Here is a 210,404-nt window from a genome sequence, read left to right as displayed (position 1 = left end):
TGGTTTGTGGTACCAAGAGATAGTTTCTTGACCATGTAGGAACTGGACACATTGGTGCAAGATCCACCATCAATGATCAAGCCACAAACCTTCCCACTTACAGTGCATCGCGTGTGGAATATGTTGTCCCGCTGGTGCGTATCGTCCGGACACTGGCTAGTATTAAGGACCCGCCGGATCATAAGCAGCTCTCCCTTGTCAGGCTCGGCGACGGTTTCCTCGACCTCCTTAGCGTTGTTCGGCTCATAAGGTTCGTCGTCGTCCTCGGATTCAAGTTCCCCCGATGCAGTAATGGTAATGGTACGCGGATTGGGACAATCTCGGGCGTAGTGGCCTCGACCTTGGCACTTGAAGCATATTATGTCTCGGCTACGTCCTTCGGTCGGTTGCGGCCTGGGGTCGGTACGAGAGTCCTTGTTCTGGTCCCTTGGTTTGAACCGTGAGTCAATGGTGACGGCCTTGGACTTCTCTTGCCCGCGGTGCCCTCCCGGTCCTGGGAACGAATTGGGCGACCAACTAGGCGTCCCTTGAGCGCGAGAGCGGTGGATGGTGTTGGCCTTTCTCTTGATCTGATCTGCTGTTCGACTTGCATTGCTAGGTGCAAGAGTTCATCGAACGAGTTGTACGTTAAACGTTCTACCTTCCGTGCAATGCGGTCTTGTAGCCCGTCCAAGAACTGGGCCATCAATCCCTCTATGGTATCTTCGACCTCCAGCCGGTTGCGAAGATGTTCGAACTCTTCATAGTAGTCCTCAACGCTCTTGGCTCCTTGGGACAGCTTGCGGAACCTTCGCTGGAGCTCGCGGTGGTACAGCGGTGGCACGTACCGGCGTCTCATCTCGTTCTTCATGGCCTCCCAATGCGGTAAGGCGCGTTCCCCGTTCCTCCTTCGGTCAGCTTCGGAACGATCCCACCACGTAAGGGCATGGTCCATGAACTGGGCGGCTGCATAGGCGATCTTCTTGGGTTCGGGGTAGTTGTAACAGGCGAATATATGATCCATCCTTCCCTCCCAATCGAGATATGCCTCCGGATCAACTTTTCCGGCAAACGTCGGGGCCGTGAGTTTGTGACCCGGTTCGACTGGACGGTAGGGTTGATCGTCCTCATGATCGTCCCTATGTCGAGGGTGTCTCCCTTGGTAGGGTGGGCCATCGTCTTCATTGGACGTCCCTCCTGGAACCGGTTCATAGCGCCGTTGGCGATCTTGGACAGGCGGTCCACGAGCCGCGGGTTTTCGTTGTCCGTCCTCTATCCATTGTACCCGGTTCCCTAGCTGGGCTAGTTGAGTCCGGATCTCGGCTAAGACTGTCCCGATTTCCGGGGGTGGAAGCGGCTCTCCAGGTTGTGCGGCCATGTCAGCTGTACGGACGGTGGCCGCGGTACGGACAACGGCCAGATACTGTTCGGACGGTGGTCTACGCAGTGGCTGGTTGGAGAAGTGATACCACCGGCGGTCAGTAGTGGGTACTGCGGCGGTTGATATGTCCTCCGGCGTACGGTCGTGTCGGACGGTGGCAATCGGTACTGTCAGTCAATCCGTGACGCGTGTCCGTTCAGAAAAGATCCTACACAAAGAATGAACGCGTGGGTTTTCTGTTTGATAGGTTCAACAAATCGGACAAACCTTGGACAGCTAATGATTGGAAAAAGGTAAAGTAAAAAGCAAAAGTAAAAGCACTACACGACAACCTAAGACTAAAACAAAAACGGATCTCACGCGTTGGGACTCTAATCGCTACACGTGGCCTTTAGGCCACCACTAACAACGACCAAGCGAAAAAACACAACTTTATGGATCTAAACTACCAAAGCGAAGAACAGCTCAAGAACACTAAAGACCTAGCAAGAACAAAACTTTAGACAAACGGACAAGACCCTAATCAAGACTCAAACTTGACCGTACAAGGACGTAAGGGAAGGAAAGATACGACCTTATGAGGAACTTTCGGCTCTGATACCAACTGATGTGACCCCGGACTACGGACGTGAACCACGGACGTACGGACGGAGCAAACCCTGCGGAACGATTCGAAAGTACGGCTCGGTTGGGCCGTGAACGGATGGAATCGGCGGTGGGAACGATGTATGGAAGGAAACGGCACAAAGGAACGACAAGAACGGATGGAGAGAGACTCGCGAGGAGATGCTCGACTCGTTTGTCTCTCGGGTAGATGGGGATAGACGTGGAATGAGGTAGCGACACACAAGGGATGGATCTCCTTGCGATACGGCCAAACTAGTAGCTAACGAACCCGGTTGGTACAACTTCTAGGGTTTCGTTTCAATCACTGAAAACGAGAGAGAAGGATAACTTCTTGTTCTTTATTCTTAATAGTCTACTTACATGATAGGGTCTAGGCCCTTTATATAGGGCTGCTTACATAAGGGAGCTCCCAAACCCTAAACACGTGGGTGGAGATAAAACGCAGCATTCAGGACATAGTCTTAAAAGAGAAATAAAACTAAGGATAGAATGGCCACGCGGCCGAAGTGGTCTATGACCATGCACTAGGGTCCATAGCCTCGTTAAAATCCCCTTGGTAAACCACGTAGGGACAAACCCAAGGTAGGAAAAAGAGTACTACTTTCCCTAATGACTTGGAGGTCTTCACCCTTGTGAGATGGTGAAGACCGTTAGAAAAGCCTCTGTTGGCTGCTCGTCGGGTCGGTTGGGGCCGCGGTCGAGTTCCGCTTGTTCCTGGACGAAAACTTGGACAAAGATGAGGCACTTCTTCCTTGCGGTCCTAGCTGCGGTCCGGCTCCTTGTTGTAGCTCCGAGCATCAGGTTCGGTGTTTGGGATGAGGGCTGTCTAATTCCAGACACAGTTACGTCCTGGTTCCTTGCGCGCTCTGGTCCTCGTCCGTGTCCGTATACTGGCCATCGTCCCGGATTCCATCACCTTCTTTTTTATGATTACCTTTGGAGGACCATTTTAGGGGTAAACATGATAGGCATTTGTCGTATATTTAAAGTTAATTTTTACATATTTCTTAAAATAAAAGAACCCAATTTTTAGGAATTTTTTATTATTTATCAAGAGGTCTTGTATTTTATTTTATTTTTAGTTTTGCCGAAGACCCTCCCCATAGCCATAGGTTATTAAATAGGTCTCTAGAGAATGAGTTAATTCGGGATAATAGAAAAATCTGAGTATATTTGTAGGTCACTGATCACTCTTATTTTAGGTATATATTCTATTTTTTTATAAATATCACTAGGTACGGACCCAACGTACGTGCGTGATTGATATCAAAAAGTATGTTTACTATAAGGTTTGTAATATATTATGTACATATAGAGTTACATTTATAGATATAATTATTTGTTAAATCATTTACAGTAGTTTGGTTTCATTCAGTTTGTGATTTTTGAAATAATAAAGGTTTCAGCATAAAATTAAGATTCACAAAACAACATACCCGAAAATCTAACGTTTACCGAATTAGTGATTAATCAGAATTGTATAAAACTTGTAAATTATGAAACGAATAAAACCATCAAAAAGATTAAAACTTCTCGAAACGAATGATCTAAATTCTTAAGCGGGTCAAACTCGTCCCGATAGCCATACTCCATAAGAGGTATAATATTTTTTTATCTATAAAAATCCGTCCTTCGAAATCTTTAAAAAATAATATTAAAATATATATCAGATTTTATATTTTTTAATATGCTAATTTTGAAATTAATAAATCTTTAATATATGTTAGTCTTATATATCAGAAATTTTCTATATGAAAAACTGAAAATTAGGATTTACATGAGTTTAAATATTGTATAGTTTAAAATAAATTTAAGATGCCGTCAATTTTTTTTAAAAGTATTTTCCAATATCTATTATTCAAAATTAATTTCAATTTTTTTTGGTCAAAAAGTTTTAAACAGTAATAAGTAATATTATTTATATTTTTGAAAATATGATTTTAATAAATATTTTTTATATCTCCTATTATAATTTTTTATTATATTATAATACATAGGTTTTAAAATAATTTCGAAAACATGTAAAGGATAATATTTATTAACATTTGAATAATATTTACTAATTTTAGCATTTATAGGAACAAAATATTGTGTATATAAATAAATTGAATAGCAATGACAGTTTTATGTAATATTATAGAATATTAAAGGCAAATAATAAATTGAGTACAAAACTCTCTGGCGGCGACAACACGTGAGCTTTTTTTGAAGAATGCTTTTCTTTTAATATATAAGGGATATTAAAATATTTTTCTTATTTTATTATTTTGAAAATAAATTAGCTATAATTTTAGTGTTTTTTTCTTTTAATTATTATTACTACAAAAACTCAACAAAACTGAATTCAAATAAAATACTTGTAAAATGTTTGTACAATTATTATTATTTACAAACATTTTACAAGTATTTTATCCGGAATAAATCTGAGCCGTTGATGGAAATCAACGCTGTACAATGAAGCTGGACTCCGTAAAAGAGCGAGCGACTGGACTAGTTTGTTACTTTCTTCTGCTCCGTCTCAGATAGGGGATCTCAAAACAAACCTCAAACCCTAATTTCGTCATCTCTTCACAGATTCGATCCGATCCGATCGAGCAAATGGCGTACGCTTCTCGCTTCCTCTCCACATCTAAGCAGGTATTCATACTCTCTCCCTCGATTCTTCTTCTCTATCATCCAAATCCGAATGCGACATCTGCTTGTCCTTTCTCTTTTTCGGTTTTTGTTTGATTCCTCTGGGTTCTATACGCATATTCGATGCGATGATTTATGTGAGATTATGGATTTTACGGTATCGATATCGCGGAATCACATCTTATGGTGTGTCATTTCAATGTCGTTGTCGAAATTTGTTGTTATCTTCTGTAGTACAATCTCGCTCGATCGGAGAGTTTGTTTAATCGAATGATTAAGTTTCCAATAGTCTTGTACGGTATCAATTTCTATGTGTTGTGTGTGTTTCCAACGACGATGAGATGATTTGCAATTGCGACAAGTCTGGTTATTTTGCAGCAACAGTATGCTATTCCATTGATTAGCTGCAGCTTATCTTACTCTCATTATGCAGCTACAGGGAAGTCTGGTCATTTTCCAGCAGCAACATGCTATTCCAGTCAGAGCCTTTGCCAAGGAAGCTGCTCGTCCAACATTTAAAGGAGATGGTATGCAATAAAACTGATATCTTTTGAGTTTAGCATCTCGAGATAAAATGTGTAGGAAAACTATATTGGTCAATGTAAATATAATCTTGTGAAACCCAGGCCGTGATTGCTAGGACTGTTGTTCTGCTAGTTATCTTGTGAAGAAGTTGACTTTATCTCTTTACTTCTCTGTTGAATTTATATATGTATCTGGTTTATGATAGGTTATGTTCGATGTGTTGCTGAAAGTTTTTGTGTGTGTTTAGAGCGGACAAGCACTGATGTGTAGTATTATTGACTCGAGTTTTACACTTTTTGACAGAGATGTTGAAGGGTGTCTTCTTTGATATCAAGAACAAATTCCAGGCTGCAGTTGATATTCTCCGAAAGGAAAAGATCACCCTTGCTCCAGAGGACCCAGCTGCGGTAAAACAGTATGCAAATGTAATGAAGACCATCAGGCAAAAGTAAGCCTCTTGCTGCTCCTTTCTTGGATGTATGTTGATGGGATTTTCCTGGTTTTACCTTTCTGATTTCGCTGAAGCGAATTTCACATATGTTTCAACCTTGTTAATTTGGTTCCTTTTCTTGCGTTTTTGGTATGCAGGGCAGACATGTTCTCAGAATCTCAACGCATTAAACATGACATTGATACTGAGACTCAAGATATTCCAGATGCTCGTGCATATTTGTTGAAGTTGCAGGACATCCGCACCAGGTTGGTGTTAGACTTCGAATTTGTTTCAGTCATTCTTTTGGATGGTTTGCCCTCACCCGTAAAGTTGCACTTCTTGTGTTAATCAAAGTAATTCTATTATATTGGGAAGAATGGAAGTATCATCCTCTAATATCTTCAATGTGATTGTTCAGCAATTACTTGAAAATTGCATCATCGTAACTATCTTCCTGTTTCCCTCTTTGTCCTGCTATTGTTTGCAACATAATGAAAATTGCTAATAATAGTCTTTGAGTTATTCTTCTGCTTGTGATATATCTTGCAGGAGGGGGCTTACTGATGAGCTTGGTGCTGAGGCCATGATGTTCGAGGCTTTGGAGAAAGTCGAAAAGGACATAAAGAAGCCTCTCCTGAGAAGCGACAAGAAAGGAATGGATCTTTTGGTTGCAGAGTTTGAGAAAGGCAACAAAAAGTATGTAAACATTCTTCAAACCACCCATACAAAACAAGAACAAATCTCAAGGCTCCTTGTATCGATTTGCATATTATATAACTAATGTGCATGTTTGCATCTCATTGATCTGAACAGGCTTGGGATAAGGAAAGAAGACCTTCCTAAATACGAGGAAAATTTGGAGATCAGCATGGCCAAAGCACAGTTGGATGAGCTGAAGAGTGATGCTGTTGAAGCTATGGAATCTCAGAAAAAGAAGTAAGTTTTGCTTTATGTTTCTCATTTATCAAATCTTTTTGATCTCAATCTATGTCATCATAACATGATGTGGGATTTGTGGAAATATTCAGGGAGGAATTCAAGGATGAGGAAATGCCCGATGTGAAGTCTTTGGACATCCGTAACTTCATCTAAGGTTTGAACCTGAAAAACATTTGATTTGTTGTAAGAAAAGGCAGAAGAAGATGTTTGCCTAGAAAGAGAAGATATCGTTCACCTTACTGCTTCTGTTTTTGGTTTGGCAAAATTAATAAGGTCTCACCATGGATTTGAATACCAAAATTGTTCTCTAACTTTCTCCTGTGGTTATATTTACGCTTTGAGATTTTTAGACACAAACGTGGTTTCATGTTTTGATAATGGTGATAAATGATACTTTTGAGTGAGATGTTTAAATAGAACAAAGTTTGGTGACAAACCGAATTAAACCAAGATTGGGATTTCTCTACTACTTTCTAAAATCTGATTGAAGGAACACAAATTTTTGAACCAATCATAAGTAAACACGTGGCTTGTTTATGTACAATTAATAAAGGGTGAGAGAGAGACCGTTAGCGTGTGTATTCGCCAAAACAGCCATGGCGATTTCTCTCCGAGCAGCTTCTCTTCCCGGGACGAGAGAGTCTTCTCCTTTCCTCAACCGGTTTGTCACTCCTCGAGCGGCGTTCTCTAAAGTTAATTTCTTCCGGAGGTCTCATCCTTTGGGTTTAGATGACGCACCAGTGGGTTCCCGTTCGAAAACCATTGTTCGTTCGGTTTTGGAGACGGAGAAGAGTACGAAGACAGAGGAGTCTGAGCCTCCGGTGAAATTGATTGCTCTCGTCGGTAAAGGAGCAGTAAGCCCACTCAAATCCACTTCTTGGGAAGAAGTTATGCTCCACACTGTAAGTAATTTGTTTTCTTCTTCTCTCCCTCGCTTAACAATTTGGGACAATTTTGATTACAATCTTTTTTTTTTTCATTAATAGGCAAGAAGACTGAAATGGGTTGATGAAGGTTATGAAATGCTTGTCTTTGATGATGAAATCTTGAGTTCAAATGATCAGAGAGCTTTGACTCTGAAACAGGAACTGAATCAGACTGATATCTTGGTTTTAGTTGCTGTTACTAACTCGGAATCTGTGAAGTGGGTTCAGGAAAACAGCAAAAACATCAAAAACATGATTTGCTTTGAGTCTTCTTCAGATTTGATGAACAGGCTTGGAGGGACTGATATTGGAAGCGTTAATAACAAAGATAAAGAAACGACAGAGGTAGTGAAGACAGTGGGGGATGCTTGGGAACGTCGTAACTCTGATGATATAAGATTCTGTCTGCTTGTCATCATCAACGCTTACATAAGACCAGTTCCTGTGTTGCAAAACTTGAGGTCTAAAGGGTTCTCGACGCTTACTTGTATGGTTAAAAACTGTGGACCTCAGATTTTGAACTGTCTTTTGGATCCTAATTGTCGGAAAGCTCTTCAGTGTTTGAACCAATGTAGTCCTGTGGATCAGGTGTGCAGCTACAGATGCATTGCTTCTTACGAGAGTCCATACTTTGAAGCTTTCTCTCTTTGTGTGCTACAGAAACACAATTGTCTCGAATTGGATGCAAAGATCCCTGGGAAGCCTTATGTGCCTCCCATGACGAGTTTCCGAGGGAAGGAGTTATGTCATGATACAGCGGAAGACTTATTTGTTGGATGGTTAGGGGAATTGGATTGGAGCTGGCGTGTCGTGGCTGGACAAAACCCTGCTTATGATCAGTTTCCATGTCAGTACCAGCTTTTTTACAGAGGGAAAGGGAAGTCGTCGTTTTGGTATGAGCCCGTGTTTCAGGTGAGGACACTTGAAGAGAAGCTAGTGTGGAGAAGGAGGAGATACTCGGTGAAGAGAGGAAAGGTCCCTGCAACATTTCGTTTCAGTGTTTTGGACAATGGTGTGGTGTCAAATGAGTTTTGGACTATAGTGGATGTGTGTGATGATCTAAGTTGGGGGCTGTTCCATTACAATGGAGCAGCTCGTGTGGCGGGACAGTCTTACACCGGGGCTGTGCTCGTGACACCGGATGGTTCGTACCCGGCAGAGAAAGAAAAAGAGAGATTGCAGTCAGCATTGGAGAAATGTGGGATTAAGAAGTGGGAACTCTTTGCTGTTGATAACTGTTCTTGTGAAAATGCGCCATTGGGAATTCCACAAGGTTCTAGACTACATTCAGAAATCAGCATCATCAACGTACCAGACTCGCAAGAAAAATTTAACTAATTTTGCACTGTTTTTTTCTTGTAAATTCATGTGTCGTTAAGAATATCATCGAATCTAATATTGAGTTATGACGAAGATAGTAAGAAATTCGTGTTTAAAAAAATGCAAACGTTTTTGAAAAGTAGTAAAATGTAAGAACTTTAGACAAAAACAGTGCTACAGGCACACCAGCATCAAACTTGGCACTCTGAAGAAAAGTGAACACAGATGAAACAAAGAGACATAACCTCAGAGAAGAGAAGTAGCCTTCCTTAGTTAACACAGGGAGGGGTACAAAACTAATTAATACCAAATTACCAATAATGGCTTCCTTCATCTGTTGAAACAAAGATAAGAATAAAATGAGAAGAAGTTGATACGCATAACTTGAGAATAACGGAAGTTGCGTTAACAAACTAAGACTCACTTTTTAACACCTCCAAGAGATGACGCTCAAGGTACATAAGATAGATGTCTCTAAGTTGATCTTCTTCTGTTGCAGCTTCACGGTCATCCTGTATGACACGGAAAAAAACATATGTTTTTAAAGTTTAACATAAAAACCGAAAAAGACAATGGTTAAAGTTCTACTTCTACAGGATGACTAATTAAATTTTACCGTAGACATTATGCATTTGAGGTGAAACACGTCCGTACAGTGTTTGCATGAATAATGCACATTGCAGTATTTACTTCCTGATACTCTCCTAGTCCCAATACTTTCTCCACAGAGAACGCAGGCACGCAGCCCCCCGAAAACACTACGATTTTCTTCCATGAGAGTATGCTGATGTTTTTGGTTCTTCACATTTGATGGAAACCCAATACACTCTGCATGGACGTTGAAGTCACAGCTAATACATCCGTAGAACGACACACCACAAGGTTTAGCGCACACACGGCAGTTTCGAGTGATCGTCGATTCATCAATCCAAAAGTGATAGAAATAGTGACTGTGAGGCTTAGGCTTCATATTGGCTGAGGATCTTACCGCTTTGATGCATTTAATATGGAAACTGATTTCGCAAGTGGAACAACTATAGCCATACTTTTTAATTTCCAGCTTGCAAACTCTGCACTTGGAACCACTTACAAATGAAACTCTAAGGTCGTGATCAGGGTGTATTGGAGGAAAAAATCGTTTTTGCCTTTCAAATTCAACACACAGAGGATGGTATACATCTTCACACTTCATACATGAAACAAGTGAGTTTCGAATGATGAGACGCTCGTCAAATGTTGAAAGATCAAGCGATGCCATTTGCATGGTCTTGTCTTTCCCACACACCTTATCTTCACAGATAGCACAAGGCATCGGATATGACTTTGAAACCATAATTTGATTCAAATAATGCTTTTGTTGAATGCATTTAGTCCCTTCCCAGCTTCCTATGATTTTTTGCCCCCTTTGTAACTCTGTAAATAAATGTTTACCTCTAAATATGCAATTGGTATGGATGACAAAATTGCATAGGCGACAAAAGAGATTGAACCCTTCTATTCCTTTTGTGCAAATGTTACAATCCATAGTAACACCTGCACCTGCAGGGGCCTTTGGCAAGAGTGTCAAAGGATGCTTATGAACTCGATGCTGTAATGGTCTCCCTAGCTCTGCGCAGAAATTATGTGCCTGGAAGCTGCATGTCTCGCATTTACATGGGCTAACAAGTATTTTTGTATTGCATATTTCGCAGTTTGCACTTTCACCAAGTTCACTGAAATCAACAAATCTCATCACATGTATATGCCCCTTCATACTGTTAACCTGAATCAATCAAGCCAAGGGCAGTCACAAGTCACAACCATTGAATGAAGAGAATTTGCACTTGTGTTTTTTTCACTAGTCTATGAATTATAATGAAAAATTTGTACCATAAGTTTTTGTTTCAAGTCATTGGTATCATGGTCCCCTTGATCAATTGAACTCGTGTTGTCTTTGCGGCAAGAGTAAAGATCTTTCAAGTATAATGGGGAAGGCGCTTCCTGTAGATTATGATGATACAGAGTAGAACGTCATCGTCTTCACGACCAGCATCATTAGGGAAAAAAAAAAAAACAGAATTGTAATGAAAATGTTAATTACCTTGCGTAAAATGCATTCAATGTGGCTTAGAAAATCACATTCTTCACAAGAATAAGCATGATGTCCTGCGGATACCATTGTTTCGCAAACGCCACAATACTCCAAAAAATCATTTTCATATGGGAGCAATTTGCACACAAGTGGATGAATGTGATGGGACTTCTCGACCACAAACTCAGGTATCTCAAGACACTCGAAATGGAAAGCCATACCACATTCCATGCAGCAATAAAAAGAGTCAAGAGATATCACATTACATTTCTTACATATTTCGCATTGATAGTTTTGTGTAAAACTTATGTGAGATTTAGTTCTATAAATCAACTTGTGGGGATGAGACTTGTGCGTAAGACCTCGCAAAAAGGAATCTAGACACCTCAAATGAGCGTCATAATCGCATTCTAGGCAACCAAATGGAACACCGGCAATCTTTTCCCCGCAAAGATCACAGTAACTAGTTCGTGTGTAATCAAGGCGTCTGAGAGGGTGTGCTGGATGCGCAGGATGTGAAATCTCTCTCGGAAAATCGATACAGCGTTCATGAACAAATGAGTAACAGTGAACGCAACCATAACATATTGTAGAGGGAGAGAGGGTAAGCTCACAGAGAAGGCAAGAACCTGAACCGCTAGCGTCTGGTCCCGGTCTACACCTCTTAAGCAAGTGACAATGGCTGTCATGGAGCAGCTCTTTGTCATCCCATCCTCTGAAGATGTTCTCACTCTGCGCACAGCCCATGTCCAAGTAGATCTCACACTCTTCACACTTGTAGAAAGAACCAGAAGACATGTTGCCACACCCGGAGCAGAGGATGTGTCCAGGTTTCTGATCGTACTGACGTAGGCAAAACTCTAGAGGATGATCCGGATGGAAATCATGTGACACCTTTGGCGGCAGATGAGAGCAAGCTTTACAGAGATTGAAATCGCAAGGGCTACATGCCAACTCGACAAGTTCATCTTTGTAGCAAATGCTGCAAATCCCGTCTGCGACGATCTTTGGAGAAGTCAACGGGCATTCATGGGAGAAATGCTGGAGGAGCTCTGCCATCAAAGTCAACGGGAGAAAGAAAGATGATGAGATCCAAAGTTTTGTTCTGTTAACATTTAAGATAGTGGGTGGGTGGGAGTATTAGTCACGAATCAAGCCGTCCTAGCATTAACGACTAAGCCCACAAGAGGAGAGTTTGATATGGACTCTAACTTTTTTATTATTATTATTTAATGTGAATTATTAGAATTTAGAACAGTCCACTGATAACTTTCTCTGACTCTATTAGATCAATCACTTATAATTTTCTTTCATACTTTCTTCTTTTAAGTGTGGTATTTTTAAAAATTTCCTTTCAAAAATGTTCCTCATTAAATCTGAAAGGTTAGCGAGACAAAGACACAATCCAAATATTTATAAAATTTTCTTAGGTAATTTATAAAGTTTATAAGGTTTTTATAAGATTTTATTAGATATTTATTAAATATTTATAAGATATTTATAATGTTTATATGATATATATGTAGTTTGTGTATGTTTTTGTATTATCATCCGTTTGTGTGAAGTTGCAGTGTACTTTATTTCAGATCAAATATTGCGGTTAGAAGATCCTTGGACTACCATCTGTTTTTTGTGGTTTTTCTTGTTTTAGATCTGTTTTAAGCTTTAGTTTTTAAAGATTTAAGTTTTAATTGTCTATTTTTGGAACTCAAATTTCTGATCTGTAATTGAAAGGATGTTATGTTTTAAGTTGTTTGGGTTTTTTCGTGTAGTCTCCGAGAGTTTTTTGTGCTTGTCGGCTTATACTTCTAGAATGATTGATGTCATTGTCAGCTCTATCTCACTTTGTAATCAAACCTTGTTATCAATGAAATTCTATTGGCGAACAAAAAAGTTTGTGTATGTTTTTTAAAGTTGTATACGTATTTGACTACATCGTATTTTTTTTAGGATATTTTCGACAAAAAAAATAAAGAAAAAATATATTTGAAAAATGATATTAAATTTAATCCGATATTCATTATAAAAAACTGATCCTGACCCGAAATCCCAAACTTGACCCATAATTAAAGCAGAAAACAAAACATACAAAAATAATTGGAAAGTCTAAATCAAATTGCAAAGGGAAAGCTTCCAACATGGATCCCACGATACGAATATAATTCTTTAACATTTTCTTGGTTGAGTTTCACATTGGGATGGGATAGCTCCAACATAACATGGATCCTAATATCCTTTGAATGCGATCACAAGTCACAACTACCCATGAATATTTTTCTTCGTCCTAGTAAAAAAAGAAGAGAAAATTCCTAACACATTTTTGGTTGACTTTCTTCATTTCTTGCTCTCTCTCTCTCTCTCTCTCTCTCTCTATCTCACATCGGGATGGGAAAGATCCAACATGGATCCCATGAATGCGAGTTGACCTCGCCGAAGATCGTCGGAAATGGGATCTGCAACATCTGCTTCAAAGATGAACCTGTTGAATTCGCCTGCGACCCTTGTAACTTCGATCTCTGCAAAGCTTGCTCGGACCTTCCCCTAAAGATGTCACACCATCTCCATCCGGAGCACCCTCTAGAGTTTCGTATTGGCGAGGATGACCGAAAAACCAAATACATGGTGTGCGTTGGGTGCGGGAACATGTCCTCTGGAACATACTACTACGAGTGTGACAAGTGTGAGGTCTATCTTGATTTGGGCTGTGCACTCCAGAAGAGCATAACGACGGGTTGGGAAGCCAAAGAAATGCTCCATTACAGCCATGAACACTTGCTCAAAAGGTGTAGGCCAGGACCAGATTCCAAAGGCTCTTGCCTTCTCTGTGAGCAACCTCTCTCTTTCACTGCAATATGTTACGGTTGCGTTCACTGTTACATGTTTTTTCACGAGCGTTGCCTTGATCTTATACCCACTGAGTTTCAACATCCCATTCACCCTATCCACCCTCTCAAACGCCTTGATTACATACAAGCTTTTGATGGTCGGAAACGTTGTAATGCCTGTCGTCGCAAATTTGCTGGTGTCCCATTTGGTTGCTTAGAATGTGAGTTTTACCTTCACCTGAGATGTGCAGATGCCTTGTTGAGGGGTTTGTTGTATAAGTCTCATGAACACAGACTGGTTTATGTAGAAAGTACTAACCGTGTCGTTGATGATAGGATAAAGTGCCCATGTATAATATGCGAGGAAACTGTTATCTATAACAGATTCTATTATTTGTGCGTCATATGTGATTTGAGATGTCATACCGAGTGTCTTGAGATACCTGAATATGTTCTCAAGAAATCGTATCACGTTCATCAACTTAGTTACAAAAGAGTCGGAGCCAGGGACGGGGACGAGGACGATTTTTTGGAGTATTGTGGTGTTTGTGAGACGATGGTAATTTCCGGACATCCAGCATATTCTTGTGATGAATGTGATTTTCTCGGTCACACTGAATGCATTCTACGCGAGGTAATTAATATTTTATTACAACTCTGTTTTTTCTTATAATGATATGATGTTATATATGTATTGACAAAAATGATGAGCTAGTAATTTTACTCATAACCAACAGGATGAGCCTTCCCCATTGTACTTGAAAGATTTGTACTCTTGCAGCAAAGACAACACAATTAGATCCCAAAATCTCAAAGACCTTGGAACTAATGAATTTGAAGATAAGCTATTGGTATGATAATTTTTTACTATAGTCCATAAACTAGTGAAACAATATCTTCTCCTAAATTGTCTCAAATATATATGCTCTAGGTTAATAGCTTCAGTCATATTCATGTGATGAGACTGGTCCACATGAGTGAGCTTGAGGAAGAAGGAAACTGCAGCATGTGCGGTACAAAGATACATGATAATCCTTGCAAATGTGAGACATGTAGCTTCCAGTCACATGATTTTTGTGCAGAGCTTGGGCGGCCATCTAGGCATCAATTTCATTTGAACCATTCTCTCACCCTTCTACCAAATTCCCCAAGATGGATGGAAAGAAAGTGTGAGTCATGCAAAAAGGATGTAGAAGGGTTCAATCTCTTCTGTCGTACATGCAATTTTATCATCGACATCAGTTGCGTTTTGAAAGATAAGAAAATGCATGGTGCATTACACATGGGTCAGAAAATCATTGGAACATTGGTAGAGCTTTGCATACAAGAAAAACATAGCTTGTTTCAACTTATCGTCTCAAAGTCATATCCTATCGCTTGCTCTATTTGTGATGAGAAGTTTTGTGGAAAAGCTTTTTCATGTGTGACGTGTGAAGATATATACCACCCTTTGTGTATCCAAGTTGGGAGGCGACTACTAGTTGGTCATCCACTTCATTCTGATCACATGCTAGCAGTTTTACTTCTTGAAAGTGAATCCAAGTGCACTGCTTGCCAAACGAATATTACAACAAAGTATGGCTATTATTGTTCCATTTGCAAAATCAATTTCCACATTGGTTGCATCAAAGCAGTGATGGTACCAAGCAACATCAAGTCACATAGTCACTATCTCTATAACTTTTGGAACAATGATTTGAGGGTGACTCGAGCTTGCAGTGTGTGCACTAGACCTTGTGGTGTGTCTTACTACGGATGTATTGACTGTAAGTTCAGCGGCCATGTAGAGTGTATTGGGTTTCCATCTAATGTGAAGAACCAACAGCATCAACATACTCTCACACAGGGATATACTTCTCACAGGGACAAATGGTCTGTCCGTGATACATACCTGGATAATATATTCTACTCATGTTATCATTGCGAGAAAGGATTTAACACTGGAAAAATCATGTCTACGGTAACCGATTATTTTGTAGACATTTAAACAAAAAAATTCTTTCAGTTATTTCATCACTTAATTATTGTTTTTTTGGATTCAAACAGGACGACCGTGAGGAAGCAACAGAAGAGGAGCAACTTCAAGACATCTATCTTATGTACCTTGAGCGTGATCTCCAAGACCTTTTAAGTTGTGATGAGTCTTTGTGAGTAATGTTTTGCCTCCCTCTCTGAATTTAACCATATATTATGTTATGACTCAATATTCCTCTCATTTTCTTCTTGTAGTGCAGAAGATGATGTGACCGGAGCCAGTGACTCTTCTTCTTAGTTGCGTTCTCCTTCACCTCTCTGAAATTGAATACTGAAAACTCCCTTATTAAATAAGGTTTATGGCTCAAACTCTTCTCATTTATGTATACAATAGAAGGTGGCGTATTGAAAGACTCGACTCGATCGACTGTGATGAATCTTAATATTGTATGCCTATCCCTCTTTAATGCAACTTCAGTGAACTAAAGTTATGTTTTTAAATTCTCTCATCTTCTACTTATGTTTATGATCCACCACCATTGTGTGGATTGAGTTTGCATGCAACATGTTTATTTTTTGGATCTTGGATTTGTGGTTTTCATTATTCTGATTGCCAAGTTTGATTTCTCCTTAATTGTATACCTGATTTAATAGTGAGCTCTCCAATTGTTGGACTTGGTATGGAGTATATATAGTTGTTTTGATGAGCAAATAATGTAACCAGGGGTCCCGGGTTCGATCATTTTGCAATAGACAAAACTGTAGAGGATGTTTCCGAGTGAAAATCGTGTGACACCTTGTGAGAGACAGATTAGGAAAGAAGACTAATTCAGGAACAAATCAAGAAGCGTAATGTAAACAGATGATAAGGGTCAAAGCCGAGTTCTTTTGAGTCACTTGCGACACGTGACCAGCAAGATAGGTCTAAACTTCTGAAGAACTGCCACGTATTGGCCAGGTGGCAGATTTCAAGACCATGGCTGGAGGGTATAAAAATTAGTTTTGGTGTGGACAAAAGGGGAAATTGAGTTCGTGAGATCGGGTAACCATGTCCGGAGCACAAGGAGCAGAGCCGATGGGGTCAAGAACAGCTACAACGTATGAGTCGGTGGAAGGAGGGCAGAACAAGACCAAGCTTGATTTAAAGTCAAAGGATGACGAAGGTGGGATTCAAGTTGACAAGCTTCAAGACAAGGTCTCTGATGCTGCTGGTCTTGGCGGACCTGTATTTGGTGCTGGTAAAGATGACAAGAAGCAGGATCTTGGTGTTACCGGTACCGGATAGATCTCTGTAAACTATGTGCATTTGTGGTCCTTTCTAGTTATGTAATGTTAAACTAATCAATAAAAGCGTTTTTGAGACAACGATGAAACCTGACATATTCTGAGACTCTTTTTTATGAATCAACTCAAATTGTGTCCTCTTACAAAGCTAAAAGGATCTGTCATCTGTGTATCAAGAAACAGAGAATCAAGATCAAATATGACCTTAACAAAACCAAGAGTAAAACACCAAAACTTATAAATCGAACACTAATAGGCTGTTCGAGAAAACTAAGATGTGCAGCATCAGAGACGGAACCAACAATACCTTTCTTTACTAACAAAATCAAGACATATAAAACGACTCAGGACACACATTAAATACTTCGGACAATACATAATGAACTTGCATACATATACAAAAGGAAAAGAAATCTCAGACACAATCATTCTTCTGTTTTGTCTGACAGAGAAAGTTATGAGACTTTTTAATGTTCTCTTACTTCTAGTCTAAGTCATATGGACGAGGTGTGAAGGAAGCAGCACCATCTACGACGTCATCAGTCTTAAGGGTTCCATCTTTAGACATAAGCACTCTGTATATCCGCTTCGAACAGGCCTCACCCACCTTTTTGTCTTCTCCTACTAAATTTTCCACTTTCAAGTCTTTTAGTGTAAACTCCTTGTCATGAACCTATTCCCCAATTTTTTTAAAACCAACAACACCACACAATTTGTATCAGAAACCATTAGAAACAAACTGGGAAGTCAAATCCCTAGTATGTGTTTACTCACCGACATGTTAGGATTCATATAAACCTCAAGAAGAGACTTCAAGGATGGGTATTTCTTTGACACTGCTAAAGCGTATCTTGGCGGTACCTTTGGTATTGCTACCAACACTTTCAACCTATTTGACCCAATGCATATTTACTGATTAAACAAAGCAGGTGATTTAACAAATATTGAAATTGAAAATGGATTTAGATTACTCTACCATAGGCTCTCTCTAATCAAGTGCTTATCAGCTCCCTTCCGGGACATTAATGTACTAGCAGCGCATACTGACCACCGAGTTAACTTATCCCTGCGCATTAGACAGTTTAATTCGGAATCAAGGACGTCAGCACAGAGATAGTTTCTATTTGAGCTTCTGTATCTTCCATTTCGGTTTATATCAAAAGATTTTTTGTTGGATTTGTATGTTAGGAGGAAAGGAAACGGAACTTTCATTGGGCATCATATCAAATTAAAATCTTTGGAAACAAAACTGAAATAGCATAGATATTAGCACCTGACTTGGCAATAGGCCAGATTACTTGTTAAACGAACAACATGTTCAGCCACCTCAGCCTCATCTACACAATGCCTGGAATGTACTCCAATATAGTGAGTAGTTAATTTTGCGATTGCCTGAAACACATCAGATCTTTATTAACGACAAAAAAGGAGTTTTCCTCTAAACACATTTTGATTAGGAACTGTAGTACCTCATCAATAGGAGGCTTACTCCAACCACTGCGATTTGCAGGGTCCTTGTACTCAATCCTCTCCCTAGAAGATAAGATTTTTCAGCTTCAGTCAGGATGGAAACATTAATGCAGCAAAAAGTTACCTTCTCAAACGCACTTTTTGTTTACGTAGGACATTAACTTATTGGTGAGGTAGCATATTGTAGAAGATGGGTATTCATCACGAACTCTGGAGACGTTTTCTAGAAGTTCTTTATTAGCAACAAGATTACAAAAGTCTTCTGCCTCATACACAAGTAAAACGTATGGAATCTTGGACCCTAGGGGCAAACTCTGCAATAGATAAAAGAAGATAAGAGAATAAGAAAATACTGATTCACATTATAATCTCTAAGGGATTCATTTCTTTACTTAATTTATAATCTGTAACCCATCCATGTCAGGTTTTATGAAGTCATCTTTGATCAATTACTTTCTACACATGTCTCATTCTTAAGATGGAAGGTTATATAAAAAAACTTAAAACTGAAACACACAGAAAGAATAATTTGACAAACAATGCCTGAGATTTTATCGTACCTGAGCAATATCCTCTGGAAGTGTAATTTCCCACACAATGGATCTCTCAATTGGATTAGAGGTTACACGGTATGTAATGCCTTTCTCTTGCAACCCCGAAACAAGACGTCCTGTATCAACTGAAGGAACTGAGTCTCCATACTTTAGTGATGAATTAGCCAAACCTTGAGAGGTATATGTTGAAGAATGATACGTAGAATGGAGAAAGTCCTTACCTCCAAAAGATTCTTCAATCAGTTTATTGTCAATCAAGGCGACAATAGATTTAAGGGCTTTGTCCTTTTCCCATTTCTTCTTTTCCTTCTCCAACTTTTTATGCTCAGCATCTTCAGCTTTCATGGCAGCTTTTTGTAATTTCTCTTGCTGGATGATGAAAGCTAATTAACTACTGATCCAAGGAATACAAAATATATAAATTATGTTAAAATAAACATAAAGCTCACTTCTTTTCTTAACTTCTTTTCCTCTGTCGCGCTGATCTTTTCATCTTTAGACACCTTCTTTTTAGGCAACGCATCAACAGAAAGATAGGTACTTTTGTAACTTTCAGGCCGCTTCTGTCGACCCATTTTCTCATCGCTTGTATCTTCTTTCTCATGGTCAGAATCGACCTGGTTTTTGCAAGTAAAGCAAAATAACAGTTACATATTATGTAACATTTAGTAGTAAGATCAAACAAAAGAGAAAGGTAACCATCGGTGCACAAAATAACAAAGACTCCCAATCCTCGAAAAGACAGCATTAGGAATCACATATAGAGCCAACCAATTCATTAATCATATACACCCATCACGAAGATATGGTATGAATGCAGAATGTTTTCAAACAAGTACCTCAATAGGATCTTTAGACAGTGTAGATCGAAAACCAGCGCTCTGCATCCAGCTAGTATCATCACTGACACAAAACCATTCATAAGTGATGAAGAGACTACCCTTTGCAAATCACACACATGATGAATAGTTCAGACAACGTCAAATACTTGGCTTAGATATTCTTGTATGTATTCTCAGGTCATAGTAAGCCTAATCAGAATCAGCATCACTGGATCCACAAGGTTGCTTCCAAGAATCAGCAGCATGCACAGGTACATACAACTTCTTTGCAGTTCCAGGTTCGGAATTGTCTTCAGAATCAGACTCGAGAGATATTACTCGTTTACCTAATCAGATTTCGGAAAAAAAAACAACAAACTCAGTGGAAACAGTAAAACCCTAACAAAGAACTGAAAGATTCATCAGTAATCAAAAAAATTGACAAACAGAACAGTCTCCCCAAGTATCAATTCCCCTATAAAACGAAACCACTTCAGCATAACCGTCGGAGACGAACCGAAATTAACAAAGACGCGTTGAGAGATTAAATCGATTCCGGAACGGTAAACTAACCGGAAAACGTGTGAGACTCACGGTGTGAAGGAACTCCGATTCCGGAAGCAAATGAAGACTTCACATCGTCAAAGAGAGGTGCCTCGTCGACGAGGACCAATGGAGTAGTAGAAGCAGATCCCGGCGGTTGTTTCTGCGGTGACGGATCGGAACCCAAGTTCAAAAGCGTAGGAGTAGGATTCTTTCGAGCCCTCTTCGACGGTGGTGGAGTAGCTTCATCCTCGCCGTCGGAGATCAGAATGAGATCGCTCATCAAGTGAGAGAGAGAGTTTGAATTAGGCAATGAAGGCGGGACTATCGATAGAGAGAAAGAAGTCAGTGTGTCGTAAACGATTGATTCGTCAGGGGTATTTAAAGAGTGTGTTTGGGTACAAGGTTTACTTTATTCTTTAGCTGTCTCATGTCGCGGTTACACTAATTTTGCCGATTTAGATTGTTAAACAACGTTAGGGTTTTTAATGTATGATCCTCCCTCCTCCTTAGTTTGGTTTCATATCATCTTTGCATATTCCTTCCGTATTCTATTAAACTTAATTGTGTGATTAATGTTACCAAATCATGTTCCACATTTACCAAAACTTTAAAGTTTGGTCAGTGTCTTCCAAACTCTCTTCCCAACTGATTCTATAATCTTTGAACCTTTTAAACCTTTTTTCCAAACGTCCACCATAATTCTTATCTAAAATTCACCTTTGCATATCACCCAAGACAAGTTTGTGACGCAGTAAAAACCAAGAAGGATCGTTAAAAACAAACAAAACCGATCAAAAAAAAGTAAAGAGAGATAGAAGAGGATCTCTCAGACATCCAAGGAAGGGATAAAGAAGCAGCATTAGCTCTCAAGCCCGGCGAAAGGCGAAAGCTTTAGGCGGCCACTGCGAATGTTTTGAGAAACAAGCCTTTTTTTTTTTGGTTTTATCCTCATCGATCCTAATATATATATATATATATATATATATATATATATATATATATATATATCATCAATTTACTCAACAACATAACAAAACATAATAAATAAACTGTAGTATTAGAGAGAGTCTCAGACATCCAAGGAAGGATAAAAGAACAGCATTGGCTCTCAAGCCCGGCGAAAGGCGAAAGCCTTAGGCGGCCACTGCGAATGTTTTGAGAAACAAGCCTTCTCTTCTATCATCATCGACAACTAACAACCATTAACTCGAGTTCTATAGTTTCAAAACAAACGTTACAAACTTACAAAAACAGACAATTTCAAGAGCAAGACCAAAGACAAGAAACGTATGCAAAACAACTTCAGAAATTCGAATTCTAGGGTCTATGGTCTGGACTCTAATAATATAGTCGGAGAAAGAGGCGGCGTTGGATTAGTGTGTACAGACTAGGGTTTATGTTTTCGACTACACACAATAAACGGCTGAGATTTGTTTCCTTTCTTGCTTCTGTTTCATTTTCCCAAATGGGCTTTTCTCATCCTCATTCATTTAGATTTCTTGATAGGCTACCTTAGCTCAGCCCTTTATTACGGCCTACCTACGACAGCAAAAACATGTCAAGTTTGAACTTTGAAGATACCGCACATAAGCTAAGATGTGAGATGACCCCGGCAAGGACTAAGTAAAATTCCTGTAATCTTTTATGTAAAAAAATCTTGGTGGTTAAGTTTCAATATTTGTATGAGTCTAATAATCTTTGAAGGACGGCTTCCTAACCAAATGTGTATATTATTTCAGCTTTGTCTCCCTTGTGAGTATATTATTTCAGCTTTGTCTTGATATAAAGAATTTACAAATGATTGAGTTGATACATTTTTGTCAACCATATTTTAAAGAATTTCTGTGCGTAGAAGAATTTACAATTGCATTGGCTATAACCATTTTTGTATCAAGATTGGAATATACTCTTACAATTTACCCTTTGTGTCAATGCAAAATCTACTATAAGATTATATATTTTCTCGTTACAAACCCATTGTTTCAAGAAAAAGAAAAAACGAAATTGGATTACACAAAACTCGAAGCAACGTTAAGCATTCGGAAACTATTAACAACATACACACAGATCATCAACAAGCAAGTATAGAAAAGACCCAAAGTCCACGAGACATGGTTTTACTTTCTTGCTTTTGAAGACCAAACTAATATAACAAAGAGCTTCAACTTCCGCAGGCTAAACATTCGTCAGGGTTTGTCAAGGAACATACCATCTGCGCCAACTTAGTTTCATTATCCTCTTCTTCTACTTCTTTACCTCCTTCTGCTACACTCGGCTTCTCCTACATCAAGCCCAACGACAACAACTCATAGGTAAAATGTCTGAATTCACTAGAAGAATCATTGCAAAGAGTGTTGCATTGTTTTTTTTTTTTACCTTGAGCATGGCTGTGTCAACTGTGAACTTTATCGCATCAGCTGCAGCACGAGATCGCAGGTAATACATCCCGGTTTTCAAACCCTAAAGGTAGATTAACAACAAAATAAGTGAGATTATGAGTATTTACAAGATGAGTGAGGACCAGATACTCTTTAGAATCTCAAAACTATTTCACATTGAACATAAAAAGAGTTTAGATGTTTAAGGTTTGTACCTTTTTCCAAGCATAGAAATGTAAGGAAGTGAGTTTTGCGAAGTTGGGTTTGTCCATGTGTATGTTCAAGCTTTGGCTTTGATCTATGTAGCATCCACGATCAACAGCCATGTCCACCACTGTTCTCTGTTTGATTTCCCACACGGTTCTGTGTTTTATTGCAAGAGAAACAAATCAAATATCGGTATCTAGACATAGTAGTCAGTGAGAACAAAAAATAAATGGGAGCTATACCTGTAAATAGCCTTCAAGTCGTCAGGTATCTCCGCAACATTTACTATAGAACCATTCTCATTAATTAATTTGTTCTTCAACGTTGGAGTCCAAAGTCCCATATCAGTTAAGTCATGGAGAAGATGCTTATTCACCACTACGAACTCACCACTGCACAAACCAAGACGACCCAATGAGTAAGAAGTACAGTAAGTGGGAAAACCAGAAACATACTTTGTCAGATGATTTAATCACGTACCTCAAGACTCTCCGGCTGTAGATGTTTGATGTGTATGGCTCAAAACATTCATTGTTCCCGAGAATCTGACTGGTTGAAGCAGTTGGCATAGGTGCTACTAAAAGAGAGTTCCTCACTCCATTCTTTGATATCATATTTCTAAGATCAGCCCAGTCCCAGCGGTTTGATGGAATTACATTCCACATGTCAGGTTGAAGGATTCCCTAGAGATGGGATAAAGTCAGCCTAACAATTCACCATAATACCTTATGAAGTGTGGTCTGATAATTGATGGCTGAGATGCATACCTTACTCACAGGACTTCCTGCGTAGGTTTCATAGGGCCCAACTCTTGCAGCAAGCTCTGAAGATGCTTTGAGGGCATGGTAGTATATGGTTTCAAATATATCCTTATTCAATTGTTGGGCCTGAGTAAGAAATTAAACTTCTTAAGAACAGAGCACAAAATTATTTTCCAAGGCTGATCATATAATGCAAAACAAGTCTACCTCTGGAGAATCAAATGGCATTCCAAGGAGGATAAATGCATCTGCAAGACCTTGTACACCGATACCAATAGGTCTGTGACGCATGTTTGAAGTTTTTGCAGTCTCCACAGGATAGTAATTCACATCTATTATCTTATTGAGATTAATAGTAACAGTAGCAGTCACCTGGCCACACAGAAACATTAAAAAGTCAACATCACATCTAAAGACAGAGATAATTCCTTCAGATTTGAGGTCAAATACTTAGTATCTGACCTCTGCTAACTTGTCAAAATCAAAGTAACGATTCTTTGAGCCCAGACTGCCAGCAAGCTTAGATGGATGAGAGTCTAACGGGATGTCCTGTAGTGAGATGAAGAATGTTAGAGCTCTATTCATCGAGTGACAAAGTAAAAGAAAATTAAGAGAACCGGCAAATCAGTTTCCTACTCACCTTCTCCCTTACAAATCTGGGTAAAGCAATAGATGCAAGATTGCACACAGCAGTTTCTGTAGGACTAGTGTACTCAATGATTTCAGTGCATAAATTGGATGACTTTATTGTTCCCAGATTTTGCTGATTACTTTTTCTGTTACATGAATCCTACAGTAGAGTAACAAAAGTTACAGTATGAACCGGTGGTTATAGGTATATAACGTGTAGCCACAGAATTAGGACTTTTACTAACCTTGAAAAGCATGTATGGTGTTCCTGTTTCTACCTGGGATGTCAATATTTCATACCAAAGCTGCTGCGCCTGAACAACCTTCTTGGCTTTGCCCTAAAGATTTGAACAAACATAATTGGTATTGAGATAACAGGAGTTTAAGTTTCTAACGAAGCAGCATATACATAGATGAAATAGGGATCCACCTCTCTTTCATACTTCGTGTACAGTGTCTCAAATTCAGCGCCCCAGCAATCTGCCAAACCCGGAGCTTCGTTTGGACAAAACAGTGACCACTTCCCATCGCTCTGGACCCTCTCCATGAAGAGATCTGGAACCCAGAGAGCATAAAACAAGTCTCTAGCCCTGTGTTCTTCCTATAATGGGAAAAAGGTGTATTTAGAGGTTGAATCAGCCTGAATTGAAATTTACATATGAGGGGAATACATGATGAAATATAGAGGTTGTAACTTTACCTTCCCATGGTTCTTACGCAGCTCTAGAAACTCAAAGACATCAGCATGCCATGGCTCCAGGTATACAGCAAAGGCTCCTTCACCAATGACAAAATATACATCAGATACACTAGAGGCCATATACTGCACAGATAATGATATCAAAGTAGGTGCTGATACGTACCCTTTCTCTTGCCTCCTCCTTGATCAACATAACGAGCAGTATCATTGAATACACGCAGCATTGGAACAATACCATTAGATGTTCCATTTGTGCCACGAATGTAACTTCCAGTTGCACGAATATTGTGAATTGAAACACCAATACCCCCAGCAGATTTGCTTATAACAGCACACTCTTTGAGTGTTTCATATATGCCGTCAATGCTATCATCTTTCATGCACACCAGAAAGCAGCTGCTTAACTGTCATGTCAATTATTTTCGATAGCAGATCAGCAGAGGAACATTTAAAAGTATAGCCCGATTATAGATATAATAAAACATCAAACTACAGGTATTTACTTGAGGCCTTGGCGTTCCTGCATTGAAGAGTGTAGGAGATGCATGAGTGAACCATCTCTGAGACATCAAATGGTAAGTTTGGATCGCGGAATCAATATCATCCTTGTGAATGCCAACAGCTACCCTCATCAGCATGTGTTGAGGCCTTTCAACAACTTTCCCTTCGACTCTTAAGAGGTATGATCTCTCAAGAGTTTTAAATCCAAAGAAATCGTATTCAAAATCACGATCATAGATTATTTCACTGTCCAGACGAGCAGCGTTCTGAAGAAACCAGAGAAAAGCACTAGTCAGTGATCTACAAGTTACATATGTATCACACCAAGAAACAAAATTGAATTGAGATCACAACAGAGGCTTTCGTACCTGCATAATTATGTCAAACACATCATCAGCTATTAACGGAGACTTTAGTCCAGATCTCTCACTGACATGATTGAACATGTCCTTAACCCTGCAAAGTACCACACAGTACATCCAAGTCAACTCATATGAAACTTAAACTCAAATCAATTATATATACCAACTAATAAAGACTTCTTGATAACACTCACGTCTCAGAAAACGATTTCTTAGTGTTCTTGTGAAGATTTGAGACAGCAATCCTAGCAGCAAGCTGACATACAAACACAGAACAAAAAAAACATGTAAATCATACAGATCATGTCATCAAGAATCAAGTCCATATTTAGAAGTACCTAATAGTACAGTAAATAATTCCAAACATCGCAATTGAGAAGGCACAGTTCAATTCAAACACCAATCCAATCAGAGAGATGAAAGTCTCTGACTTTATCAAAATCAAGGAGTACCCAGAAAGCAAATCGAAGAGAAATAATAACTCACAGATGCATAATCAGGATGGTTACAGGTCATAGCAGCAGCAGTCTCAGAAGCCAACTCATCGAGTTGACTTGTGGTGACTCCCTTGTAGACACCAGCACAGACCTTCTGAGCAACGAGGACAGGGTCACAGTGGTCACTGCTAAGCCCATAGCTAAGCTTCTTAAGCCGGGCAGTAATCTTATCGAAATGAACAGTTTCCTGCCTTCCGTCACGCTTCACCACATACATGTTTTTTTTTTTTTTGGTCAGAGGAGAAAGAAGAAAAATTAAAAAAAGGTCTCAGAGGAATTTTATCGAACAGGTGATGGGCGTCTGATGATATAAGCAACGATGTTGCAGGAAAGAAATGGCTTTTATAAAGAGATAAGAAGGAGGCTTAAAAGGGGTTGCTTCGGTTTCGAAATATCTCTAGGGTTTCTACTTTCTTGTGATTTTGTCCTTTAATGGCCGAAATTTTTAATCCACTTTCCCGGGAAAAGATTTGGGATTTTCCCGCCAGCTTGTAAGAGAAGGTCAGAAGACAGCCATAGGGCTTTTTCACGTGGCGGGTTCATTCTTTCAAAAAAAATTTAATGGTTGAATGTGGACCTGGCCCATGAAGTTAATGTGTATTGTAATGGGCCCCAGCTCTTTTCTTTTAAAGAGGATAATTCAAGCTAGGAATTTATTCATATTCTTTTATTGTTTAAACATTATCAAATTTTATTTAATAATGAATAAATTCATGCTAAGAGAATTTTTCCCAGTTGGATATTGTAATGCTTTCAAAGTGGACAGCCTTTTATAAATATTGTACAAAACTTGAATGAATGTTTTAAACATAATTTCTATACTTTCAAACCTTTTAACAACTTTGACATTATTTTTTTATTTAATTTAAAGTTCCACCAATCACAACTAATACATCTTGAAGAATAATTTCTAAAATGTGAGTTAACATCTAAGCAGAAAAGAAAAACATTCTATATTACAAATTAAATCTTGTTTTTTACTGTTATCTTTTTTTATAATACTTTAGTTGTGTATGTTATTAACTGGAACAACATTGTTTGGAAAGTAAGTAAGATAGTTTGTGATGAAAATAAATCAATTTTTGTAATATTATTTTTAGAGTTCCAACATGCGACCTTCGGCGTATTATATGAGAGATCATTTTTTCTCTAATCAATACTTATTCATCAACATAATGAAAGTAATGTCAACAATAATATCAAAATATGAAGAATGAAAATTCATAAAATACGATATTATTGTTTTAAAATTCCAATTAGCATCAATGTAGTGTGCTGTAAACTCTTTATATTTTTCCAAAAATTTGGTGGTCATGCATGCAAACTCTATTGGAATTATCAGTCAAGATTTTATCTAAGGAAACCTTATATAATTTATCAAGGTACTAGCTAGAAAAATCTGATGAAAAAACTCCAAGAACAAAATAAAAGAGTGATCTGATTTTTATTGCAATAAATAAAAACAATTATCACCAAAATTCAAAGATAATATTACCAATTTACCATTATAAAACTTTTGAAAAGGTAAAAAATAACGATGTTAGTTGGCACATCATAGAACTCAAAATTTTAAAATTCAAAACGAAATCATTTGCAAGTACGTTAAAATAATTTTTAAAAAATTTAAGGGAAAAAAAAGATCAGATCCAAAAAAAAAACATATCAACAACACTTCTCCTTTCATCAAACCAAAGTTAAAATTTTATAATGTTTGTCAAGAAATGTCTAAGGAAAACAAAATTATAATAATAGATAAGATACCACACGTCTCATATCGGAACCAAAATGTTTACAATTTCCATCTGAAGATCTTCAAAAACTATTAGTATCACAGATTCTCAAGCTCCAACGTTAGATTAAGGACTAAACATATACACACAACAACAAAAAAAACCATCGAACAGGTTACTAAACAACGATTAACAAACGTAATTAGCAAGCGATGGATATAATTAACCAGCTACGATCCATTAATTAACCCCTCATCTCCTTCGTCGCTCTGTAAATACACTCGAGAGAACGAAACTTCTTCTCCTTCATCTTCGCCATCTCCCTCTTCCTCTTCAGGCCAAGATTAGAATCACAGCGTACGCCGTCGTTTTGCTCGTTTCCGATTCTCGAGCTAACAACATCTTCATGCCTTGTCTTATCTCCGCCTCCGCCTCCTCCTCTTCCGCCGCCATAATCTCCACCGGTGCTGCTGCTACAGCTCACCGTTTCTTCCTCGCTTAGCTGCATAAGCTGTTCCGCCGCCGCCATCTCCGTCTCAGAGAGCACGATCTCTGGCGCCGCCGATGATTCTCTAGAGAATCCTGTTTCCCCCATTCGATCGTTCATGTAGGAGAAATGAATTAATCTGTAAGAAAAGAAAAATAAATAAACAAGAAGTTAAACAAACGCGAGAATCGATTTATTTATAAAATATCTAAAGCTTTTATCAATAAGTTTTTATTATCTTTTGTTTTTGTCTTGTCGTTTTTTCGTATTTGTGTAATGGAAAAAAGGAAGAAACTACAAAGTCGGTTTCGTAAGAAGAAGAACGTGTCTCCTGATATTATTTTTAATTTTTTTCTTAACTAAAGAGAGAGGGTAATGATCAAGTGCGACCGTGTTTATCGTATCTCTAGAATCTGATCAGTCGCAAGTTTTAGTACCTCAGATGAAGTTTTGTCTCGTTGATCCAACGGCTACGAAAGCTTTAGTATGTTACTTCTTCTATGAGGTTTACTTAAAGCTTATATAGAGAGAGAGAGAGAGATTCATGCGTTTGACTTATATTACACGATTATGTTGGGTTCCACGTAAGCTAATTCCGATTCCAAATATGGGATTGTCACCTTTGTGGGCCCTTCATCCACGTGCTCAAGTTTTATTCGTTGAAGGATTTTATTTTCCGGAATCTGTATTTTTTATTTTCTTTGAAAAAAACTCTTTGGCGATATTTGACCGTAAATAATGTATCTTTGTAACTAATGAATAATGATGATCATGATCACAATGAAGGATTCTGCAAACAAGTTTACAATAGAACAACAATAAAAAGTTTATGCATGTTGTGTCTCCTAATTTTTGGTGGTTTATGTAGTTTTTGGTCTTTACTCTTTCTTGTATTTTCTGTCAAAAAAATTTGTGAAAATAGTATAAAACTATAAATACCTAACAAGTAAAAAAAACCACAAAAAATATGTTTGCACCATATGTACTTAATTTTACTTGTTATCCATATAAATTACTACTAGTTTAAATTCGTTTTATTGACATTGTAATTTTTTTATAAAATATAATTTATGTGATTATTTTTAAAAGTTTTTTTGGATAAAATATTATAATAAAATCATATGTTAAATATGATGATTTGAAAAAAAGACTTATTTGTAAGTTTTATATTGTTAATGATTCTAGATAAGTACCGGTGTTATAACACTAGTCAAATTTTATTTTATACAAAATTTTGTATATTTTCTATTTTAAATTAAAATTTTAATATGTTGTATTAGTTTATGTATGTGAAGTTATTTCAACAATGTATATTCTACCTTATGACTTGAATGTCATTATAAGACATAATTTTGTAAATTTGGTTTTTAAAAAGCGAGTTATTATATTATGAGTAATTTAATATATTGTTATACTTTTTGTTTTAATATAATTGGTTTTTTAAAATTCTTTCATATTATAGTGACATATTATTGACATTGCTATAACAAACCAATTTAGAGTGTTTATAGTTTCTAACTTTAATATCAAGTTTCAATATTTTAAAAATATTTCAAAATAAATTATTTAAAGTTTATTATGTTTTATAAAATTATAAAATTCAACAAAAAAGTATGAAATTAAATTTAAATATTCAAATTTTGACCCGTTACTCAGTAAAATTTTTAATTCAATAGATATTATTTTTAAAAAATAATATTAATAAAAATTAAATATTTTATAGATTGAATCATTTATATTTGTTTTTAAAAAATCATCTTATGGTATATCCGGAAATAAAACTATTTTTTATTATAATAAATAATATGAGAATTTATTTATTTCACAAACTAGACTCATATATAAAAATGAGAGGTGAAGTATAATAATAATTAACAAATTAATATGTTAAGTTAGATATCAAATGATTTTATTTGATGAATAATTTAATAAAGAAAATTAATATGGTAAGTTAGATGATATCAAATGATTCTTTAGAATATTCTCTTTAAGATTTTTGGAAACAATAAATTCAGACTATACAAATAATATAAAATTTAATCTATAACCTATTTGTAACCAATTTATTAAAATTATATTGTCTACAAAACAATGTTGTGTACTTCCGTTTTATTATATAGGGGATAATTAGTTTCTTTCATCAACAAGCTAAAATGATTTGTAACCAAACATATATATTAATTTATGTGGAATTCAACCTCCAAATCTGATATTGATCCAGTAAAACATCAAAACGAAGGGATAGAAATAAACTTTAATAATCTATTTTTAGACAAATTTAGGGTTTAAAGGATAATGACAATTAACAAATCTATTTACGGATTAAATTATTTTTTGTTTATCATTCATCAAATAAAAATAAAAACCATCTTTTCAAATAGAGTTGGTCTGCAAAGTTAATTTGTTGTCTACTCAAAAAATAAAACAGATTAAACTGCTATCGAATTTAGCCGCCTTGACCACCGTCACCATTCGAACTCTTACTATAATTAATTGATTATCATCTACAAAAGGGCCATAGATGGTAACGCTAAGAAACAAAATGAAAAACACTAATTATGTATTACATGACAAAACAATTAAAAATAATGAAGAAAAGAGTTAAAAGAAAACGTAACACGTAAAACTGCACAGAGCTCTTTATGTCTCTACACATTACCCACCACCAAAAGAGCACACATCACCATCATCATCAATACATCATCATCATCATCACATGGCTTCATTCAATCGTTAAAACTCCGAGAGGAGATTCAAATCTCCGATCTTTCACCATGTTAGACTGCAGCTTTCTTTCTTCTTATAGAAAAGGAACCCTTATTTTTTTTTTTGATAAACAAAGGAAACCCTTGTTCTCATCAGTTTTTATCAGTCGAGACATTAGATCTCCAGGACTGGTCCGTCTGTGGACACAAACGGATTGACTCTAACCCACAAAGAGCCAAGATCGAAGCAAGAAGAATCGCGAGCCAAAATAATGATTGGTACTCTATCTTGCTTCCCAAGCAACGCCCCTTTGAGGAACAAATGAACACTTAAATTATCGCAAAGAACAATCTCCCAAAAAGCAGTCCCCAAGATTCATATCCGTTATCGATCCCATGCGAAACGCCAAGAATGACTTCATGTCTCCAACGATGTTAATGATCAATAGAGTAGTATGAGGAATCAACAAAGATATCCATTTATCTAAGAACTCTCCATCATCTGCTACTTCTATGTGACTGTAAAGTTTGTGTTGACTCCTGCAAGAACTTTAAGAGTAAACCATGAAACAGAGCGCAAACATATGGGAGGAGACTCCTTCGACAACCCAAAACTTCTTGTTTCTCCACCAATCATCGATTCCCACTTTGCCCCATTGCATTTGTATTATACATGTTACTATAGACATGAACATTGCATGAAGGGTATAGTTAATGATTTGTCAATAAAGTAACAAACTAAAGAAACAACGTTACAGTTTTGATTGATCTATTTCAAGATTTGCATATTTTGATTTTAAACACTATAAAGACTCGATATTTTGATCCCCAAAAGAAAAAAGATTAGATCTTTTTGGTTCCAACATTATTATCTACATGCAACTAATTAATAATGGTAATGGCTTGTTTACCTCAGGGATGATAAATTTGCCAATGAGTATAGATCAAATGGCTGAAAGTGAGCAAATACGGGAAAGGATATCCAATGATAAACAACATAGTTCATGCATGTACCGGAATCTTTCTAACCAAATCAGATGATGCCTAAAAGTATACGTTTGACGGTTTGAGTGCGAGTATATGGACGTGCATAAAATAAATAGTCCACATAAGATGTTCTTAGCTCCCAAGTCGGCCAAAAGTGTGGCTGCTGGGATTCGAGCCCAGGTCTCCACGGCCACAACGTACAATTCTAACAACTAAACTACAGCCACTTTGATGATGTTTACTGCCTAATGTTTATATTTGTCTAAGTAAAATAATCGACTCTTCGCTTATAACTTTCCATAATTAAGACCGTTACAAATTACAGTAACGTCTATTATGGAGATTGTAACTTTTCGCTTGTAACTTTCCTAATCGTGCGTTGTCTAAGTTCAATGATTTATGGAGATAAGTATATTCATTAACTCTCAGCCCTCTCCCACTTCCCCCACTAAAACCACCTTTAATCTCAATTAAACCTCAAACTCCTCTCACTAGAGTACTATATATATATTGCAACAAGTCTTAGCAAGACCCCATCATCATCTCACAACACAACACAAAATCTATAAGAAAAACACAATGGCTTCTAACACAAGTTTACTCTTCGTCACCGTCACTCTTCTCCTCATCCTCAACGTCTCCTGCAGCAGGACACTCCCAGCAGCGTTGGCAGGCTCCACCAGCATTGCGGCGAGGCTTACCGGAGGAGGACTGATGCAGTGTTGGGATGCACTCTACGAGCTGAAATCTTGCACTAACGAGATCGTTCTCTTCTTCCTCAACGGGGAGACCAAACTTGGCACCGGTTGCTGTAACGCCGTTGACGTCATTACCAACGATTGCTGGCCGGCGATGCTTACTTCTCTTGGCTTTACATCTGAGGAAACCAATGTCCTCCGTGGTTTCTGTCAATCTCCGACTTCCGGCGGTTCTTCTCCGGCTCCTTCCCCTGTCAACGTTTGATACATTTTCCTCCCTGGTGTATGCGGACATTAGTAATGGTTTAATATATATATAGTTTTATTTTAATGGTATGATGAGAATATGTCATTGTCAGTTGACTGATTTGGAGTTTGGAATAAAAACGTTTGCGTTAATTGGGATTACCATTGTCTTTTTACGATGATAAAGATCCACCGACCTGGAATAACTTCAAACCGTTAAGAATCATAGCATAGTAAACTATAGAAACAACCTCAGAGAAGTAACCTGTGGAATAAGATAATTACTTTATACGGTTGGGCAGCCTACCTTATAATCTCTAATTTAGAACCATAATCGTTTGTAAGACACATTCGACACAAGCAAACTAGCTAGAAAACAACACATTCGTTTATATTGCGAAGATTTGACCATATGCAAATATATATGTTTTAGATAATGGTATAGATTAGAAGGTAATATGACCATACGTTTTGAACCCGTATAGTTTACACAATATATGATGGATAATGATATTACCCTAGCAAAGAAGTTCAGCTATATAATGCAATTAAGTTATTAAAAGTACATATTTTTACAAGAAAATAATATTAAAGAAACCAGGATCATATCGCCTGACACATTCCATTAAGTAATAACGATTAACGAGTAGTAACAAAGTTAAATTAGTAAAAGAAAGCTCACCTTCTGTAATCTGTAACACGACGCTAAACCTTCATCTCCAATAGACCCGTTACTCACTTCCATTCAAGCCAATATTAAATACATTTCCTCTCATCATGCTTTAAATGAAGTTCTATGCATGATTAAGTATACTGGAAAACCATTCACCGTCGATCCTTTGACCTTTCCCATTCCTCCCACTAATCTACCTTTTAATTTACTCTTAAATCACCACTAAGATTCATATCCATACAAAACCACACTATAAAAACAGAACTCTTATAACTCAACCATCACAACACGCCAAAACTCAAAATAAGAATAATGGCTTCTAATAAAAGTTTCCTCTTCGTCATCGTCACTCTTCTCCTTGTTCTCAACATCTCCGGCAGAACACTCCCTGAGACGGTGGATTCCACTAACATAACGGCAAGGCTCAACGGAGGAGGACTAATGGAGTGTTGGGACGCACTGTATGAACTCAAATCATGCACCAACGAGATCGTTCTCTTCTTCCTTAACGGTGAGACCAAACTCGGCGTTGATTGCTGTCACGCCGTCGAAGTCATCACCACCGATTGTTGGCCGGCGATGTTTGTAGGACCTCGAAAATCCAAATATGAGATAACGATTATAACACCTATGTAAAACGATAAAAGAAAGGAGTAGAAGTAGATTCTCGGAGGCGAGATACGATCTCTTTCCTTAACCCAAAGTAACCCCCGCAGTGTGGCTGTTTAGTGAGTACATGGATCCCAGGATACAACCGAGACGAGACCGTATCACAACACTTGATTACGGACTCAAACGAACGTTGGCGCAACGATACACTCTTGACGATAACACTTACGTTTTTGTAGTGAGAGAAAGATGAGTGAGAGAGAGTTGGATCTTTGTTTCAGAGTGTTTTCTCCTTAGCAAGCGTGTGTGTAAGTGAGAAATAATGAAAGAGAGAGCTCTGTATTTATATGGAGAGGAGGACGAGATGCTCTCCACAAAATCTGGGCTCGTGGGCTGATATCTCGGGAAGTTGAGGAGAGGTGAAGATGCGATCAAGTCTCACACGTTGGCGAGATCTCCGTACCGACTTATTCTTCCGTTTGAGTTGATAAGTTGACTTTGCAAATAAAATTTTGAATAGTATATGCAACATACGTAACATGAAATGTAATATAAGTTGCAAATAAATTTACTCCAAAGTATTAAACCAAGTCCGGTCCATCATATCATGCAACGTAGTGTCCTCTTCCCATAATACGTGTATCACTATATTAGTGGGAAAACTTTCCAATCTTCCAACGTGGAACAAACGCAAAGATTTGTAGTTATAAGCTTTCAAGCTAACCACTTTGGAGATTAATTTCTCATTCATTATAACTTCGATTTTGACAAGTAACTACACTATGTTATAGTGCTCATTACAAGGAATCCAAAGAGTCCTTAAACCGGTCATTCCGATAACGGACGTCATCGGAAAGTCACCTGAAAGTTGGCTGAAGCCATGTTGTCAAAATTGTAGTTCCAACAATGTTAACTTCTCTTGGCTTCACCTCTGATGAAACCAACGTTCTTCGCGGTTTCTGTCAATCTCCAAATTCCGATGGTTCTTCTCCGGCGCCTTCCTCTGTGAAACTTTGATGTATGCAAACCCAATAATGGTTATAGTATATTGTTTTAATATATGATATAATTAGCATCTCCCTTTGGATTTTATTTTTTTATGTATCTAAAACTGTGTTTATACCATTACAAAGAACCATCATATTGAATTATTTTAGAACAAATTAAAACAGGGTTTGTCAAGAAACAGCGCATAATACGAACATAGTTTCTCAAACAAGTAACTTGTGAAACAAGTAGTAAAGTGATGTTTTTGCAAAACCCTAATACTATTAACATAGAAATAAAAGACAAGTAAACAAGTCCAACAAGAAAGCGGATTCATGATTTTGTAACTATCCTCAGAAAAATCTCAGAATCTAGACATGATCGAGACTGGTCGACATGTTCCTTTAAATATCAGCTGATGACTCAAGCAGGACTCAAGGAGTTGGCCACATCGATCACGAATCGGTACCTGACATCAGATCTAGCCAAACGGTCCATAGCAGAGTTGATATCACTCATCTTTATGAGCTCAATATCCGAAACAATATTATGCTTAGCACAGAACTCAAGCATCTCTTGTGTCTCCTTCATCCCTCCAATTTGACTTCCTCCCACCATTTTCCTTCCTATATCAAAAAAACACCAAAACCCTAACAGTTACCTCCACAACACGTAAAACATAGAATTACAGCTTATAAACCTAACATTAAAGGGTCATCATCTTTTCTTTACCGCTAACTAGAGGGAAGATTGGTAGCTCGAGTGGCTTCTCCGGTAAGCCTAACATCACAAGCTTTCCATTCACATTAAGCAAACTAAACAACGGTAGTAGAGAATGTTCCGCAGACACCGTATCCATAATGAAATCCATAGTCCCAACTGCATCCTTCATCTTTTGAGAATCCGTTGTGACGAGAAACGCATCAGCACCGAGTCGATCGATTGCTTCTCTCTTTTTCTCCCATGACCTACTAATCACAGTAACTCTTAAACCAAAGGCTTTGCCAATCTTCACAGCTATATGACCAAGTCCACCAAGTCCACTCACACCTAAATGTTTCCCTGAATCTTCAGTCATACCGTAATACTTCATTGGACTGTACACAGTGATCCCAGCACAGAGCAGCGGCGCGCCTGCATCGCTTGGTAAACCATCGGGAAAGCGTAGCACAAAGCGGTGATCGACAACAATTACGTCGGAGTAACCACCTTGGTTTCTGGTTCCGTCAGAAGAACGAGAGTTGTATGTGAAAACGAGTTTAGAACAGTAGTTTTCTAAGTCTTGGTTACATGATTCACATGATTGGCATGAGCCGATTATTACGCCTACTCCTACTCGGTCTCCTTCTTTGAACTTTGTCACGTTCTTACCAACTTTTGTTGCGATTCCAACGATTTCATGCCTAGCAAATTAGCAAAATACATTAGCGGAAAGATAACCAGTAAAAAATCATAGTCGAACATGTCCATTGTTCAAAAGTCAAAAGTGCTAACCTTAGTAGTAAGATTGTTAATATACTTACTTTTTTGGATGAATGTAAAAATTGAATATATGATGTTAAATAATTTTATTATATCTGTATTTTTCCATTTTAAATATATTAATTTTTAAATCTAAAAGCCTAAACAATTTTATGCTATTATTTTAACATTTTTTATCCTATTATGTAATAAAATCTCCAGAATATTTTTCTTTATTTGCAATTCACCAAGATCTCCTACAAAGAAAAAAAGAATATTTGGGACAATGAATAAACGAAATGGTAACTAAGTAATGCGTATACCCGGGAACAATGGGGTAACGAGATATTCCCCAGTGGTTCTTGATGGTATGAAGATCAGAGTGGCAAACACCACAGAACAAGATCTTCACTGTTACATCGTTCTCACCATTTTCTCTGCAAAATAATAATATGATACCAAAACATACAAAAGTTGTGAAAAAAAAAAGAAGAGACGAGTGTGTCACAAGGTGAAAGGGAAAGGAACCTTCTAGAGAAATGAAATGGAGAGAGGACGCCGGATTTGTCCTTGGCCGCCCAACCAAATGCTTTATGTCCATCTACCATATTTGTTTCTTCTAATTCTTCTTCTTCCTCTCTCTCTCTGCTTCTGTGAATGATTGATTCGGTTCTGTTTTATCACTTTATGCCTGCATTGATAGGGTGGGGGACATATAGATATGGTCTAAATAGTGGGGGAAAAAGTAAGTTATATCATTTGAAGATGAGAAAATGAAGGATTTGTGGATGTAATTTAAAGAATTATTGAAATATTATAAGTTTTCTATCCAGGGTGATTTCTTTTTATATTTGCACTACATATTGTCCATGACTTAATAAATGTATAGATAAAAATTAGATTTTTTGGTTTATATAATATTTATGAGTAATTGAATAACTGATACAGTATATAATTGAAAAATAAAAATTTAATAATTTTTGGTTTGTTTGTTTAGATACACTAAAATTGGTTCAGTTCATAATATTTTAGATTCAGTTTTTTTTTTTTTTAGTTAACAGCTTTAATTAAAATGATTGAGAGATCCAAACAAGCTGTATACTACGAGGAAGTAATTCTTTTACTTCTCGCAAACTCCTCCAACTGTGACGTGAATGAGAGTGTAGATCAATGTTTTCTGCTAGTTGATCATACAATACACGGCCCAGATCAATGTTTTCAGTTCGGAGTGTAGCGGCGAAAGACATTTACTTATGATAAATACTCTTAATTAGCACACATCTTAGTTTTTCTTGTAAAGTTAGCACCCATATTAATTTATTCCAAAAGTAGTATTATCTATATATAATAGCAAACCCATTTTTTTTGTCAATTTTAATCCAATAGATGAGATTAGTTCTACTTTTTCATCTAACGGTTTAAAATTATTAATGACTCCAACAGTTGCAAATTATTAATCATGTCTTTTCATCGCATCCCTATCTTTTGAAAATCACACCTCTTAATTTTTGCATCTCTTTGTTGTACCTCCATGTTTCAAAAATCACATATATTAATTTTTACACCTTTTTATTTCACACCTCTATGTCTTACACCTCTTTGTTGTACCTCCATGTTTCACATCTATTAACGTTTACACCTTTTTATTTCACAACTCTATGTTGTCCACCTCTTTGTTTATTATATATAAACTTTTCTGGACTACATAAACAAGTTTCGAAAAATTGTCTTGCTTTGAGTACTAAATAATACTAAATAATTGTTTTATTGAAGTGTTTTTTAACTAACAAGCATCAATCTCTAATTCAAGGTAATTTTGTATTTTCGCTGCGAATGACCTTTTAGTGTTTCTTCACTGAACCTGTTAATTTATTTTCAGTTAGATTATTATTACTGTTAGATACGGTGGAACAAAATATGAGTATATGTGGCTTTTTAATTTGTTAGGTTGGAAAAGAGTATAACATTCAAGCATATAAAGTTTATAAGAGAGCCATGTTTACATGCATTGATGCTATAACTACGGATAAGCCAAATTTTTTTAACAAACATGGTATAATTTTATATATATTCTATTATTGACTTATTTAACCTATTTTTTTTTAACAAACATGGTATAAATGTAAAAAATCTTTTATTTTTGTTATGTAGGATTTCCATTAGATATAAATGATCCAGGTTAGTTTCCATTTTTTTGTAAATAAAGTTTTTTAAAATTTTAGTTGAATTTGAATTTTTTATACTTTCTGGGTATTAAACATTTTGATAATATATAGAAATATTACAAATGAGCATGGAAATAGAAAGTGCCGAAGAAAAAGCCACATACTTGTGACAGCACAAAATCAAATTTTAGAAAGCGTAAGCACGACCAAATGACAAGTCAAGTTAGAAAGAAAAGATCTACTAAAGGTAACTTATTTAGTCTTTGATGACTTTCTAATTTGTATATACAATTTTTAAAAAACATAATGTATAGCAGTCACTTTTAGAGTGATCTCGAATATGCCCAAAAAAAGAAAAGCAAGAAATTTATAAAAAGAGTTTAACCCAAAAAGAAAACATCAAATGGTGAGATGTTATTATCACCTGTTCACCACATCGACTTCTTTTTTAATGTCGTTGATTGAAGAACATGATGGTACTGATTCATAGGCATAAGTGGGAAATCAATTCCTAATATATGGTGGTTATGTACGTAATTACGCAAAACGAAAAATGTCAGGAAATCTAGAATTTGCAATAAGAGATATATTAAACCCATTAATTAGTTACTACTCACTTGAAATGGGAGTATCCAGGTTCGTCCTACAAAATATTAACCCGGAGGTTTCATAATAAAATATATCGAACAAAGGAGGATATACGGAAATAAACTTCTCACCACTACTGAGTGAAAGTTCTCCATTAGAGTTTTTTTTTCCAATAATCGTGTTTTTTCGTCGTACCTCCATCTTTTAAAAATCGCACCTATTAAACCCTTTGTTAATGATCTCAAAAGTTGCAATGTTTCGGTTCAACAATTGTGTTTCTTCGTTGCACCCCCAGCTTTCCATGTTGGCACCCGTTAGTTTTCACACCCTTTTGTTTTACACCTATTTATTTATATAAAGTTGCAATGTTTTGATCCAACAATTGTGTTTATTCGTCGTACTCCTAGCTTTCAATGGTTGCACTTGTTAGTTTTCACACATCTTTGTTTTCACACTCTTTGTTTTTATATATATAAAGATTTTTATGGACTTTGAAAAGAGTTTTTGTTCTTTGAGTATTATTAATGATCTCACCCTTTGTTAATGATCTCAAAGTTGCAAAGTTTTGATCCAACAATTGTGTTTCTTCGTTGAACCCCCAGCTTTCCATGTTGGCACCCGTTAGTTTAAACACCATTTTGTTTACATCTTTTTGTTTTCACACTCTTTGTTTTATATATATATATATATATATATACAGATTTTTATGGACTTTAAAAAGCGTTTTTGTTCTTTGAGTATGATTAATGATATCACCCTTTGTTAATGATCTCAAAAGTTGCAAAGTTTCAATCCAACAATTGTGTTTCTTCGTTGCACCTCCAGCTTTCTATGTTGGCACCCGTTAGCTTTCACACCCTTTTGTTTTATACCTCTTTGTTTATATAAAGTTGCAATGTTTTGATCCAACAATTATGTTTCTTCGTCGTACCCCTAGCTTTCAATGGTTGCACTTGTTAGTTTTCGCACATTTTTGTTTCACACTTCTTTGTTTTCACACTTTTTTGTTTATATATATATACAAATTTTTATGGATTTTGAAAAGAGTTTTTATTATTTAAGTATTATTAATGATCTCATCCTGTGTTAATGATCTCAAAAGTTTCAAAGACTCGATCCAACAATTATGTTTCTTTGTCGCACCCCCAACTTTCCATGTAGGCACCCGTTAGTTTTCACACCTTTTTGTTTTACACCTCTTTGTTTATATAAAATTGCAGTGTTTTGATCCAACAATTGTGTTTTTTCGTCGTACCCCTTGATTTCAATGTTTGTACTTGTTAGTTTTTGCATTTTTTTGTTTCACACCTTTTTGTTTCACACGTCTTTATTTTCATACTTTTGCATCTTTTCGTCGTACCCCCAACTTCAAAAATCGCACCTATTAATTTTTCACATTTTTTTACCCTTCTATGTTTTACACCTTTATATTTTACACCTCTTTGTTTATTATATATAAACTTTTATGGAATACAAAAACAAGTTTCGAATTTATTGTTTTCTGAGTATTTTTTATACTTACAAGTTAATAAATAAAATCATAGATTTATATGTTTATATATTATAGCAAACTCACTTTTAGGGATCAATTTAAATATAACTGATGAGATTATTTTTATTATCTCATCTAACTGTTTAGATTTGTTAATTATCTTATAAGTTGCAATATTTTGATCCAACAATTGTGTTTCTTCGTCGTACTCCCAGATTTCAATGTTCACATTTGTTAGTTTTCGCACATTTTTGTTTCACACCTCTTTGTTTATATATATATATTTATAGATCTTGAAAAGAGTTTTTGTTATTTGACTACTGTTTAATACCTCCAAAATTGAAAATTCTGAGCATTATTTTCTTTCAATTTATTAATCAACATTAATATACTCATCTTTGTTAAAAAATTTGGATTGTTTTATTTACTTATTCATTCATCTAACTTTTGTGACGTTTCCCATTTAACTGTATTGATCATCTCTTTCAAGTATTAATTTAGGTAATTAATTGTGATTTCTAATTTTTCATAGATTTATCTTTTAGTCAATTTGGTTGGTTGCAGTTGCAGCTATGAGCTCTTTCTCCCTGATTCTCTTATTATTTTTTTATAAATTTTGATAGAATAATGATTTAAATTTTATTTTATGTAAATATCTTTCAAAATTAGATTATTGTCACTGAATCAATTTTTCATTTTTATATATATAACAAATATTCTATTTAACTAATTTGGTTAATTCATCTTAGTCATTATTTATGACTTTTATATTGTTCAGTTACAAAATTTCCAAAAAAATTTTACTCGAAATATGAAATTAACAATGTTAATCATTTCAAATTTTCATTTTTCCGTGCGGTAACGCATTGACCGACGTCCTAGTGTTATATAATAATGAATTAATTATAATCCTTTACCATTTAAAATTAATTGAAAAACATATAAGATCGAAGAGAATCTAAAATACTAAAAATATATCGCCACCGCCGAAGACCACTTCCTCCGCCGTTCGTTGTCGTCGGAACCCCAGTTCTACCATCTCCTCTCCATCATCGATTCACCTATTCAACGCATTTTCGTGAGCTGTTCAATATTCATCTTTACTTTCCTAAATCTTCGATTTTCATGTTTACTCCGAACTTGGATTGATTGGTTTGCGAATCAAATTAAGCATCTGCAATTCTACCTTAATTTGATTTTTCATGTTATTATATTCGCTAAACAAGGAAGAAATTGGAATAGAACCTAGTTTAGGAATGTTTCTAAGCTTTTGATGAAATTAGAATGAACATAGACTCTCAATTGTGTTGTATTTGGGTCTGATTCCAATGCTAGGCGTTCTGCTTTAGAAGATGCGGTTCATGATTTGGAGGAGAGTCTCGCTAAGGGGTTTGATGGTGAGAGAAAGCTTAAGGTCTGTGCTTGAAACCTGATTTTGAAGGTTTAGTGAAGAAAAGTCTAATGTCAATCTGTTTGAAACAGACAAGTATGTTAAAACTTCTTTGGCACATAACATGTCTCTGGTAATATAACCTCTTAGCCTTTTTGTTTATTTGTTTGAGTTTAAGGAGTTGTGTAAATTGATTGATGATTTTATGTTATATTCAGATTGATTGCCTCGTAAGAAACGGAAAAGTCAGGTTGATGCTCATTTGTATGCTCTTAAGAGGACAGTCTTTATGGGTAATCTCCCTTAATGTGAAGGTTAGTTGTTTGTATTAGTCTTAGGACTCTTCTGTTCAATTTGGCAATAATAGAACACTATCTCAGATTCTCAGTCTTGTTGTATCCAGAAAAGCGTGCGAACTTACAAAAACAGCTCCATGGTTATCATAAGATCGTAATTTCCGATGCATTAATGGTTCCGGTTTCATTTATGCCTTCCTGAACACTATTGCATACTTCCTGAAATTAAATAGACCAAATGTACAGTGATAACAGAAGTAGAACACGATTTTTTTAAGAAAGAGAGAGGATATGAGAATTTTGATTATCAAAGGTAGTTTTCACCCGAAAACTTGTTATTTCATTCTATTTGTAAATTATGAGATTTGTAGTCTAATTATCATATATGAATGATTCCTTGAAATTTAGGAAGAACTCTTTAAAGTATAGGAAGGCCTTCCTAAATGTTTGAATTAATATTCATGAAGAACTTCTTTAAATTCATGAAGACTTTCATGAAACAGTTTGAAAGGATTAAAAAACAAAAAAAAAAAAACAGGCCATAACCGCTTACAAGAACTCAACTTGTGTTCCTTTAACTAATAATAAGCCAAGTTTTTCATTCGGTGGAAATAAAACAATAAATATTTATATACAAGAAACGTAAACATTACGGTATCTTTCCCAAATGTAAAAATTGTGAAAACATTCTACTTGACAAACATATGGACTAATATTATTGAATCATTCCTGAATATAACTGAATCCTTCATTAATTTTTTACAACCATTATGAGATTTATTCATGAAGGTCATCCTAAATTGCTAAAAGTCATTCCTAAGTATTATTGAATCCTTCCTAAAGTACTAAAATTCATTCCTAAGTATTTTCATGAAGGTCATCCTAACATCAATAATCATTGAGACTCAAAACACCCAATCATATCCAATGAAGAAGCATAAGCCATAAGACCAAACCTAGACACCCATAAGTAGGCTCAAGACCAACAACACCACAAAACAAAGCTTGGTGTCTCACACTTACACCAATATCATTACTATGTGACATCATACACTGTTTTGCTGCAACAACAATTGTTGATCCTTCTGATGAACCTCCTGGTACACACAGTTCAAATCCCACAGATTCGTAGTTACCATTAAACCAAAATCAAACCTCCAAGATTCAATCTTCAAACCGTCACAAGTTTCCCCTCCTGAACTTTAGCTATAGTAAAAAAGAACAATACCACGATTAAAACCTCATCCATTTATATAAGCAAACACATATGCATCATGTAATACTCGTCAATATTAGAATCTCCATTTTACTAATTCAAACATTATGTGTAAAAGGAAACTAACAAGTAACAAACATAAGACTAAATGTACGAGTGAACACATGAGAATTAAATAATGCAACTGTTGCTGGAGTTTGACTATCTCTACTAATCTAAAATCTCTCTTTGATTATAAGGATCTACTGCAAATATGTTATCCTTATCATAGCAAAACCAATATCAGTAAAAAAAACACCTAAATATAAAAAAATCAAGACCAGCCTTAAGAGTATTGAGCCATAAATCAAGGAACTATAATTAAAAATTCAAAATTTAAGAGACACAAACCTCACAAAGTAAAATTGATAGAAATTGATAAAATTTTCACCTTTTTGAATAGCTTTGGGACACTTCCATCCATCAGTAGAGAGTGATGTGCTTAGGAAGCGGCATATTCCGCAGCACAAATCCAAACTGAGTGACATCACCCACAATCTGAATATCCGATTTCATCCGACAAAGGATAGCCAGCAAATTCGGATACCCTTTTCAAAGCGGACTGGGAGGCTCGAGTCATCTGATAGTCGGCGATCTGAAACCGATTGGAATCTGATTTTTTGAATACGTGCCAACACAAAATCAAAAACTCAAATTTGGCCCGGTCAGATGCTCAAAAACCATGAAATTGAAGAAGCGTTGCATCAAGAGAGAATAAGCATAGAAGATGAATGAGCTTTTCAAATTTTGTGTAGAAAAGATGATTATTGAAGAAGCAACGAGAGAGAAGAAGCGTAGAAGTGAATGAGCTTTTTAGGTTTTATATAGAAGAGATGATGATTTTTATTTATTTAAATAATTTCTTGCAAAAATTAAGTTGTGCTAAATTTGGAATATTTAACCTTTTGTGCTAATTTTGGAACAAAAATATAAATTGGTGCTATTTTTGAGAATTTCTATTTACTTATAGGGGGTATTGAAACGAGATTTGAGAGGATTTTGTGAGATTTTGGAAATTTTAGATTTTGTGAGATTTAAGTGAGTTTTAGATTATTTGGTGGAATTGTTTATTTTTTATTTTAAAAAAAAAATAGCTTGTGATTTGTTGAGATTTAAGGTGATTCTAAGAAATTTGTAGAACCAAAAAAAAAGGAAAAGTTGAGTTTATTGATTTATTCACATCATCGGTCCCTATTTGCCATGTTAAAAATTGGTGGAATGGAACAAATCACAGGAATCTCTAGTGATGGTTAATGCTAAGAGACTTTGGTAGACAACTAAACATACAAGCTGAGTTCTTTTTGACATTTTTTTTGAATTTTTAATTTGTGATTCATGATGGGAGAGATTTACAACACATCTGAAGACTATATTGTATAATGGTAGTAAGCAAAGTTTGAGTAATCAAAGACTTCTCTATATATGAAATTAGCAAAGTTGGACAAACATATTTGCAAGTCTACTTCAAATAGAGATAATGGAAGTGTGCATTAATTTAGGACAGCCCTTGTAAAGGTCAACAAAAGTACATGTCCCTTCTCCTTTTGCAAGTCTTTATGGGTTTACACAAACACAGCTGTACCTTCCCATTCCCCAACGAATATAATCATTATACTACTCTTCCTCATATGAATGTATCCAAGATGTATACGGCTTCAGATATATTCATAATTTGCATAATAATTAAGCTTGAATTCAAGCAATATCGTCTTAAGCTGCAAAGCACAATAGAAAGAGGAGTCATCATGATCAGTTTATACTTTCATTTCACGTGCATATTCAAATGGTCTCTTTTAAAGCATGATCCAATGCATGGTAAAATAGCAATGTTGATAGCATTTTGTGAGACCAATATAATAAACATTACACAACACTAAAGAGATAGAGTTTGTTTAGTTAAACATAAGTGAAGAGTAAAACTTAAGTTGAACGTTTGAAACTCCAACTCAATGTCTGAAATTGTAATAGAACTATCCAAAACAAAGCGTATATATCTGTGTCTAATGTTGAGCTCAAGAAATAATTCTACATAACCATAAAGGATTAGATTTTCTTGTTAAACCACAACATTTGAATAATCAAATCCAAAACAAACTGCAGTTAACGAATTAACGTACTTGCGACGATAAGTGGAACGACGGCGACACGACCAAGGGTTAACACGGTAGCCAATGTTGACTGTGACCACTGAAACTGTCATTTCATGCTCTCTTATGATACACAGTAGGAAGAGTTTTGTGTTATGATTGGAAGATGATTGCAGAAGAATCGTCGTCACCATCATCAAGTTAACTGCGACCACTGAAACTGTTTTGGGAAGAGGAGGAAGTTGGTCTACCTTGCTCGGACGAAGAGGATGAAGAAGAGCTGGAAAGGCGATGGTGGTGACATCTATGAATCGGAAACCTCAGAGCTGTACGGGAAGAGTTACGGAAACGATGAACTAATGTTTTTTTTTTTTTTTCTGAAATCCTTCAAAATTCTACCTAAAAGGGTATGATTTTATTAGTCATATTTTTCAACTAAAAAATAAAAACAAGTCTCTTAGAATCATTCAAAGTAGCATTTTAAAAAAAAATTGTGATACTTTGAATAACACTAGATTTCAAGTAAGTTTTATAAACTCTGATTGAATAACAAGAGATTGTATATTATTTTAAATGATTTTATATGAATGTGAAGTTGAATAACATATGATTTCTAAAGACTTTTAAAAATCATCAATTGAATAACAGGTGATTTTAAGAATACTATAAAAAAATTAAAATGTAAAAGTTCAATACCTCCCTCTTAAATTACGTGCTTTCGTAAGATTTTTAGTTATTTATTTACTTTTTTATTCTTTTTCTTCATCAATTTCTTTGCAAATTTCATTCGAATACAAACAGATTAATATATTATTTACTAATGAAGCTTAAAGTGAAAATTTTATCTATGATATACGACTTAGGACTTTTTATTCAACCTATTAAATATTTTCATAAACTGAAATGCATTAAACGAGCCATATTTGTGAATGATGTAAAACGTCAAAAGATGTAAATTATGTTGATAACTGATAACATATTGTTGGGGAGAGATAAATAAACAACTCATATGTTATTATCATTATTTGATAAAATGTAACTAATAATAACATTAATGAACATTCGACACTATAAATACATACAAAATCCTCGTTTAGTGGCATAAAAACAAAGAAAACCCAATTAAGAAGTAGTCAATATATTTTAAAATGGAGAATAAAACTATTTTCATGATATTTTCTGTAATCATGGTTTTGGTATTGCTTTCTCATCCAAATTTGGCTATTGAAGAGAATAATGACAAGCCACCACTCATGTCAAATGACGAGTTTGATACAGCATTATATGCAACTTCACCAAGTTCGATCGAATATAATACCAATATCTATGGAAAAACTTCAAAAGAGTATATATATAATCTTATGAAGTGCGGTAAAAATACAGGATACAAAACTCGAAAATACGCATATCTATGTTTTGAAGGAATGATAGCTGAAATTCTTGTGAACAAACATGCTTCAAGGGATTGTTGTGTGGGGGTAGTGAAAGCTGGAAAGCAATGTCTAATGGAATATATGAAATACATGAAATTCTTTTTTCAAAGCTATTCATTAAAACATTATAATTATAAAAGGTTTTCTAGAACTAATAAACTATGGAATAGATGTTCTGCTGAAATTGGTGCTCCTTCATCATATTCTGGTTTAAAAATGTAACTAAACTTATTATTATTATTATTCTTATATAATGGTTTAAATTGCTTATATTATACCAACAATTTAAAATATTTGAACAATAATATAACTCTATTAGATATTTTTTTCAAAAAATAAAAATAATAACAAAACAATTTGATTAATTGCTTAACACCATCATTTGTTGTCGCATGCCCAAGAAAATGCTTCATGCTAGATCTTGTAAGAATTCGGTTTCAGTTCAATTTGACAGTTTTTTTTGCGATTCAAAAACCGAGAACCACGCGACTCAATGCTAACCACCAATCCGAAAACCCAAATAACCAAAATACCCAACTCATTTAACCCGATTAACCCGTAATATGTGATTCGCTGAAAAAATACCTTAATAAGGTAATATGGATCCCTCTCCTAATATCGTGGCAAGCAAGACCACAAATTTTCTTATGATTGGTACAAAGCTCAGAATTTTTATCGATTGGCCAAGCATATCTCTACACGAAAGTATTTCTACAGTTTGTATACTCACTCAAATTAAATGATATTGGAATTCAATTCTATAATAAATACGCTAATCAAATGTTAATTGTTAACGTATTAGTGAAATGCATAGTAATTGGCTCTGTTAAATTGGGGCGGGCTTCCAACACAAAACCAATTGGCAATGAGTGGAGAGATTCTAACCCTTTATATATTACTCAAGTCCCTTCTCATCTATCAGATGTGGGATCTTTTCTCCACACGCCCCCTCGAGATAATGGCTCTTCTAGCCATTAATCTCGACAGAATCCATCACGCCCCCTCGAGATAATGCTCTTTTTTTTAGCTATCTCGATGGAATTGGGCCTTCTTTTGGGTCATCAATTAATGGGGTGATCAAGCCAGACTAATTAACGGGCCAGCGTGTGTAGGCTCTGATACCATGTTAAATTCGCGTTTTACTGTGGGCTTCTAACTCAAAACCAATTGGCAATGAGTGGAGAAGCTCTAACCCTTTTATATATTACTCAAGTCCCTTCTCATCTATCAGATATGGGATCTTTTCTCCACACACTCCCTCGAGATGATGGCTCTTCTAGCCATTAATCTCGACAGAATCCATCACGCTCAACACTAAAAAGTATATAATTTGACAGTAACATTTAGCGTTAATCTTTTTTGACTCATCTTAAAGGAGCTTCTATGTACGATATGTTTCATTCTATAAATACAAGATTACGAGATAAAACAAATATGATGGAAATAACTTTATTTTGTTGATTTTTCCCCTTTTAAAGGTAAAATCTGATATGTTGAACAAATATTCCAATATGATATTTCCACACATATTCAAGCATAGGATATGAATGATTTATATTGAAGAAGGAGGGCTAGAATCATAATACGATGGCGGAGGACTTTTTTTGCAACAACAAGTTTCATTTTTGAGGCCTTCATTTAAACATATCCCTCCATAACTTGTCTCGTCGCACTGTTTTTTGCACTCGGCACATGATATATTTAGATCTAGACATATGAGTTTTTGGTACGAATTTGCTTGTTCTGTAATTGATTTAACAAAAAAGGAAAACAAAAATTAACCATACATTCAAAGATCACCATCATCACAAACAAAAAATAATGGTAATCAGTTATTGTATTTGCAATTTATAAACCAGTTGATGACTTACGTGAGAGGAAAAGCAAGAAAATGGTTGATATCAGAAGAAAATATGTTCCATAAGCATGTGAAGATTTTTTGCTTTCCATTTTCTGTAGAAACCTAACCTTTTTTCTTCTCTTTTGTTTAGATCCTTTTTTTTTTTGATGGTTTTGCTCACTTGGTCTTTACATAAGATCATCCTCGTTATTTATACTCTCTAATGGGTGTCTTAACTTTCAATTGATAATTTGTCAAAAAAATAAAAAATAAGTAATTTTAAAGTTAATACAAATTTAATATAAACTCCTCCACTAATTTTTTAAACTAATCCTATACTGACACATAAGGTGTCTCAATAGATTAAAATGACTCTGGGAAGACAATGATCTTTACATTAGATCAAAAAAAAATCCATTTTTTCAATCTTTTAATAGTTAAAAATACCTCCATTTGTTGACTAATGTTGATGCTATATGTGTTATGATGATAGTCAAACTCTACAATTAATGAAACAAAAGTCAAAAACACCAATTTCTGTCCTTACAAGATTAGTATTACGTAGTAATCTGACAAACTGTTGACTACAACCAAGTGAACCAACAATAAAAAAAGGTGTGCCATTTGCCATTTGGTCAAAATAATTTAAGTTGAGTTATCTCCTAGCTAATATGTGTTTACGTTTCAACCATTGAAGACTCGCTTAACAGAATTTGAGATTTTTCAAATTTACTTACCTCCAGATTCAACAATTTTCTTTTGAAAAACACTACTTTTTTGGTCCCAAAGCAGAAGAATATAAAACTATTGACGAGTAACTAGATCAACATATTTATAACTTTTATTAGTTTCTAGAATAAGAATAAAATAAAGATATTAATACAATGTTTTATTTATTATCATAATAGTAGTAACGTATGCTTGAAATATTTTACAGAAGAAAACTGTTTATGTAAAAGAAAAGAGAAAGAAACAGTCGTCTTAGTAGTACCTCACACTAGGTGAAGAAACTACTTGGACGAAGCGTTAAGTACACGAACGGGGACAATGGGTATGGAATCCCACCACTCTTTCATTCTCCGGTTACTCTGATCGTTGCTCATGTATCTCCCCACACTTGATGTCATTACGAAGCAATATATTGTACCAAATATTATGAACAACTTGAACGGCACTACCGCGAAGAAGCTTGCCAACACTAACATCGATGCCATCACCATGCTTGCATGCTACGACCAAGAGTTAGAGAGAAAACATAAACAGTAGACACTTGCGAATATAACTAAAACAATTTTTGCAATAAGTGATATAGGCTACCTTGCTAGCCTTGGAGGTATATATGGACCGCAACTTCATGATGGTGACATTAACATGTTGCATCAACTGGTGAAGTCTTATTAAGCCATACTGAGCCGACACAATACTCTCAGTCATTGTTTGGTCAGATTCTGTGCTCACTGTTACCTCATCCTCACTTTTTGTATGGACAATCTTATGTCTAGCCTGAGCCATTTTAGCCACCACCCCTATTAAGCAAGCAGCTATAGCCTTACCAATCCACTCCCTGTGACATAAAAATATAGTTTATTGATTAATGGTATATAAACCATAAACTTTACTCATGTTGGACATATGTTACTTTAAACTCACATGTAGACAGTTAAAATAGTAATGGCTAGAACGAACAGAGTACGAGACGGCTTTTCCCAATAAAGCACTTGTTGGAACCATGGTAATGCGTCTTGCAACGGCCTCAGCAACTCCTGCAAGATACCTCATCGTTGTCAGTTAGATACACCAGTAATTAAATAAGCAATCACTTCTGGTATGGGCAGTCTAAAACAGTAATGGACCACGTATTGAATCTCTAGGTGATCCAAGAAATTGGTTTTTTTTTCCATGCATAATGTAAAACTGAACTTGAGACTATCCGATTTTTCAGTCCTACCTAAAGTTTATCCTACCACACTAGGCCAACAACACATCATAAAAAACTTCTTACCATAAGAACTGCTACACTTTCACTAATCCCTTCTTCTTCGAGCTCCGCTGTCGTGGCTTTAGCCTTCTCAATCACCTTTCCTTCTTCTCTCGATTGATTCACTACACTTTCAAGAGATGCAAGCATTTCTTCTTTATCTGTGACTACCCCCTTCTCCTTGCATGTATTGTCTCCCTCTTCTTTTACCATGTTACCAAGCTGATCCATGTTCATATTCTTCAATATGGAACTAGCACTACACGGATTTCTAGTAGTGCCCACCTTTAGACTAATCTCTGCTAGCTCTTCCAGTACGTAGTCTCCCTTTGGAACTTCCTCAAATAAGCTAAAGATTAAAAACTTTTTTGGATCCGGGGGAGATATTCTCAGCATTTCGCGGGCTGCGTGCAACCGTACTATTCCCAAGATTGTTCTCGATTGGACTTCCCATGCTTGCAAGGGAGATTCAACATTGAATTTTCTCAAGAACTTGTGCATTAATGTTATCTCCTTTACAAGCATAAGCCAATGATCTCGTCTTGTTGAGCTTGTCATCTCTGGAAACTCTATGACAATTCCATCCTCACTAAATATGCATCAAAAGAAAATGTACACATGAATGAGCCAACATGTTACATAATTAAGTTTTGTGTTCTACCAAGCAAAATTGAATCCAAACTCAGGAAATATGTACGTCAAGTTCACAATATACAGTCCTCATCCGATAAATGACATATAGTCATGGTTACTCACTATGGCAAAATGAGAGGTTTGAAATATTAATCATCATAATATGGTATAAAGTCTTACAAATCCGGAGACTCGTAGACAATGGCCTTGTCGAAAAGAGGGGCACCCAATGGACCAGTTGACATAGGCTTTGCAGAGTTTTCACTGTCCTTGGAAAGATCTATCTTAATAGCATCTTCATAGTTTATAATTCCTGCGGCTTCGAAGTATAGTGCATAGTTTGTTAAAGTAAGTCTACCTACAAAAATTCAAGACATTCCGATGAGAAACTAGTAGCCAATTAGTCCATGTATATATTTGAATCAAACTTGACACATTATGCATAATATTATTTCTTATCAATAGTGAAACCAAACCTGGCCAGCTTGTTTCTTTAATGTGGCGAACCACTCTCTGTGACGCCATTGTTCCTTCAACATGCAATATAATTTCATCATCCGCCAAATCTATCCCTTTAGGCTTCGCTTGCTTTTGTAAATGCTTCATACACCTTGATCATACACGTAAATAAAAACGAAAATAAATCTGTTAGAAAGAAAAGTGAACATGATTTATATTAAGCCTAGAAACTAACTACGCTATATATAAGAATAATTACTTGTGTATTTCTTTGACAAACATATCGTAAGCAGGAAAGTGAAGTTGGTGGCCGGTCGGAGCAGTTAGAGTCTCAAATGTGTATCTTCCGTTGATGACATCCACAGGGAGAGGAATGAGTGAGCCTAAATAGACAAAGGCATCTTCACCCACACTTGGTTCATGATCAACCTAATTAATTCACATATAATAATATAGACATATGATTAGTTAATCGGTGTCACATGCACACCTCAAACAACAGAAGTTAATTTTTTTTTTTTGATTTTACAACAGAAGTTAATTTGCTTACGAGAAGCGGCATCATGTCCGAATAAAAGAGAGAGATATCATCTTGCTCTGGGGATAGGGTTGCTTGAATCCTCTTGTCTTCACTCTCTTTACCTACTGCTTCCTTTGAACACAAGTAAAAAATATGCATAATTAAACGACTTGATCAGAAGCAAGAAATTAAGTGATCATCATATCAAGTTTCAATTTAAGTACTTACCCTATAAGATTCCTTGTCATCTGCGTCAGGTTGTTGCCAGGCAAGCATCATATCGAACGTGAGACGGCTGAAAGAACCATCTTTTATTCTCTCGACTATGTTTTCACAAACCCGACTTGTCACCTTTGAGTTGCAAAACTCCACAAACTTCTTCGAGTAAGTACCTCCGGAGGTAGTCCCTGGCTTCCATTGAAATTCAAACTCTTCCACCAATTTATCAATGGATGTCTCTAGTTCCCTACAACATCATTAATCATCATTCATCACAAAAATTTACAAATTTAAACGATGCTATAACTGATTTTGCTATTCTTTTGGGCTATCAAAGGAAACGAAATCCCATAGAACTGCACTTAATCACATAATTTTTGTAATGATCAACGTTTCAATTTCACTGTTAACATCTTAATTACACCTTGTTTAAATTAAAACATACATATAGATCTGTAATAGAGAGACAGATATATCAAGGGACAGGAGAAAAATACTGTGAACATCTCTGAACGACGTCGTTGGCAACGGTGGACAAGTGCTTCATCTTCCTCATCGTCTTCTTCCTCTCGTTATCTCTTTTGATTTTTTTTTTCTCTTTTTCGCATTCTGTTTTTAGTGGGGTTGAGGTGAAGAGAAGAACTCGTTACACTGGCAACGTCTCCACATGCCACGTAGCACTCCCCATGCAAATAGCCGAAAACTGATGAGAATCTCATAACAAAACGATGTCGTTTAAATTGAAACTGTTGAATAGAATAAAATTTGCATCTCGAGGACCCGTATTTACCGTCACATAATAAAAAGGCCCAATAGTTTTAAAATGTTTTCAATTATGCACTCACTTCTGGTTAACCCTAAACCGAAACTCTCTGTTTCAAACCACAGGTTCTTCGACCACATCTACTATATATATATTTCTCCGTGTGGAGTAGGGCAAAAATTGAAACTCGGAGCTCTTTGAAATTCACGGCGGACCCGGGGAGATACGAGCACCGGAAGAGAAAACATGGCGGAGGAGGCGATTCTAGGGTTTCTGCAGAACAACGAAAATATCGCAGATTCCGGTCAATTCGCCGCCGAACATAACCTTAACCACGACGAACTCGTCAATGTCGTCAAGAGCTTACAAGCTTTTCGTTACATCGAGACTCAGGTACCACCACCACTTGCCACGTTCTATTCAAGTTGAATTTGGCCTGATGGAGAAGAAGAATTATGGATTTATATGAGGTTGTAGCTTTTTGTGCGAGGTTTAGATTGTAAGGTCTTAGTAGTGATTTAGCCTATAGGAGATCATGAATGGCTATGAACAGTCACTTTATTGAATCTCTGGTTTTCAGGGTTTAATTGTTGGTTACATAAGCATTATTGCAATGTGGTGTTTCATTGTTTTTTTTTTATGCAGGACATTAGACGAGAGTCATTGGTTTTGACTGAGGAAGGGAAGAAATATGCTGTGGAAGGATCCCCCGAGGTACAGCTTTTCTTGGCTGTTCCTGCGGAAGGTAGCATATCGATGGATGAACTCAAGGTGTTTTTTTTTTTTTAATGGAAACAACATTTCCACATATCTTGTGATTCTTGATTATTCTAGTTTCCTTTATCATGATGACTTGTTGAGTCATGGATTCGATGTCATGTTTGAAATGACGGGTGTGAAACCTTACTGTTTCAGAGAAAACTAGATCCTTCTGTCTTCAATATTGGCCGTTCACAAGTTGGAAAACACAACTGGGTGCAACTGGGAAAGCAAGTTTCTAGGAAGGTAATTACAAGGCATCCTGTGCATGTTTGGTTATGCAGTGCTTCTTGTTCTTTATGTTACTGAATTGGCATGGTTACTGTTGAATCTGCCAAGGAGTATAATGTTATGGGTTGTTTTTCACTTTTTATTCCGTATCTCCCTGCTTTGAAATGGCGTATATGAACTTGTATTATATGCAGTTTTAATTCTGCATCCATTTAGTCTGCATCATTAGCTCTGAACCATTTTGTTGTAGGTTCAACACGTTAAAGATAAAGTGAAGAACTTGCTTTTACAAATACAGGAAGGAATGGTTTGTATTCATCTTCATTCAAATGATTTTTGTAGAATTCGTATGCAGCTTTGTAATTCATATGACTAAGTTGATCTTTTCTCCCTCTAGGAGCTTGACGAATCAAGTCTCAATTCTCTCAAAACCAGAAGCCTTATAGAATCAAAGTAAACGTCTGCGCTTTTCATATGTAGATTATTTCTTTTCGGGAACATTTAGTTCAACCTTCTCTCTTTCTTCTTAGGGAATGGAAGGGCTATTCCGTAAAGAAAGGTCCTAACTATGCTCCCAAAAGAAAGAAATTTGCCACCGACTTGACGCGAGAAAATCTACAAACGTGTGTACTACTCCTTTCTTTTGTAACTTATTAATGATATTGGTGAGATAGAGCAAATAAGAGAGGAAATTGGTACTCCCCTGCAGCTGGAAAGAGCTACAATTCAAGGAGTATAATTTCAATGCTAAAGGACAGCCTCTTGATGCTGGGCATCTTCATCCCCTTCTCAAGGTACTCAAACGTTAACAAATTGTTGAATACCTTTACTTTAAGCTCAACATGTCTTCGTGTTTTGCATAACTCACACTGAAATATAGTTTACGTGATAGTTATCTTTTCTGTCGCACAAAAAGGATATACTAGTAATTTTTAAAATTGTTATATGTTTCAGGTACGGAAGCAGTTGAAAGACATATTCCGCCAGATGGGGTGAGACTTTTACCAAGTTTCTAGTATTTCCATTTTTCTGCTATGGGGGACAAAAATGATTTTTTTGCCTTATGTGGTCACAGATTTGAAGAGATGCCAACAAACAACTTTGTGGAGAGCAGGTATTTTATCAGTTAGATGTGTATATCTCTTTTGATACTATATAGCGAAGCACCTCATGCAATTCTATCGACCTTTTTCACAATCCGTCTAGTTATCAAGGAATCATGTTTGGAGGCCTTCAGCTTTTTATGATTAAAAAGATAATCCTCCTTTATGTACATTGGTTGATCTTAACCCTTTTTCCTATGCTTTGTAGCTTCTGGAATTTTGATGCACTGTTCCAACCTCAGCAGCATCCTGCTCGTGACTCTCATGACACCTTCTTTCTAAAAGGTTCGTTGTTTGAATGCTCAGTCACTGAGTTTATCTTTGGGACAGTTCTTCCCAGCTACTTAATGACATCTCAATGAAAATTTAACTGTTAAGTTTAATCTGTGAATGTTGGACTGTAGCTCCTTCAACTACAAGGGAATTGCCAGAAGATTATGTTGAGAGGGTGAAACAAGTTCATGAGTCTGGTGGATATGGATCGAGAGGGTACCAACTCGTTTTTGATGCTTACTACCTCTGATAGTCATAGCACTAAAATAATTAGTGATCTCTCATCATATTTTCCATTGTACAGGTATAACTATGATTGGAAAAGAGAGGAAGCAAACAAAAATCTCCTTCGTACCCACACAACGGCGGTCTCATCTAGGATGCTATATGCACTCGCGAAGGTCTGACTCAATTTGACTTTGGCTTTCCATTTCTCAAAAGCTGTAGAATTATCCGGAGTGTAATTTACTTTTATCCTTTTCCGTAGAAACCTTTCACTCCCAAGAAGTACTTTTCTATAGACCGTGTCTTCAGAAACGAGGCTGTTGACCGAACCCATCTGGCAGAGTTCCATCAGATTGAAGGTAATTGCACTAGCTAATTAGTTTTGACATATGGGTTTGAAAGTTAGAAGGATGAAAATGCACCAAAACTTACCATCAAATATTTCCCTCTTTTGCTCAGGTTTGGTCTGTGACCGTGGCCTTACGTTGGGTGATCTCATCGGTGTATTACATGACTTCTTCTCACGCTTAGGTAAATGCTTTATCACTACTCCTGCTTTCACGTATCTTACGCTTCAAAAGTCGCTTAAGAGAAAACAAAGGCTTAAGTGTTACTTTATGCTTTTACAGGGATGTCCAAGCTGCGTTTCAAGCCTGCCTACAACCCTTACACCGAACCAAGCATGGAGATTTTCGGGTAAATTGGAAAAAATCATCATCTCTTAAATACGAAGAAAATAAACAGACACTAATATTGTATCTGTTGTCATTTCCAGCTACCATGAAGGTTTAGGGAAATGGGTAGAAGTGGGAAACTCTGGCATGTTCAGACCAGAGATGTTGCTACCTATGGGTCTCCCAGAAGATGTTAGAGTCATTGCATGGGGTGTCTCTCTTGAAAGGTACAGTAATAGATGGTATTAGAAATCAGGGACACATTTTGATTACGAACAAAAGTGCTGACTCTTCGAGTTTTGTTTCATAACAGACCAACAATGATTTTATACGGCATCGACAACATCCGTGATCTGTTTGGACACAAGGTACAAGATCTTACTCTTGTTTATACTACAGTGGTTTTGAGAAGTAATGTCTTATTGTTTTATTGTCATTTGTTACGCAGGTGGATCTTGATCTCATTAAACGGAATGCCATCTGTCGCATTGGAATCGAGTGAGATGGATTTGGATTGTGTTTGTGACAGTTTCCTTGATTCAGTTTTGCTCTGGGGAGTAAACTTACTCAGCATGACATACAAAATGGAATACACAATTCTAGGAACCTTTAATTTCATTCTATTACGGCCCTGTTCTTGCGTGCCGACGTTGTGAACAAAGCACAGACGGAGTCCATCTTAACTTTGTACAAGACATTGAAAAATGAATGTTTATATTAATATTTCTAAATGAAGACTAATTTACACATGTCATATCGTTTATATTGTGCTAAATGTACACTGGCTATATACATACATTCATGTTACAAAACTAATCATTATGCTAAATCCTCTTCTTCACAAGAGCCTGTCAAATCAAACTCCTCATCGGAGATGTTCTCATCCAAAAGTTGAGAATCCTCAGAGTCGGAGCCAAGACCAGCTTCGAACCTTTCTCTTCTCTCCACTTTCTCTTTTACTCTTCTCTCAAACTCTTCATCCGTACAAGCCAACATGTACCTGAGCTTGAAGTTAACTCTGTTCTGAACCATAATTGTGTGCCTTGGGATTATCCGACGCTCCAATGAGTAGCTAAAGAATCTGTTAAAAAGTATCATGTCACTTCATGGATACTTAAAAGCTAAATCGTGCAAGCAATATATCATTTCATGTAAAAGTCTCATAATATATTACCTGGGAAACTCAATGAGATCCTGAAGCGGCCGGATCATTGTTCTTCGCAAGTAACGGTACTTTGGACGCAGATTATCAACGTTATATCGAAGTAGCATCGGGAAATCAGCAATCATTTCGCCTAGTTGATGAAATCGGATTCCCAATGATACATAGTATCTCATGTTGGGTTCTAGCTTCGTTCCTATGCTGCATCCAAGGAGCGCTGGATCCATTGCGATAACTTTACCGATATTCTTTTGGGTTACTCCGGCTCTGGTCAAGAGAAAAATCACCTGTAGAACCACAACTTATACAATATCAGATGCAGTTTCCGGGATCATCATATGCTATGAGTAACACTAACATCACACTCTATGGAACATCTTTGGTTCATAGAGGAAACAATACTAACCACAGGTCGGATTTTCTTGTAGAGGCTGTTTGTTAGTAAAGAAGGAAACTTTACTAACATGTTTCCAATGGCCTCATTAGGGATACCCATCTCCTGTAGAAATCTTACCTTTAAAAAATACAAGAGAAGCTGAGTTAATGAAATCTGCTGTGTATTTGTATAGGGAGTTCAAACTTCATAGCATATTACTAAGCTTAAATTACTTTTGGTGCGATTGTCTTCTCCAAGTCAATGCAGTAAAGAATTGGTTTCACAACAAGGATTCTTCTCATTCCTTCTTTGGGGATTCCAAGGTAGTAGAAATATTTGACTAGAGGCTTCCATCGTTCTTCAATACTGCATCCCATGAGGTGTGGCTTGAAGGCTAATAGTCTCCCAACTTCCTCTGTGCTAAGGCCAAACTCTTTCAGGTAATTGATCTGGTTTAAGACAAGCAACACATTTAGGAATTCAAAAGACAATCCCTAAAGATTGGCGCATCAAAAGAAATATATATAGCTTTCAGTACCTTTTTCTCCATCTCTTCGAATGAGAAGTACCCAATTATCTTTGGATAATCGTAGACCATCGTGCCAAAGTCATTCTGATTCATACCCATTTTCAAGAAGAAATCAACACGGCTTTTCACTTCATCCATGCTGAAAGACAGTAACTCCGGACATCTTCCAACCACATATCCCATCCACTCCCTCCTGACACCATTACTCTCTAGATACTCAACAACCTCATCAAGCTCTTCACGACTACGTTGCAAGATGTTGTCCCCAGATCTCAAGAATGCAACTCCTATGAATTCACCCTTCACATGAATGGTCTTTAGCCATTCGATCATGATCCTTATGGAGTCAAGATTCCCCTTTGACATGCATATGATCTTAGCAATTCTATTATATGAAAACTCATGGTGCTTCAACCACCTGCACAATTCAGAATCATGATAAAAAAAACTACTACTATTCGAACTCCCCAAATCAAACCATTAGCTAGATCAACTACTCAACACAAAGCATAAACAATTCGGGTATAAGCTTCCATATAATTCAGTTTCATCTGAATTTAAAATCTTAGATAATACTCAAATCATAGAGATAGTTAATTTTTTTTTCTTTCTCAGAGACCAACCGTCGAACACCTTATGTGCACTAATAAAGGAGCTTGACCTTACAAGAGGCACGAAATTGGAGTCTTCTATAACAGTCCTGGCGCGAAGGTTAAACCTCGACTCTGAAAATTCCGGCAACCGTTTCAACGCGGCAGCTTCAATCATCACATGATCAACGAAATCACCCAAACGATCAGTAACATTAGTAGCATACGTAATCCCAAATCTACCTTTCCTCACCAAAGACTCTTTAATAATCTCTTTCGTCACTTTCCTCCTAATCTCAAGCGCCTTAACTATCATCTCCATCTCGCTCTCTCCGTCGTCATCACCATCAGAGCCGAGAAACTTACGAAGCGAAGGAAGAGAAGAAGCAACATCAGCATCAGAAGCAGATTGAGCGTAGATTGAACCAGGGAACTGCGGAGTTCTTCTGGTTACAAGAGAGAGCTCGAGCAGCTTCGATCGGTCATCACCGTCAACATCACGCCGCGGAGGAGGAGCGAAGGTTTCTTGAGATTCGTTAGGGTTTTTGTTAAGCTTTAGGTCTCGATTATGACGGATGTATAGAGAAAGGGATCTAGCATTGTGCCGGCGACGGATTACTGTGTCTTGTGATTCGTCGGGATGGTCTCGACGACGGAGAGAGGAGGAGATGAGGGAGAACGATGAGGTGTAGCTAACGTTACAGTGGAGAAGCATTAGAGCAGGTCGGTCGGAGAATTTGAGATTACAGCCAACGGAGAAGTAATGGGAAAGAGATAGATAGAGCAACGGCTCGGAGAAGATGATAAATTAATAATATGTTAGATGTATAGCAAATGGTTCTATGGTCTAGCGGTTAGGACATTGGACTCTGAATCCAGTAACCCGAGTTCAATTCTCGGTAGAACCTTTACTTTTGTATTTATTTATGAATAACTGTTTGGGCTGGGCCTTGTTTTGTGAAATGACTCACAAAGTCTCTCTCTATTCTCCACATAGAAACCCTAATTTATCGTGTATCTGTATTTCAATATGGTGCCCATCTAATGTTGAATTTAATATGCATTCTCTGTTTTACTTGATTCAGTTACTTTGTTAATTAGTAATTCTTTTAAAAAGGCTCGTTTATGAAGAAGCCATATGCTGATGATGAAGATATCGTGGCAGATTAAAATGTTATATTCAGATATGTTACACCATACAATTTTACAATATCAAATTTGCATCATAAGACACTACGGTAGCAATCTGTGATCCGGCTAATGCACAACGACATCAAAGTTAAGAAGTTAACAACGAAATCCAAGTCAGAGAACAAAATGATTATGCAGAATGATATCTTATTGCAGGCATCATATCTAGTTATGTAAAACTTAAAACTACGTACATGATGTGTTTAGCATTTTAAATGTGTAGTCCTCAGGAAAAAACAAGACAAAAACTGAAAGCATCACTACAAGAAAACATAGTAGTTTCTGACGGTCAAATCTGTCGGGAAACATTTGGAAAGAAGCATTTCCAATCATTAACCGACGATAGTTAATCGATCGGAAATCGCTGGTCGAAAATTTATTTGATTGAAAATCGATCGGAAATTTATGACCGAAACGTTGGTTGTAAACCCGTTGGTAAAATCGGTCGGATTTCGGTTAGAAAAATATCGACAAATTTTCGACGGTATAAATCGGTCGAAACAATATTACCGGACGATATTCCGACCGATTCTATAAAAAAATATATATTAAATTTTATATGAATATAATTATAAATTTTGGTCAAATTAATTGAAAATTACAAAAAATAGTAAATTAATTAAAAATCAGAAAATGCTAAATAAACAAATATATATATGTAAATTACTGTCAATAAAACCACAAAACAAATTATTATGTTTTGTAAACACACAACTAAAAACTAGTTAAATTAAAACACAAGTCTAATATGTTGAGTTCATCATCATCTTCGTCTTCAGCGGGAAGAACGTAGAAACCTTTCCATGAAAGACCAAACGCAGGGACCTTACCAAGTCCTGAAGCCTGCAATGAATTGAACACTACAAGACAATATAAATCAAAAACAGAAGAGTAAGACTAATACATATAGTATAAGACTAGATTACATCATCTATACATCTCTGGTAAGAGAGAACCAAAAGTTCCAAAACAAATCTTTGTAATATTCAGAAACAAGGAAACTATATCTACAAAACATGTTTCATATCTTCCTCATAATCACCCAGAGTAAAGTTGATATCAGCATCAACACCTTTAAATTTAATAGCAGCTCGATCATTAGCTCTGCAAGTACAAAACCTTTATCAAAAACAAAAAACCAAACTCGAAACAAACCTGATGAGATGAACAAACACAATCCAAAAATTACCTAGCACCAACATGAGCAGTATCAAAACCACCTACTGCAACATGAGCAGTATTGAAACCATCGACCAGTTCTTCTATAGAAGGTGACTCCTCTATACTGTGAATTTCTCGACCTTGTCCTCTCGTACTCTGGTTTTAGTCTGAACAAGAGGAAAAGTTACAGATTTACAAATTGAATTAGCAATTTAAAAGCAGCAAATTTAAAACACCAAAACAAAGAAGTTCACATAAATCTACTCTTAACTGAAACAATTTAGACATACCCAATAACTTATCTTCTAATCAGTGAGAAGTTTTGTGCAATTTACAATTGCAGAAAACAGAAGTACCAAACAAAGTAATTTAAGCTTTGTAATTCCAGAAATTTATAAAACAAAGAGCTAATATTAGTCTCGTGTTTCTAATAAGTAGGGAAAAGATAAGTAGAAGGCAAGAGCAAAACCGAAATCTAATCTGGAGGTGACGGGCGTACTGTACGGATGCGGCGGTTTCATAACCTCGAAACGTCGTAGATCTTGATTTCGGCGGCCGTAGATCACAATTCCCTCCTTCTCGTTTCTAATTTCCCACCAATTACTCTCCAAGACGCTGGCGGGTGAGGAGAGATGGGTTCAATCGGAGGATTCTACTCCAACATTACGGTATCAGGAGGTAACATTACGTTTGGGTTTGGGTGAGATGGGTTTAGGGTCTGGGAACATGAGGTAGAGGAAGAGACTGAGGAAGAGGAGGCGACAGATTTTGTAGAGGAAGAAGAAACTAAGGAGGAAGAGATCGAAATTAGGTGTGGCTGAGAAAAATTAGGTTTTGTTCTAAGGAGGAAGAAGAGCATAATTATGACGATTATAAGTGTTTGTTTTTTAAAAGAAGAAAAAATAAAATGGTCGTTAATTGGTCGGAAATTTACAGCTGTATACCGACGCTTAAATCGGTCGCGTAAAACCGACTAATTAACAACCGAATATTAAAATCCGTTAGAAATTGGTTGTAAAATAGTCAGCGTCAACCGAATATTAAAATACGTCGGAAATTGGTTGTAAAATAGTCAGCGTTTATCGACAGATATATTCGTTGGAACTATAAATTGGTCGGTAATTGGTCGGTAATTTCCGATCGATTACCAACCAAATTATGTATTTGTCGATTAACGGTTAGAATATGGTCGTAATATATACCGATCATTATATCGGTTGGAAATTCCATCAGAATTGATAATGTTTTCTTGTAATGCATATAAAGAAAACTATGTAACGCGCGCTAAGACTTTGCTCACATAACAAGTTCATGTTGGAGGAAATAAAATAAAATAAAGGTCATAGATGAGGAGCTTTGTGTTATGAGGATTGACATAATATCAGACGCAACTAAAATGATCAAATAAGACGGTGGATGAAATAGCTAGTGGTTTGTTGGGGTAAAAAACGTTTCACCAACAAACTACCAGCTGTTTCATCTACTTACCAAAAGCTGATCTACCGTCTTGTTTGATCATTTTAGATGTGTCCCTATTACATCAATCCTCATAACACAAAGCTCCTCATCCATGACCTTTAACATTGTTATTCATTATATATTGATTAATATACATGCTTAATAAATTAAGTTTTTGCTTACACATGTTAAATTTTATTGAGAACACACATAGGTATAATATAAATAGCATACAATGAAAAATATATTGATTTTGTTAGTTTTTTTTTTTGATTTAGAAAAATAAAATTTTTAAAATAGAAACATGTCAAATCCTGTAAATATAATTAGTCCTACTACGTTTATTAAAAAATAAATATATTTTAACATGTGTCAACATCTAATTAATATATTTGATACGTGTCACGATCTTGTTAATGAGTAATTTTGACATCAAACTTTATATAATAAGATGTTTAATATTTTATTGTCGTTATTTACCACGAACAGTTACAATACCATGTAACACTCTTTTAGATATATATAATTTGGTAGTCATATATAACATAGTCATAGTAAACTAATGAAGATCAAAATTTTGTTTGCTTTAAATTTCTGATAGACGAAAAGACTTGATTATTCAGAACAACTTAAAAGAAAAATCAAAAATGTAAAACGAATAAAACTACAGTAGGTAAAATTAGGGTTTTAATTATCGTTTCTAATATCATGCACATGAGTGATGATCACAAAAGTTGATATGGCCGAGTTGGTCTAAGGCGCAGGATTAAGGTTCCTGTCCGAAAGGGCGTGGGTTCAAATCCCACTGTCAACAAAATCATTTTTTTTGTTTTCTGTTTGCTTTTTCTTCGTCTGGCCAACTACACCGACCCAATTATTGAAGCCCAATTGTTCCGGCCCAGTGTAATTATGATAACTTGAGACTTAAGGGGGGTAAAAGTGTCATTTCGAGACATGAGATATTTTGCCTCTCCTCCACTGAGATATTTTTTTTTTCCTTGGGACAAAGAAAATATCTTTCCTCGCATGGTCGTCGTCGTTTTTTCCATTATTTCGCGCATTAAAACAAAAAAAGTGTCACGTGATATGTTCCCCAACCACTACGATTTTTTTTTTTTTTTTGTGTGTATGTGTGTAAACCACACATTTAACCATGGTTAAACCAATCTTTCACTAAACCCTAGAAAATATCTTAACCTTGGGTTAGTCATCATCTCAGCCTCCCTCCTCCCATTATATATTTGGAGACTTCGTCTTCCTCATTCTTCATAAATCTCTTTCGTCCCTCACTGTTAAACCCTAGATCTTTCTTCCTTTTTCTCAATGGCGTCCTCAGATGTTGAGTACCGGTGCTTTGTTGGAGGTCTAGCCTGGGCCACCGATGACAGAGCTCTTGAGACCGCCTTCTCTCAATACGGCGACGTTGTTGATTCCAAGGTCTGTTACACGCCGAGATCGGACTCCGAGTGATCATCCTCGACGGATCTGTTCCGATCTTGTGTTTCTCTGTTACTTGATTCGATTACTCTGTTACTATTCGTTCCTTCTTTGTTACTACTACTGTTACTTGTTTTTTCTCTAATCGGTACGTTCATCTTCCTGCTTCTGTGAGCCCGGAGATCGATCGTTTTTTTTTTGTTTAAAATCTGTTACTTCTGTAGATCTCATCCTTTTTTTTGATAAACTTTGTTGGATTGTGTTGCTGATTTTGATTTGTTATCTGTTGTTGTGTTGAAACTATACAGATCATTAACGATCGTGAGACCGGAAGATCAAGGGGATTCGGATTCGTGACCTTCAAGGATGAGAAATCCATGAAGGATGCGATTGAGGCAATGAACGGACAAGAGCTCGATGGTCGTAGCATCACCGTCAACGAGGCTCAGTCACGAGGAAGCGGTGGCGGAGGCGGCCGTGGTGGTGGTGGCGGTGGATACCGCAGCGGAGGCGGTGGCGGTTACAACAGCGGTGGCGGTGGCGGAGGATACGGTGGAGGAAGACGCGAGGGAGGATACAGCGGCGGTGGTGGCGGTGGTTCTTACTCGAGAGGAGGTGGTGGCGGAGGATACGGTGGTGGAAGACGTGAGGGTGGAGGAGGTTACGGTGGTGGTGAAGGAGGAAGTTACGGAGGAAGCGGTGGAGGAGGATGGTGATTCCTTTAATTAGATCGGGGATTATTCTGAAAACTCTCTTTATCCCTCTCTCTCTCTCTGTCTCGTTATGCTTCTGTTTGGTTGTGTTTGGTTCCTATCAGTCTCTTTCGGTTCTCTGTTTCAGCTGCTTAGAGTTGATGTAACAGTTTCGTGATTTAGGTATTTTGGTATCTGGAAACGCAAATGTTAAGTCACTCTTTGGTTCTCTAAATAACAAAATTTTCTTCACCACATTTATCTATTTTTTTGTTTGGTTTCTCTATATAACTTGATTTGGTCTGTGATTAAATCTTATATTATTTTGTATGATTAAAAATCCTCTTTTAAGTTCAAAGATCTTACAACTCGGCTCTCTCTAGTAGATTTAAAAATCCTCTTTTAAGTTTAAGTTCAAAAACCCACTTCTGAAATGCCGTTAATTGCAAATTTGTCCATCTCGGCTCTCTCTAGTGCTCAACTATCACGCGTAGAACTGTTTATGAGGGAACCGCATACCATCAAGTACGTATGTATCGTTTACTGAAGATCAGTCACCATCCTAATGGAATCCCTACTCCTTTCATAAAGGCTAACAAATCCAATGAGATCTCTTCTCTTTCTATTTTTTCCTATTATGTTTATTCGATTCTTTGTCATATTTGGTATTAGATCTAGTAAAAAAAAAAGGTAATAGAGCTTATCTCGTCAACAAAGAGATTCAATACCATAAAAAGACTTAGATGAAATAAGAAGAAGGCCCAATTTGGAGAGAACCCTTGTAGAAGCCTGCCAACCACCTTAGGAAATCGAGGTGATCTGGCCCAGTGATTCATACAAATTCGGTTCATACGTCCATCCCTTAATAATCATTTTTGATGTTTGTAATGCACTATGAATTTTATGGATGTATGAACCGACGAACTCCATCATAATACACTAGGAATTTTCAACATGTTACAAAAACTATTTTCGTGATTATAACTTTTTTTTTAAAAAGAAATAAGTATAATTTTTGTTTATTGCTGTGTGCATCTTCTTACAGAAAATGTTTATGTATGAATTCACAAAAGAGATGCAAAACTAGTAGTAAGTCAAGAACTTTATTATAGACAAAGTGAAGGTCGTTTGAGACAATATGTTTGGTTTGCAAGATTCAAGATATAGGTTCGTTATGATAGACATTCTAAATCTTTATCCATTATGATAAAGATTCGTGGTAAAAACACAACATCGTTTCGAGAAGAACAAATCCAACAACTATATAATATATGTTTTGTATTTGCAGTTTTGGTCAAAATGCTATATATTTTTGCGTTACTTTTTTACGGTTTGTTTGATTATATCGCCTGTGGTGCACGTTGGCAATGGTAATGACTCCGGCCATGAGACTGTATTCGAATTTTTTTTGTCAAACAGTATATCTTTTTCCATTGTTTGGGACCTTACTCGTCTTGGTTGGTCCACCACTCGTGGTTGAATCAAATAAAGTGGATTTAGACTTGGTTACTAGCAAAGAAATGGCTAAGGTTACAATCGTTGGCCCTTAAAGCCACAATTAGAGAGACAACCACTAGTAATTAACAAAAGAGAAGCATAAGATTACTAGAGAGCCTCTACCCTCTATTACTTCTAAGTTCTAACATAGCATAAGTAAATAACATGTATTTGTTGAGAATTTAATTGGTTTAATATCAGGTTAAAACATAATTGGTATTAAACCACAATACAAATATATATAACATGTAAATACGCAATTAATAAATTAACCAACAAATATATAAGCCAACTAAAGGAAACACTCTTATATTTATTTGTAAATCACTCACAATACAAAGTTTATAATTTGATAGTAAAAACACTCAAATCTCACACCACTCTTTATTTTCTCAAACCTCACACACTCACTTATTTTGCTTGATATTGCAACTTCTCTTTATTATATTGGATGCTATAGGATGATATGCTCTAGCTTGATCTCTCTCTATTTATAGAAAGCTTGCAGCCCACTTTTGTTGACAAACATAACAGCCACCACTTCTTATTTCAAAAATAGAAGCACCATCCATTACCTTCTCTTTTTTACTTTGGATAAAAATTTGTTTCGCATGTGAAAGTGATGATGAATTACTTTCAACAGTATTAGGATAAAGATCAAAGAAGAAGATACAATTTTTTTTGCGTCTAACCAGTTTAACCAAACTAAAGAATAGATGATTTCATCTGGAGTAATTTAATTTTTCTTTCTTTTCTATATTTAGCCAGAAACAAACAAAACTGAAAAAACTTTGAAAGATTTATTCTTTTTGGTATGTTTCAAAAAGTATCCATTTTATAATTTGTAGTGACGAACAACCTTCGACACCATGGATGTATTGTATCTCCAGCATTAGATCTCTGTAACTAAACTTTTGGGTGATCGAAGATGCGAGAATATAAATCCTATGTGCCTAATTCAGAATTTGAGTTGGCTTGTAAGAATATGTTTTTGTGGTTTATGCACGTACGGTCTCATTTAGAAGACAAACGACAGTAGGACTGTTTCTCCCTTGAGATCCTTACCGCACCGGTACGAGAAAAGTGATGAAGTCACTACCTAATATAATGTGACTTTTCTGTTTATATATGTTCCAATACATATATACCGTTCTCTACTTTGCAAATATAAGTGGCAAGATTACGTAGAAACATATATCCATGTTGTTGATTACATACAGTTGGTTATTTTAGATTATATTAGCGAATAAGTACTTATATATCTATAAAGTTGATTACATTAACAGGGACTTGCTTCTTGTTAAATAAATTTACATGGATTTAACTATATCCAAACGTGTTCTTTTTATTTAAGATTTGTACAATCAAATTACATTAGTTAATATTTACTAGTAGTTAATTAATTATACACCCAATAGTTAACTTTGTTATATTACCAAATAGTTAACTACATCTACATATAAAACATAGCTACTTCATTTCTTTGTTTTCCTCAATTTATCTTCATTTTCGACCACAACTTGTATGTCTTGTTGTAATGAGTTTAAGATCTTGTTTATTGTAAACAGAGCAAAAGAAATAAGCTTTTTCAGAGAAGGTATATTAAATTAATAGTAACAAGTTATTCAAGAAACTTAGAGCAACAGTTTTATGTATAGGATTTGCTGCAAACATTACACAAAAACAAATCATCACAAGAACACAGTTCTATGAATGCTTGCTTCCATTTACCCTGTCTCAAAAGATTAACATCAATTATTATATTGAAAGCAAGTATAAATATTTATGTCCTTGTATATTCTCTCTTCAACCAATCAAAAATTTCCTAAGTTCTCTACTCAAATATTCCAAGAAACAACCAAAAAAAGTATCTCTACTGTTATAGGCTACTATGGCTGATTTAGGACCAGGCTTGTGTCTGTGGATACTTTTTTCCCTCAAATGGGAATGCCTCTTATGGATTCTTGGTGATAAAATGCCATTTCCTTCTTTTGTGTAAAGTTTGTCCGAATACAATTTTATGAAAGGGATCATTCTTTTGGTGATAATAATATCTCACCACTAGCCATGAAAACATAATATTGAGCTACAGAAACTTCCATTATAGTGATTACTTCAGGTTCGGGTTCTTCTCCAAGTTGCTAAAGGAGCAACCACTAGGAGAGGAATCAGAATACTTACTTCTTGTTTTTTTGCAAGATTGAGGATAAGTATTCCATATATATATATATCGACAGAGAATTTTGTAACAAAATATAATGCTTGCTCTTTACTTTCCTTTTCATCATGATTCCTTGTAAGCTACTCCAGGTAAATTCTCATCAATGATCACTTTGGCTAGAATCAAGCAAGACCTGTATAGTATTGGAATCAAACCCTCGATCGAGCCTTTACAGATGCTACTATCATCAGGGCTGGCTACCATAGTGAGAAAGTAAAAAAAAAAAAAAGCATCTTACTATAATAAACAACCAATTGACCTTATGAACTCAAGATTATCGTTTTCACAGTTTAAAGTTTTTTCATAAACTTGAGACCTAAATGTGAGGAAAGTGTTTCTTTTTTTACCATTTCAATACCTAGGCAAAGAGGGTCAGTTTGAAGAATCGTGACGATGAGAATATAGGTAGTGCAATGCCTACTAGCAGCATTTCTTGGCAACTTGCAAATCTATATATTATCTCCGAGATATATTGTGCCAAAAGTCTCATAATTATTATTAAGATTCTTTCTCTGTTTAAAGTTTTCCTTCTTGAGAAGAAGTTTCGCCTCTACCTTATAACCAAACCATGACATCTCAGCAACAGAACCACCCATATCATAACTAGAATCAAAATATCTACAGTTTGAGATAATTTGGTGAAATTATATATATATATATATATATATATATATATATATGTATTTCATTTGGCTCGCAAAAAGAAAATATCTGATATTAGTGCTTATATTGGCATGTATCAAACAACAGGGCAGACTAAATTAAAGCTAAGTATCATACGACCTCAAAAAGGGAATATCATCATATACTTTGCAAAGCTAATACCGTTTAGTGAATGGATAAACACTATAACCAAGAAAGATCCAAGAAGACTATGTAGACACTAACTTTACATACTACTTGGGGTCTTTTGATAATTTACCTGAATAAGACTATGAGTATGGTCTTCCATCTCCCAAAGCACCTTGAATCACCTGTGTTTCCGAGAGAGGAAACTCTTGAGATTTTAAATGATCAATGAGTCTACTTTATTATGAGTAAAATCAAACAACGAGTGGATAACTAATGAACAAACCTTTGTTGCAGGACAAAAAAATCTTTAAAGAATGATATAACTATGAAACGAAATGCTCACTTTCTCAGTTAATTAGAATCAAACAAGAACAAGTGGACTATTTACGTTTGTTTGTCTTTTTGCCAAGTATGTATATATCCCTATCGTGCATTATTTGGTGCTATCATTTTAGCAACCTAATTTAGTTACAAGACAATAATCTATATGCCCATCCCAACCCTGGATTCTTACCAAACAAGGTAATTAAATGATCATTTGAAATCATATATAAGTGGTGATAATACGACAAACACATCATCATAACATGTGAATATTTAAGTCATGGGCTAGCTCTCTTAAAGAGTGGGTACAATCTCACCAACATCAACAATAACAACAACAAGAAAACTCACAGCTTAATGAAATTATTATAAAATCACATCAATACTATAAGACAGCTGTAAAAATCTTTGGCTCTTGCCCAATCCATATTCAATAATTCAAACAACCAAAGAAGAGTTAACAAGAAAAAACAATTTGAATATCCCACCAAGAAAAGTGACTATTTAACAAATTAACCACCAAGAATCCATATTAGACAATATATGACCAAGAAAAACATAGTTGCCTAACTTCAAGGAGATGGACCCAACATGCATGCCAAGAACAAAAAAGAAAAGGTAGGTAAACAATGTTGACCTTTTTTTTTCAACAACAAAATGTCGATGATAGTACGGAAAGTTCTAATACAGCTAGGATAACTTTAATATGGTGGTTCATATATGGCAGAGAATCTTAAGGTAAAGACCACATGAGAATATATAGTTTATGGTGAACACACGAAAAGCTAGCTCTCTAACCTTTTTTTTTTGTTTGTGGATACAAGTTGATCCTCACATTATGTTTCAAAGATTTTTGATAAGAGGAAATCTGAATAGTCAATGAAAAATCATCTGTTAAATAGACATGTCCCTAACTTTTAATCCATCCAAAAGACTTATAATTTTCCTCAGTTCCACGAGCACGTGAGCTTTGCGTTGTGATTAGAGACCAGACTGTTCCATGACTTATAATATCATAGGCCTAACTAATTTATTTATTACCTAAACTGTTTCTTTTGATAACAAGAGCTTAATCTATAAAGAATGACGTAAGAACCACTAATTTGGAAAGAAAAGTAAACATATTAGTTATAACATTTATAGAAAAGTGTCTCTACGGGAGCATCATATGCCAAATGTGGATGGAGAAACGCAATCTTTAGGTGATTAGTATTGGATCTTTGATACTGATCTCCACAAATTTTGTTCCTCATATTCTCTTCTAGCCATAGCGACAAAGACTTTAAATTCTCTTTGTTTTTGGCAAAATATATTTATCTTTTTAATTACAACTGGTCCTACCCCTACCTCAATCTCTTTATAAAGAGCAAGGACTCGACGACATCTGTGCAACACATCATTTCCTCAGAATCTCTCTTTCCTATAGGGTTTATAATTATTATTATTACACACACAAGTTTTAAACACTCACAATGGCGTCAGGCTCAATGTCTTCTTATGGCTCATCAGGCTCGTGGACTGTTAAGCAGAACAAAGCCTTTGAGCGTGCTCTAGCGGTCTACGACCAAGACACTCCTGACCGTTGGTACAATGTTGCTAGAGCCGTTGGTGGTAAAACACCAGAGGAAGCTAAGAGACAATATGAACTTCTCGTGCGTGACATCGAAAGCATCGAGAATGGTCATGTCCCGTTCCCTGACTACAAGACTACTGGAGCTACCAACAGAGGCGGCGGCAGGCTGCGTGATGAGGAAAAGAGGTATTGTTTTTGCAATCTAAATTATACTAATTATGACTAATCAACTTAGTTTATCCATAATAATAGCCCACACTATAAGATACCTTTATAGACAAGTTCTATTCCTGTGCCATGACAATATAACACAAGAAAGGGCATTGTCTGTTTCAGCATAAAGCTATTGTGTTACTTTACAAAGATTCTATTGACTTCTCTCTCTCTCTCTCTCTCTCTCCCTCTCTGCCCCTCATATTAAGCTATGAGAGGCTCTAAATCAGCCAAGTGTTCTCTTGTCAAGTGTTCTTTAGACTTTATCACAACCAAACTTAATTTTGCTCCCACAATAACATATGCCTAGAATTATTCCACACAAAAAAAAAACTGATTCCCAAATCTTTCCCCTAAAGAAACTTCCAAAAACAAAAAAAAAAATCCTCATCATGGAAATAAAATTTATTTTATTTTATTTGACATGCAAAATTAAATCAAAACAAACATGATTTTAATCTGTATATTAACAAATTTTTTTGTTGTTGTTGCAGGATGAGAAGCATGAAGCTGCAGTGAAACAAGAAGAAGCAACCAAAGACCTAAACTACTACGTAAGAAAATAAAAGAGAACCAACGCCGAGAGATGTGTTTTGTTTGTTTGTTTTTTAAATTAATGTTTTTAATTGGTATTTTCACGAAGCTTGTTAAGCAATTTGTATTATATGTTTAGGGTTTCTTCGTAATGAAAAATCCTATGTCTCTGAATCAATTATAATGTTGATCATATTATTATCATTATTTATGCTTAATTAAACAAATCATTCGGTCACGGATCAGCAAAAACAGAAAATAAAATAATAACCTCGAAATCAACGAACCAATCAACAAAACTGAATCTATATGCATGGTGCTTCGTAATGGAAAAATCCAAAGTCAGTTTATAATATTTTGATTAGACTTAATAATTAATGGAGAATCCAATCCAATAATGCAAAAGGATATGAGAACCGGACAAAGAAGAAGGTCTCGAAATCAACGCAACCAATGAATCTCTCTATATATGTATAGGGTATTGGTTGAAAAATTATCAAAATATTCAGAACGTTTTGATAATTGGTGAATCACTGTTTTTAATGACACCTAAATTATGTCACGGGGCCAAAATATCTGCAATTTTTCGGATTCGCAACCTTTCAAATTCCATCGAAATCAAAAAGAGAGAGTTTCAAAGATTTTGGAATTTCATAGGAAAAAAAAACAAAAAATGGGCGAAAAGGCTGATGCTTGGAAAAATACGTCACTTAAACAAAACTACATATACACTTTAGATATACTATACGGATACGAATTTGTATATATGTGTACGGATACGAATTTGTACCCACGTATACGATATACGAATACATACATGCATGCAAAATGAACCAAGGCAATAATTCTATAAAAAAAAAAAAATGAAAAAGAATGAAGTATAGAAACTAGATAAAAGAAATCCAATGTCTAAAGTTGCTATACTCAACAAAAATAATATTATTCTTGAGGGACAAGTAAAAATTTGTTATGTTCTCAAATAAATTTAGTAATATACCCTTTGAGAAGTAGAGAATTTTTTATTCACAAAAGGGAAATCGTTTCTCCGTTCTCCTATTCGACGGTTTTGTTCGTCATTGCTGTGTCACCTTTGCATTTCTTGCTGAAGGGTTTGGTTCGAAGGGGATCCTTAATTAGAAGCCAAGGATGGGAATGAGATCTGTTATCTAGATTGTTGTTAGCTTCCCTTAATTTTATCCCTTTTGTCTCTCTTTTGAGCTCTTTATAATATTAGTTGCCAGACCAATTTATTGACCTTTTGGCTTTGTTTAATTACCCACTAAGTTCCTAAATACTACTACTAGTCAGTTGTAATTAATGATCCCTGTGGAGACAATTAATTCTCGTTACCTAGCTTGATCAAATAGAGTCAGTTTCTATTGCTAGCGAAGACTACTACAAGTCCACATCATCAAGAGAGAGTTGCAGGTTCGTAGACTACGGGTGAGATTGAATATGATTTTCTGAGCCTCATCAGGAGATATAGATGAATATTTGTATCCAATTGAACTTAGTAAATAGATGATGATTAATGCAATTCAATTAATGGTCTAGAAACAAGTTATATGATTTAGAAAGGATTAAAAGATAGAAGCGGGTTCTAAGAGTATTATATCAACACCCACAGAAAAGTTAAAACAGCAAAAAAAAAATAAAAAACACTTCATAATCTTCATCTGAGCTCACTAGCCATGTGAATCTCTCTCTCTCTACTTAGTTAGAGCTGCCCTGAAGAGGAGCGTGAATCTCGACGACTTCCTTAGCCTCAGCTTGCTTCTCATCCGTCTTCGAAAAGGTCGTCCCGAATATCTAACAACAGATCCAACCACATAACAAATTAGAACAGAGATAAATCATCATGCATGCATTCTAATCAAATCATGAAACAAAGGATGTATCAAACACAAAAAGAGTTTCAGATTTTCAATATGAGTTTGTTAATTTAGTAGACAAGCCTTGTTCATGGTCTCATTGAAACAAGTCTTGTGTTCATCCATAGAGGCATGGATGAACTCATCCATGTGATCCTTGAGGTTCTCAAAGAAAGTGGCACTCTCATCCTTCACCCTCTTCCTGCATGATGATAATGGCTCTTGAGGCTTCGGTGGGTTCTCTGTTTCGATTTGCTTCGTCTCCACGGTTTGATTTGTCTGTGAAGCCATTATTACTTCTCCTGTTCCATAAAACAAAAGTTATGTTAAATCCAATAATCAAAAACCCTAAAGTCTTTTAAGAACCCTAAAGTCTCACAAACATAAACATCAAAACCCAAAACCCATTCGAATTCTCAATCTCAACAACAACAACAATTAAACAAGATCATCAAAGATAAACAAACTCCACAAAAAAAAAGAAAGAAAGATACCCACCAAGTGTTCGACCAAATTCCTAACAGAGATTTAAAACAATAACTAAACGATTTCTCTCTAAATTTTCCAGAGCGATGAATCTCGTAAAACAGAACTCACCATCAGCATCGTTATAAGTAGATAAATTAATGGAAGAAGAGATTCGAAACTAAGAAAAATTACCTGAATCTCTTTGTTTCTCTTCTTTGGCTTTCTCTGCAAGTTCTTTCTCCTTCTCTCTTCTTCTTCTTCTTCTGTTGTTCTTTTTTTGCTTTCTCTGCAAGCACAGAGCCGATATATAGAGTTTCTCGGTTATGATCAGGTGCGGGTAGAACACGCTAGATGCCCTTGATGCGCAAGCAACCAAACGCAGCGTTTTAGAATTAATTTTTGTATCTTATTTTTACCCGTTTCTTCAGATTTGACCCCTTTCTTTTTTAATTGTGTACAAAGGTCCCTTGTTGGAAACTGTATAAATATTCTTCTAAATTAAGTTTTGACCCTTTAACTTTCATGAATCTTTTATTTTTCGCTTATACATATATTTTCGATATGAATGCCATCGAGTATGGTTTTTGTTGCTTTTCCTTTTTTTAAATGTTAAATTTGTTTTGGTGATTTTCCTTATTGATTTAGGAGGTTTTAAACCTTTAAAGTACTTTTACTTTTCGGTTTAGGACACTCTTATGATCAGTGTAAAAAGGTAACTTGCCTATAATTTTTCCTCACTTTCTCACGCAAACAACAATATCTATTACGAGTTTGCAAAGTCGTTAGCTAAAATGGCGGGGCTCATTATTATCAGCGAACAATGAGTCGTCTAAGATGATCAAGAAACACAGACAAGCTAACATCATCTGTGAAAACATTACTTTCGCCGGAAAAGGGAGCATCGCCACCATCAGAAGGATTCAGTTTTGCTAGAAGAAAACGAGCCTGCAAAAAATACACACAGCAAGATAAAGAACTAAAAAAAACTATAATAACCAATCAATGGACCACTTATTACATATAATTTGGTCAGGATATTGACCAAAGGGAACCTCTAGCTTGGAACTTTACTAATTCTGGTCAGAAAATGGAGGGGGATGTGCAAAGAAGGAGAGGTACCTGTGAACCGTACTGATCGCATATGACAAGACGCGGAGAGGGAAACCTTTCACTGATGATTGTGTCTGTGAAGTCACGAGGTGATTGCAACAGATGCTTAAATGCCTGGCACAAAGGATACAAGTTTTTTGAACATCACACTATAAAAGACATCTTTTTCTCATATTCTCTTCTAAGGTGATAGATATGACAATACCTGGTGTTCAGGTTGATTATGGTATCCAGCTTTTCGCCATTGGGCGATGGCAGAGCCGTGAAATATTACAAGGGTGAAGTATGAATCCAACAGTAGGATTCTGTCAGCTGCAATGGATGCTACATCTAGAAGAATTGGTTCTGGCTGTGAATGGAGTGAGAAGGCAACCAGTGAAGGTTGAATCATTACGATTGAGTTAGAAACGTTCTCTCGGTACAGCAGCATCCGGAAATATGCCGTCTCATCTGGGCTGTTGTTAAAGACCTACAAAAAGGGAAAGCCAATTGAGCTCAGAAGATAAATTGTGTGTTTAAACTATATCACTCTATCATGAATATATGAGCAGCGCAAACGAGTACCTGGACAAACTGAGATCGACGCAAGTGAAACACAAACTGCGGGAAAATTGATAACTGAGAAGACAAGCTAAAGGAAGAAGGATCTCCTTTCTGGTAATCTCCAAACCAGGTGCATAGATTTATCAAAGCTTTGTCAACCCACCTTTGGGGATTAAACTCAAGCTGCAACAGATAAAAAAACCTAAGAAACACTAGAACATAATATCATCTAGCTTAAGAAATCTAACTAGCTCTCATCACCGAGTACCTGAGTCTCCATTTTGAAGGAAAGAAGTCGTGCCATGACTACAGCAGCTGCTTCTTGGTCAAAGCCATTGCTCAACTCCTACACTTCAGAAAGCAATTTCAAAGGAATAATTAGAGACCATAGTTTAATGAAGAGAGAAACAGGAACAGTCTAGCCATGTACCAAACCGCTGAAGATTTCTCAAACCTGGCTTCGTTTCACTACCTAGAATGGATTACTAAGAGCATAAGAAGAAGTAAACCTTAAAGTTCTACAATATAACAGGTGTGGCACCTCGTCGCTCATATATATATTATTACACCCACCAATCATACTGGAGTGGCAATATAAATATTGTCCTCTAAACGTTATAAGAATCTCTTTCCCCACTTCATCCAATTGACTCCCTATTTAAGACTGTAATATACTATGTGAAACTTGCCTGTAAGCTTTCGGTTCCCATTACCCATCTTCTTGAAAGAGTTGTTACCCGGAGTCTTGTTTGACCATTTGAGTGCTGATAGCTGCAGAAACATTAGTATTGTAAGCAGAAAATGTGTCAAGTTATTACATCCATAACTTGCAATAATAATTTTAGTAGAAAACTAGAAATCCCTTACTATGTTAAAAATTGAAAGTAAAACTGATTGCTTTGAGACTGCAAAACAATTTCAGCTGTATCCCTTTTAGCAATTTCAAAAACCAAACATATGGAAGTGTTTTTGTCGAGGCCACACATCTTCCATGCACTTGTGTGTCCCTGACCGATGGCAGTGTCAGAGCACAATGGTCCTTTCTGCAAACAATCATCAGAAAGTGATCACAAAAAGCTCAAGGAAAAAGGTAAACCTTTGACAGTTTCATTCAATACCTTCTCAAGAGATGCGCATGGGCCAATAATTCCCTGAACTTTGATATCCTTTGAACAGTTAATTTCAAATATACCACTGCAAGAGAGAAACATATCATCAGAATCAACTCGCTGAAGATGAATATGGCAGACAATAGGTTGTTTATTTTCGATAACGAAAACATACATGAAAGTTAGGTAAGCCATTACCATGAGGACAAGCGTAGATCATTTTCACCTGACTGAAACACGCGTTTGAGAGAATCCCTAAAAACTGAGTGGCCAAAACTTTCAGCAAGCACGACAAATCCACCAGTCTGCTCAACTGCAACTTTGAGCTCAGCAATGCCTACCTAAGAGATACACATATTAAATCAAAATGGTAGCTGCGACTGCGAAACAAGAAAGACATTACAAACCATTTTCTCCACCCAATCACCTGATCAACGGAACATGCAAAAACATCAAGAACATGTCCCTGATGAACAAGTTGTTTCGCAAGTGTCTCATAGAACTCCACCGCTTTGTGGTAATATAAAGCAGACTCTTTATCAATGTCCTTATGAGAACGAATTGGATCAGAAAGCTCCCGAGATACAATCTACAGAACAAAGATCATCAGCTAACTTGGAGTTTCCACCAACAGGAAATAATACTAAAAGAAAGGACGAAGAGACTTACAGCTCCAGGGCCTTCAGTGGAAGGTCCTCCTATAAAAGCCATGATTCTAGCAGCAGAGCCAGGAAAGCAAGCTCCTAAGAGACCAGCAGCGATTCGGAGGGCAGCACCAGTGCACCTGACAGGGCGGTGATCAGCTGCAACGAGCCAAGGACTGCTTTCCAGCTCCTCGATAACAGAGTGAAGAGCAAACTGGCAATCCGAGACGGGTAACAGAAACCGTGCAATGTCGTCGGAAGAGAGACCATCACGAACACCGGCGATAACACCGGAAGAAGGTTTAGGGTTCTTGACGAAGAAACTAAGCTGATCCAAGAGCTGATCTTTGGTACAATCTTTCTTCCCATGGAAGAAGTAAGATTTGGTGCAGTGTGGGAACCCTAGCTCGTAAACACGGACTAACGAATCGAAGGTAACGAGACCGACGACGGAGGTGTCAGGAAGAAGATCAAGAGCTTGGAAGAGAGATGATTTGAGGAAATCGAGTTCTTCATAGATCAAGCAATTATCAACGACGAAGACGAACACAGGAGGAGGAGGAGGAGAAGGAGGAGAAGAGAAGGAGTCGCAGAGATACTCAACAGTCGTGGCGTTAGGAAAAAGCTCCGGCGGGAGACTATTATCGGCGATTGAAGAGTAGTTTCGCGGGAAAGGATTCCGATGGAAGCAGAAAGGACAACCCCAGATAGAGGCGGAGAAATCGACTACGGAGTAAGGGTTTAGAACGGAGCGACAGGTTCGGCAACGGAGAGGAGAGTAAGGTAAGAGAAGGGAGTGAGATCCAAGAGGTTTCAAGAGTGTGTAAATGGCGGAAACTGGAACTTCGGAGTCGATGGCTTGTTCCTTCTTCGTTGCGACGGGGATGATGTTCCATGGCATCCTAACACCATCTTGAGCTTCGAGCTCTCCAAACTCCGCCATGGTTTGACCCTATCAAATCTCTCTATTGTTTACAAAAGACGCACACCAAGTGTTCGATGAAATGCGTCAAAGAAAATTCCACAACATATAATAATAACTTATACTAGAAGAAAGCGTTAAAGAAGCTTCGTTTACTAAAAACACATCGCACACCATTACATACAATAAATCTCATTCCTGAGCAAGTGTTTTAATTCAAAAAACTTGAAACTACAAAAGCCAAATCAACACACACACAGAAGAACCAAAACAACATACACTGAACCAAAGACTGCAACAATAGCAAGAAAGATGGAAAACAAAACAGTCTTGGTGGAAATACTTGTACGATCATCTTTATGGTTTTAGTCTTTTAGATCCCCTGATCGTTTCCAGTCTACAATCGACTCATCTCCAGCTTCTGCTTTATACAACATAAGGTTATAGTTATATACGAGAACGATTTGCTAAAAATCACTCGGATTGAAAAGATATATTAATGTACCTGTCCCAGGAACAATAATGACGGGAGCGGATTTGCAATTGTGGAAACAATACTCGCTAACGCTTCCTTGTAACACGCTGCAGAAGAATTACAAAAGAGAATCATGAAATCAAGAAACTATAAGAAAAAAAAACTCAAAAGATATATTATAGATCACAACTAGTATTTGGTCTTGTATATCTAACCTTCTTACTAAGCTCCGGCCTCGTGTACCCAAAATCACAGCCGCAGGCTTAAGTCTCTCTGCTTCCTTGCAAATTACTTTACCAGCATCGCCTTCAATGACACGAGCCACACACTTCACCTATAACATAACAAACCAGTATCAAGCCAAGTCAGTATATGAAATGCATACAATGTCTTCAAGCAAAACCGCACCAGAGATTTTGTATCTAAGCAAAAAACGACAACACTAAGCTACACAGCAACAACATATGACTACTACCAACACTAAGTTTACATATTGTTTCTATAGCCAGCCACCTAATTCATTGAATTGTAATTCTCAGACCCTAACTTAGCAATCAAGAAACTGATTTCTCTTCTCCAAATATAATAGAGCAACGCAAAAAGAGAAACATAAGGTAAAGTAAGCAATAACCATGGCGACTTGAAAAGCCTCAACAGCGAGTTTCTCCAGCAGCGCTTGGCTCGTCTCATACACAACATCGTTCTTAACACCTACGAAGAAAGACCAAAAAAAAAAAAAAAAAAACAGAGGTGGATCAAAATCTGCGATTTTCAGATCTGGAATAGCAAAATCAACACGAAATCGAACTATCAAAAGATTCACATTGACCACAAGATAAAGAGAGAGAACGAACTTGAGACGACGTGAACAAGGTGAAGAGTATCGGCGAGACGACAGAAATGAGCAAGAGCCCAGTCAAAGGCGTGTTTGCTATTGGGACCATGATCAACGGATACGATTACGTCTCTTCCTCTTCTCCTCTCTCCGCTCTCTCTCTCCAACTCAGGTTCCGGCACTACAGGAATCAACGACGGCAACACCACTTCCCTGAAAGTGTACTCTTCATCCTCCGGCAAAGCATCCATTTCCGACCAAACAAGAAAAAAAGACTCAAACTTTCTAAAAGATATCGAGATTTCGATTAATGGGTTCGGTTGAGTTTTCGATTTTTAGGTCTCCTTTATGGTCTTTGGCGGATTTAGCGAGTCTTTTTATATTTTGGTTTTGGGGGAGTTGGATGTTTTGGTTGCTTTTTTGACGCATCGTGAGCCCACAGTTCTCTGTCGGCGGCTTTCCAGAAGTAATTAATTAATTGAATGAAAGTCATTAATAATTTCGCTTATTTTGTTTGTTGTTAATAGATTTACTCCATATTATTAGACCCAAAACCCTTCGTCATGTGACTAGGAATGTTACAATACTGATGTTAAAGAACATGAGAATTCATCATTATCATATTCATATGCATACAAACTACTAATTCAAGACCTATTATGCGATCAAAGCATATAAATTCAATTAGTAAACAAAAATTCGTTGACTTTGGACAATGTTTCGTTTACCATTTACCCAATCGTGTCGTGTTCTACTTTGGTTTCTTCGTGTTACAGTGACACGCTCTAGAAAGTATACTATACGTGCATTGTTTCTTTTTGTATTCTTGTAGTTGCAATATAGACACATGTATAGCTTAATAATATAGACCATGGGGTTTGATTGTCAAAAACAAAAAAAAATGGAGGAGCATTTGTGATTGACAAAACTATTGTGAGTAAATATGTAAATAAAGACAAGTATTGAGTCCATCTATAATTTTCTATAGAAGTGGTTTATATTATGGGCCTTTAGTTTTTTTTTTTTTTTCTTTTTGCCCATTACTGTTTTTCAGTATATATATATATTTGGTCTTTGACCTTAGGCTTAATCATACACATTTTTGTTTGGTTATTAGTTATTACCCACTACAGTTTTCAATATATATTTGGCCTTTGACCTTAATCATATACATTTTTGTTTGGTTATTGCCCACTACAGTTTTCAATATATATTTGGCCTTTGATCTTAATCATACACATTTTTGTTTCTTACTTTTTAAACAATTCATAAGTACGCATTATGGATCTCTTTTTGATTGCTAATAGCCTAATACTAATGCAAGAAGCATGCAAGCCGCCAACCTTACACGTTAAGTATATCTCAAGTATTATCTAGCTAGTTACTTCAGTTTTAAAAGATCTGGTAATCATTAATGATAAGAACTTTTGTATTGAACCAAAACGTGTAACCAAGTGGTTTATTCAAATGGACTGAGGATTAATTTGTGGGTCAAGTTTAAAGATCGAACTTCAGTCCACCATTGTCGAACTGGTCACTATAGACATTGTACATGACAAGAAAATCCGGTTTATTCAAGTTTATGAGAGTAGATTAGGTTTCAACTTAGATAGAATATACCATATAATACGATCTAGTGTGTATAGAATTTGTGTCCTAAGAGTTGAAAGTTTGAATCTGTTAATATAAAAATCTCTTGGCAACGAAATGCAATCTTTCAACTTCGATCATAAGAATTCGGCCGCTACCCAATCCCACCACGTCATCTAGACTTTTAGTTAGTCAACCCATTGGTATGTATATAAAAAGGCTCCTTTATGTGTAAACCAAACTTTTCCAAATTAAATTTCTAATTCTCACACTCTTGCTTCACGAGTTGAATTGAATAGTTTTCGATTTTCATTCTTGATTTGTACTTTGTATTTGTTTTTTTTTGTCATCTGCACAATCGCCAAGACGTGAAACCTCACATGGGTTATGCCAAGATGGCTCTTTATAAAACAAACTCCAAACGTTCAATTGCTAACTATTATCATATCATAATAATCACCAATATTTTCATTCTCTCTTCAATCACATCTTCATCCATGGCTTCTTCTTCTTCGTCTTCCATTGATTTTTCGACTGCTATTCTAATAAGGGTCGATCAATCTGGCAAAGGAGACTTCAATAAGATTCAAGAAGCAATTGAATCTATCCCTCCCAATCTAAACAACTCCCAACTCTATTACATATGGGTCAAGCCTGGAATTTACCGGTACGGTTAAAAATAAACTATGATGTTAGATATTATATATTTAAATCTTAAGGTTAGGGTTTAAGACGTATGGTCAGGCTTTAGATTTCTAAACCTTAAGGTTTAGGATTCAGAATTTTTGTTTAGGGATATTATTTATTATTTAAAAAGACTATTAACAGTTTAACTTTTACATAAAATTTGAGGGAATAGTCTTTTAAAATAAAAAATAATAACAGTTTAACTTTTTACATAAAATTATATGTTTGTGGATATGCTTCGACCTACTATTTATTATATTTATGAATTCATTTTTGATACATATATGATATGATATATATTATTTGATAAATAGTTACAAATGTCTATGCTTGTTTAGATTTGGTGCTTACGTTATATAGGTATAATGCTATTTGGCGATATAATTGAAAACAGAGAAAAAGTGGTGATTCCTGCGGATAAACCATACATAACATTGAGTGGAACACGAGCTTCCAACACCTTTCTCATATGGAGCGATGGTGAAGACATTTTGGAATCACCCACTCTCACAATCTTCGCATCCGATTTCGTATGCCGATTTCTCACTATTCAGGTTATTTTGTTTTCCAATTTCAATGTTATACGTTTTGTTTTATTGATAGGGTTTTCATGTTCCATTTTCGTTTCCACTAAAAATATCTCTCTTACTATGCTCAAATATTAGTGGATTCATATACACAAAAAGTGTACGCACGTGTAAAAAGTATTGTAAGCCCAAACAAACAATATATAGAGACCAAAAGACCATATATAAAAATAAAATACGTAATTCATCTATAACGAAAACTACAAGAGACTTATAGTGACGTGTTTTGTTTTGATGCAAGTAGAATAAGTTTGGGACGGCCGGACGAGCGGTTGCGCTGCGCGTGGCCGCGGATAAAGCAGCATTCTACGGATGCGTGATAACGTCATACCAAGACTCTCTCCTTGACGACAATGGAAACCATTACTTCAAGAACTGCTATATTGAAGGAGCCACCGATTTCATCTGTGGAAGCGCTTCTTCTCTCTATGAAGTACGTACTAACTACTAACTCATGTTCACAATTCATTAAAATACAAATCATGCATGTACATGATAATTATACAATATATATATATATATATATATATCCCATATTTTAATCATTTTTTCTACTCTCATGAATTAATTTCTCTGTGTCCTCATGTGTAGAAGTGTCATTTGCACTCGTTGTCGCCTAATAATGGGTCGATAACGGCACAAATGAGAACGTCGGCAACGGAGAAATCAGGGTTTACATTCTTGGGATGCAAGATAACCGGATCAGGTTCCACTTTTTTGGGAAGACCCTGGGGAGCTTATTCTAGGGTTGTCTTTGCTTATTCCTTCTTCTCCAACGTCGTCGCACCTCAGGGATGGAACCAATGGGGAGACTCAACAAAACAAAAGTAACATTTTTATCTATTTGGTTTATAATTAAGTTCTTATGAATTTTTTTTGACTAATCTATACTAATATTGTTCTTTAACAGTTTTGTTCAGTACTGTATATTATGGTGAATACAAATGTTATGGTCCCGGAGCAGACAGGGGACAAAGGGTGAAATGGTCGAAACAATTATCGGATGACGAAGCAACCGTCTTCTTGAGCAAGGACTTTATCGGCGGCAAAGACTGGCTCCGACCGGCGCCTTCTCACTTCAAAGTTGCTCCCAAATAAATAAAAAATTTATTAATAATTCCATCATTTGATTAATATATTTTCTTCCTTGTACAAATCCATTATAAATATCGCTTGTACAATTGTGTGTAGTATTGTGTATGTATAATTTATTTAAACCATATGAAAAACTCTTTGTAAATGAATTTCCATAACCACCAAATGGACTTTAAAACAGTAGAATATTTATTGTTCACAATATAGTTTTTTCTGTTATGAATATTCTATATTGTATGGATGACCTAAAACCCTAGAGTTGTATAACTATATTTTAGGGTATCACTATATATATGTTATATCCTATTGGATATATGGATAACAGAGAGAACTATTTCCCTAAAACCTCTGTTTACAACACGTTATCAGCACGAACCTCTAACCCTAGCCGTCTAAAAAAAACCTAGCCGTTGAGACGTTTGAGCAGTCATCACCGTTAGGGACCTTCTTCTAAAACTAAGTCGTCTTCGTTATCAATCAGATAAGTATTCGTAATTTATGTTTGATTAATACTTTATGTTTGAGTCATGCATATAGTTGATGATTTGACTCATGCAACTAAATTTATACCGTCGCATGATTTATAATTGGCTCTCCGATCCTATGATTGCTTTGGCTTTTGGTCATGATCGGTTCATGCTATGGATTGTGTGTTATTATTGATTCATACAATATGCTTGAATTATATTTGTTTAATACTTTGTTGTCTTATAACAAAACGATTTTATATCTATGAAAAAAAACTAGAACTAAGCTTTACATCTATTGTTTGATCAGTTCATATTATCGTGTGCTTTAGAATTCATTTATTCGAAGTCATGATGTGGCTTTAATTAGAATCTTAAATCAATAAATTCATTAGCTTGATCAGAACATGCTTTGACTTATAGTTCTTCACTTGTATGATAATTGTTTTGTTGATGTCATCGAAAACATACATGTGTATGATAATTAACTACCCATCGTTCAGTTCAATATGTATGTATAGCTTCATGGAAATTTATTTGTTGATCTCTGTGATACATGATATTATTTATTGTATCATCATCGGTTATTTGTTTTACCGAGAACATTTGGGTTTAATTTATTTGGTTATTAAGTTTTGTTTGGAATATCAATTTGACAAAAGTGTTTTTTGTTTGAAGGAATGAAGTTATTATCTCATGGTGAAGTTAAGATCTACGTTATTATCTCTATCTCTGGGAACATCATTCATCGAGACGTCTACGTGACACCGTCTTATTATCGAGATAAGTACCCTTTTATATATTGGTATAAAAAGAAGAATTTCGTATTTCTTTGAACTTATTTGAGTTTAAAAACATTCTTTGGTAAAATATTTTAGATTTTACAATAAAATCTTTAGTAAAACAGAAAAGTAAAATGTTTGAATAACAATATATATATATATATATATATATATATAAAAATATGATACTTAATATTTAACACTCATTTATATGATTGTTTATAATATTTTGTGATTTACTTTATTTGTTTAATCACAAATTTAAATCTAATTAAAATTAGATATAATGTCATGATTAAATATTTTAAATTATATCTCCAACCTCTGGTGAATAAATTGAAAATCTAGTAACAAATTAATAAATAATGATTATTGATTATATCTTTTTGGCATCACTTCTATGAAAAGGTTTAAGTCCAAGTATATGACCATAAAAATTCACTAATTCTTTAGAATAATCTAAAGAAAGTAAATAACTAAAAGTCTATAAGAGATGAATACAAACAACTTAATTCCAATTATAACCAAGATTATAATAGAAGATAGTATCATTGTTGGAAATATAGAAGAGAATATATATTCTACTTGTCATAAAATATTGTTGTCATGTATACACAATATAATGAAAAATATATATTTAAAAATATTATAATCTTATTTTTTTGTGACTGTGTAAAATTATGAGATGTTGATGTAAATCATATCCTATTGACTTGGTCTATTCGCTGAACTGAATATGACTTTATGCAAAGAAAAAGGAAAATGCCACATCAATGATAAGAAAGTTGCTATAAAAGTGGTTATAAATGTGGGTATGATATATATATAAGGTCACGGTTAAGTCGACTAGTATCTCCACTATAAGTGAATAATAAGTACATGAGGAACTTATCTCATCTATATATGATGATGATAAAAGAAGTTAATGTGCGACAATTTCCACTATTCTACTACAATAATAAGAAGTAGTAGAAAAAGTATTGAAAACTCTTGAAGAGTATATATAGTATTGTCTATGGGAACACAATTTGATATTAATGTGTTATAGTCTCCCAATTAGTCTCAAAGTCAAAAGGGTGTAAGATATGATACATGACCCAATTTGAGAATATTATTGATTACAGAGTGGGATTCAAATCGAGATTGATAGACATGAAGTGTCATCATCTCGAGAGGGAGAATTAATGAATCCCACAAGAGGTGATGGAACAGATATAAGATTATGTTCACACCCAAAATGAGTTTAATCACTCATATGACAAAGCAAATCTTGATGATTTGAAAAGTAATCATGTTAAGACAATAAGCCAAGAAAATACTTTGAAATCATAAGTATTACCCAAGACAAGAAAAATATTTTAGAGATTATATGTATTATCTAGAAGATGAAATGCATTGTGAAAATCTCAGTGTTTGGCATGACCGGTTAAGCCATTTCGGTTCAGTAGTGATGCGAAAGAATAATCAGAAATTTCTGAAAAGATTCATTAGAGAACCTAAGAGTTTTCCTAGTGTTAATGTGTGCTACTTTACAAAGCAAGCCGATTATATGGCTTTTATCGATCCCATGAATTTGGATAGTGTCAATTTTCTGGTACGTATACAAAGAGATATTGTGGACTGATCATCCACCATATATTCGAGTTTGAAAGAGTATTTGGTTAATTGACAATGGTGGTGAAACCAGGCTATGTGATTGACAAAAATGACTCTGTATGACAATAAGTTCGCATCGGGCCAATGAATTATCATGAGTACTTTACAATTGGTTTAGGTCAAAAACCAGATTTATTCCATCTAAATGTGTTATACATGTTGGTTGCTCCACCACAGTGATATAAGATGGAATTTGAAAGAATGTTGGAAATATGTTGGATATGAATATCTTTCGAAGATTGAATATCTCGAGAATTTGAGGCTCGAGATGCAGAGACTGTTTCAGTGAGTCTGTCTTTCCAACATGAGAGGGAGAAAATAAACAGCTGGAATATATATATATATATATATATATATATATATATATATATATTGGGAGAAATTATCTTGATCCTCGTACTTTGAAATGTGCGCTAGAAATTGAAAAAGATAATTTATTTGCAAAGTTTAGCAAATATGCTAGAAAACATTTTCTGACCTTGAGTGGCAAAGTCATATATACCAGTTGTGCTCCAATTAATGTCCTAGATGGATAAGATTAACTGCTAGTAAATCTAAAGATCGCATGAAGTGTGATAGATTTATGGTTCCAAATATAAGTATCCTCGAAAAGAAAAGGAGCATAACTTAATATGGCACCGAGGAAGCAAAGAGTTATGAAAAATCTCTAGAAGAGACTTAGACATGAGTAAGAAAGAGATTCATGTACCTGAGAATCATAATAAAAGGAAATCTCAACAAGTTGAGTCATGTCTAGAATGAAATGGAACCAATAAGCAAATCGACGTCGTAAATATGCTTGCATGCAGTGTTGCAGTTGACTATGTTATGGATAAAATCGAGGATCATAAACCGCGGTTAATAGAAAAAGCTTTATTGAAAAGTGTACACAAAGAATGATTGGTTAATCATTGAAAGAAATAACTATTTAAAATAGTTCAAGTCTCTTAAATAGATAATATTTGGACTTGTAGTCCTTACACTTGAAAGTGTAAAATGAGTGGGACATAAGGGGATTTTTATGAGAAATAAAGTACATGTAGTAGTACAATGGTTCTCATAAAATACTTGATATTTATTATGAGAAATGCACTCTCATATGGTGGAAGCAACTATGTAGATCCCTTATGAGTTTAAAAATAAAGCAAGACTTGATTTAGTTTGTTTAGAAGGTTTTCAAACTATAAGAGATATCCCTTAAAGTAATTATATTGCTAGAAGCAATACTTTATAGTTCTCGAGAATATTGTAAAAGCAAGAAAAATTCTTGATGCCTTTTGACACCTTTGGAGAGAAAAGGGTGAAATTTTTTCTCTATGAGATAATCATAGGTTCAGATCATTGTTGTTGATCTTAGTGATCTCATAGTGGGTTGAAAATAGATCGGGAAGAAGCTAAGAGAAGATCTTAGAGTTGTGTAAATCCGAGATTGAACACTAATTGTAATTGTGTTAAAGAAGTATTTTCAAAAAAGTTTGAGGACATAGGCCTTTGCTGAACCTTGCTAAAAAGAAAAATTATATGTGTATTTTGTCTCTTCAGCACTTACAAGTGGTACTTGTTAAAAGAAATATACAAGAACAAGTGCAAAATATGTTGATGAAAATATTATCTGATCTCCTGTTAAACAATCAATGATGAAATATTACTTCTGAAAGATGGAAAAATCGGATTGTATAAGATCAGATGTTTCATGAAATTTCTTGAGGTTACAGATTTGAGATCTGATGAAAGAGATGTTATCTCAGGATGCTTACATCATCTTACATAGAAAAATGGTCTTGTAGTACCATACTAAGAAGAAAAGTTGAAAGAGAAAGTTTTACAAGGAGATTATGAATAACTCCTATGTATAAGATGATTGTTTAGAAGATTGTATGTAAAAGAAGATTTGGGCTTAAAGTTCAAATAGATCTTCTATATGAAAGGGGTTCAAATGACTTGAAGTTCAAAGACCCAAGAAAATATATGATCATCATATGAGTTTGTACCTGAAAGCGCTGTTTATAACAGTTCAGAAAGTTGATATATATGATCATAATACATAACATGAAGATGATGCTTTCAGGGGGAGATATATGATCATAAGCGTGGTTGTACTCTTTTTCCCTTATCATGATTTTTATCTCATTGGGTTTTTTGATGAAAGGTTTTTAACGAGACAACAAAAGAACACGCGAAAGATAAACACTTGAAGAGGAATATTAGGATTTCAATGGTGAAAGACTATCATCTTCAAAGTCTTTGACAAACATTGATGAGATCGTGAGAGACAAAGTTAATGATCAAGATGATTCATCTAAGAGATAACCAGCCTCCAGAAGAATGGTGATATACATGTCCTACAAATTTGTTCAAGTGAAGATTTGGCGAACCATCTACCAAGGCGTTTTCAACCACTACTTCAAAAGGAAGATACTTCATCCTATTGGATAGCGTCATTTTGAAGATTTCAAGTGATTTACTCAAGAGGGGAAGTAAAAGCGCGCTGCATTCTTTTTCCCTTAACATGGTTTTTCCCACTGGGTTTTCCTTAGAGTTAGGCGTTCGGTTTTTTGGTTTAGTTTTGGTTCGGTTTTTTCGGTTTACGGTTTTTTTGGTTTTATAAAAATTGAACCATATAGAAACCATATGTAATTCGGTTTGGTTACGGTTCGGTTTTTTCGGTTTATGGTTTTTTCGGTTTTATCAAAAATGAAACCATATAAAAACCATACGTATAACGGTTTGGTTTGGTTTCGGTTTGGTCACGGTTTTTAACAGTTATTCTATACTTTAAAAAATAGATAGTTGATACATAACTAAAAAATAAGCATAAAAGTAAAACCTAAACATAATTCAAAACAATAGAATCCAAATATAAACCCAAATACTTAATTGAAATTTAAACTTTTAAAAAGTAAAGGCTATTGAAAAAGAAAACCAGAAAAAAAAAACCAAAAAAAAACTTGGAGATCAATAACTATAAGCCCAATAAAGAAAAAAATTACTGATATTGTTATCCAATATAAATTTATAAGTTGAAAAAACTAATTATATCTAATTATCCTAAATTTTTATAAAAAACCAAAAAAACCATTCGGTTTTACGGTTTTTAACCAGACCAAACCTAAACCAAATGGTTAATTAAAATAAAAACCAAACAGATCTTTAGACTTAACCATAACCAAACCAAACCATTTATTTCGGTTTGATTCGGTTCGGTTTTTTGGATTTCGGTTTTTTTGTCCACCCCTAGTTTTCCTGGTAAGGTTTTTAACGAGACAGTATCTCACATGCGCATTTGGAATTACATTTTTATAATAGTCATCCAAAGGGGAGTGTTATGAATATTCTATATTGTATGGATGACCATTATCGGTCCATTAGTAGATCTAGTGTATAATCTAAAACCCTAAAGTTGTATCACTATATATATGTTATATCCTATTGAATATATGAATAATAGAGTGAACTATTTCCCTAAAACCTATGTTTACAACATTTTTTTATTTGTTATAGAGCAACATAGTTTTGGGGACTCATCGAGAGACCGTCCCATGTAAATTCATTGTAAATGACTAAATTCAAGAGATTATCAAATAGACAGAGACACAAATAAAAGGTTTTTTAAAAAGAGAAGAAAAAAAAAAGAATGAATCATATATACAGAAGAGGTACTTTGGGATTAAAGGGAACTAACAAAAAGAACAAATGTTCCTGCAACATATTAAAAACTAATCACCCTTTCTTTGTTTTTTTTTTGTTTCCTTCTTCCACGTAGCTCTGCTTAACCATACTGGCAATTTGATTAAAATCATCACTACAAAACATTCCAAAATGGTTTAATACCCATCTCTTTTTCCCCCTTCTGCTGAGAATGTGGCTGACAGTCTAAATCAATCGGCACGAGAGCCGCCACCGCCGCTCGCAGAAGATCTCCGCCCGCTATATTTCTGTACCACAGATCAAACGTATGAGATGAATTAGCAACTAATAACCTCAAACTCTAAAACTATAGATGTTAAAGACTTTGCAGGGATTCGATAGACTCTAAGTAAGGAAATTCCAATGACTACTTTGTTACTTACTATATCGAAGACAACTAAAATCAAAGTTGTGAAAAACGGTTACCTGTTTTCCGATGCTGAAAGGAATGTACTTGTGCTTAATCATGTGGGCGATCTGGCGTCTCATGGTGAGGACAAAGAGAACAACCCAGTAGCAAAGTAATATGGGCCAGAAGACGGGAACGTCAAAGACCGAGAAGAACGTCATGAGAAAGGCTATGCAGAATGCCTTAGTCATGGAGTACCTGTCACAGAGTCAATCATATCGTCACAAAAACGAAGCTACTGTGTACTTTACAAAAAACAGATGTGTTTCCTTCCTAGATGTATTATTCAGGATCGTATTAGAGTGACAAAAACTGAGCAATTACATCTAACTGCGATGGCATCACAATCACAACATGATTATGACACAGTGAATGCTCATTGCATTAGCAGCACACTTGGTTAGAAAATGGCATATAATGAAGCGCCTGAATGATAAAAGATTTTGATGTCTTACTTATCAAGACGAACATGATATGCAATGAATATAAACCCACCACAAGTATTGATTTGCATAACCAGTTAGGAAACAGGCAATAGAGTAGTTACCAGAATTTGAACTCAGGCAGACGGCGGATAAATGGCTTGAACTCATCAGAACCTCGAGTAGGCAGAGTAGCTCCATCAGAGACCTCGAGCTCAGGGTCAACAAGAGGCGACAAGAATCCGATAAGCAGATTCAGGAGGTAGATTCCGAGACCATAGGAGATGATGTAGAAGCCCTGAATAGAGAAAACCCTCAAACAGTAGATAAGAAAGACAACAAGTGTTCCGATCCACCTGTAAGTTGAATGAGGTGTAGTCTTGTCCAGATAATATTGGTAAACCCTCCATGCTTCATGTGCCTTCTTTTGCACAGGTGTAGCCAACGAACCACTGTCACCACCGCTTCCATCCATCGTGATTCTTGAAACCTAAAAATGAGTAAAAACACAATACCGTCACATTACATTCTCTCAGACAATCAATGCAATGTTCTCAACCACATCTATTAAACCTCTGCAACTAACCCACCCAACTAATGCAAAGAAATTTTCAGCTTATAACATTGCAATAAGCCCCAGATGTGTAACCTTTGAACTCACATAACTAGCTTCAACTTGTACACAAACATTAATAGCAAAACCAAAGAAGAGTCTCCAAGAACATGAAACCATAACATTTCTCACGAAATCTCAGAAATCTTACTCATAAGACCCACACAACTCCAAGAAATGAAGAAAAAAACAACCTAGCTACGATCTCTACAAGTGTTTCGCACAATTAATCTCGGCTAGTGAGTGAATCCAAAAACCCTAAGACTTATGAAATTCATCTCTCTCTCTCTCTTTCTTTCGGATTTCAACAAATCGCGCAAAGGTAGATCTGGAATCGGAGAACTGAAATCGTCCCCGGTGAATCGCAAATTCGTCGAAATCAGCATTAAATTAAACGAGAAGAGTAGTGTGAAAGGATTCTCGAGAATCTCAGAATCAATCGGAACAAGAAAAAGTTCGAAGATCAAAAGCATTAAGAGAAGCTTCTGAAAGAAGATGGAGATTCAAAAGACTTACGTATGGTGTGAGTATAGGAATAGCTTCTTCGTCTTCTTCTTCGTCTTGTTGCTGACCCAAATGAGAGACCTCGACGACGCAGCACACAGATCTGGCTAAGGACGACGAGACGACGCTACTCTAACACCACCAATATCACACAACTCACAAGACTCCGTTTTTTCCCTTTTTTTTTTTTAAAATTAATTTAATTTAATTTCGTCGTGCGTTTTATATAATTACGCAAACACGCCACCAATAAAAAATTTTGGTTCGCTATAAGTACCCCAACACTTATTTTAATTTTCACATTTCACCCCTTGATATTATTTTGTTATTTCTAGACCCAAACTTTTACGTTCATTTCATTAGTTGAAAATTTGGATTAACTGAAGGTTCCTATTATAATTTATCTGAAGATTCAATCCACATAACACATTGGATTACTGATTTTACCATTTGTATCAAGATCTTGTTTTAGTCATTCAATGGTTTCAGTATATTTAGTATTTGATTTCATAGTAAATTTTAACTAAAAGTTTGATTACTATTTTTGTAGTATGTAATGTAGGTGTGTGAATGTGGATTGTGACACAAGGACAGAAGATAAAATTGCTTATTTTCTTGGATAATAATCATTAAAAGATTCTAAATACAAAAGGTGTGAAAAGAGAAAGAGAGAGAGATCGGGTGATCAGACTTGAGCTCACCCTGTTCTTATTGTCTACATTTCTATCTCTTACATAATAAACTTTAGCTATAAGCTTGAAGCTCTTTCTAAATATACATACACTGCCGGAAAATAAGACCATAGCTGTTTGTCCTCTTGTGATCTCAGGCCAAGCAGCCTCCGGCTACATTGTTGCTCCACGGTCTTTTTAGACAGCAACTTTGAAGCTCCGTTCATATGACAGTACCGTCTTGAATTGTCGCCTTTTCGACTATCACAGTGATTCCAGATCGAATGTAGAATCCTTCCTCTGGCCTATCCGCTTCTTGAACATCCTGAAAACATTAATATATACTAATGTCTTAAAGAGTTTCAAAACTTTCTTTAGCAGTCTACGAACCGAGAACAAATTCAAGAAAAGCTTACTCCTTTGTTCATGATGATCACGTTTTTACCGATCTTGGCATTCTTGTCAATGATGCATTTCCTACAAAAATCACACAAGTAACAAACTTTTTGTTTCACCAAAAATTCATTTGAAGAGGATTGGGTTTTTATGTTGTGTGTTTTAACGTACCTGATCTTTGTGTCCTTACCAATACCTATTGGAACCTTTCCTTCTGCTAATAGTGATGCAATCTCAGATTCAGTTTGGTAGTAATCTGCACCTAACATCAATGTATCCTTTGGAAAGAAGAAAACCAAACTCAGTTTTGATTGCAACATAGCGTAAAATCTCTACGATTGTTTCAGATCAAAAATGAAGAGATTCAAGATTCACCTGAAGCTCAACTCCATAGTCTAGACGTGACCTTTCACCAATGATGGAACGTTGAACGCTGCATTCTCGCAGGAAACATCCGTGTGAGATTATGGAATCTACCATCTACAAAATCATCAAACAGAACCATACCAAATCAACAATCATAACCAAAGAAATGAGAGTTTTCACTTCAGAAAAGCTTGATATACATACACGGCATTTCTCAGTTTTGGTTGGTGGGAGGAACCGAGGAGATGTATAGAATGGAGTGTCTGGATCATAGAACTCAAATTTTGGTCGCTGCAAAAACAAGTACAAAAGGTTGAGATGAAAATAAGAGACCATAATAAGGTGAAAAGGCTGGGAATATGTTTCTACCTCCTCAACAAGAGCTAAGTTAGCCTCATAGAATGTCTTTATAGTTCCAATATCCTCCCAGTAATCCCGGAATATGTATCCCTGACAAAAACCAATATAAAATTGTTAGAACACTCATTGTGTTAAACAGTTAAAAAGACATGATCAAGTGAGTTTTCTAAAATCATACTTGGACATCATGATCTCTTATGGCTGCAGGAATAACTTCAGATCCAAAGTCATTGGAACTCGGATACTGTCTTGTTAGAAGGTTCAGCAAAGCTTCAGTTTTGAAACAATAAACTCCCATTGATGCAATGTATGGAGTATCTGTTGCTTCTTCATGAGACAATCCAAGCATTGTTGTGTCCGTTTGCTGTCAAAAGACGACAAGAGAATTTTTTTTAAATGCTTTGTGACTTAATTGAGTTAATATGTTTTAAGAATCGTAACTCAAACTTTACCATTGATTTTAGATCGTTTCCTGTTGGCTTCTCAGAGAATTGGATTACACGTCCTCCTCTATCCATCTTCACTAGACCAAAATTCGATGCACGGCTAACAAAATTGACAAAAGACCTGTTTTCAGAACCAAAATTTTACAAAGAAAAGGAAAGAGATTCAAGAAACTAACCTTTCACTGACTGGTGCGCAAGAAAGAGTAACATCTGCGTTACTATCTACATGAGACTGTTACAACACAGCGTGTTAACAAAACTAATAGAGGTTTCAAGATGAAAAAAGATCTCTCTAGATTTAGAAAAATAAATACCTGAACAAAGTCCATGTAGTTCATTCTATAGAGATGATCTCCAGACAAAATAAGTATGTTCTCAATGTTCCTGTTCTTGGCATCCTATTTAAACCATCAATTGCTTTTAGACCACTTCAAAGATCACAAAAGAACTGACTTAAATACTGGTAAAGCATTAAAAGTGTTCATACCTCAAACACCCAGAGGAATTTTCTGACAGCATCTGCTGTTCCTTGAAACCACTTCTTCCCTGCTTCTCCTGGTGTTTGCGTAGCAGCAAGAACCTATTCAATAAGATTTTACTTTTTTCTTTATTCATCGAAAATCCAAGAAAGCAGAAACAGTTTATTGTTATAGTGTTTGTACCTCTACAAAACCACCTCCAAAGTTTATGCCATTCCCAAAATAAGTACGAGCTAAATGTCGATTAAGGGAAGCCGAGTTGAACTGTGTAAGCACAAAGATCTTGTTTATACAGCTGTTAATGCAGTTACTCATCGGGATATCGATCAACCTGTAGCATCCACCAACAGGAACCTGCATAAATTTGAAGCACATAAGAATCATCATCACACAAAAAGATTGTTTTATACATAAAAGCCTTGAGGTCCTAAGCTCCATGAATGTTATTTACAGTTTTACTTTTTTCGTAAAGAGAAAACAAAGAAAGATGAATATTTACAGCAGGTGTTGCGGCTCTCTTTGTAAGAGGGAAGAGTTTAGCTCCATTGCCTCCTCCTAGAATGATTGCAGCCACGTTTTGCGGGTCTGCCTTTCTTCTCTCAAACGTCGAAGGCTTCACTGTCTGAAATAACAAAGCAAACATTATCAAGAACTTGACGTTTGCAGGAACATGAGTAAGCAGTATGTTTGAGGCAAGTCTTAAGAAAAGTGTCTAAGGTACGATAAATCTGAGCGACAACACAAAGCAAGCTTAATGCCTTGTAAGCAAGAGAGAAAAGAGTATAAAACTGATCAACATACCATAGCCTCTTTTGGATTATTTGAAGTGGCAACAGCATAAACAACACCGTGCTTGAACTTTCGATTCCCAAACTTGTTGGAGCCAAAATCTGATCTAAAACGTTTTAAAAAACCATTGTTGTTGTTGATCTTGTCACACCAAAATCTGTTTTCTACGTTCTTGAAACAGAGGTTTGGCAAAATAGAACTGCTTGTCCCCAAGGCAAAGGTGTAAGAAGAATCCATCTTTTTAGCTGCAAAAACACACAAAAATGGACTACTAAAACCTCGGAAAGTTAATAGCAGATACGATTTGCTCAGAAGAATAATAAAAGCTTCAAGTAAAGTGAATAACACACAAAGTGTTTCAGTTTCTATTACCTATTGATATAATCAAAGATGGTAGTAATTAAATAATCCAAAACCAATTGTTCAAATTTAAGCAAAGTGTTAAAGTGAAACCGACCAGAGAAAATTCTGAACAAAATTTAAAAAAAAACTCAAATACAGTTCTTGAGAGGAGAGTACCCATTAGTTAAATCCTCGAAAGCTACGAACTTTCCACAAACCCAGATGTGAAATTTCTAAAATAAGCACATACAAAAAAAAACAAATTGGACTTCCCAGATGGTTCATCACAAACACAGATCTCCGAAATTCTCAATCACAAAAAACTCTTGAAGTTTCAAGATACTTATATGCAGACAACACAACTTTTCTCAAAATCATTGTTAGGTTGGAAAGAAACATTCTAAAAAGTTTGGGATCATAAAGAGCTTGATCCTAAGACTGTAAGACATATTGATATATGTAAATCTCAAATTACTTTGATACTTTGAAACTTACATAGGACCGAATTAATATTGAGTACTAATCTCCATTAGGCTTTAAAAGATCATTAATACTATGAATGAAGTGGTATAAAGTTTCAATTTTTTTCATCAGCAAACCAAAATAAAACATCCTAAAGGTTTGTTTTTTCTTTTCTTTCTTTCTAGTGTACATTACACTGTGTTAAAAAACCAAACTTTAATACAGTTGAGAAGGCAAAATCGATAATGGGAATACGCAAAACATCGAAAGAGACAAACTTTATCATGTTCAGAAGCTAACAACAACGATCCAGATAGAAGAAGATCTAGAATATTTGGATTCGAAATTTGAAAACCGAGATAACCAACAAAAAAAAAAAACACTAGTATGAAGGAACATTGAAAACATCAACAGCATTTATTAGCACTAGCAGAGTATAAAAAACTCACCACAGCAAAGTTAAAGTCTGTTTCTCTGATGTTTTGTTGTTCGTTTGAAATCGGAGGAGAAGAAGTCTGAATCAGTGAAGTGCGTGGTTGACGGAGGAAGCTGTTACTTTTTTCTTCTCTTTTTTGGTCCTCTCCTGTGATCGGCCCACGAGAAAGTAAACTTTATTTTCTCCTCTCTTGAATCAATCTTTATAACCGAACTTTTCCATTCACATTAGTACATTTCTGATTAGTTTGGTACAAGTAAATATGCATATCACATCAAATTTGTTACTCTTATAGTATAATTGTAGCATATATGTGTCGTTTTGTGCTAGAAAAAAAATAAAAAATGTATCATATTATTGAATTTTAATAAACATTTACAAAGAGGGAAAAAATGATTTGGCAAATCATATTGATGTGAGTGAGTCACTCATGTGACTGTTACATTAAACGGACGGCTCTGTTTTGTCCCATATGCTCGCTCTAGTGTAACAACGACACGTTGAACTTGAACCCCCATACTCATCTACTACACGTTGTGTTGTGTTACACAGTCTTCTCACATATGAATTGGTACCAATTGATGATTTTCAACGGCTATGGTTTCTACAAAAGGGTACAATATAAAATATCTAAAACAGCTTTTTTCATGTGTTATGTCATGTGTAGGAAAGGGACGTTTTTTTGTAACCATTTGTATGACTCAAAAGTAGTTAAGCTTGATTGACGCTCAATGTGTTGTTACATAGCTATTGCTTTACTATTGGATGAATTAAGAAAATTTACAGCCGCACAATTGTCACAACACCATCTTCTATGAATCAAAAAGACCCTTTTAAGTTCATTTTTTTCCAACAAACAAAACTCCTATCATGATAATTAGTGAGAACCATTTAACTTAAACTATGATATTATAAACCGGATTTGTCTGCGAATTGGCAACTGCTTTTGGTGGTATCTAATCCAAAGTATCTATTGCAACTTCTAGATCAAAAGAACCTTGCACCGGAACAAAGTTTATCAAATGTATTTTGATTTTGATGGATTTGATTCGTTAATCGAATTGATCAATAGTTAAAACAGTTAACCACTTATAATAATTCAGAATATTCACAGTAGACCGCAAAAAGCAAACCAAAACCGAATTGGATAACTCAATGCCATGTAAACGACTGTAAGAGGACAAAAATGGAACGCAAATTCGATTTTAAGTTAACATAATAATCTCAAAACAGCATTCTAAAGAGGTTCTCTGGAGGTACACAAGAAACCCAAAAAAAAGAACTATAAGAGCTCTGATGATTAATGTATACATCAAAGGACAAAACCCGAGAGGAGATTGGAGAACCAACCCATCGAAAAGTCAAGCTTTTTAGGTGTTGGTGGCACGAGTGTAGATCTGCTGGCTCGAGTGAGCAGAGACCATCCTGATCAAACCCTTAGCCATTAGCTCCCTTATTGCCCTCCTTGCTAGAGATCCATTAATCTGTATTTAGTTTCCCAACAATTCAGACCATAACAATATCAGAGACTTAACATTCAAATCATGTGGAAGTAAACAACACCAAACCATATGTTTCAAAGAATGCAACAGTGATAGGAGTATTGGAACATACCCTCATACGGTCAGAGAGAATCGATGGAGTAATGAGCTTGAACTTAGGTGCTTCAGTGAGAAGCTTGTCATAAGTGCCTTGATCAAACAAGACCATGTTGTTCACCTTCTCCTTTTGCTTTCCCTTGCTCCACTTCTGTTTTGGTTTAAACATAACATTCACAGGAAACAAAAAAATGATACACTTCAGCACAAAGATCATAAACAATGCAACATAAAACACACAAAGCAAGACAATAATGTTTACACAACCAAAGCTGAATTACACCATACTATTTTCAAGAAATGAATCTAAACATATACCCAAATCTACTTAAAATCTTCAGCAAATACATAAAATAAACCTTCATTTGCCCAAAATCAGATAGATCAATCTCACAGGAGACGAAACCTAAATTCAATTTCTCAGAATTCAAACCGAAACTACACATTGATTAATTGAATCGTATAAAAATGGAGGAAACGAAACGAACCTTCTTCTTTTGCTTTCCACCTCCGGATTTAGCCGGCTTTGATGACGGCGGTGGAACCTTATCCTTCTTAGGCGCCTGCAAACACACAACATTTCAGATCAGATCATCTCTCACAAAGATAAACAACAGATAAGACAGATACAGATAGAGGGAGAGTGAGTAAACCATGGTGGTGTCGACGGAGACGGAGTAACGATCGGCGGCGAGTAGAGAGTAGAGAGACGAAGACGAGGCTCAACGAGACGACAGTGAGAGCAAAGGTTTGGTTTTTGCTGTATATATATTAGGGTTTCTGAGTTCTCTGCGTTAACAGGCTCGAAAAAGCCCATTACTGTTATATTTTTAAACTCAAAAATCTTTTAAGTTGAGCCCATATTAATATAATTATTATAAAAAAAAAAGGAAAAAAGTAAAAAACAAAACAAAAGCATATCTCTTAATTAATGTTTTAATGTGACCGTTGTGATTATAAGTTTCGATCATCATCCCCATCGATCAGTTTCTTCTTCGTAAACAACCCTTTTGCTTTATAAATTGAAAACTCTCTCTTCTCTCAACCTATATAAGCTATGCTCAGTTTCATACCAGCGGATAAGCTCCTCGACAGCGTCGAAGGAGAACACGACGATGGCTAAGGATGCGAAAGCGGGAAAGAATAGAGTCAACTTGACCAAGGATGCGGTGACATATTCTTTTTAATAAATCTTTTAATTATTATTATTATTATTTATTATGAAGAGGTTCGAGGCTGAGACCCGTAATCTCCACCGGATCCGAAGAAGATCAGGTAAAAGCCCCTGGCCAAGTAGAAATGACTAACAATTTCGCGCTTGAAGGGAATCGATCCATGTGATCTGAACCAATAGGGCAATTCCTCCTCGAGTGGAAACTACTAAACCACCACCACTTGGTTTAGTAGTTCTCAACTATTTTTTTTTAAAAAATAAAAATTAAATTAATATAATTAAAAGAACTAAAATTACAAAAGAAAAATATGTAATAATTTATCGTAAAGAATAAAAAAATGATTTGTTATATAATAATTGATTATAACTAGATAAGATGAGATAAAAATTCTCCAAAATCACAACGGCTAATTACAATATAATAAGTATCGTAATCTTAAAAAAAAAATGAAAAAAGAAAGAGAGAAAAAATTTCAGTCGCCAAGCGTGATACACACTCTAATTAGTTGATGACACATGGCATACGCAGACTCATATATTTGTTTTTCAACTTGTTGAATAAATTCAGCGTTGCTTAATCAACGTAGATTTTTTTAGTTTTTTCAACACCTTTAATGTGATGATTCAACTATTAAATTCAACAGGTGCAATGCAAATGGTCTAATAGGTGAACATTAGTGTATATGGTCTTTCATTCTATCTTTGTTATATAGAGTGTAAGTGTATGGTCTTTAATTCTCTCTTTGTTGGTGGTCTTTTTTCAACTGACCCTTCTTGGATTGGGGTCAGATTCTCACATTCACCTTAAACTGCGTCATTACTATAAAATGTAGTCGAAAATTACATACGCAAACTCAAAAGTAAATACAACAGCAATAAACACAAAAACCATATAGAAACTTCGGTAGTATTCAATAGTGATCATTAATATTCCAAAACTGTAAGTATGAAAAACGTTGAAAATTATAATATTAGGACAATTGAATAAACTTACGATTACAGAATTGTTTTTAACTTTGAATCTGCTTTAACTAACTTTTTCTGCATGTTCTACTTTTCTATATCTAATTGCAATTGCAAACGAATAGATGAAGAGATATTTACAGCTCCCAAAACTATAAATATCTAGATGTTCTTATCATAAGCTCAATCATACTATAATATCTATATATTTATATTATAAATACAAAATTTTTTCCTAACAATAATACCTAAATATTTAAAATGTTTTGTTTCTTTTCTGTGCACACCAAGCTTATATTAAATACCTCGAAAGTAATGATCATATTAATATAACTTTGTAATCATCAACGAAAAAAGAACTATATATATATATCTTTATTTCCCATACAATCTTGTACATCGATCAAACCCAAAAGGCCAAAAGTTACGATGATCCGTAGATCTTTTATTCTATAATTAAACAACAGACATTGATTTGACAATACATTATTCATAATGCATGTAACGTACTAACGTAGATGGTCAGATAGCTAGTGCAAAAGCTACCGTTAAGGTATTCTTTGCAATCAATCTCCTTGGCTCCCATATATCCTCATTTACTACATCCATGAATGGCGATCGCAGTCGAACGTCTATCTACACCTCCGCGGAAACATTCTGGTCATCAACTTCATGCATTTCTTAGCATCCACTTATGCATTTTTCAAATTAGTTAGTTTATTCCACGAAGCCCATAACTTTTATCTTTGCATATCATAACAATCTTCTGAAAAAATCTTAGTTCGAGAAGCCACATTTTTTATGTCGAACTTTTCATGTGAAACCTTGTATTAAAAGAATTCGTAGACGATATATGATAGAAGTAGAACTTCATATGGATTATCCCTTCGCTAAGTCCCATGATGGGCTATTGGGCTTGATATTTAATCTTAGTATTATAGGCTTTATACTATTATGATCATTTGATTAGCAAACCCGACCTTAGCTCAGTTGGTAGAGCGGAAGACTGTAGTAGTTGCTGTAATCTTTAGGTCGCTGGTTCGATTCCGGCAGGTCGGATTTTTTGGAACAAAGTTAAACTTTTTTTTTTTTGTTTTCTAAGGAAAGAGTATAGTACAGTAGTACACAGTAGTTCCTTGATAAATAAGCTCAGCTTAATTTGTGACACTGAATCAGCATGCACTCACATGCGAGGGGAGGAAATAAATGTTATAAAATGCACGTAAAAGATGTACACTACGAATTTTATACTAATCACAACAATCAACTTGAGAATTAATTATAGTATATATTAGGATACACAAAAGCCAGGTATAAATTATGAAACTCAGATTCTGGTTCTTTATAGATTTGCCACCATGAAAGGGATCACACTAATTAATGAATAATATGATATTTTGTTTTTTGGCTAAGGATACATTGTTTCTTCTCACAATAACATATAAACAGTGCCGGCCCTGACCTAAAGCCCGTAAAGCAAGGGCTTTAGGCACCAGATTATATTAGCAATTTAAGGGGCATCAATTTTCAAAAACTTGTAGTGGTACAGTGGTTGGGTATGTCTTTATTCTCTTTCAGTGTTAAGAGTTCGAATCTTTGTGTAGTAGTTTTTGTAACTTTTTTTCTAATGTTTGTTAATGGGAAAAAAAAATTTTGCTTTAGGCAGCAAAATTGGTTGGGCCGGCACTGCATATAAGAAGAATTAATCAACTAATTTTATGAGTTAAGGTTTATATTATGTGTACAGTGAAGCTCCATAGTCTTTAAATCTAAGTTCAAATTATCGTTGATGATAAAAGAAAACAGTTCATAGATTTTAAAGTTCCCACATATACATTTTAATGTTAAAGAAGTGTTCTCTTGTGCCCCATGAGGTCCAATCATTTCTCTATATAAAGGGAATAATTATATTAAATTATCAATCAAATAACTCAAAAACGATTTGTTGTATATACAGTTTCTAAAGTATTATACACGTATGTATGTTGGCATGATATTTCTTTCTACAAAACGAGATTTATTTACATTTGTGACAAAGAACAACTTTTACTGTAATAGTTATGTTTTTGATGTGTTAGATCCAATAAATTAGAGCTTTTAGAGAGAAAAAATTGAATTTGATTTTTAATTTGGTTGATATAGTCTATTAGTATTATGTGTATCCACTTAGATAAAAAAATCTCAAACTATGACACATATTAATGTGTAACTACTACTGGAATTGGAACTGTAATAAACCAATTAATTATTTACATATAGTGTTAAACTAGATCAACATAACTTAAACCATAAAACAGATTTACACGAATAGAAGTGACCATATCGGTCGGTCTTTCACAAATGAGAGTACAATATGTGAATAACTGTAAGTTTCAGGTTCAGAAAACTTTTCGTTGACCATAACTCAAATTAAATTAGTATCTCTCGGTTGCTAATATGAAAATAAGTCGTAATTAAACAAATTATGGATAAGTGTCTAAGAACACGTAGACAATTGATACTTCATAATTTGCATATTGTTTGATTGAAGCATCGAATGACACGTTACACTTATAAGCAATTATGAAGATGTCTTTTAAAGAAAGGAAAAAGAAGTGGGGCTTTAATTTTGTTCAAAGTGTATCCAATAACACAATTTGAAATTGAAATGAAACCACATATACATACTTTTTGGTTAGAAAGAGACAAGACATAAAGCAGCACATTAACAAAGAGAAGTTGTGGAACTATAAGCCATTTCTCTCAATCTCTTAGTGAAGAAGTAATGGTTTCTTCTATATATTAAATTATGAATTTAAAATATGGGTGAATTGGAGAAGTAAGCATGTTTTGGGTGGAAAATAATTTTATAAATTTCGTTAATATGCGATTATAATAGTATTATATCCCACAGGCTACAGTACTATAATTTGGTACGATAGCCAAACTTTGAAAACTAACTAATCATTCAAGTCCTAAAAACTTTTGCGATAAAGTTTATTTAAATATGGTGATACGCATTATTTAAAGAGATTAATTCATTGTGATTGAAATCAAGAACATATTAAATGGACATATAATAAACCTAATGGCGTGCTGTTTTTATGAGTCGAGTAAGATAGTGCATCAAGCTATTTTACCAATGAAACTTAGTCAGAAATATCCCACAGACATACTGAGTACTGACATACACAAAGTATCTATCGAATTTGCACATACCTATATAGAAAATTTTGAGTCAAAAATTATAATGATGATAAGTTTATGTATATATTTTTCATAATTAAGTTATTTAATATTGTTGCCTATAATATGGCGACTTAGAGAGTTAATATTTATTCCTTTAATTTGCTTAATTTAAATGAAAAGATTCATTTAACTTAGAAGTATAAAATATTTTATGTGGCATTGTTTGACAAGTGAGATTGTCTTTTTAGCTAACAAACCCTTTAGGAACTGCACACTTTCTAATTTCTATGATCAAATAGTATAATATTGTAAGAAAATAAGTATGTTACTTGTTTGATTGGCTTACTATAAGACAGTGAACCAAAACTTTGAATCACCTACTAAAATTATAAATAATTAATTATTCATTATTTCATAATTTTTTCCGGTTCAACCTCATTAGCTTCTCATCAGTGTCGTGCTTAAGGTTAAGAGGAAAGGGCATTTGCCCTAAGCCACCAATAATTAAAAAAATTTTAGGCCACATTTTTTTCTGCTATCTAGGCTGTATTTAAGTTGATAAGATAAATGTGTATGTAAAATAGGTCTTTTGTTTATAAAGTCCATGACATTATTAATAAAAACAATACCTTATATCTATAAGGAAATTTCTACACATGTTTTATACTCTAAATATAATATAATATAATAATACTTATGGAATATAATTAAAAATAAACGAAATCTGTTTTGGAATAATCGGCATATTAATTAAAAAAAGGGATAATTGAAAGTAAAGAAACTGATTTTGAGTTTTCTTTTTTCAAAAAAACCAATCGCCTGTAAAAAAAAATTTATTAAAAGCAAGATTAGTTTTTGAGTTTAAGAATCGTTCACAATTGATAACATCAGTTTGCTAACGATTATTCACGATGTCATTTCATAAAAAAAAATTTGCTTCACTTTCGTAATGTGAGTTTGGTAAATGATTTTTTAAGGAAAAAAAGATAGCAAAATTATGATTTAGGATTTTTTCCGTTTTTTTCTTGTTTTCTTTCAAACAATTTTTTATTTAATTTTGATATTTTTAATAATAAAAGCCACATTTTTTACATGCCCTAAGCCACATTTAGCCTTAGCACGGCACTGCTTCTCATCATCTGTTTTTTTTTTATATATATGAATAAGTTAATTACTTTTGATAAGTGAAAGAGCTTCTCCATGTTTTAAACTTGATCTTTGTCCAAAAAGGATTATTTAAAAGTTTATGTCAAAATTTTGAATAGTATCATGAAAAATAAAACCACTATGGACTAATTGTTGTTTACAAGTTTTTTTTTTGTTTAAAACAAAAAAAAATGATCAAAATTGTAAATGCAAACGGAAAACTCAAACAATACCATTTTGAGTTACATTCACAAATTCACCAAAAATATGACTAGACTATTACGATTTTATTTGAAGATAAATTCTCTAACATATAAACGTAATTACAATCTGAAAGACAACAAGGAAATTGAGTCTAATGGAACTATTATGACACAAGACTATGATTTTTATTGGTTTTGCAGTTGAAAGAGATTAATTTATGGGTGAAAGATCAAGATTTTTTTTTTTCTTTTCTCTTTTACATATAAGAACAAAATAACTTTAATTCAATAGTAAAAAAAAAAGAAAAAAAAATGATTCCCTGAAAAAGAAAGCAAATGCACTTATAAGTGACCCTTTATAAATACTCAACATTGTAATGTTACATTTTCTCAAGCTAAAACAAAACACACAAGAACAAAGAGAGAAAAACAGACTCACACTCTAATCTGTTTTCTCCACAACGTCTTTGTTCGATCTCCAAAGAGTGACTTAAGCCAGAAGTTTCAAAGCTTCACCTCCTTCTGATTCTATTGTTTTTTGCACATCCTTTTCTCTTTTAACGCCAATGGATTCGCCTAGTACTCAAAAGACTAAACCAAGAAAGATGAAGGTTGTTGTGAAGAAGTCTCGGGCTCAAATACTCTTAGATTTGTTATACCGGGTGATCGAGATAACTATAGTTATGGTAACAGTAGCCAAGCTCTTTTACCAACTAGTCATCACGTTCGAGGGCTCTGGTCTTGCGGGTTTACTCATCAGCCGTCACCTTGCTTTCGTTTTGGGGAATGGGATAGTCATCGCTCTAGTCGCCAACTGCGGTTTCTTTTTGAATCAAGAACCTGATGCAAGGAGAAACAGCAACGATTTTTACGATGAGTTTGTTCGGGAGAGCTCAAGAGGAGTTAGGAATTTAGAGACACAACTGGTATGCAGAGAAAAACAGAGCGAAGCAGAGACCGTGGCGAAACAGAGCATTGAAGATAAGAAGAGACAAAGCAGAGCAAAACAGAGCATATCAGAGAAGAGGACAAAACAGAGCACTGAAGATAAGAGAGAGAAACAGAAGAAGACTGAGAACAGTTCAAAACAGAACACCGGTGAGGAGACAGAGAAGAAGGACATAACTGTGAAGAGACACAAAGAGATCATTGCTCAAAATCAGGAAAGCCCGAGGAAGAGTTACGAAAGGAGTCAGTCCGAGAATCTCGAGGGCTCAAAGAAGAGTACTTGTGGAAAAGTGAAGAGATCGGAGACGGAGAGATCTGCTGATGTACTTGAATCCGACGATGAACTCCGATACAAGATTGAGTCTTTCATTGCGAGACAGAGGAGGAACCAAAAGGATGAAGAGTTTTGTATTACCTAAAAAAATACTTAAAAAAAGCAAAGAAAAAGAAAGAAAAACTTAAGTTTATGCAAAGCATTCACATATGTTTGTGAGTGTTTTTTTTTGTATATACATACGGGCAAAAATATTTCAAAGCCCGAGCATAAAATGTTGTTTTTTAGCTTTTCTTTGTATAATTTTGTTCATCTTATAAAATTATGAAGTACTATATAAGCTTTCTGTAATGTTGTTGTTATGAGAGTACAAGTAGAGTCACATCCCCAGGAGTTCCAAATCAGAAGCCTCAAAGTTATCGATCTTCTTTTTCTCAGGGTTGATTTTCAAAATCTGTTTTTTTTTTTTTTTTACCATTAAGATAGAAAAAAAAATGTGAATTTTGTTTCCTGATGAAATGAACAAAACAGAGGTAAATATATTGAACAAGTTAGTGTAGTACTACTGACCGGGAAGGGTGTTGGGGAGATTTGAAGCTGTTTTTGTATAGCCATGACATGAGCTTTATTAACACGGGCTTGTCCAATCACATGGATGAAATCACCGGCTACAAGGTCTGTCAAAAACACAAGAAACATGAGCGGATGGTTCAAGTCTATTAGTCATCCAGACTCAAGATCTAATAAAATGTATACATACCGCAAACATGAGCGATGATGCATGTCAAGAGAGAATATGCAGCGATACTGAAAGGAATCCCGAGGCTCGCTTCGGTCGAGTTTTGGTAGATTTGACAGGAAAGCTCACCATTCGCCACATAGAACTGGTGGTAACAACCAAAAAAACATAAACCATTTTCAGTTTTCATATATCTTTGTACTTTGAAAATGATTTACAGTGGAAATGTAACAAGTTTTCAGATGAGAGCAAAACAGATGAAACGTGTGCTAACCTGCGCGACTGTCTCACAAGGAGATACCGACAACTTGTAGGGATTATAAGTTGAAATTAGCATGATCTTTTGATTATGAGGATTGTTCTTTATCTTGTTTATAACATCAGAGAGCTGATTGAATTCTTTGCTGGTAAATGTAAAGAAACCAATCAGTCAAAGAAGTCAAACATATGAAGTTATGAACAATCATCAAAAGAAGAGAACATTACAAACCTAGCATCAGACCTTGTCCAGTGGAGTGGTTGGTTTCCATCTTCTTCTGTGGCTTTCACTCCGCATCTGGAACACAAACATCAGTGTGAGTCTGGTTTCAGTACAACTACTTTCTAAATTCTCAATTCTATGCTTGCCTGTCAAGATATTCTTTAGCCTCATCGCTGTCCCATATATGATTAGTCCCATTTTCCTGAAAAAAAACATTATGAGATAATCTTGAACACAAGGATTTTGAACATGATCATTGTCTTGTGTAGTAGCACAGAGGTCTGTCTCTTTTGGTATTACCTTAAGAATGGTTGAACCACGGATGAGTTGTAGGGTTTCTTCAACAACGTCTACCCAGAACACTTTCTGCAAGACAACGGATTAATACATAGACAAAATCAATCACTATAATCATCTAAATTAAGGTGGCTTCCTTGATAGAAGTTGTGACTTAAAGAAGATGATGAGAAGACATGCCTTGGTTGTGAGAAGCGGAAAAGTCTTGCGTAGATTGAACCGCATCTGTAAATGAACCAAGACAAGAAACAAAGGTGTAAGCTCAGTTAAAAGGAGAAATACACTAACAAAGATGAAGCAAAGCTCACCTGACAGCCAAATGTAGAAAGAGTGTTATCGTCATTCATGTCCCCACTAGATATAATTTTTTGAACAAGATTCAAGTAACCAAACTCCTCATGCCTCTCGAAAACCATCTTAGGCAAGAACGAGTACTGTTTGAAATCTGACCCAGCAACACTTTTCTTTTGACCGGAACCAAAAATAGGATCATTCCTTCGGACATAAGTGTTGAAGCTATACCGGATTCCATTTTCCACATATGGAAATGATGAGTACCACGGATGGTATAGAGATGTATCCACCCTCGGTGCAAATGCGTCGCATGGTACGCTTATTTCAATTTCGGTTAGGTGAATAGCATCACAGCCTGGTGCATTCATATAGTTCCTATAGAGAAACCACACCACTTAATTATCAGCAGAATGATCGAAATCTTGACTAAACTAGTATTTGTGTTCTGTACTCTGTACCAAATGTCCAACCATCATCTCATTCACAGTACTAAACTTCAAAGCATCTAACTTAAGGCCTTAAAAGAGCTTCAACTATGGTACCATCAGTCACATCTAGACAATAAGCCTCAAGTTCTAAAGTCTCAACTGTTATTAGAAAAAGAACAAGAGCCAATGTGGAAAGAGGCTGGATGCAAACCTTAGCAACTCGCCGCCTCCTATGACAAAGACCGTCTCAATGGACAAAGAATATGGTGCGGTGGCTAGAAGCTCAAGAGCCGATTCCATGCTACTACACACCAATACATTCTCATCAGTGGCAATGTTGAGACAGCTAGACTTTGTGAGAACAATGTTGAGGCGACCAGGAAGGGGACGAATCTCGAGAGGAGTAGAATCCCATGATTTTCTTCCCATAATAGTCGCATTCCTCTTCTTTGGATCAGATGTCCTAGTTGTTACACCTTGGAAAAATTCATATTCGAAGGGTAAATCCCAAGGAAGTTTCATGTCCATACCAAGACCCATGTCTCTAGTCGCTGCTATAACGACTTGGTAACTCCTTCTAGTAACTGAAGAAACTGTGCTTTGGGCATTGTTACACAAAACTTCACCAATAGCCATATGCTGAAACTTCAAAATCCAATGAACTTTCAGAGAAGATGAAACTGAAAAAAAATGGAATGAGAAGATGAAAAATCAAAGATCTAAGAAAAGATTATGAACCTTGGATGGATCAAAATCTGGAAATAAACTATAATAGTCAACGCATAGGAAGAAGAAAACTAATGAATCTGATTTATCTTCCTTAAACAATACAATATCGAAGCGTTGTGTTTTTCTATATTAGAAACAACTTGAATTTTTTTTTTTACCCCAAAAACAAATAACAACTTGAATAAGAAGCAACATTCTCTCAAGTCTGAACACAAAAAAAAAGCATATGACCTTCCTCGAAAACTACTCGACAAGGAATTTCAAAGTTTAATTAATAAACAAGCCAAAATCCAGCTAGAACCAGATTAAAAACTGAATTATCAATGTATAGTGGTCCAAATCTCACTATAAGTAAATGTAAAAGGTGGTCCAAATATATAAGTATATAATTTTTTTAAAGTTTTGTCGGTCTTGCAATATAAAACCAAAATTTTGATTGACGAATAATTTTATGTTTATGGAGTCATTAAGTGGATCCAACTACATGGATTTTCCTTCTTCTATTATTATTATATGACTCTTTTTTCCGGTAAAATCCAAAACATCAAACATCGAAAGTAAGTGAGTGAGAGAGAACGTAGCTTTGTCTCTTAGATGATGCCAGAGGAATGCGATCATACCAGCATTCATGCATCTGATCCCATCAAAACTCTGCAGTTAAACGTGTTTGGGCGAGAATAGTACTAGAATGGATGATTTCTTGGGAAGTCCTCGTATTGCATCCCTCTCTCCTGTTTGTCAAAAAAAAAAAAAAAAAATAATGCCAAAGTTTGATGCTTACGTGGGCCTTAACTAGGCCCGCAAATTTTAAAATACTTAAAAAACATGAGTCCAAGATAGTCGATCACATTTTAGGCCCAAATTGGTTCAATAACAAGGGTGCAAGTTGTTGCTTAAAATTGAAAAAATTGGGTTGGATAATATTCAACTTATTCATCTCCAAAATAGTGGCTGAACAAGTTGAACACTTTTGTTGTAGGATTAGCTTATTTTTTTTAACTTTTTAAGTTGAACGGGCTGAATAATTTTTTCCAACCTTTTCAACATTTCCAATGCAAATGGTGAAAATTGGTTGAATATTTTTTTCCAACCTGTTCAATCTTTTCAACCTTGTAACCATTTGCACCCAATATTTTAACTTTGATTAGCTGACCTGCTTCTTTTTTATTTATATATCAAAGTTATCTTTTCTTAATTCTTAGAATTTCTTTTCTTCCAATTAAGAAATTTTAGTACAATACTCATTTATAAGTCTCCTAAATTCATAATATAAGATATTTTCAAAAAATATTTTTATTTCAATTTATAAGATATTGTATAAACTTTTATACGCAGTCTGTTTTTAATGATTGGTTGAGTTATGCTTTTAACTAATTAAAATATAATTCTTAACTACTCTCAAACAAAAATTTCTTTATTTTTGCGTTTTTATCTAAAATATTATTTAACAACAATGTTGCTTTAATTTGACAAACAATATTTTTTTAAAAGTATTTGTGTTATAATTCATGTGAATAATTATAAAGTCAATTAATAATAGAGGATGAATTAGAATTCTACATTTGATAATAAAAAAACTTGATATAAAATAAGGAGAAGAAAATAATATTTATCTTTAAAGGTTTTAGATGTGATGATTATGTGTTGTAAATGCATAATTTGATTTACCAGGTAGTTGTTTTGTTGACATTCAAAGAAGAACTTCTACAAAAGTTATAAGTTATTGTTTTGACCACTCTCAAAAAAACTTTTGTTTGTTTTTGCTTATATATATGGAAAAGCACTTTCATCCTTAAATAATCACAAAGGTTTTCTTTAAATAGTTACAAAGATTGTGAGTAGCGTAGAAACAAAATTTTAGTTTTTTTTTTAAACAGCTTTAGTACAAATTGAAGGTGGGGTTACTCGTACTGTCCCAGAGAGACTTAGACATGAAGTAACTTTGGCTTCGATTGGTAACACCTTTTAAATTAGGCGATTAAGATTTTTTTAGCGGTTGTAGAGAAGGCGGTTAAAGAAAAGGCGGTTACAAAAGATGAAATAAAAAATTGGTTAAATTCAAACGAGCGGTTAAATAATAGTTATGATTGGTAACGAGCGGTCGAATAGTAAAAACATTATTGTAAATAACAACAAAAAAATAGTTTAAAATTTAAACAATTTTTAGAAATTATCAATTTTCTTTTTAAAACTCTATACATAAATAATATAAATATAAATATATTTTTTTACAAAAAAAAAATTTTAATAATTAAAAAAATTCCAACCGCTCGTTTTGTAAACAAGGTGGTTGCAAACTCACCTATTTTAAGGCGGTTGGAAACTGCCTCGTTTAAGCTTCTAGCCACCTCTTTCAACCACTTGTTCTAACCACTCGTTTCAACCGCCTATTTCAATCGAGCATTTGATTAGTAAACAAATGAACGGTTGAATCTCCAACCGCTGTTAAATGTGTTACCAATCAAAGCCTTTATGGAATCGTTGGATATGGCTAAGAAAGCAAAAAAAGTTTATTCTCATAGAGCTTTTTTTTTAGTAGAGTGGCGGTGTAAATGATTTAATCTCCACTAATTAGTATTTTTTTTGGCAAACCAGCTCCACTAATTAGTAATGTTCTATTTTTTGATGGTTTGATAAAGTCACTTGACAATCTGCATTATAACAATACAAGAGTTATTAGAAAAAAAAATTAGATAAAAAAAGAAATTTATCACCCTAGTCAGGATCCTACGAGACCTCAATGCAAGGGTAGATTGTCTTGCTCGTTCATCAAGTTCTTTAATTTCTGAATCTACTTTTGTAAACTCTTATCCTCCTGTTTGGATCACCAATCTTAGAGTATTTTTCTAATTTATAAATGTTTAATTGAAAAAAAAAATTATTTGAAATTTGCACATTTTGCTAGACTTTTATATTCTACCGCATAATAAAACACATTTCTCATTCTACCACAAAATATATTTTAGATTTTTTTACAAAATTATCCTTCCATTAAATAGGTAAGAAAAATATGAAACTGTGTCGCAGCACCATTGACGATTCCATGCTTCGTAGGTATACATCACTCTCGAGATCCACATGCACGCATACATATGTTTTTATTTATAGAATATTAATTAGTTTATATTCATCTAAATACCATGTATTGTTGTATTTATCCTTCCAAAAAAAATGTTTTGTTGTATTTATTGTAGACAACCAACAACTATTACTATGGTCTCAACTAATATTTATGGACAATCTACCATTGTTGATTATTTGATTATGTACAATATGTCTATCATAATAATTAGTTTCTAGTTTTGAGATTATTTTCCACCTTAAAAACAACATCATCCCTAACCTATCAAAATTTTAATCAAAAGAATTATATATGGGGCGGATCCAAGGAGGGACTAGGTGGGGTACGTGCCCCATGCTAATTATAAATTAAAAAAATGGATTGATTATTGTTTGTTATAGCTTATTAGATGATCAGATGACTATTAGTGCCTTGAGTAGATGTTCAGGATGATCTTTCATATTTCCAATATCATTTGTTTTTCACTTATTATGCCACGTTTTGTCTTTTCATTTTGTATGCACAATTATTTTTCTTGTTTCTTACATTTTTAATTAGTTGTCAATTACATTTTTTTTATTCTTTTTTACTTATATACTAAAATGCATTTGTTGATTTCGTTATTTGATCTTTTTCCATAAATTACAAAGTTAATATACATTTCAAGAAATCTATTTCACATGTATAATTAGAACAGAGACAGTGTTTGTTTAAGAGAAATTTATTAGATTTGTCATGAACAGCGTCTAAACTTGTGAGAGATGCTATTTTTGCAAAATCTTTTTCCCAGGTGCCACAACTTCAATTTAAAATTACTAAACTGCCCTCTCTCTCCCATCGTCTCAATTGCAAAAACCTAATCTTATCCCACTTTCTTTTATTTTTTCTTTTCATTTTATTTTCTTCACTTTTCTTCTCATCTCGTTAGTTCTTCTCTCTCATCTCTCTCTCTCTTCTCTTTCTTCCATAAAATTCCGTCGAACATACCAAAAAGAGCTGCTAAAGCTGTAACCTTATAATGAAGGAGCTGAAGATTTGACGGAAGCGCCAGAGAAATCAAGAAAAATCTCTGACGATTGGTTTCTGCGACAACAAGGCCATCAAAGGAGATGGTGACAAACTCTTAGAACTCAGATTGAGATCACATGAGATCTGATGCAACGTTGAACACATGCTGGTAGGTTGGATCTTCGAAGGACCAGATCCAACGCATAGCCAGTTTTGTCCACCACAAACTTGTCCTTCAATCTCTTTAGTGGACCAGATCTATTTTTCTGACGGACGAAACTTGTCCTTATATTATACCAGATCCGCTTTCCTTATATTATACCAGATCCGCTTTTGCTGATGTATAAAATTTATTGCAATTGGCAGTTTGACATCAGAGAATTCACGGAGGATAACAATATGATTGACAAAAGAAGGTATCTCTATGGACTAGCTTTTATCTTTTTGATCCAGAGTATGCTTACTTATGTCTATCCAATGATGTTGTCTATTAAGTTCCTGATAGACCAATTTTTTTTTAATATATAACATTAAGTCCATCACACTAACATGTTTGTTGTCTATCACACAGGTCTAAAAACGTTCAGGATGACATTGGTGAACTCCTGAAGGACAACAATGTTACTACACAAAGAAGGTACATCTCTTTGGACAAGTCTTATATTTGGTTTAGTCCACTGTATTTTTATTTCTGGACCATAATACGCTTGCTTTTTGTCTATCCAACCATGTTGTCTGTTAAGTTCCTGGTGGACCACTTTTTTGTTTAGAACATTAAGTCCATCACACTAACATGTATGTTGTCTATCTCACAAGTCTGAAGACGTTCATATTGACATTGGTGAACTCCCGGAAGACAAAAATGTTACTACATATTGAAAGTATGCCTCTATGGACCAGTTTTATCTTTGTTTTGTCCACTAGATTTTCATTTATGGACCACTTACTTTTTTTGTCTATCAAGTCATGTTGTCTATTAAGTTCCTGATGGACCAATTTTTATTTTAATATCTTAAGTCCATCGAACTCACATGTGTTTTGTCCATCGTGCAGGTCCGAAGACGTTCAGCCTAACATTGGTGTACTCTCGGAGGACAACAATGATACAGAGAAGGTATGTCTCTGTTGGTGGACCACAATAGGCTTACTTTTTTCTTTCTAACCCATCTTGTCTATTAACTTCTAGATGGACCAATTTATTTAAAAAAAATATTAAGTCCATCAAACTAACATGTTTGTTGTCTATCGCGCAGACTTGAAATTGATGAATCCTCCGAGGACAACCATATTACTAACCTGGAGAACTCCACCAACTTCAGTCTCTTTTATATCTAGATGTGTATAAACAATGATAATTAAAAAAGAAACAGTCACATCATCACTATTTTTGTCAGTCTCAAATTGATTGCCCAAAAGTTAATGGTTTTTTATTTTATTTTCTTTCTTTCATGATTTTAAAAAGTATAATAGTATTTTGATCCTATGACATAAAAACAGCAAATGACATAATTGAGAAGGAAATAATGAAAGTGGCATTTCTCACAACTTTAATTCAAAAAAAGGCACTTCTAACAAATTCCACGGTCCTACACATTTACTTATCCAATTTTTATTTTTTAAATATATACATTTTTAACAATAACAAATGTCTATATAGCTTTCTTAATTAAATTAAATGTATATAGTTTTAAATATTTTGACTGAATTATGCATAATTTTTAATACATTCTACAGGGTGAAACAAGCCATATCAGAATTTCAATCTTTTTTTTGTAAAAACAACAAGAGGAATACGTTTTATTTATCGAGTAAATCTTTTTAGTATCACAACAAATGGAGTATATGTTTACGTACGTTCATTATTGGATTATTATAGAACGTAGATGAAGTCATCATCATCTACATTGATCAAGAAACTGAAACAAACACACACAGTAAAGAATATAGAAAGCTGCTTATAGTTTTTTTTTTATTTTAAATCCGCTTCTCATAATGAAGCATATTGAAAGCTGGTCAACAGTAGCAGGATCAAGAAAGCTGGTAATTCTCACTTTATAGTTTCTTGAACCGAACTTGGACAATGAAGCTGTGAATGATGAACCGAATGTGACTAAAGTTTTTCATATACATGTTTTGGATGAGAGTACGCAACAATGGGAGAGAAAACACATAGAGATTCTTCATTGGGAAGAAACTGTTGGAGAGAAGCAATTTTATTTCCAAGGTACCATTGGAGAAAACGAACTTGTTTTTGCACAAGACTCTAACGAACTTGGCGGCCTTGACTACTGTGTGTTGTATTACAATACAAAGACAAAAAGTTTCAGAAACTTTGAGATACAAGGAGTGGTTGGCAATGATGTAAGTGTTCGAACCATCTTTGATCACGTTGATAGCCTTTTACCTTATGTGAAGAACACTTTCTAATTTCTATGATCAAATAGTATATATTGTAAGAAAGTAAGTATGTTACTTGTTTGATTGGCATACTATAAGACAGTGAACCAAAACTTTGAATCACCTACTAAAATTATAAATAATTAATCATTCATTATTTTCATAATTTTTTCTGGTTCTTAATAACTTTTCGGTATAAATTTCTTTTTACTATATAATTATAATAAATAATAACTGCAATTAAATTGCAAATATTTTCCTTAATAATTGCACATATTTTCTTATTGAAATTAGTAATTTAATAGATAACTTTTCTATTAGAATTAGTGATACAATAGATTATTTTTGGTTTTATGTACTTTCAAAAATATTAATTGTAATCCTTTTATTTTTACGATTTTTTAATTTTTCTATAATTATTAAATAAAATTTCTTAAATATTATCGATATATTTGATACATGTTGTCGTGATTATATGAATTATAAATTTTGAAAACTAAGATTTATATAATAAAACATATTAAATTAATATGGGAGCTGGAAGCTTGGGCTCATTCATGGTGATGGTCGGTCGGTCCATATAACAAGATTTTAAATACAGTTTATTGTTTTTCGCTGGATGAAATAAATGATACAGTTTAATTTGATCAGTTCGCTTAATTTATTTGGGGAAAGCCTTAAAGCCATCATCAGCCATGCCGGTCATAGTTATTAATTATGTTGTCGGAAATTATGAAGAACCAGCTCCTCCTTATGATTATTATCATTTCTCTATAGTTAGAAAGAAACAATACAGCATGATTCTATTTCGTGATCGTATACACTTTTTTTTTTTTTTTAAATCTCATACACAGATGTATAAAATTATTATTCTTAATTTCTTATTAAATTATTGTTATAATTAATTGCATCATACAACATATCCAAAAAAAAATTATACTCTTTGTCTAGCTAAAAGATAAAGATCCTGAACTTCCTAATCACAAAATTTCTTTTTAGTTTTTACTTTCTTTTGCCATCAATTTTTTTTGTTTGGTTCAATAAAGGTTGATTTTTGTTTGTTTCTTATAAATTGAAGTGTTGTAGTATTTATACTTAGATGTTTTAAAAAGAACTATTAGTTAGTTAATTAACTCAAAAATATATTTACAAAGCTTTTAAATAGATGTTGCGAGTTTACTTCACTCTATTTTAAAAACAACGATGATCTACCAGAAACAAAATGTATTTATAAGTTTAATCAGTGTGTTAGTATACAACAAAAAAATTCTATTTTTTATCAGCATAACTACAAATTACAATTTATTTACCATTCATCAAACATAGTTCGTAGTGATGTGGTCCAAAAAAATAAATAAATAAAAACCACCACAAACTAACTAGATACCACTTTTACGTACAAATATAGTTGGTACACAATGATTTAGTTTCGATGAATTTGTACATCCTAACCGCCGTAACCATTCAAACCCGCATTCCAAACTAATTTTTCTACTCCAACCACCGTGGCCATTCTAACCCAAAAGATTTCAGTTTGCTGACATAAATGGCTAAGCGCTCTTGAAAATACAAAAAAATATTATCTCACCAGAAAAACGGCAAAGGGACAACGCGCCTTTCTTCTCCCCCCCCCCCCTATAAAAATGACTTTTTTTTTTGTTTCTCTCTCTCTCTCTGTTTCTACTCTTGTCTCTTACAAATCACCACAATGTACTCCTCCTCCATTTATACTCATCATAATAATAAAAAGGTCAAACCTTTTTCAGAAACCCTTTTATTGGATTAAGCTAAAACTCTCTCTCTCTCTTTTCTCTCTCTCTCTCTCTTGTTAGATTTGGTTCTTGTCAGAGATTTCGCATTCTAAATCTGGAGCCGTCCTTTATTTGGGGGGGCTGAAGATTGAGAGAGACTATATACACCTCTCTTTCTCTCTTCTTTCTCCTTTCCTTAGTTTTTTTTTGGATCTTGAATAGGTAAAGTAACAAAATCAACAAGAACCCATCTTTTATATTTTCTTTCTCATTTGTTTCTATCCAACTTCATCCGCTAAATGTTTGATTTTTCCGATTGTTTCCAACCTCCCTGATTATTTTTTTATCATCATCTGTTTCATCTTTCAACCAAAACAAAATATGTGGGTTTGATACTGTTCTTTTGTTCCATGTTGTTGTTGTTGTTGTTTCAGATTAGTATTTAACGTGTTTTGATCAAATGTCTAAACGAGAGAGTTCTTCTTTCTTTGATTGATTGTTTCCCAAGGAACAAAATATTTAAATTAGATTTGTGTTTTTGCTTTATGTGACCACAGAGAAAAGCTTCAAATCATGACGGATACCATGTCTGCTCATATGGATCGAAATAATAAGCTTGGTAAAGGGGATGCAACTTTGTTCTATGGAGGAGAGATATATATATCTTTCAGCGCAAAGGTTCTGAGGCTTTTTTTTTTTTTTTTTTTTGCAGATACTGACGGCTCAGAGGATGAAAAGAAGACAAAGCTTTGTTCCCTTAAGAAGAAAGCTATCAATGCCTCCAACAAATTCAAACACTCTTTCACCAAGAGAACTCGAAGGAACAGCCGTGTTATGTCTCTCTCTATCGTTGACGACATTGATCTTGAAGAGCTTCAAGCTGTTGACGCTTTCCGTCAGGCTCTTATATTGGACGAGCTTCTTCCTTCCAAACACGATGACCATCACATGATGCTTAGGTTTCTCAGGGCTAGGAAGTTTGATATCGAGAAAGCTAAGCAAATGTGGTCTGATATGATTCATTGGAGGAAAGAGTTTGGTGTTGACACTATCATGGAGGTGAAAAAAAAGATCAATCATCTTCTTTCTTTGTCTTCTGATTTTTAATTAAAGTCTGATTCTTTCTTCTTCTTCTTCTTTCAAAGGACTTTGATTTCAAGGAAATTGATGAAGTCCTCAAGTACTATCCTCAAGGTTACCATGGCGTTGACAAAGACGGAAGGCCTGTTTACATTGAGAGGCTAGGCCAAGTGGATGCCACAAAGCTCATGCAAGTCACTACCATCGATAGGTATGTCAAGTACCATGTGAGGGAGTTTGAGAAGACTTTCAATATCAAATTACCAGCTTGCTCCATTGCTGCCAAGAAGCATATTGATCAGAGCACCACCATCTTGGATGTGCAAGGCGTGGTATGCTCTCTTGCCACTTTTGTTTCGGTTTTCAAATCAAAGAAAAAGAGATAGAATGAGTGCATGATTTTGTTTTTTGGTTTCCTAGGGGTTGAAGAACTTCAGTAAGGCTGCAAGGGATCTTCTTCAGCGTATCCAGAAGATCGATAGTGATAACTACCCTGAGGTTACTATGATGTTTCTTAATGATTTTGACCTAGATTGTTATCACTAGCAACTCAAGACAGTACTGAATTGTTTTGTGTTTATGGATCATATAGACATTGAACCGTATGTTCATTATCAACGCTGGTTCTGGATTCAGGCTTCTGTGGAGCACTGTGAAATCTTTCCTTGACCCAAAGACCACGGCCAAGATTCACGTAAGCTTTATTTTTTTCGTGCTGTGTCACTCCAAAGATCCAAAATTTTAAGGTCTATTGTTATGGAAGTTTCATTTCTCTCATGTACAGGTTCTTGGCAACAAATACCAAAGCAAGCTGCTTGAGATTATCGACTCCAAGTAAGACAGAAACAGAGCTCCTCAACTCTGCATTTTTAGCCACAAATTCATTATCTAAAGACTATCTATTCTTTTTCTTTTTCTGTGTGCATAGTGAACTTCCAGAGTTCTTGGGAGGTAACTGCACTTGCGCAGACAAAGGTGGGTGCATGCGTTCAGACAAAGGTCCATGGAACGACCCTGATATCTTCAAGGTACTTTATAAAGTCATAGAGAATCTTTGAAACCCCGTTTAACGAAACGATGGACTGAGAAGCTGAATCTTAAACTATATACAGATGGTTCAAAACGGAGGAGGGAAGTGCCCAAGGAAGACATTGTCTAACATTGAAGAGAAGACAATCTCAGTGGACGAGAACACAACAATGGTAAAAAAAAAAAAACTCAATAAGTATATTGATCTTTGTCATTCAAAATCATAGATAAAAAAACTAACCTTTCTCTTATTTTTTTTGCTTGAAACATTGAAGAAATCCGATTCCGTTGCGGTGAGTTTCTCTCATTGTCTAAAAAGATTACTTCTTTAGCTCTCTAAAGTTTGTGTTTTAACTGATTTAAAAATCCTATTTGCAGAAGAACAAAGTGGATGTAGAGAACGCGAAATTAATACCAATTGTTGAGAAAGCTGTGAATGCTACTACTTGGCCTGCAAATCTCCACAAGTCAAACTTTCCTGAACCTGAAGGTACACTACACAGAAACATTGATTCTAAATTAAAAACATTTGTTTTGGTATACCATTTATTCGTGTTTTCATGTTTTGAAAACATGATTCTGTAATTTCTTACTATGCCAAACATTCACCATATTTTCACGTTTTTGATATGTGTTTCCGCTACACTCGTCAACCAAACATACCACTACTTACCTATATCTGTTTTCGCTTTCGAAGATATATACTCTGCCGTGAAGCCAGCGCAGAGGAGGGGAGGAGAAGGATATTTGTTCGGCGGGGTGATGTCTCTGATGATGGGGTTAATGACAGTGGTGAGGCTAACGAAGAACATGCCAAGGAAGCTCACTGAGGCGGCCATTTACGGCGGTGAAGGGGAGAAAGCAGAGACTACAATGGTGTCAAGCCAAGAGTATATGTCGATGGTGAAGAGAATGGCTGAGCTGGAGGAGAAATGCAGGTCTTTGGACAACCAGCCGGCGTCTTTCTCGCCTGAGAAAGAACAGATCCTCACCGCCGCTCTCAGCCGCGTCGACGAGCTTGAGGTTCAGTTGGCTCAGACCAAAAAGGTACGGTTCAAGAGCCTCCACAACTAGCTTTCTTGTTTATTTATTTAAATAATTTATCATACCTCAAAATTCTTTTAACATAAATAACTTAAGAGATCATTTGGTTAAATATATCAGACACTGGACGAAGCCATGGCTACGCAGCATGAGATAATGGCTTATATCGAGAAGAAGAAAAAGAAGAAGAAGGTAACAAACCTACACATTTAAAACATACTCTTCGTCAAAGACTATTCAAATTTGAGTTTGTTTACTTATATTTATACTTTTCTTTGGTTTTGTTTTCAGTTCTTTGGATTCTGAAAGACTTGATGATGCCTCAAGACTTTTGAAGAAACCTGGAAATATATAAATCCATATTTATTACATATATATACAAATATAAATATATCCGTGAAGAGTATATAAAGATGATCAAAAAAATGTGGAGATATGCTTTCTGTAAATGTTTTGTTGTTTTGTCTCTGGAAAAATCTGAAAGCTTATGTTTTTACCACTCATCATTCTTTCACACCTAATTGTAACTACTAAAACACAAAAATATCTATGTTATAAAAAAGTACACAATTATATATAAAGTTATTGTTCATATTATATATGCCCACAAATCAACAATGTTGTAAACCAACTTAGGAATTGCAAAGCAAACAGAAGTAATTTTCAGGTTTTGTGTTTACTCTGAGGTTGGTTTCTCGGTGGATACTTCACTATTTTGGAGCTTGAAAACACGGAAAATCGCAAGATTTGTGTCACCTACGAACACAGAAAGAGTTAATCTCATTGATGGATGGATCCATCACATAGAGATGAGAAAATGTATAAGAAAAAGATTGGTTGATTGTTACCAAAGGTGATTCGGGTTCCGGGAAAAGCAGGAGCAGCAACACCAGGAATCAGACGTTTGTCTTCTATGAATGTACCGTTGGTGCTGTTCATATCTGTCACAAGAAGGTTGTCTTCATTTGTATTGATTGTCGCATGGACTCCTGACACTGCGTTTGAATAAAACTAGGAGTGTTTAGTTAACAGAATGGATCCATCCAAAACCAAGTAAATGAAACCAAGCAATAAACAATCTCAAAACCAAACTTAGTCCTAAACTGAAACCAAAGCTATACAAAGCTGAGTCATATTAAATCCGTATATATATCACTTTGTTTACAAACAAGAACAGAGAAGTACCGGTTGCCACAGGAATCACAACGTCAGCTTTTTCCGGTAGACGTCCAATGGTAACTTGGCCCTGCTCAAAACCCATATTAATGATCAGCTCTTGAAAAAAAAAAGATATAGCTAATGGGTCTGTTTGTTATTTTCTTACAGAGGAGATCTCAAAAGGAGCAGGCATTGCTACTTTGAAGCCAATGTGTCTTGTGTCTCCATCACCTATTAAGTTATCAGAACAAAATACTTTAAAGACTCAAAGAAAAGATTTAAGAAAAAGCTCAGTTATACTAATAACACTAAATTAAAGAAACAAAGAAGCTTCTGACCAACTGGTTGGAGAAGCCACCGTTCTCCTGCACTGGGAGTTGGGGATGGATTCTCATCCGAGGAGGCGCGTGTTGTTCTCACCACCAACGCGTGGCTTCTCGGTTTCTTTGCTGTGAAACTAACATTACTGATCTGTTTGATCTCTCTCAAGCAATTCACTGAAACAGCTCCAGTTAGATTCCTCTTCTTACTGTTTCCATTTAAACAGAACAGTGATGATGAAAACTTAACTCGAGAGCACAATTGGGATATTGTTATCTCCATTTTTTCTTCATACAAAAAGTGTTGTGAAATTGATTGATCCTTAGAACAACAAAAATATCAAGTAAAGAACAAACAAAAAAAAAAGAAGCAGCTTTAGAGAAGCGTTAAGAGATAATCACTATATGGGATATGTGGTCACAATATCATGTATCTAGATTCTGGATAAAAAAATAAAAATCCTGATTAATAAGTTCGATACGTTATATGATTTTGATTAACAAGTTTACGGTTACAGATTTTAACGTTTTGAGGAGTAAGGACTATAAAAATAGATAAAACATTCATAATTATAATGCGTGGCTCATAATCACAGAAGGAAACAGAGCTCTCTGTATTAGCAGCTTTTAACATCAGAATCAGATAGAAGAGTTTCTTTGTTTTTTTTTAACCTTAAAGAAGAACATCAAATTAAGAACGTGGTGTGAAGAAGAAGAGAGAGATTGTGATGCTGCATGGTGCTTAATTAAAAGCAAAAGAGATGTTTCTTCTTCTTCTTCATCTTTTGGAATTGAGCTTCTTCTTGGCGATCAATGTAAGCAAGTAACTCTTCTTGTCTCATCAAAGCTTCGTAAAGCGCCTTTTTAGTAGCTATGAGCTCTGCTTCTAGTGCGTCTACTCTGCACACTGCTGCGTTTAACAGTTCTTCTTTCTCGTATGGCATCTCATTCGGCTTTGATTGGAGAGTTCCGATTTTACCTTCAAGCTCCGTCAGTTTCTTAGTCACAGAGTTCAGGAGATCGGTTTCCGTGAGGTCTGGTACAGGAGAAGGTGGACGAAACTCCTCTTGTACTCCTTCACCATTAGTACTACCAAGTTCTATTGCGTTTACTTGGGTTTCTGATGGGGAAGAAGTAGTAGTAGTAGTCGCTGGAAGAGTCTTGGTCACACGGTAAGATACTGTGCGGAAGAATGTGGAAACCGCCATCAAGATTGCCATGAACATGACTATACCTCTAGCTCGGATGCCTTCAGGATCGTTTGCAACGGTGGGAGACATTAAAGCCCCTGAAGGAAACAGATTGATATAATTAGGATCGTCACAGAAGGAAAACGAAAAAAAAAAAGCTTTGTTTTTATAACCCTAATAAGAAAAGAAATTGATACCCAATATTATATCAAACCCTAATAAAAATCGGAGCCTACTTGTGCATAAAGTAACTAACCTTTTGAGGCCACTCTTTGGATAGCGGGTTTCACCTTCCAGGTTGCGTCGACAGCTTTGTCAACCATTGGTACATACTCATCATACCCCGGAAAACTACCACCAGCCAAGCTTGTTTCACCAGCTATCTTTGCCTGCAAAGTCTCAAGAGAGCAAAACCGATAAACATCTCTGCACAGTTCAGAATCTGAAATGTAACTAGAAGATGGAAAAATCAAAGTTTACCTCCTCACGGACAGGTGTTAAGCGGAGATGAGAGAAACTCTTTATAGCCTTAGGAGACCCGATATCTTCAGCGTCAGATCCTGACTCTGCAGTTGAAGTGTCACTTCCCTTTATCTGTGTTTATGACACAGACAGCGTTTAGGCAGAATATGGTAAGCTACAAGTTAAAGATTGACTAGTTATGGGATTTAATAACTACATACCCATGGATATGACGGTTTTGCGTAAGCAATGACTTTCCCCTCGCTATTCAAAACTTTCACCACCTGCCTCGCTCGATGTGCTCCCCCATGAAGAACCATCTGAAATAATGTCAAGATAACCACATGTCTCAGATTCCAACTACTTGGTATGAGTATTTTATACAAAATCCTAAGAAAAAGAGATGAGTCCATTCAATGACCTTAACAATTTCAGGGTTTTTCCAAGGTCCCTTATCAGAAAGCATGCAACCACCTTGATCTGCGCAAGTACATGCACCTCCCAAGAACTCAGGCAACTCACTGTAAAAATGTGCAGACCAATTTATACATAAGCAAACAAACAGTGCAGCTTTCGATAAAACAAAAATCCAGAGAAGGAAAAAAGGATCAAGGATCACATACTTGACATCAATGACTTCAAGCAATTTGGGTAGATACTTGTATCCAAGGACCTACATAACAATAGAATAGTCCATATAAATAAGTATTTTTTTTCAAAGAGATATAACCAGAGAACTTAGATCTTTCATACATGAATTTTAGCAGATGTTTTTGGGTCTAGAAAGCTCTTCACAGTGTTCCAGAGAAGCCTAAATCCAGGCCCTGCATTGATAATAAACATTTGGTGTAGAGTCTGCACGAAATAGCACAAAGCCAAGATTAGCATTTGATACCTGATGTCCCAGACACACAGAGGAGATCAACTAGTATTAGAAGCTCCAACTAACTAATACCTCAGGATAATTGTCCCCATCGATCTTTTGCAATCGTGTGATAAGCTCTCGAGCAGACTTGGTAAAGTTTTTCAATCCCTGAATACAAAAATTATATAAGTACATGAGAATAACTCATTCCACTACACCCTCGAATAGAAGAATAACAATATCAGGAGGAATCATAGAAAATAGTACTTACCACTCCCTGAACATCTAGAATAGTTGTACTGGAATCAATATGCCTCTTAGCAGCAATAGTACAGGAAGGAAACTTGATCATAAAGCACCTCTCAAACTCCTTTACATGATATCTTACATAACGATCCATGCTTGTTACTTGCATCAGTCTGTTAGGATCAACTTTCCCCAGTCTTTCAATGTAAATAGGTCTGCCTTCTTTGTCAATACCGTGATAACCGTGTGGGTAATGTCTCAAAACTTCATTAATCTCTTCGAAATCAAAATCCTGCAAGAGACAAACAAAACGTTTTAAAACAAAAACAAGGGTCAACAGTAATCACTATATCCTTAGTGTTCAAAAAAGATTTAACAAACCTGAATAATAGTGTCAGTACCAAACTCTTTCCTCCACTGAATCATATCAGCCCACATTTGCTTTGCTTTCTCAACATCGAATTTTCTCGCTTTCAAGAACCTCAGCATCATGTGATAGTCATCGTGTCTATCCGGAAGCAACTCGTCCATTAACAACGCTTGTCGGAACGCATCAACAGCTTGTAGCTCCTCGACATCTCTCACATCCTCAATGGATACAGAACTCACTCGACCATCACTCTTTCTTCTTCCGCTCTTCTTCTTAAGAGAATGCTTGAACTTGGTAGATGCATTGATCGCTTTCTTTTTCAAAGAACCAATCCTAGTTCTCCTCTCATCCTCAGAATTCTCAAAATCTGACTTTCTTTCTTTTTTCTCATCACTGCTCAAGAATCCTTCAAATCCTGTAGTGAAAGCTGTTTTTGGATTTGAGATGAGTGAGACCCATAAGATCATCTACTGAACTATTTAAATCTAAAGCAATTATGTTAATTTTAAGCTCAAGAACCTAAATTGAACAAACGAAAAAGCCACAAAGACACAATTTTTTTTTTCGATTCTCAATTATTATATAAAGACATCAAAGTTCATTCATTTCGAAGTTTAAGCTAAAGTAAACCCTAGAAAAAAAACTAACCCAGAACACACAAATTTACAGAGAAAGAATTTAAAAAACAAAGATCAGATCTCTTACATGGTCTGGCAAATCGATCAAGTGGACCTGACATGCTCTTCGACTAAAAAAAAAAATCGAGTGATTCTTTTGATCTTTCCCCAAAAATCTTTACAGAAGGATGGCTGATCCACGAATCAAATGCACCAGCAAAAGAAAAGAAAAAAAAGAAACCCTTTTTTCCCTGAGAATCTATCTATTTCTCACAATTACAAGAAACCCAGAAATATCGCTAAAGAAAAATGGAAGGAGAGAGAAAAAAAGAAAGAAACAAATTGAGAGAGAGAAAAGTGGAGTTGAATTCGGACCGAACACTATGGGACTTTCTCAGCTTCTTCTTACCTAAAATTCCTCTTTTTTAATCGTATTATTATATTATTATAGTATTGTTTTGGTATATATATAGAAGAAGGTTGTATTTAATGATAACCCAATTGTTACACTCGTTTTTATTTGTGAGCCCTACACTTTTTGTCTTTCATTCTAACCCCAAAACTGACGGTGGTATTTCGTGCCCTGATTTTATTTTTTTTTCAAAATAAATTAAATCTCGGACGAATATTTCCAAATTATATCATCAAACTGAATTTAAATACTATAATATTTTCTTATAAATCTATGAAACGTTGATATAATAGTATGATATATGGCATTTGACATAAAAGTAAAAAAAAAACTGAAATTGAGATTAAGTTTAAGCATTGGCAATATATCCATAATCCAGGAAAATTGAATTGAAACTAATTTTTAAAAAAAAAAACAAAATTGAACTCTGTTTCTAGAAAACGGATCCTAAACTTTTATATTTAAAGAATATGAACCCAAACCAATCTTGAATATCTAAAATATCCTACAATTTTATATCTAAGATATACCATTTCATTATATATAAATTTGATATAATTCCGTTATCAAAAATTAAAATATATACCCAAAAATATCAACTATTTTAGATCAAAATAGCCATAATACTTAAAATATGATATTAAATTCTTTAATTATGTTTGTCAAAAGTCAAAACTAAAGCAATTTTAAAAAAATAAACAGTTTTAAAAATATTTTCAAAATTGAGTATCTAAACCGAGTTAATCTCGAATATAATCAAATAAAATAAATGGATCCTAGACAATTTAATCGAAAATATTCAAAAACGAACAATTAAAATCTGAGCAAGTAAAATATGTCACCAAAACTAGTTTTAGATTAAATATGCAAAATTAGCATAATGTTGGGGTGTATTTGGATTAATATTAAATTATAATTAAATATGGAGAAACATTTAAAGTGCAGAGGTTGCTCTAGTCATCATCAACGGAAGAAGATCGTACGGTCACTAATGGCCACGGGTAAAATAGTTTAATGGATCTATGGACAAATAGACCTGTAAGAATTTTAAAACAATTTATAACATTTTTTTTAATTTAAGTAAAAAAGACTAACTGATAATTCCGCCAACAAAACGACAAATACTAGTATTTAATTACCCTTTTAGTTTTTGTTGGAAAAAAAGAAAGAGAGACGACAAAAGAGAAGGTGGAGAATGAAATATTCTTTACATTATGACCCCACTTAATTTGGATTATTTTAAAATTTAGATTTTTAGATTTGTTTTCTTTCATTTCAACATTGGTGCAAATACTATTTCGGAAGAGTTTGTAGTCCAATTCGACTAGATCCATATGTTAAATATGGATTGATACAAACAATATGTGTCGGTAATGCAATATAATTAGTAAGGTAAAGTTTTTAAACAATATCTTATTATTCGAAAAGAATACGTTTTGAGAGTGTAAAGCTAAAATAAATTAGAATGCAATGACATACCGGTAGAAGATACTAATGTTGAATATATACATCTGTTTAACTGGTATGATTTTAATATTTTGATATGAGTCAATGGGTTGTTTAGCTTTGACAATTAAAAGAAGTTGGGAGTGAAATGTGCAATTTTCATAAATTAAGGGGCCAAACGTAAACTTTTCATCACTGCGCGTACCATGGGACCTACACAACACGTGGCGAGTAGCGAAGGATTGATAACAGATTTTCTTCAAATAAATACGGAGCAATTAAAGGAAGGGTCAACGGTCATTAGGCCTTCCCAATTCTAGTTGGAATATTAATTAATTAATTACTAAATTTTTGTATACTTTGACAATATATACTACAAAATCATCATCAAACACAGAACTGAATTTTAACACACAAAAAAAATAAATTAACAATAAAAAAAAGTAGAGAAGGTTCGTTAATTGAATCTAACAGCAAGAAACATTGACTTTCGGATTAGAATTCGTCGATCCAACAATGATCAATTGAGTGATGATTGATTAGTACGTTCTGGTTGAAATGTTTTATCAATCATTGCTATTATAATTCAACAACACACCAATGAATTTAATTCAACAAAATTAACTAACCACACAATGCATCTAGTTAGGGTAAATATATATTCCCTCCAAATTATAATAGATGATGTTTTAAGATTTTTACATGAATTAAGAAAAACATTTAATGTTTAGTAATAAGTGTATTATTTATTTATAATAAGATATTTTATAATTATTAACCAATAGTATTTCATCAAACTTTTAAATTCTCATTTAATGATTCTTGAAACTTACATTTTTTTTAGCATTAATTGATAAAAGTATACAGAAATTGATACAAGAAAAAATACTAGAAAATCATCCTTTATGATACAGAGGGAGTACAATATATGTATAGTAATGACTTTAATGTGAAGATTGGCTTAACACATTCTACATTCACCACATTTTTTTAAATCAGAAATTTGTCTTGCTAATTGCCTAAAATCCTGGGCATCACTCTTATAACCTCATCATCGTCGTAGTAATCATCACCTGTGGGAGAAAGCAAGATGAAATTGGTTTTACGGACTTTGGTAGTGTCTAAAGCTGGCAAAATAACCATATACATCTTGTAGGGAGAAGATTATATTATCCATAGAGCAAACGTTTGAGGAAATCATTCCAGACGGGTTTTCGTCCTTTTCATAATCAATTACGTCTTACAAATCGTGGAGCTCGACGTCTTACTAATCGTGGAACTCGACATAGAGCTCAAAAGTCTCATAGTACCTGGCTGAAACGAGGGTCTACATAATGGATATATGATCAGACAGCAGCACAGAAATATTAACAATTTTTTGCACAGTTTTTTTAGTCATCATGAACATATTACTAAAGTATCTCAATTCAAATTTTTGGTCCAGTTATACTTATTCAGAACGTTGGTTTCTCGTACTTGTATATCCTAATCCACACACACAAAAAAGATCAATTTCGTTGGGAATCTTATTTTACCTTGGAAGTTCCAACGATCGAAGCTGAGATAAGAGATGCAAAAGAAACAGCTTATTTTTTTAAAAATAGACTCCTCTAAGACTGACTCATAGCGTAGTGGTTATTGGGTCCTGTTCTTTCTTCGCTTCTACAGAGGTCGGGTTCGATTCTCCATGGGCTCATTGTTTTCAGTCGGACGATCCTCGGACACGTGTGCATTATTTATTGAGAGAGATGTGTGTAAACACGGTCACACGTTTGGAATATCAAGAAGACCAAAACCGTAAACTCTGACAAGGATACAGATCGTTGTATTGCTTTGCTTGCTTACTCTTCTCTTCATCGTATAAAAAGAAACCTTTCACAATTTCGCTAACTAGAATCGAGATATTATTGTGCCCTCTCTCATTTACAATTCTCCACGATCAGTAAGTTTCTGCCTTTTTTCTCCTCTGTTTTTTTTCTCGATTCATATGATCTCTCGTCACTCAAAAAAACTGAATCCCCCCAATTCTGGGTTTTTTTTCCTATAAGATCTGGAAATCGGAATTTGTCCCCTTTCGAATGATCACAGGAAAACTGGGGAAATAAATCGGTAACATTTGATATTGGGATCAAATTTTAAAACTTGGGTCTTGACTTGTGTTTTGTTTCATATTGTTTTAGAGAAAAAAGGTATGGTGAAGGAGAATGAGTACTACGAGATCTTAGACGTCAAAACTGATGCTTCAGATGCTGACATTAAAAAGGCTTACTACTTAAAAGTACTGTCTTTTTGGGAAAAAATAAAATAAAAACTCTGCTTTCAGTTTGTTTGGTCTTTTTATGATAATGTGACATTTTGATTGTGAATGTATATCTTGGGTGTCTTTTGTTCTTCAGGCTAGGAAAGTTCATCCTGACAAGAACCCTGGAGACCCTCAAGCTGCTAAAAACTTTCAGGTGAATCAAGACATTTTATTTAGGTGTTTTGTCAGATTGGTTACTATTTTTGTTTCCAGGGTCTCTTTGTCTGTTTGTATACTGGCTTAACTTCACAAAGTTTTTCCAACAAATCTCATGTCTTTTGTTGCTTTCATGAATGAAAAAGGTTTTAGGCGAGGCTTATCAGGTTCTGAGCAATCCGGAGAAGCGAGCAGCTTATGACAAATATGGCAAAGAAGGGGTTCAACAGTATGTTTTTCCCTCTCTGTACTTATACAAACTTTATCATCTATTTGTGAACGAATGTAGCTTGATAACTTTTTTTCTTATGTCAGGGATGCAATGGTTGATCCTGCAGCTGTATTTGGTATGCTTTTCGGAAGCGAAGTCTTTGAAGAATACATTGGGCAGCTTGCACTTGCTTATTTGGCATCAATCGAAGCTGACTTGGAATCATATGAGCCTGAAATCAGAAAGCAAATGCTTCAAGACAAGATCAAAGTACATTGCTTTTTTTTTTTTTTTTTAACCTTCTATTCTATATAATTCGTCAATATGTTTAGTTACTCATCTCCATGTATTTAATTTATGTGGGAACTCTGTGCAGGCTCTACAAAAGGAGAGGGAAGACAAGCTCGCCGCTACATTGAAAAACAAACTTGAACCGTTTGTGGAAGGACGAACCGATGAATTTATCGAATGGGCTAACGAAGAGGCAAAGCGGCTTTCCTCTGCCGGTAATAAAATAAATTCTTTTGCATTTTATTAGCTCTAAAAAAAACAAGAAAGGTCAGTGGTAACGTTGTATAAACTGAAAATGATTTCATAAATCTTGCTTTGACACTGTTTAAGGTTTCGGAGAGGCGATGATGCATACAATTGGTTACATTTACACAAGAAAAGCTGCTAAAGAAATTGGTAAAGACAAGAGATTTATGAAAGTGCCGTTCTTAGCGGAATGGGTGCGTGACAAAGGCCACCATATGAAATCTCAAGTGATGGCTGCTTCTGGTATAGAAACAACTAGCAAATAAAGCAAAAAGACCTCTTGGTTTTCTAACTGAACAAAATCGTTACTTACTTACTCTGGATGACATTGTGTTTCGGATATGTAGGTGCGGTTTCGTTACTTCAGTTGCAGGATGAAGTGAACAGATTGAATGAACACCAAGGAGAGAACAAAGAGGAGCATATTCAGAAAGCCATTGAAGCTAAAATGGATGCTTTGCTTCAATCTCTTTGGCAAATCAATGTTCTCGACATCGAATCCACTCTTTCTCGTGTTTGCAATTCTGTAAGATACTAAGATACATCATATATGACCATGTTTTTTTTTTGGTAGTAATGATCAATTTCTCTTAAGTAATCATATTATTTATTTGTCTCTCTCTCCCACACACATGTAGGTGCTTAAAGATCCAAGTGTTTCCAAGGATGTTCTTCGAGCTCGTGCCATAGGATTGAAGAAACTTGGAACGATCTTCCAGGTGAGCAAGAAGAAAAGGGTTCGTAACTTAACATAAAATAGAAACGATCATTGGGTTAATATATATATTTAAGATTCTGTGTTGCATTTGAATCTTGAGAAACCTACTCTTATTATATCTAAGACTGTAAATACTCTTATGTTTCTCTTTTTAAAGGGTGCTAAGAAGCCGTACACGAGAGGAAGCAGCTTGCGTCGCGAACCCGCCGTGAAACAACAGGACACCGGAGGTTCTTCAAAGGCGACGTCTTGAAACCTATTAATTGAATATGTTGTTTCTCTTATCTTTTTTATTTGGATGAAGTTGCATTTCCCCAGTTTTGTAGAGATTGAACTTTTTCTTGTGTAGTTGAATACATTGTTATTCTTATCAGATACTCGTTAAAATTAGTCCTGTCTCTTCTTCTTTATTATTTCCATATTATTGTTCACAACTCTCATAATTCAGATTCGAACTTAGCTATGACAAGATCTTAGAGGTGTTTGTTAGGTGATCTCATCAATCAAACCCCAACAACTTCTGCAAGATACAAAACTCTACATTTTTATAATTATTTTGTTTGTTGTTGGAACTTGGAACTGAGTGTTTTAGGCTTGACCGACAACAAAAGAGAGTATAAATAAGGCGTGTTTATGTGGACTTTTTATTCCCCTTTGATCCTTTACGCGTTGCCCTCACTAAGCTCCAAACGTACTTTTCTGTAAGAAAAACTTTAGATATCAATATCATACATACACTACAGAGGACTTTTTATATTTCTATTTTAGTCCTTCATAAACTATAATGTTTCAATTTGGCAACCCAACCGTCCAACTTCACCGACGTCACTCCGTTGTAGTTGACGCCACCTTCCAATTTTTTGTTGTCTTGCTAAAATGACGTGGCATCCGTCTGTCTTTACGTCGCTTACTTAAGTTCCGCTAAAACTAACGGACGGTCTCACAACCATAAGTCAAAACCATAAATGTTTGGTTCTATCAAACCGAAGACCAATCTAACTTGTCCTTTTTCCTAATCCAAATTAAATACAAATGAAACTATAATGGAAAAATTTCCAATTTCACTAAAAAACAAAGATTTAATCTAAACTAAAAATGTAAATTACTCGATCTTTTAATTTGGTCCGGTTTACACGGGTCTAACCGGAATCAGACGGCGTTAATTAAAGACGTCAGGGAAGACTTGGAATCGTCTCTTTCCCCTTTTCTCAAGAGGGAGGGAGGGAGGGAGGGAGAGAGAGAAGAAGAAAGCAGAACCTCGCAGTGCTTTAAGTTTCTTTCTCACTCTAAAAAATTCCCACAGCACTGTCTCTCTCTCTAGCTATGTGAAATTGTGTCTTCGTTTTCATTTTGTTTTCCGGCGACTTCCCAGAGCAGGTTTGGTGCTCGTCACCTTTCGTCTCACATACTGAATTGTTGTTTTTTCTTTTTTTTTTTTTTTTTTCTTTTTAGGGTTTTTGTTTCTATTTTAGGGTAATCTCAACTTGTTTTGCAAGTTCCTTGGCCCTAATCGCGGATCTGTTTAGTTATGTGACTTGTTTGTTGATATTTTGCCCGATTCAATTGCTATTTTTGGTGTCCTAAATTTTTTTTTTTTGGGAATTTCTTAGTGAAGGTAGTAGTAGACATGTTAGTGAGCAACGAATGGCTCGATTTGATTCTATCTTAAACCTTGTATTTTTTGATTTGGTGCTTCTACTTCTAACTTTATATATCTTGGCCATGGCCAGTTTTAAGTTACTGACTTACTGTGTAGGTGAATGGTAAGCTCTTCTTATCCATGGTGTTTTTTTTTTGTGATTGGACTGATGTTTTGGGGTTTTACTAGCTGCTTCTGTTAGAACCTGTAGGTTTTTTAGGATTTTATAGTCAAAATTGATTCTTATTGAGTTTCTGAAATTTTTGTTTCTTGGAAGGTTTTGAGGTGGTTTTATGCACCAAAACATCTATCCGGGAGTGTCTTTTTGTGCGGTGGTGCTGAGTAGTTTTTTCTTTTCAACGATACGGTTCAAGTTATGGGGAATGCTTGTTGTGTTGCTGCTCGAGACAAAATGGTGTTGCCTAATACTACATCAGCAGTTGAGAATTTGCAAAGAAACAATTTGAGGTATTCTCCTAACTGGAGCTTCCGGTGGGATAATCGAGGACGAGTGGCAGGTGAAGAGACCTCTGTCAGTTGGTTATCTGATGGAATTAGTCGTAACGATATGTCTGATGTCAAATCCGAATCTGCTTTCGTATCATCATCACAAGGCTCCCCTTTGGACAATTTTCAGGCGCTGTCATGGCAGAAATCTCCTGCTTCTGGTAAAAAAAATTTCGACCCTTTAGACATGCTTGTTGTGTTTGATTTGTCAAAAACTATGGACGACTTTAGAGGAAATTGTAGGCACCTTCTTGGAATTTAGGATTACTTTTCTACAGAAACTGTTGATGGGCATTTTGATGTGTTTGTTGACATAAAACTGTTCTCTTGTTTGCTTCTTGACTTGCTTTGATTGGTCTCCACCCATTTTTATCGTTAAGCTATGACTTTTCCGTGTTATGACGTCATATTATTGTTGTGGCAGATCAGTCTTTTTCAGGAATTGCATCCATTGACACCGTCTCTGAACAGGTAAAAAACTAAAAGCCTTTGTTTCACTGCTAGCTATATATATCTGCCATGTAACTCTGTTAATATGACCCCTATTTTACTGTTGTAGACCACCCGGAAAACAAATGATTCAACCAACCCTGCTTATTATCCATCTCCTGCAAAACGGTCTCTTTCATTGGCTTCTCAAGCATCATCCTTCTCAACGTCACCATTGTCATCCCAGAGCCACTTGCCAATGCCACCTGCTAGTTCATCGACATTAAAGCTGTCACCTCGCCCTCATCTATCAAAACAAGTCTCAGATGGTCAAATCCTTGGATTTGCCTCACCAAGTAGAAGAAGCTCAGCAACTGAAGAGAGGCTGGGGAATGAATCTCAGTCTGATGGTTGGTCCATGCAAGCCTTTTCCGAAATGATGGCACATTCTCGCAGAGAGTCTTGCTCTTACGATAACGAGTTCTTTGGGCTTCGTCGTGACAAGATAGACCATCAAGGAAACAGAAAGTCCAGTGATCAGCAAAACTGTGGTGCTTGCTTGAGATCCTTGTCTGAAAAATCTTTGTTGAGTAGCCAGAAGATCTTTGCCACTAATGAGCTCTCTGTAGCTGCAATTCTAGCTTGTGGGCACGTCTATCATTCAGAGTGTTTAGAGCAGATGACACCTGAAGTTGACAAATTCGACCCTCATTGTCCCATTTGCACTCTGGGGGAGAAGAAAACATTCAAGTTGTCGGAAAAAGCGTTGAAGGCGGATTTGGATATGAAAGCTAGACAAAACAAGAGACTAAGGAACCGCGTTGTGGACAGCGATGACTTTGTCATGTTTGATCACAACCACAAGGCGGTGGTGGCAGGATACAAAGGTAAAGCCCCAAAGCTAGTATCGAGTTCGAGCTTAAGAAACTATTCCCCAAAGCCTTTCCTTGCAAGACACTTCTCTTTCGGGTCCAGAAGTAACAATGTTAAATCCCCAAAAGAGAATCAATCTCTCAGAAAGAAAGGCTTCTTCTGGACCAAATCTAGCAAACTTTGAAACTGTAAGCATCTCCCTACAAGCATCACCTTATGCACCAGAAGGTTATGGCTCAAACCAACGAGTCACACAAGTAAAGAAAACATTGATGATTATTGAATCTTGTTGCAGATTCTAGGTGGTGTTTCTCTTCGTAAGCTAGGGATACTTTACCAAACGAATGAACGATACACACTTGTTTGTGTGCACGTCATAGAATTTATCTCCCAAGTCTCGAGAAAAAACTTTCTTTCTCCCTTTCTTTTTCTGGTTTGGTGCATTCCCAAATTTTTACACATGTAAATATAATAATTATTATAGGATAAGGTAAAAGTTATCTGACTGTGGGTTAATTGGATCAAGGAATTCATATAATTATATAATGCTGTATTATACGTTTTAAAAGAAACAATGCTATTCGTTAATTAATACTGGTAACCGAATACTATTCCTCTGATTTTGTGGAAATATTTGGTTACAAGAAATTTTCTTATAATGTAGTCTTCTTATGTAGACCTTTTTTTTTAATAGAAAAATTTTAGTTTCCTAAAACCAAAAGTAGTTAGACAAAAAACAGAAAAACCTGGAACTAAATTTGTAGCAACTAGCAAAGCTAATATAATACGAAACTAAATATGCGTATGTTGTATTGTGTATCCACGGCTTTCCACCCATGTAGTAACATGTAACTGTAAGTCGGAAACTTGGAATCACCAATCAGCTAACTCGTAACGTTTGGTCTTGAAAATATTTAAAACGAAGAACACCGACCTTCTTTAGCGGTACCAGGCCCGTGATCCAAATCATTTACATATCTGTCCTTACAACATAGAAAACACGTACCTCACGATTACGAAGAAGATAACGTTGTTCTCTATCGAATTTATCAAAAAGAGAAGACGCTATCAGGAGCGGATCGAAAGAGGGACTAGGTGGGGCAGGTGCTCCATGCTAATGATATATAAAAAAAGATTACCTATTGTTTGTTATACCTTATTAGATCAAATAACTATTAGTGTCCGAGTAGATGTTAGGGATGATGTATTTCATATTTCCAATATCATTTGTTTTTTATTTATTATGCCACGTTTTATATTTTCATTTTGTATGTACAATTTTTTTCTTTTATTTCTTACATTTTTAATTAGTTATTAATTACATTTTTTCTTTCTTTTTTACTTATATTCCAAAATACACAAGTTAATTTCGTTATTTGCTTTTGTACTTTCTAAAATATTAATAATTACATCTAATAAATTTAATAGATCAATTTTTGATTCAATTTAGATTTCAAAAATGTAAAATAATATTCCTTATAAAAAAAGTTGAATTTTTTAAGTTTTTTAGAAACTTAAATTTTAAAAATATGAGATGCAAAAAAAAAATATAACTATTATATCAAAAAAAATTATATATGCCCCATGTTAATTTTAGTTCTGGATCCGCCACTGGACGCTATTATGTCGGATTCGTGACGTATTCGTATTAAAGCACACACATGACACGTAGTACTCCTCTTCTAACCGTGCGTGTCAAAATATTTCACATTAAATACGCCACGTCTCATAACCACATGCAGGTTAACATTTTATATATAATATGTACGCGCTTGTTCAACCGCAAACGTAGTATTCTAAGCAGCACTTGAGAATCTTATCGTGCAAAATCACTTCAAAAGAAGGAACTACTTGTTGACAATGGCTGATTTGAGGGACGAAAGAGGAAACCCAATCCATCTAACCGACGAGCATGGTAACCCGGTCCAGCTCACTGATGAGTTCGGTAACCCCATGCACCTAACCGGCGTTGCTACCTCCGCCCAACAACAACTGTATAGGGATAGTACCACCAGTGACATTGCAGAGCACCCTACTAGCACCATTACCGGAACACATCCGGTCTCTACGGGAACGCATTCGGCAGTTGGTCCAGCAGCCGCTGCCACTGCTGCTACCGCGACAGGAGTAGCCGCAGGTACCGGAGCAACCACCACAGGACAGCAACACCATGGCTCAACCACCACAGGGCAGCAACACCATGGCTCGCTTGAAGAGCATCTTCGTCGGTCTGGAAGTTCATCTAGCTCTAGCTCGGTGAGATTCTCATTCTATATGTAGATACTGATTTCCCGCTATTCTCATCAGGGTTTTTTGTTTTGCTTTCCAAATATGTCATAATTGTTTTTGAAACACAAAAATATATATAGTACCAAAAGACCAAGTATGTACGTTAAGGGTTTTCAAACATTAAAAGTGAACAAAAGCCTTTTCTTAAACACGGTTTCCTTTTCATGTATAAATAGTTAACGAGTATACATATATATACATGATCCTGGAATAGGAGGACGACGGGCAAGGAGGGAGGAGGAAGAAGAGCATAAAGGAGAAAATCAAAGAGAAATTTAGTAGCGGTAAGCACAAGGATGAACAAACACCCGCCACAGCCACGACCACCGGACCTACTACCACCACTACCACGACCACGGAACACCACGAGAAGAAGGGCATTCTCGAGAAGATCAAGGACAAACTTCCCGGCCACCACAACCACAACCACCCATGAACACCAATCCGATGAACTTAATTTTCATCATTTCATGAATAAAAAGGCCCATGGTCACTTGTCAGTCATATATATATATGTGGTCTAGTCGAGTTCAAATGTGTTTGCAGTTTGTGAATGTGACAATCGTTTGATCATGTCTTTGTTTTATTTATATAAAAATGGATTGTATATTGCATTTTTCTCAATTAACAACGGTCGAATTAATATTCAAGAATTTCCAAAAATGAAACACCCTTTTTCTGCCAAAAACAAAGAAACAAAAATAATGCTATGCAGCAAGCATAACATATACCTTAACTCTCAACCGGAGAGTTTGAAATTAGTGCGACCTACGAGTACTGGACCTCAGCTTTGTTTCAGAGGCTACAATGGAAAGTAAGATAGAACGGTAGAGACTAAAAAAGTGAAAGATGTCTGCACTGATCTTGAAACTTACTGGATTTTGGCTATATTAGTAAAACTCCTACGTTTGTTCGTATGTTTTCATTTTTAATGTTTTACTAGTCGAGTGTGTTTATGAAATGAATTCGTGCCACGAGATTGTCTTAATATTTTCTATACTTATTTATCGATACTTATTCTCACATTTCTCAGAGTCGAAAGTTAGGACGGTCCCTTTCATCTATTACATGTGCGGTCTCATATACTGATGATATCTTTGCATGAGTTTCTCGACGATGGCCATGATCAAAAATAACATCTACAAGGACTTGGCAGTAGTCCCCTTGAAATCATAGTTTGTTTTGTATTGGCTTAATTGTGTCAATTTAACAGTTAACTAAAAATAAACATTCACTAATTATAACCAAAACACAAATAAGAAAACAAGCCACACATATAAACAACTACTCATCCTTTCTTTTTTCTCTCGATCTTTCTTCAACCACAAGCATCCCAACAATCTCGTTTCCTTTCGTCTTTTCATTTTACTCCTCATTCTTCTCTGCTCTCTTCTCTCTCTTCCCCCACGAAGGAGGGATGGAGATAACAAAGAAACCAAATATACCAATGTGTCTTGTCTTAGATTATTCTTCCAGGCCCTTCATGACTCTCTTGTTCACCGTCCTCCTCTTCTTAACCGGCCTAGCTTCAGCGGCTCCCATCGGTGGTGGCCCAACCGCTGGTTTTAAACCGGCTGATGACATTCTCATTGATTGTGGGAGCAAGTCTTCAACCAAAACCCCTGAAGGTAGAGTCTTCAAGAGTGACTCAGAGACGGTTCAGTATATAGAAGCCAAAGACGACATTCAGGTCTCTGCTCCGCCTTCAGATAAACTCACTTCTCCTATCTACCTAACCGCTAGGATCTTCCGCGAAGAAGCAATTTACAAGTTCCATTTGACCAGACCTGGTTGGCATTGGGTTCGTCTCCATTTCTTTGCCTTTCCCAATGACAAGTTTGATCTCGAGCAAGCAACTTTCTCTGTTTTATCAGAGAAGTACGTCTTGCTTCACAACTTTAAACTAAGTAACAACAACAATAATGATAGCCAAGCCATTGTTCAGAAGGAGTACCTCGTCAACATGACCGATGCTCAGTTCGCCCTTAGGTTCAAACCTATGAAAGGTTCCGCAGCGTTCATCAACGGTATAGAACTTGTGTCAGCTCCAGACGAACTCATCTCTGATGCTGGCACTTCTCTTTTCCCTGTCAAGGGCTTTTCGGGTCTGTCTGAGTACGCGTACCAGTCGGTTTACAGGGTTAATGTTGGTGGTCCTTTGATTACACCACATAATGACACACTAGGAAGAACCTGGACACCTGACAAAGACTACTTGAAAGATCCTAATCTGGCTCACGATGTCAAAACAACCCCTACAGCGATCAAGTATCCTCCTGAAGTTACACCGCTGATTGCGCCACAGACGGTTTACGCTACAGCCGCAGAGATGGCTGATTCTCAAACCATAGATCCTAACTTCAATGTCACATGGAACTTCCCATCAAACCCATCATTTCACTACTTCGTTCGTCTTCATTTCTGTGACATCATCAGCAAGTCACTTAATGACCTCTACTTCAACGTTTACATCAATGGCAAAACTGCCATTTCCGGGCTGGATTTGTCCACTCTAGCCGGCGATCTTTCTGCTCCTTACTACAAAGACATTGTGGTGAACTCGACTCTTATGAAATCTGAGCTTCAGGTACAGATTGGTCCCATGGGAGAAGACACTGGGAGAAAGAACGCAATCTTGAACGGAGTCGAGGTCCTGAAGATGAGCAACTCAGTGAACAGTCTTGATGGAGAATTTGGAGTTGATGGTAAAAGAGCGAGTATGGGGAAGCAGGGGATGGTTGCAACTGCAGGTTTTGTGATGATGTTTGGAGCTTTCGTAGGTCTTGGAGCAATGGTTTACAAGTGGAAGAAGAGGCCACAAGATTGGCAGAAGAGAAACAGTTTCTCTTCTTGGTTACTACCAATACACTCTGGTGACAGTACCTTCATGACAAGCAAAACCGGTTCTCACAAATCCAACTTGTACAATTCCACGCTTGGCCTCGGACGCTTGTTCTCTCTCTCGGAGCTTCAAGAAGTCACAAAGAACTTTGATGCATCAGAGATCATCGGTGTTGGTGGATTTGGAAACGTTTACATCGGTACCATCGATGATGGAACTCAAGTCGCCATCAAACGAGGCAATCCACAGTCAGAGCAAGGGATCACAGAGTTCCACACAGAGATTCAAATGCTATCTAAGCTTAGACACAGACACTTAGTCTCCTTGATTGGATACTGCGACGAGAACTCAGAGATGATCCTCGTCTACGAATACATGTCCAATGGTCCTTTCAGAGACCACCTCTATGGAAAAAACCTTTCTCCTTTGACATGGAAACAACGACTAGAGATCTGCATAGGAGCTGCTCGAGGGCTTCACTATTTGCACACAGGAACTGCTCAAGGCATTATCCATCGTGACGTCAAATCCACTAACATTCTTCTTGATGAAGCTTTAGTTGCTAAAGTAGCTGACTTTGGCCTCTCCAAAGACGTTGCCTTCGGACAGAATCATGTCAGTACGGCCGTGAAAGGTAGTTTCGGGTATTTAGACCCGGAATACTTCAGGAGACAACAACTCACAGACAAATCCGATGTTTATTCTTTTGGTGTTGTTCTTCTAGAAGCTCTATGTGCAAGACCAGCCATTAATCCTCAGCTTCCAAGGGAACAAGTCAACTTAGCTGAATGGGCTATGCAATGGAAACAAAAAGGGTTGCTCGAAAAGATCATCGACCCTCATCTCCTTGGAACTGTGAATCCTGAATCTATGAAAAAGTTTGCAGAAGCTGCAGAGAAGTGTTTAGCAGATTACGGTGTTGATAGACCAACAATGGGAGATGTATTGTGGAACTTAGAATATGCTCTCCAGCTTCAAGAAGCTTTTTCTCAGGGAAAAGCTGAGGCTGAGGAGGTTGAGACCGCTAAGCCCATGGCTGCTGCTGCTGCACCGCCTTCACCTGCTGCCACCACCGCGGCAACAAGTGAACGTCCGGTTTCTCAGACTGAAGAGAAGGATGACTCAACAGTGGACCAACACTCTGGAACGGCCATGTTTACTCAGTTTGCTAGCCTCAACGGAAGATAAGCTAAGCATTTCCACCAAACCAAACGGTGTGAAAAGTTAGAAAAAGAAAAACCTTAAGGTACTCTGTCTGTCTCACATAGTTTGATGTTTTAGAGAATAATCTTTGTCTCTCAAAGATTGATGTTCTGAATATTTTTAATATATTTTTGTTTTAATAATTACTGATGTTATAGAGTGTATGGAGTGGGAAAATAAAAAAGTATCAGATCAAATAAATTATGAGAGATCATAAATAAAATAAAAAATTTCTCATCCCCTCTGTCTTAATAAAATCCTAAACATCTAACTATGTGAGAGAGAGGAAGTAATTTTTTAATTTTGTTTTGTAATTGAAATGCATTTTAACGGTGGTGAATATGCATGTATCTACTCATGCTCCCATGTTATAGGCTGTTGATACTTAGGTTTCAAAATACAAAATTTTCAACGTTTTGTAAAACTGTATGCAAATCTCGTCTATTAGCATTTTATATTCGGAAGGTGCATGATAACAACAAAAGAGAGAATCGAAAAGTAGTTTTAGGTGCATGATAACAACAAAAGAGAGAATCGAAAAGTAGTTTTGAGATTCTTCAGAGAAAAAGAAAAAAAAGAGAAATTTTTTGGTAAACAGAATTAAGATACAAGGGAGCTCTTACAGTTAGTGAAAACATAACAGAATCTCTGAAAGCAAAGATTGCTTCCTTATAGTGAGTTCCTGGGCTCCTCCCCCAAAGGATCCTGTCCTGTCCTAGTAAATATTTAACAATCTGAGTAGTTTCTTCTTCATCAAAGAATCCCTAAATCATACTTGTAATATTCTTGTGACATATAATTCAGGAAGTAGAAAGTTAGATTGAAATCAAAAAGAAACTAAAAAAGCAAGGATTTAGGGATCGGGTCTTAAGAAAAAGGCCGGCCTATTCAACTCTTATCTTCTTGCTCACTATCATGGGATTTTCAACCTCCATGATATCATCATCGTCACTCTCGACGTTCTCTGTTTCTTTCTTGTGATTACTGGGCTCGATCTCGGAGAGTCTTCTCTTCTTAGAAGCAGTCTCGGATCCTGAGGAACTCTCTGTGACATCAGCGGGCTTCTCATTGTTTGATGTTGATGCGCTCTCGCCATTGGTAGCTGGAACTTGTGTCCATCCAGAGAGTACCATTCCTTCAGGTTCTTTTTCCTCATCAAATTCTTCCCTGTGAAAGAAACATAATAAGCAGAGAATGCATAAATCATCTGCCACTTCCAGCCATGGAAGTAACAATCTAAAGCTTCCAGGCAATACAAGAATCCTAGGATGATGTCTGATGATAGAGGAAAGCTTTGTAATTTGAATGCAAAAGTTTAGGGGAAGTCGATTGTAAGATTACCAGAAACCAAACTGTATTTGAAACAGGATTAAAAATGTAAGAAACAAAACCTGTGCTTGACATTTATCTTGCAAGATAGCTCTTGTTGAAGATCTTCGACTGTGAGAATGCTTCCGTTGACAATGGGTGAAGGAAGTTCTGATAAAGGCTGAAAACAAAACACGAGCATGTAAGAAATTGTGGTATCTAAACCTGTACTAAAAACGCAGATGGTAGAACAATCAAGACCAAACCTTCTCGAGATTCGCATTGTAGTTTGCAACCATAATATCATCAAGATCATCACCAACTTCATAAAGAAGCGATGCCCCATGCATAATCAATGGTAGGTTCATTCCAAGCTTGGCTGTGACAATTCTATCAACTAGATCCCGTAGTTTCGATTTCCGAGTATTGATCTCAAGTACTAAAGGGGTCTGTTGAATAAAAAATGAACATCCAATGACTGGTAATACAAGAACGACAATGAAAGAAGGTTACACAACAATAATGTTATACCTTGGAACAGACATAGCAAGCAGGATTAGGCTCATATGGCTCAATTGGCATAAGCAGCATCTTTTTGCTTGGGTGCTCTAAGCAATATGTCATTCTAGAGAGATTGAAAACAAAATTAATGTTAAAGGAATATCAAGGACGGTAAAATCTTATGAAATGAAGTGAAATACAATTTCAAAGTTACAAACCTGTACTTGTCATCATCCTTTTTGAGCACTTTGATTGCTTCAATAACAATCAAACCAGCAATAATGGCATTTGTCGTAGCAACAGCATGAACAATGTTCCCAGCAATACCTTTCGCTTCAAAAAGGCTGTGCAAGGGAATATCAAAAGACTCAGCACGGATATTTGCAGCAGCAGTGACAAATTCTACAGCTAACTGATCATCTTTGTCAAAAGTAAGGTGTCCTATTTCCTGTGGCAGCATATAGAAAATACCATGAATTAATCAGTATACCAAAACTTATATACACACAAGAAGATTTTACAGAAAGGAATACACAGACCTTCTTTCTCTTGGCGAAGAACAACTTCAATGCTTCTATGAATACTAGAGAATTCTGCGTTAGACCCCACAATTCCTGTGGATTCTTCAGGCCAAGCCATGGCATGACAGAGACCATTGAATCACCACCAGTAACAGAACAATTCTGAGTGCTTCCATTTTGTTGAGTCAGACTTTCAGGCAAGACGTCCTTACTGTATATAGGCCTTGGTCGTTTACGATTTTTCCATGTCTCTTCATTGGACAAAGCCGCTTCAATGTTAGAACCAAATACGTGATCATATATCTTCCTACCATACTGCTCAATATCTTCATCTTCTGAACGTTCAAATACATCTTCTGTTTCTTTGGATGAGCTTGCAGAGTTGTTGGATCGCACATTAAGATCATTATCTTGATTCTTGTCGCCAAACAACTTTGCAAAGAGCAGGTCTTTTGCCCACACGATACAGTGCACAAACTGTAGAATCAATTCACAATTAATTGGCACATCAAAAACAAGCACTATGCTTAGGATAAGACTATACCAGCGAAGATAATTTAGAAGTTCACCAAGGTTCACAAGAATTTGGAACAAAAAAGACAATGTTAATACCTTAGTTGGAGTGCTGGTTATTGTACACACAGGATAGGTCTTTGGAGCTGGTTTGGTTTGGCACTCATAACATTCTGTTTTTCCCTTTATATGAACAGTTACCTGATTTGTACCATAAGCCAGTATTGCAAAGTGAGATAAGCGGGAAATGATATCAGTTACACCGTTCAAGCCTAACATTGTGGTGCATCTAACTCATAACTTTGCTTAGAGAAATAAAAAAAAACCGCAGGACCAGAAGGCACGCAGAATAACCTGTCCTAGGAAGCCCGTTGTCCCGCTTTCTACAAGAGGAACATCAGCTGCAAGACAGAGACGATTCACATGACGCCTAGCGTCCAAGTTGTCCAGTCCATTCAGAACAACATCAAATTGCTTGAAAAAATCAACATCAAACTCGGGGTTCTTCACATTTGCATGGTACGAACTTATGTTAATGTGAGGTCTAAATCTCAAGACTGCATCTCTGGCAACCTGACGATATGGTGAAAACATATTAACTCTTATACACTGGAATCCCTTGGACTTAGCTCAAGCAAAATTACCTTAGCCTTGGACTGCCCAACATGAGAACGACGGAATAGAAATTGCCTATTGAGGTTACTGACTTCAATAGTGTCCATGTCAATCTGTAACACAAAAGAACCAGTAACTTAATCACAGATACAAACTAATCAGATACAAAGTAATCTTATAAGTCACTGCCCAATTCAATTCCTGAATCCAGAAATCCAGAAGTACCTCAAGTAAAATCCGATGGTTTCTGATACAAAACATAAATCAAGAATCTACAAAATCCCAAAATTAAAAGAGAAGAGTAGTTCATGCAAACCAAACTATACAATGTCTAACCAAAGTCTTTGAATGACACTAAACCTAGGGGCAAAGACAGCTAAACAAAGGGTCCTCCTATAGACATCTAAGTCCATCTTCAACAAGTCCAACTTAACCCATACTCTGTGTTCAGTAGAATCCCGATGTGATCGATCTCATGAACCATGCAAATCAAATCAAAAAGCTGAATGATGTGGAAGCTACTCAAATCATCAATAACAGTAAAAACCCTAGATCCCAAATCAAATCCTGTAACCTATCAGGGGATCTGAAATGCATGAACATTCGTCAGTGACCCCAGAATCTCAAAAGAGAAGATGAAGAAGAAGAAGAGGAAAAGTCACGAAAGGGAAAAACAAATCGACAAAAACTTACAATATGAATATCTTCGAACCCAGAAAGAGCAAGAGTCTTGAGTAACTCGCAGCCAATCCCACCAGCTCCAACCATAAGCACTTTCGCGCCCTAGAAAAAAAAAAACCCAACACAGGGAAAATTTCAAAAGACTTCAATTTGAAAAACAACCCCCACAAAACAAGAAATAGGCTTTAAGGGTACCTTGAGAGCTTACTTTAATGGCGGATTGTTGTTGCTGCGAAGCCATGGGGAAGGAGAAGTGACAAGAGGGAGCAATATGCTTAAGCGACGGTTCAGAGCAGAAGACGGAGAAGTATGGGATTAGAGAAATGAAAAAAGCTTTTTATCTCGGTTTAATAATTTAAAGTCGGAAGGGAATTTGATATTCTAGGGTTTATGTGTGTGTGGAGGGATTTGGGGAAATTTTGGGAAGAAGAAAGGAGCGAAGAGAAAAAGGAAAGAGACGGCTCCTTTGACAAAAAGTCACGTGGGGGGGGGGGGGGGCTTTTTATTTTATTTTTGTGTATTACTGTTAATTAAATAAAAAGGACTCTTTGGAATATTTAGTTTAGTTGACTTCATTATATATGTGCCGTATCAATTGGGTTTTTAAATGTTGATGAAATTTTAGGTAATTTAAAGTTCTTTTATGTAGATCATCAGTAGATGTCGTTACACCTTCTTGGACAAAATTAATTAGTACATTGTACATATACATTAGATCTCACGTTAAACGTTGTTGATGATGTACAGAGAGACTTTTATAATTGATAGAGAGATAGAGAGACAGTCACATAACCATAATAAACCCTTTGAAATGTTTTTAACATTTTGGGATGCCATCATGGTATTGTTGTAGTCTTGTAGAGTGTATGTAGTGTGTGTATACACAATAATAGTCCAGAGTGGGATGCAAGTTTAAAATGTATAGATATTAATATATGTGTGTATATATTGTTTTTGTCGTATTGACATTCCCAAAAGTCCGTGTTCTTGTCTCTCTCCTTTGCCACTTTGCCACCATGACTAACTTCTATTATGGGAAATCAAACAAAATAAAAGCTTTCAATTTTCGCAGCTGAAAAATAAAAAAAAGTAGATCTGTTTCCTCTTCGTTGCTTGAAATCTCTCTGATTCCTGCATAAAAAGCTTGCATCTTTGAGATTGTTCTTAGTCGTAGTTTTGACACTAAGGAGCTCACATGGTGGGTACTGGTCAGTTTCCGTTTTGGAAGCCGAGGGAGACGCGTACGTTTATTATACTTACTACATCTCTTGTTGCTCCTAATTTATGCTCAAAATTAACAAGGAGAAGAGATGATTAATCTCTGTTCATGGAAAGTTCAAAGATTCAGAATTTGAATGTGAAAAACTAAAAAAAAAGCCATTTCCTTGATTTTTAGTGAAAATGTTTGATTCCTTTTGTTTCTCCTTGTAATTTTTACTGGTGGTTTGGTTGATGATATATGTACAGCTTGGAATTTGAGGTCGCGTACGAAAAGCGTTACTCAAGAAGAACTTGCCAAGCGTCCTAACCCATTCTCTCTACCATTTCTGCTTGATGGGCTTGATGAAGATGGTAAATACGGTTGGCTTTCTGATGATGTAAAGAGATTTTGTAAGCTGAGACAGTACCATTCGAATGGTTCTATCTCATTGGAAGATGCCGAAGCTAGAGGAGTGAAAAAAACAGCCAAGTCTGTTCAGATTCTTAACATTGATTCGGATGATGATTTGCCTCAAGAATCAGTTACTGTAAGCTTTAATCGCAGATATTTAATGTTCATTGTAATTTGTTGAATGTTTGTGATAGTCTCATATTCATCTTTTGTTGCCAAGTTTAAATCTTTATGATCTCGTTTTGCATTTTGTCAGTTTCTAGATAAAAGGCAAAAGAAGCTCAAGGGAGTGGTTGTTGTGGATGATGATGGACGTCGGTTCTCTCCTACAGACGAGTTGACGAAGTGCTCAGATTCTTCAAGCAATGCTCTTCGAAACAGCTCTAATGATGATGTTATGAGTGAGAATAGCTCAGGATCTGACACAAGTCTTCAAGGTTATGACGAGGAGGATTCATCGATGAATTCTATTGCTAGTGACAATCAGAATCCTCTATATGTAGATGCAGAGGAAGAAGAAGAGCTTTGGAGGCAGATGTCATTTATTCAGGAATCAATTAAGGTTACTTCCAGTACATTTTCATTTAATCATAGAGCAAAATTTCTCTAATCTGCATATATATATTCGAGTTCGGATCCAGATATCATCTGCTTCTCTTGCATTCTTATTGTTTTCAGCTGACTTTTGCCTTTCTTGGTTATAGGAAACGGTGGAGCATTCACAAATTAATGATCTTAAACAAGTCGAAGACTGTGACCATTCCTTCATCTGCAGGGACGATATTGGAGAAGTGTGTCGTGTTTGTGGACTCATCAAGAAACCAATTGAGAGCATGATCGAGGTTGTGTTCAACAAGGTTAGTGATCACTGATGAACTGTGTGTGGTGTGTATTGACTTTGTTAGAGATATTCAGAACTTCAGTTTACGTTCTTTCCTGATGTAGCCAAAGAGATCAAGACGAACTTATATGCATGAAAAAGAAAATGGGGAAACAAGCAAGACCTTCTCAATAAGCCGGCAGTCTTCTCAGACAAACATTTTGGGAGAAAAGATGTTCATCCACCCAAGACATGATCAGGCCATGAGACCTCACCAGACTGAAGGCTTCAGATTTTTATGCAACAACCTTGCAGCGGATGAACCAGGTGGATGCATATTAGCTCATGCACCGGGATCAGGCAAGACATTTCTGCTCATCAGCTTTCTATAGAGCTTCATGGCTATGGATCCGCAGGCTAGACCATTGATCGTGCTACCAAAGGGGATCATAGATTCATGGAAGAGAGAGTTTACTTCGTGGGCAGTTGAGAACGTCCCCCTTCTTGATTTCTACAGCGTGAAAGCAGAATCACGGAAACAACAGTTGAAGGTTTTGGGGCAATGGGTCGAACAGAGAAGCATTCTGTTTCTTGGGTACCAACAGTTTGCAAAAATCATCTGCGATGATAACTTTGAAGCAGCTTCAGAAGATTGTAAGCTGATATTGCTTGAGAAACCAACGTTGCTTATACTTGATGAAGGTCATACATCAAGGAATAAGGAGACAAACATGCTTATTTCGCTTGCTCGTGTCAGGACTCCTCGAAAGGTGGTTCTCACAGGTACTTTGTTCCAAAACAATGTTGAGGAAGTGTTTAACATTCTGAATCTTGTTCGTCCCAAGTTCTTGAAGCGTCCTGGAACTCGGGAGATTGTTTCCCATATCATGAGCAAGGCAGAGATACCGAGTGGCAAACAGATGAACCAGAGTAGTATGGAGGGAACTTTCTTCGCTGCAGTAGAGTTTACATTACAGAAGAGTACAAATTCTTCTGCTAAAGCCAGCTTGATAAAGGATCTACGCGAAATGACCCGTAATATCTTGCATTATCACAAAGCAGATTTCAGAGGCTTGCTCCCCGGACTTAGTGAGTTCACTGTCATGCTCAACCTGCTCAAGTCAGAGAGATGAAGTCAAGGGTCTGAGGAACATGGAACTGTTCAAGCAGATCTCTCTTGGTGTTGCTTTGTATATCCACCCAAAGCTCAAATCTTTCTTGGAGGAAAACCCGTCAAACGGTGAAAAGAGTTTTGATGATAACAATAACACAGTGAGGAAGCTAGACAAGGTGCTGGAGAAGATCAATGTGAGAGACAATGTGAAGATGAAGTTCTTTCTAAACCTCTTAGCTCTGTGTGAATCAACAGGAGAGAAGCTCTTGGTGTTCAGCCAATACATAGCTCCAATAAAGACTCTTCAGAGAGTCATGAGCTCAATGAAAGGTTGGCATTTAGAGAAAGAGATGTTCACAATCACAGGAGATTCGAGCAATGAGCAAAGAGAAAGTTCAATGGAGCGATTCAACAATTCTCCAGAGGCAAAAGTATTTTTCGGATCGATAAGAGCTTGTGGGGAAGGAATATCACTGGTGGGTGCGTCAAGGGTTCTGATACTTGATGTTCATCTGAACCCATCAGTGACTCAGCAAGCAGTGGCTCGAGCTTACAGGCCAGGACAGAAGAGGAAAGTGTATGCATACAGGCTTGTAGCTGCGGATTCACCAGAGGAAGAGAGCTACAAAACCAGTACGCGCAAAGAGACGATGTCGAAGATGTGGTTCGAGTGGAATGTTGGATTGGTAAGAGATGATTTTGGGTTTAGAGCCATTGGTGTTGATCACTCTGGTGATGCGTTTCTTGAGACGACTAAGTTGAAGGAAGATATCAAGTGTTTGTACACAAGGTAAACCGATTTGATAACCGGTTCGGACCGGTTATTGATCGTTTTGGTCAATCAGATAAAATAACATTATTATTTGCATAATTTTATAATTTCTAGACATTTTGGTTTAAGTGATGAACCGAATTGAAATTGAATCTCTAATGGTTGTGTTTTTATTTATTTTGAAAGACTTTTCTTAGTACTAAATTTTGATTTGTGCTACTAAAAAGGGTTTGTTGGCAAAATAGTATATTTTCAAAACTTAATTGGAATTTTAGTACATTTACTATTTATAATTGGAGAAATAGATGAGTTTTACTATTTCTGTAATAGAAAAGATGTAAGATAGATAAGAAAGTGGGGTATAGTGTAGTAGTGTAAAATTACAAAAGAGTAGTTGTATAAAAGACATCCGTACAACATATTTAATGTACACATTTATTACACATATAAATATTTTTATTTCATTCATATTGAATATATTATATATCAGTTGTACGGATAAAAACATGTATATTAACATATATATAAATACACTAAATGAATTGTACGGGTTAAACTTGTATATTATTATTATTTGTACACTTGATATATGTACACATTATAATGTGTACAGACACCTGTACAGACACATGTACACATTATAAAATGTACAGACACTTGTATACTTAATAATGTGTACAGATACAAAATTTATAAAAAATATTTAATATTACCAAATATAATCATTACACAAAATGCATATCAAATTATAAAGAAAAAACATATATTTTTTTGTATCTGTAAAAAATTAAAAATATATATATATATATTGAATAATATTTTAGTTATTAGATTCAAGGATAATTTAATAAAAAATATATATATATATATATATATATATTTAATTTCAATGACACATTTGTAAATAAAATGATTAGTAGAGAATTAAGAAGTAATTCAAATAGTAGTAAATAGTGAAAGTGTGTTTTGCCAATTTTAGTGAATGTACTAATTGTTCAATTAAGTTTTAAAAATGTACTAAAACTCCAATATTCTCTACTAAAAACACGTTAGCAGAAAAACTGAACCGATCCAACCGGAATCGTACCATTCGGTTCGGCGTGAATTAATCTGATTTAGTCGGTTAACTTGGGTTTTAGTGGTTTGGTAAATAAACCCTAGATTTCTTCTTCTTCTTCAACAACATCCTCGGCCCTCTTCCTCAATCTCTTTAAGCTCTGCAAAACTCGAAAAAACTGTGAAAAACCCTAATTTGAATCTCTCGTTCGCTAGTATCGTCAATGGGGAAAAACAACAAGAAAGAGAGGAAAGATGGAGAAGAAAAATCTCCACACTCTGCCGCCACTGTTTGCGTTTCAGGGTTGCCTTATTCCATCACCAATGCTCAGGTACCTTCTTCCTCGCTCTCTCTCTCTCTCTCTATATATATATATATGTATTCATTGCCTTGGGTTTAGGTTAGAGTTTGTTAATTCGAGTTTCGATGTTCTTGAAATTCTTAGTAGTGAATTATTATTTTTCAACGAATTGTTTCAGCTTGAAGAAGCCTTTAGTGAAATTGGTCCCGTCAGGCGTTGCTTTCTCGTCACAAATAAAGGTGAGTGAATTAGGGTTCACAGTTGGAATTGAAGTTCTCATTGGCTTATCTATCAAGGAGCTAACATGATCTTTTCTATTTACAGGATCAAATGAACACCGCGGCTTTGCTTTTGTTACATTGTAAGCTTAGTCCACTTGTTGAAACTAATTTCTTACTGGGCAAAGTTATATATTGGTTCTTACAATCCCAAGTTTCTTCTTCCCTTTGCAGTGCTTTACCAGAGGATGTTAAGCGTGCTATTGAGTTGAAGAATGGTTCTACTGTTGGAGGACGTAGGATTACAGTTAAACAGGCCACACATCGCCGTCCTCTTCCAGAGCGTCGTATAAAAGCAGCTGAAGGTTGGTGTTTGGAATTTTAAGAGTTCGATTTTTATTTTTATTTCAGCATTCGTCTTTTCTTTTGACATCAATTTTTCATCTGCTAAATTTCTTGTATTATTCTTTTGTCGAATTAGGTATCTCTTTACCTGATAATTCCCAGGCACAGAGTGACAAGGGCACTTTGATCCCCGAGACTGATAAGAAAGGTATAAGCTTGCCTAGATTTTGTTTTGCAGTCTTGAGTAAGTTGGTTTGGTTTATCGTTACTCATTAAGTTTGTATTTGCGTCAGTTCTTCCAACCGAAGAAAAAGTAGATAAACCAATTGAGCGCAAGAAAGAAGAGAAGCTAATTGAGCGCAAGAAAGAAGAGAAGCCAATTGAGCGCCAAAAAGTAGAGAAGCCATTTGAGCGCAAAAGCAAAACAAAGCTTCATGTTGATTTACCAGATAAAGAAACATGTTCAGACAAGCAAAGGTATGATTTAATAACAATGTACTGACTTTTTTTATAGAGATATATACTGAATATTTATTAATTATAATAGCCTGTGTAAGGAAGACTACATAATATTCTTTATGCATAATCAAAACTGCGTCTCTCATTTTTTCTGCTTATATATTTGTTCGCTTTTTCTATATGGTGAAGAGTTGCAAGAACTGTAATCTTTGGTGGCCTTGTTAATCCTGAGATGGCAGAGCTAGTCCATAGTCGTGTCAAAGAGATTGGCACTGTGTGCTCTGTCAGATATCCCCTCCCCAAAGAGGAGCTCCAACAAAATGGTAAGAATAATGTTAAAAAAAAATTGACATGCCTGCTTGCATACCCCAACCAATGATTTTTAGTTACATGGTTTTTATTTGGTAAATGATGTTTATATCTAAGTAAAGTGTCAAGTTATCGTTCAGAGCTGCTTGATCTATGAATCTGTGCATCAGAGAACGATATTGTTATTCTTGGCACGGCACAAAATGCCTAGTCTCAATGAGCACTATTGGGACATGAATCTCCATTGATTATGAGATGAAATTAGCTATAACAGGTTTCGTAGGATGTCTGGGAAGAGATTACGTATGAAGTGTAAACTGCATTGTTTGCTAGTCCAGGTTTATAGGGTTTACTTTTGAAATATTGCTGTAGGAATGAATCTACTGCTCATGGTTCCATTATTAAGTTTTTGTTTGGTGTTGGTTGCCTCACTTTTCTTTATCTTGAAGCTGAATTCTGGTTTGTTACTTGATATCTTTACCTAACTACATATAATTAAAGCCTGTGTGCGCATACCTTTTCTAGTATCTGAATAAATTTTGCAAGATTTTCCATACACGTGTTAGTTACTACTGTGGGCATGTAACTATAACCTTCTTTGGTTTCTTCTAAGAACATGCCAGACTTTGTGCTCATGATGCATTTATTAAGCGTCAGAACTATAAATTTTCCAGGTCTTGCCCAAGACGGATGCAGGGCAGAAGCATCAGCTGTTCTCTTGACGAGTGTCAAATCTGCTTGTGCTGCGGTTGCAAAATTACATCAAACTGAGATAAAGGGAAATTTCATTTGGGCTCGTCAGCTTGGTGGTGAGGTGAACATCATTTGCTTTTGACCATTGTATTTCTGTCGAGTAGTTAACTGATAAGCATGTGAATCAGTTCATAATTTATTAATATTTTTTTGATGCAGGGTTCAAAGGCTCAGAAGTGGAAACTAATTATCCGAAATCTTCCTTTCAAGGTTTTTAAAACCCGATTTTTTTTGTTTGTTGGCTACAATCTCATATATAAATTCGTTGCTTTTCTCATGGAGTTTTTGAAATTTGCAGGCTACACCTAAAGATATTAAGGAGGTCTTTTCAGCAGAAGGGTTTGTCTGGGATGTTTTTATTCCTAAAAATTTTGAAACTGGGTATGTTCTAATTCGTCTGAGTGATTTTCTTGATTATGAATAAATCACTGTATATTATTCTCATTTGGTGTAATATTTTGGCAGGCTACCTAAGGGGTTTGCATTTGTCAAATTCACGTGTAAGAAAGATGCAGAGAGTGTAAGATCTTGAAACATGGGTATCTTAATTTGGTTATCCTCCATTTGGATCACTTGTCTTAATTATTTTTGCATCTTCAGGCGATTCAAAAGTTCAATGGGTACATGTTTAGTAAAAGGCCGATAGCTGTAGACTGGGCTGTACCTAAGAATCTTTACAACGGTGCTGCTGAGGCCACTACTGCTTCAGCAAATGGTATGTTACCGTATATTTTTGTTTTTATCGCTGGGGTTTTTAAATAACTATAATTATTAAAAACTTCTTGTCCTCAACCTTGGCAGGTGACAAAGAAGGAAGTGACGGGGACAGTGATAACAGTAGTGTTGATTTGGAGGAGGTTGATAATGCTGTAGAAAGCCACCCACCTTCTGGAGATGATACTGATGATGATGAGGAGGAGGACGGCAGTGGCAAACTGAGTGAATCAGATGCACTGGAGAGAGATGTTGGGACCGATGTGAATTTTGAAGAGGAAGCAGATGTTGCGAGAAAGGTTCTTAAGAACTTGCTTGCGTCTTCAAAAGATTCTATTTCTCCTGATGGAGATACAGAGGACGCAGATAAAAGCAAACTTAAAAATTCAACAACTAAGCCAGTCGCTGACTCTTTTGGTGTCTCTGAACCTTTGGAATCTGGTACAACGAAAGTGGTGGCTCCTAAAGAAAGGCAGGAAAATGATGATTTTGAGAGAACGTTATTTATAAGAAACCTCCCATTTGATGTTACTAAGGAAGAAGTCAAACAGAGGTTTGCTGTATTTGGGGAAGTTGAATCTTTATTCCTGGTTCTCCACAAGGTCACAAAGTATGCATCCTGATATGCTTTGAAATTCGTTAAATCATAGAAAAAAATCTTCAAGCTCTAATAAACCCAAAGCCTCACATTTTTCTCTCTGTATGTGTTTTCTTTCTCAGGCGGCCAGAAGGGACTGCTTTTCTCAAGTTCAAAACAGCAGATGCATCAGTTGCAGCCATTTCAGCTGCTAATACTCCCTCAGGTGTAGGTGTCCTTCTTAAAGGCAGACAACTGAACATTATGAGAGCTGTGGGTAAGAAAGCTGCACAGGACATAGAGCTCAAAAAGACCGAGGAGAAGAATCTTGACCATCGGAATCTTTATCTTGCTAAGGTACACCACCGTTCACACCTCTGTCAGTCCGCAAAAATCTCTGGAAATCGTAATCTCTGCATGCTATTCCAACACGCACTGATATTTCGGTTTTTAATTCCACAGGAAGGTCAGATCCTTGATGGTACACCTGCTGCGGAGGGTCTGTCTGCGGAAGATATGGACAGGCGACGAAGGTAAATAATTTCTTACCCTATCATCATATATGCATGTTACTACTGTCTAGTGATTTGGGATGAGAGAAGAGTGAGCATGTGATTATCCTCGCAGATTGCATGAAAACAAGATGAAAAAGCTTCAGTCTCCTAACTTCCATGTATCTCGAACAAGGCTTGTGATCTATAATTTGCCCAAGTCCATGAATAAAAAGCAACTACACAAGCTCTTAGTTAATGCTGTTACCTCACGAGCTACACAGCAGAAGCCGTCTATTCGACAGGTCAGCTCTTCGCCGTTGTGCTACAATTCAAACACAGTTCTATAATCTGAACCTAGTTTCTTTGTTTTCTACGCAGATCAAGTTCTTACAGAATGAGAAGAAGGGTAAAGTTGATACTAAGAACTACTCCCGTGGTGTTGCCTTTGTCGAGTTCACGGAGCATGAACATGCTCTTGTAGCCCTGAGAGTACTTAACAACAATCCTGGTAATTGATCTTGCTGGAAGCCAACTTTCCATTAAACTTCAAGTACTTTTTTTTGAACGGTTTGTAATTTGATGATGGTTATCGCATCTATCGGAGTAAGATGAGACGAATATCATATTATTTTATTATTTCTGCAGAGACATTTGGTCCTCAACACCGCCCTGTTATAGAATTTGCTGTTGATAACGTCCAGAAGCTTAAGATACGAGAAGCTAAGCAGCAGCAGTTTCAGCAACGGGATAAACACTACGAATCTGAGCAGCAGCAACGCGATAATCACAACGAATCTGAGCAGCAGCAGTCGAATGGTGAAGCAGATGCACCTGACAATAGATACAAAAGAAAAACGAGGGAAGGGGAGGATAACACTGGTCCAAGGAAAGAGAATGGAGCCAGGTTTAAGAAGGGACCTGTGCGCCCACGTGAAGAGGGTAAAGAAGAAGCAAAATCCAATATAGCAGTAAAAGGTGATGCAGCAGCAGAGAAGAAGAGACGTAATATACGCACACAGGAAAAACAGTCTTCAAACCAGAAAGGGCAAAGGATGAGGCAGAAAGAGGCAAATGAGAAACCAAATCAGAAGAATGCCAAAGATATGAGCGATGATGTACCAAGAAAGAGGAAGCTTGAGGAGATCAGAGGTGAAGAGAGTAGAAATGGGCAGAGGAAGAAGAATAAGAAGCAAGGTGAAGGTCAAGGTGGTGCAGAGGTAGGTGACAAACTTGATATGTTGGTTGCGATATACAAGTCAAAGTTCTCCCAGACCTCAGCCAAAACGGGGGGCCCACAAAAACCACTCAGGAGATGGTTCGAATCTTGAGACTTCTTGAATCATCAAATGTCAGTTTTGATCTTCTTAAGTTTCATCTGTACCTTTCTTTTTCTTTATTCTGTCTGAGAAATCTCCAAACACGTCCTTGTTGTTATGTATTCGTATACTTACAAACTAGACCGAATCAGAATCTTAAGAAATCAGGATTTATTTTGTTGAACTGGACCGTTTGGTCAGCAAATTTATAGCATGTAGCCTGGTAATGGTTCACCTAACTCCCCAAGGTTTCGTGGGTGTGTGCCAACTAACATTCTGGGCTACAGCCCTGCATTTATTCTTCTCTGTTGACCATAATTTGACAAACTGATGATGGATCATGTTAGGGTTTTGTTCTGTGTTTCTCTTCTCTTTGCGTTCGTCTCTCTTTCTCTTTGCGTGGACGGAGAAGACGTATTGATCCGGCAAGTGGTTGACGATGCAGCGGAGGAGCTGAAAGTTTTGTCATCGGAGGACCATTTTACTCTATTCAAGAAGAGATTCGGAAAGGTCTACGCTTCTCATCAGTACAGGTTCTCTGTTTTCAAATCTAATCTACGGCGAGCGATGCGTCACCAGAAGTTGGATCCTGATGCTCGTCACGGCGTCACGCGGTTTCCTGATCTGACTCGTTCTGAGTTTTGGAGGAAGCATTTAGGGGTTAAAGGTGGGTTTAAGCTTCCTAAACACGCTAATGAAGCTCCCATTCTCCCTACTCAGGATCTTCCAGAGGAGTTTGACTGGAGAGACCGCGGCGCCGTTACTCCCGTGAAAAATCAGGTATTTGATATCATGAATCGTTTTCTCAATGGAATTGGACAATATATAATATGATCCATTGTTTGTTAGGGATCTTGTGGATCTTGCTGAAGGTGCTCATTTCCTCGCTACTGGCAAACTCGTTAGTCTAAGTGAACAACAGCTCGTCGACTGTGATCACGAGGTATGAATGAGTCTCCTCTCTTGCTTATCTTTAGAAGAGTTACGTAGTGGAGTTCATAATCTCTCATGTGTCTTATGAACTTGCTTGTTTGTTATCTTGCAGTGTGATCCAGAAGCAGCAGGTTCATGTGACTCTGGTTGCGACGGTGGGTTTATGAACAATGCCTTTGAGTACACGCTCAAAACCGGAGGGCTTATGCGAGAGGAAGATTATCCTTACACCGGCACTGATGGAGGGAAGTGTTAGTTAGACAGGTCTAAAATCGTTGCCTCTGTCTCCAACTTCAGTGTTGTCTCTATGAACGAAGATCAAATAGCTGCAAACCTTGTGAAAAACGGTCCTCTAGCTGTGGGCATCAACGCAGCTTACATGCAAACCTACATTGGAGGAGTGTCGTGCCCTTACATATGCTGGAGGCAGCGGCTCAACCACGGTGTGCTATTGGTTGGTTATGGCTCGGCAAGGTTCAAGGCAAAACCGTATTGGATCATCAAGAACTCGTGGGGTGAATCTTGGGGTGAGAATGGTTTCTACAAGATTTGTAAAGGTCGTAACGTTTGCGGCGTTGACAGTTTGGTCTCCACCGTCACTGCTGCGGCCACTTGATGAGCTTTTTCATTCTTACTCTCTACTGCAATGCTATATTAATTAAAACACATTTCTTGGTGAATCCGAAACAGCTTAATAGTTCAAATAACATTACATGACTTATCTTATTATTTAAAATCCCCAAAGCAAAAGAAAAAAAAAAGAAAAACAAAAAACAGAGCAATTCAGTTTTACTTCAGAAATGATCAAAGCAATGATCAGTCTTTCTGCTCATTTGACATATTAAGGAAAATAGCCTAATAGGTTTGGTAGACACCAAACTCTTGGACTTCGACATCACCATCGTCGCTACCATCATCGTCCTCGTCCTCGTCATCGTCATCATCCTCTTCCTCGTCTTCAACATCAAAATCATCATAGTAACTTTCAACGCAACCAGAAGGGCATTCTCGTTGGAAAATCTTCCATTCGACCCCACAATCGTAGCAAAACTTATAGTGACATCTACAAAAAAAAAAAAAAAAAAAAAAAAAAAAGACATTGTTAAATAACAGTATATATTCATATATATATATAAAGTAGCTAATTAATCGGATTCGATTTATATCTATACTTGCACTTGATTTTTATGCAGCCCCCAACGCGTTCAATAAAGAGCCTGCACTTGACACATTGACGCCACATATTCTCCTTTGCCAGAGAATTGAGCTTCATCTCATTAACAAGAGTTTCAGGGGGAAGGTTCTTGTAATCAGCACAGGACAAACCAGAATGCGATGGTACTTTGCAATCAATGCAAAAGAGTCCAGAGCATTTAACACAAGCACGGACATTGGACGGGTGGCCTTGAAGGGGAACAAAATTGGTTCTGGACATCACCGTTAAGCAGCTTGTGTATGGGCAACAGATTCTCTCTGCAGCGGGAATCAAGTCCTCTTTCATCCTTTGTTTCCACAGCCCCTTCAGCTTTGGTGTTAACAACATGAGCCAGCTTCCAAGGGTGAGCTTAGAGATGCATCCATGCTCAAGGCATGTGGGCAAGACTCCGCTGAGCAGCTTCACTTCCACATACCTTTTCACGCAGGTAAAGCAGTGACGGTGACCACAATTGTTAGTAAATAACATGTGGTCGTCAGCATCGTCATAACAAATGAGGCAAGTTACCACTCCCTGTGCTGCCTCCACATTAGGGTTGCTGCTGATTTGAGAAGCTATCACATCTCTTGCAAGTTTATAAGCAAACTTAACATCATTTGGTGCAACCAAGACAATCTCACTTGCAGCCAGTTTCTCTTTATAGTGAATGAATTCTCCCACGAGATCCTCCAACGTTTGCGTAGAAAAATCCCCTCTACCATTTATCTGCAATGAAAATAATCAGATACCAAAGCAAATAATTTAGTTCATCCTAGTTCTCATTTACAATCAAATTGTTTGGGACTATATATAAACTCTACCGATCTCTCCAAATGCAATTACTAAACGTAAGTCAGTGGTATGAAAGTTAGTTATACAAAAAAAAAAATTGGTAAAAGAGAATATGGTATTATAATAAATAAAAGGGTCAATTGACCTCTGCCCATGCTATCAAATCAAACAAGTATTGAAACATATGGTAGATCAATTGATGAACTTTATTCAAACACTAGATCTCTAAAGCAAGATTAAAAAAAAAAGAAAAAAAGAAGCAAACAATAGCTACCATTCAGGATATTTTAGCCTCGTTAATTCTTAAACTAACCAATAAAAATAACAGAGAAAAGAAATACTTACCAATTGGTAAATTCGATAGTCATCACAATAAATCACCAATTTTTTTATCCCTAATTGAATCGAGTGATTTATGCCACAAATCGCTCCTAAAATCTCCACTCGGCTGAGAATCTTGGTGGCATCCACTGATTCCTTCATTTCATACAACAAACTATCCGCATCATCGCAGATCGCAACTCCAATACCAGCAAATACCATCTTTTCATTATTCGTTGTCGTTTTATCACTCACCAAACCTTTGAAGTACAATCGGTAAACTGTACTATCAGCAAATTTGTTTTTCGTACAGATAGATTCGCCGACCTTAGAACTACCCTCGCCCTTAAGGTTTGAGAGATCCTCGGTTATCGTAGAATCTATCCGTCGTTTCTTTGAAATCGAAGAATCTAAATCACATCTTTCCATGATTGTTTAGTCTCCGAATTTTCTCCACAAAATCTTCTTCTATATATATAGGAAGAGAGTGGGATCTAGGCGGAGCTTGCAAAGTTGTGAAAGAATCTTTCATAGATTATTACCATAACTTTTACAAGGAAAGATTAAGTTGTGGGTCTGATTGGCGTGAATATTCATAAATGTATAGCTTTAATGAGATTTTTTATCATATTTAATTTTGTGAGCATTAATTATTTTTAGTCTTTTATTATATTGTCAGCATTTATTTTTATAAAGCCGACAAAACAAAAATTTAAGGCAAATTTTAACTTTAAGACTATTATTTTGTTTTCTAATAAAGTTACGCCTTTTGCAAAAATTAGCCATTTTGAAAAAAATATTAAATATACAGCATCATAGTGGGAAAATGGAAATAAATAACATGTGTATATTAGAAAATGACTAATTAAGCCTTCTTTTGAAGGCATGAAAGAGAACTATATCCGTGAGTCAGAACTGATTGGCCGTTACATCCTATTTGTAGACCTCCATTCTTCTCGTTAATTTTGCTAGACTCTTTCGCTAAAAACTCTATATAAAGACGTAGCTGATCAGTTTTTCATAGGCTTAGAAAACATTGCAACTGTCGATCAGTGGAGACATAACTGGTGGAGTATCTTGTGACATATGTTTTATAGCCTTGTTCGAGATCATGTAGCTCAGCTTTAGTTGATGGTTCAACGCGTTCAATCCGTAGTCATCGAGAACCAACTCCATCACTCTACACCATCTATCGTCGGTATTAAATACATATTTTTTTGTTTCTTTAACCAATTACCAGAAACAACAATTACCGGAACCGGATCCATCATATATCAGAGCAAGATGAACGAAAATGAAGAAGAATGAAGAATACGATAACAAATTAGATGTTCGAAAATAAAGTTTTGGATATCTCTGTTGATGTGAACAACAAGGTGAAGAACATGTAAATCCTTTGTGAACAAGGTGAAGAACAAGACGAGTAGAAAAAGACGTTCGTATTTCTTTTGATGATGATGACATGGAATGATGCATCCGACGTCATTTTTTAATTGATGAAGTGGCTAGTATGCCACCAAAGAAACATGTAAATCACCCTAATTAAACAAGCCACAAAACAAAACTATAATTCAATCGCAACATGAGTACTATTACAATAATTAAAAAACAAAAGAATGGCTGTCAAATTCAACCGCTTAATATCGTAACTTAACTGCAAATATTTAACTCAGTTGTATCATTTAATAAGCCAACCGTAATTGCATGTTATTCTGGTAATTAATCTTTCGCTAATAAGTCAGCCGTAAAATGGTCGAGTTATTTGTTAATTCAGCTCATTACGGCTGAAATATGACACTTAACCGTAAATCAGCTATAACGACATCCCATAAGTAATCGTCGTTAATAACTCAGCCAGCCTGAGAAAGTTTATTCAGTCGTGTCGAAATATTAACTCAACCAAATTTTTGACAAATCAACCACCATATAAAAACTCAGCCGTAATTACGGCTGGGTTATGCACGAAACTTAGCCATTTTCTCATAATTCAACCATTTTGCTTAAATTAGCCGCAACATACCGTAACTCAGTCGTTATTGCCGTTGTAGTGGTTTACAGCTGAATTTTTTTTTTGTAAACCAAACATTAATTAGAATACGACTCCACGATTGGTAGCCCAAACCAGAGGCAATGAATTTACAAAAGAAATTGCAGAAATTAACGATCTGGACGATCGAGCTAAACATTCCGCTTTCAGATTCGAGGAGCGAGAAATCTTGGATAAGGAGAAGAAAGGGAAGGAAGCCCGGAGCTGGTGAAAATTGTCTAGAGGAGTAGAGAATGCGGGCCAGTCTTCAAGGGCTTGAATCATCGTGATTAGTTCTGCACTATCCGTCTCAAAGTTCTGGCAGACGACTCCAGTGGCAAGAATACTCTCCATGGCCCAAAGCAAAGCTTCCAATTCCAAATGAAGCGGGGAAGGACTTCGTCTTAGATATCGAGCTCCCAACAATAAAGTCTAAGCTTCATAATTACAACACCACCAACCCAAACCTGAATTGGGCTTAGAAACTTTCCAAGATCCATCTATTTAACAACAGGGACCCTGACCGTGGCTCACCGTAGGAACCAAAGAGTTCAATGGATTATGGAACCAGAAAAGGTCTCTGGCCGAGACTGCACCTCCTTACATAATTATTTTTTACTTACAGCACGATTAATTACGCCAACCGGCTCCAGCTGTGTGCCTTGAAAAACTTTCTTGTTCCTATCCTTTCAAAGCGACCATAATATCCAGGATAACTGATGAAGAGAATCTGGATATCCTGAAGGAGAAATTCCTCTCTAGTAGATAAAATCCAAATTCGAATAGACTGACTCATAAAGAAAGTCTCGTGGTAATACATGAATTGGAGACAAGTCCAAATTTGACATGAACTGGGACGCTCAAAAAGAGCATGGTTAATTGTCTCACTCGTTGAATTGCAGCTGAGTTAACTGTCTCACTCGATTTCTGACGTGGCTACGCGTTTTTTCTTATGTGAAATTAAAAAGTAATGACATTTTTTGTAATTATGGTTTTTCCTATAACGTTTAACAAGAGCATACTAAGTATAAAAAATATATTTGAAATATGATAATGATTAAAAAAAAAAAAATTGTATGTAACTGGTAATATTATCTAATTTCTATAACATATGAGTAACTTTCCCATAGTTAAATTGATTGAGAAAGTTTTGATAGACCTTCAGGATTTCTTAACATACGAATGTGGCTTTTGAAATTAGTGTTCTCGTCATGTCAAAAACGGCAAGGTTCCACATAAACATGGGCGATAGAAAAATATAAATTTATTTTCGCGTGAACCTTTCACGTTACATTCACGTTACATTCTTTTGTAAATATTATATGTTAACTCGTATAACCGTGTCGTGCGTTGTGTCTCCACTCTGATCTCTCCGATTACACACGTACACGTCTGAAATTCTGAATGCCTTGAGAAAAAAAGAGACAACTATTCGCCTGAAACTTGATTTTCTCCTCCAATGCCTCGAATTTGTTCACGAGTGGGAATGATTTAAGTTCTAGTCAGTTAACTAACTTAGCTATGTAAAGAATTTCATTATCTTTATGACTTTAACTCGAATATCAGACGTTCATACCCAATCATACCTTCTTCTTTTTCTTTTTCTCATTACTTGGTGTCGATTGATTCTTGACAAATTTTAAATTCCCATTAATACATAACGAAAATATTGATCTGTGCAGAACAAACATGAGTAAGAAAATCATTAACAAAATAAAATTTGTTTCATCTTTTAAGGATCAATTCCCCTAAAAGAGATTCTACATAAGTGAAAATGTACCTATTTCTAATTCTATATAAGGTCGACCACATATGACATAACACCAGCTTATTTTTCCCACAAACAAATCACAACAACAAATGGGTACTTTACCTCTAAACAATCCCATTCTTTCCCCCATTTCTCTTTTTTTTTTTTTTTTTTTCTATACAATATTATTTTCACCAATTTTTCCCCCACAAAGGTAAATAAATTCAATATAACCTTCTAACAAGGAAAAAAGGGGAAGAGAAAAACATCCAAGTTTCTTTACTTAAATTAAGAGAGAAAAAAAAAATTGATTAGAGAAGGAACTCAGAATCCTTCCCCATACCTTTTATATATATATATATGCACACGCAGATCGAAGAAGGCATTTCCGGTGATTCAGAACATCAATCACTCCTCTTCGTTTCCGACGAGAGTGAAAGTGAAAGGAGCAAACTTGTAACCATCACCTTCGTAGAACTTGTTCTGGTACTCCACCCAGTGAAGACGCAGCGCGTGAAGGAACGCACTCAATGTCTCCATCACAAGAAGCACTCCCACAGTTGCAAAGATGAAGACGAGGATTCCAATGATCAGGATCAATATATTGTTGAAACTGTTGAAATGAGAGAGATTGTGTTATCAACACTTTCTACAGCGTAATAGTTGACATTTGCAGAGGCAGGTTAAAAGATTTGTAATTGCATTTGCTTACCCCCAAGCCATAAGGAGGACCTTCTCGTAGAAAACTGACGACAACTCAGAGTGGGCGAGACTGAATAAGAATGCCAACAAAGCATAGAGATTAGCCATGACATGTGCAAGAAGTCAGAAACTAATAATTCAACATTAAACCATCAAAGAACCAATGGACTCAAACAGAATTGTACTGCACGATGATAGTGACAAGTGCTAGTTTTCATAGGACTCCTGTTAGATGACAATCAGTCCTATTTGGTGTCTTTGGAAGTTGTAGTTTGTACCTGAGGGCCCAAAGACGAAGATAAGAAGCAGTGTTGGAAACAGCTCCAAGCACAAACTCAATGGTGTGAATGAGTTGGTGCACAAAGATTTCGCTGAATTCAAACTCTTCGTGTCCATGTCCTCCCCCATTTGTTTCTACTTGAAGACTCTCATCTGTTTCATCAAGCTGTGCATATGACTGACCTTGATGTCTCTGGGAAAAAGCAAAAATCACCTTTCGGTAATGGTCAGCACAAATTTCAAAAGAAGCTTTCAAGGAAATCAACAAGGAAAGGGACTCACAGCTTCATGTTGTTTCTTCAGGATGAACGGCTTTGGCAGCAACATCCACGGAACAGAAACCAGAGCCAGAAAGAGGAATGTGAGCTGGAATAGAAAAGGTACGTATTAGATGAGACTAAAGCATCTGATTTTTGACACAGAGAGTGCAAAGTTAGGTATCAATGCGAACCTGTACTATTTTCTGGTTAGGGAAAAGCTGATTCTCTCCTAAATCATCCATAGGGCTCAGAAACATGTAGATCATTACGTGATATAAATCTGCCTGAGAACCAGTGCACCACTTAATGATGATGAGGACCGAAAGATAGCCAAACAAGCAGTTCAAGAATATCATCTGGGGAACGAACTGGAACCTGAAACCATGTAATATCAGAGACTTAACTACAGTTAAGACCCTTTATTTCCTAGGGAGTGGATCAACTAACTGGGAGGAGTACCTAATGATCAGGGAAGAGAATTGAAGACTCACCATACGTTTACAGCACTTTTGAAGAATTTTGCATTAAAGAAGCTCATTATAATTCCTAGGTTCATTTGTGCAACTCCAAGAAGAATCGACATTTTCATTTTAAGCGAATTCAGGAATGGGAGCTCACTGCGGGTACCATGCCACACAGGATCCACACCAAATGGATAAGTGTCTCGTGTTTTGATAAGACCAATTGTAGTAGCCTCACTGAACAAGAGACCAGAAGACAGAAACTCAGAATCTTATAGATATTCACCTCTAATGCAAAAGGGGTTAGAGAACAAGTTGACATACCTGCAAGAAACATCACGGCATTCGTATGCTGAGCTGGCAAACAATGGATATGGTATAGAGAAGAACTCGTTGTAGATTAAACCAGTGTATATTGAGAAGAGTGACATCATAAAAATAACGTAACGACCACCAAAAGCCATTTCCATAATATCCCCAAGTTTCTGTTGTCAAAAAGCAAGGATTGATGGGTTAGCATCAAGAACTTGCAAGAAAGACAAACATTGACGACTAATTAAGATAACAACTGTCAAGTGAATTTTGTTTAACTTGACATTTGCACACAAGTCTTAATATATCAACATACAACAAAACCAATTTGCGGGTTTTGCTGAAACAGATACCTATCTTATACTGTGCTCAGTCGGAAAATAGATGCTGTCAATTAAGGATATTACCTGGCTGGAAAGTTTCTTTTCTCTCAATATTAAATACATAGTTGCAAGCAGCAGGCAGATTCCATGACCCCAGTCACCAAACATAACAGCAAACAGGAAGGGGAAGGTAACAATTGTGAAGACACTAGGATTGGCCTCTTGATACTTCGCCACACTGCAATGTAGTGATCAGAGAAGATCCATGGAATTCAAGAGACGAACACATGAGAAAATCCATGGACATTGCATGAGAGAAAAAATAAAGAAACAAGAAAGGTTGTTTCTACCAACTGAATTGATAACTGAAAACACAGCTTATAGAAATATTCAGGGGTATTCCATATTGAGTAAAAAACGGACGCTAATACAAATCAGAAACACTTGAAACCAAAACATAATTTTATATCTTAACGAGTGTATAAGAGGCAAAATCATATTACTCAAGTATCCACTAATCCTAAGAATATGTTAGTTATTATCAATCCAATTTCCGATTTTCCTCTTTCCTAAACAGCAGATGAAGTTCCAGAAAAGATGGTTACCCGTATGCATCAACAATTTCCTGGAAAGCTGTAGTAAATTTGTTTGTGCGGAAAAAAGTCGGAGGCATCTCTTTGGTCCTCAGGACTTGGAAAATTGATCCAACTTGAGAATTAGAGTCAACCGCAGCACGCTGCAACGCATCTTGAAGCTGCAGGTGCAAAACTTTAAACTCACTGTGGCACGAGTAAATATGCAATAATTTTAACTATATGCAAGTAAAGCAACTCACTTCTGTTGCAGCAAAGACAGGACTCCAGCCTTCACCCACAAGGCACTTCTTAGTCACATCAAGACTAAGCATGTTCAAGGTGTGATAGATGGCTTTTTCTTTGCGAACCTGCGTAGGTAAAGATTTGTGATGATAACTGATCTTACGTAACACACTGATATTGAGCACCAATTGGCACTCTACTAGCGAAAACAAAGCTCCATATAAGATAATACCTTGAGGTTCCATTGTTCAAATTTTTCTCCGATGGTCTCCAAAAGAATGTTGCGGTGATCCAACCCAGCACCTATGGTAGTTTTAAGTTCTGATAACCGACCTGAAACCTGAAACAGTATGAGAAAACAAGGTTAATATTTTCTGGGGATATACTAGCGTCAATATAGTGAAACGTGAAATTAGATAAATCACTGGCCTAAGATGTACTGTCACATGGATGCTAACCATGTGTGCACAAACATATTCCACCCAAAGAAAGCTCCAAAATTAACATGGACCACAAAAAAGGTACAAGGAAGGTCCGTAACATGCTTTCTCCTCCTTAACAAAAAAAACTTTCTCAGACCTATTAATCGCTACTCCCAAGATATACAGTAACTGTTCAACTTAAAAACGCTTACCTTCCCATCACAAGCTAAGTACTGCGAGGATATTATCAAAATGATTAGAAACTAAAATTAGTATATACAACCCCCAATATATAAATCAATCGTTAACTGTTGGTTATTATTCAAAGAGATTGACTACAGCTTCATATTGTGATCATCTGTAACTCATGCCCAGAAATAAAGCTAAAAACTTGAACAGAGAAATGCATAGAAACATATGACTAATAGACAGAAGAAAAATAGCGGAACCACTCATAAATCACAAGAATAAGAATATACATACCTCAGTCATCATTTGAGCTTGTCTGCCCAGGTCTTCGCTGAAAGGATAGCGATTGGCCCCAAAAGCTTCACATATCTTAAGAATTTTGCTTTTTGCTCTTTCCCCAGAATAGAAGACAACAAATACATTTTTCTCAGCCTGTAACATTATTTTAGATAAAGTCAACTCCTGGCAGAGGCAAACAGGATGAGTATATTTTTCCAAAAAAAAAGGATTCCATGTAGAACAATATATTGTCTAGGTAGATCGGCAAAAGAAAGATAAAACCATAGAGGCAGTTCAAATGACGTATAATAGCATGTGCATATGAGGAACGTAGAAAGTACATAAAGAATTTAAAATTTTAATCTGCATGCGCCTATGAGGAAACAGACATTTTAAACAGTAAGAAAGGCTGCACTTGCTATGCTTAAGAGAACCTACGAGCAGAACATAAGCAGCTAACCTTCTCCCCAGAGTTGGGATCAACAACGGACTCCTCAATGATAGACTGTCGTATGAAGATGTTTCCCCTAGTTGCACGAAATAGGATCCTCTCGAACACCATAGACTTTTCACGAGGCACTAGCCCAGTGAGGAATCCAAGCTTTACTTGCTTTGTTGGATCAACAGACTTCTCCTGTTAAAAGGGAGAGTTTGTAAGGCTATTTTGAGAAAACAAAACTCGACGAAGAAAAACAGTCGCAGCATTCATACTTCCTGCAACAAAGGAGCTTCAAGGAGGTCTTCACCAGCTTCCTGTGTTTCTATCTCACTCTGTTGCGCGGTAGCACTTCTATTGGCTGAAGCAAAAACCTCACCAGCCTAAAATCAAAAACATCCACATGAATATAGCACGAGATGCACATCCAACGCTATAACCATAATAGTGTAAATATGCATTTTGCACTATAGAAGACCCTTTACACTCACTAAAACACTGTGGAACAAACATTATATATAGTGTGGTTTGGCATTAGTATCTACTTTTCTCCTCAGGTAAATATATTTACAGAACCAGAAAACTGTCAAACGAGTTAAAATCCAAGTCAGAAAAATATCGGACTCTACATGTAAGGCGGCAAAAAATGTGATTTAAGTAGAATGAAAAGACATTACCTTCTGAAGAACAAGCTTGTACTCCACAAGTTCATTATAAGACCGCTGCAACTTGTCATTATTAGCATTTATTTCAACAAGTTCAGCTTCTAGCTCTCCAAGCTTTACCTGAATAAGGAGGAAGAAGAAAAAGTATAAGCTAAGAAGAAACGGGAAGCAAAATAACTCAAAAAAAAAAAAAAAAAAAAAAAAAAAGCAGGCATCTCGATTCGAATCACCTCTACATCATCCAAATCAATATCATTTTCTTTGTCTAGGAAATCTTTGGGAGTAACTCCTGCCTTTGACATTTGGTCCTTGAAGAAACGTATCTTTCGTGCCATCTCTCCACATCTTTTTATCTTCATCCATCAACGACAACAACAACAACGAGAGAAAACCAATTTTTACCATTATACGCTATAAAACTTTCTTTCATTTCTTTCTACACAAAAAAAAAACTTACCTGAGCAGCATAAGTCCGTTGGAATGGGCTCTTGTCAGAATTAAGCTGGAATCAACATCAAAATAGCCATATAAGAACAACAGAAGATCTCAAATAGCGAAATCAAAGGCCAAAGTTCAAAAGACAATGCTTCGACAGATCAACAACATATTGCAATGGATGATCGAACACGCCTACTAAATGAAATCATCAATCAAAAGGTAGACAGAGATGAATGATCATAGAGAGAGAGAGAGAGAGAGAGTAAAAGTGTATAACGTACGTCTTTGAACTGGACGAGGCCGAGATCGCCAAGATAAGAGACGGTAAGATGAGCGGATTCCATGGGAACAATGACTTGAACGAGTTGCATAGGCTCGGAACGCATCAGATCCATCGGCGGACAGCAACCACCGTGAGTCTCCGCCATATCTTCGATCGAATTCCGAATCTCGCGGAGGAGGAGGAAGATCTCGGATTCGTGATCTCTCACTCTTCTCACAGTGGATCGATGAGCCTTAAGGGGGACAGTTTTGATTTTTAAGAGAGAGAGAGAGAGAGAGAGAGAGAGAGGCGATTTTTGTTGTCGTCTCGTGTAGTTTGTTTGTTACTGCCACGTATTTCTTTTTTGTATTTTTTTTGTTTATTATTATGTTGACCCATATGATTCATGATTTATATTGTCTGGAATTACGTTTTTGTCCTGGTTTACTCAATCTTAGTATTTAAGTATGGGTTCTCTTTGTGACGGCCCATATTGAAGTCGGGCTTTTTCGAACATTTCTAGCTCGATAAACATTGTGGTTAGCATACAATATATATTTAACTTTTTGATTTTCGTTACTACAATTAAAATTTCGTTATATTGATGAAAACAAATTCGTTATCGAGAAATAAAAACTCTGATGGGATTAATTTGAAATTAAAAATATTTAAAATGAAAAATGTGTTAACTACTAATAATCTATATTTCGACATCGAGGATGGATCGTATCAACAATTGGACACATTTTATGAATCACAAATTTTGATTTAATCGTCAAGAATACTTTAAAAAAAAAAACGAAACAAATTAATCTTCTCGGAGGTCCTCCATCCAAACCATGTTATATTTTTTTGTCGATTTTAATTTCTATATGAATTGGTCTTTTTATTATACAACCAAGAAATAATACTAGTATTAATCTATATTGAACTTGTGGGTGGTAGCTTTAGCTTTACATGCATGCATAGGCTACACCATATAGGGTGTGATTCCCATTAACGCCTTCAACTAAATTTAAAACCTTAAGTTTGTTTGTTACAAATATTTTTTAGGGGGAGCGAATAATTCCAAAAAGCTAATGCTAAAAGGAGATCGCATCTTATTATGTACGATCTCGACACCTGTTTAAGGAAACTTAATTAAGATATACGACGAATATAACTATTATAAAAAGGCTTGCTAAAGAAAAAGAATGATTCACGAATATAACTATAACACATCTAATCGAATCTTTAAAAATCCAAAGCAAGAACATCTAAGTAAAAGACACACACACCTAACTTTACTTGCAAACACACTCATATACGACGTAGCCTTTCTTATAAATGCAAAATTGTGAGGCAAGCTTGATTCTTCTCATCGCTGGAATAACTAACTAACTCTCTTTTACAGTTTTGCCTTATTAGATGAGAGTCAATTCAAGGTAGGCCGATAAAAATTGTTATCGAGTCTCACTTATGAAATTGACATATGATATGAATATATGATGGATATTTGTTCATTTATTTACTCATAATTAATTTTTGAGCTGAAAATTTATGATTCTTCACAATAGTGGTCTAGTCATGTATGATAAAATTATGGTTTTTAATTATTATTATTGTGGATATGTTAGTTATTGGTGTGATAATTATTAATTAGATTATGAACAGGTAGATAGATCAGTTTGATTATTGATGTAACCATTAAAAAAAAACGTAAATACTTTTGAAGTATCTATGTCCCATTAAATGGAAGTAGAACTGGAATTGATGAGTAAATAAAGTAGGCTAGTAGGTAAAGATGCAGAAGTTAATCCCCCTCTCAAGTCTCAACGGCCACCTGTTAACATACTCATTTGTCTATGACTATAATATTATGGACACAAATCATTTATTTCCGACTTTGGAAGATGCTCTAAATTTATCATCATCATCATATGTATACTAAATTTATTTTATCATTTATGTACTTCTTTTCTTTTTGGAGCTAGATCCTAGATTTTATTTTTCCTAGCATGATTATAAGCTAGATAAGATTTACGTGGTTCTTTTCAACTTCTTTTTTCTTTCTTTCCCTAGAGTGTTAGATTGTTGTGTCACTGTGTGTAGATATAAAGTTCATTAAAAAACAAAATGGTTTATGCATACAACAATGAAGGTATTATATGAAATGCGTTAACAAGAAAAAGCTATTAATTATATATGACTGTAAATGAAGTAACGTAATATATATGAACGAGAGAAGTAGCAATATGTGATGAGCCCTAACTTGAAGTAGCACACCATTTCATTAGATTACAAGAAGTATACCAATTAAAAACTATCTATCTTCTTAGGACTGAAGAATATTGGTTGCTGCCGGACATGAAATCGGTAAAATGACTAGTGATCATCAATGGACATGAAGAAGTCGAAGGAGGAAGTAACGTCTCTTGACGATTATTACAATTTCTATTATTATGATGATCTACCATCACTTTGTCGGGCCCTTGATCGTGAAGAATCCCTCTGAAAATGTGTCCGCCAATGTTCACCGTCGTCTGATAAGCGTATTGCTCTTTTCCGTCGTGGATTGAACTCACTTTTACGCAGCGGAAATCTGCCGGAAAATTCAACTCTGCCGGAAAATGTTCCGGAGTGGTGCGGATTTGTACACCTAATATCGGAAAGAATGTTTCAATATCACATGTTTTGATTTACGATCGAGTATTGATTGTTTAATAAATTTGTTTGTAGCAATATTTTTTTTCTATTGGAACTTTAAAGAACAAGGGACATACACAAGATTGCTACATTTCAAGATATTGTCAAAGATCATTATGGTGCTTTATATTTACTAATTAATCTAGTACTTAAAATAATCAAGAATAAACACACACACAAAAATGGAAGAAAACAAAAAATCAAGAATCATAAGCAAACCGGCTTGTGATCATTTTTACATCAAATAGTAACCTAATTCATCATGGATCTCCATCATACAGTCGAATTCAAGAAAAAAAAAACATGGATTTTTTTTATATATATAAGCGCGCGTCATCATATGTGCATGAAGAATCGACATGTATTCTACATGGTTTTAGGTTTATGACTCATGAGATCCAATTTTCCAAATTTTCAATCTTCAGGTCAAATACAATTAACTCAAAAAGTCAAAGAAATTCGAAAATGCTAAAAATCAAGATGTGATCTGGTGAGATTTATATAAGCTCTTATACAAGAGAGCATTAAGTAGGAGAGAAAAGAAGGTAAGAACCTGATGATGATGAAGGAGAAGAATCTGGAAGTCGTTGTAGTTCTCTCAGACGTTTAATGTTACTACTAGTAGTAAAGAGTGGTTGCGGTTGCCTTTGGTGTTGGTGTTGTTGGTGATGAGATCTTCGATAGGCAGGAACCCAAGTGCTCTTGATGTGAGTTTGGCAATGAAAGGCTTTGGATTTGCAGCAAGTTCTGCATCTCATATACACACACTCTTTCTTGGCTTGATTCCCACAGTCTTCACACCTTCTCCCCATTATCATCATCATCACCTCTTCCTTAACACCATATATATATATATATATATATATATGTAAATATAATTATCAGGAGAGGCCTTGCTCTCTTTGTTTGCTTCCTCTATAATCTATATGTACAAAAGGAGAATGAGAAGATTTTTTTTTTGTTTTTGTTTTTTTAAACGTTTTTATTTTCTTTTTATAAATAAATGGTATTTTTGTTTTTTATTTATTAGGTTCCATTGGTAACTAAAGTTTAGGCTTTTAGCACTCTCTATCTTTTATGCATAGAAACCACATTATGAAATTCAACTAAAAAAAAACTAAAACATCCATAACGTTACAATAAGATTACTAGCTTATGCAATGATTTGTTTTGTAGCAATTAAAACTTAAAAGCTTGTGGGGTTTTCTCTACCTATTTACAACAATGACATGTATCTATGCCACATATCTTAATTATAATGATGGGTGGGAAACTTATGGTATGTTTTCTTATCTATACTTTAGTTTATGAATTTTTATATATGATCGATGCTTTGTACTATTGTCGGCCGTAATTTTTATTCATATTCCTTGTGAATTGCAAAGCATAATAACAATTGTGGTTTTCACATTTTTTCAACTCGATTGCAAAATATTTTATATGCAGAATCATGTTCTTATATAATCCATCCACCATATAGAATAACATAAGAAAAATATATGTGAAGAGTTTTTGCCGAACGTTGTTGAGTTGTTTTCCAACTCTTTCCTGAAATGAAAACTTTGAAGGCCGACGAAAGGACAATAAAACAGAGAGAAGCATTGTCCTTCTAAATGTAATGGACAACAAAAATTCCAAGAAACAAGAAACAAAAGTACTGTAGTTATATAACTTTGGCAAACAAATTATTTTGTATTTTATGGTCTACTGATGTCAGAGGACCTCAGGAGGAACCCCCTCCAAGATAGAATTCTGAGTATATTTGTCACCGTACTTGAGACGGAGAGCATAACAAACCAGATGCATCTGCGCCAATAACTGCAAGATCGCAGACCGCGCAGATGTTTCCTTCCTGGCTTGGTACAAACCAGGCTGTACAGTACGGACATGAAACGCGTTTATGTCCTCTGTATATTGGGACATAAGTGGACCCGCATATCACAAACGGGTTTCTATAGTCGTAGTTAAGATTGGTCGCATCTGTCCTGTTGCCTCGGCAGGCTTGCTCAACTTTTATACCCATCATATTATGGCTCTCCACAGCTGAGTGTGTGTCCAGATATCTAGTGGCGAAGGTATAAGCAGTTGCAAAGTTTTCTGACCTGTAGCAGACGCTCATTGCAGTAATCAGCGCTAGGCGTACGTGAGGTATTCGGAGGTTGCAGTGAGTGAAGTAAGCCGCAAGCTCTTGCTGCCTCACTGGATCATCTGTCATTTCTCTCCTCTTGATCTCCATTCGAAGACCTAGGACATATTCTTTAACATTGTAGATCAGTTCATTGACGCAATCAACGTCTTCTCTTGACTCGACTACCACCAATGGGATGGTTTGGAGAATAGAGAGGAAAACACGGAGAGCCTCAGTTAATTTCCCAGCTGTTGTAGCTTTGAAACCGGATTTGAGCTTCTCTTCTAGCTGAGAGAATTCAAAAACAAGAGCTGGCGGGCCAGGGACGTTAGGACTGGGGGACTCGCTCCATCCACGCTCAATCGCAAGAGGAACCACAGGAGATGAAGAAAAGGCACGGAGATAGCTATGGCTCCCACTGAAAAGATCAAGAAACATGGGTTTCAAAGGCGCAAAGTTCTTAATGTCAAGCTGTCTGTGGAGCAAACGCATTGCAGTGTCGAAGCTTCCTGCTGCAGCCTGCTCAGCAGCAAGGGACGACTTGCTCCAAATCTGACTTATCAGCATACCTTGAGTAGGTGTCACAAAAACCGATGAACGAGCGTTAGCAGAGGCTTTAGGAGTGTCAAGCTCTGGTGGGAGCTCCAAGTCTTCAAGTCCCCCCCCATCCACCTTCCTCGTCGTCTTCGTCAGCTGCTTCTTCACCATCCAATATGGCTTCGATGTCTCTGTTCTCCATTCCATCAACATTGACCATGTCAAGTTCCTCACCCCAATCTCCTTCAACATCTTCTTCTTCTTCTTCATCAACAGCCCCTCCTCTGTTTGCACTCTCAAGCCCTCCATCAAATATTCCTTTCATCACCCTCAGAAGTGGCCAATCACCACCACACATGATGGGAGTTGGAGGCATTAGAAGCGATGGATTTTCCCTTCAGGCAAAGGGGGCACGTTGTCTCCTAGCTCAGTTGCCAGTCGCTCAGCAACATCATTTAAACCATGAACCGAAGCTGTGATATAGGCTAGAGGCAAATGACCCGCATTCTCTAGTATCTTAACACGCTCTTTAACATCTCCTAGGTAGAGAGCATTGTGAAACTGACCCATTACATTGTTCTTCACCTCAGCAATCTTCATTAACTTTGATAGCTTGTCTAAATTGCCAGTAATGAGATAAAGAAAAGATAACCTCTCAAAGTTCTTTGTTTGCTGGTACGCAAATTCAACAATTCTAGAGTTTCCTTGACGAAGAGCCTCCACTCCGAGTCTATACCAGTGGTCTTTCTCATTAATCTCTGTAGCGGATGCAACAGCAACACTGATGTTTCCACTTTCAAGAGCCAAATTGAATCGAATCCTCTCGTCTTCAACAAAGTGGAGGGCAACTTCAGGAAATCCTTTCTGCTGAAGATAAGCAATCATAGCCTGTCCACATAGCTGGGAGTTCTTTATCATGCTCATGACGTGATCATATTTCTTTCTCAGCAATGCAAGCTTGAAAATGTACTCAGTTGCATTAATGGTGATAGCCCTGTTTTTCCCATCCCGGTCCAAGCAAAAGATTGTATTTCCAGAAACCTTGGTGATATAGATTGGGACATCCAGGGTTCGGATGATTCCACTATCTCCATTAGGAAGACAGTACTTGATGTGGTTCAGAGTTGTGTAAATGAAGACACCATTGTCGTCCCAGGCTCCACTTTTCACACGTATTGTCTCATGAAGCGTGCACTGGAGGATGAGTTTTTTGCTTGCAATAATGATAGTATGTTTACTGAGCAAAGCAACACTCTTTATATCGTTAGACCAAACAACGTACCTAACAAAAGGTGTCTGAAGCTCACCAAGAACAAGCCTTTGTTGAAGGTCAAATATAACCACTTTATCCTCAGATCTACAAAGCAAATTTCCAGTCCCAGCATAAAAGATAGCATCTGTGGGAATAGGCAAAGAACTCTTTTTAACCACCTCATTCTTTAGATTCTTCACTAGCACCTGGCCGGTGCTTTTCTCAAGAACAGCAAACCGATTGCGAGCAATGAACACCGCAGAACCCCCTAAAGAATCACCACTCAAAGCAAATGCAGGACGTTCTCTCTCAAGTTTGAAGACAATCATACCATTGTCATGTCCCGCTGCCAATAAATTAATCTCAGGGTGAACTGCAAGAATCCAGAATCGATCATGTTCACGGCGAAAGTCTTGGATTCCAACTCCCATAAAGTTAGCATCCCAGGTACGGATGCTCTTATCCTCAGAGCTTGACACAATTATGTCCTGTTTTGGATGGAACATAACGGATGTAACATTATTCATATGACCTCGCCATGTACCCCACAGATCCGAAGTTCTGAGATCTGCAATAAAGTTGAAAAGAACGCATTACTACCTTAACTCCAATAAGGCATACACAAATTTTACAAACAAGTATGTCACTAACGGATAACATAAAAATGAGTTACCATTCATACGCCAGACCTTGACTTTGCAGTCATCTGCAGCGGAGACGATAAGAGGACGGTCGGGGTGAAAAGCAGCCCAGTTTACACCTCTCTCATGAGCTTTAACGACGTATTTGACAGTAGAAGCAACACCACCAGCAGGAGACTCTGTCATCCTCCTAAGAGCACCGATATTCCAAACACGAACAGTCTTATCTGAGGAAGCTGATAAGACTAAGTATTCTTTTGGGTGGAAAGAAGCACACATAACATAGTGATTGTGACCAGTCAAGACAGATACACAAGTCCGGGATTTCCAGTTCCAAATGCGGATAGTCTTATCGTCACTGGCACTCACAATCCATGGGTGCTCGTGATGGAACTGAACCGTGCGGATATGATCATGATGGCCAAGAAGAGTGAAGAGACACCTCCGTGTTTCGTAGTTCCAAACTTTAATCTTGTAATCATCCCCTGCAAGATTACGTTAGCATTAAGATCACTGTAATGTAATGAAGGAGAACGCAAAACCTCTTCCTTTTACAATATCAACCAATCCAAAATTGCAAAGCCTCTTCCTTTTACAAGCATTAAGATTCCCAATGTTAAGACTTTTTTTTTTAACGTCAATGAGAGAAATTGAACAAGGAAGAAACTTTATGTTAAATTCTAGATGAACACAAGAAAGCATACCTCCGGAGACGAATAGAGGCTGAGAAGTGTGAAAATGAACACCACGAACAGGTCCTTCGTGCTCGTTAAAACTATGGATCAAAACACCTATACGATAATCCCAGAGCTGGATCACACCACTGTGCAAACTGGAGAGAATCCATGGCCTTTTAGGGTGAAAGCGTCACTCTTGGTCTCAAACTTGGTCAACGTCAACATAATCTCCGATCACGAAAAAGAAACAAACTCTACATAAACCAAATTCACATATAGAATATGACCAATTTATTTAACTCAAAAAACAAGAAAAAAAAACACGCAAATTAATCCATATGTGATATTGCAGATAGATCAAATTGCAGCACTAGAGTTAGATTGAAACATAGAGTTGAATAGTAAGGAAGAAAAAAACTTATGATCAGCAGCATTACCGGAGAGAGTAGCTAAGGGTTTTAGAATGATGAGAATAAGAAGATGGGTTCAACTTTGAATCCTCTCGAGTGGCAATTGGGACAAAGATGAAGTTTATAAAGAAGTAAACACTAAATAACGGACTCATTGGTCTAATGATGCCACATGTTATTTTTCTCAGGAATAATAATAATTTTCATTTGATTTTTTTGACCAAAAATAAAATATATATTTATAAAGTTAACTTTTCTCACTTTCTACCAAAAAAAAGTTAACTTTTCTCTTTTCTCATTCCTCCACATCAGCATCCACCTAATCATTTTTTTTTTTTTTCATAAAAAATACTATCTTTAATATTCATTCATTGCATATTTATTACTTATAGCTAATAATAGTAAAAAATAATTAAAAAACGAATTAACTAAAATTAATTAAAATTTTAAAATAGTATAAACAATAATATAATTTTTAAGTAAATAATAAAAATAACAACTATCTAAAAATGAATTAAGTCAAATAAATGAAAATTTTAAAATAGTAAAAATAATATTATAAATTTGTTTTAGTAATAATGTTATTATTAAAATTATAACCAAAAAATGATTATATTTCAAATTTAGAATGGGTTAATGAGTTTGAGAATGTAAGTAAGATTTTAATGCATGGTGGAGTAAAAAAACAAGTTATGTAATTATAAAAATCTAAAAATGAAAATAATATTGAAGTGAAACATTAGTGTCTAAGAAACATATACCATAAAGATTTCTTATTAGATTTTACTTATAAGAAAGAAAATATTAATTACTTAACTTAACTTAACTTAAAAGTTTGATCTAAAACAAAGACATTGTAAAGGTCATACTTTTTTTTGGGAAAACTATGAAAAATAATTTTGAAAAATAATCTATCTAAAAAAATAAAATCAATGGTCTGGAAATATAGAAAAATGATATGTAAGTCGTTCCAAAAAGTGGCATGTGATTTGTGTAGCATATCTCATAAAGTATATTATCAATTGGAGCTACAATTTTATAACATGATAGAAAACATATATAACAAAATAATATATATATATATATATATATATTATCAAATGTTTTTAACCCAAAACATAGGCAAAAACAACATATTCAAAGTACACTACGTTTTTTTTAAAAGACGAAGCTGAGGTTGCATCACAAAATTAACATCTGCAAATAACATATGAGATTATAGAAAAATATATAACTTGGATTAATGAATATATATTCATTGTGGGGTTTAAACGTTTCATCATTTAAGCATTCTTGACTTAGTCAGAAATTCTATTATGGTAGATGATGCATTTGGACAACCTCATTGTAGCGACATAACACTAAAATTGTTCATGAAACTTTGTATATTCGCATTTAATGTAGGATATCGATATGTTTAAATAGTCTCTATAATTAGGTCAACGATCAATATTAACGTTAGAACTTTTAAAATTATGTTTTCATGGGATATGAATATGGAATGAACTCTTTTAAAGATAAAATGTCAAAAGATTGTCGTCAATATTATTGCGACACTAGACAATATATGTTATATATAGATTAGTAAAATAAGTACGGCATTTATATAGATTTCTCTTTTAATCTTGAAATTATATTCATATTCAAATGATTCTTATTGATAAAAATTTTAACTAAAATCTCACGTAAAATCGCAAATAGATATAACAAAGAAATATTATCTTAAAAATATATATATGTTGTATATCACTGAGTAAAGTAAGTTTAGTATTTATATAGATTTATACTCAAAAGTTGAAATGATTATATTTAAGCTCAATAATATCTATTGATAGGAAATATTTGAAATTAAAATCCCGGGCGTGCGCGGGTACAAATTCTAGTAGTCTAAAAAAATAAAAATCTTCCTTTTGTGAAAATTCAAACAACTGTATTATATGATAAGGTTTTTAGTTGATCCGAACCAAACCAGATAACAGAATAAAACCCAAAACATTGTTAAAACCCAAACAAAAACCAAAATGAACCAAACCGAAACACATCTATTGAGATTTAACTTGCATATACAATCATCATCATCTGTATCTATATCATTAGTTCTTAACAGGTGTGGTATATCGTTTAGTGTTTGGGACGATAACTTGAGATTCGTCGACCGACTATTAACTCAGATATGGATGGTGTTCAATGTTCATAATCGAACTCAGTTTTATGGAAAGCAGTTTGACCACTGGGGGAGTAGACATATAAATCTTATCATTCATTCATTTGTGTGCCGGAGGACGGTTCCAGGATATGACTAGCATAACTATCGCGGTCATGTTTAGCTAGGAAGTGTTTTGTTTCATAATCATAAGCACAACTGGAAATTTACCCCCAAAACAATGGAAACAAAACAAAAAAGATTACGTCTATATTTCTCATCATAGTGATCGAGTTTGGAATCCAATAGGCCTAAATGAAATTGTCATGAGAATATAAAATATAAAATCAAACAAAAAGAAATATAACGCAAGAAGATAAAGGTTCTCATGCTGTTGTTACTAATATAAGAAACAATTTAAAAGAGTAGCAGAAGGCGCAGCAGAAAAAATTCACAAACCTGATTTTTTTTTAAGTAGACATCACAAACACCAAAAGCTCAACACTCTCTTCTTCCATAAAAAAAGAGCATCTCGTACTTACCTCACGATTGAAGCACATAATATCAATCTGACTTATTCACCGGACTTGAGAAGCCGAGCATAGCAAACCAGATGCGTCTGCGCCAATGACTGAGAGATCACAAACCGTGCAGATGTTACCTTCCTGGCTTGGTACAAACCGGGCAGTGCAGTAAGGACATGAAACGTCTTTCTGCCCTCTGTAGATTGGCACATAAGTCGACCCGCATATCACAAAAGGGTTTCTATAGTCGTAGTTAAGCGTGGTTGCATCTGTCATGTTGCGTTCTGCGGCTTGCAAAACTTGTCTAGCCGTCCTTGCCTGGCTCTCAATAGTTGGGTTTGTAACCAAGTATTCTTGGGCAAAGTGAGCAGCAGTAGCCATGTTCCTTGACTTGTAGCAGACGGTCATTGCACTAAAGTACGCAAGCCGTAGGTGAGGCGTTTGGAGTTTACAGTGAGTGAAGTAAGCAGCGAGCTCTTGCTGCCTCACCGGATCATCTTTTATCTCTCTCCTCTTGAGCTCCATTTGAAGACCTAGGACATATTCTTTTACAATGATGACCAGTTCCTTAACTTCGTCGACTTCTCTTCTTGACTCGACTACCACCAATGGGATGGTTTGGAGAATAGAGAGGAAGACACGGAGAGCCTCAGTTAATTTCCCAGCTGTTGTAGCTTTGTAACCGGATTTGAGCTTCTCTTCTAGCTGAGAGAATTCAAAAACAAGAGCTGGCGGGCCACGGACGTTAGGACTGGAGGACTCGCTCCATCCACGCTCAATCGCAAGAGGAACCACAGGAGATGAAGAAAAGGCACGGAGATAGCTATGGCTCCCACTGAAAAGATCAAGAAACATGGGTTTCAAAGGCGCAAAGTTCTTAATGCCAAGCTGTCTGTGGAGCAAACGCATTGCAGTGTCGAAGCTTCCTGCTGCAGCCTGCTCAGCAGCAAGGGACGACTTGCTCCAAATCTGACTTATCAGCATACCTTGAGTAGGTGTCACAAAAACCGATGAACGAGCGTTAGCAGAGGCTTTAGGAGTGTCAAGCTCTGGTGGGAGCTCCAAGTCTTCAAGTCCCCCCCATCCACCTTCCTCGTCGTCAACTGCTTCTTCACCATCCAATATGGCTTCGATGTCTCTGTTCTCCATTCCATCAACATTGACCATGTCAAGTTCCTCACCCCAATCTCCTTCAACATCTTCTTCTTCTTCTTCATCAACAGCCCCTCCTCTGTTTGCACTCTCAAGCCCTCCATCAAATATTCCTTTCATCACCCTCAGAAGTGGCCAATCACCACCACACATGATGGGAGTTGGAGGCATTAGAAGCGATGGAGTTTTCCCTTCAGGCAAAGGGGGCACGTTGTCTCCTAGCTCAGTTGCCAGTCGCTCAGCAACATCATTTAAACCATGAACCGAAGCTGTGATATAGGCTAGAGGCAAATGACCCGCATTCTCTAGTATCTTAACACGCTCTTTAACATCTCCTAGGTAGAGAGCATTGTGAAACTGACCCATTACATTGTTCTTCACCTCAGCAATCTTCATTAACTTTGATAGCTTGTCTAAATTGCCAGTAATGAGATAAAGAAAAGATAACCTCTCAAAGTTCTTTGTTTGCTGGTACGCAAATTCAACAATTCTAGAGTTTCCTTGACGAAGAGCCTCCACTCCGAGTCTATACCAGTGGTCTTTCTCATTAATCTCTGTAGCGGATGCAACAGCAACACTGATGTTTCCACTTTCAAGAGCCAAATTGAATCGAATCCTCTCGTCTTCAACAAAGTGGAGGGCAACTTCAGGAAATCCTTTCTGCTGAAGATAAGCAATCATAGCCTGTCCACATAGCTGGGAGTTCTTTATCATGCTCATGACGTGATCATATTTCTTTCTCAGCAATGCAAGTTTGAAAATGTACTCAGTTGCATTAATGGTGATAGCCCTGTTTTTCCCATCCCGGTCCAAGCAAAAGATTGTATTTCCAGAAACCTTGGTGATATAGATTGGGACATCCAGGGTTCGGATGATTCCACTATCTCCATTAGGAAGACAGTACTTGATGTGGTTCAGAGTTGTGTAAATGAAGACACCATTGTCGTCCCAGGCTCCACTTTTCACACGTATTGTCTCATGAAGGGTGCACTGGAGGACGAGTTTTTTGCTTGCAATAATGATAGTATGTTTACTGAGCAAAGCAACACTCTCCATATCGTTAGACCAAACAACGTACCTAACAAAAGGTGTCTGAAGTTCACCGAGAACAAGCCTTTGTTGAAGGTCAAATATAACCACTTTATCCTCAGATCTACAAAGCAAATTTCCAGTCCCAGCATAAAAGATAGCATCTGTGGGAATAGGCAAAGAACTCTTTTTAACCACCTCATTCTTTAGATTCTTCACTAGCACCTGGCCGGTGCTTTTCTCAAGAACAGCAAACCGATTGCGAGCAATGAACACCGCAGAACCCCCTGTCCCCCTCTTGGCATCTTGCACAACGTCACTCCTCCCAACGCTATCTTTCGGTATGATGTACAACTCGTAAGAACCACCATCCAGATCTGAGCAGATTAGGACTGCATTTTCTGTCGGACTGTACGATAATGTCCTAGGACTTTGATTCAAGTTTGGGGTACCAGGACGCCGTATAGGAATAACTTGGGAATCTTTTTGAGTTGAATACTCATAGTACCGCAAAAATCTATCCTTGGCATAGAATAAAGAATCACCACTCAAAGCAAATGCAGGACGTTCTCTCTCAAGTTTGAAGACAATCATACCATTGTCATGTCCCGCTGCCAGCAAATTAATCTCAGGGTGAACTGCAAGAATCCAGAATCGATCATGTTCACGGCGAAAGGTTTGGATTCCAGTTCGCTTGGTAGCATCCCAGACACGGATGCTTTTATCCTCAGAGTTTGATACAATTATGTCCTGTTTAGCATGGAACATAACGGATGAAACGTTATTCATATGACCTCGCAATGTATCCACCTCCCAAGCTTTGGTTTCTGCAATAAAAATTGAAGGCATCAGTCAGTACCTCAATGATTCATAAAATTTAACTTTATGTAAAAAAGAAGACGAATTTGCATAAGAAATACCATTCATACGCCACAGCTTTACTTGGCGGTCATCAGCACCAGAGACAATGAGAGGAAGGGTAGGATGGAAAGAAGCCCAGTTTACTCCTCTATCATGACCTTCAAGGACGTACTTAACTATAGCGTCAACCCCACCAAAAAGATCAGAATTCATCTGACTAAATCGCATGAGGTCGTCAGCAGGAGATGCAGACTTCTTCTTAAGAGCACCAATGTCCCAAACACGGACAGTCTGATCCAGTGATGCTGATACAACGAGGTCTTCCTTAGGATGGAAAGAGGCACACATAACATAATGATTGTGGCCAGTCAACACGGAAATACAAGTCCGTGACTGCCAGTTCCATATGCGGATAGTCTGATCATCACTGGCACTCACAATCCACGGGTTTTCGTGGTGAAATTGAACAGTGCGGATATAATCAAGATGCCCGAGAAGCGTGAAAAGACACCTGTGAGTTTTGTAGTTCCACACTTTAATCTTGTAATCATCCCCTGCAACACCCAACGTAATCAACTACATATGAGTAATGTTCTGGAAGAGCATTAGGATAACTGTAATGAAGAAGAAATCCCAAGCCATTTGCATTTATGTCCAAAGGCAATAGTATGCAACATGTACCATAAGATCTGCTTTCAGTGTGTACTAGGTTCATTTATCTTAAACACAAATTAGAACTATAGCTTGGACAACAAGAGCTCTAAGTCATCCATCAAACTCAAGCTAGATCTAGAAACCGGGGACGCTAAGAGTTAACACTTAACCAGATCAGGATTAAATAGATCATGAAAATGTATCAAACAGGACTTGTTGGACGACCTAAAAAGAAAAAAAAAAAAAAAAAAAAAAAAAGCATACCTCCAGAGACGAATAAAGGCTGAGATTTGTGGAAATGAACACCACGAACAGGTCCTTCGTGCTCGTCAAATCTATCGATCAAAGTACCCATACGATAATCCCAGAGCTGGATCACACCACTGTGCAAACTGGCGAGAATCCATGGTCGTTGAGGGTGGAAACTCAGACCCTTAACTCGGTTACTCTTGGTCTCGAACTTGGTCAGCATATTCACAGATTACGAAATAGAAACAAACTCTACACAAAAAAACCACAGATCACAGCGAATGAGAGAAATCACGGGAAAAAAAAAGTAATCGACGTGAAATTTCAAACAGATCTAAGGAAACGAAGCAGTAAGATCCGCGAAATCGAGATTCGTAACATGAAGAAGAAGGAGAAGAAATAGAAGATTCACCTCAGATCAGTTCACAAGGGGAAGCGATCAAGCACAGCTTCACGGTGACGATCAGTAGGATTACCAGAGAAGCGTAGATGCGAGAAGAAGAGAAACACACGAGGGATCGTCGAGAAGAAGACGGTGAGATTCAGTTTCGTGGGGTGTATAGATCTGAATCCCTCCGCTCAGTTATCTCTGTCTCCAATTCGCGTTTCCACTCCTAATTTAATTGGCATGATTTATTCTTTTTTTTTTTTTTTAAGTTTTAACATTGTTTGGAAAGCATTAACTTCACTCTCTTTTTATTACAAATCATTAAAATCTGTAAAAAAAAAATTGACTATACTAGAGCTTCTTATTTTTAAATCAGATTAACATTTTAAATGCACAATCAAAAACTATTTTGTGAGGAAAAAATATACCAAATGTTGTTAACTCGAGTTATGAAAATAAAATTGGTGGATATGTATATTTATAAATACATAGATTTACGTAATTAACCCTGCATTAATTTTGTAATTTCCTCTGCCCTCGACTCGATTCCTTTGAGATACTCAGTCAAGATCCGCTGCTGGTATGAACCTCCTTCCTGGTATAATCAACATATAATTCCATCGGTTAGAATGATCAATTTTGGAAAACCGAACCCGGTTAGCCTCACATTTACTTTGAAGAGATAAATAGTGCAAACAAATGTTTCATTCATGGTGAGCAAAAGGCAACGCAGACTAGAGAGGAGGGGGAAGTGAAAGAATGTTTCAAGGTGTTTAGTTTGTAATGTTGCTCTGTTTTAGAGAGTTTACCGTTACTTACAGTTCGAATCAGTGTGCGCTCGATTCGTTTCTTGATAACAGCAGATAGCTCATCAGGTGTGATATCTCCTTTTCCGATTGTTAATCCGTCTACGAAAAGCTTGTTCCATTGTTCCTCAGGAGCTGAAACACACACATATAATATAAACCAATGTGAAGTCTCGCTGGGGTTTAGTGCATGGAAAATAAGATAGGTTGCAGAAGAGACCTTTTATCAGAGTTTCGAGAAAATGCTCGGCTTTTACAACTTCGTTCCCTGTGACAAGTGACAACAACCAGAAGCTCTAATTGGTAAGTTTATCTGAATAAGACTATGATGAAATTTTCTTTGTAGAAAATGGAAGCATATAGTAACTTTGCACAATAGAGTAAATTACCTTTCTTTGCATAGCTACGCTTGGAGAGAATGGTGGCAGAATAGAGTTGAAGAACTTTTTGCAGCATAGCTAATAGCCCTGGTTTGTCTTTATCTTCTTTTGCCTGAAAACAACCTTCAGCCTCAAACATTCAAAAAAATACATCTAAACACTGTCAAGGAAAGACCCTTTTTTCTTAACCAGGAGCTCCCGTGTTACATAGAAGTCAATTTTCTATGAGTGACATTTGCAACGATCATACAAGTGAAACAAAATAAATTGTTGCACTTACCTGCCGGAGCTGAGCACTAACTTCTGAAAGAAATCCTTCATCTAATTGCCCTTCTTTTTCCCTTTGTATTATTTCCTATTAACACACTGATATGATGAGTAACTATGACTACATCACATCCAAAACTATATAACCACCCTTTTGAATAACTGTGGTAGAAAGTTGTACGCATAACAAAAAGTATAGATGTCTTGTTCAAAAGAAAGTGAAGAAGAACTATTATATATGTATATATATATATATAGATATACCTTTTCCATTAGATTGATGGCTTCAGGGTCTCTAGGAGCCCATGAAATCTCTTCCACTCCATCTATAGCAGGTCTTAAAATCCCTTTCAGAATATCAGTAGACGTTTCTATCTTTTCCTACAGGGATATAATGAGCACTCAATCATCTATCTTGTAAAGGAAACACTAAAGAAGAAGAGACATGGATGGAACCAAGAGAAAAGAAGAGCCGAAAGAAAAACCCGAGTCTTGTTCACAACGCAGTCAACTATAGTCATCACAGTTGTAGCTAACTCCTCATAGTCCTTCTGCAAGAACCAAACCCTTCCCCCGAAATCAGAGCTCGAAAGCAATGTTCTATCATTAACATAAACAATGGATACTGGTACCTTGTCATCATCTGATTTGCATGTATCTGACCTAGCCGCAAGTCTTATCCAAAAAACCTCATCAAAAGCAAGGATATTTTCAAGAACAAGCTTCTCAACCTGTTCAATGCATATGGCAACAACAGCAGAGAAAGAAAAAAAAAACTCAACTATTCAGAAGAAAGATAACAAAACACAAGATTGAGTTTAAAGGACTCAAGCTAAAGGAACTATAGTAGCAGACTAACTTCTCTAGGGTTTGCATCTCTAAGAGCATCAATCATCCTATCGATCTCGACAGTCTTCTTAAACGCTTCTTCTGGATCTCCCTTGACTGCACAGATCAAAGTTCTCCTGTTTTATTAGACCCAAAAAAAGATGCAAATCATTATCTCATATCTCTAATTACATTACACAGAACCATAACTTCAAAGGGACTTAAATTTATTTTTTCCAAGTTACACGAATTACAAAATTAAGAAATCGTAGACCAAGACATAATCACCTTCGCTTCGAATCGACTCCAGAGAACAGAGAAAGCTTCCATATACTCGAAGATACAAAAACCCTAGAACCACCCAATCTACAAAGCGACCCACTCTGCTTGAAAATAGCGGAGGAATAAAGTCATAACAAGATAGTGTTATTTCGCTATTGCTGAAGAAGTGAGAACAGAGAGATTAGAAATTTGACCTGCTCCCGTTGAAGATGATGATGAGAATTGCAAGAGAATAAGCAATGAACAGAGGAGGAAATTGCCGCCATTAGAGTGAAGAAGGCACAGAGAAGGGGGACTTACACTGACGGCCGTTCAAGCTCTCGGTAACCAAATCCTCGTCCGGCCTAGACAAAAAACTCTCCAATGGTCGTATCATTTTAGCTCACTAGATCCATTACTGGGCCGTTACAATTACTCTTCGGTCCATTAGTATTGAATTTTGTTTTTTGTATTTTGAAAAAGGGTTCTACTGTATTTATATTACTAGGGAAAATTTCCTTTCTAAAAACATGAAATTTTAAAACGTTTTCATACATGCGATCTTACCAAAACAAATTTAGCCTAACTGCTGCATCCGTACATTATTAGAGATGGTCTAACTGCTGCATCCGTACATTATTTATTGCCTATGCAAATACAAGCAATATCTGAACTATTTTCATAGGCTAAAAAAGCATTTCTGTTCATTATATAAAAGATCGCAACGGAGAAGATGAACAGATTAACCCATTCTTTTTATACGCTATAAGATGAAGTAGAACATAGAAGTCAGTCTATATACTTTACCCTTCCTTTCCACCTTTTTGAATTGAAACTTAAAAGATATAACAACAAACACATTACATACAAGAAAAAAAAAAAAAGCCAACATGTAATAAAAGAATCCGAGCCTGCCGTTCTGGAAAATTTTAGCAAACAAACAGACTTCCATATACTTCTTGATACCTGCAAATTCACATACAATCTGTCTTTCAATAACAGAATGCCTAATGTTTTCGAACTAATGCATTTCGGATTTTAAAGATTTTGTGATGGTGGCTAAATAATGGAACTACCTTATAGTGTCGTGGGTCAAGACGGGAACGCGAACAGGCGATCAGAGATCTTGGTTCGGCAGATAGGGCATTCAGAGCAGGCAAGTGAACAAGATTTACAAACTGCATAAAAAGAGATATTGTGATCGTTTTAGGTTTACTTTAGTACTCAATGAAGGATACTCAGAAAAAGGAGAGTAAGACTTACGGCAGAAATGACGGCAAGGGAGGAGAATTGTGGCGGTCGGCAACTCAAAACAGACTTTACATATATGTGAGTTTGCATCAGCATTGGCTGCTGCAGCCGCCTGCGATTTCATCTCCTTCTCCTTCATCTCTTGCATTCTTGCCTATTATGTATATAAATCATTAAATGCAGACCAGAAAAACTATTTGATTTTGTGTTAAAGCTTATATCGTTTGAATGTGTGAGATGAATCATGTTTATCATTACCCGTACAAAGTTTAGATGATCACACACGGGTACAAAAGTTACATATCCCCAAAAATCGAGAAGACGTATTCAATACCCACCAGTAACTTGTCTTTATCAGTAAAAATCACTTGTATTATAGATATTTAGGACATGATATTTGAATATATTGGATCAGGCAAAGGCTATTTACATATGTTGAACCATATTTTCTTTGGGTGTTTTGAAGGTCTTAATATATGTTACCCGATCAGAAGGGCATAACATAAAGGATAAGGAACGAACAGGTAATGAGTATGTAGGTTTGCCTATAGCTAGACTGGGTCTTAATATCTACTCATAGACAGCTAAGAATGCTGAAAGAAAATAAAAGGCAAATTTGAAAAAGATTTACCTTAAGACGAGCAACAAGGGGTTCCTCCTTTGGCGTCTCTTCAGCCTTAGCAACTATTACTTCTTCATGTCCATTCACAACTTGTATTTCTTTCAAAATCGCACTGTGTTGACTCTTATTATCAAATCCTGTCGCTTCATCTTCCTTTGCAGGCTCGATTTCGTCCCTATTTGGTATAGACAAGGCTCCACTACTGGCTTTCTTCAACTTGGCAACAAGTACCCACATGTTGGCTAAATCGTTTTCGAGGGCCTCTTCTCTTCTCTTTGCCTCTTCCGCTTTTTTCTTATACTCTTCTTCTATGTATTGTTTCTCAGCTAACGTAGCCTCTAGTACTGCTTCTCGCTCTTTCCTTGCGTGCAATTCCATTGTGAGATTTTCTTGGTTGAGGTTCCATGAGTCTGAGATCCTTGCCTTTCTCCCTGGCCTTGTTCCATTGCGGTTCGCTACGCTGTTCATGGAGTTATTGTTACGTTTCTGAGCTGCCGCTGCTAAGTCTCTTGCAGCTACTAATTCTTTTTCTAGCTTTGCGTTTTGAAGCGAGAGCTTTGTAACTTCATCAGCTAGATTCTTCAGCTCAATAGCAGCTGCAGAGGCCAATTCCTTTGCGTATGAAGCTTCTTCCGCCAATTTTTGATTTTGCACTCGTAATCCACTCTTCTCCTCCACACTCAGCGCACTCTCTAACTTCAACTTTTCGTTCTCAATCTCCTGAAGTATAAAAACATCAACACTCATGTAAATATAATCAAAGGTTCGGTAAACATATATATTGTTGTGTGTTTTTCACAATCTCCTTGCAACCAGAGCAGATACTTATCAGGCATAGTTGTGAGAATGATGCGTGATTGCAAATTTGACAAAAGGGGTTGAGATTTTGATAAATTACCTGAGACTGTACTTTCTTTTTCAGCTCGTCTACATACTCTTCAGTCACAGCATCAGAACAAGACAGTGTGGACTTTTGACTCGATAATCGTTGCTCTAGAAGATGCACCTTTTCGTGTAATTCATTGTTCTCAGTACACTGCAGTTGTTAGAGCATGTGTATTTTTTTAGTAAGGATGAGTAATGAGATAATAGCCAAAAAAAAAATGATATGAAGAATGAAAAAGAGAAAAAGAGTCTGTGACTTAGAAGTGACCTTTTTCTGTAGTTGTTCTTGGAGAATACGATTATCCGCTGATATAATCTGATCCATATAGAACACAATTAGATATGTATTGACTTTAAGAAATCTTCCATTTTCGTTATAGAGAAAGCAATTATTCTAGAGAAACGTTTACCTCCAGCTCAAAGCTCTTCTCATTGCACTGTGTCATCAATCTCACAACTTTCTGAAAACAACAAAATAATTGAAATACCTTTAGCTGATCCACTTTGTGTGCACAACTGAAGACATTAACAGGGTAAAGGATCATGATAATAAGATGATAGATTAAATTACCTGTTGCCTTTCAATCGATGATGCATTAGCAATTGAAGCTTCACCACTCTCAGTTATTCGCTGTTCCAAGGATTTCATTTGTCTTTGCTTTTCTTGAATCTCTCTTTCTAGATTCTGGATCTGCATGCCAGAATATAATGAGTTCCATAAATATGAAAGGTAAATGAATGGCTTAAAGTGGAATGCTAATTAAGTTTAGCAGATGGTCTGGAGATGCATTTTCTGATTTTCAGAGTTAAAACTTGAAATTAGGTATATAAAAATCTAGAAAGATAAATAAGAATCTTTACTTGGGTCTTCGAGTTTTCAGGATCATTTATGGACTGGTCCACCATACGCTTTAGTGTGCTTGTGCTGAAGGCTATCTCACCAGCAAGCATCTTAACTTGTTCAACGAGGAGATCCATTTCATCCGGAGTCATAATGCCCTACAATATCCACAACTATCAAATGTTATTTTCTGTCAAGAACGCAGTGAAAAAATCATACTCATGGGTTATGAAAGGTTTAGTGGGTGCATGCGACACTGAATCGTTAAACACCCTTTTCTGTAACCATTTCTGTAACCATCTTCAAATAAATCAAATTCGATGTAAAAAAGATTAGGCTAAGAATTCCATAACTCACTTGAGTTAATTCTGCACCAGAACCAACCGGAGAGTTTTCATCCTTAAACTTGCTGGAAGACCGCCGCGCATCTGATGCAAGAGAGAGAGTCGAAGATGGAGATGCCAGATTATCACTATCCAAGAGCAGAGAGTCCAACTTCTGAAGAGCAAAAAGAAAAGAGAATGAGTCAATCTGGTATCAAATGTCTTGTGCAGTGAGGTACCAACAGTTAAAAAAGGATTACAGGAACACAGTGGTAATCAGATCTGAATTCCAAACTTACATCATCTTTACCAGCAGAAATGCTGCGCTGGTGAGCTGGTGTATCACCTAAATATCCAGGGATAGAATTCTTGGTAGAGACGAGTATGAGCTTTGTAAGCTTTTGGATTCTACTCATTAGAGCTGCTTTAGCTTCTTCTTCTTCTTCCAGTCTTGATTGCATCTTCACTTGACCTTCTTGTAGCTGTTAATAGAGTGATAGTTCTATTTATTCACCATTTAGAAATAAACTCAACCATTCATGAAATAACAAGGTCTCGGGGAAGTTAGAACCTGTTGCTTTAGGCTCAATAACTCTTCGTGACTGACACCAACAAGCACACCCCTTCTTAGCTGATCAAGTTCAACTTTGAGGGTCGAGATTTCTTTCTGATATTTCTTAATCAATGACTTCTCATCTATGATCTGTTTCAAAGTATATAAAAATGTATATTTTAGCCGAGGTTTAGGTTATGCCTTAGAGAAAAGTCATGTACTTCATGACCAGAAGCATAAGAAATCACCTTATTGCGTGAGGCATTAATTTCTATTCTCTTGGCCCTGCTGGCAAACTTCAATGTATTATGAGTTTCCTCCGTACTGCTTGACGCAGGAGTAACTGTACATATGAGCTATACCAGTTTATGGAAATAAAATCTTAATTAGCTTCTGATCATTGCAATCTTAGATTAACATCAGCATGCAGCGTATAACAAATAGCCAATATAAACAAACCAACATTGCCTTAAATATGCTAATGGAGACATCACAATAAACAATCAACTGTGCGAAACCACTACAGTGAAATGGGAAATATTCACCAGATACAGAAGAGTCGTACCGATACATGCCCATGCCCACTCAGTGAAGATTGCAGAAGACGAGTTAGCTTAGAGTCCCGAAACGGGACATGAGTTGTCTTGCCCTCAGTTAATTTTCCAATCACCTACATATTGAAACCATAAGAAATAGTTTATAATCAATACATCCTAAAAGTCCATTTGAAAGGTGTGGTGACTAGAGCTGTTATCCTTGACATAAGAACACAAAAAGGGAACAGATTTCTCAGAAAATAAAGGCATTGATCATAAAGATACAGTAGCACTACTAGATCAGTGCACTGAAGAATAAATTGAACAATAGCCCAAAATCTAATTTCAAAGCAACTGAAAATCCTTTCTGAGCCTCTAGTGCCACCAAATCGGATGTGGTAGCAAACCAGGTTATTCTTCTAAGTCAGCTTTTCATTATACTGTCATAGAAATTCTGATTTACATCGTATAATTATTGAAAAGGAAACATCTGACAAATTAAAAGAAAGCTCAAACAGAAGAGAGAGAGACACCTACAGTTCCAAGAGTCAGAAGACTCTTGTTGATGTATGCACCCTCTTTCCTCCTCAGTCCAGTTGTCTCAGTTTTGGAACTCTCCGATCCAGCTAAGTCAATCAAATTCTAAGCAAGAAAGAGACACACTAAGAGAGCTTCCCCATAAGACGAGCGATCTTATGCAATGAAAGAAGAAAGAAGCCCTTACTAGCTGAGAAAAAATAACTCCATCATATTGGTCTCCGTGAGCACTACTTTCAATCATCTGCAAACAAACAATAGTTGAAATTGACACTTTAATGCATAGCAAGGAAATTTGTAAGAGCGAAAGTATCTAAAGGACATTGAGAGGATCAAGAATAAATAATGGGATGTTCACCAAATTAAGGATGTACCAGTGTAAATATTGTGTGACTTCTACTGCTCATCAGGTTGAAATTATTTGAACCAACATGACGATGTTCTGCCATTGAAGATCAAAACAGTAATAAGGAGAGGCAACTATGAATATTTGAAAACATGTTTCAGCTGTAATTCTCCCAATTACCTTCCCCAGCTGCAATGAAAGATAATGCATGGCCTGGAGATAAAACAACTTCTTCCTTAATACCCTCAACATAGGTTCCCTAGAAACAATACCCACTCTTGATCAAACCAAGGTAATTTATAAAAAAATAAAGAAATGAGGATGGATGCAACGTGAAGAATTCATCAAATGTGTTCACCATCCTCATCCTTGTCAGAGAAAAACTAATCTAATCTAATCAGACAAAGAAGTGGATGCTCATGTCTGATACATTCGTAATTCATGTGCGAGAGCAAGAGAACAAGGTGGAAACCTGGGAATCCTCTCTAACACGTAAATTTTGCCCTGTTGGATCCAGTAAGTCATTTATCACCTGATACAAGTAAAAAAGTAAGCACTCATATAAAACAAAAGACAATGATGAGTTATCACACATATTACCAACACAAGGAGAGATATTCTTCAAAGAAACTATATTCGAGGCTAAAAGCCTTAACTCCAGGGTTTGTGTACAGTTTCAGTAATGCTATTATATTATGAATGAAAACTTTTGCATACCTCATTGTATATTTCAAGATATGAAACACGGAGCAGGAACTCTCTTCCGGTGGTCTGATATTTAAAATGATGTAAGAAATTAGCAGATATGACACTGTAATAGGTGCATGAAGAACTGTAAACCAATAAAGGACCATATAAGTTATAAGTAGAAGAAGATCCCTTACTTCCTGGATGATACTGAACACATCTTTTATTGCCAATGGTATGATTCCAGGATATTCTTGATCACCCTGTGCATATTGCAAATGAAGGAATTGGTCAACTATAAAATTCATAAGTCAACAATTTTAATCAAGATCTTCTCAACTTCTTATTAACACAAGCATGTAAATCAAACATTTATAAGCAACTATAATCACTCCATCTTTATATGATATCTCATATCCTTCACAACCCAGTAAACGTTATATGAAGCCAGTATAACCAAGTGGTGTATCCCAAAAACACTTACATGCATTGTATGCGTTTTTCCACTGCTTGTAACACCATAAGCAAAAACGGTTCCTGTCAAATTGCCAATACATAGTCAGAATGCTTCGTTAAAGGTATCTCAATGACAATACAAATCTAGTTTAATTGATCACCCGGCTATACTCCTTACCATTAACACCTTCCATTGCTGCCTTGACTACAGGTTTTGCAGCTACATCATATACCTCTGGAGTTGTTGCTTGTGGTCCAAAAACTTTATCTGGTATCAACAAATACGGAAGAACATTCATTGAACAAACCTAGGCGACCAAATCTATAATCAATGAAACAGTAAATTAAATTTTATCTCCGGCAATAAATTCAGATCAATACCAAATGCGTAAGCTGTGAGCGGATTATATTCATTCCTGACCATCTTATCCGCGTCAGGATACCAAACAATCTCATCTCCTCTTTGATATTCCCTCTCACTGCAATCGAAAATCGACAGAGTATGAATTCACATTTTCAATCCCAAACTAATCGTGAAATTGCATCCAACAGATCTGTTATTCCGCTTCCAGATCTACCGTACCTCATCGGACGAAACCTGACGGTGACGGAGATGCTATCTCGCTCAGAGGTAATAGTCTGCACAGACTCGCCAATTTCCGATGGGTAAGAGACAGACGGTTGGGCCCCATAAGTCCCGGAGACGCCGATTGGACCGGAATCGGAAGTGGTACGAGTAATTGACATAGATCGGGAGCCGCTCACAGCGCCGGAATTGTAAACGGAAGAAGTAGGCGTAGAAGAACAGCGAGGTAATAGACGGTTGTTTATATGAGAGGAAGAAGTAGACGAAGCCGAAGAGTACGGACTCGGAGGTCTACGGTGTGAGAAAGGAGAACGACTCCTAGTTCTAGATGACGATGAAGCCATTCACTTACTCAAAGAGGAGGGAATTAACTCGTTTAAACTCGGTGACTCGGTTTTCGAATCGGTGACTCGGTTTGCGAATCGGTGAAAGAAGAAAGAATCAAGCAAAAACCACCAAATGTGAAGACGAAGAGAATGTGTCAGTGGAAGCTCACATGGCTGGGGTCAGAAAAAGCAAATATGCTCTTCATTTCTTCTTCTTCTTCTTCTTCTTCTTCTTCTCTCTCTTCTCTTTCTCTACTTTACTTTACCATGGTTAAGCGACGCGATGGTGAGAAAAAGGAGAGTGAGACCACAAGGAGAGAGCGATTGTTTCGTCTTCTTCACGCGACGGTGGTGAAGAGAGAGAGAGAGAGATTGAGAGATATTTTCTTTTGGTGACAGCGTCTTTTTTGGTTTTTTGGGTGTTTCAGATTTTGAATTTTTGATTAAACAAATTACTATTTTTTACACTGTGTGCTGACGTGGCTGGCTCAAAGGTAATTTTTGAGGTTTGAACGTGGTTGAGGATTTAAATAACCGCGAACCGGAATCAAAAAGGTTTTCGAATTTTTAAAGAAACCGAACGAGCGGGAGGAACGATAGGTCAGTAAAAATAGTGATTTCTCTTTTTTGCCCTTTACTTCTTCAATGTTTTGTTCCGGTTCATCCTAAACCAACCAAATTGAAATTTTAGTGAAAAATCAATCCAATTTCAACCGTATGTATATTTAGGAATCTTTTCCAACACCAAGATTAAAAAAATCTAGTGCTAATAATTTTTTGTTGGGATCTTTTTCAAATAGTCTTTTCATCAAGTTCCAATACAAAATGGAACATTATGTTAGATTCTACATAACTGCAAGGCTAGTATGCAACATGTCGAATAGATTCAGTACCGAATTTAATAAATAGCTAAATGAAAGGAAACATAATCCTTAAATAGATGGTGTACTATTAAATCCTGCAAATTGCAAAAGACAAAATATTTACGTTTTTTTTAAAAAATAAAATAAAATGATAATCCAACAAAATGCAGTTATTACGAGCACGTATATCTCATTTTTTTCTGTCTAAAATATGCTTATGTTACACATCTATTGAATTGAATATGTGGGTCCTTAAAATTAATGATACTAATTTAAATTAGTGAGAGTGTTTTGCTTCTCGAAGGTGGTTGTCATATCTCTCCCACTTCTTGAGCTCCACAGCACATCTGTCTCACACGTGCATGCTTTTTCTCCCTCACGTGTCATGTGATGTGATGTTATTATGTGATTTTTTGTGCTATCAATATGATATTTCAATATTATGTACGGTGTAAAAAATAACAAGTATGCATTATAAATTTAAAATAGCATATGCTTGTACATTTTATTTTTTTTTGTGTAGAGAAGTTTGGTGCTAATAATAGATAATACAAGTAATAAGATGTCATCATTATTAGTCTCTGTTTTAGAAATCGTTAGGCGCTAGTCGGGTGATTAGAGTGGGCCTAGCATCTAACAAGAAAATCGGAGATTAAACGGAAATTAATTGGAGACTAGTTTTAGGGTTATTTTATTAAATTATTAATAAAATTCAAATATATAAAATTAAATATATGAATAATTCTGTTTGTATTAAAAAAATATCAAATAAAATATAAAATTATAGTATTGTCTTTAAAATTACCGTAAACACATAAAAACATAATTTTAAAAGAAATTTTTATGATTTTTCATTAAAATTTTGTACATTATTTATTGTAAAACATCATAAAATCTTAATTTAAATGTAAATAACAAAAATATATATATTTGATTTATATTTTATTTTAAAAATAATCGGTATATATAAAATTAAGCGGGAAATAATCGGATTAAACAGATTATAATCAAATTAGACATATATAATTGGATAATCGATGTTAGGTAGGGATTAGTCGTTAATCAAGGCAGAGAGAGTCCGCCTAGTGATTTTGGGGGACGTAAGTGGTAGGCAGCGGAGATTTTTAAAACAGGATTATTAGTCGTGGGCCGAAGCTAAAGTAGGCCTACAAGGGTCCATTTCTGAATATGCCAAACGAAAACCGCACGCGTAGAGAACGTGCAGCCCAACTGTTTTGGTTGAATGAGTACTACTACTGGAGTGTAAATTAAATAACACGGAAGGCTAAAATGGTAAATGTATTTATAAAATTAGAAAAAGAAAAAAAAAAAAATATTGTTCAAATGGAGCAATCCCAATCCAACGGTCAAGACGAACTTGCAAGCTCCCTTATCTATGGAGTTTGGAAGAAAGGAAAGAAAGAAAAAAAACAGCCTCAGAAACGAAGAAGGGGAAGAGAGCCACAGAGTGAGAGAGATGCTGATGCTTGGTCAGTTTCAGATATCTTCGTTTGAGCTCTTCACATCTCCAAAACAATCAGGTAAACATGATGATTCTTCGATTTACGGAAGGTATTTATTTAATCTAGGAGATCCTGAATCGTGATGATTTTAATCTCCAGGGTGTTCCTCTAGTTCAAGGAGTGTTCCTATACCCAGAAATCGTTTTTACTGTAATTTAGGCAGGAGCTCTGATTTCAGAGTTATGGCTGATGATAAAGGAACCAACTTTGAAAAACTTTATCTGGGTATGGATTTTGGTACTTCTGGAGCTCGATTTACAGTTATTGACGAGAAAGGAGAGATTAAAGCTGAAGGAAAAAGAGAATATCCTCCTTTCATGGTAAACTCATTTCGAAACTATAGCTAACTGTCAGTTGTTCACTTTGATTGGTTTAAGTCTTTGTCAAAGCCAAACTAATTGCTGGTTTCTTGTGTCATCATCATTTCTTGGTTGGGTTTGTTATTGATTTGATGGGTTTCTTGGTGGTTCAATGGTACTTTTTTTTTACTCAGCACATATAAAGAAGTGGGAGAGTTACCAGAATTCTTATGCTCAATGGGTTTATTGATTTGCTGTCTTGTTGTTTATACCAAATGAGGATTTGGGAATCTTTCTACGTATATGAATTACAAGTTCTGAGCTAATCTATGAACAATATCAAAGAAAAAAAGCTATGGACTGAGACGTTTGTTTTGTTATCTAGATAGAAAGAAGAAAGCATGGATTGGGTAAGCTCATGGAAAGCAACTCTTTTTTCGCTGCTAGAGGACATTCCGGCTACCGTTCGCTCCCTCGTCTCATCTATTTCGCTTGATGGAACTTCCGCAACAACTCTCATCTTAAACAGGCATGTGCTGATTTGGTTTTCAGTCTCATTGTTGTTACTAATTTATCTAGTATACTTAAGCATCATCAGTCATCATAGCTAAATGAAATCATTAAACTGTTGTTTTAAATCCCCTTTGCTTGTTCACTTATGTGTAGCAGTGAAAATGGGGAAGTTCTGTGTCAACCTTTCCTCTACAACCAGAGCTGTCCTGATGCTCTGCCAGAGGTTAAGTCTATAGCGCCAGAGAACCACACAGTCTGCTCTGGTTCTTCTACATTGTGCAAACTTGTCTCATGGTGGAACACTGAGGTGCCGAACAGAGAATCAGCTGTATTGCTGCATCAGGCAGATTGGTTGTTATGGTTACTTCATGGCAGACTCGGAGTGTCAGATTACAATAACGCCTTGAAGGTAACATCGTGAAGTATTTTCTGCATTTAAGCAGAAATTGTAGAAGAAAATGTAACTCACAAAAGTGCTGTCCTATCTTGGATTTGAGTGCAGGTGGGCTATGACCCCGAGAGTGAATCATATCCATCATGGTTGCTAAGTCAGCCTTATTCTCAGTTATTACCTACGGTGCAAGCTCCTGGAACATCAATAGGCCTTCTGAAAGAAAGCCTCAGAAGACAATTCGGTAAAATTTTCTTACATCTAACATAAAAAACCAGTGAAAAAGCAAACGAAGGATTTGATCAGGATTTGTTTCAATCTTCTTTTTGGCTTGATCAGGGTTTCCGGATGATTGCATTGTCTGCACCGGTACAACTGATAGTATAGCTGCATTTCTTGCAGCACGTGCGACTGAACCTGGGAAAGCAGTGAGAACTCTGCAATACTCTTTGAATATTATTTATCTCTCAGCTATACTCTTAACCTTTCTGTGTGCCACATATTGATCTCTGTATTACGAAATGATTCTTTGGTTCTAATTCTTTGCCAAAGGTAACTTCATTGGGTTCAACCTTAGCCATCAAACTTCTCAGCACCAAAAGAGTTGATGATGCGAGGTATGGAGTCTACAGCCACCGCCTGGATGACAAATGGTTGGTCGGAGGAGCTTCCAACACTGGTGGAGCAGTTCTCAGACAGCTCTTTAGTGACGAACAGTTAGAAAGACTGAGCCAAGAAATTAATCCTATGGTCGCATCTTCTCTAGATTACTATCCTCTTCAAAGCAGTGGTGAAAGATTCCCCGTAGCTGATCCTAACTTGGCTCCAAGGTTTGTCCTTTCTAATGCTCTCACAAAGTGCTTCCGTATAAGTAACAAGGAAGGTTTCTATTAATCTTCCCTCAAAGCATTAGTAGAGATTCACTTACAAAACATGTCTTTACATATTGCAGATTACTTCCACGCCCAGAAAGCAACGTTGAATATTTGCATGGTATATTGGAATCAATCGCACGTATTGAGGTACTAACAACCATCTCTATGTGGTTGCTACTGAGTTCCACATGACTCATAGCAACATTCGGAACAAAATGGTTGTGAAACTACTGCAATATTGTTTTTTATTTCGAACTCCACATCTGAGCATATATTCAGGCTCCACATCTGAGCATATATTCAGTAATAGTGTCTCACTATGGTGTCGGATGTTAACAATATCAGGGGAAAGGCTACAAGTTGTTGAAAGAGTTGGGAGCAACGGAAGCCGAGGAAGTTTTCACAGCAGGAGGTGGAGCCAAGAACGACAAGTGGATAAGAATAAGGCAACGAGTTCTAGGTTTGCCTGTGAAAAAAGCTGTCCACACGGAAGCGTCTTATGGAGCTTCTCTTCTTGCACTGAAGGGCGCAAAACAGAACATGGATCTGTAAAACAGAACATATTTTCAAGACCAGAGCATGTGAACAAAGAATTTGTGCATAGAACACATTTTCTTGTTAGTATTCGGCATATACCAAATGGTTGTATTGTAGTCTTGTTATCGAACATACAAATTCTCATGCAATTTTGCTGTTTTAAACGCTACAAAACGAATTAACGGTATTTGTGCGAAACCATGAGCGTCAACAAAATTTAATGTAACCATGAACGTCAACAAAATTTAATGTACGGGGTGTTCCGAGAATCGAACTCGGGACCTCTCGCACCCGAAGCGAGAATCATACCACTAGACCAAACACCCATTTTGTTCATTTTTAACAAAACATATATTAATCAAAAGAATATTATAAACCCCATAAAACTCACAGAGCAGAAGAGGAGGAGACCATAGACGACTGCAATGGCGACTCTAAAATCATCGACTTTGACTTACTTGATCCACTATCTTCTCCGACATCCTAAACCAACATCTCCTCTTTGTCTGTTCCTTAGACCCTTTCCTTCGTCTATATTAACTTGTAAATCCAATCACCATGACAAGGGTTGCTTCCCGTCGATCTCCTCCTCTTCTTTACCTCTTCCACGTCCTTATATCTCACACTCTCACTCCTTCTCTACTCTCCTCGTACCTAAATCATTCTCTTCAGTTGTCGAATCAGAACAAGATGAAGACGACGTGTCTGTAGCCTCTTTTAGCGAGAATAACGATGATGAAGAAGAAGATGGGTCGGAGTTGGAGAGTACAATGGTTTCCATAAAAGAAAGTGGAAGAAGCTCTGAAATATCTCAAGAGATGATGCCCGAGATCTCTTCTTTGAAATTGTCGGCGAAGGAGAAGAAAAGGCTTGCTTCTTACGCGAACAGTTTGGGCGACAAACTCAAGTCTCAGCTCGTAGGCAAGTCCGGCGTTACGGATTCAGTCGTCCTCTCCTTCTTAGAGACGCTGGAGAAGAACGAGCTCTTAAAGGTATAAACTTTATTGTTACTACTATGTAATAAACCAACATTCGGATTGTGTAGTTTAACTGTAGTTTCCACTGGAAGAGTTAATTGTTTTTGATCAATGAAATGGATTCAAGTCTGAGCTTGAGACTCACTGTGGTGACTTGACTTAAGCTGGATTGATTCCGTGAATAGGTGAAAATACACAGAACATGCCCTGGAGAGCTAGAGGACATACTTCTGCATTTGGAGGAAGCCACTGGTTCAGTAATAGTCGGGCAAATTGCGCGGACTGTTATATTGTATCGTCCAAGTCCCACCAAATTGAAAGCTGAGGAGGAGAAAACAAAGAGGTAATAGAAGAGTAAAGAGTTTCACCAGATTGATTGCACCATCTTTTAACTAGGCAATGCCTTTTTATGCCAAGACAGTCTTGGCAAGACTTTTCCATTTCAATAAAAATATATTTTCCTGTTCTTCCAAGAATACAATTTGAAAAGTATATGTTTTTCATTGATCTACAACTGAATGAAGCTCTTCTTCTCTATTCCTTAAGACTTTTTCAAGTGATGTATACGGTGACTTACTGAGCTACGCAGCTTTCACTTTCTCAGCATTTTGGCTAGTATCTTCCGAGTAAAGTACACCGTCCCGCGATAGAAGGCGGAAAAGAGATAAAGAAAACCGAGCCTGAAATAATATTCATGTTAGATATAAGACGAGCAAAAGATATGTGAAGTTTGGGTTAAAGTGGCTTAGTAAAGGTGTAGCAATATTTACCCATTGGAATCCCACAAGCGCGTACCAGCATCCTCTCAAGCCAAATCCTCCATTGCTCAGGAGCTATAATGTACACAATGCAACGAGGATAGAGTTACAGAAACCTATTTCGGAATTCAGGAGAGTGATGGAGAGATTGAGGATAAAAGGATTAAGTACCATAAGTAGAAGCCCAGCAACCACAAAGCATCCAGTCATTGACAAGCTGATATATCTAAGATCTCTTCCAGCCTTCATTTTACAGACAACAATTTTAGTTCTTTTGGATCAGTGTTGCAGGTGTTATCTTTACAAGGATATTCTGAGACACAAAAGTATGATTTATCTACCAATAAGGTGCCTTCGAGGCTGTGAGTACTCGCTGTGATGGATAAAGCAAGGAAATATGGTATTATGACCTTGTGCATCTGTCACAATACCGAATGAAAAAATGTCTTTGAAACTTGTCATTCTTGAAAATGTGTGACTGGGAGAACATATGAGACAAATTCTAAAGAAAAGGGAAACAAAATACCTCGACTGTGACAACCTTGTCATGTGTGAAGATGCCAGGGAACAGCCATGGAATTGCTGTGCCAATGGTTCCGACTACTATTCCTAGCGTAGCGCCAATAATAACAAGGGACTTCAGAAGCATTCTAGCCTACATAGAGACAACAGTAAATTCAGAGTTGCTTCAGGCAACAGTAAAAGCTGACGCTTTTGACTCTCGATTTTTTCACCTACCTTAGGCAAATTGCGATTGACTCCGAATAATAACTCAGGCATGAAGGACTGTGCAGTTTGAGAGAGTGGCTCCCCCCAAACCGTACTCATGGAATATGTCTGAAGCATAACCTAGAGACCAAAAGAGCCAAAGAAATTAGTATGGAGAAAACTCAAATCATGAAATATCGTTGAAGTGAGATATAAACGGACATATCACCTGATGAGCAGCTATGACGCTTGTACCCATTGATGTAGCAAAGTACACAAGGAGCGTATAAAACAAAACCTAAGGGGACAAAACAAAAATCACAGATAAGAAAGAGGCCATCCTGTGGCAAATGAGTGTCCCTATAGAGATAAGAGAAGTAGAACCTTTGACATCATAGTTATAAAGACTGGGGCAGCGAGCCCAAAGATCGTCAAAAGTTCACTTGGAGAAGGAACACAGAATGAGAAAGCACTGTATCCTTTCTTGTTTAATGCGTCCATCATCATATAAGCTGCAACAACCTAAAACATATCGCATTAAGACAGACTATAGTATTCACTAGCTGATATGATATGACCAGACAAGAATATTTCAGTTCCAAAATCAGAACTTCGATTGGAATCTAATAGATTTCAGCTTACTTGTGACACCATGGTTGCCCAAGCTGCACCTGCTATACCATATCCTAGAAAGGTGCATAAGACCACATCACCAACACCATTTATGACACTAGCAACTGCCAATGCCTTTAGAGGTCCCCATGAGTCTTTCATACCAAGACTAAGATAAAAACAAAAAAAAGAATGTAACACCAGAATATCAGTGAAACACAATCCTAGCGGTATGTAAAAACGCAAATAGGGACCTTGCACTTTGAGCAACCCATCCAATGAGAACAGCTGGCCATGCTAAACCACGAATCTGAAAATGGAAAATATAAATCGTCAAAACAAAAGAAGAAAGAGTAAGTAATGTAAACTAATTTTTTCGCAAAGAATTAACAAAATTCAAGGCTATTAGCATGGATCGAACTTAGTCTAACATGTGCATCTTCAGACAGATTCACATGGAACAACCATACTTTTTGTCTGTACGCATACAGTTAACGCACTCACCAAAGCTCACAAAACATTATAATATGAAAATTCACAACACAAAAGGGTTTACCAAGATAGAGTATTAACCTGAACATATGTATTGGCCGCCGGGACAATATCAGCATTCTTTACCCCTGTAAAAGCTGAAAGAAGACTAAACAGTTAACAGTCTGTTAATTTACTGCTAGTCACAAACTTGCTACTGGTCAAATACAAATATCACTTGTTACCAGTTAATGCCCAGGTACCAAACAGTCTTGTAAACAACATCATTGTGACTCCACAAGCCAACCCAATGAAAAGCAAGATCGATATCTGATGTTGTACTTCATCTTTATCCTGCATAAGCACTAATTTATTAGGATTTGCTAATAATGTGCACTTGGAAATACTTGATTTTGCTTATGGTTAATGACTAAAAGGTATTACAGGCCAAATTCATAGTTCAAGAACGATAAACTGACCCGCCGAGCAAGAGAGGTGGCAACAAGATTTGAAGTAGCAACCGAGAGGAACATGAACGTATAACACAAATAATCACAGATTACGGTTGCAGGACCTGTTTCATCCATAGTGAAATTGGAATTACTGCTACTTGAACCAGTAACCCCAGCGTGGAACATAACAAAGGGAAGAACAATCGGATGTTCCCAGTTTGAGTAATTACATTCAAGGTTTAATATAAATCAAAAGTTTTGAGAAATCAAAGCGATGACTGAAATCTGAAACTTACATTCATCTTTGTTTCCAAATTGACAATCAAACAAGACAGTTACCTTGCTTTATGGAACCTAAAGATCCTATTTTCCCCTCAGTAGTCTTAAACTAATCAGACAGAAAACAAGAGAAAGCTAAAGCAGCAACTTTTGGTAAGTTCAACACACACAAAATTAAGCACCTTTCAAATACGTCATTAAAGAAAGGTTAGTGCTTTTCCAGCACATCACAAGAGATAAACACATACAGGCCCACTTAAGATTTCGAGGTTACACACAGATGATGAAAAGAGAGTAAAACTCCTCAGTCCTCACAAAATCTGAAGAAAAAAAGGCTAAAAGTTTTGTTCTTTTTGTGTGGTTAAAATTGATAAAACAATGTTTATCAGAACAGGTAACAAAGAGCAAAGAGACTCATTTCAAAATTCACCACTTTTTTCCAGTTCAACTTGAGGAATCAAAAAAGCCAAGAACCAACATTTTACGAAATCCAGTAAAGCAAACTCAGAGTCTATTGGTGGGTATTGTATAGTCATTACCTAAAGCAGCGAGCTCGAGTGAGCTTCCTTGACCAATCACCGCCGTATCAATGAGACTCATCAACGGCCCACATAGCCACAGTCCGGCGGCAGGTCCGGTAAACATGACGATCTCTTTCATCTGTCCCCAAATGCTCTGATTAGCCAAGTCATCTACCTTGACAGCTTCTACTTCCACTTCAACAGGAGAAATCGAACCATTTCCATCTCCTTGAAGCTCAATCACTTCTTCCTCCGTAATCGACCCATTTCCGCTTTCTCCATCAACAACAAGCTCCTGATTGGGACTTGCGCAGTTTCTTATAAATCTGTTAAACTCCAAGGACTTTGCTCCGGAAACAGAGGAGCTCCTCCTGAAACTCGGGAGTGGAGGCTTCCATGACCTTAAACTGATTATTGAAGATCGGAATGGTAGCTTTGGGTTAGAAGAAATCGAAGAAACTGTAAAAGATAAGGCTTTGCACTGGATTTGCATCGTTTCTTGATGCTCAAATTCAAAGGCAAACAAATAAAAATTGCGGCTTTGAAAAGCTTCCCGGCGTTTGATAATAATAAAACAGATAGAAAACAACACAACTCTCCTCAAGTCTGTGACTCGTCTCATCATTCTTTTACTTGTAAACCGGTTAACCAAATTGAGATCAAACCACAATTATTGAATTCGGTCCTTTGTCTCAAAGTGAACCAAAATTTGACGGTCCAAAAGCAAAGAAGACCAAAATAAAGTGGGGAAATTGATAAGGCAATGTGTGACTGTAAAACAAGTCGTCCAAGTGTTGTTTTCATGTTGGAGACAGAGGACAAGAAAATCTTATTATGCATCGAGTCACACTTGACCCTACTTTGTAAAGTCTCAAACTGTACGCAACAACTGTTTGTATTGTAATGTAAGATATACTATGGGCTTTGTTTAAAAGAACGAATGAGCTTTTTAGTATAGCGTTACAGAATACAAATTCACTTATCTGGTCAAGGCCCAACGTTTAAGAAGCCCAAACAAGTAAACCTGCTGGCTGCTACGTTTCTTTTCCACGTGGCACGATAACTAGGGACGGGAGCTGATTTGGCAGCCCATGGATCGTTGACGTAGACTTGACAATATATCTCTGATGAATGATGATAATCTCCAAAACATAACCTCAGCCTTTAAAACCACTTGGAACCAATGTTTTCAAAACCGGACCGGACCGGACCGGCGGTCGAACCATGTTAACCCGCGAACCGGCAGCATACCCGAGTTAGATTAATATCAAAACCCAAAGAAAATTGAACCGGTAAAAACACCATATCAATCTGCCAAAAATCCAAAAACTGGTGAACCATTAAACCGGATAAAACCGGGTTCTAACTTTTTTTTTGTAAAAAAGAGTGCAATTAATTATCTTTCTAGTTTTATATTTAGCAGTAGTAGGATTTCTTAAAATAAAAATTCCCGTAATTGAACTTTTTACTTTTCATACTAGTTTTTTTCTTTTAGTTTGAGTTCTCTGCAACTCACACCACAAATCTTCAAAATTAAGATAATTTTATTTAAACCAATTATTTTTATAATAAAAGATGTTTGATCAGTGCATGTTTTGGTAATCAATTTTGTGTTCATTTTTTTCTCTAGTGTACGTAATAGAAGAGAATGATTACTAAAATATTTTTTTGGTAATGGTTAGTTTGTTACACTTTAAGTTTATTATTTAAAAAAAAAATACGATTATTGAAGTATTTTATTTGGTGTAACCAATTATATCATAGTTGTAATCATTGAAAAAAAATAGAAAGCATATCGTTCCTTATTATTTATAAAAATATCATCAAAATCAATTGAACCCGGTTAACCCCGGTCGAACCGTATTAACTCATGACCCAGAAGCTTTCCCGGTTCAGTTACCGGTCCGGTTTTAAAAACATTGCTTGGAACTCATCAACACCTCACAAACTCATCCCATCTCTCATTGTAAATTTTGTTATTTATGGTTCTCTTCTCTAGGTGTGAGTTTTGCAAGAAATTTGTCGATTTCTCTAGTGAAACATGTGGAACTCAGTCTCGTCGATTAAGCTACCATACATGAAAATATTTATGTCTGTTGTAAAATAATTGGAGTGGACTTCCATAACCGGCCCATTACTTATCCTATTGTGTAAGGCCCATCGGCCATAACCTATTCGGTTGAGGTTTAGGCTTTGCCTTCTACTATATAATGTACTTGTGATCAAGCTTTGTTCTTATCCTGATTCGAGGTTCGTGGTTCATGGATCAACTCAAGGTACAACCGAGGTCTTTAGCTCCCAGTTCAAATCCAGTCAACCTCCAAACGGTGGAAGGTAAATAAAATCAAACCTCCTTAGAACCCATAAATCGACTTGATCCCTTAATTTATTGGAACCCTAAAACTACAAGTAAACAATCAAACAAACAAGTTCATAAGTTTCAAAATCCTAAACCCTATAACTTTAAAACTTTAAAAATCGGTTGTTATAGGTTGTTTAGATTGGTTGCAATTAAACTGTTTATGCTATGACTAAAATCTGATTATGATTGTTTGATTGTTTGAGAATTGATTGCATGAATCCTTAGATCTAAACCTTAAAATCCGAATTACTTAAGATTAAAAGTTTAGGGTTGTTTGATTTTTGTTTGTTGCATAAGAACCCTAGAACTAAACTATTAAATTTCGAGAATCATAGAAGAAAATTTAAACTGATTGTTCTAAGGATTAAAACCGATTAAGATTGTTTGTTTAATCAAACTCTAAAAACTAAAATTTTAAAATCGGAAATTATTATGTGTTTGCATGAAAATAAACTTGGATGACTTCTAAATTAATTATAATCATTATCTTAAAGGTTTAAGAAATACTTTCCTAAAACTTTGTCCTAATCCTAATTTAAGAAAAAGGAAAATTTAAGGAAAAGGAAATTTTGGTAAAAGAAAAACTTTGCATACTAGAAAATAATCTATCTAGGATTGTTGTCTTTGCAAGCATACTAAACCACAAAATTTTGAGTGTAATATTGTGGCATGGATCGGTCTCATATACCGCATGACCCTAAGTGATTGACATGGTTCGTCTCATATACCGCATGGACTAATATTGATTGCATGGTTCAGTCTCATATATCGCATGCTAATGATCGGTTGTATATTCTGAATTATGCAGATGGCTAAGCTGAACAACCTCTTATATGCTGCCCTTAATCCTTCTGGAGACAATTACTTGCAATGGGCTTTGGACACTAAGATCCATCTGAAATCAAAAGATTTATGCGAATGCATTGAGGATGTGCAGAAAAAGATAAGTACAAGGCAATAATGCATATACGCCACTACCCTGCTGAGAGTCTCAAGAACCAGTACCTCACTGTTGAAGATCCTCTTGACCTTTGGACAGAGCTGAAAGGCAGATATGTTCACCAAAAGACGGTGCTCCTACCAAAGGCTCAATTTGATTGGAAAAACCTAAGAATCCAGGACTACAAATCCATGGACGAGTATAACTTAGAGCTATTTAAGATAGTCTTAATCCTAAGGTTATGTGGTACAGAGGTTACTGAGAAGGATCTGCTAGAGAAGACATTCTCTACCTTTCACTCCAATAACATACTGCTTCAACAACAATATCGTGAAAAAGGGGTTTAATACATACGCAGACCTTATCTCTTGTTTGCTGCAAGCTGAGCAGAACAATGAGCTATTGATGATGAATAGTGCATTGAGACCTCCTGGTACTACTCCATTACCAGAAGCTCAGAAGGTGGACATGGCAAAGAAAAACCCCCAAGAGCCTAAAGAGCCGAAAGAGACTAAGGAGTCTAACTATGTCCATAGGGACAAGTATGGCTGTGGCCGTAGAGGAGGTGGACGTGGTGGTCCTGATCGTGGGACCTATCAAGGACACAATTTTGGTGGCCAAGGCCATGGAAACCGATTCGGCTTCGGCCGTGGTCGGGGTAGAGGCCTTGGGCAATTTAAACCGCAACATAAGACCAAGTCCACTTGTCATAGATGTGGTATGGAGAACCATTGGATAAAGACTTGCAGAA

At 36.2% G+C, this 210,404-nt stretch overlaps 46 protein-coding genes, 3 long non-coding RNA genes, 5 other non-coding genes and 6 pseudogenes across 125 annotated transcripts; 29 read left to right on the top strand and 31 right to left on the bottom strand.

Moving 5' to 3' along the window:
• The first annotated feature begins 4,425 nt into the window (after positions 1-4,425).
• On the top strand, positions 4,426-6,922 carry LOC104702727 (putative ATP synthase 24 kDa subunit, mitochondrial). The gene is made up of 7 exons (XM_010418638.3): positions 4,426-4,624; positions 5,055-5,148; positions 5,450-5,594; positions 5,735-5,845; positions 6,129-6,275; positions 6,393-6,515; positions 6,608-6,922. Exons 1-7 carry the CDS (start codon positions 4,586-4,588, stop codon positions 6,669-6,671), a joined length of 723 nt encoding a protein of 240 aa, XP_010416940.1. The 5' UTR covers positions 4,426-4,585; the 3' UTR covers positions 6,672-6,922.
• Positions 6,923-7,051: 129 nt separating this feature from the next.
• LOC104702730 (uncharacterized) lies at positions 7,052-8,984 on the top strand. The gene is made up of 2 exons (XM_010418640.3): positions 7,052-7,420; positions 7,505-8,984. Exons 1-2 carry the CDS (start codon positions 7,115-7,117, stop codon positions 8,780-8,782), a joined length of 1,584 nt encoding a protein of 527 aa, XP_010416942.2. The 5' UTR covers positions 7,052-7,114; the 3' UTR covers positions 8,783-8,984.
• Positions 8,858-12,004, bottom strand: LOC104704958 (uncharacterized). 2 transcript variants are annotated; one of them, XM_087459574.1, is made up of 5 exons: positions 10,845-12,004; positions 10,634-10,744; positions 9,381-10,526; positions 9,189-9,276; positions 8,858-9,098 (listed from the first exon to the last, which is right to left on the bottom strand). In XM_087459574.1, exons 1-5 carry the CDS (start codon positions 11,892-11,894, stop codon positions 9,076-9,078), a joined length of 2,418 nt encoding a protein of 805 aa, XP_087315700.1. In that variant the 5' UTR covers positions 11,895-12,004; the 3' UTR covers positions 8,858-9,075. The 2 variants fall into 2 exon arrangements, with proteins under 2 accessions (XP_087315700.1, XP_087315701.1); XM_087459575.1 differs by lacking the exon at positions 8,858-9,098 and having other exon boundaries at positions 9,178-9,276; positions 10,845-11,979.
• Positions 12,005-12,955: 951 nt separating this feature from the next.
• Positions 12,956-16,999, top strand: LOC104702726 (uncharacterized). 6 transcript variants are annotated; one of them, XR_015562433.1, is made up of 6 exons: positions 12,956-14,294; positions 14,398-14,511; positions 14,592-15,620; positions 15,707-15,807; positions 15,895-15,989; positions 16,359-16,999. XR_015562433.1 is itself a non-coding variant. In XM_019227917.2 (6 exons), exons 1-5 carry the CDS (start codon positions 13,221-13,223, stop codon positions 15,789-15,791), a joined length of 2,205 nt encoding a protein of 734 aa, XP_019083462.2. In that variant the 5' UTR covers positions 13,029-13,220; the 3' UTR covers positions 15,792-15,807; positions 15,890-16,308. The 6 variants fall into 6 exon arrangements, 4 of the variants coding, with proteins under 4 accessions (XP_010416938.2, XP_010416937.2, XP_019083462.2 ...); XR_015562432.1 differs by having other exon boundaries at positions 15,890-15,989; XM_019227917.2 differs by lacking the exon at positions 16,359-16,999 and having other exon boundaries at positions 13,029-14,294; positions 14,592-15,426; positions 15,524-15,620; positions 15,890-16,308.
• LOC104702725 (uncharacterized) lies at positions 16,644-16,999 on the top strand. Its single transcript, XM_010418634.3, has one exon. The coding sequence runs from the start codon at positions 16,683-16,685 to the stop codon at positions 16,917-16,919; it is 237 nt and encodes a 78-aa protein (XP_010416936.1). The 5' UTR covers positions 16,644-16,682; the 3' UTR covers positions 16,920-16,999.
• Positions 17,000-17,212: 213 nt separating this feature from the next.
• Positions 17,213-20,704, bottom strand: LOC104702724 (crossover junction endonuclease EME1A-like). 10 transcript variants are annotated; one of them, XR_015562437.1, is made up of 11 exons: positions 19,931-20,110; positions 19,782-19,845; positions 19,392-19,559; positions 19,164-19,311; positions 18,949-19,067; positions 18,513-18,702; positions 18,388-18,451; positions 18,192-18,310; positions 17,895-17,984; positions 17,693-17,807; positions 17,213-17,591 (listed from the first exon to the last, which is right to left on the bottom strand). XR_015562437.1 is itself a non-coding variant. In XM_087459557.1 (11 exons), exons 2-11 carry the CDS (start codon positions 19,827-19,829, stop codon positions 17,403-17,405), a joined length of 1,245 nt encoding a protein of 414 aa, XP_087315683.1. In that variant the 5' UTR covers positions 19,830-19,845; positions 19,931-20,065; the 3' UTR covers positions 17,213-17,402. The 10 variants fall into 10 exon arrangements, 6 of the variants coding, with proteins under 6 accessions (XP_087315683.1, XP_087315684.1, XP_087315682.1 ...); XM_087459557.1 differs by having other exon boundaries at positions 18,527-18,702; positions 18,949-19,076; positions 19,931-20,065; XR_015562435.1 differs by having other exon boundaries at positions 18,949-19,076; positions 19,782-19,967.
• A 427-nt stretch (positions 20,705-21,131) lies between these two features.
• Positions 21,132-21,266, bottom strand: LOC147941786 (small nucleolar RNA SNORD14; annotated as a pseudogene).
• Positions 21,267-21,374: 108 nt separating this feature from the next.
• LOC147941785 (small nucleolar RNA SNORD14) lies at positions 21,375-21,500 on the bottom strand. Its single transcript, XR_015563052.1, has one exon. It is a non-coding gene; the product is annotated as a small nucleolar RNA SNORD14 (small nucleolar RNA).
• Positions 21,501-22,231: 731 nt separating this feature from the next.
• LOC104704957 (ribonucleoside-diphosphate reductase large subunit) lies at positions 22,232-26,884 on the bottom strand. The gene is given in 18 exon segments (XM_087459555.1): positions 22,232-22,530; positions 22,533-22,590; positions 22,686-22,769; positions 22,903-23,050; positions 23,137-23,286; positions 23,375-23,577; positions 23,662-23,781; positions 23,863-24,027; positions 24,118-24,204; positions 24,296-24,445; positions 24,531-24,623; positions 24,716-24,886; positions 24,986-25,062; positions 25,149-25,389; positions 25,489-25,752; positions 25,855-25,942; positions 26,043-26,104; positions 26,335-26,884. Coding segments are annotated over 18 exon segments (2,424 nt in total). The 5' UTR covers positions 26,563-26,884; the 3' UTR covers positions 22,232-22,495.
• Positions 26,885-28,071: 1,187 nt separating this feature from the next.
• On the bottom strand, positions 28,072-28,888 carry LOC104702721 (uncharacterized). The gene has a single exon (XM_010418630.2). It carries the CDS (start codon positions 28,680-28,682, stop codon positions 28,320-28,322), a length of 363 nt encoding a protein of 120 aa, XP_010416932.2. The 5' UTR covers positions 28,683-28,888; the 3' UTR covers positions 28,072-28,319.
• Positions 28,889-32,718: 3,830 nt separating this feature from the next.
• On the top strand, positions 32,719-33,283 carry LOC104702720 (egg cell-secreted protein 1.3 pseudogene; annotated as a pseudogene). The gene has a single exon (XR_015562870.1). The product of XR_015562870.1 is annotated as an egg cell-secreted protein 1.3 pseudogene (transcript).
• Positions 33,284-33,847: 564 nt separating this feature from the next.
• Positions 33,848-35,497, top strand: LOC104702719 (egg cell-secreted protein 1.2-like). 2 transcript variants are annotated; one of them, XM_087456338.1, is made up of 2 exons: positions 33,848-34,444; positions 35,381-35,497. In XM_087456338.1, exons 1-2 carry the CDS (start codon positions 34,184-34,186, stop codon positions 35,495-35,497), a joined length of 378 nt encoding a protein of 125 aa, XP_087312464.1. In that variant the 5' UTR covers positions 33,848-34,183. The 2 variants fall into 2 exon arrangements, with proteins under 2 accessions (XP_087312464.1, XP_010416930.1); XM_010418628.2 differs by having other exon boundaries at positions 33,848-34,448; positions 35,385-35,497.
• A 108-nt stretch (positions 35,498-35,605) lies between these two features.
• Positions 35,606-37,648, bottom strand: LOC104702718 (cinnamyl alcohol dehydrogenase 2). Its single transcript, XM_010418626.3, has 4 exons — positions 37,457-37,648; positions 37,252-37,365; positions 36,200-36,870; positions 35,606-36,093 (listed from the first exon to the last, which is right to left on the bottom strand). Exons 1-4 carry the CDS (start codon positions 37,534-37,536, stop codon positions 35,891-35,893), a joined length of 1,068 nt encoding a protein of 355 aa, XP_010416928.2. The 5' UTR covers positions 37,537-37,648; the 3' UTR covers positions 35,606-35,890.
• Positions 37,649-42,114: 4,466 nt separating this feature from the next.
• LOC104702716 (uncharacterized) lies at positions 42,115-45,067 on the top strand. Of its 3 annotated transcripts, none has more exons than XR_015560904.1 (5): positions 42,115-42,251; positions 42,509-42,587; positions 42,656-42,696; positions 42,782-42,877; positions 44,518-45,067. It is a non-coding gene; the product is annotated as an uncharacterized LOC104702716 (long non-coding RNA). The 3 variants fall into 3 exon arrangements; XR_015560903.1 differs by lacking the exon at positions 44,518-45,067 and adding an exon at positions 42,967-43,190; XR_015560902.1 differs by lacking the exons at positions 42,782-42,877; positions 44,518-45,067 and having other exon boundaries at positions 42,509-42,725.
• Positions 43,432-44,647, bottom strand: LOC104702717 (uncharacterized). The gene is made up of 2 exons (XR_754083.3): positions 44,506-44,647; positions 43,432-44,065 (listed from the first exon to the last, which is right to left on the bottom strand). It is a non-coding gene; the product is annotated as an uncharacterized LOC104702717 (long non-coding RNA).
• A 2,263-nt stretch (positions 45,068-47,330) lies between the features above and the next one.
• Positions 47,331-47,856, top strand: LOC147941784 (uncharacterized). Its single transcript, XM_087458644.1, has one exon. It carries the CDS (start codon positions 47,350-47,352, stop codon positions 47,854-47,856), a length of 507 nt encoding a protein of 168 aa, XP_087314770.1. The 5' UTR covers positions 47,331-47,349.
• A 1,213-nt stretch (positions 47,857-49,069) lies between these two features.
• Positions 49,070-49,664, bottom strand: LOC104702715 (putative defensin-like protein 79). Its single transcript, XM_019227457.2, has 2 exons — positions 49,506-49,664; positions 49,070-49,377 (listed from the first exon to the last, which is right to left on the bottom strand). The coding sequence occupies exons 1-2, from the start codon at positions 49,582-49,584 to the stop codon at positions 49,187-49,189; spliced, it is 270 nt and encodes an 89-aa protein (XP_019083002.1). The 5' UTR covers positions 49,585-49,664; the 3' UTR covers positions 49,070-49,186.
• A 682-nt stretch (positions 49,665-50,346) lies between these two features.
• On the bottom strand, positions 50,347-53,948 carry LOC104704955 (uncharacterized). Its single transcript, XM_087459613.1, has 10 exons — positions 53,781-53,948; positions 53,293-53,530; positions 53,095-53,196; positions 52,804-52,973; positions 52,562-52,695; positions 52,266-52,443; positions 51,477-52,041; positions 51,125-51,237; positions 50,792-51,038; positions 50,347-50,703 (listed from the first exon to the last, which is right to left on the bottom strand). Exons 1-10 carry the CDS (start codon positions 53,837-53,839, stop codon positions 50,485-50,487), a joined length of 2,025 nt encoding a protein of 674 aa, XP_087315739.1. The 5' UTR covers positions 53,840-53,948; the 3' UTR covers positions 50,347-50,484.
• A 269-nt stretch (positions 53,949-54,217) lies between these two features.
• LOC104702713 (phenylalanine--tRNA ligase alpha subunit, cytoplasmic) lies at positions 54,218-58,060 on the top strand. Of its 2 annotated transcripts, none has more exons than XM_087457252.1 (18): positions 54,218-54,439; positions 54,692-54,817; positions 54,962-55,051; positions 55,287-55,343; positions 55,434-55,489; positions 55,567-55,659; positions 55,746-55,830; positions 55,991-56,028; positions 56,112-56,150; positions 56,348-56,424; positions 56,544-56,628; positions 56,717-56,813; positions 56,900-56,996; positions 57,097-57,168; positions 57,267-57,333; positions 57,413-57,538; positions 57,625-57,679; positions 57,760-58,060. In XM_087457252.1, the coding sequence occupies exons 1-18, from the start codon at positions 54,293-54,295 to the stop codon at positions 57,811-57,813; spliced, it is 1,461 nt and encodes a 486-aa protein (XP_087313378.1). In that variant the 5' UTR covers positions 54,218-54,292; the 3' UTR covers positions 57,814-58,060. The 2 variants fall into 2 exon arrangements, with proteins under 2 accessions (XP_087313378.1, XP_087313379.1); XM_087457253.1 differs by having other exon boundaries at positions 54,227-54,439; positions 55,437-55,489.
• LOC104702714 (transcription termination factor MTERF2, chloroplastic) lies at positions 58,009-60,727 on the bottom strand. Of its 2 annotated transcripts, none has more exons than XM_010418624.3 (6): positions 60,040-60,727; positions 59,388-59,796; positions 59,083-59,298; positions 58,880-58,987; positions 58,486-58,760; positions 58,009-58,392 (listed from the first exon to the last, which is right to left on the bottom strand). In XM_010418624.3, exons 1-6 carry the CDS (start codon positions 60,681-60,683, stop codon positions 58,131-58,133), a joined length of 1,914 nt encoding a protein of 637 aa, XP_010416926.1. In that variant the 5' UTR covers positions 60,684-60,727; the 3' UTR covers positions 58,009-58,130. The 2 variants fall into 2 exon arrangements, with proteins under 2 accessions (XP_010416926.1, XP_087313377.1); XM_087457251.1 differs by having other exon boundaries at positions 60,045-60,722.
• Positions 60,728-60,804: 77 nt separating this feature from the next.
• On the top strand, positions 60,805-60,876 carry TRNAQ-CUG (transfer RNA glutamine (anticodon CUG)). The gene has a single exon. It is a non-coding gene; the product is annotated as a tRNA-Gln (tRNA).
• Positions 60,877-61,793: 917 nt separating this feature from the next.
• Positions 61,794-63,208, bottom strand: LOC104702711 (uncharacterized). Of its 4 annotated transcripts, none has more exons than XR_015561234.1 (4): positions 62,790-63,191; positions 62,349-62,487; positions 62,232-62,263; positions 61,794-62,019 (listed from the first exon to the last, which is right to left on the bottom strand). It is a non-coding gene; the product is annotated as an uncharacterized LOC104702711 (long non-coding RNA). The 4 variants fall into 4 exon arrangements; XR_015561235.1 differs by having other exon boundaries at positions 61,794-62,002; XR_015561237.1 differs by lacking the exon at positions 61,794-62,019 and adding an exon at positions 62,611-62,694 and having other exon boundaries at positions 62,052-62,263; positions 62,790-63,177.
• Positions 63,209-64,511: 1,303 nt separating this feature from the next.
• TRNAL-AAG (transfer RNA leucine (anticodon AAG)) lies at positions 64,512-64,592 on the top strand. Its single transcript has one exon. It is a non-coding gene; the product is annotated as a tRNA-Leu (tRNA).
• A 241-nt stretch (positions 64,593-64,833) lies between these two features.
• LOC104702710 (glycine-rich RNA-binding protein GRP2A) lies at positions 64,834-66,164 on the top strand. Of its 3 annotated transcripts, XM_087457248.1 has the most exons (3): positions 64,890-65,215; positions 65,524-65,800; positions 65,831-66,164. In XM_087457248.1, the coding sequence occupies exons 1-3, from the start codon at positions 65,102-65,104 to the stop codon at positions 65,929-65,931; spliced, it is 492 nt and encodes a 163-aa protein (XP_087313374.1). In that variant the 5' UTR covers positions 64,890-65,101; the 3' UTR covers positions 65,932-66,164. The 3 variants fall into 3 exon arrangements, with proteins under 3 accessions (XP_010416924.3, XP_087313374.1, XP_087313375.1); XM_010418622.3 differs by having other exon boundaries at positions 64,834-65,215; positions 65,524-66,164; XM_087457249.1 differs by having other exon boundaries at positions 65,021-65,363; positions 65,524-66,164.
• A 5,922-nt stretch (positions 66,165-72,086) lies between these two features.
• On the top strand, positions 72,087-73,265 carry LOC104702709 (protein RADIALIS-like 2). The gene is made up of 2 exons (XM_010418621.3): positions 72,087-72,500; positions 73,022-73,265. Exons 1-2 carry the CDS (start codon positions 72,214-72,216, stop codon positions 73,044-73,046), a joined length of 312 nt encoding a protein of 103 aa, XP_010416923.1. The 5' UTR covers positions 72,087-72,213; the 3' UTR covers positions 73,047-73,265.
• A 1,318-nt stretch (positions 73,266-74,583) lies between these two features.
• Positions 74,584-75,818, bottom strand: LOC104702708 (uncharacterized). 2 transcript variants are annotated; one of them, XM_010418620.3, is made up of 3 exons: positions 75,593-75,818; positions 75,017-75,234; positions 74,584-74,870 (listed from the first exon to the last, which is right to left on the bottom strand). In XM_010418620.3, the coding sequence occupies exons 2-3, from the start codon at positions 75,221-75,223 to the stop codon at positions 74,775-74,777; spliced, it is 303 nt and encodes a 100-aa protein (XP_010416922.1). In that variant the 5' UTR covers positions 75,224-75,234; positions 75,593-75,818; the 3' UTR covers positions 74,584-74,774. The 2 variants fall into 2 exon arrangements, with proteins under 2 accessions (XP_010416922.1, XP_087315821.1); XM_087459695.1 differs by lacking the exon at positions 75,593-75,818 and adding an exon at positions 75,431-75,575.
• Positions 75,819-76,099: 281 nt separating this feature from the next.
• On the bottom strand, positions 76,100-80,000 carry LOC104702706 (protein transport protein SEC23 C). Of its 12 annotated transcripts, none has more exons than XR_015561231.1 (11): positions 78,832-79,749; positions 78,590-78,751; positions 78,338-78,503; positions 78,172-78,247; positions 77,921-78,096; positions 77,743-77,824; positions 77,322-77,404; positions 77,075-77,236; positions 76,716-76,979; positions 76,520-76,624; positions 76,100-76,345 (listed from the first exon to the last, which is right to left on the bottom strand). XR_015561231.1 is itself a non-coding variant. In XM_010418618.3 (11 exons), exons 1-11 carry the CDS (start codon positions 79,747-79,749, stop codon positions 76,211-76,213), a joined length of 2,301 nt encoding a protein of 766 aa, XP_010416920.2. In that variant the 5' UTR covers positions 79,750-80,000; the 3' UTR covers positions 76,100-76,210. The 12 variants fall into 12 exon arrangements, 3 of the variants coding, with proteins under 3 accessions (XP_010416920.2, XP_087313372.1, XP_087313373.1); XR_015561225.1 differs by having other exon boundaries at positions 78,361-78,503; XR_015561229.1 differs by having other exon boundaries at positions 78,389-78,503.
• On the bottom strand, positions 79,866-81,502 carry LOC104702707 (universal stress protein PHOS32). The gene is made up of 5 exons (XM_010418619.2): positions 81,058-81,502; positions 80,835-80,914; positions 80,419-80,537; positions 80,234-80,310; positions 79,866-80,149 (listed from the first exon to the last, which is right to left on the bottom strand). The coding sequence occupies exons 1-5, from the start codon at positions 81,287-81,289 to the stop codon at positions 80,094-80,096; spliced, it is 564 nt and encodes a 187-aa protein (XP_010416921.2). The 5' UTR covers positions 81,290-81,502; the 3' UTR covers positions 79,866-80,093.
• Positions 81,503-82,876: 1,374 nt separating this feature from the next.
• On the top strand, positions 82,877-85,199 carry LOC104704954 (putative pectinesterase 11). Its single transcript, XM_087456337.1, has 5 exons — positions 82,877-83,295; positions 83,710-83,869; positions 84,147-84,335; positions 84,494-84,729; positions 84,823-85,199. The coding sequence occupies exons 1-5, from the start codon at positions 83,009-83,011 to the stop codon at positions 84,998-85,000; spliced, it is 1,050 nt and encodes a 349-aa protein (XP_087312463.1). The 5' UTR covers positions 82,877-83,008; the 3' UTR covers positions 85,001-85,199.
• A 6,249-nt stretch (positions 85,200-91,448) lies between these two features.
• Positions 91,449-93,898, bottom strand: LOC104702705 (protein RER1B). The gene is made up of 4 exons (XM_010418616.3): positions 93,550-93,898; positions 92,546-92,910; positions 92,016-92,196; positions 91,449-91,837 (listed from the first exon to the last, which is right to left on the bottom strand). The coding sequence occupies exons 2-4, from the start codon at positions 92,893-92,895 to the stop codon at positions 91,781-91,783; spliced, it is 588 nt and encodes a 195-aa protein (XP_010416918.2). The 5' UTR covers positions 92,896-92,910; positions 93,550-93,898; the 3' UTR covers positions 91,449-91,780.
• A 232-nt stretch (positions 93,899-94,130) lies between these two features.
• LOC104702704 (putative glucose-1-phosphate adenylyltransferase large subunit, chloroplastic) lies at positions 94,131-98,614 on the bottom strand. Of its 6 annotated transcripts, none has more exons than XM_010418614.3 (15): positions 98,298-98,614; positions 97,057-97,289; positions 96,755-96,877; positions 96,439-96,609; positions 96,264-96,356; positions 96,091-96,174; positions 95,953-96,008; positions 95,783-95,876; positions 95,509-95,694; positions 95,340-95,420; positions 95,175-95,261; positions 94,980-95,084; positions 94,776-94,882; positions 94,625-94,685; positions 94,131-94,533 (listed from the first exon to the last, which is right to left on the bottom strand). In XM_010418614.3, exons 2-15 carry the CDS (start codon positions 97,279-97,281, stop codon positions 94,432-94,434), a joined length of 1,575 nt encoding a protein of 524 aa, XP_010416916.2. In that variant the 5' UTR covers positions 97,282-97,289; positions 98,298-98,614; the 3' UTR covers positions 94,131-94,431. The 6 variants fall into 6 exon arrangements, with proteins under 6 accessions (XP_010416916.2, XP_010416917.2, XP_010416915.2 ...); XM_010418615.3 differs by having other exon boundaries at positions 97,057-97,315; positions 98,298-98,467; XM_010418613.3 differs by having other exon boundaries at positions 97,564-98,309.
• An 857-nt stretch (positions 98,615-99,471) lies between these two features.
• Positions 99,472-100,681, bottom strand: LOC104702702 (small ribosomal subunit protein eS25y). The gene is made up of 4 exons (XM_010418612.3): positions 100,536-100,681; positions 100,371-100,445; positions 99,899-100,033; positions 99,472-99,768 (listed from the first exon to the last, which is right to left on the bottom strand). The coding sequence occupies exons 1-4, from the start codon at positions 100,536-100,538 to the stop codon at positions 99,655-99,657; spliced, it is 327 nt and encodes a 108-aa protein (XP_010416914.1). The 5' UTR covers positions 100,539-100,681; the 3' UTR covers positions 99,472-99,654.
• A 2,313-nt stretch (positions 100,682-102,994) lies between these two features.
• Positions 102,995-103,078, top strand: TRNAY-GUA (transfer RNA tyrosine (anticodon GUA)). The gene is given in 2 exon segments: positions 102,995-103,031; positions 103,043-103,078. It is a non-coding gene; the product is annotated as a tRNA-Tyr (tRNA).
• A 3,850-nt stretch (positions 103,079-106,928) lies between these two features.
• LOC104702701 (bifunctional dihydrofolate reductase-thymidylate synthase 1) lies at positions 106,929-110,933 on the bottom strand. Of its 3 annotated transcripts, none has more exons than XM_087459546.1 (11): positions 110,736-110,863; positions 110,209-110,636; positions 109,584-109,944; positions 109,456-109,500; positions 109,279-109,344; positions 109,125-109,180; positions 109,000-109,053; positions 108,772-108,901; positions 108,519-108,642; positions 108,329-108,435; positions 106,929-108,212 (listed from the first exon to the last, which is right to left on the bottom strand). In XM_087459546.1, the coding sequence occupies exons 2-11, from the start codon at positions 110,631-110,633 to the stop codon at positions 108,138-108,140; spliced, it is 1,443 nt and encodes a 480-aa protein (XP_087315672.1). In that variant the 5' UTR covers positions 110,634-110,636; positions 110,736-110,863; the 3' UTR covers positions 106,929-108,137. The 3 variants fall into 3 exon arrangements, with proteins under 3 accessions (XP_087315672.1, XP_010416912.2, XP_010416911.2); XM_010418610.3 differs by having other exon boundaries at positions 107,930-108,212; positions 108,988-109,053; positions 110,736-110,933; XM_010418609.3 differs by having other exon boundaries at positions 107,930-108,212; positions 108,988-109,053; positions 110,209-110,642; positions 110,736-110,891.
• LOC104702700 (uncharacterized) lies at positions 107,103-108,109 on the top strand. Its single transcript, XM_010418607.3, has one exon. It carries the CDS (start codon positions 107,103-107,105, stop codon positions 107,901-107,903), a length of 801 nt encoding a protein of 266 aa, XP_010416909.2. The 3' UTR covers positions 107,904-108,109.
• A 399-nt stretch (positions 110,934-111,332) lies between the features above and the next one.
• On the top strand, positions 111,333-111,451 carry LOC147941783 (5S ribosomal RNA; annotated as a pseudogene).
• Positions 111,452-114,631: 3,180 nt separating this feature from the next.
• Positions 114,632-116,232, top strand: LOC104702699 (uncharacterized). Of its 3 annotated transcripts, none has more exons than XM_010418605.3 (6): positions 114,632-114,964; positions 115,162-115,211; positions 115,367-115,432; positions 115,612-115,676; positions 115,849-115,909; positions 116,049-116,232. In XM_010418605.3, exons 1-6 carry the CDS (start codon positions 114,959-114,961, stop codon positions 116,128-116,130), a joined length of 330 nt encoding a protein of 109 aa, XP_010416907.2. In that variant the 5' UTR covers positions 114,632-114,958; the 3' UTR covers positions 116,131-116,232. The 3 variants fall into 3 exon arrangements, with proteins under 3 accessions (XP_010416907.2, XP_087313367.1, XP_010416908.2); XM_010418606.3 differs by having other exon boundaries at positions 114,876-115,005; XM_087457241.1 differs by having other exon boundaries at positions 114,667-115,211.
• Positions 116,233-118,919: 2,687 nt separating this feature from the next.
• Positions 118,920-122,677, top strand: LOC104702697 (phosphatidylinositol/phosphatidylcholine transfer protein SFH3). Of its 2 annotated transcripts, none has more exons than XM_010418604.3 (14): positions 118,920-119,165; positions 119,501-119,562; positions 119,656-120,002; positions 120,089-120,355; positions 120,444-120,521; positions 120,616-120,717; positions 120,808-120,857; positions 120,952-121,051; positions 121,136-121,225; positions 121,328-121,345; positions 121,431-121,542; positions 121,750-122,099; positions 122,217-122,288; positions 122,388-122,677. In XM_010418604.3, the coding sequence occupies exons 2-14, from the start codon at positions 119,517-119,519 to the stop codon at positions 122,400-122,402; spliced, it is 1,647 nt and encodes a 548-aa protein (XP_010416906.2). In that variant the 5' UTR covers positions 118,920-119,165; positions 119,501-119,516; the 3' UTR covers positions 122,403-122,677. The 2 variants fall into 2 exon arrangements, with proteins under 2 accessions (XP_010416906.2, XP_087313365.1); XM_087457239.1 differs by lacking the exon at positions 118,920-119,165 and adding an exon at positions 119,187-119,326.
• LOC104702696 (zeaxanthin epoxidase, chloroplastic) lies at positions 122,196-124,146 on the bottom strand. Of its 2 annotated transcripts, XM_087457240.1 has the most exons (6): positions 123,593-123,998; positions 123,421-123,485; positions 123,282-123,342; positions 122,945-123,091; positions 122,777-122,852; positions 122,196-122,256 (listed from the first exon to the last, which is right to left on the bottom strand). In XM_087457240.1, the coding sequence occupies exons 1-6, from the start codon at positions 123,855-123,857 to the stop codon at positions 122,196-122,198; spliced, it is 675 nt and encodes a 224-aa protein (XP_087313366.1). In that variant the 5' UTR covers positions 123,858-123,998. The 2 variants fall into 2 exon arrangements, with proteins under 2 accessions (XP_087313366.1, XP_010416905.2); XM_010418603.3 differs by lacking the exon at positions 122,196-122,256 and having other exon boundaries at positions 122,628-122,852; positions 123,593-124,146.
• LOC104702695 (phosphatidylinositol/phosphatidylcholine transfer protein SFH8) lies at positions 124,127-127,818 on the bottom strand. The gene is made up of 11 exons (XM_010418602.3): positions 127,413-127,818; positions 126,719-127,134; positions 126,363-126,629; positions 126,182-126,259; positions 125,980-126,081; positions 125,850-125,899; positions 125,648-125,747; positions 125,448-125,546; positions 125,245-125,358; positions 125,021-125,153; positions 124,127-124,862 (listed from the first exon to the last, which is right to left on the bottom strand). The coding sequence occupies exons 1-11, from the start codon at positions 127,444-127,446 to the stop codon at positions 124,321-124,323; spliced, it is 1,935 nt and encodes a 644-aa protein (XP_010416904.2). The 5' UTR covers positions 127,447-127,818; the 3' UTR covers positions 124,127-124,320.
• Positions 127,819-130,948: 3,130 nt separating this feature from the next.
• Positions 130,949-133,496, top strand: LOC104702694 (chaperone protein dnaJ 10). Of its 4 annotated transcripts, none has more exons than XM_087459567.1 (11): positions 130,989-131,124; positions 131,231-131,291; positions 131,363-131,460; positions 131,579-131,638; positions 131,787-131,869; positions 131,956-132,121; positions 132,228-132,357; positions 132,473-132,631; positions 132,736-132,914; positions 133,027-133,107; positions 133,264-133,496. In XM_087459567.1, exons 3-11 carry the CDS (start codon positions 131,374-131,376, stop codon positions 133,357-133,359), a joined length of 1,041 nt encoding a protein of 346 aa, XP_087315693.1. In that variant the 5' UTR covers positions 130,989-131,124; positions 131,231-131,291; positions 131,363-131,373; the 3' UTR covers positions 133,360-133,496. The 4 variants fall into 4 exon arrangements, with proteins under 4 accessions (XP_010416903.1, XP_010416901.1, XP_087315693.1 ...); XM_010418600.3 differs by having other exon boundaries at positions 130,991-131,124; positions 133,027-133,125; XM_010418601.3 differs by lacking the exon at positions 131,231-131,291 and having other exon boundaries at positions 130,949-131,124.
• A 607-nt stretch (positions 133,497-134,103) lies between these two features.
• Positions 134,104-137,126, top strand: LOC109124645 (uncharacterized). 4 transcript variants are annotated; one of them, XM_087457238.1, is made up of 5 exons: positions 134,215-134,483; positions 135,023-135,413; positions 135,682-135,723; positions 135,812-136,742; positions 136,850-137,126. In XM_087457238.1, exons 2-4 carry the CDS (start codon positions 135,294-135,296, stop codon positions 136,736-136,738), a joined length of 1,089 nt encoding a protein of 362 aa, XP_087313364.1. In that variant the 5' UTR covers positions 134,215-134,483; positions 135,023-135,293; the 3' UTR covers positions 136,739-136,742; positions 136,850-137,126. The 4 variants fall into 4 exon arrangements, with proteins under 4 accessions (XP_010416900.1, XP_087313364.1, XP_010416897.1 ...); XM_010418597.3 differs by having other exon boundaries at positions 134,290-134,483; positions 135,677-135,723; XM_010418598.3 differs by having other exon boundaries at positions 134,104-134,483; positions 135,812-137,126.
• A 1,168-nt stretch (positions 137,127-138,294) lies between these two features.
• Positions 138,295-139,452, top strand: LOC104702692 (late embryogenesis abundant protein). The gene is made up of 2 exons (XM_010418594.3): positions 138,295-138,810; positions 139,058-139,452. The coding sequence occupies exons 1-2, from the start codon at positions 138,415-138,417 to the stop codon at positions 139,277-139,279; spliced, it is 618 nt and encodes a 205-aa protein (XP_010416896.1). The 5' UTR covers positions 138,295-138,414; the 3' UTR covers positions 139,280-139,452.
• Positions 139,453-140,178: 726 nt separating this feature from the next.
• LOC104702690 (putative receptor-like protein kinase At2g21480) lies at positions 140,179-143,125 on the top strand. The gene has a single exon (XM_087457236.1). It carries the CDS (start codon positions 140,261-140,263, stop codon positions 142,871-142,873), a length of 2,613 nt encoding a protein of 870 aa, XP_087313362.1. The 5' UTR covers positions 140,179-140,260; the 3' UTR covers positions 142,874-143,125.
• A 505-nt stretch (positions 143,126-143,630) lies between these two features.
• LOC104702689 (SUMO-activating enzyme subunit 2) lies at positions 143,631-147,566 on the bottom strand. 2 transcript variants are annotated; one of them, XM_010418590.3, is made up of 11 exons: positions 147,236-147,566; positions 147,040-147,129; positions 146,376-146,459; positions 146,086-146,304; positions 145,831-145,932; positions 145,237-145,695; positions 144,916-145,145; positions 144,728-144,821; positions 144,463-144,645; positions 144,280-144,377; positions 143,631-144,055 (listed from the first exon to the last, which is right to left on the bottom strand). In XM_010418590.3, exons 1-11 carry the CDS (start codon positions 147,266-147,268, stop codon positions 143,773-143,775), a joined length of 1,875 nt encoding a protein of 624 aa, XP_010416892.2. In that variant the 5' UTR covers positions 147,269-147,566; the 3' UTR covers positions 143,631-143,772. The 2 variants fall into 2 exon arrangements, with proteins under 2 accessions (XP_010416892.2, XP_087313363.1); XM_087457237.1 differs by having other exon boundaries at positions 147,223-147,508.
• Positions 147,567-148,120: 554 nt separating this feature from the next.
• LOC104702688 (protein CHROMATIN REMODELING 35-like) lies at positions 148,121-151,562 on the top strand (annotated as a pseudogene). Its single transcript, XR_015561224.1, has 5 exons — positions 148,121-148,268; positions 148,495-148,775; positions 148,896-149,201; positions 149,344-149,496; positions 149,585-151,562. The product of XR_015561224.1 is annotated as a protein CHROMATIN REMODELING 35-like (transcript).
• A 683-nt stretch (positions 151,563-152,245) lies between these two features.
• LOC104702684 (uncharacterized) lies at positions 152,246-158,072 on the top strand. The gene is made up of 18 exons (XM_010418588.3): positions 152,246-152,733; positions 152,882-152,942; positions 153,028-153,064; positions 153,156-153,286; positions 153,403-153,474; positions 153,560-153,743; positions 153,915-154,048; positions 154,709-154,848; positions 154,947-154,997; positions 155,086-155,168; positions 155,253-155,307; positions 155,388-155,502; positions 155,589-156,111; positions 156,222-156,435; positions 156,541-156,611; positions 156,706-156,874; positions 156,951-157,080; positions 157,218-158,072. Exons 1-18 carry the CDS (start codon positions 152,626-152,628, stop codon positions 157,898-157,900), a joined length of 2,961 nt encoding a protein of 986 aa, XP_010416890.2. The 5' UTR covers positions 152,246-152,625; the 3' UTR covers positions 157,901-158,072.
• A 27-nt stretch (positions 158,073-158,099) lies between these two features.
• Positions 158,100-159,094, top strand: LOC104702685 (putative cysteine protease RD19B; annotated as a pseudogene). Its single transcript, XR_015561223.1, has 3 exons — positions 158,100-158,668; positions 158,738-158,831; positions 158,934-159,094. The product of XR_015561223.1 is annotated as a putative cysteine protease RD19B (transcript).
• Positions 159,095-159,128: 34 nt separating this feature from the next.
• LOC147941782 (putative cysteine protease RD19B pseudogene) lies at positions 159,129-159,547 on the top strand (annotated as a pseudogene). The gene has a single exon (XR_015561222.1). The product of XR_015561222.1 is annotated as a putative cysteine protease RD19B pseudogene (transcript).
• LOC104702686 (E3 ubiquitin-protein ligase RSL1-like) lies at positions 159,490-161,707 on the bottom strand. Its single transcript, XM_010418589.3, has 3 exons — positions 161,154-161,707; positions 159,994-160,742; positions 159,490-159,884 (listed from the first exon to the last, which is right to left on the bottom strand). The coding sequence occupies exons 1-3, from the start codon at positions 161,556-161,558 to the stop codon at positions 159,677-159,679; spliced, it is 1,362 nt and encodes a 453-aa protein (XP_010416891.2). The 5' UTR covers positions 161,559-161,707; the 3' UTR covers positions 159,490-159,676.
• A 3,138-nt stretch (positions 161,708-164,845) lies between these two features.
• On the bottom strand, positions 164,846-171,179 carry LOC104715886 (V-type proton ATPase subunit a2). The gene is made up of 18 exons (XM_087457235.1): positions 170,771-171,179; positions 170,509-170,553; positions 170,282-170,404; positions 170,064-170,171; positions 169,662-169,769; positions 169,411-169,584; positions 168,966-169,103; positions 168,293-168,400; positions 168,078-168,185; positions 167,848-167,996; positions 167,327-167,480; positions 166,932-167,092; positions 166,638-166,844; positions 166,338-166,521; positions 166,169-166,252; positions 165,886-166,079; positions 165,618-165,677; positions 164,846-165,518 (listed from the first exon to the last, which is right to left on the bottom strand). Exons 1-18 carry the CDS (start codon positions 170,915-170,917, stop codon positions 165,314-165,316), a joined length of 2,457 nt encoding a protein of 818 aa, XP_087313361.1. The 5' UTR covers positions 170,918-171,179; the 3' UTR covers positions 164,846-165,313.
• A 1,729-nt stretch (positions 171,180-172,908) lies between these two features.
• LOC104702683 (protein SHI RELATED SEQUENCE 3-like) lies at positions 172,909-174,354 on the bottom strand. The gene is made up of 2 exons (XM_010418587.2): positions 173,990-174,354; positions 172,909-173,389 (listed from the first exon to the last, which is right to left on the bottom strand). The coding sequence occupies exons 1-2, from the start codon at positions 174,258-174,260 to the stop codon at positions 173,058-173,060; spliced, it is 603 nt and encodes a 200-aa protein (XP_010416889.1). The 5' UTR covers positions 174,261-174,354; the 3' UTR covers positions 172,909-173,057.
• A 721-nt stretch (positions 174,355-175,075) lies between these two features.
• On the bottom strand, positions 175,076-179,290 carry LOC104702682 (coatomer subunit alpha-2-like). 3 transcript variants are annotated; one of them, XM_087457232.1, is made up of 4 exons: positions 179,109-179,290; positions 178,699-178,925; positions 178,027-178,479; positions 175,076-177,921 (listed from the first exon to the last, which is right to left on the bottom strand). In XM_087457232.1, exons 3-4 carry the CDS (start codon positions 178,271-178,273, stop codon positions 176,477-176,479), a joined length of 1,692 nt encoding a protein of 563 aa, XP_087313358.1. In that variant the 5' UTR covers positions 178,274-178,479; positions 178,699-178,925; positions 179,109-179,290; the 3' UTR covers positions 175,076-176,476. The 3 variants fall into 3 exon arrangements, with proteins under 3 accessions (XP_087313358.1, XP_087313360.1, XP_087313357.1); XM_087457234.1 differs by having other exon boundaries at positions 178,699-178,899; positions 179,109-179,177; XM_087457231.1 differs by having other exon boundaries at positions 179,109-179,175.
• Positions 179,291-181,466: 2,176 nt separating this feature from the next.
• LOC104702681 (coatomer subunit alpha-2) lies at positions 181,467-186,532 on the bottom strand. Its single transcript, XM_010418586.3, has 4 exons — positions 186,106-186,532; positions 185,709-185,945; positions 184,850-185,344; positions 181,467-184,756 (listed from the first exon to the last, which is right to left on the bottom strand). The coding sequence occupies exons 2-4, from the start codon at positions 185,914-185,916 to the stop codon at positions 181,803-181,805; spliced, it is 3,657 nt and encodes a 1,218-aa protein (XP_010416888.2). The 5' UTR covers positions 185,917-185,945; positions 186,106-186,532; the 3' UTR covers positions 181,467-181,802.
• On the bottom strand, positions 186,472-189,091 carry LOC104702680 (uncharacterized). 6 transcript variants are annotated; one of them, XR_015561221.1, is made up of 11 exons: positions 188,839-189,064; positions 188,651-188,745; positions 188,394-188,499; positions 188,167-188,265; positions 188,020-188,085; positions 187,799-187,915; positions 187,548-187,622; positions 187,277-187,390; positions 187,108-187,155; positions 186,891-187,022; positions 186,472-186,676 (listed from the first exon to the last, which is right to left on the bottom strand). XR_015561221.1 is itself a non-coding variant. In XM_010418582.3 (11 exons), the coding sequence occupies exons 1-11, from the start codon at positions 188,908-188,910 to the stop codon at positions 186,584-186,586; spliced, it is 996 nt and encodes a 331-aa protein (XP_010416884.1). In that variant the 5' UTR covers positions 188,911-189,091; the 3' UTR covers positions 186,472-186,583. The 6 variants fall into 6 exon arrangements, 4 of the variants coding, with proteins under 4 accessions (XP_010416884.1, XP_010416885.1, XP_087313356.1 ...); XR_015561220.1 differs by having other exon boundaries at positions 186,901-187,022; XM_010418582.3 differs by having other exon boundaries at positions 186,901-187,022; positions 187,277-187,379; positions 188,839-189,091.
• A 266-nt stretch (positions 189,092-189,357) lies between these two features.
• Positions 189,358-197,068, bottom strand: LOC104702679 (kinesin-like protein KIN-7M, chloroplastic). 4 transcript variants are annotated; one of them, XM_010418580.3, is made up of 25 exons: positions 196,244-197,068; positions 196,042-196,139; positions 195,839-195,928; positions 195,689-195,741; positions 195,402-195,467; positions 195,235-195,288; positions 194,990-195,049; positions 194,698-194,776; positions 194,546-194,613; positions 194,359-194,415; positions 194,172-194,276; positions 193,664-193,768; positions 193,347-193,454; positions 193,117-193,248; positions 192,845-193,027; positions 192,580-192,720; positions 192,243-192,380; positions 191,953-192,072; positions 191,792-191,842; positions 191,650-191,697; positions 191,395-191,532; positions 190,506-191,216; positions 189,887-190,028; positions 189,700-189,801; positions 189,358-189,589 (listed from the first exon to the last, which is right to left on the bottom strand). In XM_010418580.3, exons 1-24 carry the CDS (start codon positions 196,588-196,590, stop codon positions 189,716-189,718), a joined length of 3,180 nt encoding a protein of 1,059 aa, XP_010416882.1. In that variant the 5' UTR covers positions 196,591-197,068; the 3' UTR covers positions 189,358-189,589; positions 189,700-189,715. The 4 variants fall into 4 exon arrangements, with proteins under 4 accessions (XP_010416882.1, XP_087313354.1, XP_010416883.1 ...); XM_087457228.1 differs by having other exon boundaries at positions 193,644-193,768; positions 196,244-196,993; XM_010418581.3 differs by having other exon boundaries at positions 192,580-192,717; positions 196,244-196,993.
• A 1,709-nt stretch (positions 197,069-198,777) lies between these two features.
• Positions 198,778-201,771, top strand: LOC104702678 (D-ribulose kinase). Of its 2 annotated transcripts, none has more exons than XM_010418579.3 (9): positions 198,778-198,976; positions 199,058-199,278; positions 199,643-199,786; positions 199,927-200,179; positions 200,273-200,405; positions 200,501-200,589; positions 200,714-200,991; positions 201,114-201,183; positions 201,382-201,771. In XM_010418579.3, the coding sequence occupies exons 3-9, from the start codon at positions 199,659-199,661 to the stop codon at positions 201,586-201,588; spliced, it is 1,158 nt and encodes a 385-aa protein (XP_010416881.1). In that variant the 5' UTR covers positions 198,778-198,976; positions 199,058-199,278; positions 199,643-199,658; the 3' UTR covers positions 201,589-201,771. The 2 variants fall into 2 exon arrangements, with proteins under 2 accessions (XP_010416881.1, XP_010416880.1); XM_010418578.3 differs by having other exon boundaries at positions 198,785-198,976; positions 199,647-199,786.
• Positions 201,772-201,827: 56 nt separating this feature from the next.
• On the bottom strand, positions 201,828-201,899 carry TRNAP-CGG (transfer RNA proline (anticodon CGG)). The gene has a single exon. It is a non-coding gene; the product is annotated as a tRNA-Pro (tRNA).
• Positions 201,900-201,961: 62 nt separating this feature from the next.
• LOC104702676 (uncharacterized) lies at positions 201,962-203,087 on the top strand. The gene is made up of 2 exons (XM_010418576.3): positions 201,962-202,565; positions 202,736-203,087. The coding sequence occupies exons 1-2, from the start codon at positions 201,999-202,001 to the stop codon at positions 202,895-202,897; spliced, it is 729 nt and encodes a 242-aa protein (XP_010416878.1). The 5' UTR covers positions 201,962-201,998; the 3' UTR covers positions 202,898-203,087.
• Positions 202,558-206,965, bottom strand: LOC104713578 (protein DETOXIFICATION 46, chloroplastic). Of its 2 annotated transcripts, XM_087457227.1 has the most exons (15): positions 206,370-206,965; positions 205,579-205,673; positions 205,345-205,453; positions 205,202-205,257; positions 204,883-204,938; positions 204,659-204,797; positions 204,401-204,538; positions 204,246-204,314; positions 204,047-204,157; positions 203,835-203,963; positions 203,650-203,727; positions 203,480-203,551; positions 203,321-203,383; positions 203,128-203,230; positions 202,558-202,871 (listed from the first exon to the last, which is right to left on the bottom strand). In XM_087457227.1, exons 1-14 carry the CDS (start codon positions 206,842-206,844, stop codon positions 203,132-203,134), a joined length of 1,689 nt encoding a protein of 562 aa, XP_087313353.1. In that variant the 5' UTR covers positions 206,845-206,965; the 3' UTR covers positions 202,558-202,871; positions 203,128-203,131. The 2 variants fall into 2 exon arrangements, with proteins under 2 accessions (XP_087313353.1, XP_087313352.1); XM_087457226.1 differs by lacking the exon at positions 202,558-202,871 and having other exon boundaries at positions 202,937-203,230.
• Between the last annotated feature and the right edge of the window lie 3,439 nt (positions 206,966-210,404).

The sequence above is a fragment of the Camelina sativa genome, chromosome 7 (genome assembly GCF_030686135.1).
Source record: "Camelina sativa cultivar CO46 ecotype springtype chromosome 7, ASM3068613v1".
Taxonomy (NCBI): Eukaryota; Viridiplantae; Streptophyta; class Magnoliopsida; order Brassicales; family Brassicaceae; genus Camelina; species Camelina sativa.
This window is presented reverse-complemented; position numbering and strand designations above follow the sequence as displayed.

Coding starts and splice junctions, on each gene's coding strand:
- LOC104702699 (XM_087457241.1), top strand. CDS start 115,135: ATGTATAAAATTTATTGCAATTGGCAGTTTGACATCAGAGAATTCACG. Junction 115,433..115,611: donor AATGTTACTACACAAAGAAG/GTACATCTCTTT, acceptor CTATCTCACAAG/TCTGAAGACGTTCATATTGA. Junction 115,910..116,048: donor ACAACAATGATACAGAGAAG/GTATGTCTCTGT, acceptor TCTATCGCGCAG/ACTTGAAATTGATGAATCCT.
- LOC104702724 (XM_087459560.1), bottom strand. CDS start 20,589: ATGAGCGATCTCATTCTGATCTCCGACGGCGAGGATGAAGCTACTCCA. Junction 19,059..19,163: donor GATTGAAGAATCTTTTGGAG/GTAAGGACTTTC, acceptor CAGTTGATACAG/GACGTCTTGTTTCGGGGTTG. Junction 18,703..18,948: donor TTCCAGAGGATATTGCTCAG/GTACGATAAAAT, acceptor TATCTATTGCAG/AGTTTGCCCCTAGGGTCCAA.
- LOC104702719 (XM_087456338.1), top strand. CDS start 34,184: ATGGCTTCTAATAAAAGTTTCCTCTTCGTCATCGTCACTCTTCTCCTT. Junction 34,445..35,380: donor TCATCACCACCGATTGTTGG/CCGGCGATGTTT, acceptor AAAATTGTAGTT/CCAACAATGTTAACTTCTCT.
- LOC104715886 (XM_087457235.1), bottom strand. CDS start 170,917: ATGGCGGAGACTCACGGTGGTTGCTGTCCGCCGATGGATCTGATGCGT. Junction 170,405..170,508: donor AACGGACTTATGCTGCTCAG/GTAAGTTTTTTT, acceptor TGATGGATGAAG/ATAAAAAGATGTGGAGAGAT. Junction 166,845..166,931: donor TGCCGTGATGTTTCTTGCAG/GTATGTCAACTT, acceptor TCTCTTGTTCAG/TGAGGCTACTACAATTGGTC.
- LOC104702710 (XM_010418622.3), top strand. CDS start 65,102: ATGGCGTCCTCAGATGTTGAGTACCGGTGCTTTGTTGGAGGTCTAGCC. Junction 65,216..65,523: donor GCGACGTTGTTGATTCCAAG/GTCTGTTACACG, acceptor GAAACTATACAG/ATCATTAACGATCGTGAGAC.
- LOC104713578 (XM_087457227.1), bottom strand. CDS start 206,844: ATGCAAATCCAGTGCAAAGCCTTATCTTTTACAGTTTCTTCGATTTCT. Junction 204,539..204,658: donor GGGCAACCATGGTGTCACAA/GTAAGCTGAAAT, acceptor GATATGTTTTAG/GTTGTTGCAGCTTATATGAT. Junction 203,728..203,834: donor ACAAGGTTGTCACAGTCGAG/GTATTTTGTTTC, acceptor GTATTGTGACAG/ATGCACAAGGTCATAATACC.
- LOC104702721 (XM_010418630.2), bottom strand. CDS start 28,682: ATGAACGATCGAATGGGGGAAACAGGATTCTCTAGAGAATCATCGGCG.
- LOC104704955 (XM_087459613.1), bottom strand. CDS start 53,839: ATGAGGAAGATGAAGCACTTGTCCACCGTTGCCAACGACGTCGTTCAG. Junction 53,197..53,292: donor ATGACAAGGAATCTTATAGG/GTAAGTACTTAA, acceptor TTGTGTTCAAAG/GAAGCAGTAGGTAAAGAGAG. Junction 52,042..52,265: donor GTCTACGAGTCTCCGGATTT/GTAAGACTTTAT, acceptor ATGCATATTTAG/TGAGGATGGAATTGTCATAG.
- LOC104702725 (XM_010418634.3), top strand. CDS start 16,683: ATGTCCGGAGCACAAGGAGCAGAGCCGATGGGGTCAAGAACAGCTACA.
- LOC104702700 (XM_010418607.3), top strand. CDS start 107,103: ATGGATTCGCCTAGTACTCAAAAGACTAAACCAAGAAAGATGAAGGTT.
- LOC104702683 (XM_010418587.2), bottom strand. CDS start 174,260: ATGATGATGATAATGGGGAGAAGGTGTGAAGACTGTGGGAATCAAGCC. Junction 173,390..173,989: donor TTCTCCTTCATCATCATCAG/GTTCTTACCTTC, acceptor TTCCGATATTAG/GTGTACAAATCCGCACCACT.
- LOC104702706 (XM_010418618.3), bottom strand. CDS start 79,749: ATGGCGGAGTTTGGAGAGCTCGAAGCTCAAGATGGTGTTAGGATGCCA. Junction 77,825..77,920: donor TACTTTCAATTTTTAACATA/GTAAGGGATTTC, acceptor ATGTTTCTGCAG/CTATCAGCACTCAAATGGTC. Junction 76,346..76,519: donor GCGATCAGTACGGTTCACAG/GTACCTCTCCTT, acceptor TATTTTTTGCAG/GCTCGTTTTCTTCTAGCAAA.
- LOC104702690 (XM_087457236.1), top strand. CDS start 140,261: ATGGAGATAACAAAGAAACCAAATATACCAATGTGTCTTGTCTTAGAT.
- LOC104702701 (XM_010418610.3), bottom strand. CDS start 110,633: ATGGCTATTGGTGAAGTTTTGTGTAACAATGCCCAAAGCACAGTTTCT. Junction 109,501..109,583: donor TTTCTACATTTGGCTGTCAG/GTGAGCTTTGCT, acceptor GTTCATTTACAG/ATGCGGTTCAATCTACGCAA. Junction 108,902..108,987: donor TGGACAAGGTCTGATGCTAG/GTTTGTAATGTT, acceptor TACATTTACCAG/CAAAGAATTCAATCAGCTCT.
- LOC104702709 (XM_010418621.3), top strand. CDS start 72,214: ATGGCGTCAGGCTCAATGTCTTCTTATGGCTCATCAGGCTCGTGGACT. Junction 72,501..73,021: donor CTGCGTGATGAGGAAAAGAG/GTATTGTTTTTG, acceptor TTGTTGTTGCAG/GATGAGAAGCATGAAGCTGC.
- LOC104702680 (XM_010418582.3), bottom strand. CDS start 188,910: ATGGCGGCAATTTCCTCCTCTGTTCATTGCTTATTCTCTTGCAATTCT. Junction 188,266..188,393: donor GAGATGCAAACCCTAGAGAA/GTTAGTCTGCTA, acceptor TGCATTGAACAG/GTTGAGAAGCTTGTTCTTGA. Junction 188,086..188,166: donor GCAAATCAGATGATGACAAG/GTACCAGTATCC, acceptor TGGTTCTTGCAG/AAGGACTATGAGGAGTTAGC.
- LOC104702714 (XM_010418624.3), bottom strand. CDS start 60,683: ATGCTTCTCCACTGTAACGTTAGCTACACCTCATCGTTCTCCCTCATC. Junction 59,797..60,039: donor AATTTCGTGCCTCTTGTAAG/GTCAAGCTCCTT, acceptor TGAATTGTGCAG/GTGGTTGAAGCACCATGAGT. Junction 58,393..58,485: donor GATCTCATTGAGTTTCCCAG/GTAATATATTAT, acceptor ACTTTTTAACAG/ATTCTTTAGCTACTCATTGG.
- LOC104702695 (XM_010418602.3), bottom strand. CDS start 127,446: ATGTCAGGTCCACTTGATCGATTTGCCAGACCAT. Junction 126,260..126,362: donor TTCTAGATGTTCAGGGAGTG/GTAAGTACTATT, acceptor TTTTGTATTCAG/GGATTGAAAAACTTTACCAA. Junction 124,863..125,020: donor CCAAAGAGTGGCCTCAAAAG/GTTAGTTACTTT, acceptor TGTTTCCTTCAG/GGGCTTTAATGTCTCCCACC.
- LOC104702713 (XM_087457252.1), top strand. CDS start 54,293: ATGGCGGAGGAGGCGATTCTAGGGTTTCTGCAGAACAACGAAAATATC. Junction 56,814..56,899: donor TGCTATATGCACTCGCGAAG/GTCTGACTCAAT, acceptor CCTTTTCCGTAG/AAACCTTTCACTCCCAAGAA. Junction 57,334..57,412: donor CCAAGCATGGAGATTTTCGG/GTAAATTGGAAA, acceptor TGTCATTTCCAG/CTACCATGAAGGTTTAGGGA.
- LOC104702727 (XM_010418638.3), top strand. CDS start 4,586: ATGGCGTACGCTTCTCGCTTCCTCTCCACATCTAAGCAG. Junction 5,149..5,449: donor TCCAACATTTAAAGGAGATG/GTATGCAATAAA, acceptor ACTTTTTGACAG/AGATGTTGAAGGGTGTCTTC. Junction 5,595..5,734: donor ATGAAGACCATCAGGCAAAA/GTAAGCCTCTTG, acceptor TTTGGTATGCAG/GGCAGACATGTTCTCAGAAT.
- LOC109124645 (XM_010418595.3), top strand. CDS start 135,122: ATGGGGAATGCTTGTTGTGTTGCTGCTCGAGACAAAATGGTGTTGCCT. Junction 135,414..135,676: donor GCAGAAATCTCCTGCTTCTG/GTAAAAAAAATT, acceptor TTGTTGTGGCAG/ATCAGTCTTTTTCAGGAATT. Junction 135,724..135,811: donor TTGACACCGTCTCTGAACAG/GTAAAAAACTAA, acceptor TTACTGTTGTAG/ACCACCCGGAAAACAAATGA.
- LOC104704954 (XM_087456337.1), top strand. CDS start 83,009: ATGGGTTATGCCAAGATGGCTCTTTATAAAACAAACTCCAAACGTTCA. Junction 83,296..83,709: donor GTCAAGCCTGGAATTTACCG/GTACGGTTAAAA, acceptor AATTGAAAACAG/AGAAAAAGTGGTGATTCCTG. Junction 84,336..84,493: donor GCGCTTCTTCTCTCTATGAA/GTACGTACTAAC, acceptor CCTCATGTGTAG/AAGTGTCATTTGCACTCGTT.
- LOC104702730 (XM_010418640.3), top strand. CDS start 7,115: ATGGCGATTTCTCTCCGAGCAGCTTCTCTTCCCGGGACGAGAGAGTCT. Junction 7,421..7,504: donor AAGAAGTTATGCTCCACACT/GTAAGTAATTTG, acceptor TTTCATTAATAG/GCAAGAAGACTGAAATGGGT.
- LOC104702715 (XM_019227457.2), bottom strand. CDS start 49,584: ATGGAAAGCAAAAAATCTTCACATGCTTATGGAACATATTTTCTTCTG. Junction 49,378..49,505: donor TTTCTTGCTTTTCCTCTCAC/GTAAGTCATCAA, acceptor AATCAATTACAG/AACAAGCAAATTCGTACCAA.
- LOC104702702 (XM_010418612.3), bottom strand. Junction 100,034..100,370: donor GTGGAAAGCAAAAGAAGAAG/GTTCGTTTCGTT, acceptor AAACCAAAACAG/AAGTGGAGCAAGGGAAAGCA. Junction 99,769..99,898: donor TTCTCTCTGACCGTATGAGG/GTATGTTCCAAT, acceptor AACTAAATACAG/ATTAATGGATCTCTAGCAAG.
- LOC104702686 (XM_010418589.3), bottom strand. CDS start 161,558: ATGGAAAGATGTGATTTAGATTCTTCGATTTCAAAGAAACGACGGATA. Junction 160,743..161,153: donor ACTATCGAATTTACCAATTG/GTAAGTATTTCT, acceptor TTTTCATTGCAG/ATAAATGGTAGAGGGGATTT. Junction 159,885..159,993: donor TGCATAAAAATCAAGTGCAA/GTATAGATATAA, acceptor TTTTTTTTGTAG/ATGTCACTATAAGTTTTGCT.
- LOC104702678 (XM_010418578.3), top strand. CDS start 198,832: ATGGAGTTTGGAAGAAAGGAAAGAAAGAAAAAAAACAGCCTCAGAAAC. Junction 199,279..199,646: donor GAGAATATCCTCCTTTCATG/GTAAACTCATTT, acceptor TTATCTAGATAG/AAAGAAGAAAGCATGGATTG. Junction 201,184..201,381: donor AATCAATCGCACGTATTGAG/GTACTAACAACC, acceptor TAACAATATCAG/GGGAAAGGCTACAAGTTGTT.
- LOC104702676 (XM_010418576.3), top strand. CDS start 201,999: ATGGCGACTCTAAAATCATCGACTTTGACTTACTTGATCCACTATCTT. Junction 202,566..202,735: donor AGAAGAACGAGCTCTTAAAG/GTATAAACTTTA, acceptor TTCCGTGAATAG/GTGAAAATACACAGAACATG.
- LOC104702689 (XM_010418590.3), bottom strand. CDS start 147,268: ATGGCTTCGCAGCAACAACAATCCGCCATTAAA. Junction 145,933..146,085: donor CAACGGGCTTCCTAGGACAG/GTTATTCTGCGT, acceptor GGTACAAATCAG/GTAACTGTTCATATAAAGGG. Junction 144,378..144,462: donor ACAATGCGAATCTCGAGAAG/GTTTGGTCTTGA, acceptor TTTTGTTTTCAG/CCTTTATCAGAACTTCCTTC.
- LOC104702708 (XM_010418620.3), bottom strand. CDS start 75,223: ATGGCTTCACAGACAAATCAAACCGTGGAGACGAAGCAAATCGAAACA. Junction 74,871..75,016: donor TCAATGAGACCATGAACAAG/GCTTGTCTACTA, acceptor ATCTGTTGTTAG/ATATTCGGGACGACCTTTTC.
- LOC104702679 (XM_010418580.3), bottom strand. CDS start 196,590: ATGGCTTCATCGTCATCTAGAACTAGGAGTCGTTCTCCTTTCTCACAC. Junction 195,468..195,688: donor GAAAAACGCATACAATGCAT/GTAAGTGTTTTT, acceptor CAATATGCACAG/GGTGATCAAGAATATCCTGG. Junction 194,777..194,989: donor GTGTTAGAGAGGATTCCCAG/GTTTCCACCTTG, acceptor TATTGTTTCTAG/GGAACCTATGTTGAGGGTAT.
- LOC104702705 (XM_010418616.3), bottom strand. CDS start 92,895: ATGGATGGAAGCGGTGGTGACAGTGGTTCGTTGGCTACACCTGTGCAA. Junction 92,197..92,545: donor CTGCCTGAGTTCAAATTCTG/GTAACTACTCTA, acceptor ACTCTGTGACAG/GTACTCCATGACTAAGGCAT. Junction 91,838..92,015: donor CTTTCAGCATCGGAAAACAG/GTAACCGTTTTT, acceptor TCTGTGGTACAG/AAATATAGCGGGCGGAGATC.
- LOC104702704 (XM_087457243.1), bottom strand. Junction 96,610..96,754: donor AGAGAGCCGCAACACCTGCT/GTAAATATTCAT, acceptor AAATTTATGCAG/GTTCCTGTTGGTGGATGCTA. Junction 94,883..94,979: donor ACTATGGAGTTGAGCTTCAG/GTGAATCTTGAA, acceptor TTCTTTCCAAAG/GATACATTGATGTTAGGTGC.
- LOC104702696 (XM_087457240.1), bottom strand. CDS start 123,857: ATGGAGATAACAATATCCCAATTGTGCTCTCGAGTTAAGTTTTCATCA. Junction 123,343..123,420: donor CTCCTTTTGAGATCTCCTCT/GTAAGAAAATAA, acceptor GGTTTTGAGCAG/GGCCAAGTTACCATTGGACG. Junction 122,853..122,944: donor CGGAACCCGAATCACCTTTG/GTAACAATCAAC, acceptor CTGTGTTCGTAG/GTGACACAAATCTTGCGATT.
- LOC104702718 (XM_010418626.3), bottom strand. CDS start 37,536: ATGGTAGATGGACATAAAGCATTTGGTTGGGCGGCCAAGGACAAATCC. Junction 37,366..37,456: donor CCATTTCATTTCTCTAGAAG/GTTCCTTTCCCT, acceptor ATTATTTTGCAG/AGAAAATGGTGAGAACGATG. Junction 36,094..36,199: donor AATCTTCCCTCTAGTTAGCG/GTAAAGAAAAGA, acceptor TTTTTGATATAG/GAAGGAAAATGGTGGGAGGA.
- LOC104702697 (XM_010418604.3), top strand. CDS start 119,517: ATGACGGATACCATGTCTGCTCATATGGATCGAAATAATAAGCTTG. Junction 120,356..120,443: donor TCTTGGATGTGCAAGGCGTG/GTATGCTCTCTT, acceptor TTGGTTTCCTAG/GGGTTGAAGAACTTCAGTAA. Junction 120,718..120,807: donor AGACCACGGCCAAGATTCAC/GTAAGCTTTATT, acceptor TCTCATGTACAG/GTTCTTGGCAACAAATACCA.
- LOC104702681 (XM_010418586.3), bottom strand. CDS start 185,916: ATGCTGACCAAGTTCGAGACCAAGAGTAACCGAGTTAAGGGTCTGAGT. Junction 185,345..185,708: donor GCCTTTATTCGTCTCTGGAG/GTATGCTTTTTT, acceptor TGGGTGTTGCAG/GGGATGATTACAAGATTAAA. Junction 184,757..184,849: donor AAAGCTGTGGCGTATGAATG/GTATTTCTTATG, acceptor TTTTTATTGCAG/AAACCAAAGCTTGGGAGGTG.
- LOC104702692 (XM_010418594.3), top strand. CDS start 138,415: ATGGCTGATTTGAGGGACGAAAGAGGAAACCCAATCCATCTAACCGAC. Junction 138,811..139,057: donor GTTCATCTAGCTCTAGCTCG/GTGAGATTCTCA, acceptor ATCCTGGAATAG/GAGGACGACGGGCAAGGAGG.
- LOC104702694 (XM_010418599.3), top strand. CDS start 131,374: ATGGTGAAGGAGAATGAGTACTACGAGATCTTAGACGTCAAAACTGAT. Junction 131,639..131,786: donor AAGCTGCTAAAAACTTTCAG/GTGAATCAAGAC, acceptor TGAATGAAAAAG/GTTTTAGGCGAGGCTTATCA. Junction 132,915..133,026: donor TTTCTCGTGTTTGCAATTCT/GTAAGATACTAA, acceptor ACACACATGTAG/GTGCTTAAAGATCCAAGTGT.
- LOC104702684 (XM_010418588.3), top strand. CDS start 152,626: ATGGGGAAAAACAACAAGAAAGAGAGGAAAGATGGAGAAGAAAAATCT. Junction 152,734..152,881: donor ATTCCATCACCAATGCTCAG/GTACCTTCTTCC, acceptor GAATTGTTTCAG/CTTGAAGAAGCCTTTAGTGA. Junction 153,475..153,559: donor CCCCGAGACTGATAAGAAAG/GTATAAGCTTGC, acceptor TATTTGCGTCAG/TTCTTCCAACCGAAGAAAAA.
- LOC104702707 (XM_010418619.2), bottom strand. CDS start 81,289: ATGGATGCTTTGCCGGAGGATGAAGAGTACACTTTCAGGGAAGTGGTG. Junction 80,311..80,418: donor GGCCGGAGCTTAGTAAGAAG/GTTAGATATACA, acceptor ATTCTTCTGCAG/CGTGTTACAAGGAAGCGTTA. Junction 80,150..80,233: donor CATTATTGTTCCTGGGACAG/GTACATTAATAT, acceptor TGTATAAAGCAG/AAGCTGGAGATGAGTCGATT.
- LOC147941784 (XM_087458644.1), top strand. CDS start 47,350: ATGGAGAATAAAACTATTTTCATGATATTTTCTGTAATCATGGTTTTG.
- LOC104702726 (XM_010418635.3), top strand. CDS start 13,221: ATGGGAAAGATCCAACATGGATCCCATGAATGCGAGTTGACCTCGCCG. Junction 14,295..14,397: donor CTGAATGCATTCTACGCGAG/GTAATTAATATT, acceptor CATAACCAACAG/GATGAGCCTTCCCCATTGTA. Junction 14,512..14,591: donor AATTTGAAGATAAGCTATTG/GTATGATAATTT, acceptor TATATGCTCTAG/GTTAATAGCTTCAGTCATAT.
- LOC104704958 (XM_087459574.1), bottom strand. CDS start 11,894: ATGGCAGAGCTCCTCCAGCATTTCTCCCATGAATGCCCGTTGACTTCT. Junction 10,527..10,633: donor ACTTGAAACAAAAACTTATG/GTACAAATTTTT, acceptor TGATTGATTCAG/GTTAACAGTATGAAGGGGCA. Junction 9,099..9,188: donor TCTCTTGGAGGTGTTAAAAA/GTGAGTCTTAGT, acceptor TTGTTTCAACAG/ATGAAGGAAGCCATTATTGG.
- LOC104702682 (XM_087457232.1), bottom strand. CDS start 178,273: ATGTGTGCTTCTTTCCACCCAAAAGAATACTTAGTCTTATCAGCTTCC. Junction 177,922..178,026: donor CAAGGTCTGGCGTATGAATG/GTAACTCATTTT, acceptor ACTTTATTGCAG/ATCTCAGAACTTCGGATCTG.